Genomic DNA, 288,358 nt, shown 5'->3' with positions numbered 1-288,358 from the left:
CCTATTCTATTTTCTTGCCTCCTTTCTCCTAGATTAATTGCTCATATATGTGTGGGTTCACTTCTGCGCTCTCTATTCTGTTCCATTGATCTATGTGTCTGTGCTTGTGCCAGTACTATACACAATTTTGGTTAGTATAGCTTTGTAGTATAGTTTGAAATCAGTGAGTGTGATATCTCCAGCTTTGTTCTTCTTTCTTAAGATTGTTTTGGCTATTCAGGGTCTTTGTGATTCCATACAAATTTTAGGATTATTTGTTCCATTTTTGTGAAAAATGCCATTGGCATTTTGGTAGGAATTGCATTGCATCTCCAGATTCCTTTGGGTAGTATGGGCATTTTAACAATATGAATTCTTCTAATCCATGAGCATAGTGCATCTTTCCATTTATTTGTGTCATCTTCAATTTATTTCATCAATGTCTTACAGTTTTTAGAGAACAGGTCTTTCAACTTCCTTGGTTAAATTTATTCCTAGGTATTTTACTCTTTTTGATGCAATTGTCAATGTAATTGTTTTCTTAATTTCAGTTTCTGATATATCATTATTAGTTTATAGAAATGAAATAGATTTCTGTATGTTGATTTTGCATCCTGCAATTCTACTGAATTTGTTGATTAATTCTAACAGTTTCTTGGTGATGTCTTTAGGGTTTTCTCTATATAATATCATGTCACCTGCAAATAGTGACAATTTTTCTTCCTTTTCAAATTGGATGATTTTCTTTGTTTTTCTTGCCTAATTGGTCTGCCTAGGGCTTCCAATAATACGTTGAATAAAAGTGGTGATAGTAGGCATCCTTGTCTTGTTTCTGATCTTAGGGGGGAAGCTTTCAGGTTTTTATCATTGAGTAGGGTGCAAGCGGTGGACTTGTCATACATGGCCTTTATTATGTTGAAGTACATTCCCTCTTTACCCATTTTATTGAATATCTATATCATAAATGGGTGTTAAATCTTGTAAAATGCTTTTTCTGCATCTAATGAAATGATCACATGATTTTTATCATGTTGACTGATTTGTGAATATTAACCATTCTTGCATACCTGGTATAAATCCCACCTGATAATGGTGTATGATCTTTTGAATGTATTACTGAATTCAGTTTGCTGTGTTCCATAATTTTTGAACACTGTGTTTCTGCTTTCATTTGTCTTGAGTTATTTTCTGATTTTCTGATTTCCTCTTTGATTTCTTCATTAAACCATCAGTTTTTCAGTTGCATGTTGCTTAGCCCCCAGCTGTTTGTGCTACTCCCACCTTTCTTCCTGTAATTGACTTCTAGTTTCATACTGTTCTTATCAGAAAAAATGCCTGAGAACCTAAACAAGATGGTGGAGTAAAAGGACCTTAAGCTCACCTCCTCCCATGAGCACATCAAAATCACAACTAACTGCTGAACAACCATTGATAAAAGAACTGAAATCTACACACACACACACACAAAGATATTCTACATCCAAAGACATAAAGAAGGAACCATGAGATGGAAGGAGGGGTGCACTAGCAATATAATCAAATCCCATGCCCCCCCCCCAGGTAAGTGACCCACAAACTGTAGATTAATTACATTGGAGAAATTTTCCAATAGGAGTGAAAGCTCTGAGCACTACACTGGGATCCCAAGCCTACAGATCTGGCATCAGAGAGAATCCCCCAGAGCATCTGGCTTTGAAGGCCAGTAGAGGGCACACATAAGGTCTTGTGTGCACCAAGACCCAGGACAAAAGTAGTGACTCCATAGGAGCCTGGGTTGGATGTACCTGCTGGTCTTGGAGGGTCTCCTGGGGAGACAGGGGCAGCTGTGGCTGTCTCTGGGGTCATAAAAGCTGATAGACATAGGGAAATCCACATGAACTCTGGCTGGAGACAGACATTTTGGGTCCTTGGAACCAAAACCTGACCCCACCCAACAGCCTGTAAGTTCCAGTGCTGGAATGCCTTAGGCCAAACAATGAATAGGGCAGGAACACAGACCCACCCAACAGAAGACAGGTTGCCTGAACCCACAGCGACCTCTAGACATGCCCCTTGACACTACCCTGCCCACCAGTGGGCAGACACCAACCTCTCCCAACAGGATGTCTGCACAAGTCCCTAGATGAGACTCACCTACCAGGGGGCAAACACCAGAAGGAAGGAAACTAGTCTTGCAGTCTGCAGAACTGAGTCTGCAAACACAGGTCAGAACCTAGCCTGGGAGCAGCTGTTCCTGGCCCTTGAGTGATAAGAAGAGAGTGTACTGCTGGGACACATGGGACATCCCCTACAGAAGGCCACTTCTCCAAGGTTGAGAAATGTAACTAAGCTACTACATACATAAAAATACAAAAAGATATTTAAACAAAATGAGACAGCAAAGGAATATGTTCCAGACAAAGGAACAAGGTAAAACCCCAGAAGAGCAACTAAGTGCAGTAGAGATAGACAATCTACCAGAGAAAAAGCTCCAAGTAATGACTGTACTGATGATCCAAGAACTTGGGAAAAGAATGGATGCACAGATCAAGAAGTTAAAAGAAGTTCTTAGCAAAGAGATAGAAAATATAAAGAAGAATCAAACAGAATTGAACAATAAAATAACTGAAGTGAAAAACACACACTTGAAGGAATCAATAACAGAATAAATAAGGCAGAAGAATGGATAAGTGAGCTGGAAGACAGAATGGTGGAAATCACCATCATGGAAAAGAATAAAGAAAAAAGAACAAAAAGAAATGAGGACAAGGGACTTCCCTAGTGGTCCATGCTTCCATTGCAGGGGGCATGGGTTTGATAAAAAAAAAAAGAAATGAGGACAGTTTAAGAGACATCTGGGACAACATTAAATGCACCAACATTTGAATTATAAATGTCCCAGAAGGAGAAGAGAGAGAGAAAGGGTCTGGAAAAATATTTGAAAAGATAATAGCCGAAAACTTCCCTAACATGGGAAAGGAAACAATCACTCAAGTCAAGGAAGCACAGAGAGTCTCACACAGTATAAACCAAAGGAGGAACATGGCAAGACACATAAATCAAATTGACAAAAATGAAAAACAAAGAGAAAATATTAAAAGTAACAAGGAAAAAGCAACAAATAATATACAAGTTCATCCCCGTAGGGTTATCAGCTGATTTTTCAGCAGAAACTCTGCAGGCCAGAAGGGAGTGGCACAATATATTTAAAGTGATGAAAGGGAAAAACCTACAACCAAGAACACTCTCCCAGAAAGGCCCTTGTTCAGATTTGACAGAGAAATCAAAAGTTTTACAGACAAGCAAAAACTGAGATTTCAGCACCACCAAACCAGCTTTACAGCAAATTCTAAAGGGACTTCTCTGGTGGGAAAGAAAAGGCCACATTAGAAACAAGAAAATTATGAATGGGAAAGCTCACCAGCCAAGGCAAATATACATACAGTAAAGATAGGAAATCATCCACATACAAATATGACATCAAAACCAGCAACTGTGAGAGGAGAATACAGGTGCAGGATATTTGAAATGCATTTGAAATTAAGAGACCAGCAATTTAAAATAATCATGTATATATATAGACTGCTATACTAAAACTTCATGGTAACCGTAAACCAAGTCTATAATAAATAAACACACAAAAAAGAAAAAGTAAACCAGACATAACAGTAAAGACAGTCATCAAAACACAAAAGAATAGAACAAAAGAAGAAAGGAAGATAAAAGACGTACAAAAACAAATCCAAAACAATTAACAAAATGGCAATAGGGGGTTTCCCTGGTGGTGCCTGCTGATGCAGGGGACATGGGTTCGTGCCCTGGTCCGGGAGGGTCCTGCATGCCGCGGAGCGGCTGGGCCCGTGAGCTATGGCCACTGAGCCTGTGAGCCATGGCCGCTGAGCCTGCGCATCCGGAGCCTGTGCTCCGCAGCGAGAGAGGCCACAGCAGTGAGAGGCCCGCGTACCACAAAAAAGATTTAAAAAATGGCAATAGGAACATACCTATCAAATAAAGCCTTAAATGTAAACGGATTAAATGCTCCAACTGAAAGACATAGACTGGCTATACAGATTTGAAAAAAGAAAGATCCTTATATATGTTGTCTACAAGAGAGTCACTTCAATTCTAGAAACACACACACAGACTGAAAGTGAGGGGATGGAAAAAGGTATTCCATGCAAATGGAAATCAAAGGAAAGCTGGAGTAACAATACTCATATCAGACAAAATAGACTTTAAAATAAAGACTGTTACAAGAGAAAAAGAAGGACACTACCTAATCATCAAGGGATCAATCCAAGAAGAAGATATAACAATTTAAAATATATAAGCACCCAACACAGGAGCACCTCAATATATAAGGTAAATGTTAACAGACATAAAAGGAAAAATTGACTGTAAAACAATAATAGTTTAGGAGTTTAACACTCAACTTATACCAATGGACAGATTATCCAGACAGAAAATCAATAAGGAAACAAAGGCCTTAAACGAAACATTAGACCAGATGGACTTAATTGATATTTATAGAGCATTTCATCTGAAAGCAGCAGAATACACATTCTTTTCAAGTCTACAGGTAATATCCTCCAGAATAGATCACATGCTGGGCCAAAAAGGAAATCTTTGTAAATTTAGGAAAATTGAAATCATATCAAGCATCTTTTCTGACCACCATGCAATGAAATCAACAACAAGAAAAAAAACTGCAAAAAACACAAACACATGGAGGCTAAACACTGTTCAACTAAACAACCAATGGATCACTGAAGAAATCAGAGAGGAAATCTAAAAATATCTAGAGACAAATGAAAATGAGAACAAAACAATCTACAACCTATGGAATCTGGCAAAAGCAATTCTAAGAGGGAAGTTTGTAGAAATACAAGCTTCCCTCAAGAAACTAGAAAAATCTCAAATAAACAACTTAACCTTACACATAAAGCAACTAGAGACAGAAGGACAAACAAAACCCAAAGTTAGTAGAAGAGAAATCGTAAAGATCAGAGTAGAAATAAATGAAATAGAGACAAAGAAATAAGTACAAAAGATCAATGAAACTAATAGCTGATTCTTTGAAAAGATAAACAAAATTGATAAACCTTTCACCAGAGTCATCAAGGAAAAAAAAGGGAGAGGGCCCAAATCAATAAAATCAGAAATGAAAAAGGAGAAATTACAAACACCACCACAGAAATACAAAGGATCATAAGAGACTACTAAAAGCACCTATATGCCAGTAAAATGAACAACATAGAAGAAATGGATAAATTCTTAGAAAATCTCCCAAGACTGAATCAGGAAGAAATAGAAAATATGAACAGACCAATTACAAGTACTAAAATTGAATCTGTGATTTAAAAAACTCTCAACAAACAAAAGCCCAAGACCAGATGGCTTCACAGGTAAATTCTATTAACTTCTATTAACTCTTAGAAAAGAGTTAGTACCCATCCTTCTGAAACTATTCCAAAAAATTGCAGAGGAAGGAATACTTCTGAACTTATTCTATTGGGCAACCATCACCCTGACACCAAAACCTCACACTGGTCAGAATGGTCATCAACAAAATGTCTGCAAATAATAAACACTGGAGAGGGAAAGAGAGGAAAGGGAATCATCCTACACTGTTGGTGTGAATGTAAATTGATACAGCCACTATGGAGAAGAGTATGGAGGTTCCTTAAAAAACTAAAAATAGAGCTACCATATGATTCACCAATCCCACTCTTGGGCATATATCCTGGGAAAACCACAATTTGAAAAGATACATGCACCCTGATGTTCATTGCAGCAGTATTTACAACAGCCAAGACATGGAAGCAACCTAAATGTCCATCAACAGATGAATGGATAAAGAAGATGTGGTATATATGTACAATGGAATATTACTCGACCATAAAAAAGAATGAAATAATGCCATTTGCAGCAATATCATATGACATCACTTATATGTAGAATCTAAAAAAAAAAGACACAAATGACTATATCTCCAAAACAGAAATAGAATCACAGATACAGAAAACAAATTTATGGTTATCAAAGGGGAAAGTGGGTAGTGGGAGGGATAAATTAGGAGGCTGGGATTAACATATACACACTACTATGTATAAAATAGATAACCCACAAGGATCTACTCTATAGAATAAGGAAACATAGTGAATATTTTGTAATAATGTATAAGGGAAAAGAATCTGAAAAAGATTCTTATTATATTATTCTTCATATATATATATATAAATTGCTGTGTTGTACACCTGAAACTTACATAATATGTAATCAACTGTATTTCAATAAAAAATCTAAGGAAGTATTTTTAAATGCTTGATATAATTTCTATCATTTTAAATTTGTTGAGACTTGTTTTGTGTCTCAACATGTGATCTATCCTGGAGAATGTTCCATGTGCAATTGAGAAGAATGTGTATTCTGCTCTTTGGCTGTTTGAGTGCTCTGTATATATCTCTTAAGGTCATCTAATATAATGTGTCATTTAAGGCCAGTGTTTTCTTATTGATTTTCTGTCTGGATGACCCATCCATTGATGTAAGGAGTGTTAAATTCTCTTAGTATTATTGTATTTACTGTCAAGATCTCCCTTTATTTCTGTTATGTATTTAGATGCTCCTATGTTGGCTGCACAGATATTTACAAGTGTGTTACATCTCTTGTTGGACTGATCCCTCCATCATTAAATCCCTTTAACATTTCTTGTAAGCCTAGTTTAGCAGTGATGAACTCCTCTAGCTTTTGCCTGTCTGGGAAACTCTTTCTCTCTCCTTCTATTCTGAATGATAACCTTGCTAGGTAGAATATTCTTGGTTGTAAGTTCTTCTCTTTCAGTAGTTTGATTATATTCTGCCGGTCCTTTTGGGACAATGTTTCTGTTGAAAAATAAGCTGATAGTCTTATGGGGGTTCCTTTGTACATAACTGTTTCTCTTACTGCTTTTAAGATTCACTTCTTATCATTAACTTTTGACATTTTAATCATAATGTACTTTAGTGTGGGTGTCTTTCGGTTCATCTTGTTTGGGACTCTGTGTTACCTGTCAGTTTCCTTCATCAGAGTAGGAAAGTTTTCAGCCGTTATTTCTTCAGATAGGTTTTCTGGCCCTTTCTCTCTCTCTCTTCTTCCAGGATCTCTATAATGCAAGTGTTACTACACTTGACATTGTCCCAGAGGTCTCTTAAATATCCTAATTTTTTTCTTATTCTTTATGCTATTCCAATTGGGTGATTTCCACGACACTGTTTTCCAGATCACTGCTCTGTTCCACATGCTTTGATCTGCTGTTGATTCCCTCTAGTGTATTTTTCATTTTAGTTATTGTATTCTTCAGTTTTGACTTTTTAAAAATATTTTCTATCTCTTGTTGATGTTCTAAGTTCATCTATTCTTTTCCCAAGTTCAGTAAGCATTTTTATGACTATTACCTTGAACTCTTTATGTTGTAAATCGCTTATCTCCATTTTGTTCAGTTCTTTTTCTGAGCTTTTGTCTTGTTCTTTCATTTGTAAAGTATTCCTTTGTCTCCTAATTTTGCGTAACTCTCTTTTTTGTTTCTCTGCATTAGGTAAATCAACTATGTCTCCCAGTCTTGAAAAAAGGGCCTTAAGTAGGTTTTTTGTGGGCCTCAGTGACACAATACCTCCTGGTCACCAGCACCAGGTGCTCCAGGGGTATCTCCTCTGTGGGCTGTGTACACCCTGCTATTGTGGTTTGACCTTGATTGCTGCAGATGTGCTGCTGTGTAGGACTGGCCCTCAGGTGAGCTGGCTGCAGTGCCTGGCCATGACTGCTGTGTGTGTGCTGGTGGGTGGGGCTGCCTCCCAGCCTGGCTGACTGAGAGGTCTGGCTGCAACTGCTAGGGGTACATTTCTTGCCCCCCTGAAGTGGGATGTGCTTTGGAAGGGCGCTGGTGCTCCCTGGCTACTTGCTTGTTGGGACGTGGCAGGAGCCACTTTGGAGGGGTATCACTGCTGGGCAGAATGGCTGCTGCGTGGTGTGTGAGCCACTTTGGAGGGATTGGCTGGGGCAGGATGGTTGTGAGCTGCTGTTCCTTAGGGGAACATCGAGGTGGGGTGCGTGGCATTAGGTTGCTGGAGAATAATTGGTAGAAAGACAGTAAAAACAAAATAGTGGCTACCAGAACTTCTGTCCCCAGAGAAAGTACCACCAGCTCCCTGTCCCTCTAGCACACAACCTAAAATTAAGTCAATGAATCTCCTTCTCACATGACCCAGGCACTTTTCAAGCTGTTGCCTCTGTGCCGGGACTTGGAGTGAGTAAGTTTGTGCATGAGTCCTTCAAGAAGAATCTGTTTTCTATGGCCCTCTGATTCTCCTGACATAAGTCTTGCTGGTTTTCAAAGTCAGCTGTTATGGAGGCTCATCTTCTCAGTGAAGGCCCCTCAGGTTGGGAAGCCTGAGGTGGGGCTGAGACCCCTTGCTCCTCAGGGGGGCCTCTGCAGTTGTGATATCCTTCCTGTGCTGTGGGTCATCACACCGGGTATGTGGGCTCTGACTAGATCATGTCTCTCCCTCTCCTGCCAGTCTTGATGCGGCCTTTTCTTTATATTCTTAGTTGTAGAAAATCTTTTCTGCTAGTCTTCAGGTCATTTTCAAAGATAGTTGTTGTATATGTAGTTGTAGTTTTGCTGTATCCATTGGAGGAGGTGAGCTCAGGATCTTCCTACTCTGCCATCTTGATCCCTAATTAAGTGCATTTTTTTAAGGCAAAAGTTCCTCAAAGGGCCACTCAAGTACATATTTTTTAAAATAAAGCACTTAAAATCATCTGTTATTTTAATTTTTATTACCTGCATATTTATAAGATAATTATACATTTACCCTAAAATTGTTAATTTTTATCATTAAATCTAAGTATTCAATTAAAGCACTGGTTAAATATTCATGGTGAAAAATTAGGTTACACACACCATCCTTAACTATTATTACAATTTTTTTTTAATAAGGCCAATTAAACCAGCCCAATGAAACCCAGATAAAGAGAAATTTATTTAAATTCAATTATATACAATATTTAATGGTCTGTTAATTATGCTGAGCTATAAGCTAAATCATATCTAGAGTAAAGGAGTCATTATTACAAAAGTCAGAGTCATCATTTTTTAGGCCAGTATCTTTCACTTTAGCAATGAAAATTATGTATATTATATATAATTTTATATAAATGTAATCATTTGAGAAAGAACATAGGTTTATTATATAACTATCATCACATCTATTGATATTAGACACAATATGAAAGAAAGAATGGTAGGCTGTGAGTCCAGAAAGTTCATTTCAATAACTCCAGAAGAAAATCAATGCTTGACCTTGGACAAGACTCTGATTTTCTGTTGACTCAGTTTCCTCATATATAAATATATGTCTGTTCTATCTACCTTACATATGAGTTGTTTTTAAATAACAATTCAAAGTTTTAGTCAGGATACTTGACAGAAATATGAAGTTCTTACTGCCAGAAGATCTTTTTCCAGTATTGTGTGACCAGGCAATTCTCCTCTGAATCAATATGCTCCTGGTTTTTTCAGAACATGGGTACAATATTTACACTTTGCGGATGAAAAATATTTTCTCTTGATTCACAAAATTTAACTCAATTTGTGAAGTAGAAAATAATTTTATTTCTTGTCTAAGAAAATTAAGACAAAATAATGAAGTATATGCTAGATTATCCCTTTCTAGGTCCCATTTTCTAGGCAAGCAGGTACTCTCAAAAAATTGAGAGACCTCAGAGTTAATAACATTCCCCTTTATTGATTTTTCCTAACCATTAATATTCACAACTTTTCTAAAGTATGTACTTAACATACACCTCAAATAAATTAAACATTCAACTATGTGCTTTTTTCTGCATGTTGAAATTACTTGAGAATCCAATAAAATCTCCTGGATCCCTGATCATTTTTCTTGGGCACATGTTATATGCAAAATGCTCATTCAGTATTTTGTATTCACTTTTTCATTAAACCTACAAAATAACCCTATGACATAACTGCTCTTATTTTATACCCAATATATAGATGAGAGTTACAGAGACTATGAAACCTAGGCTAGGTTAAAGAGCTAATAAGTGTTAGGGTTGGAATGTAAATTTCACATAAACATGGCTTTAAACACTATATAACTCATATTACCTCAAAAGACTCAATTACACAAAGTGAAATTATTTCATTGTCAACAAATAACACACCAAAATATAATTTTTACAGATACATAATACTTAATTCCATAGATACACAAACATTCATTTCAGCAGCCCGGTATTACAGAATAACTTTCAAGTTGTTTTATATCTTTCCTTATAAATGGCACTGTCATTCTTGAACTTAAATCTTTGTACACACCTTAATTATATCATTAAAATAATTTTATAGAAGTGGATATACTTTATAGAAGATATGCATTCATTTGAATTTTTAACACACACACACACACACACACACACACACACACACACACACACTCTATCAAATTTACCTGCAGTGAAAATTTACATTGCCAAGCATTATACCACAAAGTGTATTTTCCCATGATCTTGCCATGTCTGCATATTGTACATGTTTCTGGGTAATAAACTTAACTACAATGTACACATATATGTTGAATGTTATATATATACATATGTATACATAACATATATATATGTTATGTATATATATATATACTTGTGTATATGTGTGGAGAGGGAGGCATAGAGATAGACAAAGAGGGTATATATTTATGCAATAAATATTTTTGCAGGTTTGATAGTGAAAAATATACTGCAGAAATGTTGTTCCATCAGATACTACATGGTAGCTCTCAATGTACTTGAAGAGGGAACATTATATTTTTGTGTGTGTGCTTATTCACTTATTTATGTTTTTAATACACCTTTATTGGAGTATAATTGCTTCACAGGGCTGTTAGTTTCTGTTGCACAACAATGTGAATCAGCCATATGCATACATATATCCGCATTCTCCCTCCCTCTTGAGCCTCCCTCCTACCCTCCCTATCCCACCCCTCTAGGTCGTCGTAAAGCACGGAGCTGATCTCCCTGTGCTATGTATGCTGCTGCTTCCCACAGCTATCTATTTTACATTTGGTAGTGTATATATGCCAATGATAGTCTCACTTTGTTCCAGCTTCCCCCTCCCCCACCGTGTCCTCAAGCCCATTCTCTATGTCTACTTCTTTATTCCTGTCCTGCCACTACGTTCATCAGTACCTTTTTTTTCTTTTTTTAAGATTCCATATATATGTGTTAGCATACGGTACTTGTCTTTCTCTTTCTGACTTCACTCTGTATGACAGACTCTAGGTTCATCCACCTCACTACAAATAACTAAATTTCATTTCTTTTTATGGCTGAGTAATATTCCATTGTACATATGTGCCACATCTTCTTTATCCATTCATCTGTCGATGGACACTTAGGTTGCTTCCATGTCCTAGCTATTGTAAATACTGCTGCAATGAACATTGTGGTCCATGTCTCTTTTTAAATTACAGTTTTCTCAGGGTATGTGCCCAGTAGTGGAATTGCTGGGTCATATGGTAGTTCTATTTTTCGTTTTTTAAGGAACCTCCATACTGTTCTCCACAGTGGTTGGATCAATTTACATTCCCACCAATAGTGCAAGAGGGTTCCCTTTTCTCAACACCCTCTCCAGCATTTATTGTCTGTAGATTTTTTGATGATGGCCATTCTGACCGGTGTGAGGTGATACCTCATTGTAGTTTTGATTCACATTTCTCTAATAATTAGTGATGCTGAGCATCTTTTCCTGTGCCTCTTGGCCATCTGTATGCCTTCTTTGGAGAAATGTCTATTTAGGTATTCTGCCCATTTTTGGATTGGGTTGTTTCTTTTTTTTTAATATTGAGCTGCATGAGCTGTTTATATATTTTGGAGATTAATCCTTTGTCCATTGTTTCATTTGCAAATATTTTCTCCCATTCTGAGGGTTGTCTTTTCGTCTTGTTTATGGTTTCCTTTGTTGTGCAAAAGTTTTTAAGTTTAATTAGGTCCCATTTGTTTAATTTTGTTTTTATTTTCATTACTCTAGGAGGTGGGTCAAAAAAAGATCTTGCTGTGGTTTATGTCAAAGAGTGTTTTTCCTATGTTGTCCTCTAAGAGTTCCATCAGATACTACATGGTAGCTCTCAGTGTAGTTGAAGAATTAACATTATATTTTAGAGTTGTATACAAAGTGAGTTCATATGCTAGAGTATGATAACAATACATATGGCAACAAGAAGCAAAATTATAAATAATAATTATATTTTATCTAAATAAATGTACTAAATATCTCAATTTGCCCTTATGTTTTCTGCCAAAGGAGGCAGGCAGACTCATATGTACTAATCAATGGTTACCTTTGTTCTCTGGCTTTCTTTTGGGCTTGGACAATGGGGAATATCAGGAGGCAGAAGGAAGAAATTAGCACCATTATATGTGTTCCCCTGGCTCTCTCACACTGATACTGGCTTAGGGTGACTGAATCCTTCAACTAAAGTTTGCATCACCCTTTCACATGGCCTTCTCAATAGAACTTTCACATTTCAGTTTCCAGAAACCACTTGGACTACTTGGTCTTTATAGTTATAGGCCTATTCAAAATATGTATTTCATATTGGATGAATATTGGTAGTTTGTAATTTTCAAGAAGTTGGTCCATTTCATCTACATTGTCAAATTTATGTGTTATTTATATTTGCTATGGTTTAAATATTCGTGTCCCCCCAAAATTCATATGTTGAAAGTCTAACCTCCAAGGTGATGGAGATGGGGCCTTTGGGGGTGATTAGATCATGAGGGCAGAGGCTTAGGGAATGAGATTAGTGACCCTATAAATGAGACCCTAGAAAGATCCCTCATCCCTTCCACCATGTACAGCCACAGCAAAAAGATAGCTGTCTATGAACCAGAAAGCAGGTTCTCACCAGACACTGAATCTGCCAGTGCCTTGATCTTGGATTCTCAGACTCCAGAAGTGTGAGAAATAATTTTCCATTGTTTATAAACCATGTATTCGGTGGTATTTTGTTAGAACAGTTCCATTGGACTAAGACAATAATATTCCTAAATATCCTTTTGATTTCTGAAGTATCTATGATGATATCCCCTGTTTCATTCCTGATACTGGAAATCTGTGTTTCTCTCTCCTCTCTCTCCTCCATCCTGCTTGAGGGGTGGGTAATTTCATTGATCTTTTCAAAGAACCCGCTCTTTGTTTCAAAGGTTCTCTCTATTGTTTTGCAGTTTTCAATTTCACTGATTTCTAGTCTTATCTTTGTTATTTCTTTCTTTTTGCTTGCCTTGGGTTTATTTTGCTCTTCTTTTTCTTAAGGTGGGAACTTAGGTTATTGATCTAAGAATTTTCCTCTTTCCTAATGTGAGCATAGAATGCTATAAATTTTCCTCTCACACTCCTTTAGCTATGTCCCACAAATTTTGATACGTTAAAGTTTCATATTAATTGAGTTCCAGGTATCTTCTGATTCCCCTTGAGACTTCTTTTCTGACCCACCAATTATTTAAAGTGTGTTGTTCAGTTTCTATGTGTTTGGAAAATTTCCTGTTATTTTTCTTACTGATTTCCAGTATGATTCCACTGGTTAAAGAACACATTGTGCTTGATTTCAGTTCTTTGAATTTTACTGAGGTTTGTTTTATGGCCCAGGATATGATATACCTTGGTATATATTCTTTGATCACTTGAAGAAATGTATCCTTATGTTGTTGGTTGGAGTGTTCTATAAACGCCCTTTAGATCCTGTTGGTTTCATGGTGCTGTGGAGTGTTATATCGCTGTTGGTTTTCTAATTATTCTATGCATTGTTGTGAAAGAGGTGGTAAAGCCTCCACTGATAACTGTGGATTTGTCTATTTTTTTTTTTTTCAGTTCCATCAGTTTTTACTTCACATATTTTGCACCTCTATTGTTTGGTACATACATATTTAGGATTGCTGTCTTCTTGGTGCATTACCATTATATAATGTCCCACTGTGGCTCTGATTACCCTCTTTGCTCTGAAGTCACTTTGATAATTATATAGCCACTAATACATTTTAAAATTAATATTTTCATGATACATGTTTGTTATCCTTTTGCTTTCAGACTGCCTATGTTGTTACATTTAAAATGAGGGTTTTTTTTTTTTAATAGACAGTATATAGGTCATAATTTGTCATTCACTTTGCCAATCTGTCTTTTAATCAGTGCATTTTGACCATATATTTTAATGTAATTAATGATACATTAGGGGTTGTGCCAATTTACTTTTGTTTCCTGTTGGTTCTTTCTGTCTCTGTTTTATTTTCCTGCATTATTGTGGCAGAAGTTTTTTTAGAATTTCATTTTGATTTATCTGTAGTGTTTTGAGTGTATCTATTTGTATAGCTTTTTAAAGATTACTCTACATATTATTACATGTGTGTATATATATATATATAATTACAATCTACTGGTGTCATCATTTTACCAGTCCTAGTGAAGTACAGAAATTTTATCTTTCTTTACATCACTTTGCCCTTCCCCATTTTTAGTGCAAATATCTTAAATATTCTCTCCATGTATTTTGAACCATATTAAACAGTGTTTAAATTATTGCTCAAACTTAGAAAGCTCAAGAAGAGATCAAAAACTTACTGCATTTACCTTGATTTTTGCTTCTTCCTTTCCTGATATTCCAAGGCTTCTTCTTTTGTTTTTTCCTTTTTATTTAGAAAAATTTAAAAATTATTCGTTTAGAGTAGGTCTCCTGGAGAAAAACTATTTTCACTGAGAGGGTCATGATTTCCACTTCATTCCTAAAGGGATATTTGCCTTGGGCATAATAGCATTCTAGACTGATTGTCCTTTCCTTTCAGCCCTGAACTATATTGTGCCATTTCCTTCTGGTTTCCCTGATTTCTGATGAGAAATCCACTGTCTTTCTAATTGTGTTTTCCTCTATAATGTGTGATTTTTGCCTGGTTGCTTTCAGAATGTCTTTGTCTTTAGCTTTCAGAAGTTTCATTATGATGTGTCTTGATGCAGATTTGTTTGGTTTTATCATGTTGGGAATTTCTTACCTTCTTGAATCTACAGATTTATCTCTCTTTCCAAATTTGGGATGTTTTCTGCCATTATTTCTTCTAGTACTTTTTCAGACTCTCCTTGTTTCTCCTCTCCTTCTGGGACTCCAAAGACACAGGTCCATGAGGTTCCGTGTTTTTCTTTTCAGTGTATTTTCTCTCTGTTCTTCATCTTGGGTAGTTTCAATTGTTTATCTTCCAGCTCACTGATTCTTTCCCCAATCTCTCTATTATGTTGTTGAGCCCATCCACTGAGCTTTTATTTTCAATTATTGTATTTTTCTGTTCTAATATTCTCATTTGACTTTTCCTTATATCTTCTATTTCTTTGCTGAAACTTTTTCCCAAAAACTTTCTATCTTTTCATTTTTTTCAAGGGTGTTGGTAATTGCTTGTTGAAGAATGGCTGCTTTAAAATCTTTGTCAGGTAATTCTAACATCTCTGTCATCTCAGTTTGGGCATCCATTTATTATCTTTATCATTCAGTTTGAGATCTTTCTGATTCTTGGTATGATGAGTGATTTTTTAAATTGAAACCTGAACATTTTAATGTTATGTTTTGAGATTCTGGATCTTTCTTAAGCCTTCTGTTGTAGTTGGTTTTTTCTGACACTGCCTTGTTACCACTGGGCACAAACACAAGTCTTTGTTCCCCACTCAACCTCTGCTGATACCCAGTGTAAGGTCTCATTGTTATTGCTGAGTGGAAAAAGATATTCTAGTTTCCTACATGGTCTCCTCTGACACTGTTGTGGGGGTGGTCTCATTATCACTGGTCCACAATGCATGTCATCACCTTCCACTATCTTTGGTATCACTCCTTGGTACTGCCAGGTGGGGTACCCCTGGGGACCAGGATCCCCACAAGTTCTCCAGAGACAATATGAGGGAATGACCTCATAACTGCATGACTGAAACTCTAGCTCCGTACTTAGCCTTCTTTCTACCTGCATGATGGGGGTGTTGGGCACCCTGTTATAGCCTCACAAGGTAGAAGTCTAGGCTTCCCACTTTGCTTGGCATTAATGGGGGTGCTAACACAATGTTTTCTGTGGTGTTTGACTGGAGTAGGGCTGTTTCTGTCTAAAGGTTTTCTGTCTTGCTAGCCGGCCCCTTTCTTGATCCCCTTGCTAAAAAGAACAGGACTTCGGCAAAGAGGTTATTTGCAGTCACTGGTATTTCCAGATTGCCAGCTTCTTCCAGGTTAAGTCTTGAATATATGAGCAAAAAAAAAAAAAAAAAAAAACAACCAAAAAAACCCAGGAAATTTTATTGTGCTGTTCTTCAAGTTTCTAGCCAGTCCATCTTCTCTCCACCTTCAAGAGTCTTATGCTTATTTTATAGGTAATATCTAGGGGTTTTAGTTGTGCTTAACATGAGATATAGGGGAAACTTTGAAAAAAATATTTGGACATATTTTGATTGTTACACAGTTTTATTCTCGAAAATATTTTGTATTAATTGCAAGATCTCTTCAATCTTCAAGCACAGAAAAATAGAAACAAAATATCCTATCTTGTATAACAAATCTTCAAAGAATGAGTGTCATTAAGTTTTTAATTCATTTATTAAAAAAATTAAATTCATTGCCTTCAAATTATAAGCCCTACAATTTAATTTCAAGAAAAGTGTTAACCAAATTTTGACAAAAACTTTTGCATAACTGGAGGATGGAATTAAATTGATTTAGCACTCACAATGCAGGATGAATTTCCTCCATTTGCATCTGTTATTTTTGTGAAATGATTTTTTTAGTTATGACAGCCATTAAAACCAGATATAGAACTAACTAAATTTGGACTAAATCTTTGAAAAACTGTACCATAAAATAACAAACAAGTTTTACAAAATGACACATATATCATCATATCTAATCAGGGGAAGAAAGGTCTTTACCTTAATTAAGTTAAATTAATTCAAGAAAATGATATTTCACATATGGCATAATCGTTTTAAATTCCTAATTTTATATATGGTTTATGATGTCTATATTTTATACACTGGTATAATAGTGGATATATATACATATATGAAAATTTGATATGTGTGTTTGTGTGTGTGAGTGTGCTAAAGCAATTTATTGATAGTAATACATGAGTAAAAACTTTGGAGACCACTCTATTGTAGGCTGCATGACTTCTGTTTTACCAAGCTCCACAGATCATGTATTTAAACAGTAATATACAGCCTGATAAAAATACATGCTCTAGCAGAGGTACTTGGTCTCAGTTTATAACCAATTTGTAAAAAAAATGTTCAACTTAATAGCCAATGCACCTTGAAATATGTACATGTGTTTGCTTTATGATCCCAGAGAAAAAATGTGTTTAGAAGTCAATAATGCTACATCATGTTTTAAATAGCCACATAAAGCATTTGATAATATGTCAAGACTAGGAAAGAAACTGAAAACAAAAAGAATTATTTGACCAACAATTTCTGAATTATGTTTCATCTTTTAATAACACAAAATGGTAGTGCACTCAAAACTAATTTTAATAAATGCTACTTTAACATTCCAGTCCTAACAATATCCAATTACTGTTGAAATTATAAAGCGAGAGCTTCAAAAATATAAAACTTCAATGATGTTTTTAAAATTTTAAGTCTGTCCGGTGCAGCCCTAAGCTGTTTTAACACATCATCATGACAGCTACATGACAGACAAAAACTAGGTCCATGTGACCTTACAGTAATCACAAGGCATGTACTGTTCTCATTATGTCTTCAAAGCATTATCAATAAAGAAGACTCTAGTATTAAACATTGATATTGGGTATTATTTTTGACACCATTTATACTCATCATACCTAAATGCATGAAGAAAAAATTTCAATGTCTATATATGTTAGAATTATTTGTGTTCTTTTTATGGGTCTGGAAAAATGAGAAATTGAAATATAATCAATTTCTATGATAATGCATTTATGAAAAGAATATTTTGGGCCCATTATTTGGCTAATTATTTGTATTTTATAGTCTCCACTACCAATAAGATTTTCTTAGTGGTAGTATAATAAATTTTCACTCCTACTAAGATAAGATTATATATGTTTTTCCATTCCATAGAAATACATATCAGTGACAGGTTCTGGGTTTATACATTACTTTCACAATAGGAGTCCCCAGATAATCTACATAGCTTGACCCACACTGAGATAATCATTATTGCTTAAAAGTTCATCCTATAACTTAGGTGTAGTCATTCCATAACAGGGAATCTTACAGGATAACACTAAATCATGCCTAACAGAGCACTTTATAAGGAACACTTTCTCAATAAATACTAGCTCAATAAAATTATGTGACGAATTACTCAGTCTTCATTCCATCTTTCTACTTACCCTTTCTTTCTTCTATTTCCTGCATTCTTTTTTCTCTCCTATTCTCTCTCTCTTCTTCCCTTCCTTCCTCCCTCCCTTCCTTTCTCTTTCTCTTTCTTTTCTTTTTTCTTTCTTTCTCTTTCCAGTTGTTTTTTTGACTCAATATACCATGCATTAAGAAAAAGCAAATCTCCAAAGCCTAACTAAATGAAATAATCTTAGTGTTAGTATCGTTAAAATTGCCTTTACAGTTGAAAAAGAATAGCTGTCTCTGGAATGTGACTTTAAATCTTTTAATTGTCTAAGTTTCTTAGTACACTGAAGCTATTGAATACTTCAGTCTTCCATGGTTCTCCAGGATAACCAGTTGAATGTGCTATAATCAACTTTATGAACAGAGAAAATATATACCCCAGAAGCTGCATCCCTTTATCACACACTCAATAAATATGCTCATTCTATATTGGGATAGCACTGTTTGCTCCCAAGGCAGCAAAATGGTAAACTGAAGTTGCTTCTCTAATTAGACAAAAGCCTATAGGAAGGTTATATTCTATTTAGGTTCTGTCCCTAAGTTGACCATCTTAAGCCCAACCATAGGTTAGAAGTCCTCTCAGGGGCTGTTTCTTTTCTAAATTGTCCCAAAAATGATGACTCAGTGGAGGAGGAAACTGACCATGAAATTCAACCACATGAACAAAAATCCCTTTAAAAGAGTTAAAAAGACTAGTCCTTGCAAGATGCCCAGGCATTAATCACTTATTTTTTTAAAACAGCACATTCTCTGAGATTTTAATTTAATTGCAGACAGTTCAATAAAATATCAAATCATGCTAACATGATGAAATAAGAAAGTGATTGTGTCTCCTTTTGCCCCTTCCATGTTCCTTTTTGCCTCTAGTTTCCAAACTGTGGATTCAATTAGGGGTGACAATGAGGTATGTTTCTACCTTTCTCATTAACTGATGGGATATAACCCAAGGTTTGTCAACTAGTGGCCCATAGGTAATGCCTTGTGAGTTATACTCGGTATTAGAAAAATCAAGGAAGTTCACAGATAATGTGCATTTCCAAATTCTTTCAATAACAGAATTGACTGCAGTAGAATGACAGCATGCCCTTTTTAACAAATAAGTAGCTTTTCAATTTGCTATGGTCACCCACACTTACTCCCCTTTCCCCATGTTCTCTAATACCTGGCCATTTCACTTGTTTATTACCATTACCTGCCAGTCTTATGGAAGCATCTGAAACTGAGAGTCCTTATATAAACCAAGGTTAGGCCATTAGGAACTCAGAGTCTATTTACAAAGGAAGGCAGAGAGTTTTCTATATCCATGACAGTTATTTTTAAAAATAAGAACTGTAGTGTTCCTCTTCAATAAGTGGTGCTGGGAAAACTGGACAGGTACGTGTAAAAGTATGAGATTAGATCACTCCCTAACACCATACACAAAAATAAGCTCAAAATGGATTAAAGACCTAAATGTAAGGCCAGAAACTATCAAACTCTTAGATGAAAACATAGGCAGAACACTCTATGACATAAATCACAACAAGATCCTTTCTGACCCACCTCCCAGAGAAATGGAAATAAAAACAAAAATAAACAAATGGGACCTAATGAAACTTCAAAGCTTTTGCACAGCAAAGGAAACCATAAACAAGACCAAAAGACAACCCTCAGAATGGGAGAAAATATTTGCAAATGAAGCAACTGACAAAGGATTAATCTCCAAAATTTATAAGCAGCTCAATAACAAAAAAACAAGCAACCCAATCCAAAAATGGGCAGAAGACCTAAATAGACATTTCTCCAAAGAGATATACAGACTGCCAACAAACACATGAAAGAATGCTCAACTTCATTAATCATTAGAGAAATGCAAATCAAAACTACAATGAGATATCATCTCACACCAGTCAGAATGGCCATCATCAAAAATTCTAGAAACAATAAATGCTGGAGAGGGTGTGGAGAAAAGGGAACCCTCTTGCACTGTTGGTGGGAATGTAAATTGATACAGCCACTGTGGAGAACAGTATGGAGGTTCCTGAAAAAACTACAAATAGAACTACCATATGACCCAGCAATCCCACTACTGGGCATATACCCTGAGAAAACCATAATTCTAAAAGAGTCATGTACCAAAATGTTCATTGCAGCTCTATTTACAATAGCCAGGAGATGGAAACAACCTAAGTGTCCATTGACAGATGAATGGATAAAGAAGATGTGGCACATATATACAATGGAATATTACTCAGCCATAAAAAGAAACGAAATTGAGTTATTTGTAGTGAGGTGGATGGACCTAGAGTCTGTCATACAGAGTGAAGTAAGTCAGAAAGAGAAAGACAAATGCCGTATGCTAACACATATATATGGAATTTAAGGGAAAAAAATGTCATGAAGAACCTAGGGGTAAGACAGGAATAAAGACACAGACCTACTAGAGAATGGACTTGAGGATATGGGGAGGGGGAAGGGTAAGCTGTGACAAAGCGAGAGAGAGGCATGGACATATATATACTACCAAACGTAAGGTAGATAGCTAGTGGGAAGCAGCCGCATAGCACAGAGAGATCAGCTCGGTGCTTTGTGACCGCCTGGAGGGGTGGGATAGGGAGGGTGGGAGGGAGGGAGACGCAAGAGGGAGGAGATATGGGAACATATGTATATGTATAACTGATTCACTTTGTTATAAAGCAGAAACTAACACACCATTGTAAAGCAATTATACTCCAATAAAGATGTAAAAAAAAAACAAACCAAGTCAGCCTGACTCCAAAGTCCAGGCTTGTGCTGCCCCAGGTGGATCCCTCTAGATTCCACCAAGTGGATGAGGAATATGAGTGGACTTCACAGAGCCTTGAAAACCCCCAAGCTTGTATATAAATTTTGTGTGTCTGCACAGGTTTTGTATTTTTTTCTGGGGAGAAGTTCTCTATATTGCATCAGATTTGTTTGGAACAAGAAAAATAAAGATTCATCTGGATTAACAATTAAAAAAAGAAAAAACTGTAGTGTTATGTTCTTATGAGAGGGGCCTAACCCTAAAAGTATCGATAGCTGTTAGTAGTTGGCACTGTTTTATTTTTATAAAATAGAACAGTGACAATATTTAATCTGAACAAAACTTTGAGTGTACATTGCCTTGTGAAACCAACAATGGGTAGAAACAAAACTTCTGAGGCTTAGCATTTGTCAAGACGTGTCTGGTATTATGACATTTGTGTTACGCAATAATCGGACAACTTGTAGATGTAAATAGGACATGTATTAAAGTATAAAGTTTAGGATATTTTAATATCAAAAGCTATAGAAAGCATTTGGCCATTCCACCACAAGAGTTTTAATAGATTCTGAATTTTTTTTAAAGACTAGGAAAATCAATATTTGTGGAATTTTCAAACCAGCCACAAGATATCTGGATAGGTATGGGCCACATATTATGTTTGAATGATCAACTTATGCCCCTGGATCTAAATATTATCTATATATTTTTTCATAATATACAGTGTTCAGTAAAAATATGATTCACCTTCCTTTTTCATTTTAAAATTGTGTGCTAGATGTATCTAGCATCATAAATCTATCTAGCATAATAAAACAACATAAATCTTTCTGTTTCAATATATCTTATCAATTGAAAAAACTGAATTCTAATTTTAATACCTCCAATTAAATTAAATCAATTTTAAAAGCTTCTACAAAATTTTCAACATCATTGTGGTAAAATGTTACCAAAATAATCCAAAGATCCAGTTAGTTTGATTTCATTATCTGATAATGGTGAATTGAAAAGGAGTTGTAAATTTATAGCAATGCCATAGAACATTCCAAGAGAGGAATTTATTTATGCATAAAAACTAGTGTTAGTATATTTCATGATGTATGGGTTATTCATCCAAATTATTTTGTCTGTAGTCACAGTTATCTTATGATAACTATCTCATATGTTTACAATTTAAGTGAGATAAAATGTTAAGATTTTTGCTATGCCTATACCTGGAGATGAATGATCATTGTCACTGCAAACATATCTATTAATACTTTAACTCTTTAATAAATAGAGCTTCTAAATACATGATTATGGATATATACACATTATCTATAAAATATTTTGGCCAAAACACAGTAAATCTTACTATCTGCTTTTGTTACCTAACATTCTGGTTATAAAGTGAAATTATCTAGTCCATTTGAGCTCTGCATACAAATGTATCTTATACTTCCATAACTAGTATGGCATAGTGAATACATTATGATTATAATAACAATGGCATCTTTTAAAAACTCTCGTTTTAGACTCATTACTATGTCTACCTCAGCATCAATTTAGCCATCATTTAGTTAAACAGTTCTGTTGGGAAGATTAGGGGAAATAATATATGTTTAAATTTCCAGCATAGTGACTGACATAGTTAAACTTTAAAAAAAAAGTAACTGCTTTCCATGTTACTTTGTTTTCCTCTCCTACATTTTGCAAATAATTGTTTTCTTTCTTCATTTTGTCTACACAGATGCCATTAGCCAACATTTTTTAGAGCTAATCAAGTTCTCTTCTTTGAATAAACAATAAATTTTCATGATTAAAGCTTTCATAAAACAAAATGAAATATTTCAGATTTATGTCATATAATTTTCATGTTTCTTAAAGCTGAAAGAATGCCGTTTTAGCATCGTATTAAAAATAAACACTCTAGGGCTTCCCTGTTGGCGCAGTGGTTGGGAGTCCGCCTGCCGATGCGGGGGACACAGGTTCCTGCCGCGGAGCAGCTGGGCCCGTGAGCCATGGCCGCTGAGCCTGCGCGTCCGGAGCCTGTGCTCCGCAACGGGAGAGGCCACAACAGTGAGAGGCCCGCGTACCGCAAAAAAAAAAAACACAAACCCCCCAAAAACACTCTAATGTCAGGCTGTTTGCATTCAAATGCCAGCTCTAACACACTTTAGTCATAACCTTGAGCTTCATGCCCTCTCAAAGTCTCAAATTTTCCTCTATGTAAAATGGTGATAATAATAGTAACTTATTCAAAGTTATTATCAGGAATAACTGTGATAATCCACATAAAAATTTATTAGCACAGTGCCTACAATATATATCCAATTTAAATGAAGATCAATTTCTATTATCATTATATTTTGTGCCAGTCTTTGTGCTATTATATTATCAAAGTAAAGTCTCTGCCCTCAAGAAACTTAGTTTGTAAGGCATACAGATAGCAACAAGCAAGTAGAATATATTTTTGTTTATCATGATGGACATACGTACAAGAACAATAGAAGAGGTATGTAGTCTAGTTCTGACAGTCAAGAAGGAGATAATATGTCTTGGCAAATATATGAAGGATGAAAAATAATTATCCTGGTCAATGGAAAATCATTGATTTTTCTAACCAGGAGCCCCCTTTTCCCTCACAACTGAAGTATCCCTCTCCGAAAATACCATTTTTGTGGACTTCTGTGACTCACATCATGATCTGTATGACTGTGATCCATGAGCTATTCTTTTTTCCTCTCCACTGTGACCCAAATACTCCAGGCTGTGGCTATTCCAGAATGAGGAAGACAACTTACCATTTGTTAATATAAGCCCCTGAAATTTTGAAATGTTCATGTTTTTCTTTCTACTGCTTATCCTAGTATATTAATCTATGAATACACCTAGATTTGAATCCCTGCTTCACTGCATGCTAGCTCTATGATCGTGAGCAAGTTACCTAAACTACTTGGTTCATAATTCCTGTAACTGGATATAGGAATAATAAAGTTTGTGATGAACACAATATATATATATGAAATAGTTTCTGTCCAAAATCCTGGCTGATTCCATTTTTGATTATTGTGAGCATCAAAGTATAAGACATGTGAAAAGTTCTTCTTCCAGTCCTCAGAACATAATTAGCTCAGTAAGTATTAGATGCTGTTATTTTCATTGAAAATCCTCTGCTTAGATGTCCAAACAAGAAAATGATACTGTCACTGAGCTACTTCTGTGGTTCATTCATTCAACAAACCTTTCCTATGTGTTTGACAGTATTCTAGGTGCTGAAGGTAAACAAGCAAATAAGAAAAGGCTGGATGGCTATCCAAATTTTTTCTGATACTTCATGGGGAAAAAATTTCTCCAGGATCAGCTCAGTCAAACTCCTGATAATTTTATTTGTCCCACCTACATGTGCTGACTATCTAGTATCTCCTTTGGGGGTTTCATAACTTCAATTCAGCTGCTATGCTAACACACCATCCCAAAAGATACCTATGATCACTGCTAAATGTAGTAAACTTGCTTTATATGAGGCCAGTATTAGTTTCTCTAACCATCTTTATCAAATGGATATTCCCAAGTGCAACAAATGTGAGGGATAGAAAAAGGAATACTACCTTCAAAGCCAAATGATTTCTCACTATACTAAATCTCTTAAATGGTCAACTTGGCACCATTAAATTTACTCATGATGGTACTTCCCAATTAGAAAATGTGTTTACATGTTGATGAGAAACATGCTTAGGATTTAATTGGAATTGATGATAGCACAGTAGTTGGTAAATTTAATGATGCCAACTGGTCATTTAGGTGATGCTGTCATTAGTTATATAGGCTGATAAAATCCTTATTTAAAAGGAGTATATTACATCATTAATTACGGAACAGAGCTATTCATTTCATGTGGCTAGATGTGAAACATATTGAAGAAACTCAGGGATCCGTTACACCAAATGTCGACTTTGAGTATACTGGTAGAGATGGAAATTCAAATATGCCACACATGTGTAGAAGTTACTGAAATAATAGTAGTTATTCTATATATTTTCAGAGTGATTGTTTAACCATTTTAGTGAGTGAAAAATAAATACACTTGAAGACAGAAATGGTAGACATTTCTGTTCATAACTGATTATTGCAGGACAAATTATATGATTAGTATATGACTTTCCAATTATCATGAGTGTAACTTTCCTTACTATTAATTAAAGTTAATAACCCCAACGGTAAGCATTTACTTAGAGCATTGTATAAATAATTAAATGTATATAATAATTAAATGTGTACATTTCAGAAAGCACTTTCATGTGCTTTATCTCATTTAATTGTTATAAAACTTTTGAGATTATACAAATAAGGAAGATTTCTCTCAAATAATTTCAATGACTTGCCCAAATCAAAGACAATAGATTACCAACTTTAAATATGAACTGCATGAACTAATGTCTGATTTGGTGTCCAGAGCTCTGAGTTAATTTTTGTAACAGTGCTGACAGAGATGAATATTATTATGTGTTAGCCATAGCAGTAGTGGTGGGTTTGGTGGTGGTGGTGCTAGCAGTAATTTTAGTAGTAGCAGTAGCAGCAGCAACAGCAGCAACAGCAGTAAGCAACAGGTAGTAGTGGTAGTGTTTCAACTGCACCATTTTCTCCCATATGTATTGTGAGAATATATCTGCAACAGAACTGCAGTTTAAAAGTTTTTTTGTGCATTAAATTTCCCAGTCAACAGAAACACAGGGCTATTTACACCTTCTAAATGCATCTTTCTTAATATATGTTTTAACCAATAATTTCTATAGATCCTTAGGTTCAGCATTGTAAAACTTTCTTTGTTTCATAAGAGAATGGGTAAGTTACATATACTATAGTGTTGAATCAAAAATGACATAATATTAAAATTATACACCCAAAGAAGGAAGCAAATTTGATATATAATGATCTCTTCAGTGTCCATGAATGCCTTTATGTAGCAAAATGTAAAAGGGAAACTGATAATCATGATGAACATGTATCAGCATAGAGAAAAATGAGTGGGCGCATTAAATAACTTATTAAAATTATTAATAATTAGACATAAAAGCAATACCACACTAGACTGGAAGCTTGATTTGTATACTAGCAAATTATTACCACATGGTTGCAGGTGTTTTTTGAACTTAGATCTTAGATCTTTCTCAAAATAAGAAAGTTGCCAATAATCAAATGTACCTTACCTTGACCAAAGGAAATTAAAATACTCTCAAAAGGTAGCTCACCTCTCCTTTTCTTCTCCTTACAGATAGGCACTTTCTGCTTCTTCTTGTGGATGAAGACCCATCCAACAGATCCTGACTTTATTTAAGGTGAGTTTAAGTAGTCTGGTCAAATGAACTGGACTCTCTCAATCCCAATGTCAAATTCCTAAGAGAATATTAATAGTCTAGATGAATTCTAGTGTCTATTCCTACTCCAACGAATTGTAGCTGAGAAAGGACCACATATTATAAACATGGCAAGCATAAATAATATCTGTTATAGGTGAGGAAACAGTTCTCATATAAATAGGCACATACTCCAAGAGGTGATTAACATCAGATAATTTTGAAATGAATTACCTAACCTCTCTGAATCTCAAATTCTTCTTCTGTAAAATGATGATTACAATACATTGTCCAAAGGGATATTTCAAGAAATAGTCATCACGTGCAAAAAATAACATGTCTCATATAGTGTCTGGTATACAAAAGGTGCTCAAAAAATGGCAGCAGTTGTGGATGGTGGTGATGGTATTACTGGGAAGAGACCATATGATGCTCATCTTTGTATTCCTCCCTAGGACTTACCACAGTGTCTTGTACATAGTTGGTTCTTAATAACTTTTCACTAAACTGTTCAAATTATACACTCTAGCAAGGACAGATAACTAGGTAGCATCTTCTTCATATGCATATATAATGGCCAGCCTGTGATTCTGACTTCAAGAATCACAACCTTCATCACAACCTTTTCATTCTGTAGGCAGATAAAGAGTATTTGTGAATCAACTACCTTCATAGTTTAAATTCAAAAGCCTCACGATTCTGACAAAGGACAACTTTCCTGATGTCTGACATATTTTTTATTCTGGGTACACATTTGTCCTTAGCAGGACAAACAGCATCATGGAAAATTGCTTTATTTTCAAATACTGTAATAGAAATGAAATGTATTTTGAAAACTCAGATATATTCATACTCGGCAGCAACAATTATGTCCACAATCATAAATATATCAAATGCCTCATTTGTTCTTGTGTTGTTTCAAAGATTACTTTTCAAATGTTCTCATAGAGTAGTCTTTCAATTTTGTCATGTGTCATAAAAATAGAAGTTATTTACATAAACAGCATTCTTCATGAGGTCTGGAAATTTTTGTTTTCTGTATCTCTTTTTTTTCCTTTCTTTAAAAAGCAGGTAGTGGACTAGAAAAAAGTAGGAGAACGTGACTTTTTCTATTTAATATAAATATGTATATATTAGTATGCACATGTATGTATTTGGAATAAATTAATGAATAAAACTATACATATTCATTCATTAAGCACCCACTTTTTATAGGTTAATGTTTTGGCGCTAGAGATTCAGTAGTGAACAAGCAGATAAAAATCTCTACCTTCCTGGAGTTATATTCTTAATAGAAGCCAGAAAGTGAACATTATAAAAAAGCAAAATGTGTATTATTTTCAGTGGTGCCTGGTTCTAAGGAGAAAAAAATGAATCAGGGAAGGAGGAATATGTAAAGCAGGTGAATTTTAGAGAAGGTATCAAGGAAAGCTCACTAAGAAGAGTATTAGTACTTACATATTACAGAACTTTCTTCTTTTTAAAAAATATAGGTTTTTCCTAATTTCAGAAGTAATTTAGGATGAACATTTAAAAAAAATTCAAACACCATGGACAGATGTGACATATAATATGGAAGCTTCCTTTAATTCATGTTATATATGCATATATGTTTACCATCTCCCTCCACATAAGATCACCCTGTACATATTGCTCAATGACTTTCTCCTTCCTTCATCAATACTGTTTATATAAATTCCCATCAATTTTATTTAACTGGCCAGGTGATTTTAATAAAAACTGGAGTAAGCCTTGAGAGCAGAGCTTGAAAATATGAAGCCACTTTGACAGCACTAAATAAGAAGCAATAGCCCACATACATATGTTTAAAATGTCATTTTGAGTTCATGACAGATTAAAACTTTTAGTGTAAACCCTTCCATTTATGAAGCATAATTTTAGCTTGTCTACCTTCACAAAGTTTCTAAATAATGTAGTTTATTTGGGATGATGGATTATGGGAAGCTCGTTCATACATCCAACGCTTGACATTTGAAATCATGTTTTTGCTTTTTAATAATGAAGTAAGTTTGAAATCATGCCATGTTATACAGTATAATTTCTTTTATTTTTTAAACAAGTGGTCTCATCTTCATTTTTAATATATATAAGCCTAGGTTTTAAAAAGCATAGTTGTTAAAAGAAAAGCATAGTTGTTGATGAATCTTATATCTAAAAGTTTAACTAGGAACTAGTATTTTCAGTAAGAAATAATCAAAATTATGAATAAACACTCTGATTACGATTTTTGTGATCAACTATAATTATTTGTTTGTTGAAACCAAATAACTGTGCCTTCAATAGTATCATTTATGTCACTAAATGGTCATTTGTTTCAGTATCACTAAGATTGTATTCTTTGGCAGAAATTCAAAACACATTAAGATGTTCTCATTAATAGTAAGGTAAACAAGGCACGCTGTGTCACAACGCTAATGAATTGTTCTTTAGAATCAAGATAAGTGCAATAGGACCATAATAATTACTTCCTTTCTTTGTTCCTTTCTGCTGTTAAAATTATTTTGTTCTTTTTTTTCCAAGTAATTGATTTGGTAATTCTATTTGATACTTTCTTATAATTGGAGTCTTGAGGTGCATGAATCACATCTTTGGTGATCCCTGTCCTTCTGCAAATAGGTATCTTCCTAACAAAAGCTGAAGAAGATGGGCTCAATGCAAGTTGTTAGTCCATTTAGGACTATTAAAAAAATTGCAGAAGACTTTGTAAAGATACTCTTATTTAGCAGAGTAAATAACCCATTGGAAAGTACTGAGGCACTGAAAACTTTTCTTTGATGAAACATTAAAAAGCAACTAAAAAAAAAAAAAAAAAGAATAAAGGCTATTTTTATTCCCTTGTTTACACCCAGCCATATTGAACCAAAACAGATTTTGATTCAAATATGAATTTAAACATTTTATTTAAGATTATAGTAATGGATGTTTATTAATTTTTTTCTAGAATAAAGTTTAATTGAACAAAAATATGAATAAATAAATGGTAAGGTTAGAAGAAAGTAATTTAAGTTTAGAGTTGTAAGGTTGTTAAAGTACTCATTTTTCTTCCATTTTGTCTTACTGTCATATCTGTAAATGATAGAGCATTTTGATGGTGGTGGAGCATTATTTAAATAATAAAGAGGAAATATCTTCAGAAATTAAGTTGCCTCAAATAGATAATTGTGGAATAATTTCTTATCATTTTTACAGTGTCTATTCCTTGCCTTTAAAATTTTGTAATTTGTGATTTGAAACAATGGTAAATCTCAGTATGATAAAAATTATAATAAAGGCAGCTAACCATTTTATTAAAAAGCAACTAAAGCATTTTGGTTTTATTTTTAGTAAGTATCTTAATCAATATTCAATGATAGCGTCACAATTCGTAGATCCAAAGGGCTTAGGTGACATTCTGGTTGGAAGTTGAAGGCTAAGGAATTTATCTAAAATCTACTATTGTCTAGTGAAAAACATTTTTTAGTAAGTTGATATATTGAATATTTATTGGGGCGATTTTTGAGAGAAATTAATGGTGACGGAGTTGGATAAAGCCACTCACCCCACCTGCTTCTAACTCTATTATTTTTTAGAGTCCGAATGATACCAACTACTGACCAGCCTAGTGCCACCAATTACTGCTGGGCAGTTTGCTAGATGCTGAGTGGACATAAAATAAAAGAGACAAAAAACTGCCCTTCAAACACCACAACCAAGTTTGTTGAGGGTTGGGTGAGGGTAGGTATATAAGCAAATAATTCTATTAAAATGTGATAGGTGCTAAAAAGAGGAGAGCTAAGCTCAACTTGGAGATTCAGAGAAGGCCTTCTGAGTGAAAAGACGCTTTAATTGAAAACCAGAGAACGCTGGAAAAATATTCTAAGCAGAAGAAAAAGCATAGACATACGTAGAGGTATGAAACAAGATGACCAGTAATAAGAAACAAGCTAATTCTAAAAAATTCATGCTACTGGATTGCAAAAGAGAGAGGAAAAATGTGTAGAATTGTTGATGTAAGTAGGGACCAGCTCATTTAAGGCCTTATATGCCCAACTAAGACAACAAATGTACTCTGGGAAGCAGGACATTTTAGAAGTTTTAACCTGAAGTTGTGATGGTCTGATTTCTAGTTTACGAGGGTGACTATAACAATGAATGGCATCTTCATATTCCCTAAAAGCATGTTTCATGAGGAGAGTTAAGAGAACTGTCAGGGATAAAGTTCCATCTGGATAGATTTCCCTGGATGATGAAGGTATTGGTAGTACGTAGAAAAATTTTGAGAGTGAAGCATAGCAGAAAATGAGGAAGTGAATTATGCAGATTCAGTGTGAAGCGCCTGTGAGATCAACCAAATGAATATATCCAGTGGGAAAGCTTAGACTTAGGGGAGACCTCCTGATGACTTAACCTTGGTATTCATCAGTAAATATGTAGTAGTAAAAATGTTGTGAGTGGTGGAATCAGCATGCAGAAATGTGAAGAGAGAGGACAAATAATGGACCAAGAATAGACGTTTATGGAACAAACTCTCTCATTTGGATTACAGGTCATCACAGGGAAGCCTACAAAAGAGGATGAGAAGAACCACAACAATAATTCTGATAGGTAGGTATTTCATCCTGATTTTTTCAGGTGAAGACTCTGAGCCTTAGAAAAATGTAACTTGCCTAAAATATTATAGCGAGGAATTGTCTGAATCAAGATTTTATCCCTAGTATTTTTGACTCCCAAAGTGTGCCCTTTCTCTGTATTGTGAAGCCATCATGCCAAACTATAATGTTCTTAAGGGTCAGGATTATGTCTTCAACTTCCAAAATATCCCCATAATGTAAGTATATAATACATGCTTTAAAGAAACACTTGATTTTATTCCACAAAAACCATAATGAATTAATTGTCCTTTCCTGTAATTTTAACCAGATGTATCCTTTAGTTATGCTGCTTGTGTGATAACTTTTTTTTAATATTAGCATTTTGATACTGATAGTGCAGTTTAAAAGTTTATGTCGTATGCAAACACTTTTAATTAAACGATTAAATATATACTTTAACAGTGACTTTCATTCTTCAAAACAAGAACTTTTATTACAAAATTATACAAAATTCTAGTAGATGAAAAATTTAACTATTAATTCATGAAATCAAATGAGGCCCTCTTCTATTTTTTTTAAACACAAAAGTAAAAAAAAAAGATATTTCTTGTACTTGTCATAAAATGTTTATTTTTTATGAGATTATATTGGGAAAATGTATGAAGAACTAGTCTTATGAGAAATTTATCATAAATTAACAAAGTATCACAGTACCTGCCTTTCCCTACTATGAAGCAATTTTGCTATAGTGAGCTATATCATGCAGAATTACATTTAAAACAAATTCAAATCCAATGCAAAAATTTGTGTTTGCTGACAGAGATAGAAGATACTGTTTTCTTTGCTAAACAAAATAAAATATACCCAAAACTTAAGTATTTCAAAAGAAGAAAATGTAACAAAAATTTAAAGCAGAAACTTAAAGTGATCTTATATCCTGTTCCATTTGTGGATTCATTTTAGATATTCTTTTCCCCTAACTACTTAGAGATATAAATAACCTGAGAGAAAACTGCAGAGTTATCATTGAAGCATCATGAAATTTTAGAGAGATCTATTATCAATCCAATTAGATTATAGATTAAAAAATTATGGAGTAACCCACATCTATATATAAAGTAGGTTATGTAATATGCCATCATTTTGAAAGTTATTTTTTATTTGAACCAATATAACGTAATTTTTTAGGATTCTAATTTAAGTATTACTCTGTAGCAGTTACATGTTTCCTATCTTTCATACACATTCAAAATTTTTTAATTCTTTCCATATTCACTGAGAATATATGTTCTACCAAACACTGCGACAGTTTTTGGAGATAAAATGGTAAAGAGGACATGATTCCAGCTTCACAACTGCACTGTTTCTACAAAAGGTAAAAAGCTACATTTATAATACTGTCACAAGCTGGGTTCTCCAGATGCAGATGCTAAGACAGAATTTGGGGGTGCAAGATGTTTAATAGGGATTAACATCTGTGAAATGAAGGGGAGGGGTAACGGAACTGGGCAGTGGAGGAAGTCGAACTACAATACAGGACCATCAAAGCCTTGGCCTCAGTAGAGAGCTTTGGAGCAAGTATTGACCATCAAAGTGTCCTACCTGGAGGTGATATGGCCAGGCCTTTGTACTCCAGCTTTAGTCAGTCATCAAATGCAGGCAGCACAAGAAATCCTGTAATGTTGGGCAAAGGTGATCTCTGTAGCTGGGCAGTTCCTGAGGATCTGACAGATGGAAACTGCCTCTGAAGGTACTCTCAGTGTCTGGACAGCCAAGTCTTTAGTTAAAGGGAGGTGTGGGCTGCTCATTCCCATATCTACCATATCCATCATAAAAACACTTGGTGAATTACAAAACACTTGGGAGTGAAGGTAGGGGGACCACTTCTATTTTCTTCCTGGTTCCTGAAGCCATGTATTCTTTCTATGCAAGTGCAGAGCCAAATAAAAGTCTTTAATTCAATGCATATACTGCATACTGAATTATAACACCCCATAATATTGTCACCAGGCTGTCTCTCCAGTTGGGTCTTCAGTAAACCTTTCCAGTGCTCTATCATGCTGGCAGCTTGGGTGGCATCGTATGTGATGGGCTCATTTCTGCCCTCCTTTGTATAAAGTGGGTCACCTTATCTGACATGACGTTATGTGGGATACAGTGCCAGTCATTAAAATACTCTGTAAGCACTCAAATAAGACTGCTGGCTGAGAGCTTGTGGGCAAGAAAGGCAAACCTACTGAGAGAATATGTGTCTATTCTTCTGATGATTCTCCTTCCAGGATGTAAGGAGAACAGTCATTAACTTGACACCAAGTGACCAGTCTGTCTCCTCAAGCATTAGTACCTATCAAAGACTCAGTATTAGTATCTGATGCTGACTCTTAGTAGATCAAATTTAGTGGATAAGTGCTATTTGCTTTACACACAGCCTCTAAAACCACCACTGTAGCCATTTAACACTTGTGTCCATTCTGCGGGCATTGGGAGATCAGATTACAGGTACAAACTGATTTCATCTGACAGTCCATTTTGTCCACTTGGAAGTTTACAGCCTCGTCTGTGTTGAATGCTTTCTGGTGACGATGAACATTGTGCTCACTCTTGTATGTCCATTCCTATGCCTCTACTCCAGGCAGTCTTGTCCTCAGTTTCCTAATTTGGTTAGCCCCCTTTCCTTGGTGCACAGTTATCTGAATAAAATGGCTGGGCCTTTATAGCCAGATCTCAATCAGTCACCAGATAGGCTGACCCCGGAAAAGGTATGACTTCAGGCAAGGTGACTTTCTGCAGCTAAGGTATATCTTGAAGAAGCTCACAAATAGAGGCTGTGCGTTGACCACACACCCTGAAGCCTGACAGCAAGTCCTTCTTTGAAGAGGATGTGGGCAGTATGTCTCTCTATCTACCACAAATATAATACGACAACAGCTTCCTTAGCAGAAAACATGGAGTAGTTGAGGAAGGAGATAAAAGGAAGAGTGCCTCATAGATAGCCCATGATCAAATAATTTGGCAGCAATCATAGATTATCTAGATGTAATAATGATAGACATGTATTTTATATTTTGATTAAAAATGTTCCTTTTTCCTTCCTCTTTACCCATTCCAGGTTCATAAGGGGGCAACTCTAGTTATTGAGTTGAGTATAGAGGAAACAGTGGTCAGAGAGTTCATCACAAACGGGGAAATAAAAAAAGGTTGAGCAGATATTTGAAAATCAAACAAAAGAGCAGAAGTTAGGTGCATGCTTGGGGATGGGGAGAGAACATGGTGGGTGAGTTGTTAAGGCAGTGGGAAAAGCATACATGCAAAGACCTAAGAACAAACCAGTATGGTGATTTGAAAAATTCAAGTTGCTTATTGCGGAATGAACAGCAAAGAGGCAGGGAGTAGTAGGATACTTAGCTGGTGAAATAATTAGGAAATGCATTTTAAACTTGAAAAACATGCTGTGGAATTTGGACTTTATTCTAGGGGTTCTAGGAATCCATGAAAGTTTTTAAGTAGAGTAGTGATATGCTCACATTTTATTTGTGCTTCAGAAAGGTCATTGAAACTGCAGTTTGAAAACAGATTCAAGAGAAACTCTGCTGTTCTCAAACACTGACAACTTCATAGGATCCCTCTCCAGTAAAAAGGCCTCCTCTATTTCCAAAAAGTAACTGTTCACTATCCAAATGTCCAATTACCTGTGCTTCCAAATTTCCTGTAATAGAAAATGACCTTGAAAAGTTTTTGATGAGAGCTGCAAGCAGAGAAAGACTACTGTTACAGCAAAAAGATTTCATGGTAGATTCCATCCATCTATGTTTAAAATATGAAATGATAGCAAAAATCAGTTAAAATTTTATGACATCTGTGATAAATGCAGAATCTGATTAAGTCTCTAGTAGTAAGTAGGAAGGAAGCAGGTCAAATTCCAAAATTCTGGACCTAATAATAGAGTATAGTCCATAGTAATCATGAAAATTGACTAAAAATAATGACCAAATTAGAGATCTCATAGTCCTCAGGCAGATTAAAAATTTTAACACATAAAATAAAAATTTAATATATAATGATCTTGGTACAAAGAATAGAACAAAAGCTCCTGTTTTTATTCCCATTATGTATATTGTTTTTCCCAAAAGATAAGACTTGGATTTTATGTCAAGATAAACTACAATGCATGGATTTTTTTTTTGTTTTTACTCTGGAAGCTCTTCAGATTATTATTCCAACACCCAAATACTCACATCAGATCATCTAAGCAAGGAATAAAATACTTCAGTACAGCTAAAGACTACTTTGTAGCTCAGAAGGGAGGGCCTAAAATTTATAGGGGTAGATATGAAAGAGCATTGCATAAGGAGTCAGGCTATAAAATGTGAAATTAAGAAACAATAAGGCTTAAGACTACATAAGGTAAAATAAAGACCTGGATATAAGAGTTTCAGTCAAGTGTAAGCAAAAGCAATAAATTCTGCTTGCATAATTATTACAATTAGAGACAGTTACTTTGTATGCATTTAACCAGGAGTATGCTGTTTAGTCTACTTGTAAAGTAATAGTGGAAACGAGAAAGCATGTAATATAGGAACACCTATATAGGGAAAATGAAAAGTTTACCCTGCCATACATGGCAATCCATAACTGAAAAATATGACTAGTAAATGCTCATTTATCTGAAACCATTTTGAGATATGGTCTCATTTTCTAACCCACAGTGAAATAACTTTTCCTACCCAATTAGAAATTTTCCTCTTCAGTCAATATTTAATTTTCTTTCTCTCATATTTTCCAGAGCATAGGGGTTTTCTCTCTCCTCTTCATTTAGAATTGAGGGTCTGGGATACTTTTCCAGCTGAATAAGCAAAATGCATAAATCTGGACAGTAAATGAGCAAAAGCACAGGTTCCACTAAGGACTAATGAGCACACTTCTTCAACCATTTTAAAATTATTATCCTATTTATTGGGTCAATGAAGAGAACAACAACTTATAAGATCATTTCTGTAATTTTCCATACAGCTAAAAATAAGACCTTAGAAAATTTTTTCACTTAGTTGCTGATTATTATGTCTATTTAATATGACTCAGATCTCTTTGTGTCTGAAAAGCACTTTTGGAACTCCAAGCAGTTTTCATTATATCACTGTCTCTCTGATTGCTTCTTGAAAGCATTCTATACCTTAAAGCTAATTATTATAAAAAATACAAGGCATCTTTCAGTATGACTTAAATTCAGGTTTGGAATGATGATTTATACAGATCCACCCTCTTACCCACTCCATTTTCCACAGTATGGGTCCTCAATATGGCATATGAAAGAGTCTAAGAGTTTATCTCAGGGACTAATCAAGCCAGACTGCCCAAATAATTTTAGGAACAAATAGAATTTACATTTATATGTGACCATTTACCATTTCTGTGAATTAAAGTGCTTCTATTTAGTATGTCCAAGTTTTAATTTATATTTCATGAATAGCTATTAATATCATGCCAAGAAAACTGAAGTTTAATATATGTATAAAATGTTTGTGTAGACATGCACAGTTTCCCACATGAGGGCCAAATGACTGTAATAATGTTGAGTCATAGACTTTTTCTTTTATTCTATAAAAATTATTAAACATCTTGAGCAGCACTTTCCAATAGAATGGTTATGAACATGGGCATGTTCTTTATCTAAACCTTCCAACGTGGTTGCCATTAGCCACACAGGGCTATTGTGCACCAGAAATGTGGCCGGTGCAGCGGAGGAACTGAATTTTAATTTAATGTAAATTTAAACACTTTATAATTAAATCTAAGTAATAGCCAGATGTGTTTAATGGCTACCATATTGGACAGAGCAGATCTATGACAGTAAGAAACAGCTACTATACTCACATTTTCATAATACTGGGAAAAAACAATTAAGTATATTTATTAAATACAACATGAAAAGTATAATATTAGATGTAGGGTGATTAAAGGAACATAGAAAATCTGTAACTCAGATTAGAAGGAATGGGAAGACATCTAGGAATGTTTTCTAAAGGAAATAAAAGCAGTTGTCTTGAAGGATAAATAGGGGTTAGAGCCAGCTAGATCCTTTTCTGCACTTGCAAAGAAGCTAAATGATAATAATCTTGGTCATACTCATTTTCAAAAATAGATTGCTCTATTCACCGTGTTTGGTGCTTGTGTTTCTTCTTTCCAGTCTTACACTTCTGTGTGCAAGAAAACAATCAGGGAAATCTCACAAGCAACCTTAAAGAGTATTCTCTAACATATCAAATCAGTTCCTCTTGTATTCTAAAAAATACAGGTAAATATTTTGCACTTTGGTTATCTACCTTTTCCACATAATATTTGAAGAAATGTTTTACTGTAAGCAATATATAATTATCTACACTTAACGTCCAGAGGAAGAAAATCATTCATTGTTTCTTCTGGCTCTGACCACGTACTTTAAAAACAAGTCTAACTAAACATTCATAGAGGATCTAGGAGGCAATATTAGGAAGGTGTTACCACATTCTTGCTTATGACAATGAACAAGAGTTCCTTATTGTCCTCCCTTTGCTCTCACTTCCTGTTGTGTCCCAGTGAAACCTGACATCCAATCTGTAATCTTTAGCCTCACCGTCCATCCAGTGGACCTTTAAGCGGATTCCCTCTAATTTCAGCTCTCAGTTCAGTACTGAGGTTTTATTTGCTCTATTGCTCCTTCTGCTCCTGACTACTTGGGGTTAATGCATTTGCCCTTTTCTTTTTGTACTCTAGAAGCAAGACCTCTGTGCCCATTAGGTTGGCTGACGCTCAGATGGATTTATCATGGTCAAAGTGATTTTATAGCTTTCAGAGGTATCTTTTAGTACATACTCAGATACCATTTAGAGCACTATCTACATTATCTGAGTTCTTGAAGGGATTTAATTTTAAATTATAAGCACACAAAGGACAGTACTGGATATTGCCTAAGGATTCATCTTTCTGCCTTTTGAGAACACCAGATATGCAAATTAAAGAAAGCCACAAATTCCTTGATGCTCCTTCCATCAAAGTGGGTAGGCTCTGTGACTGCTTTGACTAATGGGGTATATTGGAAGTTTTGCTACGCCAGTTTCTGCTCTAGGCCTCTAGAGACTGGCAGCTTCCACTTCATGTTTCTTGGAAGACTCAGTCTTGGAAGTCAGTCACCATGCTGTAAGAAAGCCAAAGCAGCCTCATGGAGAGGACTAGTCTGGCTGAGCTCCTAGCCAGCAGCCAGCACCAACTTGCTCTTCCATGTGAGAAGCCTCCTCCACACCTAAACCTGATTTAGAATATGAAATCCTGGATCCTATCTTGAACCTGATGCTGTATTGGGATACAACTGTTGGGTTTGGCAGAGGGGTGAGTGTATATTGCATATGGGAGCAATGGAAATAATTTTTGGACAAAAGGCTAACTGTGACAAATTAAAAATGGTCATACATTCTTTCAACTTCTCTTACTATAATTAACAATTGTAGTCTGTACCCACTTTTCTTGAGTCTATGTGCTCTATGACTACTTTGAGTATGGCAGAAGTGATACATTAAGAGACTGGACACTTCCACTTCCGGTCTCTTGGAACACTCACTCATAGATGCCAGCCATCATGCTGCAAGGAAGCTGAAGCAAGCCCTTGGAGAGATCCACATGAGGAAGAATTGAGGCCCCAAGCCAGCAGCCCCAGCTAAGCTTCTAGCTATCAGCCAGTACAAATTTATCAGATTTGTGAGTAGATTTTCCAGCCCTACTGATTCACCACAGGTGACAGCACATAAAACAGAGGTGTGCACAATACAGAGCCCATCCTGTATTCTTCATCCACAAAGTCATGAGCAAATTAAAATTCATATTTCAAGCCACTGAGTTTTGGCATTATTACATAGGAATAAACAATTGGAACCCCAGAGTATCCTCACAGTAGAATGTTTCTGTTCTCTCTCTGTGGAATTCTCTTCACACAAATCTTTGCAGGGTTACTTTATGTTCAGCATTTGGTACTCACTTAAATGAAATAGTATAAGAAATGCATTCCCAGTCTTAGGTATCCTTATTCTCTCAAACCTATCACATTATCCTTTCATTGTTTATTTCTGTAATATATATATACATATATATATGTCCACTCCCACCCAAAGTAGAAAACAAGGTACATAAAATAAGGAAATTTGTTTGCCTTGTTCTTTGTTATATCTCTTTCACCCAAAGCAATGCCTCAATACATATTAATTTAATAAATTACTATTTCTGTTCTACTAATTTGACTATCAAAGAGAATCTGATTATGTAGTAATGGGGTAAAGAATACTAGAAGCTTATAGTTTCATCCTTTATAACCTCAAATGCTTTTCTCATTGTCTCTCAAATATGGGTCCACCAAATTAAGAAACTAGATTCTAACTGAATTAGATTTCAATAACTGGTCTATAACAATGATGTTTTACACCTACAAGCCAAACATCCAGATAGCGTTGGTTTAATTATCACAAACCAAAGCAATCTGAATTGGCCTGCTTAAATGTGTAGTGATTAATTGGAAACATCAAAATCCCTAATTCAATCACAAGAAAGTGCCCAGTATATGGCTACAGCTGTGTTTTGAGTATCTCTCATGGATTGGCTGCCTCTCTGTTTGCTTTGCATGGGAGCTGGTCTCACACAACATTTTGAGTTAGATCATAATTTTATAAACACACACATTCTCACAAACACACACGCTTTCTTCTACTCTTTTCTGCATAATTCAAGGCACTTGCTGTCACCACCACACTTGTTCAGGAACATCTATAACCATGTGTCATCCTTTTGTGACGAACAGCTTTAATTAGTGGAAGATAAAAGGTTGTAGTCTATTTCAAGAAAAAAATCTAATTTTCAGATAGTATATCATGCTTGTGGAATCCAAAGGACATAGTCCTTTACTCTCTTTTCTTCCCCTTAGTGTCCTATATGTCTTCAGCAAACCCTTACTGAAAGGGTATCAGAAGTCTTTCATCTTTATTTCCTTCCCCTTTGTCTCCTACAAAATCCCCTATAATGTCAGTTAATAAGAAAGAAATATTAGGGTTCTAATAATGCCCTCAGGGAGACTAGCTTTCAGGATTTTAGCTAAGGTGGCAGACCGGAGTGTGGGTTAGCCTCCCAACGACCCAGTGAATGTGTGATACAGCGCTCTCAGACTGCCCAAGTGAATGCCCAGAACTGTTTAATTAACACAAGTTACCCATGCCTCAGTTAAAGCAGTGTGACTTTCTCTCCTAAAATAAGGATTTGTGTGTGTGTGTCTGTGTGTTAGTAGCAGCAGCAGTAGTAGTAGTTCCTCAAGAAAACTCTCACTAAAATTTGGGTTGCAAAAGTACTATTGTGTCAGGTCTTATATCCTTGATTGCAGAAATACAAACAGGGAGGTCTCTTGGTAGTCGAAATATTGGCACAATCATTAAAACTGCTAAATCATGAGAAAATATGACCCTTATAAGTAGATCATGAGAGGCAGAATACTCCTGTGAGTGCCTGACATTCATTTTAAATGTGCCTGAGCACTGCTTTCCAAATGCATTAGTTTTCTAGTATCTGTTAAAACACTTATTAAAAACAATTTACAATTTGCATGTTTGGATTTTCCTCTATTATCTGTGAGTTCGTTTCTTTTCCTTTTAAAATTTCAAGGGAACCACATTATTATCTACCAGGGCCCTTGACAGAACCAAAGCAATCGCATGAGTATTACCCCAGCTTCTACTTTCAGACACTTTTGAATCCTGTCATCCAAATCATCATGGTGCTAATACATTCCCAAGCACTGAAGACTCAGAGGAGCATGATGCTTCAATGTGTTTATAGAATACATTTCATGTAGACAAGCACGAAAGGAACAGTTTGCATAATCATCTGCCAAAAAGAATCCATCTGTCAGAAGAGAGGAAGCTGGTATCAAACAAGTTCACATTAAAAAACAAAACCTCAATTTCCATTCTAGGCACTTCATTTCCTTGAACCTAATTATCAGTGTGCATATAAATGGGGAAAATACCTCTTCCTGGTTACAGTTCAAAATTCTGGTCTTGGCAATAGACAACAATAGCTGCTCATTTCTTTGGGGGCTGTACCATGCTGCTGAGAGCATCAGGGCTGGAAATGTCAGGCCAAATTCTGTTGTTGCAAATGTAAAGCTTTACTTTACTGCTTGTGGCAATGTGGTATGTGTTAAGAACAGAAATATTTTCTTATTTCCTTAGTGTTAACTAATTCTGACTAGGCTCCAAAGAAAAAACACAGCCCCATTTCCCTGAAAAGCATTCGTTTCTGCAGTTTGTTTGTTTGTTTTCTGATAAAGTTCTTAAAGTTCTGCCTAGTTAACTATGGCAGAAACATCAGTCTTCAGAGAAAAAAAGAAAAGTGCAAAGACTCATTTTAAAGACTATAATACAATCCAAATATTAGGCAAAAAAATGTAAAAAGAAAAATCAGTTATTTGCTTCACAAAATATTTACTTAAAAATTATTTGTACATATTTTTTAAAAACTACCCTCTTTCAACTTTTAATGTGAATTTAACCACATGCAGCTTAAAAAAAGTAAGAACTTATGCAAAGAGAGGTAAGTTGTACTTTCTGATAAATAAACTGAAAAAGTATCATGCTGAAAACTATTTTAAAATATTATATTTGAAAAATATTTGTGGCTCAGCATAAATTCCAATTAAATTATCAAAAACAACTTTTAACAAATTGCAAGAGAAATTTATTACTTGTATATTATAAAGTCTTCATTTATTTACAGATATTGTTGAGTACCTGCTTTGTGTCAGCCAGTGATCTAGGATTAGGGATTGTAGCAGTAAACAAAACTGAGAAGACCTGCTTTTATGATGCTTGTATTTAATAGAATAAATATATTTAAAATTTGGTATTGGAAATGGATTTATAGAATACTTTGCATTTTTTGAAGGATTTTAATATACTTCCTATAAGACCCTGCGTGACTTTCATGTTCATAATCAACTTTTCTTCATTAACATTACAAAACACCTGAGCATTCAGCAACCTCCTAAATATTTCTCTTGATTTCCAGGTAGAATCTGGTGGTTGGAGAGGGTGGTGGGATGACAAATTTTTAATGGCTATCTACCTATTTTCATTCTGACTTCTTGTGTCTGGCTCAGATCTCAACCACCTGGGTAAAGGTCATGTTCATTCTTACCTTACCTCACCATATCATCTTAAGAGCAGGGTGTCCTCCTTTTTTCCTCAAATTTCATTGACCACCAGACTATTCTATCTAGTAGTGTTTTCCCAAAAGTGAAAGATGTTCGATAATAAGTAGAATACAGATCACAATACAAGTGAACATCGGGCACTACTGACAAGCCCCTTGGCGATCACTTTCCATACAGGGCCTCTTACAGGCCAGCTCTTTCCCTTAGGTCTAATGTACTAAGTTTGCTGATGCTCTCTCTCCTCCAAATTATCTCCTGGACATATGCTGAGTTCCCCAGGGCAGGGCCTCAACTCCTTGTCTCTTCAGACTCTTGAAAACTAATCACTGCATTTTAAGGAATATATGATAAAAACCTGATCTTTCTCCTGTCTTCCAATACCAGGACAATGGGGGTTCTAAAAGAAGACAGGTTTTATACTTTTTAAATAGTTTAAAAATCCCATATAAAGAGAAAGATCCTGACTAAATTGTCTCACAACACCTCCACCACAGTTCAAAATTTCTTTTGAATATTATATGTCTTTACTACTTTAAAATATGATGGCAGTAGTTCAGCGATAAAAATAAAACAAAGATAGTGGTAAACTCTAAGTGCCAGGCATTCTTCTAAGCACTGTACATGTAGTCATTTAATCATTCATCCTCCTAACCCCCATTTACACATGAGGGAACTGAGGTGCAAAGAAGTTAATAAACTTGCTGATGGTCAAATAATTATTAAAAGGAAGACCTGGATTTAAATATAGGTAGGTTGGGCTCCAGAGTCCATGCTGACCACTTTGCTCTATTAAATCCTACTTCAGTCAGAAATATGGAAACTTTAAGATTTGAATTTTGGCCTCCACAGCTCTAATTATATTCCTTTTATTGGGCCACATGGTCCCCACAAAACAGATTTCTCCTCTTCATCACGTTTCATATATTTTCCTGAAATTGACTCAAATGTGACTTATTTGCAACATTCTGTAAAAATGTGTCTTTCAATCATTTTTGCTTTATGAAAAGAATTTTACAGAAAGTCTAAAAAATAAAGATAAAATTAAAATTTTAATACTATTTCCAAAAATTATAAAAAATTCTTTTAAAGTTAAAGGGATCTAAGATTACGTGCTGATATTTCATTTTACAAAATAAGGAAACGGGTTCAATGAACTTTCAAATAAAAATAATTTGTCCAAGACATAGAGCTAAGTTTATGATAAAAAAATTCACAGGATCATCAGTATTATCAAACTCAGTCTTTTCTTTCAGTAGGTAGAAAATTAAAATTTTTTTTTTTCACTTGACATGCTTAATTAAACATGCTCAGGTAAATCTATACTTTCCATTTTCTTTTACAAATCTCAAAAAATCCTGTGTCATCTTATCTATCAGGACTTATATAATCTAAAAACCTGTGCTCTTTGCATTAGCTAGAATCTATGATCCATGAATCTATGATCCATCAGAACCTGGGCCAACATGGATCTATAGAAAAATTCATCTGCTGTTTTAGTGTAGGTAAAAAGAAGAGAGAAGAAAGTGACATTCATTTTATTTCCACTGTTTGGAAATATGCTATACAGAATTGTATGTAAAGCAAATTTTTCCATAAAATTCTGTACATCTCCTTGAATGTCATTCTGTGCTGACAACTCTAGCATCCAATAATTGCCTAAGATATCATTGTGCTATCTCACATAGTATCTCCTTCCCTAGATTATACACCATACATGAATCCTTCTGAATTCCATTTTTCTCTGTAAATATCTGGTCCTCTTTTACGAGAATTGATATTTGTGTTCAGATATTTTCTATTAATGACTCAATTATCTTTTGCATTACATGGAATATAGTTTCATTTTAGCAGTGCTATACCGAAATAGGAGCTTTAATCTAAGAAATGAGTCTTAAAAACAAACATATAAATCACTAACCAACAGTAGATATTATAAACCTCATGGTAGATCTTTGGGTTCTGTATTTTTTTTTTAAAGCCATGAAGAAAAGTAGACTTTACTAGTTGAGCTGAAAGAGTAGGTACAGTAAAGGGGAAAAAAGTACAGAAAGCGGTATACTTTGTTCAAGGGGCATTAGGATCCTTTCAGAATAAGGTTGTTGCTCCTTTTAATTTTTCTTTTTCTAAAAACTACTATCTTGAGGTATTATTGACATTAAAAAAATCTATACATATTTAATTGAGCAAAATTCTTTGACTGTTTAAACCACTCCAGATGGACAGCTTCCAGTTCCATCTCTGATTAGGTTTTGCCATGCTCCAAGGAGCACAATAACAAATCAAGATAATTCTTTCCCACTGCCATTGTTCTTGCAAAACTCTGCAGAAAAACAGTGAGGAATAAGGGCCATTTGTAGATTCTTTTCTAGCTTAAGTAGAGTTAAGTAAAAACGAGTAAAGTTGGGACATGTTTTTGATATCATGGTATAACTTAGAGGGATAAATTAAAAGATGTGTGTGTGTGGGCACACGAAGTGTTATAAAACTATTCTTTTTCAATGTGGTGTATTTGACTATTAAAAATGAGGTATCTAGTAACTTGGGAGCTTTCTTCTTTTTTTGTAACATATTTTCATCCAGAAGGCATCAATTTTCATGCTTTAGTTATTTATATATAATCAAAAGATCTACTTTTTAAAGACTAATAAAGTGTATTACACCATGATGCTAGAAGAGCTTAGCCTCAGACTATTCAAAAATTTTTCTAGAATTAAAGAAAAACATACAAACTGGCTAATATGAGTGCCAATTTCTCATATTCACACTGGTAATCAGTTACAATGGAAAAAACGTTTTAATATTCCAATTCCAGATCTGCTCCTTAAATCTACTCAGCACTCAGTTTAATTTATGAGAAAATCAGTTTTAGGAAAACAAGCAACTAATTGAGGGTCTAGTGCTGATTCTACCACTCTCTAACAGAGTTATAAGAAGATAAGCTTATTTAGACATTACTTTCCTCTAGACATTACTTTCCTCATATGCTAATTGAGATTTGGGTTCTCTCCCCTAATAACCCTTTGCCAGATTTCGTCCCAAATCTATTCTCCTATTTTCTGTGGTAATAAAGACCCCTAACATTAGCTAGGCATATGGCTATCCAAAATAAAGACTATAGGTAGCTATCTCTCTTACAGTATGGTGTTGCCATATGATTAGGTTCTAGCCAATGAAATGTATTTGAAAGAATTTTATAACTTCTGGACAGTATCCTTGAATGGAAACAAGCTTCTCCCTTTCCTCTAGCATCCTCTATCCTACTGGATTGAAGGTAAAACTGATGGGTGACCCTAGATTAATTTTTGTAAATTATAAAGGCAACAAGGGAATAAAGCCTTTGTGTTGCAAAAAGTAGCTCTAGCACTTCATGTAAGTAGGAATCTATTTTTGCATTGCTTATTACATACCTTTGTGATATACTTAATTTATAACAAGGACTGAATAAAAGGTTTTTACGTTTGTGATTTATACTTCCTTACCACCCTTCTTATTGTGGATGCAGGTTTTTTGCATCCTCATTTTTATTCTGTACTTGCTTATTCAGTACTTGTACCCTATCTTCTAGTATTCTTAAAACTGTTTGAATTATATCACCCTGTACTTTCATTTCACCATCTATTTTACTGGTCCAGAAATACTGAATAGTTTCTGTTCCTGCTCTTTTCTTACATATGCCTTTTAAAGTTAACTCTCTATTGCTAATCCGGTTGTCTTCCTTAATTTTCCACTTGCCTTTTTATTAACAGCTATTTCAAGGCTGTTTGCTGTTGTTATTATTGTTTTTTTGTTTTGGGTTTTTTTTTTTTTGCTTCTTTCTTGGTCAGCCTGATAGGTGCTTCTACTGTAGCTATTTATGTGATAAGTCCTCTCTTTTTAAACTGCAAAGAGCATGCTTACATCTCTTTTGGGCCTATTAAATGACTGCAGCTTTTGATGACTCTTTAACCTAAGATTTGAAATATTTGGTGTCAGCTAGACATGAAATGAGAATACTCATGTAGGAAAGACAAAGAAAAATTGTTTATACAACAAAGACATCTTTACAATGAGACGCATTGTTATTAGCTGCTGGTAAGTTTAAAAATTATAAATTATTTCATTTACTACTGAAGACATTTTGCATTTTGTAATATGATTTGTTTTAATTTTTATTGATGCACATACAAAATCACATATCACATTATTTTGTCTTTCAGATATATTATTTCTGTTGAAGTAATGCAGTTTATAGAGGTATATAATTTACTTAGTATTCATTTATAAATACTGAAGATTACAAAATGTTTTTAAAAAGCAGTATTAGATTAGTAGACATCATAAGATGTAGGAGACAGAGTCTCCTAGTTTTTAAGAATCTATAGACATGTGCTAAGGCATAGGTACATAATATTTTAGGCCTTCAGTATTCTTGATTGAGTAAAATTATTTCATGATGCTCTGGGAAATTCCAACATGAAAAACACTGAAACAAAGAAAAAAAAGTAAAAGATATATGTGCATTTAATTAAGACCCCAATAACAATGCCTTTATGTTTATATAAAAATTTTCAATATTCAAATTATTTTTGGATACATTTTTGGTTATAATGGAAGTCCGATGAAACAAGTTCTATTTATTAAGATTCCATCTTTTAACAGTCTTTTCAGCAAGTGATGTTGGGAAAGTTGGAGAGCCGCATGTAAATCAATGAAGTTAGAACACACCCTCACACCATACACAAAAACAAACTCAAAATGGCTTAAAGACTTAAATATTGACATGACATAAAACTCTTAGAAGAGAACACAGGCAAAACATTCTCTGAAATAAACTGTACCAATGTTTTTTTAGATCAGTTTCCCAGGCAATAGAAATAAAAGCAAAAATAAAAACAAATGGGACCTAATCAAATTTACAAGCTTTTGTACAGCAAAGGGAACAATAAACAAAATGAAAACACAACCTACACACTGGGAGAAAATAGTTGCAAATGATGCAACCGACAAGGGCTTAATTTCAAAAATATACAAACAGCTCATACAACTCAGTAACAAAAAAACAAACAACCCAATCAAAAATTTGGCAGAAGACCTAAACAGACATTTCTTCCAAGAAGACATACAGATGGCCAAGAGGCACATGAAAAGCTGCTCAAAATCAATAATTATCAGAGAAACGTAAATCAAAACTAGAATGAGGTACCACCTCACACCGATTAGAATGGCCATCATTTTAAGAAATCTACAAATAACAAATGTTGGAGAGGGTGTGGGGAAAAGGGAACCCTCTTACACTGTTGGTGGGAATGTAAATTGGTGTAATCAGTATGGAAAACAGTACAGAGGTTCCTCAAAAAACTAAAAACAGAGTTGCAACAAAATCCTTCAATCCCACTCCTGGGCATATATCCAGAGAAAACTATAATTCGAAAATATATATGCACCCCTATGTTCATAGCAGCACTATTTACAATAGTCAAGATGTGGAAACAACCTAAATATCCACTGACAGATAAATGGATAAAGAAGATGTGGTACATATGTACAATGAAATACTACTCAGTCATAAAAAGAGTGCAATAATGCCATTTGCAGCAACATGGATGGACCTAGAGATTATCATACTAAGTGAAGTAAGTCAGACAAAGACAAATACCATATGATATCACTTATATGTGGAATCTAAAATATGACACAAATGAGCTTATCTATTAAACAGAAACACACTCACAGACGTAGAGAACACACTTGCGTTTGCCAAGGGTAGGGAGGGATGGAGTAAGAGTTTGGGATTAGCAGATGCAAACTATTATATATAGGATGAATAAACAACAAGGTCCTACTGTATAGCACAGGGAGCTATATTCAACATCCTGTGATAAACCATAATGGGAAAATATATGAAAAAGAATGCATATACATGTATAACTGAATCCCTTTGCTGTAAAGTAGAAATTAATACAACATTGTAAATCAACTATACTTCAATAAAATAAATTTTAAAAAAAGAGTCCATCTTGTAATTGAGAGAACCGAGACTCTAATAGCTTCAATGCTGAGTATTATGTTGGCTACACAGTAATTAATTAGTAATTAAAATATGTCACAGAGTTACTGTTGGCATTATTTACTGCTATTGCTTTCACTAAAATGTACTTTGTCTATTTTAAAGATTTTATTTTTTAAATTTTTTTGTGATACATGTGTATATTTTACTTTATTTTTTTTATTGGAGTATAGTTGCTTTACAACATTGTGATAGTTTATACTGTACAGCAAAAGTGAATCAGCTTTACGTATACATATAGCTCCTCTTTTTTGGATTTCCTTCTCATTTAGGTCAGTTCCCTGTGCTATACAGTAGGTTCTCATTAGTTACCTATTTTGTACATAGCATCAATAGTGTATATATGTCAATTCCAATCTCCCAATTGCTCCCACCCCACCTTCTCCCTTGAGAAAAACAAATATCGTATATTAACACATATATGTGGAATCTGAAAAAAAATGGTATACACGATCTTATTTACAAAGCAGAAATTGAGATACAGACATAGAGAACAAACGTATAAAGATTTTAAAAATCAGAACTTGGCACACTTTTCTATGTATACTAGTATATACTTAAATTGGAAAAATATACAGTGGGTTCTGACTTAGTCTGTCATCACCCACAAAGACATTGCTCCTCAAATATTAATGTGCATATCAATCTTTTGGGGAGGTTGGTAAAAATCCAATTCTGATTCAATAATTTTGGACTGTGTGAAGTATGTGTCAGAGTCTCTAACAGATTCCCAGGTAATGCTGAGAACCATAAACTACATTTTAGGAAGCAAGGCTTTAAAGAACTGGTTATAATGAGTGTGGTTAGGAGACTATTTCTGGTTACCATTCAAGAACCTCTTTCATGTGTCCCAGATGGACTTATGCCTCCCAGTGTGTGCTGAGAGAGCTCTCACCCATATTCTTTCAAGCTCTTTTAATTTTACCATTAATATCCAAAATCTCTTAGCTACATAGATTTTATTATTGAATTTTGTTTGTAAGGTCTGAGTAAATTGAATATTCCCCCTTTCCAGACCACATTCCCTTACCTCATCTTCACTCAAAGAAATTTATATTCACCTCTATTGTTTTTCCATGCTAATAAAATTATATAAAGCATTATATTTAGAGGTGTAATTTTAAATTTGTTTTGGAAAAATGAGATCATAATAAAACTACCTCTCTGCATTTTACAGTTTTCACTTAGTAGATCAAGATGAAAAACTTCTATGTGACTACTCTTTTTAATATCTTCATATTCTCCATAGTTTGGATACGCCATATTTGTACAGCAATTCTTTTACACAGAGGCATCCATCTTATTTCATTTTTTGCCACAGCACAGTTACAATAAACATCCTGTAACTGTATGAGTGAGACATATTTCTATAGGGTATATTCATAGAAGAAATTTGACTATATATATTTCTATTTTAATGGATTTTGTCATAGAGATTTCTAAGTACTGTACAATTTATATTTCTACTAGCAATATATTATAGGACTTTCTTTTTCCTGTTAACAATGGTATTGCTAATCAGAAAAATATACATTGAATGTATCATATCTTGTAATGTAAAATCAATAAACCACTTATTATATATATTTGCCAATTTTCAGAATACTGGCCACACTATATTACAGGGGTTAACTCAGTTGCAAATATTTTTTTTTAATATCTTTACTGGAGTATAATTGCTTTACATTGTTGTGTTAGCTGCTGCCTTATAACAAAGTGAATCACCTATACGTATACATATATTCCCATATCCCCTCCCTCTTGCATCTCCCTCCCACCCTTCCTATCCCATCCCTCTAGGTGGTCACAAAGCACCGAGCTGATCTCCCTGTGCTATGCAGCTGCTTCCCACTAGCTATCTATTTTACATTTGGTCGTATATATAAGTCCATGCCACTCTCTCACTTCGTCCCAGTGTACCCTTCCCCCTCCCCATGTCCTCAAGTCCATTCTCTACATCTGCGTCTTTATTCCTGTCCTGACAGTAGGTTCTTCATAACCTTTCCTTTTTTTTTTTTAGATTCCATATATGTGTTAGCATACAGTATTTGTTTTTCTCTTTCTGACTTACTTCACTTGGTATGACAGACTCTAGGTCCATCCACCTCACCACAAATAACTCAATTTTGTTTCGTTTTATGGCTGAGTAATACTCCATTGTATATATGTGCCACATCTTCTTTTTGTTGTTGTTGTATTTTTGTTTTTCCTGTTAAGCTGTCTTTTTTTTTCATGTTTTTATTGGAGTAAAATTGCTTTACAATGGTGTGTTACTTTCTGCTTTATAACAAAGGGAATCAGTTATACATATACATATATCCCCATATCTCTTCCCTCCTGCATCTCCCTCCCTCCCACCATCCCTATCCCACCCTTCTAGCTGGTCACAAAGCACCGAGCTGATCTCCCTGTGCTATGCGACTGCTTCCCACTAACTACCTATTTTACATTTGGTAGTGTTTATATGTCCATATATAAACTACCACTCTCTCACTTTGTACAAGCTTACCCTTCCCCCTCCCCGTGTCCTCAAGTCCATTCTCTAGTAGGTCTGCATCTTTATTCCCGTCTTGCTCCTGGTTCTTCATGACAATTTTTTTTCTTTTTTTTTTAGATGCCATATATATGTGTTAGCATACGGTATTTGTTTTCCTCTTTCTCACTTACTTTACTCTGTATGACAGAATCCAGGTCCATCCACCCACTACAAATAACTCAATTTTGTTTCTTTTTCTGGGTGAGTAATATTCCATTGTATATATGTGCCACATATTCTTTATCCATTCATCTGTCGATGGACACTTAGGTTGCTTCTATGTCCTAGCTATTGTAAATAGTGCTGCAATGAACATTGTGGTACATGACACTTTTTGAATTATGGTTTTCTCAGGATATATGCGCAGTAGTGAGATTGCTGGGTCGTATGGTAGGTGTATTTTTAGTTTTTTAAGGAACCTCCATACTGTTCTTCATAGTGGCTGTATCAATTTACATTCCCAGCAACAGTGCAAGAGGGTTTCCTTTTCTCCACACCCTCTCCAGCATTTATGGTTTGTAGAATTTTTGATGATGGCCATTCTGACCGGTGTGAGGTGATACCTCATTGTAGTTTGATTTGCATTTCTCTGATGATTAGTGATGTTCAACATTGTTTCATGTGTTTGTGACCATCTGTATATCTTCTATAAAGAAATCTCTATTTAGCTCTTCTGCCCATTTTTGGACTGGGTTGTTTGTTTGCTTGTTTTTTTGATATTGAGCTTCATGAGCTGCTTGTAAATTATGGAGCTTAATCCTTTCTCAGTTGCTTTGTTTGCAAATATTATCTCTCATTCTGATGGTTGTTTTTTCTTCTTCTTTATGGTCTCCTTTGCTGTGCAAAAGCTTTTAAGTGTCATTAGGTCCTATTTGTTTATTTTTGTTTTTATTTCCATTTCTCTAGGAGGTGGGTCAAAAATGATCTTGCTGTGATTTATGTCATAGTGTTCTGCCTATGTTTTCCTCTAAGAGTTTTATCGTGTCTGGCTTTACATTCAGGTCTTTAATCCATTTTGAGTTTATTTTTGTTTATGGTGTTAGGGTGTGTTCTAATTTCATTCTTTTACATGTAGCTGTCCAGTTTTCCCAGCACCAGTTATTGAAGAGGCTGTCTTTTCTCCATTGCATATTCTTGCCTCCTTTGTCAAAGATAAGGTGACCATATGTGCGTGGGTTTATCTCTGGGCTTTCTATCCTGTTCTATTGATCTACATTTCTGTTTTTCTACCAGTACTATACTGTCTTGATTACTGTAGCTTTGTAGTATAGTCTGAAGTCAGTGAGCCTGATTCCTCCAGCTCCGTTATTCTTTCTCAAGATTGCTTTGGCTATTCATGGTCTTGTGAGTTTCCATACAAATTGTGAAATTTTTTGTTCCAGTTCTGGTGAAAAATAGCATTGGCAGTTTGATAGGGATTGCACTGAATCTGTAGATTCCTTTGGGTACTGTAGTAATTTCCACAATGTTGATTCTTCATCCAAGAACATGGTATATGTCTCCATCTGTCTGTATCATCTTTAACTATTTTCATCCATATCTTAGAGTTTTCTGCATACAGGTCTTTTGTCTCCTTAGGTAGGTGTATTCCTAAGTATTGTATTCTTTTTGCTCCAGTGGTAAATGGGAGTGTTTCCTTAATTTCTCTTTCAGATTTTTCATCATTAGTGTATAGGAATGCAAGAGACTTCTGTGCATTAACTTTGTATTCTGCTACTTTACCAAAATCATTGATTAGCTCCAGTAGTTTTCTGGTAGCATCTTTAGGATTCTCTATATGTAGTATCATGTCATCTGCAAACAGTGACAGTTTTACTGCTTCTTTTCCAATTTGGATTCCTTTTATTTCTTTTGTGTCTCTGATTGCTGTGGCTAAAACTTCCAAAACAATGTTGAATAACAGTGCTGAGAGGGGAAATCTTGTCTTGTTCCTGATCTTAGTGGAAATGGTTTCAGTTTTTCAACATTGAGAATGATGTTGGCTGTGGATTTGTAATATACGGCCTTTATTATGTTGAGGTTAAGTTCTCTCTACGCCTATTTTCTGGAGAGTTTTTATCATAAATCGGTGTTGAATTTTCTTGAAAACTTTTTCTGCACCTATTGAGATGATCATATGTTTTTTATCCTACAGTTTATTAATATGGTGTATCATATTGATTGATTTCCGTATATTGAAGAATCTTTGCATTCCTGGGATAAATCCCACTTGATCATGGTGTATGATCCTTTTAATGTGTTGCTGTATTCTGTTGGCTAGTATTTTGTTGAGGATTTCTGCATCTATGATCATCAGTGATACTGGCCTGTAGTTTTCTTGTTTTGTAACATCTTTGGTTTTGGTATCAGGGTGATGGTGGCCTCTTAGAATGAGTTTGGGAGTGTTCCTCTCGCTGCTATATTTTAGAAGAGTTTGAGAAGGATAGATGTTAACACTTCTCTAAATGTTTGATAGAATTCTCCTGTGAATCCATCTGGTCTTGGGCTTTTGTTTGTTGGAAGATTTTAAATCACAGTTTCAATTTCAGTGCTTGGTCTGTTTATATTTTCTATTTCTTCCTGGTTCAGCCTCGTAAGTTGTGCTTTTCTAAGAATTTGTCCATTTCTTCCAGGTTGTCCATTTTATTGGCATAGAGTTGCGCCTAGTAATCTCTCATGATCCTTTGTATTTCTGCAGTGTCAGCTGTTACTTCTCCTTTTTCACGTCTAATTGTGTTGATTTGAGTCTCTTCCCTTTTTTTCTTGATGAGTCTAGCTAATGGTTTATCAATCTTGTTTATCTACTCAAAGAATCAGGTTTTAGTTTTATTGATCTTTGCTATTGTTTCCTTCATTTCTTTTTCATTGTTTTCTGATCTGACCTTTATGATTTATTTCCTTCTGCTAAGTTTGGGGTTTTTTTGTTCTTCTTTCTCTAATTGCTTTAGGTGTAAGGTTAGATTGTTTATTTGAGATGTTTCTTGTTTCTTGAGGTAGGATTCTATTGCCATAAACTTCCCTCTTAGAACTACTTTTGCTGCATCCCATAGGTTTTGGGCCATAGTGTTTTCATTTGTTTCTAGGTATTTTTTGATTTCCTCTTTGATTTCTTCAATGATCTCTTGGTTATTTAGTAGCATATGGTTTAGCCTCCATGTGTCTGTATTTTTTACAGATTTTTTTCCTGTAATTAATATCTAGTCTCATAGCATTGGGGTCAGAGAAAGTACTTGACACAATTTCAATTTTCTTAAATTTACTAAGGCTCCATTTGTGACCCAAGATAAGATCTATCCTGGAGAATGTTCCATAAGCACTTGAGAAGAAAGTGTATTCTGCTGTTTTTGGATGGAATGTCCTATAAATATCAGTTAAGTCCATCTTGTTTAATGTATCATTTAAAGCTTGTGTTTCCTTATTTATTTTCATTTTGGATGATCTGTCCATTGGTGAAAGTGGGGTGTTAAAGTCCCCTACTATGCCTGTGTTACTGTCAATATCCTCTTTTATTGCTGTTAGCATTTTCCTTCTGTATTGAGGTGCTCTTATGTTGGTTGCATAAATATTTACAATTGTTATATCTTCGTCTTGGGTTGATCCCTTGATCATTATGTAGTCTCCTTCTTTGCCTCTTGTAATAGTCTTTATTTTAAAGTCTATTTTGTCTGCTATGAGAATTGCTACTCCAACTTTCTTTTGATTTCCATTTGCATGGAATATCTTTTTCCATCACCTCACTTTCAGTCTGTATGTATCCCTAGGTCTGAAGTGGGTCTCTTGTAGACAACATATATACAGGGCTTGTTTTCGTATTCATTCAGCCAGTCTATGTCTTTTGGTTGGAGCATTTAATCCATTTACATTTCAGGTAACTATCAATATGTATGTTCTATTACCATTTTCTTAATTGTTTTGGGTTTGTTATTGTAGGTCTTTTCCTTCTCTTGTGTTTCCTGCCTAGAGAAGTTCCTTTAGCATTGGTTGTAAAGCTGGTTTGATGGTGCTGAATTCTCTTACCTTTTGCTTGCCTGTAAAGGTTTTAATTTCTCTGTCGAATCTGAATGAGATCCTTGCTGGGTAGAGTAATCTTGGTTGTAGGTTTTTCTCTTTCATCACCTTAAATATGTCCTGTCACTCCCTTCTGGCTTGCAGAATTTCTGCTGAAATATCAGCTGTTAACCTTATGGGGATTCCCTTGTATGTTATTTGTTGCTTTTCCCTTGCTGCTTTCAGTATATTTTCTTTGTGTTTAATTTTTGATAGTTTAATTAATATGTGTCTTGTCATGTTTCTCCTTGTATTTATCCCATATGGGACCCTCTGCGTTTCCTGGATTTGATTATTTACTTTCCCATACTAGGGAAGTTTTCAACTATAATCTCTTCAAATATTTTCTCAGTCCCTTTCTTTTTCTCTTCTTTTTCTGGGACCTCTATAATTCGAATGTTGGTGCATTTAATGTTGTTCCAGAGGTCTCTGAGACCATCCTCGATTCTCTTCATTCTTTTTTCTTTATTCTGCTCTGTGGTAGTTATTTCCACTATTTTATCTTCCAGGTCATTTATCCGTTCCTCTGCCTCAGTTATTGTGCTACTGATTCCTTCTAGAGAATTTTAAATTTCATTTATTGTGTTGTTCATCATTGTTTGTTTGCTGTTTAGTTCTGCTAGGTTCTTGTTAAATGTTTTTTGTATTTTCTCTATTCTATTTCCAAGATTTTGGATCAACTTTACTATCATTACTCTTAGTTCTTTTTCAGGTAGACTGCCTATTTCCTCTTCATTTGTTTGGTCTGGTGGGCTTTTACCTTGCTCCTTCATCTGCTGTGTATTTCTCTGTCTTCTCATTTTTCTTAACTTACTGTGTTTGGGGTCTCCTTTTCACAGGCTGTAGGTTCATAGTTCCCCTTGTTTTTCGTGTCTGCCACCAGCAGGTATGGTTGGTTCAGTGGGTTGTGTAGGCTTCCTGGTAGAGGGGACTGGTGCCTGTTTTCTGGTGGAAGAGGCTGGATCTTGTCTTTCTGGTGGGCAGGACTCTGTCCAGTGGTGTGTTTTGGGGTGTCTTGAACTTATGATTTTAGGCAGCCTTTCTGCTAATGGGTGGGGTTGTGTTCCTGTCTTGCTAGTTGTTTGGCATGGGGTGTCCAGCACTGTAGCTTGCTGCTCGTTGAGTGGAGCTGGGTCTTAGCATCGAGAAGGAGATCTCTGGGAGAGCTCTCCCTGATTGGTATTATGGGGATCTGGGATTTTCTGATGGATCTATGCTCTGAACCCGGCTCTCCCACCTCAGAGGCTCAGGCTTGACACCCGGCCAGAGCACCAAGACCCTGTCAGCTGCACAGCAGTGAATGTGGCATTCTCCATTATGAAGTCAGATTATGAGGGTCTATAATAGCTGTTCTGGCTGACTTGGTAGTAATTTGTCTAGGAGGCTGTCTCCAGCAGCCGGTGGCTGAAAGAGTAGGTCTCTGGAGGATGTTCTCCCAGAATCTTCAACGTTTTCATAGAGGTCTTCACTGGGTTCAGTTATGGATTCGGTACCGATGGTCTCAAGAACACCTTACTCTCTCAAGGTTGTGTGCTTGAAACAGCTCCTAAGTCTAAGGGTCTACAAGCTGCAGGAAGACAAGACCACCCGGGGCAGACTGCAAGCCATGATTCTTGCCACGAACCCTGATGCCGCCATTGTGGGATCCGGCTTCCCCTGCTGTTCTTTATTCTGAAAAGGAATTGCAGGGAAGTAGCATTCCAAATAGAGCTTGCTAGCCAGGGGGACACCTCAAAGGACTGTGGTGAACATTAGATAAGTCAGTACACATCAAAGTTCCAACAGCTCTTCCATCTCCTTTAGTATCACATCTCCTTCCAAGCATTCCACACTCACATTCATTCAGGTTGTTGCACAGCCCAGTTCAAATCACCTTAAAATCTGCCTTGCTGATAAATCTAGTGTGAGAGGGATCAAATTCTTGAAACTTTTTTCTGAGATCATCCCTTAACCTCACCACGAATCAAACATGGCCGTGAATTGGAGGTATCTGACATTTCCATTTTCATCAGGGTGGATTCTGTCAAGTAGCAACTCAACATCTTCATCAGTAATCTCCACACCAAACCTTGAAGAAGTCTTGTTACCACACACAAGCCCTTTTCCTGAAGTTGCGGCAGGACAACTCCCGTCTGTGACCATGGGCTAGGGTCAAGGCTAGGATAGGTGCAATGATGAATACAGTGGTGGAGGATGTGGCTGGTAGCAGGGGTTCCTTAGTGAACAGCTTGATTGCATCAGCAAAGGGTTGGAGCAGACCATGAGGGCCTACAATGTTTGGTCCTTTTTGGAGTTGTATGTAGCCTAAGATTTTATGTTCTACTAGTGTCAGGAATGCTACGGCTGAGAGGATAGGGAGGATGAGCATTTAAATGTTAATTATAAACATTTTGTTGGGGAGAGGGTTTGAAACTCTGAGTATAAAGGTTTAAGTTTTATGCAATTGCCAGGCTCTGCCACCCCAACAAAACCCTGGTCTCAGGGAGATTAGTTTGTGCTCACTTATTAAGCTGAGATTAGATCATTAATTGCATTAAAGGCGCTTATTTAAAGTGGGCCTTATTTCTCTTGTCCTTTCGTACTGGGAGAAATGCGTAATAGATAGAAACCAATCTGGATTCCTCCAGTCTGAACTCAGATCATGTAGGACTTTAATCATTGAATAAACAAACATTTAATAGCAGTTACACCATTAGTATGTCCTAATCCAACATTGAGGTCATAAACCCTATTGTCGATATGGACTCTAGAATAGTATTGTGCTGTTATCACTAGGGTAACTTGTTCTGTTGATCAATTTTTTGGATCAATAAGTGATACTATGCTTTGGCTAGCAGGTCTAGGTTTTAATCATTTGGAGGGTTTTCTGTGCTCCAAGGTCACCCCAACCGAAATTGTCAACCCATGTAAAATTTTGTTATTCCTTGGTGGTTCAAGATTGTGATTTTGGGATTGATTAATTGAAGCTCCATAGGGTCTTCTCGTCTTATTTTGTTATCCTCGCCTTTTCAAGGGGAGGTCAATTTCACTGATTAAAGTAAGACAGTAAAACCCTCGTGTGGCCATTCATACAAGTCCTTATTTAGAGAACAAATGATTATGCTACCTTTGCACAGTCAGGATACCGCGGCCGTTTAACGATTGTCACCAGGCAGGCAGTGTCTCTAATACTGGTGATACTAGAGGTGATGTTTTTGGTAAACAGGCGGGGTTTGTGTTTGCTGAGTTCCTTTTACTTTTTTTAATCTTTTCTTGGGTGCACGCCTGTGTTGGGTTAACAGTGTTTTTAATAAATAATTTAGTGTTGGATTATATTTATTTGCTGTTAATTATCAGTATATTATTAGTTGCTGATGTAAGCTTGTGCAAGGAGAAATATTTCTTGTTACTCATGTTAACAGTATTGTTTCTATAGTCTTATAGATTAATCCAGTAATTAGGCTAGGAGTTGATTTACTTAATATTGGAATTAAAATGTTGTTTTGTTGTCGAGCTTGAATGCTTTCTTAACTGGTGGCTGCTTTTAGGCCAACTATGGTATTGTTTGTTTTTACTCTCTAGTCAGGGTTGTATCCATTTGTAAAAAGCTGTACCTTTTTAGACTAACATCTAAATATACGTTGAGGCTTATTATGGTTTCTAGTATTATTTAATGTTGAACTAAAATTCTTTTCCTGGACAACCAGCTATCACCAGGCTCGTTAGGCTTTTCACCTCTACTTATAAATCTTCTCACTATTTTGCCATATAGATGAGTTCATTCTATTAACTGTTCATAAGTAGCTCGGCTGGTTTCGGGTAGTTTAGCTTAAGTTCTCTTTGTTAAATTGTTACTAGTTAATTCATTATGCAAAAGGTACAAGGGGTAAACTTTGCTTTTTATTACTTTTAATTTTTCTTTCATCATTCCCTTACAGTACTTTCTCTATAGTGCCATCAGTGTTTAAATTTCTATCTCCTATACTTTAGATGTCTGGTGAATGTTTTATTTGATTGGTTTGTGCTAGTAATGGTGGGAAAGGTGTGGGCTAGATTTGGTTAAAGACATACATAGCTTATGAAATCTTCTAGGTGTAAACTAGGTGCTTTATTTAAGCTATATCTTGTTTTATCCAAGCACACTTTCCAGTATGCTTACCTTGTTACTACTTGTCTCCTCTCATATAATTGTCTAGCATGTGTTGATGGACTAGGGCTTTGTCATGGCATTTGAGGAGGGTGATGGGCAGTGTGTGCGTGCTTCATGGCCTTATTCAATTAAGGGCTCTATTCTTAATTTACTACTAAATCCCCCTTTGATTTTAAGGTTTCATAAAAACTTTCGTGTGAATATAAAGGGTGTTCTTGGTATAGAAAATGTAGCCCGTTTTTTCCATCCCATAAGTTACACCTTGATCTAATGTTTTTATGTATTATAGTTATGCTTACTTTTGCTCCTTTTTAGGGTTTGCTGAAGATGGCAGTACATAGGCTGGAGTAGCAAGGGTTGGTGAGGTTAATCGGGGTTTTATCGGTTATAGAACAGGCTCCTCTAGAGGGGTGTGAAGCATCGGCAAGTCCTCTGAGTTTTAGGCTGTTGCTGGTAGTACTCTGGCGAATAATCTAGTTTTTATGGTTATTTGGGTTTAGGACTAAGCATAGTGGGGTATCTAATCCCGGTCTGGGTCTTAGCTATCGTGTGATCAGATTATATTGAAGTCACTTTCGTAGTTTATTTTAGTTTTAATTATGGCTTTCTACAGCTTAATTAAGGTTTAACTTTATCTTGTGTGGCTCTTTAACACACTTTACGCCATAGTTCTATTAGCTTGGGTCAATAATCGTATGATTATTGACCCGCAGTGGCTGGCACGAAGTTTACCAACCCTAATTAATATGGCTTAGTCAAACTTTCGTTCATGGCTTAATTTTTATCATTGCTGTCTCCCGTGGGGGTGTGGCTAAGCAAGGTGTTGTAAGTTGCTGGTGTGGCGTGCTTGATACCTGTTCCTTTTAATCTTAGTGACCTAGAGGGCACTCTCACTGAGATGTGGATATTTGCATGTGTAATTCTATTAAAAACTTATAGAAAGTCTGGGACCAAACCTTTATATTTATGGGGCTAGTAGGCCCATCTAGACATTTTCAGTGTCTTGCTTTACGAGGTGTTTAAGCTACATTAACTTGCTGTACGTAGGTGATGTTTGTATGTTTATATTATGTGGCTTATGTCAGATTTAGTATTAGATTTTCGATAGGATGATTGGTGAATCCAGGGGGGAGTCTGTCTATATGGGTGGCGAATATCTAAGTAGTTCATTGGTATGATATGGGGGGTTGAGGCTTAATTCGTTATAATATACAATTATTCAAATCTGCGGGGGGGGGATAGTAAAGTATTATGTTCTGTAACCATTATTTCAACTGCACACGTTGGTTGTGCTAGCCAGAGAGCAAATACATACAAGTCCAGCTACAATTTGCTTGACTGTGTTTAAGGTCATAGCTGAATCCAAGCAATCTTCCCCCCAAAATAAAAAATACCAAATGTATGAAATCACAGTTATGTGTGAGCATGGGCTGATTAGTCATTAGTCTATAGAGATGTCTTATTTAAGGTGAAAGAGTGGGTGATTTTAAGTGGGATGGCCCTGAAGAACCAGATGTCTGATAAAGTTCACTAATAGAAACCCCCACGGTTCATGGGCCCAGAGTGAGAAGAGGGAACCCTGCCGAGCGGGTTGCTGGTTTCACGCAGCATGGTGATTAAGTTCGCGATATAATGGACAGGATTATAGGACATGTTGGCTTGAATTGATTTAACTTAATGTACTATGTACGATCAATAATAACTATGTACTACGTAATATTAATAATAGACTATACATGCTTATTATTCATGGTGCAAACAACTTAATGCACAATTATACATACAATGTACATGTACATATACACGAGAGAGACGCTGTTTTGATTATGTGGCAGTACAAGCATGCACGACTTACATAGCATGTATGCAGTAAAATAAATTATTTTTAGTACTGACATAGCACTGTAGTTTTGTGAATGTCTTATATCTTTTTTCAGGGAATAGTTTATATAGAATTTCAGCCTTGAGCCTCGGGGAGATGTGCTGTTCTCCTTTTCCAGTTTACAAGACTGGGGTATTGCGTTATACTACAAAGACTCTTCATTTCAGGAGTTTGTTTTCTTTTCTTTTTTTTTTTTTTTTTTTTTGTGGTACACGGGCTTCTCACTGTTGTGGCCTCTCCCGTTGCGGAGCATAGTCTCCGGACGCGCAGGCCCAGCCGCTCCGTGGCATGTGGGATCCTCCCAGACCGGGGCACAAACCTGTGTCCCCCGCATCGGCAGGCGGACTCTCAACCACTGCGCCACCAGGGAAGCCCAGGAGCTTGTTTTTCATGAGACTAGCTATTGGTATTAATACTAGAATTAAAAGAAAGTATAGGATAGATGCAAGCTGTCCGACAGTCATATACGGGTACTCCACAGGCTGTCCTCCGATTCATGTTAGTGTCAGTAAGTCTGCCACTAGTACTCAGAACAAGAATTGACTGAAGGGTCGAAATATTATGCTTCGTTGTTTAGATGTATGGAGTATTGGAATGAATGCCAAGATTAGGATCGAGAGTGGCAGAGCTAAGACTCCTCTAGTTTGTTGGGGATTGATCATAGGATTGCATATGTGAATAGAAAGTATCATTCTGGTTTGATGTGTGGTGGCATGCTGAGTGGGTTTGCTGGGGTGTAGTTGTCAGGATCTCCTAACAGGTCGGGTGAGAATAGGGCTAGTACCAACAAGGCTAAGATTAATAGTAAAGCGTCCAAAATGTCTTTAACTGTATAATAGGGGTGGAATTGGATTTTGTCTGTATTGGATGGAATTCCTGTGGGGTTGTTAGATCCTGTTTCGTGGAGGAATAGGTGGACAGCCGCTAGTGCTGTGATGATGAAAGGGAGAATGAAGTGGAAGGCAAAGAATCGTGTTAGTGTTGCTTTATTTACAGAAAAACCACCTCAGATTCATTCGACAAAGGTGGTGCCGATACATGGGATTGCTGAGAGTAGGTTTGTGATAACAGTTGCACCTCAGAATGATATCTGTCCTCAGGGTAGGATGTAGCCTATAAATGCGGTGGCTACGACTGTAAGTAGCAGGATAATTCCAATGTTTCATGTTTCCTGAGAGGCGTAGGATCCTTAGTACAAGCCACATCCTATGGGGGCATAAAGGCAAATAAAAAACATGGAAGCTCTGTTTGCATGTATGTACCGGATGATTCAGCCATAGTTGACGTCTCAGTAGATGTGTGTTACTGATGACAAGGCAGTTGTTGTGTCTGGTGTGTAGTGTATTGCCAAGAATAGACCTGTTAGGATTTGTAGGAGTAGGCAGACGCCTAGCAGGGAGCCAAAGTTTCATCATGATGAGATATTTGATGGGGTGGGGAGGTCAATGTGTTGTTGAGAATTCTTATTAGCAGGTGTATTTTTCGGGTGTTGGTCATTGGTGTTCTTGTAGTTGAATGACAACGATGATTTTTTATGTCATTGGTTATGGTTGAAGTCCATGTGGGAATAATGATGACATACATTGTATTTATTTTGAGCATTATTTTTGTGATTAGTTTTGTGGGGGTTTCTTCAAAATCTTCTCCTATTTATGGGGGTCTAGGGTTGATTGTGGGTGGTGGTGTTGGGTGCGGGATTGTCTTAAATTTTGGTGGTTCATTTTCAGGTTTAATGGTATTTCTGATTTATTTAGGGGGAATATTGGTCGTGTTTGGTTATACAATGGCTATGGCCACCAAACAATACCCTGAGGTTTGGGTTTCTAACAAGGTTGTGCTAGGAGCATTTCTTTTAGGGTTAGTAGTAGAGTTTTTAGTAGTACTTTATATTTTGAAGCATGAGGATGTGGAGATTGTGTTTGAGTTTAATGGGGTGGGAGATTGAGTTATTTGTGATACGGGTGACTCTGGGTTTTTCAGTGAAGAGGCTATGGGAACTGTGGTGTTATATAGTTATGGTACTTGGTTGGTGATTGTTACGGGTTGGTCATTATTTATTGGTGTTGTGGTTATTATGGAAATTACTCAGGGTAATTAAATAGCAGCATGCTGAGGGTGATAGAAATAAGGAATTATTAGAAGTAGAGCTTGATAATGCCTTTTTTAAAAAAATGTTCTTTAAATCTTTATGGAGTATAATTGCTTTACAATGGTGTGTTAGTTTCTGCTTTACAACAAAGTGAATCAGTTATACATATACATATGTCCCCATATCTCTTCCCTCTTGCATCTCCCTCCCTCCCACCCTTCTTATCCCACCCCTCTAGGTGGTCACAAAGCACCGAGATAAGGCCTTTTTGATTTGAGACTAATGTGGAATATTTTAGTTGAATGAAGGCTGTAGTCTTTGGTAGGATGGTTTCTAGTCAGATTAAGTCTAGTAAGGAGGTTGCTAATTTTTGGCTTATTAATAGATTTAGATGGGGAGGTAGCCAGTGTATGATGGTGGGGAAGTATCCTAAAAGAGTGGAGAACTTAGAGGAGTCTGAGGGGTATATATATTTTAAGTTTTGTGTGTTAAGGTTGATTTTGAATGCTAGTACAAAATCCAAGGTTGTTACTACAAGGGCAGTCAATTTTAAATGTAGGGGTATGGTTATTAGGGGGATGGTTGTTGGAGGAATGCTGTTGGAGATGATGAAGCCAGCAAAAATACTTCCGATTAATAGGCGCTTGATGGAGTTGATTAAGAGGGAGTTGTTTTCATTAACAGGCACAGAAGGAGAGAAGCGGGGCTGTCCTAGTAGTGCAAAGAAGATAATGTGAGTGCTATAGATAGCTGTGAGGGAGGTAGCGGTTAGAGTCATTAATAGGGCTCAGGCGTTGGTATAAAACATAGTGGCGGTTTCAATAATCAGGTCTTTAGAGTAAAATCCAGTGAGAAATGGTATTCCTGTTAGTGCTAGGCATCAAATGATAAGGGCTGTTGCAGTGAACGGCAAGGTCCTGAATAACCCTCTTAGTTTTCGAATGTCCTGCTCATTGACTAGGTTGTGAATGATAGACCCAGAGCATAGAAATAATATGGCTTTAAAGAAAGCGTGCATGCAAATGTGTAAAAATGCTAGAAGAGGTTGGTTCAGGTCAATCATTACTATTATTAAACCTAGTTGGCTGGAGGTAGAGAAGGCAATAACTTTTTCAATATCGTTTTGAGTGAGGGCACAGACAGCTGTAAAGACGGCAGTAAGGGCTCCTAGGCAGAGCATTATTGTTTGAATGAGTTTGTTGCTTTCTATTAAAGGGTAAAATCGGATAAGCAGGAAAACTCCTGCTACAACCACTGTGCTTGAGTGGAGTAGGGCCAAGACTGGGGTAGGGCTTTCTACTGCTGAAGGGAGTCAGGGGTGAAGTGCGAATTGGGCTGATTTTCCGGCTGCGGTTAGTACGAGTCCTATGAGGGGTAGGTTTAAAGAGTTCTGGTTGAGTATGAAAATTTGTTGTAGGTCTCATGCGTTTGTGTTAGATAAAAATCATGCCACTGATATGATGAATCCGACATCTTCGATGCGGTTATATAAAATTGCTTGAAGAGCAGCTGTGTTTGCGTCTGCTTGCCCATACTATCTTCCGATAAGCAGGAAAGATATGATTCCTACTCCTTCTCATCCAATAAAAAGTTGGAAGAGGTTGTTGGCTGTAACAAGGATTAGTATAGTGATAAGGAAGAGGAGTAAATACTTGAAGAATTGGTTGATATAAGGGTTGGAGTGTATATATCATATTGAGAATTCTATAATGAACCATGTGGCTCTGGGCGAGGGTCACCTTTGTCACCATGTGACCACCTGCCCGGAGACTATAAAATGTGGAGAGACACCCTCAGGCCCCTGAGAGATTCTCAGTTGCAAATATTAATCGTAATCAATACTAGGTATATTAACATTGTTTATGGTGTATTTTGTGATGTAGCATATTTTAAAAAAACATATAGTCAAATATATCTTTTTTTCCATAGCTTCTAGGTGTTCTGACATGGCTAAAATTCTTCCTAACCAATAAGATATTCCTTTAATCTCTTACATTTTATTAAAAAATGTTTAATTTTTACATTTATGTTGTGTTTCATCTAAAATTTATTTTTGAATAGTATGAGATAATAATCTTTATTTTCTCCTATTTAGAATGACAGTTGGGTCAACACATTTGATAAATCAGCCATTATGTTCCCACAAAATTAAAATATACCAGTGTCAAATATAAAATTTCAATTATGTATACACTGGAATCTATTGTTCTCCACTTGGTTTCACTCTTGGATTTTCTATTCTTATACCGAAAACAATTTTTTAAAAATTCTGATGACTTTAAATTGTTTCACTTTCTTACAAGGCCAGTCTTTTGTTTTTCTTTGTTGTAATTATTTTGGCTATTCACAAGATTTTAATTTTCAAATAGAATTCGAGATCATTTTACACAACTAAAAACTGATTGCTGTGATCCCATTGGAAATTACATTAAATTTATAATATAATTCAGAGAGAATTGAAAATTTCATCACATTAATCTTTCTGTCAAAAGCATGACATCTCATTCAACTATTCAGATCATATCTTACATTATTAAGATTGAGTAGTTTCCGGTATATAGTGTAATACTTGGTTCCTTAGTCAATGTTTGCTTTTTCCGTCATTTCATTGTTACCATGGTTTTCTACTTCCATATTTTGCTAATTTATTCAAATGCTACAAATTGCTTTTTAAAATTTTTCCTTTGGGGACTTCTGCTTCCCACTATGATAGATTAGCTTGTATTAGACCAACTTGCCCCTTCAAGAATAAGTATAAAATTTGTAAGAAAAAACAAAATCAGCTCTTGGAAAGGTAATAGAGTAAAATTAAGAAAACCACAGTTTTACAGGGCAAAGATCCTAGAGAGAAGACAAAAGCATTGACAAGAGTCCAATATTTTCTATCACTTTTCTTTCAAAGTATATGTTGATTAATAACAGTAGGAAATGTAGTAAACAAGCATAAATAAGGTCAGAACTTATGGTGGCCTCTAGGAACCAGGGGAGCAAATAATTGTAATTCAAGCCTACAAAGTGATCTAATATCTGGAGGAGAAAGACCCTGTAGAAAAGGGAGCTGTAGAAAAATGAGCTTAACATTCTGTTATGCTTTTCTCCTTGAAGCCTTATTCATTTCTTCAAGTCATGGGACAAAGGCTAAGAAATTAAAGGAATACATATTTACAGTCTAAACTAGAGATCAGAATCTATGACCCACAGGTTCAATTCAGCCCAATATCTGTTTTTATAAATAAAGTTTTATTGGAGCAAAGACATATTCATTTGTTTATGGTTTCTCTAATGGATGCTTTTGTGGCTCAGTAGCAGAACTGAGTAGTTATGACAGAGACTGTATGTTCTGAAAAGCCTAAAATATTTACTATTTTGCTGTTCACTTAAAATGTTTGCCGATCCCTGGTCTCATCCAAACAATTTTAATTACAAGGGGGATTTTCTTGATACTAATGCTAGGAAAACAAGGGTAAGAATAAACAAGGATTGCCCTAAACAAAAGCTAATAGGAAACTGGCTAAACATCATAAAGACTAAAATAGTTTATCCTTACTTGGACCAGGAAAAGTTGCCCTTACTTCTAGCACATTCTAGAAGTAAAGTAAATAGATCAAAGAGGAAAATAGGATCTTGCAGAGCCCTCCACAATTTTTCAAACACACCACTGGCATTAAATAAATAATTTCCAGGACTGTCAGGAGATGGGGTAAAAATGACAGAAATTCAAGAGGAAAAAAAAAGTCCATATAAGACCATATAAGACAAATCCAGAGCAAACATCATTTTCAATGGTGAAAAACTGAAAGCATTTCCTCTAAGATCAGAAAAAAAGACAAGACTCTCTCCCCTTTTACCCAACATCAATAGTTTTGGAAGTCTTAGCCAAGGCAATCAGAGAAGAAAAAGAAATAAAAGGAAACCAAATTGGAAAAGAAGTATAACTGTCACTGTTTGCAGGTGACATGATACTATACATAGAAAATCCTAAAGCTGCTATAAGAAGACTACTAGAGCTCATCAATGACTTTAATAAAGTTGCAGGCTACAAAATTAATACATAGAAATCTCCTGCATTCCTATACACTAACAACAAAATATCAGAAAGAAAAATTAAGGAAACAATCCCATTTACCATTGCATCCAAAAGAATAAAATCCCTAGGAATAAACTTACCTAAGGAGGCAAAAGGCCTGTACTCACAAAACTATAAAACACTGATGAAAGAAATCATAGATGACACAAACAGATGGAGAGATATACCATGATTTTGGACTGGAAGAATCAATATTGTCAAAATGCCTATACTACCCAAAGTAATCTATAGATTCAGTGCAATCCCTATCAAATTATCAATAGCATTTTTCACAGAATTAGAACAAAACATTTTACAATTTGTATGGAAACACAAAGACCCCGAAAAGCCAAAGCAATCTTGAGAAAGAAAAACAGAACTGGAGGAATCAGGTTCCCTGACTTCAGACTATACTACAAAGCTACAGTAATCAAAACAATATGGTACTGACACAAAAACAGGATAGAAACAGGATAGAAAGTCCAGACATAAACCCACACATCTATGGTCACCTAATCTATGACAAAGGAGGCAAGAATATACAATGGAGAAATGACAGTCTCTTCAGTAAGTGGTGCTGGAAAAACTGGACAGCTACATGTGAAAGAATGAAATTAGAACACTCTCTAACACCATACACAAAAATAAACTCAAAAGGCACTAAAGACCTAGAAGTAAAACTGAATACTATAAAACTCTTAGAGGAAAACATAGGCAGAACACTGACATATATCACAGTATCACAGTAAGAACTTTTTTGATCCACTTCCTAGAGTAATGAAAACAAACAAACAAATAAACAAATGGGGCCTAATTAAACGTAAAAGCTTTTGCATAGCAAATAAAACCATAAGCAAAATGAAAAGACAACCCACAGAATGGAAGAAAATATTTGCAAACAAATGATCAACAGGGATTAATCTCCAAAATATACAAACAGCTCATGCAGCTCAAAAACAAGCAAACAACCCAATCAAAAAATGGGCAGAATATCTAAATAGACATTTCTCCAAAGAAGACATACAGATGGCCAAAGGCACATGAAAAGTGCTCAATATCACTAATTATCAGAGCAATGCAAATCAAAACTACAATGACGTATCACCTCACACCGGTCAAAATGTCCATCATCAAAAAATCTACAAACAATAAATGCTGGAGAGGGTGTGGAGAAAAGGGAACCCTTTTGCACTGTTGGTGGAAATGTAAATTGGTACAGCCACTATGGAGAACAGTATGGAGGTTCCTTTAAAAATAAAAAAGAGAGCTACTATATGATTCAGCAATCCCACTCATGGGCATATATCTGGAGAAAACCATAATTTGAAAAAAATATATGTACCCCAATGTTCATTGCAGCACTATTTACAATAGCTGGGACATGGAAGCAACCTAAATGTCCATCGATGGAAGAATGGATAAAGAAGATGTGGTACATATATATAATGGAATATTACTCAGTCATAAAAATAACAAAATAATGCCATTTGCAGTGACGTGGATGGACTTAGAGATTGTCATACTGAGTGAAGTAAGTCAGACAGAGAAAGACAAATATCATATGATATTGATTATATGTGGAATCTAAAAAAATGGTACAAGTGAACCTATTTACAAAACAGAAATAGAGTCACAGATGTAGAAAACAAACTTATGGTTACCAAGGGGGAAAGGGGGGTAGGGATAAATTGGGAGATTGGGATTGACATATACAAACTACTACATATAAAATAGATAACTAATAAGGACCTACTGTATAGCACAGGAAACTACTCAATACTCTGTAATGACCAATATGGGAATAGACTCTAAAAAAGAGTGGATATATGTATATGTATAACTGATTCATATTGCTGTACAGGAGAAACTAACACAACATTGTAAATCAACTATACTCCAATAAAAATTAATTTTAAAAATAAAAATAAATTAAAAGAAGAGGGAAAATACAGAAATTTGTACCAAAAAACTAGAATCTATAAAAAAAGGAAAATCGGAGAAATTCTAAATTTGAGAACTGCAATAACTGAAATTAAACATTTAAAATGGGGTTAAGGGACTTCCCTGGCAGTCCAGTGGTTAGGACTCTGCACCTTCACTGCTGTTGCCCTGGGTTCTATCCCTGGTAAAGGAACTAAGATCCTGCAAACTGCGAGGTGTGGCCACAAAAATATGGGGTTAAAAGCAGAATAACAAACAGAAGAGAAGACCAGTGAAGCTGAAGTTGGTATAAAAATAAATATCCAGAAAAATACAGAAAAGAACAAAAGACCTAATGGCCTGTCATTCATATAATTGGATTTATATTAGAGGAGGAGAGGAATAACAGGGCAGAACAATAACTGAAAAAATATTGGCTGTGGAACTTTTCAAATCTGATCAAAATCACAAATTTAAAATTCCTTTTTAAATTGAAATTGTGTTTTAGTTAAACTAAAACTGTTGCTTTTACTTAAAATATCTTCCTCCTAAGAGCAGTCTTCTTTGATTAAGTTGTTTCTTTTGGTCTGTTCTATCTGCTGGAGCTCCTTAGCAACTACAAAATTTTCTCTTGCCTGCTCATAAAGACTTAGTCCAAATACTGGAGTGAGGTGACAGCGACCTGGGGAGTGGTGCAAAGCACTTTATTCCTAGTCTAAGAAGAGGCAACAATCAAATTGTCAGTTCCCTGCCACTCTAATTTTCAGTAGTACAGAGAACTCAGCATGCTAGGGTTGCTGTCTCACAGCACCTCCAGTGCAGAGGGACCAACCAGTCTTCTTTGAAGCACACCTGAAGGAAATACACAGCTTCTCCCCTTGTGGGGAATAGGATTCATGGTTATCTTCAGGTCAGGTTCTATCTGGAACCCATCTGGTCCTTTAGATCTTCACCCTAAACTCCCCTCCACTTTTCCCAAAGTGATATCAAGCCCCAGGGAAAAATAGCGATACTCTCTCTTCTAGGACTCCCGTTAAGCCTGAGGCCTTGCTACCAGCCTCGAACCCTCAGTTTAACTTGTGTATAGCATGGAAGAGATATAGCTGTTGGATGGAAATTAGGATAATGACAGCAGGGCAGAAGTGGCCAAGCTGCCATCTCTTCCTATTTTCCTAATCTTGCCTCTTTCAAAATGTATTTAAATAATACTATTTCTTCAAAAAGACTTATTATTACAGAAAATTCTTTTAAACAACTCTCTCTCTGAAGGAAATTTCATGCAACTGAAATAAAAGCCCAAAATATGCTTTTATTCTTACATGGCAGTAAACCAAACAGATCATTAGTGGAAACATCACTGTAATAACTTTTCTTTTCATACACCAAATAGTTTTGTGCAGAATATAATTTTACTAACAGTATCTCCTTTTATGTATACTCCATAAAATCTACTGTAGAATCCACTCCAAAATAATTATGTGTTTATACATTTTAATTTCAATAGAAAGTTATAAAAATAGAATCATTTCTTCTGTTTAAGCATATATTTGTTGGTAGATTTTTCTCATTTAAAAAAAATTCCCCATGAGAAGATAAAACATGATGGCTATGAATTTCTGAGCCAACTGAGTCAGATAGGTATAACGTTTAACATTGCATGGAAGATTTTACAGAGATATGTTCAATATTCTCTAAATTTAAAATGCTCTTTTTCCCCCAATGATTATATCATAAATAGAAAAAATGAATTATTAAACCCTCAGAAGTTAAGAATTTTCCAAGTTCTAAATATATTGAATTAATAGGATGCAATTTCTTTTCTTGTTTTCTGGATTTCAAATGACAGTGCACCAGCAGCAAACAAAAGCTGAACCAAATTAACACTAAAAAACGAAGAAAAATGAAGCTGGCATCTTAGCTCAGGGGATCTTGCCGAAGGAAAGTAGTTTCTTTCTCCATTCCTAAACTCATTCCATTTTCAGAGAATGAAATGGACTTCTTATTCCACACTAGTAAAAAGGAGACTGAATTTAAGAAATTCAAATGCTTGTGAGGAGACACGCTAAATATAAGCATCCATATTTACATAATAAATATCATAAGGAGACCTCAGAGTACTATGATTAAAAGCTGTTATTCCTTTAGTTTATCAATACAAAATTTATACGCAATGTGGCAGGTGATTGTCTGAGACAAACCCACATTTATGGGCAGTACTGTTAGTGAGAGTCCCAATATACCCTATCCATGATTACTCAGCCATGAGGATGCACCTCACACACTTCCCACCACCCACTGAATTATGACCAGTTTCAATATTAAAAGGACCTCTGAGAGATACTTCAATAACCTAATAATACAGATGAAGGAATGGAGGACCAAAGAGATTAAACAACATCTAGTCACCATTTAGTAGAGTTGGAGAAGATCCCAGGTTTCCAGATTTCTACTGACACAGATTTTTATGCCCATTTAGTAATCAGATACCAACTAATTCAATAGAAATGAAAGGTAGAAACAGTTGGAATTTTCTCATGTCTGAAATATCTCTATCTCTACCTCTATATCTATATATAAACTCACTCACTTTTAAGATATTCAGAGAAGACAATTATCCAACAAATCACCTGAAGGAGAAAGAGGGAAAAGCACCAGTGTGAACTTTTGGGGTATTTGAGAAAGAAGAAATTTGCTGGGTGAAAATAATGAATTTGGTCTCTAACATGTTACGTATTAGGTGTCAACAAAAGAGCATTTAGTTGAGTGCACTGTAGGAAGAAAAACAAATACACCTCAAGGTGTTAAAAGGAATGGATTTAACATGCCACAAGGTCTTTTGAAAGAATTAACTTATTCCTCTACACAACACAAAATGAAAGCTGGAAATTTGTGAATAAACCGCAAAAGTAGTGACAGTATTATGACATTGATGGATGAAATGTAAGGTGGTTCTTAGGTGAGCATAAGTTGCTATTCATTAAGAAAAATGTATTTTGGACGCACAGGCTCAGTGGCCATGGCTCACGGGCCAAGCCGCTCCGCGGCATGTGGGGTCTCCCCGGACGAGGGCGCGAACCCGTGTCCCCTGCATCGGCAGGCGGACTCTCAACCACTGCGCCACCAGGGAAGCCCAAGAAAAATGTATTTTTTAAAGTAGATTAAAGAAAATTTGTTATAAACAATCAACACACTAATACAATTTGAGTTTTATTAAATTCTAAATGGGATTCAACTTTGTAAGGGAGCTTAACATATGCAGTGACAAAGCAGTGGACAATTATAAAAAAGATTATAAGCCATAAACTGGAATTTCCACAACTATTATGAAACACAGAAAGCAATTTTCCTATTAAATGACAGTAGATAGAGCTTTGGAAAGAAGTCTGTAAACAATTTATGACTTAAAAGCATTTGTCTTTCAGAAAACATGGTGAGTTAATTTTCTCATTTATGAGCAAAGAATATTAAAATAGGGATGACATAATAACTTAATTCTTAGGCCATATAAATTCTTTAGCTTGAAATTTTATTTCCTTTGACCTAACATGATTTTAATTGATTTAAAACAAATAGATTTCAGTGACATTTAGAAATTGATTTATTTTTTTAATTTAATGTACAAATCTGCAAGTGATTATTTAAAAACTTTTTTTATTACTATTATAGATTCTGTGAAAAATAAAGAGAAGTATTAGATACTATCCTTCCCCTTGTGAAGTTTACATTCTTATTGGGAAGACAGGAATTACCAAATCAGTAGTATATATTTACTATATTCATTAGGTCACTGAAACAGTTCCTAAGTAATGGACAAAATTGAAAAAAATAATCTAGGACCAGATTATTTAAAAATCACACAAATCAGACAGGAATTTAAATTTAATATGATAGACAACATAAAGATATTAGAGGATTTTTAGTAGAGAATTGAAATATTTTCCTCCTGTTATTGTCAAGATAAAATTAGTTTGGGGAAGAGTAAGCTAGCAGTAACATGCAGAAAGAATTTAAAAAGGGAAAAAATAGAGGTAAGGAGACTGTTAAGAAGCTGTTATTATGATCTAGTAACAAAAAAAAATTAGTTCCTAATGAATGTTTTGGTTGTAAGGGTTAAGATTTGTATGTTAGTGATTTGTGATGATACAATTTACTGTTATATGAATTATAATATAATTTCATACATGTGAGACAGAGAATCAGTAGTCAAAGGTGACTAAAATTTTTTGCCTGGAGTATAATCTACAAAAATATTGAATCACTATGTTGCACACCTGAAGTTAATATAATATTGTCATCAAATACTCTTCAATAATTTTTTTTTTTGCCTGAAATACTGAAAGGATAGTGCCAAATGGACTTGGAAATTAAGAAGGAATATTTATGTTAATGAAAGCAATTTTAGGTTAAGACTATGAGGAAATGGCTAATACTAACCATTACAGCATGAAGCAAAGATCACCTACTGTGAGGCATTTGGATGAATAAATTAGCAACTTGAGACACTTGTTTGCCTCTTCCTGGAGAAGGAAATCCTGCTGAGCATCCATTTACCATCACAGCAAGAAAATCAAGAACATGAAGAATGACAGACTATTAAGTATAAGAATTTTATGTGGCTTGCATCTCACAAGGTACACCAGATAAAAAGTAAACATGGAGGGTCTTCCCTGGTGGTGCAGTTGTTGAGAGTCCGTCTGCCGATGCAAGGGACACGGGTTCGTGCCCCGGTCCGGGAGGATCCCACATGCCGCAGAGCGGCTGGGCCCGTGAGCCATGGCCTCTGAGCCTGCGTGTCCGGAGCCTGTGCTCCGCAACGGGAGAGGCCACAACAGTGAGAGGCCCGCGTATCACAAAAAAAAAAAAAAAAAAAAGTAAACGCGGAGCCACAATAAACATCACATATAGTATCATTTTCACTCCATTACTGAACATTTTATAAGAACTCCAAAAATGTCTATCAATCTCCTCCCAGTTCTGAAAGTTGCTAGAGGGTCTTTTACTTGTGCTCCAAAATCTAGTCCTCTTAAGTGTGATTCATATGACATCTATCATTTTCCCTATTTACTTCTAGTTTTCAAAATTATCAAGTCCTATGAAGTGAATCACTGAAATTCTTGCCAGTCTCTGTTGAAGGGGCTATTTTTGCTAATAGGTCTGCAGGTATTGAAAGCACTGCTACTTCTGTCAATGATTGTGTGAAGACTGCTAACAAGTAAGGTCTGAAAACTGGCACCAAAGGAGATGGACCTGGCTCCTGTTGTTTCTGAGGTTGTTGGCACCAACACCACTCATGCCTTGTCCTCTCTGTGCACCCTCCAGTTAGAATAACTTCCTTTTTTATTTTTGCTTTCTTATTTTTACTAGTGTATGAATTATAAACCCACAGATACAAGACTGGGGAGGAATATCATTGTTTTGCCTTAAAATAAATTTCTCGTAGGTTGGAAACAAAACCTTAGACCACATAGGTGGGCTTTAGCACTGTTCCTTCAAAGTTTCATAGGCTAAATTTATGGTAAAAGTGGATTATTCAAGCAGAAATAATGGAGCATAAATAAGAGAGATCAGAACTGGAGATGTAGATTCTAGAGTGAAAAACTGCTGCTCTTTCCAAAGAATTGCACATGAAACTGAGGTGGAGGATGTTTCAAGAAATGAAGTCTGGAGAAAATGGCGGCAGCAATAGCTGGAATGAGGGCCCAGTTGAGCTGTCAGGTATTTGGGAAATTGCCAGAGGTATACAACACGGTAAACATCAAATAGTACCAGTAAGCCAAATCCTAGAAATAAAGAAAAAAACTAAACATTCTGGAGGAGGAAATCTTTTCCCAATTACAAAAAATCTCTTCTTCCAACCATACAATTTCATCCCCAGCTACTAGTAATATTCTAAATCTCTAGTAAAAGTGTATCCTGATAATAGAGAGGGAAGTAAGATATAGAAAATACAAACTGGACAGAGTGATTGCTAGAGCATGAGAGAGAAAACAGTTTGACGGTGAGAGAGATTGATGGAACAGGGCTGGTTTTAAAACAACAAGTCTATGTAATTTTGTTTTATAAGCAATGATTTTAGACATGACTGAAGAATTAATAATTTTAATGTGCTTTGTTGAGCCTAATATATATCTCACTCAATCTTTATTACCAATACTCTATGACACAATTCCAGAAAAAATGATATTCCAGTCAGAATCATGGTCAACGATAAGCATAAAGAATGAGGTATGGCTGCTCTTAAGTGTTCACATTCAAAAGCTATCCTATGTCATTCAGGTAAAAGCAGAAGAAAAATTTGTTCCTGCTTATAGTAGCTTTCCAAAAGTCTCTGATGATTCCTAATCCCATGCCGTTATCAATTAAGGTAATAACATTATGAGCTCTAGGAACCCCTAATGTCATAACTGCAAAAGGGAAAAAGCTCAGAAAATAAAGGAAAAGTTTAAATCCACAAGTTCAAATATTTGAATTGATAGGGGATAAAAATCCTAATTCGGAAATTTCAGATTGATTAATGTCAAATCAAAATCGTTTGAACGGTGCCCACGAGTGGTTGGAACAGATATGGGCTGCTGCTGGGGCTGTGTAATCCACTTCCTGGGTGCCAAGAGGCTGCTGGGCTGGGGCCAAGGCGGGCAGCAGCCCTCGGGGAAAGTGGCACAGAGGTGCTTCTGCCAGATAGCACCACTGGACACAAAACTGAGAATTGGGAAGAAGTACAGAGATTTCATATGAAAAAATCTTTGGATTTTTACACATTACATCATCATCATCATCACATTACATCATCATCACATTACATCATCACATTACATCACATTACATCATCATCACATTACATCATCATCACATTACATCACATTACATCATCATCACATTACATCATCATCATCATCACCATCATCATCATCATCACCATCATCATGGTTATTATTTACTGTGGATGAATCCAGAGAAGTATAAAAGAAAAGACACCCAAGATCCTCAGTGGAAAGTCTTTCAGTCAAGAGCAGGAAAGAACATCTGCCAGTTTAGCAGTAGCATGATTTCATATCACTTTCATGGCGTGTGGCTAACAGGGTCTTGGTGGTCCGGCCGGGTGGCAAGCCTGAGCCTCTGAGGTAGGAGAGCTGAGTTCAGGACACTGGTCCACCAGAGACCCCCCCGGCCCCACGTGAAATCAATAGGCAAGAGCACACCCAGAAATCTCCGTTTCAATGCTAAGACCCAGCTCCACTCAATGACCAGCAAGTTCCAGTGGTGGACACCCCATGTCAAACAACTAGCAAGACAGGAACACAGCCCCACCTTTCAGGCAGAGAGGCTGCCTAAAATCATAATAAGTATACAGACACACAAAAACACACCACCAGATGGGTACTGCCCACCAGAAAGACAAGATCCAGCCCCATCCACCAGGATACAGGCACCCTCCAACAGGAGTCCACACAACCCACTGAACCAACTTTAGCCACTGGGGGCAGACACCAACAACAACGGGAGCCACAAACCTGCAGTCTGCAAAAAGGAGACCCCAAACAAAGTAAGTTAAGCAAAATGACAAGACACGGAAATACACAGCAGATGAAGGAGCAAGGTAAAAATCCACCAGACCAAAAAAAAATGAAGAGGAAAGAGGCAGTCTACCTGAAAAAGAATTCAGAGTAATGATAGTAAACATGATCCAAAATCTTGGAAACAGAATGGAGAAAATATAAGAAACATTTAACAAGGACCTAGAAGAACTAAAGAGCAAACAAACAATGAAGAACAACACAATAAATGAAATTTAAAATTCTTTAGATGGAATCAATAGCAGAATAACTGAGGCAGAAGAACAGATAAGTGACCTGGAAGATGAAATAGTGGAAATAACTACCACAGAGCATCATAAAGAAAAAGAATGAAAAGATTTGAGGACAGTCTCTGAGACATCTGGGACAAGATTAAATGCACCAACATTCGAATAATAGGGGTCTCAGAAGAAGAGAAAAAGAAAGGGACTGAGAAAATATTTGAAGAAATTATAGTTAAAAACTTCCCTAATATGGGAAAGGAAATAGTCAATCAAGTCCAGGAAGTGCAGACAGTCACATACAGAAAAAACCCAAGGAGAAACATACCAAGACACATATTAATCAAACTATCAAAACTTAAACAGAAAGAAAAAATATTGAAAGCAGCAAGGGAAAGGCAACAAATAACATACAAGGGAATCCCCATAAGGTTAACAGCTGATCTTTCAGCAGAAACTCTGCAAGCCAGAAGGGAGTGGGAGGACATATTTAAAGTGATGAAAGGGAAAAACCTACAACCAAGATTATTCTACCCAGCAAGGATCTCATTCAGATTCAACGGAGAAATTAAAACCTTTACAGACAAGCAAAAGCTGAGAGAGTTCAGCACCACCAAACCAGCTTTACAACAAATGCTAAAGCAACTTCTCCAGGCAGGAAACAAAAGAGAAGGAAAAGACCTACAATAACAAACCCAAAACAATTGAGAAAATGGTAATAGGAACATACATATTGATAATTACTTTAAATATAAATGGATTAAATGTGCGAACCAAAGGACACAGACTGGCTGAAAGGATACAAAAACAAGACCTGTAGATATGCTGTCTACAAGGTACCCATTTCAGACCTAGGAAAACATACAGACTGAGGTGAGGCAATGGAAAAAGATATTCCATGCAAATGGAAATCAAAAGAAAGCTGGAGTAGCAATTCTCATATCAGACAAAATAGACTTAAAGACCATTACAAGAATAAAGAAGGACACTACCTAATGAGCAAGGGATCAATACAAGAAAAAGATATAACAATTGTAAATATTTATGCACCCAACATAAGAGCACCACAGTACAAAAGGAAAATGCTAACAGCCATAAAAGGGGCAATCGACAGTAACACAATCATAGTAGGGGACTTTAACACCCCACTTTCACCAATGGACAGATCTTTCAAAATGAAAATAAATAAGGAAACACAAGCTTTAAATGACACATTAAACAAATGGACTTAATTGATATTTATAGGACATTCCATCCAAAAAGAACAGAATGCACTTTCTTCTCAAGTGCTTATGGAACATTCTCCAGGATAGATCATATTTTGGGTCACAAATCAAGCCTTGGTAAATTCTAGAAAGTTGAAATCATGCCAAGTATCTTTTCCGACCACAATGCTATAAGACTAGATATCAATTAAGGTAAAAAAAAAACTGTAAAAAATACAAACACATGGAGGCTAAACAATACACTACTAAATAACCAAGAGATCACTGTAAAAATCAAAGAGGAAATCAAAAAATCCCAAGGAACAAATGACAAGGAAAACATCATGATGCAAAACCTATGGGATGCAGCAAAAACAGTTCTAAGAGGGACGTTTATAGCAACACAATCCTAACTCAAGAAACCAGAAAATTCTCAAATTAACAACCTAACCTTACAACTAAAGCAATTACAGAAAGAAGAACAAAAAAACAAAGTTAGCAGAAGGAAAGAAATCATAAAGGTCCGATCAGAAATAAATGAAAAAGAAATGATGGAAACAATAGCAAAGGTCAATAAAACTAAAAGCTGGTTCTCTGAGAAGATAAACAAGATTGATAAACCATTAGCAAGACTCATCAAAAAAAATAGGGAGAAGACTCAAATCAACAGAATTAGAAATGAAAAAGGGGAAGTAACAACTGACACTGCCGAAATACAAAGGATCATGAGAGATTACTACAAGCAGCGACATGCCCATAAAATGGACAACCTGGAAGAAATGGACAAATTCTTAGAAAAGAACAACCTTCCAAGACTGAACCAGGAGAAATAGAAAATATAAACAGATCAATCACAAGCACTGAAACTGAAACTGTGAAGAAAAATCTTCTGACAAACAAAAGCCCAGGATCAGATGGATTCTCAGGAGAATTCTATCAAACATTTAGAGAAGAGCTAACACCTATCCTTCTCAAACTCTTCCAAAATACAGCAGAGGGAGGAACATTCCCAAACTCATTCTACGAAGCCACCATCATCCTAATACCAAAACCCGACAAAGATGTCACAAAAAAAGAAAACTACTGGCCAATAACACTGATGAACATAGATGCAAAAATCCTCAACAAAATACTAGCCAACAGAATACAACAGCACTTAAAAGGATCATACACCATGGTCAAGTGGGGTTTATCCCAAGAATGCAAGGATTCTTCAATATACACACATGAACCAATGTGATATACTATATTAACAAATAGAAGGATAAAAACCATATGATCATCTCAATAGATGCAGAAAAAGCTTTCAACAAAATTCAACACCGATTTGTGATAAAAAACCTTCAGAAAGTAGGCATAGAGAGAACTTACCTCAGAATAATAAAGGCCATATATGACAAACCCACAGCCAACATCGTCCTCATTGGTGAAAAACTGAAAGCATTTCTGCTAAGATCAGGAACAAGACAAGGTTGCCCAATCTAACTATTATTATTCAATGTAGTTTTGGAAGTTTTAGCCACAGCAATCAGAGACGAAAAGAAATAAAAGGAATCCAAATCGGAAAATGAGAAGTAAAACTGTCACTGTTTGCAGATGACATGACACTATACATAGAGAATCCTAAAGATGCAACCAGAAAACTACAAGAGCTAATCAATGAATTTGGTAAAGTAGCAGGATACAAAGTTAAAGCACAGAAATCTGTTGCATTCCTATACACTAATGATGAAAAATCTGAAAGAGAAATTAAGGAAACGCTCCCATTTACCACTGCAACAAAAAGAATAAAATATTTAGGAATAGACCTACCTAAGGAGAAAAAAGACCTGCATGCAGAAAACTATTTAACACTGATGAAAGAAATTAAAGATGGAGAGATATACCATGTCCTTGGATTGGAAAAATCAACATTGTGAAAATGACTATACTACTCAAAGCAATCTACAGATTCAATTCAATCCTTATCAAACTACCAATGGCATTTTTCACAGAACTAGAACAAAATAATTCCACAATTTGTATGGAAACACAAACGACCCTGAGTAGCAAAAACAATCCTGAGAAATAAAAACAAAGCTGGAGGAATCAGGCTCCTGGACTTCAGACTATACTACAAAGCTACAGTAATCAAGACAGTATGGTACTGGCACAAAAACAGAAATATAGATCAATGAAACAGGACAGAAAGTGCAGAGATAAACCCATGCACATAAGGTCACCTGATCTTTGATAAAGGAGGACAGAATATAAAATGGAAAAAAGACAGCTCAGTAAGTGGTGCTGGGGAAACTGGACAGCTACATGTAAAAGAATGAAATTAGAACACTCCCCAATACCATACACAAAAATAAACTCAAAATGGATTAAAGACCTTAATGTAAGGCCAGACACTATAAAACTCTTAGTGGAAAACATAGGCAGAACACTGTATGACATAAATCACAGCAAGATCCTTTTTGACCCATCTCCTAGAGAAATGGAAATAAAAACAAAAATAAACAAATGCGACCTAATGAAATTTAAAAGCTTTTGCACAGCAAAGGAAACCATAAACAAGATGAAAAGACAACCCTCAGAATGGGAGAAAATATTTGCAAACGAAGCAACTGACAAAGGATTAATCTCTAAAATATACAAGCAGCTCATGAAGCTTAATATCAAAAAAACAAACAACCCAATCCCAAAATGGGCAGAAGACCTAAATAAACATTTCTCCAAAGAAGATATACAGATTACCAACAAACACATAAAGAGGTGCTCAACATCACTAATCATTAGAGAAATGCAAATCAAAACTACAATGAGATGTCACCTCACATCAGCCAGAATGGCCATAATCAAAAAATTACAAACAATAAATGCTGGAGAGGGTGTGTAGAAAAGGGATCCCTCTTGCACTGTTGGTGGGAATGTAAACTGATATAGTCACTATAGGGAAGAGTATGGAGGTTGTTTAAAAAACTACAAATAGAACTACCATATGACCCAGCAATCCTACTACTGGGCATATACCCTGAGAAAACCATAATTCAAAAAGAGTCATGGGGGCTTCCCTGGTGGCACAGTTGTTGAGAATCTGCCTGCCAATGCAGGGGACACGGGTTCGAGCCCTGGTCTGGGAAGATCCCACATGCCACGGAGCAACTAGGCCCATGAGCCACAACTACTGAGCCTGCGCACCTGGAGCCTGTGCTCCGCAACAAGAGAGGCCTCGATAGTGAGAGGTCCGCGCATCACAATGAAGAGTGGCCCCCGCTTGCCGCAACTAGAGAAAGCCCTCACACAGAAACGAAGACCCAACACAGCCAAAAATAAAAATAATAAATCAATAATAAAAATAAATTTTAAAAAAAGAGTCATGTACCACAATGTTCACTGCAGCACTATTTACAATAGCCAGGACATGGAAGCAACCTAAGTGTCCATTGACAGATGAATGGATAAAGAAGATGTGGCACATATATTCAATAGAATGTTACTCAGCCATAAAAAGAAACGAAATTGAGTTATTTGTAGTGAGGTGGATGGACCTAGAGTGTGTCATACAGAGGCAAGTAAGTCAGTGAAGATAAAAACAAATACCATATGCTAACACATATATATGGAATCTAAAAAAAAAATGGTTCTGAAGAATCTAGGGGCAAGACAGGAATAAAGACGCAGACGTAGAGAATGGACTTGAGGACACAGGGAGGGGGAAGGGTAAGCTGGAACGAAGTGAGAGAGTGGCATGGACATATATACACTACCAAATGTAAAATAGATAGCTAGTGGGAAGCAGCCACACAGCACAGGGAGATCAGCCTGGTGCTTTGTGACCACCTAAAGGGGAGGGATAGGGAGGGTGGGAGGGAGACGCAAGAGGAAGGAGTTATGGGGATATATGTTTATGTATAGCTGATTCACTTTGTTATATAACAGAGACTAACAAACCATTGTAAAGCAATTATAGTTCAATAAGATGTTAAAAAAAGAAAAAATATTACTATACTTAATGTTTTTCAAGTAAAAATCAAATTGAAGAATTAAGTTCTCAAAAATTCAAGTCTTCGTAATTGTTCTATCAAATATATGTAATCTACCTAAAAATATAAGCCACTTTACTTTGAGATATTATCTTAACACTGATATGTATATAGACACTGTTAAATTTTATACTTGTCTATTTATAAGGAGTTATTTTAAGAATTTGTGTTAAAGGATATAGTATCTGAATCCAACCTTCATTTTCTACTTATTCTCTCTTCCCTTTATCAAGGCCAATCTTTCAGAGAAGAGAAAGGTTGATATAAATGGATACATAGGATTTCTTCTACATGTCTCTGGCTCTTTCTTTAATTCTTCAATATCCCTAGAACTCTTAGCACTGTAAATATAAAGATGTTTTTAAAATGTCAGATCTGGAAGGACCTGTTTTCATCCAAATAGCATATATGGATTGGCTGTTGTACTATATGTAGGCACTATAGCTAGGTATTATATTTTGCTTTTAATTTTGATCATTTACATTTATCTGTTATTTCCTTCTCTAAACAAGAAAGCTGACAGATTTCCATGACAATAATAGTTAAATGTTACCTATGTTACTTAAAGGAAAACTTTCTCTAAATCCAATGAATAAAGTTAGATTTATTTTCTGCGTTAAATGTTTACCATCTTTTCCTTCATGAACCCTTGAGATTTCTATATTCAGGTGCAGTAATTTAGCCTGCTGCTCAGCTCAAGAGCTATGGTAATGCTAGGATTTTTACTTTTCATTGCACCTCTGGTGTTGGTTCATTTCTCATCTTCCTACATGCCCCATAGAGCTGATCTGAGTGCGGAAAACCCTTTGAAGTCACTTGTGCTCTGATGAGGCCTGAAGGACATGCAAAGTAAGAAACATGGCCATGCTTGCAAAAGAGGTGAAAATTCAATCAGCTTTACAAATGTGTTTCTTATGCTTCAAGGCATATCTATTTGTGTATATATGTGTATCTGCAATAAAAACAGAGCAAAGCAAAGTTTAATTTTTCAAAAACAAAACACTTAACATGGATATGCTTACTTTATTTAAACAGAATTATTTCACATATGGAAAAATAGATTAAGTAAATTAGTGAAAGAAGTGCTTTCAAAGGCTCATATACAAAGTATTTACTTGCACCATAACATCTATGTCAATATTTAATATTTGCATTACTTTTAAGATACATTTTGAAGCAAAAACACAGTTAATGGTTCTGATACTCTGATATCCAACTACATAGGGCCAAATTTTAAAATCACATCAAACATAACCCCTATTTTTCAGCATAAGCATTTTCCAATGTAAATTAGCAGTAAATGAGTGTGTAGTTCTGGGGTTAGTACTGCAAACCCCATTTCTGCTTTGCAAGCCTGCATTGCCAGTTAGGCTTTGCCAGTAGGAGGAGTTATAGGGAGACTGCAGGGCTGGAGGCTGTTTGCTTCCTTTGAGCTTGCTGTTTCTGCCTGCTTCACCCCAGCCCAGCATTTTTATATCTGTCAGACAGTTTGTTCTAGTGGTTCCAGCAATTGAATCTACTTTGCATTTTTCTCACCATCACAGGCCCATCACTGGACCTTAGAGACAATAGCACCTACTGGTCAATGCTCCCTCCTGAGATACCTGGTTTTCAACTTCATGGGGTCCCTTCCCCAAGCTACAAAATTATAATTTCAATCACTTCCCTTTGAATACCCAGCTCTAAGGATGGTAGTTGCTACCTGCGATTGCTATCTCTGTGAGATCTTAATTAAAACAATTTTATATTCAATTATCTCATGTTAAAATGTCTTAGTTTTGTTTTCTGACTTGACTCAGAATGGAACACATATTTAGTTTAATCCACACTTATTTAGGGATTTTATAAAGGTGACCATGTATTTTGAATCTAAAGAACACTTTTGAGTGCAATCAGCTGTCCCAGACAAACCAGACATATGGTCATCTTATATATGTCACTAAATGTAATCCTAACTGAAGTTCCAGGGGCAATGAAACTCTTAACATGGCTATAAACAGAGGTACTAATGTTGCAAGAATTGTTGACACACTACTGATTTTTCTAAAGTGCACATCTGATTATATCTCTCCTCTGCTTAAAACCATTTGACGGTTGTCCAGTTATACCAAAGTCCAGACTTAAATATTGGTTTCTCTGAGAAACCCCAAAGAGTGGGTGAAGTGCTTTTTGAATGAATACTCCTAAAATCCTTACTACCTTACTGATATTATAGCGTGCAAAATAACAATAGAATTACTTTTTGCTTGTATGTGTCTTCTATTTGATTATAAATTCTATGAAATCAGAGACTATGTTGTGTTAAGCATTGCTAGTGATAAATACATTGTCTAATACACAGGGATAATCTCAATAAATGTGTACTTACTTTCTACTATATGTACACTCAAAGAAATGAGTCGTGGCAGTGCTAGAAGGAGTGTTCCATTGCACTGGGTCAGAGCCTCAGATTTCTGGATGGTTCACTCTGCATTTTTAAGCAAGACACTCGAGAAGAAAGGGGATTTTATAGGGTTGGCCAAGAAGTTCGTTCGGGTTTTTCCTGAACTTTGTCATCAGGGAAAGCAAGTTTACTCTCATTGGAGCAGCAGAGAGATCTAAATAAAAGAAATATGTGATTCCTGCAAAAATAATTTAGGGCTGTTGTCCCACAGGCATCTCTCCCTGTGGTACCCACACTCATACAACTGGCACATTGACATACTGCTATGTTACTTTTGGAAATGTTCAATTATAATATTTTTTAAAATACTCTTTAAAAAGATATTTTATGTCATAATAAGGGAGTTATTTTTGCTAGCTTAGAGTGTCTTGGTTGAAAATGCTTATGAACTATATAAAGTAGGGGACATTTTCTAACAGTGTCTCTAGGATTTGGAGGCCAAAGATTTTTTAAATATTTGGATCAGGATAGACTCAAACGCATATCAAACATGCTACTCTTGATTAAACTTGATATTGCTCATAAATTTAGTAGCTTCATAAAATGCCATTCAACATGGAGAAAAATTTTAGTCCAAAAATATAATACAGGCACTCCTCTACATCAACTTTTGCTAGATTATAGTGATTTCATTCCTTTGCAAGACTTCAAAAACCACTAATAGATGAGAGAATCCTTTGAGAATCTGATGAAAATTAACCAGCTCTCTCCTGGAAATGTGCATACATTATGTATTGCTTACCATTTTAGGTTGCTCGGGGATCTTCTAAAACCATCCACAGGTTCAAAGACTTCAGAGATATATGTGAATGGTTGAAAATCCTACATTTTATTTCAAAACCAATTCCTATGTAAATAAGCTACAACCACTTCACTTTTGGCATGTCTAGAATGGAATTCTTTACCTTCTATTCACACCTGCATATACGAGTTCATTTCCAATCTCAGTGAATGACAACCACTATCCACCTAGTTTTATAACCCAGAAACACGGGAGTTACAATGCACCTGTTTTACTCTCTCTCCCTCTCTCCCCCCACTCCCTCTCCCTCCCTCCCTCTCTCTCTCTCTCTGTCTCTCTGTCTCTCTGTCTCTGTCTCTCTCTGTCTCTCTCTCTCTCCTTTTTTTCACACAGCACAGAAAATTCTATTCATCCATGATGCTTCAAAGGCAAACGCACTTTAATATGCGATCCTCTCAGGCTTCTGCCAGTTCTCTCTCAATCTGTTTCACTTCATCCTGCTTCTTTTTCTCCTCAGCTGCTATCCTCTTCTTCTCCTCTTCTGCCTGAGGTTTCAGGTAACTGCAGCCCTTAGCAGCAGAGCTCGATGAGCAGACAGACCTGCGCCAGCGGCACCATCTTTTCCAGTAACCTTTGTACCAGAAGCACCCCCTCCTATGTTTTTCTATATGAATGCACTTCCTCTATCATTAGTACATAATACTGTTCGTTGTCTTTGCCCCCAGTATAACTGTAAAGCTCTATAAAGGCAAGAGTCATGATGTCCTTCTTAACTGTTATTCCTAAGACCCTGGAATATTAAAGATGATCATTAAATTTTGAATAATGCTAATATAAAGAAATTTTCAAATACACCTCTTATCTGTGTGGTATCTTGGTAACATCTATTCCTGAAAGGATGTTTTGGAAAAGTGTTCACGTACACTTTGATAGAAATGTGACTTGTATAGGCTTTAATGAAAGCAATTGGAACAATATAAATATATACATGTACACACAAACACACATATATATCATATAGGTTCATATATTCCTCAATGCAGTGAACCTATATACTAAAATAAAGCCACCAGTAGGTAAGCTTGCAAGTCAAAGGTCGATTGTTGAAACATTGTGTTCAGTGACCAAAATCAAACAAATAAAACTTTAAAAAGTAGAATGCCCATTAATAGAAGAATTTTTGATTAATTTCATTATATCTGTGCCATGATATATCAGCTATCATTAACAAAAATTCACAAGAACTACTCAAACTGACTTGGAAGAATTTCACAAGGTACTCTGAGTGAAAAAGAACAAGATTCAGAGAAACGTGGATTATCTCATATTTGTAAAGCAATGACCAGAAATATAATGCAGATAGATAGATAGATACCTATTAGATATTATGTTATTAGATAAGCATGTATAGTATGTATGTATGTGTGAGGGAGGGTGTGACAATATGTATTAAATAGGAATGAAGAAAAATAGAAAATAATATTTTCTAGGTTGGCAACTTGAATTAACAGGTTAACTAAAGCAGATAGGTAAGGATAGAGGTTGGAAGAAGAAAAGTCAAGCAATAAAGAAAAAAAAGAAATGATTGTTTCCAAAGAGTATGCATAATATAATCATATTTATCCCTTGCTCATAAATACTTTTTTGTGCATTTTTATATGTGTCAGAAAACTTTTAAAAATAAACACACCAAAGACTTCTGACTCTTTGTTAGCTGTATATCAATGTATACATACCAACACCTAAGTATGTACCATAGGGTGAGTAGCATATTTGGCCCTAACTGCCCCAAGTAGGTCTAAGCAATGGCCACTGACATTTGTCTTCCAAAATCCTCAAGGACAGGGACAAAATCTCAGTCCTACGTGGTTCCCTTCACAATATCCTGTAAATTCATACATCATTGAATATTAAAGGTATGCAGATAGCTTGATGGCATTCATTGGCCTAGTGTTTAGACTGCAGTGACAGAAAAGGGAAAGGAAAGAGAAAACTGGAAGGCTAAATAAATGTTTTATTTTTCTAGACATGCTGCCTAAATATGTAAACATGAAAAAGACAGCTTTTCGGAATGAGAGGCTCTTAATGATTAAATATAAGTGGCAAAAAGAATACTGTATTGTATTTTTTGCACCAAGCTATTTTGTATTGTGTTTTTTGCACCAAGCTATATTGTTTTAACTTGTGGTACTAATTTGGTACTCATACTCACTATAGTGTTTTTATTATTAGTAACATTTAAAACCAGATATCAATTACATATGTCTACTCCATATAAATTAAGAATACGGTTTCGTTTGTTTGTTTTTAATATAGAATACAACCATGCCTATGAGGCACAGAGAAGAAAGTAAACTATGCTGGCGTTGGCAAAAGTGTTATAGATGGTTTTATAGGGGAAATAATATTTGAGCAGGGCATTATAGGAAGTAAGAGTAGGGGAAATAGGCCAAATATACATGTTCATGTCCATGAAGGAAGGGACCACGTATCTCCAATGTTTGGCAGAATGCCTAGCAAATAACTTTCAGGAAATGCTTGTTGAGTGCATAATTGAATGAATGACTGCACAGATCAAAATAACATTCTAGTAATTCAGAATATAGTATTTAGCCCTCTAGACAAATCATTAGCAGATATTGATTGTCACAAGAGTGACTGAAATATGAAAAGAAGACAATAACAAGAAGGTTCTTAACCTCTTTTTACAACCTCTTCACTAATTTCTTTTAGCCAAAACTGATGTACAGAGGAGTATTTGCAGGAGAGACAGGAAAAGAAGTTTGGGCCTGCTTAAAGTCTTTAAATTCCATGCTAAGACATTTCACTTCATTCTTTAGGAAGGTAACAGAGATGCAATGGGTCTTTCAAAATAGGGAATTGCTATCAAGACTTGCTCTTTTAGAAATATAAATGGCAACATTAAGAGTATTTATTATAAAGGAGTACACATGACAAAGAGACTGGATAAATTTTTGAAATAATACAGAAGTGTGATGATAAGGATGTGAATCAAGGAGTCAACAGTGTAATTAGGCAAGAAACAACAAATGTGAGAAATAACTTAGAAGAAGAATTCTATAAAAGGCATATAATAAAGGAGAAGTTAATTTGATGATGACGATGATGATGATTATTATTATCCATTTACTTTGTTAGTGGGTAACTGAAATGTTACCAAGATATCCAGATGCATGTGACTAATACACAAATGTAAATACAAGCCAAGATTTTAGGCTGGAGGTATGTGCTAGAGAGATGGATTTGAAATTATGAAGAATATAGGTGGTAGTTTCATTAATAGAAGAAACTAGAGATAGATATGAAATTATGAAGAACATAGGTGGTAGTTTCATTAATAGAAGAAACTAAGACCACCCATGGAGAACAAGCTCAAGGTTTCCCCATAAGCAGGCTTTGGCTGAGGCATCTGAAGAAGAGTTCTGCCCAAGGCATCAGGCAAAGAGAGAATCTCAGACAAGTCTGGCGTGGGGAAGGCAGCTTCCCAGTAAGTCCTGCCAGGTGGAGGCTTTGCAATGCCTACGATGAAGCTTGAAAATCATACACAGGTTTCTAACCAGGAGCAGGACTCCTCACCATTTCTACTTTACTATAGGGATATAAAAAGCTGTTTTTTGGCTTCTTTGGTAAGAAACCAATATGCTATAATTTGGCCAGAGTTTTAATATGTGTTTAACTGAGTCCAACATACTGACAATTAGGTTGCACGTTTTCTTGATGACTAAAGATTATACATCTTGTAAATACTTTTTTCAATTAAAATTTCATATATGACATGCCCACGCCAAGGTTACTTTTGATATCAATCAATGCATGGTCAATCAATAAACGACTACAGATTAGCTACTTTATATGTTCTAGTTGCATTTTATCCTTCTCATTTCTTTTCAAGGGAAATGTCAAATTTAAATAGATCATAAATACTGCCCTTTTAGCATCCACTTAAGGTGTGAACTTTAGATGGAAAGTTATAGCATGATAACAATTTGTGGGCAAATTATATTATTAATTAGTAGTCTACTATTCAATTACAGTAGCCCGAGGCATGACAAGAGAAATTGCAAAATGCCTGGATTGTTGACTTGAGCAGGCACATTGCCATGTCTCGTCTTAGTGGGCTTTCCTATGACAGTATTTATGATATGGCTTCAAGTTCTTTTGGTTTAGTTGTGTTTTGTTTTTGTTTTGTTTTCTGTATCTATGACTCTGTTTCTGTTTTGTTGTGTTTGTTCATTTGTTTTGATTTTTAGATTCCACATATAAAGGAAAACACAGTATTTCCCCTTTTTTTTTCCTGACATTTCACTTAGCATAATACCCTTTAGGTCCATCCATGTTGTCACAAATGGCAAGATTCATTCTGTTTTTATGGCTGAGTAATATTACATAGCATATATACACCACATCTTATCCATCATTCATCTATTGAGAGGGACTTAGGTTGCTTCCATTTCTTGGCTATTATAAACAATGCTGCAATGAACATAGGGTTGCACATATCTTTTCTAATTAGTGTTTTCCTTCTCTTCGGTTAAATACCCAGGAGTGGAATTGTCGGATCATATGGTAGTTCTACTTTTAACTTTTAGGAACTCCCAAACTACTTTCCATAGTGGCTACACCAATTTACATTCCCAGCAACAGTGCACAGGGTTCCCTTTTCTCTACATCCTCACCAACATTTATTATTTGTTGTCTTTTTGATAACAGCCATTCTGACAGATATGAAGTGATATTTCATTCTAGTTTTGGATTGAATTTCCCTAATGATTAGTGATGCTGACCATCTGTATCTCTTCTTTGAAAAAATGTGTATTCAGATCCTCTGACCAATTTTTAATTAGGTTGTTTGCTTTTGTGATGTTGAGTTGTATGAGTTCTCTATATGTTTTGGATATTAACTCCTCATCTATCATTTGCAAATATCTTCTCTCATTCGGTAGGTGACCTTTTTGTTTTGTTGATAGTTTCCTTCACCGTGCAAAAGCTTTTTAGTTTGATGTAGCCCCATCTGTTTATTTTTGCTTTCGTTTCCCTTGCTGAGGAGACATATCCAAAAAATTATTACTAAGACTGATGTCAAAGAGCATACTACCTGTTTTCTTCTAGAAGTTTTATGGATTTAGGTGTTACATTTAAGTCTTTAATCCATTTTGAATTTATTTTTGTTTGTGGTGTGAGAAAGTAGTCCAGTTTGATTCTTTTGCATGTAGCTGTCCAGTTTTCTCCACACCATTTATTGAAAAGGCTGTCTTTTCCCCATTGTATTTTCTTGCCTCTTCAGGCATAAATTAATTGCCCATGTAAGTGTGAGTTCATTTCTGTGCTCTCTGTTCAGTTCCATTGATCTGTGTGCTGTTTTTTGTGCTAGTACCATACTGTTTTGATTGCTGTAAGCTTTGTAGTATAGTTTGAAATCAGGGAGTGTGATGTCTCCAGCTTTGTTCTTCTTTCTGAGGATTTTTTGGCTATTCAGGGTCTTCTGTATTTCCATACAAAGTTTAGAATTATTTGTTCTAGTTCTGTGAAAAACACCTTTAGTATTTTGATAAGGATTTCACTGAATGTGTAGATTGTCTTGGGTAGTATAGTCATTTTAATATTAATTCTTCCAATCCATGAGCACTGTATATCCTTCCATCTGTTTGAGTCTTCAATTTCTTTCATCAGTGTCTTATAGTTTTCCAAGTACAGGTCTTTTACCTCCTTAGTTAGATTTATTCCTAGTATTTTATTCTTTTTGATGTGATTATAATTGGGATTTTTTCCCTCAATTTCTCTTTCTGATAGTTCATTGTTAGTGTATAGAAATGCAAGATTTCTGTATGCTAATTTTATATCCTGCAACATTACTATATTCATTGATGAGTTCTGGTAGTTTTGAGGTGGCATATTCAGAATTTTCTATGTATAGTATGTCAACTGCAAACAGTGACAGTTTACTTCTTCCTTTCCAATTTGGATGCTTTTTCTTTCTTTCTCTTGTCTTACTGCTGTGGCTAGGACTTCCAATACTATGCTGATTAAAAGTGGCAAGAGTGGGCACCCTTGTCTTGTTCCTAATTTTCAGCTTTTCACTGTTGAGTATGTTAGCTGTGAGTTTGTCACATATGGCCTTTATTTTCTTAAGGTATGTTCCTTTTATATCCACGTTGTTAAGCGTTTTTACCATAAATGGATGTTGGTTGTCAAAAGCTTTTTCTGCATCTATTGAGATGATCATATGATTTTAATTCTTCAACTTGTTAATGTGATATATCACATGAATTGATCTGCATATACTGAAGCATCCTTGAATCCCTGGGATAAATCCCACTTGATCATGGTGTATGGTCCTTTTAATGTATTGCTTAATTTGGTTTGCTAATATTTTGTTGAGGATTTTTGCATTAAGTTCATCTGGGATATTGGCCTATAATTTGTGTGTGTGTGTGTGTGCGTGTGCGTGTGTGTGTGTGATATCGTTGTCTGGTTTTAGCATCAGGATGATGCTCGCCTCATAGAATGAGTTCAGAAGTGTTCCTCCTTCTGCATTTTTTTGGAATTGTTTGAGAAGGATGGGTGTTAACTCTTCTCTAAATGTTTGGCAGAAACCATCTGGTCCTGGAATTTTGTTTGTGGGGATTTTTTAAATTACTAATTCAATTTCATTACTGGCAATTGGTCTGTTCATATTTTCTATTTCTTTCTGATTCTGTCTTCGGAGATTATACATTTCTGGGAATTTGTCCTTTTCTTCTAGGTTGTCTACTTTATTGGCAAGTAATTATTCATAGTAATCTCTTAATGATCCCTTTGTATTCCTGTGGTATTGGTTGTAACCTCTTCTTTTTCATTTCTGATTTTATTGATTTGGGCCTTTTATTTTTCTTGATGAGTCAGGCTAAAGGTTATCACTTTTCTTTATCTTTTCAAAGAAACAGCTCTTACTTTCATTGAGCTTTTGTAATTTTTGTTTGTTTCTATTTTGTTTATTTCTGTTCTGATTTTTATGATTTCTTTCCTTCTAATTTTGGGTTTTGTTTGTTCTTCTTTTTCTGCTTCATTTAGGTGGAAGGTTAGATTGTTTATGTGATATTTTTCTTGTTTCCTGAAGTAGGCTCGTATCACTATAAACTTTTCTCTTAGAACTGCTTTTGCTCTATCCCATAGATTTTGGATCATTGTGTTTTCATTTTTATTTGTTTCTGGGTACTTTATTAATTTCTTCTTTGATTTCTTCAGTGATCCACTGGTTGTTTAGTAGGATATTGTTTAGCCTCCATGTGTTAGACTCTAAGTAGTAGAATTACATAATGACATCACAAACTGTTATAAATATGGCATGTTTTCTGTACCTATTGTTATTGCATTATACTTTCTTTTGTCCTGTTAAAAGATAAACTGAGGGATATTAAACACTTTAAGAGTTTATTTGAGCAAAAATAGACTCAAATCAGGCAGTGCCAAACCTGAAGTGGTCAGGAGCACTCCACTGACAGGAGCTTAGGGTAGAGACTTTCATAAAAAGAGGCAGAAGCAAAGCAAGGAAATTATTTGATAGGCTATGGCTTAAGTGGGTACAGTACTTGGGCAAGCCTCCTTGGCTGTTTGAAATTGGTTTTGTTAAGTTTCCATTTCTTAACCTTGAGGCATTAAAGCCTTATGAGAACCACCTCTGAGAACCACCTCAGTCTAATGGCCTCCTTAATTAATTTAACAGCCCCAATTAATATTTTTAATTTGAATTCAACTTTACCTATTTTAATTATGATTGCAAACTTGTCAGTTTGCAATTGCCTGAAACATCTTCATCCATCCCCTTACTTACACGTTGTTACTAGGATTTAGATGTTTCTAATAGAACCTATGCAGCTGAATTTTGTTTAATTATCACAATCATAAAGCCTGAATCTTTTAATAGGAAAATCAATACCTTTAAAAACATCATTAATTGATAATGTTGTTTTGCATTCTTCTCTATTATTGTGTTTTTACTACTTACATTACTTTTTTTGTTGTCACTTCTTAATTGCCTGTATCTTTATGGGTTTTTTTTTAATTATACCTAATTCTCTTCATTCCCTTTCCTTTCTAATCCATTAACTTGGAAGTACCACAATTCTTTTTGGTGCCACCAGTGTTTATCTTCAGATTTAACCTGAATGCCTTACAAGACAGCATTTAAAGCAAAAGTTTATATGCTAACACCATTGGTGAGTGCAATCCCAGGGACACAAAATTTAAAAAAAAAAGGAATGAGGCAGGGAAGGAAGGAATACATGGCCGAGCTGGCCACAGTTCCTTGAAGAGTGATAGAAGGAAGGATGTATCTTATCCCAAAATTTGTCATCAAAATTTGTTCTATGAGGTGTCAACTCACCAGCAGTCCTAAGATGTACATATTTGAAAGCTGTACAGGCCTCAAGATGGGGGCTGAAGGCAGGCAGCCTGGATGCAAGGCAAGACACTGTGACCAGATATAGGAGGTGCACAGAGCTACTAGTGCTACTAGAGGTCCCTCCTCCTCAGTCCCCATTCTCCAGTACTCTCATCCCATCAGTACGTAACAGCAGCAGCAGCAAACTGGCTTTACCAACTTAAGCCATTGTCAAGACTGCTTTGGCAGGAAAACAAGGCAGGTGCACAAACCTGCAGTGGTACTGAAACAAATTGTTACATCTCCCATCCTAAACTAAACCATAGTACCTCACCAGTTTCGCATTTAAATTAATAATAACTGTGAACCCAACACAACAATGACTAACTTCCTCAATTCCCTCTCCCATGTTAACAAAATCTTTAGAATGTTTTCTTTTTCCCTTCTCCTCACCACACTCCTCCTCCAACTCAAGAATTTTTAGAGGAGCAAAATTTTTTCCCAATGTCTCTTTGGTTTACCTAATCCTTGTATTACAAATTCCAAGCCACATAATTATCATACATTTTTATGTAACTACATAATCCTAATATTAATATATATAATCCTAATAGCAATACCAGTTTATAATTTTAATTAATGTCCTAATATTAATTTTAAAATTTTCTTCCTACTTCTACATTTTCTATATTGTTCTGCTTCAAATTTCATTTCTTTGCAGCACTTTCTCAAGTACTTTCCTCAAATTGGGTATATGACAGTATACTCTGTGTTTGTGCTGTTCCCTTTATACTGTCTGCACCTCAGTGAGATTTTTCAAATGAAGAGTCCACTTGATTTTGATGGAATTGTTTGTTTTTTTATTGTTTCTCTTTGTTCGTATTCTCCTTTTAGAACTTCGGATATTCACACATGAGTTCTTTGGGTCTAGCTTCTGAACCAGAGCTCCCAATGTCTTTCATTTCTTTTTCACAGCATTAGTGGCCAATGAAGTAGGCTGTACATGGTAGCAGCCTGGGCACCCTGGCTACCAGAGGCCTTCACAGGTTGTGTGGAATCAATATTTCAGCACACATGTACCCCATCAGCTGCTCAACAATATGAAAAAAACCCAACAGTTGGAAAATTCTGCTCTAGGGTTCTTTACTCATGATTTTCATATTTCATGTTTCTTTCACATTGGTGACATTTCTTCCTCAACAGTGATCATAGTCTTTTTTGTTTGTTTATATAGTGACTTCTTTCATTTGGAAATCATACTTTCTGATTCCTGAAGGATTTTGGATGAAGAGTTAATTATAAGTGCCTCTCTTGGAACATTATTAATATTTTTCTGGAAATTCTCCTCTCTCTCATCATCAGTTCTGCCTCAGCATATTCCACTTGTCTACGTTTTTGGCTAGATGTTTATCCCTCTAGTTACTTTGATAATGATTGATACTTTTCTTTTGATTGTTTGCAATCAAAAGATTGTTTGCAATTTGGTGTTCCCACAGTACTCATTCAGGTTGGACTGTTGGATTCCCTCAGGCACTGGCAAACCAGAAATGGAGGGAGTCACATGCTTTTGTTCTAGTTGGTCAGGCAAGCTGTGAGCTCTCTTCTGAGGCAACAGAAAGAAGATCTCTCCTACCTCTCAAGCCTTCCTTTTGCAGTCAGCACACAGTCAGCCCTCTTCCAGTCACATGGAGCATTTCACTCTAGAGTGTATTCCCACTGCATGTCTCCTAAGGCCTGGAGGGACAGGTAGGCCTTTCTTATGACCATGTGCAGCTGGGTGCATGCAAACATCCATAGCCCCTTGAAAAGAGCTTAAAATACACTCATTTCACCTCAACTTTTATCTCTGATGCCAGTCGTCAGTTTAACTTTTTCCAATGTTACTTCCTCTCCAGAGCTTTGCCATATTATAGTGTTTTATTTCAAGAATTCTTGTCCCAAGTAGCCAGTAATTTCTCCCCCACATAGAGATGATGGACAGATTCTTTCTATAAGTTCAAGACCTCAAAAGGGAGTCTTACATGTAAATAAATGATTAAATTAAATTGAGAAATATATAATAGAAACCTGCATAAGAAACATAGGAGTAGCTAATCTTTCTGAGGATGGGCCAGAGAAACCTCTATTAATAAGATGGAATTTGAACTGGGTTTTGAAGAATAACTAGGATTTCTGAAAATACATTTAAATGATATCTATATTATCATTAATTACTATTAATGATAATATTAAATGATATTATATTTTGGGTGACAGGAAACCATCAAATGTAGTTATCAACTTTGTAACAAATGATGTGCGAAATAATATCTGTCTTAGTTAAGCTATATTCTGTTTAATAATATACTTTAAAAAGTTACTGCATTTTGATTCATTGACTAATACAGTAAATAATTCTATAGTAAGTAATCAGTCACTATACAGCTGAATTAATTCATAATTATTGTATTTCTCTCTAGGTATATGGAAATTTTTACAGCAGTCTGAGATATTGCAAATTTCCTCCTCCATATTTCTATACAATCCATACAATGATAATGAAATAAATTATAATAATAAATGTACCACTAAGAATCCTTTCATACGTAAACCCTGACCGATAATAAGGATTATGGGTTGTCTCTATTATTTTTAGGGTGTTTTGATAGTTCTCTAAATATATTTCAATATATTTTAATTGTTTGGTCTTGAGTACATTAACTGGGCAAAATTATTCTTACACTGAATAGATCAATATACAAATAATACAGGGGCTTCCCTGGTGGCACAGTGGTTAAGAATCCATCTGCCAATGCAGGGAACATGGGTTCGAGCCCTGGTCCAGAAAGATCCCATGCCATGGAGCAACTAAGTCCACGTGTCACAACTGCTGAAGCCCACACACCTAGAGCCGGCACTCCGCAATAAGAGAAGCCACTGCAATGAGAAGCCTCACACCGCAACAAAGAGTAGCCCCTGCTAGCCGCAACTAGAGAAAGCCTGCAAGCAGCAATGAAGACCCAACACAGCCAAAAATGAATAAAAATAAAGTAAATAAATAAATAATACATTAAATTCACACAGCATATTTAATTGGTAGTCTCTCCTCCTATCATTTGGTGCTGATACCTTGCTCATTCTGGAAATGTGGAAGTATTCCTCCAAACTAAACAGTTGATTATATTCCCTCTTTAATACGAGTATAGTTCTGAATAAATGGAATAACCATAGTAAATATGAATGCAGAATGACAATGGTGGCATAAGGTGACCTGATTTTGTATATGTTTATGGACCTATAAAGTCTAGTATGTAGTTTCTTGGTTATTTTCATTATTACAGACTAGACAGGGGAGAAATTATCTTTAGTGTGCTGTTTCAGGGCATGAATCACACTTTACAAGCCATTCTTGTCAGACTATAATGTAAACTAATCTTCTAATAAGACACTGTGTCCTTCCACATAGTTCAGTGAAGTGCATAGTAGTTTGAGCATTAATAGAAAATGATTATCTTTTCCTGAGGTGACCTTTTAACTTAGACAAAAGTCCAAGTTCATCTGTATGTTTTACTGATATGTCTCTTAATGTTGTTTTCAAGGAGTAGAGTAATACACAGGCATTATTGAGCCAGATTTCCACTATAAAATAACAAGAAACAATCTTCACAGTATAAGTAGTTTTTGACTGCATAGAGAGCTAATGTGAACGACTAGGGGTGAGGTAGTATCTATCTCACCCAGAACACCTGTCTATGCTATATAACTACAATAAATAAGACTTTATACTTCCTCTTGTTTTCTATTTTTTAAAGGTGAGTCCTTTGTGGTCCCTTGAAAATGATGACACTACCCCTCAGTATATGTGACAAGGAAAATAACTTATACTCATATATTTTAATCTCGTCCTCCATGCTTTCATATAATCCAATTTGAAATAGGTCATAGAGCTTCTCTTATTTGCAGGAAATGTAGTTTGAGTCAATACACATGCACATACACACAGACACACACACACAGACACACACACACACACACACACACACACACACACTTACCTGCCAGTCAAACTCAGCTATATACAGTAACAGGAAATAGGATATCTAAACAGCATTTAGGGAACATAAAAATTAATTCCTAAATTACATTGGAATTCAGTGTAAATGAGTTTTCTAAAGTGCTTGACATAGTTTATTCTCTTAAATATGCAACATGTTTAAGATTTTATGTGAATTACTACTATTATGTAAAACCCATTTTCTTAAGTATAGGAACTTGTGCCCAGACCCTTTCTGTTTCACTACAAATTCCTAACTAAGAGTGCCTAAGTGATCCTCAATGAATTATTTTGGTCTGTTGTATCACAATATGAATTAGATGACTTTAACTGTTGAAATCCTGATTCCCACTATCAGGAACACAGAGAACAGCATGAGGGGAAGAAAATGACAATAACATGTTGTTAAATAACTACATAACATAATACTACATAATACTCATAAAAACAATTTATAGTGGCCAATTAACTGTTTACAGCTCTTTAACTTTAGAGGGGTTTTCCCCCATAAGCCTTTTTATTAGATTAAAGAAAAGAATTCTCATTCTTGCTTATTGACCTCTGTCTGCATGCCCCATAGTTACGTGGTTGGACTCCTGAATATAGATCAGAGTTGAAACTGATTGGTGCCTAACAATGACAAACCTACTTCAAATCCATTTAATGGGTAAAGGCTTTAGTTCAATATATCTAACTTATTATCAATATTAAAAATTAGATTATTTTACTAAACTAGCACAGGCATTTTTATTTCTAAAATGCTGATTCTTACATACGGTTATGAAATACTTTAGCAGGCTTAGATGATTCACTCTGTATACATTTGTTCATTTTAGGCAACATCGAAGCCCTATTATGGCTGTTCAGAGCTTCTCCCTTAACATGCTATAGTTGTTTGAAAAACTCAAGCCAAAAGAAAAAAGACTCTCTCTGCACAATCTATGCCAATGAAGCTTTGATAATCAGGCCAATCACCTAATTACAAGTTTGTATTTCTATTCCCACTGAGATGTGCCAATTAAAAGGATTCGATTTTAATTCCAAACAACATATTAATCCTAATTACCGGATGCGTGCACTGCCTGCTTTGAATTTTTAACCCTTTGTGTGTGTGTGTGTGTGTGTGTGTGTGTTTGTGTGTAGTAAATTACAAAGTATATTTATAACTTCAGCTATAGACCATGGTTTCAACAATGAAGCTGGTTCCGAGTTTTCAAAACAAGCTTTTATTGCTATCCAAGTAACTTGAATTAAAAAACGTAACAGCCAGAATCACTGGTCTTGAAGGAATTACTTAAATTGTTGTCTTATTCTCTCATGTTAAAAAGCATACATAAAACTCCTCTTCAGTTCATGATTGCCATCATTGCCTGAAGTAAATTAATTCATTTGAAATACTAACAAGGTGATTCATGTACTTATTAACTACAATTCATTGTCAGCATATTGCAAATTAATTCCATTACTACAAAACTACTTATTTCTGTGTTTTAGTTGCATGGTAAGAACTGATTGCCAAGTCAAAGTCTAATGGACAGCTATAAGAAATCTATTATATTTCTGAGGTAGTACTTAAAGAAGAATTCCTAGCTTTTCAATTCTCCATTGATTCCATGGTTTGGTGACTTTTCCCTTCAGCTTAGAGATCAGAAAATGACAATGCTGAAGAAGGGAAAATGGTCAGTGAAAGGAGAAGATAGATTTCAAAGACATTAATGTCTCTTGGAGACCTAGAGTCAGAGTGTAGAAAGAACTTGACTATAGGGCAGAGAAGAATAAAGCCCCTAATCAAATTAAATAATGGTTCTAGGATGTGTGAGTTGGTGACAATTGTAGAAATCAGAGCTCATATTCAGAAGCTAGTTTAAAAGAAATATAAGGGGGAAAAAAAAGAGTAAAACTGCATCCTTTCTTCTTCAAGCTATAAACTCCAAAAACAGGAATTTAAAAATTGAAGCAGCTACTTTCAAATGTGATTAATGTCCAGGATGTAATTAAATTTTACTCCTTTAAGGCAGTTACCTTTATTATTCTGAAAATTCCCATATTTCACAATGTATTAGATATATTTCGGTATCATCTTACAAAATGTTTGAATCCAAGTTATAATTTAAAATAAATAGAGCTAAAAAAAAGGAAAAGGGGGAACTAGAAATTGAGTAAATGTAAACACTGATCTTTGAATTAGAACCAGAAAGCATGAATAATACTTTGACAAGAAATATAACACAGGCAACCAGATTCAGAAAAGGAAAAAAAAAAAACAACTGCCTCTTACCAACGCAGATTCTCCCTCTAACCAAGATATTTTGAAGAAACTTAAGTCTTTCTGTGTTCTATAGAAAAATACAGCACAGAAAAACAGTAACTCTCTTTATTTCCCAATGTAGAAAACCTCAAGACCAGGTTTGCTACACTTACTCATCCTTACTTAGTATGAAAGACTTGGCTTTAGACATCTCAGTACCAGAACACTATAGATAAAAGACTTGTAAAGGAAGTTCAGAGAAGCATAACAGAAATGATTAAGGGAATATAGGTTTTAACTCATGAAAGATGATTAAAGAATCGAAGTCTCTATAACTGTGCAAAAGGATGACTAACAGGTAAGATGATAAAAGCCTACAAATATCTGAAAGGTATAAGAAGAGAGAGGATACAGAATTATTGAGCATTTCATTGAGGAGACTATTAAGGTATGAGATGAACAAATGTACTGAGTTAAAATGAGAAAATTTGGGCCAAGTATCATAAAGAAGTAACTCTTCAAATGTGTAATACTTCCTAGACTCCAGAGAGAATGGTGAGTTTACTACTTATGAGGTGTTTATCTGCTCATCTCGCCCCTGCTCTACATATGCACACTAATATCAACACATACATATGCTAAGAAGAAACACAAGAGAGGCTTATTCATAATTTGAATAAAAGCAGCACAGGATTTTTTTCATTTAAAATTTTGATGTTTCTTTTATCTCCAGTTTCACAGATGGTTATATTTACCTCATAATGTGTAAGAATTACAAATCTGTGCCAAATAAATTCTGTGTTAGACTATGATGCTGGATGAAGAATAATACTAAGAAACACACAAAATCATAGAATTTCTGAGCTTAAAGGGAAGGAACATCTATTGCTAAAGAATCAGCATCCTGACAAATGACTGTCAAGCCTCTGCATGAACCTTTTCCACAATCAGAAATTTTCAAACCCTGAGACTGCCTAGGTCATATACAGATTTCTCTGTTACACAAGTCCTTCATTTTGTGAGCTCTGTTTCTGTCTTACTATACTTTATAATTATAGATCCTAACTCCACTAATTCCACTGTTAAAGTTGTACAGAAATGCATTTGAAGGCAGCTACCATAACACACATAGACACTCAGATAAAACCTATATCCTTCAATTATTTTTCATGTCACATTATTTCAACACATCCTTCTGTCTCATCGTTATCACCTGTGTTCTTCTACTTGTTGAAGTATCTCCTAGAAGTTTAATACCTAGAGCTAACCAAATACTATGAACTTATAGGCAAAAATAAAGATGAGCATCACTATCAATTCATATAAATTATTTCTATTTACTTTACTAGGAGAATATGGCAACATAAGGCTTAGGCTGTCCACTTCCAATGAGATGAATAGTATAAATTACAAAGAGATGAAACAAAAGTGTGAGATGCTCTTTGACTTTAAATATAGTTATATGACATGAGGATTTTGCATTTTTCTACTTTATAAAATTTCTATAAATGACAGAGGATGCCCTCCTTTCAAATGGAAACGCTGAAGCTGCAATTGGGGATCATCTCTGTTTATTACCTTAGGAAGGCAGGCAACTTATAAATGGATTTGGGGAAGACTGAAGAAATTTTCTGTGATCTAATCCTTTTTTTCTACATTACCTAAAATGGTGGGCAGGAGGTGGGACTCTCCTCTGCTTGTGAATGTATACATGAAACAGTTTAAACAAACTGACAGCTTAAAGCTGATGAAATTGTGAATAATACCTTATTGTGTAATTTACCTTAAATTTCAACAATCATATTGAAAAACGTTTTTATTGGTACATATTTCTTAGTGTTCTGCATCTTTCATTTACTACTCTTTAATTAATTGAGGACTTAGCAAAAAATAATTAACTTAAATGCCCCACAGTGAGGTAATTAATGGCTGCCTAAAATATCTATATTTTTGCATAAATTATGGCACTGGTATTTATTCCTTTTTTTCAGTGCAAATAGAAGGTCTTATACTTACTTCTGTTAAATTTTATTTAATCTAATTCAGTTTACTTCTTCTCTCTCTACAGTATTTCTGGATTCTGTCTCTAATACTAACAAAACGTTATCATCTTGAGATATATTCTAACAAAATTTTGTTACACAAAATTTGTTACACAAAATTTTGTTACACAAAATTTTTTAAATCCTCAAATTATTTAGAAAAATTAAAGAGTAAGAGAGTCATGATGAATCGTTACACAACTGGAGACACTTTTTCCCAAGTATAAGATCTACCAAGAAATTTTGGATATCATTACCAATAGCTGATGGTCATTAATCAATTATTAATCCATCTAGTTTTCCTAACATCTATCACACATCAGGATTATCTACCTAACCATGTAAGATCTCACGAGATAACTCATGAAATGAATAGAAGAAATAGTCACACAGTGTTATTCATTATTTGGATAAATATTTTAACTATTAACACTAGTAACCTTATATAATAAATCAAAGAGATTTTAATCAGCATATTTGTTATAAACAGAGATCCATAGTTTATACAATATATTTGTATATACACAGGTCTGTAGTTATAGTAAACATACAGATCCATAGTTATAAATGTTATATTCTATATGCTCACAAAAATTTAAACATTTAACCTGATATATAAGTATTAAATTTAGAGCTATAAAATATTCAATTTTCTCATAATAATATGCATTAAGCAATTACTGTTGCATAATATAGATTAAGAGCATAGAGTTCAGATCAGGTGCTAAGAATCCTTGCTCTGACTGTCACAATTAGTACTTTAGAATGAGTCATTGATTATCCTTGGTCTCAGTTTATTCATTGAAACAATGAGAAAACTTCATTAGGTCATTTCTAAATTCTCGTCCTTTCCATATATTCTATGAGAGCTAACTTATTTAAAGTAGTTATTTACATTCTTCTGAAAAAGACTGTTTTGAAAAATATTATAGCATCATTGATACTCAATGTTTTTAATATAAATACTGCCATTTTGAAATGTTATTGTTTGTTTTGCTCAAATGCATTACCATTTGTCTTGTAGTATTTGTTTAATTGAATATGGTGAAATTTTAAGTGCCTTCATTTATTATCATTCCTTGAAACTTGAATAATTTATTTTTATATCCACCATGGTTTTTTTTTTTGTCTTTTTTTTTCTGCAGTGGACTTTGTAATACTCAAACTTTAAATTCCTTTGGCTTGAGAAAATGATATTTATCAAGTATTGAATTGTGTTATTCCACCAATACCATCTCAACTGCAAAAATATCACACCATCTTGGCATCCTAAATGAAATGAGATATATTTGCTTTTGCTGAAATCTGTCTCCAAGTAAATGACCTAGAAAAATGCATGAAAATGTGGAACGGTATATGCAACATAATCATGAATCTTCCCCTGTCTAATCAGCTCTACAGGCTTTAGAGAAATGCCAACTGACACTGGCTGATTCTTACTCACCCCCATGAAGACTCTTTCCTGCCACATCATTTTGATGTTATTCATCATTGTGCTTATTTGGTAGGCAGCTTAGTTTTTAAGAAATACCATAGGGCTTCCCTGGTGGCACAGTGGTTGAGAGTCCGCCTGCTGATGCAGGGGACACGGGTTCGTGCCCCGGTCCAGGAAGATCCCACATGCCGCGGAGCAGCTGGGCCCTTGAGCCAAGGCCGCTGAGCCTGCGCATCCAGAGCCTGTGCTCCACAACAGGAGAGGCCACAACAGTGAGAGGCCCGCATACCGCAAAAAAAAATAAAAGAAAATAAAAGAAATACCATAATGACCTTTGAAAAAAAAATATAAAGTTTCAACCTAAACTGCTTGCTTACATTCTCCCTATTCTTCTCTACCTTATCAACATAACCTTTAAACCATGTCCCTAAACAATACTGAGAAAGTGGATACTACTCCAGCTATTTGTTACATTCTGAGTGACCATCAGGCCCAACTAAAAACCTGTATGTTGAGTGACATCAGAAAGATGCCAGAATAGAAAGTCCCCCATTGATATCCTCTCTCAGCAACAATAATTTGACAGCTTATCCACAGACAAAGTGACTTTGTGGGAGCTTTTGGATCCAGGGAGGAGATTGTGAAACCCAGTGGAGCCTAAGACTGAGGAGGACCTTTTGAGAGGGCAGGCCCATGCCCAGGTGACAGGATCACCGACTGTGGTTCCAGATACAGACCCGGAAACAGCTCTGTCCCCCTGTAGAATCAGTTATAGTCCTGTTTGGTCTTGGTCCTGCCACCACCACCACCTGCCAGGAACCCTCCAAGAGTCACATTCACCCATGCCACAGGTAACAAGCCTATGCCCTCCAACCTTGGTCCCATTGGTAGACCTTGAAGTGGCCTGAAGCCTGGCTCCAGCCATTTTGGCCATCAGTCATACTCTCATATTCACCTAGGGACCAGTCAGCAGACACACCTGTCCATGCTGAGGCAGGCTCTCTGACCTCAGTCCAACTGCCAATCCTGAAGCAACCCTGTAACTTGGCTCCTCTCGACCACAGACTGAGAATACTCCTGCACACACAGGGACCTTCCTGGAGACACAGCCATCTGAACCTAAGAGATAAGCCCACCAAACTATGGAACTTTAAGCATCCCTGTAACCCAACTCCAGACCCTCACTGCTGCAGTCACACAGCAACCCTGCCTACCCAGGGATTCACTGGGAGTCATGCTGATCTGTTCCCCCAGAGGTAGACCCGCTGACCTCAGTCTCTACAGTGGATGCTGAAGCAACCCTGTGATGTTTCTAGTCCCTCTCAGCCATGGTCCAGGGCCAATTCTATCCACCCAGGGACCTGCCCAGTGACTTGTCAGGAGCCATCCCAGAGACGTGTAAGGAGCCACAGCCATCCACACACCTGGTAACAAGCCCACTATCTGCAGACCCTGAAATGGCTTGCACTAGTGCCTGCCCTATTAGAAGACTCTAAAGTGGACCTAGCAGCAACCGCGAGATTTGGCTCCAATCCTGCTCAACTGTAATCATAGAGACAATACAGAGACAGCCCAGGGACCTAACAGGAGATCTTCACCTGCTAAAACCAGTCTGTAAAGACCAGAAGAAGTGTTTGCTCCTTCAAATACACAGACACCAACACAAGGCGACACAGATCACAAAGAATGAGACAAACATGACACCAATAAAGGAAATTATAAAACTCCAGTAAATGATCTCAAAGAAATGGAGATCTACAAGTTGTCTGACGAAGAATTCAGAATAATCATCTTAAAGAAGCTCAAAGAGATGCCATAATCCAGATGTATAAGTAAACAAAGTCAAGAAAACAATGAATGAAAAAAATGAGAATTTGGGCTTCCCTGGTGATGCAGTGGTTGAGAATCTGCCTGCCAATGCAGGGAACACGGGTTCGAACCCTGGTCTGGGAAGATCCCACACGCTGCGGAGCAACTGGGCCCGTGAGCCACAACTACTGAGCCTGCGCGTCTGGAGCCTGTGCTCCGCAACAAGAGAGGCCAAGATAGTGAGAGGCCCGCGCACCACGATGAAGAGTGGCCCCCGCTTGCTGCAACTAGAGAAAGCCCTCGCACAGTAATGAAGACCCAACACAGCCAAAAATAAATAAATAAACAAATAAATTTATTTTTTTAAAAATGAGAATTTTAATGAAGAAATAGAACAATAAAAAAAAAGAATCAAACAGAAATTCTGTAGCTTAAGAATACAATAACAAAACTGAAAATTTTGGGCTTCCCTGGTGGCGCAGTGGTTGAGAGTCCGCCTGCCGATGCAGGGGACACGGGTTCGTGCCCCGGTCCGGGAAGATCCCACGTGCCGTGGAGCAGCTGGGCCCATGAGCCATGGCCTCTGGGCCTGTGCGTCCGGAGCATGTGCTCCGCAACGGGACAGGCCACAGCAGTGAGAGGCCCGCGTACGGCAAAAAAAAAAAAAAAACTGAAAATTTTAATAGAGAGCTTCAAAAGCTCACTCAGTCCTATAGAAGAAATAATAGATGAACTCAAAGACAAGCCATTTGAAATTAGCTAGTTATAGGAACAACAACAAAAAGAATGAAAAAGAGTGAAGAAAGCATACTTATGACATACTATCAAAAGGGCAAATTTATACACATTATGGGAATCTGACAACTAGAAAAGAGAGAAAATGATAGAAAGCATATTTAAAGAAATAATGGCTGAAAACTTCCCAAATCTTAGGAGGGATGTGGACATGCAGCTACATGAAGCTCAAAGACCAAGAAAGAGTAACCCAAAGAAGATTATGCCAAGGCACATAATAACCAAATTGTCAAAGATCAAAAAAAGGAAAAGGAATTTTGAAAGCAGTAAGAGATAAGAGACTCATCACATACAAGGACTGAGCCCCACTGACCCCAAGGAAATCAGATTTCTCAGCAGAAACCTTGCAGAACAGGAGGGAGTAAGATGATATATTCAAAGTGCTCACAGAAAAATAAAATGCTGACCAAGAATACTATATCTGGTAAAGGCAAAGATGTCCTTCAGAAATATTCCCCAAAACAAAAGCTGAGGGAGTTCATCACCACTAGACCTGCCTTACAAGAAATTCCAAAGGAAGATCTTCAAGTTTAAACAAAAGGACACTAAAGTAACAACGTGAAAACATATGAAATTAAAAAACTCAAAGTAAACATATAGTCAAATCCTGAATACTCTAGTACTGTGATGGTGGTATATTAATCATTTTAACTTTATCATAAAAGTTAACAGATAAAAGTATTAAAAGCAAATATGGCTACACTAATTTGCTAATGGACACAAAATATAAAAAGATCTAAAATGTGACATCAGTAGAATAAAAGGTGTGCTGGGGAGAGTAAATGTGCAGTTTTTTGCTTGCTTTGTTTCTGCAACTGAAGTTAAGGTGTTATCAGCTTAAAACAGACTGTTATAACTATAAGATGTCTTATGTAAACCTCATGGTAACCACAAAGAAGAAACCTCTAGTAGACACACAAAAGAGAAGAAGAAAGAAATCAAATCATGCCACTATTAAAAAATCAGCAAATCACAAAGAAATATACTAAGAGAGGAAGGGAGACATAAAGGAATGCCAAAACAGCTAGAAAACAATTAACAAAGTGGCGATAGGAGTCTTTATCTACCAATAATTACTCTAAATGTAAATAGATTAAATTCTCCTATCTAAGGACACAAAGTGGTGGAACAGTTAAAACAAACAGGATCTAACAATATGCTACCTACAAGAGACTCACTTTAACTTTAAGAACACACATAAGCTGAAAAAGAAGGGAAGGTAAAAGATATTTTGCTAATTGTAACCAAAATAGAGCAGGAGGCAATATTTTTATCAGACACAATAGGTTTTCAGTCAAAATCAGTCACAGGAAACAAAAAAGGTCTATATTCAATGACAGATGGGTCAATTCATCAATAGGATACAATAAGTGTAAATATATATACACTCAACATTGGAGCACTTAAATATACAAAGCAAACATTAATAGAACTGAAGAAACAGATAGCAATACAATAATACAACAGGACTTTATTACCCCTCTTTCATCAATGTCTAGACCATCCAGACAGAAAATCAATAAACAGCAGACATGAATAACACTATAGAATAAATGACCCTAATAGACATGTACAGAACAATCCACCCAACATAATTAGAAAACTCATTCTTCTCAAATACACATGGAACATTCTCCAGCATAGATCATATGTTGGGCCACTAAACAAGTCTTAACAATTTTTAAAAGATGGAAATCATACCAATTATCCTTTCCTTCCACAATGGTATGAAATTAGAAATCAATAACTGGAGGAAAAATGGAAAATTTACATGTATGTGAAAATTAGCACACTTCTGAACAACCAAAGAAAAAACCAAAAGGGAAATCAAAAGGTATCTTGAGACAAACAAAAATGGAAAAAAACATACTAAAACTCATGGGATGCAGCAAAAGCAGTTTTAAGAGGGAAGTTTACAGCAATAATCACCTACATTAAGAAAAAAGAAAGACTCAAACAACCTAACATTATACCTCAAGGAAATATAAAAAGAAAAACAAATGCAGCCCAAAATTAGTATAAGAAAACAAATAATAAAGATAAAAGCAAAAAAAAAAAATGAAATAGAGATTAGAAAGACAATAGAAAGATCAATAAAAATAAAAGATGCTTATTTGAAAAGATAAACAAAACTGACAAGCTTTTATCTAGACTAACAAAAAATAAGAAGGAACTCAAATAAAATTATAAATGAAAGAAGAGACATTGTAACTGTTACAAAAATAATAGAAAGGATCATAAGAGATTACTATGAATAATTATACACCAACAAATTGGACAAACAATAAGAAATGGATAAATTCCTAGAAACATACAACCTACCAAGACTGAATCATGAAAAGACAGAAAATTAAAGCACACTAATAAAAAGTTAGGAGACTGAAGCAGTAAACAAAAACTTCTTCAAAGAAAAGCCCAGAACCAGATGGCTTCACAGGTGAATTCTACCAAACATTTAAAACTGAATTAATGTCAATTCTTCTCAGATTCTTCCAAGAAACTGAAGAGAGGGAACACTTGCAAACTTATTTTATGAGACCAACATCATCTTCATAACAATGGAAGTAAAAGACAACATTAGAAAAGAAAATTACAGTCCAATATTCCCAATAAAATACAAGCCAACATTATTCAACAGACATTAAAAGAATCATCCACCACGATAAAGTAGGATTTATCACTGGAATGCAAAAATAGTAAGATAGTTCAACATATGCAAATCAATAAACGTGATTCAACATATTAAAATAATGAAGGATAAAAACCATATGATCATCTCAAAAGATAGAAAAAGTATTCAACAAAATTCAGCATCATTTTCTGACAAAAACTGTCAACAAACTTAATACAGAAGGAGTGAATGTCAACATAATGAAGTCCATATATGACAAGAACATCATATGACAGCTAACATCACATTCAATGGTGAAAAGCTGAAAGCTTTTTCTCTAAGATCAGGGGCAAGAGTGCCCATTTTTAACACTTCTATAATTTTCAACTTTGTCTCTATTCTTTTCAAAATAGTACTGTGGTTCCTAGCCTGAGAAATTAAGAAAGAAAGAGAAATAATTGGCATCCATATGACAAAAGAAGAAGTTAAACTGTCTCTCTTTGTAGATGCCATGATCTACATAGAGATCTATATAGAGAAAACCCTAAAGACCAAACAACTCTGAGAACTAATAAAAAAATTCAGTAATGTTACAGGATACAAAATTAATATACAAATGTCAGGTGCATTTCTATATACAAACAACAAACTATCTGAAATGAAATTAAGAAAACAATCCCATTTACAATAGTATGAAAAAGAATGAAATACTTAGGAGTACATTAAACCAAGGAGGTAAAAGATCTGCACACTGAAAACTATCAGACACTGATGAAATAAACTGAGGCAGACACAAATAAAATGAGGAAGACATAAATGGAAAATATCCTCTGCTTGTGGTTTGCAAGAATTAATATTTTTAAACTTGCCAAATTATGCAAAGTGACCTACAGATTCAATGCAATCCCTATCAAATTTCCTATAACATTTTTTCACAGAAATAGAAATAATATCATAAAACTTTCATGAAACCACAAATAGCCAAATGGACCACACACAGCCAAAGCAATCTTGAGAAAGAAAAACAAAGCTGGAGGAATTACACTTTCTGGTTTCAAATTATATTACAAAGCTCTATCAATCAAAACACTATGGCACTGGCATAAAAACAAACACATAGACTGATGGAAGAGAGAGCCCAGAAATAAACCCACACATTTATATTCAACTAATCTTTGACAAGGTCACCAAGAAAAATACAAAAAGGATAGTCTCTTCAATAAATGGTGTTGGTAATTTGGATAAATACATGCAAACGAATGAATTTGGACTCTATTTTATGTCATATATAAAATTTAATTTGAAATGGACTAAAAACTTAAATGTAAGACCCCAAATCCTAAGACTCCTAGAAAAAAATCATAGGGAAAAAAAAAATCTCCTTTCTATTGGTCTTGGAAATGATTGTTGGATATGACACCAAAAGCACAGGTAACAAAAACAAAAGTAAATAAGTGGGACTACATCAAATTAAATAGTTTCTGTATAGCAAAAGAAACAATCAACAAAATGAAAAGGAAACCTATGGAATGAGAGGAAATATTTGCAAATCATATATCTTATAAGAAGTTAATATCCAAAATGTGTAAGGAACTCATATAACTCAATAGCAAGAAAACAAATAACCTGATTGAAAATGGTCAACAGACCTGAACAGACCAAAGAAGACATACAGATGGACAACAGATACATGAAAAGGTGTTCAACATCATTAATCATCTAGGAAACGCAAATCAAACCCACAATGAAAATCACCTCACATCTATTGGGATAAGTAGTATTAAAAAGACAAGAGATAGCAAGTGTTGGCAAGTGTATAGAAAAAAGGGAACCCTTGTACTGTTTGTGGGAATGTAAACTGGTATAGCCACTATGAAAAACAATGTAGAGGATCCTCAAAAAATAAAAAAATAGAACTATAATATTATCCAGAAATTCTACTTCTGGATTATCCAAAGCAAATGAAATCAATATCTCAAGGAAATACATGCAATCCCATGTTCATTGCAGAATTATTCACAAGAGCCAAAATGTGGAAACAAACTAAGTGCTCATTGACAGATAAATGCATAAAGAAAACATTATATATTTGCAATATATGTATATGTCATATATTCATTATATATTGTATATATTGTATTTTATGTATAATATATAATTAAATAATATTCAGCCATAAATAAGAAGGAAATCCTTCCATTTGTGACAACATGGTTGAACCTGGAGTACATAATGTGAAGTGAAATAAGCCAGACACAGAAAGACAAATATTGTATGATCTCACTTATTTGCATTCTCTAAAAAGTTGAACTCCATAAAGCACTGTAGAATTTAAAGAATCCTTCCATTAAAAATAAATAAATAAGGACTTCCCTGGTGGTCCAGTGGGTAAGACTCCACACTCACAATGCAGGGGGCCCGGGTTTGATCCCTGGTCAGGGAACTAGGTCCCACATGCATGCTGCAACTAAGAAGTTCACCAGCCGCAACTAAGACCCGGCGCAGCCAAAATAAATAAAGAAATAATAAATAAATAAATATTTTAAAAAATAAAATTAATTAACAGAAATTTAAAAGTTGAACTATTAGAATCAGAGAGTAAAATGCTGGGTTCCCCGGCCTGGTAGGCGGGGGAAATGGGAAAATGTTGGTCAAAGTGTACACACTTTCAGTTATAAAATGAACTAAGTTCTGGGCATCTAATGTACAGCATGGTGATTATAGCTAATAATACTTGAAATAATAATACTATGTAAACTTGAAATTTGCAAAAATAATATATCTTGTGTTCTCACCATGCACAAAAATGTGATACTATGTGAAGTGATGGGTGTATTAATTAACTTAATTGTAGTAATCATTTCATAATGTATACATATATTAAGACATCACATTGTACACCTTTAAAAGAAAATCATGTTGTACAACCTAAAAAAATAAAATGAATAGCTGCTGAGAAAAAATAAAAATAAAATCTTGCATGTTATTCACATAGTTCTAAGGCTGTCATCACCTGCACTTTTCTCTTCCTCTATTCACTCATGCTTTCTTTCTCCTCAGAATAACTCTTAAAGACAGCAGAAGTCTTTCTGCCTCTGCTACTTTACTGTATGACATAATAGGACTTGATTTTGAAACTTCCCTTTCAAATAGACAGGTTAACTGTGGAAAGTTAAAAAAAAAAAAAAGAAAGAAAAAGGAAAGAAGTCTTAAAGGGAAAATAACTGGAAGTACTTGCAATATTAATCCTAATAATATTGTTGCCTTTTCCTTCCAAGTATTTCCCTTGCAATTCCATTGGGCTTCTAACTCATTAACAGTACCACCATAGCATTAATTTTACAGGTACAGAATGCTTTAATGTCAAAATCATATCAAAATGATCTTTTACCATCTGATATTCATTTCACACAACATAAAAATGATCAAAGTGCCTATATTTACAGAAGATGAAAATAAATATGTTAAGAACAGCTTTTTGTTAAAATAATTGTGTAACAGAAAAAGATAAAACTTGTTACTTATAATTGATATATTTTTATAAGCTATAATGATCAAATATTCTTCTGTAAGAAACCTCAAAATACAAGCTCTTAGTATTAATTTTTTTCTTTTCCTGTGGGCTACAAATAGCAAAACCAGGCTCTAGTTCTTTGTTTCACTAAAGTCATCCTTATATAGTTGAAGAAAACTTATTTTTGACATGAAACATGAAGAACTTTGCATATATTTAAAATGGTTTCAAGTTAAATACATAATTAACTTGAAGATTAGCCATTGTAAATTTATAGTACTTTATACAATAAAAATGAAAGTAATTATTTCCTACTATTTTGGAAAAAATAAGATTGTAACCACATATGTCATGTCAGGGCTAAGAGCTGAACACAGTGAGAAAACAAAAATTTTTAAATTGTTTCGATTAAGTCTTCTCTTCCCAAAGCTAATTTTTGTCTTGATCTGAAGTATAATGTATTAAAATATGTTGACAGTCGGAAAATGTGTAATGCAAGAAATTTATACATTTCCATGCAGCTATTGCTTTTTTTGATAAGCTTTGTGTAAAAATTAGCCTTAAAGAAAAACAAGGCCAAATTTGAACATTTTTAATGTGGATATGTGGATGTTAACTCAAGTAGATATTTGCCTGTGTATTAGTTTTCTATTGCTGTATGACAAACTACCAAAAATTTAGTGGTTCAAAACAATGCATTTTTATAATCTTATAGTTTCTTTGTCCAGGCACAGCTTGACTGGATCCTCTGACGAGGTCTCTCACAGGCTACACTCAGGATGTCCACCTGGGCTTTATTTTCACCTGGAGACATAAGTGGGGATGAATCAACTTCCAAACTGGTGGCCCTGGATTCTTGCTGGCTGTCAGCTAAAGGCTACCCTCAGCTCCTAGAAAGAGGTCAGCCATAGTTCCCTGCCACGTGGCCCTTTTTCTTGGGCAGTTTACATATTCAAGGCCAGCAGTACAGTGGGAGCAAGACTGCTAGCAAGACAGTCTTATCAAATGTAATGTAATCGGAGGAATGACATCCTTTTTCCCATAGTCCACATGTTAAAAGCAAGTCAAAGGTAAGGGGATTACACAATGCATGAATACTCAAAAGTGGGAATCATTGGAGGCCACCTCAGGGTCTGTTTGCCACTGCAATTTGCAAAAGCACATAATTTTCCAGATTAAAAACAAGTAGATACATTAGTAATTAGGAAGGAAGAGTTCAGAACATATAAAATGCCACCTGAAGAGGTCATACACTACAATGCTGTTCTGGCCACATCATTTCTTTCAAATCACACCCTTAGCTTCAGTGAAATGGTCAATTATGGGTCAGTGGTTGTACCATTAAATGTAGGAGCTGAGTTTAGTCATTTATTCTACTGATTTATAGATAGATAAATAGATAAGTAGATAGACACACGCATACCCTCAGAGTACCATGTTGTGGTAAACTGGTACACAACAATTGCCTCTAATTTATTCTTGTCTCCATGCTCGTCTGTATCCCTCACCCTTGCAAAATTCCATCCTGTACTGACCTTGTACTTGGCCATGTGACTTGCGCTGGCCAATGGGAGACAGTAGCAAATGTGTCACAAGCAGAGGCTTCAATAGTAATTAAGCACTGGGGCTTGCCTTCTCTCCATTCTTGAAACTTGTCACCATCATGGAAACAAACCTGGACTAGCCACTGGATGATGAGAGCTCCATAAACCCACTTGCTGCTGTTACCCCAGCCAACAGTCATTCAAACGTTAAAAGCAGAGCTGTCCACCAGACCTGCAGCTGACTGCAGATATATGAGAAGATTCAAGTTAAACCATCATGAGAACTTTCTTGCTGAGTCCAACCCAAACTGATGATGAACAGAATTAGAAGCTAAAAGAAGTGTTGTTTAAATCCACTAGGTTTTATGGTTGTTAATTAAGCAGCAAAATATAGCCAATAAATACATCTATTGATTATATCTAATAATTATATACACACATATATATGTATACACACACAGAAATGTGTGGATGTGTGTATAAAACCCCAGGTCCATAAATATTTCTTGATACTGGTTGTATTTTAGGAGGAAGCTAAATAAAGTGAATATCTTTTTATAAGTATTCCTTATATTACTAAACTATAATTTCCTGTTTTCTATTTTTTTTTTTTAGCAACAAAACAACTGTTAGGACTGTGCCCAGCAAAGATCATTACTAAACAATGAAATATTTTGAAATAGGTTTTATTTCCTCTTTTTCTCAAGAAGGAATTGCTGATGCCTGATTGTAGTGAGCAAGTCTGTAATCAAACAAGTTCTAACAAGAATTATATTACTTCAGTCATTTTTAGTAACCAGGACATTACAGCTGCCTTTACGGTGTGTAAGAAAACAACAATTTAATTAGCTATATTGTGGAAGGGGACACAGATAGAGATATTTAAAAAGGTGCAGCATATATCAAAGAAAGGAAAGTTGCTATAGTTTTGTTTTTATGAGAAAAGGAGCTAAAACATACCTCTACTCTGACAAAAAGGAATTACTACTTCATCCTTTTATATTGTTGAACTAAAAGCAAAGATGTTTCTGGGTATTTCTGAAGTATGTTCTCAAAATAGTGAGGAGGATTTTAAAAGTTTTGAATATCATAAAAATGTTGGGACTTCCCTGGCAGTCCAGTGGTTAAGACTGTGCGCTTCCACTGCAAGGGGTGCAGGTTCAGTCCCTGGTTGGGGAACTAAGATCCCACATGCCATGTGGCGCAGCCAAAAAAAAAGTTGCTCTATGTCATTTAACTGACATTAGAATTTAAATAAATCCACACTGATTAAATTTAATAAGTTTTCTCTTTTTTCATTATAATTTGTAAAACATACACTGTAATCTTAACTGCTTCTTTGTCTACTCATCGACAAAATACCTGGATGAAAGTGAAAGATTAATTATCTAGGTGTTTAAATGGTGAGCATATAAACGTAATAACCACATGTAAACACTTCAGGGAATTTTTTTAACCTAATAATTCCTGCCATCATGTTTATTTAAAGATCAATAAGGGTCTTAAAATATAAAGTGGTTAAAAGATCCCCTACTTCCCAATAATCACCAAATCCCAAAGATCTTGTTCCCTAAGTACCCCTTGAATCTACTTTTTCTCTCCAATTCTCCACAATTAATTTAGATCTGGTCCTCTTCACTTTTTGCCTGGATTACTGCATTGGCTTCTTAAGTTGTCTCTTCCTCCTCTCTTGTTGTTTCCTGATCTTTGGACATCACATTACAGGAAGGTAAAATTACTAGTAGTTAGTTGAATATACTATTTTATTTCATATCTTTATGCATATTTATGTGCTAAAATACCGTTTACTATTATTCATTTTACGAGTACTTATTCATTCTCAAAAACTTGGCCTAGATATTTCCTCCAATTATATTAAATGGTCCAAATGGTTTAATAAATTCTGCTCTCTTCTGCATTTATAGCCTCTTCATTTTTGTGTGTATCTTACACAAATTTTTATTGTCATGTAGGAGACTACTTTATTGATGATAATAGAAATCTTTTCAAAAACCACAGGTAAGCCCGAGCCTCAAGAGATTTTAGGAAATGGACAAAAGAAATTAATAAATGTATCTTTTCGACCTTAAATTCACATTTCTTACATTCTTTCAATAAAATAAATTGCTAATAAAATCACATTCTCAGCAGATGCAAGAGACCCACAATACTCCTTGGTATCTTCTTTGTCTTACTCTATGGAGTCTCATTTCTCTTGCTCTCCACTTCGGTTAAATTTTAATGTATGCTCCTTTAGAAACTCCCCTATTAAAAGCGAAAAACAAACTCTAAATTTCTCTTTTCATGGCTCTTCTTTGATCATGACCAGGAATACTAGATCTCTGCTGTTTAACCAAGTAACAATGTAGTTCTTTACATTTACTGATTCAATAAATATCTGTGGCACACCAAAAATGCACAGTAAGATAAGCTCCTCAACTTTCTGTACTTTAGGAAGATGCTTTTTAATCTCATATGTGAGCAAATAAAGGATGACATACCTTTTTTACTTTGAGATCTATCTTACACAAAGAGTTCATTATCAAGTTCAAGGACCCATAAATAAGAATTTTTAAATCTCTATAATTTTCCAGGTGATATACAGTTACTTTCTGGTCCGCACTTTAATTCATTGCTACCAGTTCCAATAGCTCCCATCTTCTCTTCATTGCTGATAACTCATAATATCAAAGATGAACTAATTGCTTTTGTATTTTACTTTTCTTCTTTTTAAATTAAAATTTGTATTTTGATGCCCAAATAATACATGGTATAAATAAGAAAGAAGCACATAACTAGTTAAGAGCATGATGTGGATGCTCAAGAATAATAATAATAGTTCTATTATTATTATATCTTTATCTTAATTTAACTTCATGGAATAATAAGGATTTATCATTTAATTTCTCTATTAAATATGACTTACCAATCTGAACTTAAGGTAAGAGACATAGGTCAACAAAGAATCACAGAATTTTAAGGTTGAAAGAGATCACTAAGTCCAAATCTCTCATTTTACAGACACGGAAACTTAGGTCTAAAAAGAATAACTGATTTTCCAGTGGCCAAATAGTCCTTGGAAAACCAACACTGGGAATTTCTGACTTCAGATTCAGTTTGCTATTCAACTTTCCTTATTCAAACATATGTATATTTGCATTTTGATTAATATCACATGTATCATACGACATTTCTTAGTTACCTTGAATAGTGTTCTTCAAAGAGTAACCTTACTTCCAATGAATTAAATACTAAAACCCAGCTATCAGTGTTCAAACCTTGAGGATTCTTCTCTGCATTAAATCCTGTATGTGAGCTATCTGGATGACTGGTGATATCTCTCTGCTCTACTTTCTGTACCTCGGGAGATCCAGTAAATTCTCCTCTCCATTGCCCTGTCTCAGCCTTCAGAGCTTTGGCATTACACTCCATGAAGGCTGACAGTGCTTTGGAGGGATTTTTCTCATCTCATCCTCATTCTACAACATGAGGTTTTAATGATTGATTAAACATATTAAATATATGTGTGATGTAGAGTACAGTTCATATCATTGAATAACTACAATCTCATTGATATTAAGAATGTAAACTATTGATTAAGGTACTTTGGTATGTCAATTTGAGAAAAGCATCTGAAATCTCTTGCACAGTGAATTATTGTCTAACATAATTTTCTAAAGTGAGAGAAACATATAGCTATTGGTCTACAGAAATAGTGGTTTTCCAATCAAGAAATTTTGATTTGACTATATGAATTAGTACAAAAATAAACACAGTACCATTCTCATAGCAGGCAAGAATATTAGATATACCTTAAAGAAAATTAATGGAATATAATAAATCTCTTCCATTTTTTCCTCTTTTTTTTTCTTGTAGAAATAAACTTAAGAAAGAAACCCAAATGACTGCATGAAAATTCATGATGTTATTTTAATCTATAGGTAAATATGGCTGTAAAACATTTATGAAGAAGTGAAATTTTTTTAGGGCTAAGCAACTTTTATAAACAAAACTGAGTTTTTATGAGATTAAATACTTTTATTTAACTATTTCCACTATCGATCTAAAATTATTTTAAATAAAATTCTTTGCATATATTTTTCAAAAAGTTATTTTCATTCTTTGCCATTGACAACTACGATTTTGAAATAGCTAGTGTCTTTAAACATAACAAGTAATATCATAAAACAAAATAGACCCTAATTTAGTTAACTTTTCAACAGCGTATAAGCCATTCATAAGTAGTTCAAAGAGACTAATAATATTTGTGTATCTCAACTCCACACAATTCCTCTAGTCATTATTCTAAATTCCTTTATCCTCTGAACTTTCAAGTGAAAATTCTAATAAAAGTGAAAATTTTAAATGTGCTACATTATACGGTATATCTAAAAATGAAAGAATGATTTTTGCCATACAAATGAAATTACATACCAAACACTGTAATAAACACAGGCAGCAAAATCAAAGCTTATGATTGACATAATTTTTCAAATTGACAACATTAAGGGTTTCTGGTGTCATCTCTTTGTGAGCAATATTTTGGCAAGTACTTTTTTCTTCCTTATTTGACTTGTCACATATGTCAAAGATGATTGATTATCATGCTGGCAATGAATGAATAAAATACCACACCCAGAAGTCTGTGGCAAAGAATTCTTACCACATGAATATGATATTATTTAACAAATGCAAATAGATGATGTATCTTATTTATTTACTTACTTATACAGCTTTCATCTATTCACTCAGTATTCATAGTTTTAGTTTGTGGCTGTCAGTGTTATTGAGATACATTAGTTTCACTTATTTAATTATCAAATTCTATTCTTTTTAACACTAACGTGAATAAAATGACATTATAACTTAGTATTGAAATGGATAACCTGTCATAAAACTTGTTTCAATCATCTTAAAATATTTTTCAGTAAAACATTTGGGGCTGTATTTTCAGTAATCTGCTCATTGATTACATTCAACTACACATAATGCTAAACAAAGGAAATGAAATCCTGGCAACAAATTCTAAGGGACTTGACGAACTACAGTTTAGAAACAGACACAGAAACAACAACAAATATATATATTTATATATATATTTATTTGCTTGCTTGTTTATTTATTTACTTTACAAACTTGGGAATTATGTGCCTTAAAATGCTTTTTAACCAAATAAGAAATAGGGAACTAGAGAGATGAAATAACTTGACCAAAATCACCCAGCTAGTAAATTCTTCTCAAATTGTCACCTTAAATTGATTCTTTATCTCTAAACCTTGCATTCTTTCCTCTAGAAAATTTAGTTGATCCCTAAGCTTTAGCTGTAATATGCCTTCATACACATCAGGAGTAAATAATTGTTAACATTTCTACTAATTTCAACTACCACAGAAAACCTTATACAATATCGCACTGTTCATTAAACCACATAGTTATGAATATGACACATGTGAATTTGAAATTCAGTGAAATTAATAACATAAAGAACCTGTTTTGCCCAGTGTGACAGTTACACTTTGCTACATAAGAAGCCACCTCAAATGCAGTAGCTTAAAACAGCAGTGTATTATTTTTCACAAATCTTTGATCTAAGTGGGTAATTCCTGTGCTGTTTCAACTGTGCTCCTTAATGCTGCTGCATCTAGCTGAGAAGTTGGCTGGGGTTGGGTTCATCTGCAACATTTAGAGTACCTGGGCCTCTCTCTAGGTGTCTTTTATCCTCAAGGAGACTAGATCAGGTTGAACTTCCTCACATGCGATACCTACATTACAAGAGAATACAAGGTCTAGTGACTGGCTCAGAAATTGCACAGCACAGAAATGTGTCATTTCTGACACATTCCATTAATCAAAGCAAGACCCAAGGCTATATTCAAAGGGGTAGAGAAATAGAATCCACCTCCCAATGGAAAGAGCATCACTGGTACATTGAACCAGGGATTTCAAACTAGGGCATAATTGTAATAACAATATTTGCTTTACAGCATGAATGCAAATGTACTCTATGTATTTCAAACTGGATTTCTGTGAGGTAAATTTTTCAATATATACTATGCAATTTCTCCTCTATGTATTTCTCTCAATTGTGAGATGCCTTCAAGACTTAAACTTAGTTCTTTGTATTCTCCTTCCTTTTTAACTTCTTTGGGGACCTTTTCCACATTTACTTTTCTTGGAAAACTATAATGGTAACCTACAAATATATTCTATTATGTAGGTTAATGTCACTGCATCAAACCTTAAATGTCTAAAATTAGATTTATCCTAGAATTCTTAACCCTCTGTCAGTGCTACCTCTTTTTCAGGTTCGCTTTTGATTAATAACTCAGAATAGTGTTTTTAAATGTTGTTAGCAAATGAGTAATTTTTTTAAACAAAACCTATATAGAATCTCAATATATAAAAATATAAACATGGTAACTAGTATAAGTTTATTCTTAAGATAACATATATTTATTATCATTTCAATTAATGAGAAAATTGAAGCTGTTTAGAGTTAAAAGTTTAATAATCTTTTAAGATTATTAAATGATGGTTGCTACTGTACATTAGCCTAACACCTAATGTCTTTCTGTTTGTTTGGATTGCACAATATAGATAAAATCCTGATTCAAACAGATAAGCAGCTACAACTGCTAACTTAAAATTTCAAGATATTCTTTAACTTGACATAATGCTTACAAAAAGTATAACAGAAAAATGTGCACTTCAAAGTTGAATCACTATCAATAATAAAATTGCTGGCCCTCCTTATAATAAATTTGAAAGTCAAAGTTATAATAACACAGAAATATCAATAAGACAATTTCAATCCTTGATTGGTTGAGTTTGTGGTGTAAAACCTGCAGATATAGAGGATCAACTGTATTCAATGTATTACACCATTTTATATAAGAGACTTGAGCATTCTTGGATTATAGCGTCAGGGGGCTCCTAGAAACAATCCCTGGTGGATAGCAAGGGACAACTGTTTTCCGTGGCATGGCTTGTATTCATTTATTGTTGACAATGATTATTCCCTGACATAGATGATCCTGAGTCTTGACTGGAAATCATTCCATTAATTTGCCTAGAAGCAATAATCTGAAGAAGTAACTGAGCAAATAGTCCTTTCTTCTCTGTATTGTATTCAGTCAGAGTGCATCAGATGACAAATTTCTTTAACTGTATAGCTCTTTCAATTTAAACATGTGGGCACACATGGGTCTCTATGCACACACAGCAAATACCTTTTCCTACCCTGTAGTAATGGCAAAAAGTTCTCACTGTTGTTGGGAAAACTGGTAAAGTAGTCCCGTTCAGGCTTCAGAGGCAGAAGAAGGCCTCTGACCACCTTGTGACCCTGCCTGGACTGGGTGCCTGCTTGCACACCTAACAATTGTTACTAACAACTCAAGCAGCATGTACAATTAGAAAGGGAGTGGGTCTTAGAATTTCTTGAGCCCTGGGGACCTGGCCAGTCCCCCCAGGTCTGGAAAATCTTGTGACTCACATGGTGAAATCAACAGCATATTGAACCAGAGCTGCATTGAACCAACAGCATATTGAATCAGAGCTTCATTTTTGCATGCACACTGATGATATCAGTTTGCAGCCTGGGATTATAAACAGAAGCTCCCAGAACTACAGTTTGAAGTCTCATCCATGGGGTGGACTCACAGCCCGGGACCTATCCAACTGGGACTCCAGATTGCTGTTCAAGGGACTTTGCAGCACTGCTTGGATCTGGATGTAGCTGCTTCTCCAATTTGGTGATGTATAAACCTCTGTCTTTACTATTCTTTTTTAGTTATACTATTCTTTTCTTAATTAGTATACTGTAATCTTTGTTAATTCAATAAACTCTCTCTAAATTCTTGTTTAACTGAGTGTTATTTTGCCAGCTAATCCTATGGACCTTGAAACCGAAAGTAAGGCTTTCGGCAAAACACCTCTCCAGTATAACATTTTTCAGACCTATCACACATTAAAAATTGGATAAATCAAGATACTTCCTGAGTCCCTATGTAAAAAACAAAATAAAATAAACAGAAACCTCAATTAAATAGAATCGGGAGACCAGAGGGGGAGCTCTCACACCCTGCAATGATAGCAGAGCCCAACAGGAAAAAGAAACACTCCTCTTCTTTCCTGGCAGGACTTAAACAATGAAAAGCCATAAGCTCTTTGTTTACTCTAGCCCTCCCAACTTCCTTCTCCTCTCTATAAAAGTGTTCTCCATTCCTTGCTGTGTGGAAACTTGCATGTGGCTCAACATGGTTACAGACCTTGAACTGCAATTCTCTGTTGATCCTGAATATATTTATCTTTTCTGGAGAAATACTTGGCTGTCTGTCAGGTAAACATTTTGATGGCCTGTAGAGGAAACAGAGAAGACTCCCGAAGGCACTGGGCCTGGTGAGCAAACAGGTGCAGTTCCCACAATTGAGCCCATTGTCACTCAATGCTTTTCTCGCTGAGCCTGGAGTTTGAACCTACATCTTTTTCCTGGATCCAAGCTCACATCCTCTTTGTTTTTGAAACTCTTCAGGCTTTATTTGGGATCAATTTTAAGGTTTCATCTTTCTGGTTAAGGTGTTATTCTGTATGCAAATGCTCCTTTGGCACTTTGGTCTGATTTTGAGATCACTGTTTCAGCCAAAGCTGACTGAGAAGCCAGTGGCCTATTCCTTCCAGAACAGGGACTGCTTCACAGAAACTGTGCCAATTCAGCTATGCACCCATTCCTTTGGAATAGGGGTTGTTTTCTGTAAACTGGCTGAAAAGCCTTTGGCTTCGATATTTCCTTAGAATTGGCTAGTATTAGCTTGCAAGCTGCTTGAGTTGAGCTATTTGAACTGTTTGAAAATTGTTCTTAACCCTAGAGAAAAACGTCTGAGAAATGGGATCCCAGTTATTTAAATTTTTTAAGGGCACCTACAATACAGCCTATTTTATGTTTAAAAACCACTGTCCTTCTTCATGTGCATTTATAACAAAATGGACCAATATGACCAAAACAAATTTAGAATATCAGTGGTCTTTATGGGGAACTTTTGAAATCCCCAAACTTAATTTCATTAAAACTGAATTGTATTAAATAACTCAAAACTTTCTAGAATTGACTCGTATGCCTATTTTGGTTGGTATTTTGAGGCTTGCAAAAGTTATCAGGAGTCTAAAATTCTGCCTTTGCAAAATAAGATTTTTAAGATCCACAGAGTCAAACAACTATTAAAGAAAGATAAAACGGGTCTTAAAGACTCAGGTTCTTCTTCCTTGGTTTCTTTTTCTCAAGCTCCACCTCTGCTGCCATCTTGTCTCTCTCCCGTGGCTCCCTGCGGTTCGACTCTGACTTTGGTGCCATCTTCTTCTTCCTCTTTTACACTACCTATGCCTCCTCTATACCCACTGGTCACGCATACAAATTATCTTGCTGAACTTCCCCTTTTTTTCTGAAACTCTGCCCAATACTTTTTCCTCTAAATTTGTCAGAACCTGTCCCTTTAAATTAAGCCTTCTGGGGATCCAGAAGCTAAACCCTTAATTTCTTATGTACCCTGGACTAATGCTGAACTGTAAGCCATAGTCAAAGATTTTCCCAAAGTAACTGATGATCCTCACAGATTTGCTGAGGAATTTAATACAGTCATCCAAACTTATCAACCCAGTTTCTCTGACTCATATCAGCTAGTTCATATGCTTGTCTGTGAAGCCCAGGCCCAGCACTGGATGGAAACTGTTAATCGGAAGAGTCCTGAGAAGTTTCTAGAATTACAAATGGGAGACAAGCCCACTAATTTATTATATGATCCAGGCTCAGGCAATCCTAAGTGACATCTTTGGGCAATTCCTAGGGCTTTTCCAAAGCCCGTTGATTGGAATAAAATTTAGGCTTGAACACAAAAATCTGATGAATCTGTTCCTGACTACTACAACTGACTTCAGATTATTTTAAAATTCTGGACTTTTTTCTGATATTGATTCCACCCAGGTAGCTTTTAATTCTATATTTATTAATGGGCTGAACGAGGACCTTTCCCTTCTAGTAAAAAGGACCAGGATGGAATGGAAAACTATGTCCACTCCAGATGTAGTTCATCTGGTAAACCAGTTCTTTCCCACTTTAGATGAGTCACCTAAAAAGAAGAATGCCAAAATTCTTCATCTTCAACTCAAGCAAATGAATGCTCCTAAGTGAAAACAAAACCCTCCTACTTTCTGCTATTATTGCAAGAGCCAGGACATTGGAAAAGAGTTACAAGTTTAAGCATTTTAGGTGCCTTCAGCCTTCTAACCAGCCTTTCCAATGTCCTCCCAATTCTCAATGATGGGGCTCCTAGGAAGTACAGGAGCTCTTCCCAATCGTCCCTCTTAATTGACTTGGAAAAACATTTCTCCAGATCGGGATGGATCTCTTCCAGTCCTAATCGGCACCAGAGCCACACTCTAGTGCTCAACCCCACTACCATAAAACTCCCCTGCCTATGAGTGTTAAAACAGCTCAAATAGTGGGAATCTCTACTGAACCTCAAGTGGTTTCTGTCTATGGACCTATTCCCTTTTGTTTAGGCCCTCTGAGAAATACACACCCTTTTCTCTTTGGTTTCTCTACCCCTATCCATTTATTAGGCTGAGATGCCTTAGAGAAGTATCATGCTGGAATTTCTCCCAAAAGGGGAAATAAGTCTAGAATTTGACATTAATCATCAAAGTAACGAACCAGGTGAATTAAATGACCCTTTGACTTTTTTGTTGTTGTTGTCCTATTTCTGAGAGTATTAGAGCTGATTCTGGAAACAATCACCATTTATCCCTATCAAATCAGCTATCATCTCCCTTCTGAACAAAATCTCCACCTGATATTGGTGAAATTCACAGCATACCTCCCATCAAGATTCAAATAGATCCTTCAAAACTTCTTCCCAGAATTAATCAATACCTTACAAGTAAAGAAGCCCTTCAAGGCATAAAGCCCAGAATATTACAAGGCTCAAGGACTCATTATCCCTAGTACTAGCCCTTTTAACACTCCCAGTTTACTGGTGAGAAAACCTAAGGGCCAAGGGTGGAAGTTTGTCCAAGACCTCTGGTCAATAAACAACACAGTTATGCCTTGAAACTGTTGTTTCTAACTTTTATATGCTACTAACATCCATTCCCACTGGTTGCAAATTATTTACTGTAAATGATTTATGTAGTGCATTCTTTAGTATTCTCGTTGATGAAGCTAGCCAATACCTTTTTGCCTTCACTTGGGAAAAAAAACAATTCACCTGGACAGTAATACTTCAGGGTTTTACTGAGAGTCCTTTTCATTTCTCACAAATCCTGAAGGCTGATCTGAATGATATAGAGTTCCCTAGGGGTCTTATTTTTTTGCAAAGTGCGGATGATTTGCTACTTTGCTCTCTTTCTCAAGCCTCCTCACAGGAAGCCAGCATCCCATTGCTAAAGCTTTTAGACTTAAAGGGACAAAAGCTCGCTAAAGAAGAATCGCAGTTTGCCCAAACCCAGGTTTGATATTTAGGGCATCTGATATCAGAACAAGAACTGATATCCAGATAGATCCAGATAGAGTTCATGATGTCTTAAGTTTCCCAATATCTAAAACTAAGCACCAACTGCAAGGTTTTCTTGAGCTAACAGGTTATTGCCAAAATTGGACTCCAAGGGCTTCCCTGGTGGCACAGTGGTTGGGAGTCCGCCTGCCGATGCGGGGGACGTGGGTTCGTGCCCTGGTCCAGGAGGATCCCGCATGCCGCGGAGCGGCTGGGCCCGTGAGCCATGGCCTCTGGGCCTGCGCGTCCGGAGCCTGTGCTCCGCAGCGGGAGGGGCCACGGCGGTGAGAGGCCCGCGTACCGCAAAAAAAAAAAAAAAAAATTGGACTCCAAATTTCTGTCTTATGCCTAACCTCTGTATGCTTTACTAAACAATACTCCCAACCCAGTTTTATGAGGAAAACCAGACAACATAGCTTTCAAGGCCTTAAAGGAGAGTTTGATGAATTCACCTACCTTTGGGCATCCCAATGATAAGATTTCCTTTTTCATTTTTTATATGAAAATGAAGGGAATATACTTGGGGTACTCATTCAAAAACACAGGCACCACCATTGATCCATTGAGTATTACTTCCAGCCACTGGGTCCTGTGGCATGAGGACAACCCCTTTGGCTTGGACGCATTACTGCCTCTGCCCTTTTCGTTAAGACCACCAAGAAAATCATTATTGCATCCCCTTTAACCATTTTTTTTTTTTTTTTTTTTTTTTTTTGCGGTACGCAGGCCTCTCACTGCTGTGGCCTCTCCCGTTGCGGAGCACAGACTCCGGACACACAGGCTCAGCGGCCATGGCCCACGGGCCCAGCCGCTCCGCGGCATGTGGGATCCTCCCGGACCGGGGCACAAACCCGTATCCCCTGCATCGGCAGGCAGACTCTCAACCACTGCGCCACCAGGGAAGCCCGCCTTTAACCATTTTTATACCTCACGCACTAGAAGCTCTCCTTAATTCTCATCACACTCAACATTTCTCAGTCAGCTGCCTTACCTCCCATGAAGTCCTTTTGTTAACTGCTTCTCACATAACTCTTTTACACTGTAAAAAACTTTAGCCCCACTACTCTTCTCTCCTCCATCACCAGTGAAGCCTCTCGTGACTGACTAACAGTGATGGACCACCTCCTGACTCCTTGTGATGATCTACAGGAAATTCCTCTGGATAACTCTGACTTGTCATGGTCCACTGTTGGTTCTCATTTAAAAGGTGACAATGGCAAATATTGTGCTGGGTATTTAACTGGCACTCCTTTTGATGTTGTTGAGGCAACATCTTTACCTATGGCTACAACCACCCAAGAGGATAGAGTATATGCTTTTAGATGGGCTTGTACTTTAGCCAAGGACAAAAATGCAATATTTATACTGATAGTAGATGTGCTTTCAGAGTAGCTCATAATTTTGGAATGTCACGGAAGCAATGTGCTTCCTTACTTCCAGTGGAAAAAATTTAAAACGGCCCCTATGTTTGGGAATTATTAGAAAAAATGCTTTTACCTGGGGCATTAAGATTCTAGGGCATTCTAAAACTTGACTCTCTGGAAGCTAAGGGAAATCATTTTGCTGATATTTCATAAGGAATGCTTCCCTTAAAGGGACCAACAGTAGCCAAACCTCTGTCATCATCCAAAGGGTTATTTACCCCAATGATAATTTAGAAAAACTGGCTAGAGAAGCCCAAAAGTTGGCTTCAAAAAAGAAAAAAACAAGACTAGAAATTCAATAATTTTTGGTTTGGTCCAAAGATAAAGCTCTGAGACAGAGTCAAGATGGCGTACTAGAAGGATGGGGAATTCACGTCTCCTCACAACTAGGGCAGCTACCAGGCGCTGGTGGGGGACCACAGACACCTAAGGGACGTGAGGAATCCCCAGTGACTGGGTAGAATGTGGAGCATGGGGGGAGTGAAGGGGGAGGGGAAGTGGAGGCAGGGAGGGACAGGCACCCCTGAGGGGCAGCTGGGGGAGGGAAAGGGATTCCATACCCGAAGGGGGAAATTGGGGGACCACTGGGAGGGAAGAGTATCAAAAGGGAGCATGTCCAGGTTTCCCCTGCCCACCTGGACCCACAGGAACCTGTTGAGATCCCGGGCTTGATCCTCTGCCCACCTAGGACCCCTCAAGCTGCGCGGGTCCTGAGGGAGTGGGAGGGAAGGAAGGGGGAGGAAAAGTAAAGGCCAGACCTCCAGGACTGGCACCCCTGAGGGGTGGCTGGGGGAAGTAGGAGTTCTTACACCCAGCGGGACCGACCCACGGTTAGGGGTCCAGCGGCAATGGGGGAGACCCTGGGGGACGGTGGGGGCCCACTTAGGTACTGGGAAGCCTGTTGGGCTCCTAGGCCTAATACTCTGCCCTCGGAGCCTCCCTCCTGCAATGCAGTGCCCAATCCCCTCTCTTATAACCCCACTCAGGGCCATACCTCCACACTCGGAGACCCTCTTCAACGAGCTGGCCCTAAACCCCACCCACACACCCTCACTCAGGGCCCAACCTCCAAACTCCGGAACTCCACACTCCAGAGGCTCTCCTTTCCATGTGCTGCCTCTGCCCTTCTCTGAAGGTCCTAAGCAGAAGCCCCACCCCACACTTGAATATTGCCCCGCCTAGGCCCCACCCCACGGTCAAACGTCACATCCCCATAAACCTAGGTCCCACCCCATGCTAAACCCCACCAATGCCTAAGTTCCAGCCCCCACCTAAACTCTGCCCCCATAACCAAGGCTTTTTTTTTTTTCTTTCTTTTACTCTTTTAGATTGTGGTCCTGTTTTACCTTGTTAATTCACTGCTGTTGATTTTTTTATATTTTTATTTTTCCTAATAAATCTTTTATTTCTCTAATTTTATGGTATTCTTTATACTTTGTTAGCAATCTCTCCTTTTGGCTTATTTCCCCAACCCCTTTTTTTTGTTGTCCTTTTTTCTGTTGTCCTTTTTTCTGTTGTGGTTTTATTTTACCTTGTTGCAGTTATTTCAAATATAGTTTTATATTCCCTAATGTATTTTTTTCTTTCTAATTTTATTTTGTTTTTTATTCTTAGATATTGTACTGCTCCTTTTTCGTTCTTTCTTCCTTTTTATTTATTTATTTATTTATTTATTTACCGCGCCACAAAACTTGCAGGATCTTGGTTCCCAGGCTGGCGGTTGGGCCCGAGCTCCTGTGGTGGGAGCTCTGAGTCCAAACCGCTAGTGTAACGCAGGACCTCAGACCCCAGGGAATATCAGAGTGAGGCCTGCTGGAAGTCTTCATCACAGCACCAAGACCCAGCTCTATCCAACTGTCTGCAAACTCCAGTGCTGGACCTCTCAGGCCAAACAGCCAGTAAGACAGGAATACAGCACAACCCATCAAAACAAAAAACAATAAAATGACAAAAAAATATTGTTACACATGAAGGAGCAAGGTAAAAACCTACAAGACCAAATAAATGAAAATGAAATAGGCAATCTACCTGAAAAAAAATTCAGAGCAATGACAGTAAAGATGATCCAAAATCTCAGAAACAGAATGGAGAAACTACAAGAAACATTTAACAAGGATCTAGAAGAACTAAAGAACAAACGATGAACAACACAATAACTGAAATTAAAAATACACTAGAAGAAATCAATAACAGAGGCAGAAGAATGGATAAGTGAGCTAGCAGATAAAATGGTGGAAATAACTGCCAGGGAGCAGAAAAAAGAAAAAAGAATGGGGCTTCCCTTGTGGCGCAGTGGTTGAGAGTCCACCTGCTGATGCAGTGGACACGGGTTCGTGAACCCGGTCCGGGAAGATACCACATGCCGCGGAGCAGCTGGGCCCATAAGCCATGGCCACTGAGACTGCACTTCCGGAGCCTGTGCTCAGCAATGGGAGAGGCCACAACAGTGAGAGGCCCGCAAACCGCAAAAAAAAAAGAAACAGAAAAAAGAATGAAAAGAATTGAGAACAGTCTCAGAGACCTCTGGGATAACATTAAATGCACGAACATTCGAATCATAGGGGTCCCAGAAGCAGAGAAAAAGAAAGGATCTGAGAAAATATTTGAAGAGATTACACTTGAAAATTTCCCTAACATGGGAAAGGAAATAGTCAATCAATTCCAGGAAGCACAGAGAGTACCATACAGGATAAACCCAAAGAGGAAAATGCTGAGACATATATTAATCAAACTATCAAAAATTAAACACAAAGAAAAACTACTAAAAGCAGCAAGGGAAAAGCAACAAATAAAATAAAAAGGAATACCCATAAGGTTAACAGCTGATCTTTCAACAGACTCTGCAAGCCAAAACGGAGGGGTAGGACATATTTAAAGTGATGAAAGGGAAAAACCTACAACCAAGATTACTCTATCTAGCAAGGATCTCATTCAGATTTGATGGAGAAATTAAAACTTTTACAGAGAAGCAAAAGCTAAGAGAATTCGGCACCACCAAACCAGCTTTACAACAAATACTAAAGGAACTTCTCTAGGCAGGAAACACAAGAGAAGGAAAACACCTATTATAACAAACCCAAAACAATTAAGAAAATGGTAATAGGAACATACATATCAATAATTACCTTAAATGTAAATGGACTAAATGCTCCAACCAAAAGACACAGACTGGCTGATGGATACAAAAATAAGACCTATACTAATGCTCTGTACTGAGAGCATTAAGTGAGAGGGTCTCACCTAGAGGGTCTCACTTAGACACTCTAAGTGAGAGGGTCTAAGTGAAGAGACCCACTTCAGACCTAGGGACACATGCAGACTGAAAGGGAGTGGAAGGAAAAAGATATTCCATGCAAATAGAAATCAAAAGAAAGCTGGAGTAGCAATTCTCATGTCAGGCAAAATAGACTTTAAAATAAAGACTATTACAAGAGACAAAGAAGGACACTACATAATGGTCAAGGGATCAACCCAAGAAGAAGATATAACAATTGTAAATATTTATGCACCCAATACAGAAGCACCAAAATACATAAGGCAAATGCTAACAGCCATAAAAGGGGAAACCAAGAGTACACAATCATAGTAGGAGACTTTAACGTCCCACTTTCACCAACGGACAGATCATCTAAAATGAAAATATATAAGGAAACAAAAGCCTTAAATGATACATTAAACAAATGGACTTAATTGATATTTATATGACATTCCATCCAAAAACAACAGAATACACATTCTTCTCAAGTGCTCATGGAACATTCTCCAGGAGAGACAATATCTTGGGTCACAAATCAAGCCTTGGTAAATTTAAGAAAACTGAAATCCTATCAAGTATCTCTTCTGACCACAACGCCATGAGACTAGATATCAATTACAGGAAAAAAAACTATAAAAAACAAAAACACATGGAGGCTAAACATTACGCTACTAAATAACCAGGACATCCCTGAAGAAATCAAAGAGGATATCAAAAAATACATAGAAACAAATGAAAATGTAAACATAACAACCCAAAACCTATGAGATGAAGCAAAAGCAGTTCTAAGAAGGAAGTTAACAGCAATACAATCCTACCTCAAGAAACAAGAAAAAATTCAAATAAACATCCTAACCTTACACCGAAAGCAATTAGAGAAACAAGAATAGAAAAAACCCAAAGTTAGCAAAGGAAAGAAATCATAAAGATCAGATCAGAGAAATAAAAAAGAAATGAAGGAAACGATAGCAAAGATCAATAAAACTAAAAGTTGGATCTTTGAAAACATAAACAAAATTGATAAACCATTAGCCAGACTCATCAAGAAAATAAAGAGAGAAGATTCAAATCAATAGGATTAGAAATGAAAAAAGATAAGTAACAACTGACACTGCAGAAATACAAGGATCACTAGAGATTTCTACAAGCAACCCTATGCCAATAAAATGGACAACCTGGAAGAAATGGACAAATTTTTAGAAAAGCAGAACCTTCTGAGACTGAACCAGGAAGAAATAGAATATATGAACAGACCAATCACAAGCACTGAAATCGAAACTGTGATTAAAAATCTTCCAACAACCAAAAGCCCAGGACCAGATGGCTTCACAGGCAAATTCTATCAAACATTTAGAGAAGAGCTAACACCTATCCTTCTCAAACTCTTCCAAAATATATCAGAGGGAGGAAGACTCCGAAACTCATTCTACGAGGCCACCATCACCCTGATACCAAAACCAGACAAGGATGTCACAAAGAAAGAAAACTACAGGCCAATATCAATGATGAACATAGATGCAAAAATCCTCAACAAAATACTAGCAAACAGAATCCAACAGTACATTAAAAGGATCATACACCATGATCAAGTGGGGTTTATTCCAGGAATGCAAGGATTCTTCAATATACACAAATCAATCAATGTGATACACCATATTAACAAATTGAAGGAGAAAAACCATATGATCATCTCAATAGATGCAGAGAAAGCTTTTGACAAAATTTAGCCCCCATTAATGATAAAAACCCTGTAGAAAGTAGGCATAGAGGGAACTTTCCTCAACATAATAAAGGCCATATATGACAAAACTACAGCCAACATCATTCTCAATGGTGAAAAACTGAAATCATTTCCCCTAAGATCAGGAACACGACAAGGTCGCCCACTCTCACCACTCTTATACAACATAATTTTGGAAGTTTTAGCCACAGCAATCAGAGAAGAAAAAGAAAAAAAAGGAATCCAAAACAGAAAAAAAGAAGTAAAACTTTTTGTTTGCAGATGACATGGTACTATACATACAGAATCCTAAAGGTGCTACCAGAAAACTACTAGAGCTAATCAATGAATTTGGTAAAGTAGCAGGATACAAAATTAATGCACAGAAATCTCTTGCATTCCTATACACGAATGCTGAAAAATCTGAAAGAGAAATTAAGGAAACACTCCCATTTACCATTGCAACAAAAAGAATAAAATACCTAGGAATAAACCTACCTAAGGAGACAAAAGACCTATATGCAGAAAAATAAGACACTTATGAAAGAAATTAAAGATGATACAAACAGATGGGGAGATATACCATGTTCTTGGATTGGAAGAATAAACATTGTGAAAATGACTATACTACCCAAAGCAATCTACAGATTCAGTGCAATCCCTATCAAACATCAAACTACCAATGGCATTTTTCAGAGAACTAGAACAAAAAATTGAACAATTTGTATGGGAACACAAACGACCCTGAATAGCCAAAGCAACCTTGGGAAAGAAAAACAGAGCTGGAGGATTCAGGCTCCCAGACTTCAGACTATATTACAAAGCTCCAGTAATCAAGACAGTATGGTACTGGCACAAAAACAGAAATATAGATCAATGGAACAGGATAGAAAGTCCAGAGATAAACCCATGCACATACGGTCACCTGGTTTTTGATAAAGGAGGCAAGAATATACAATGGAGAAAAGTTAGCCTCTTCAATATGTGCTGCTGGAAAACCTGGACAGCTACATGTAAAAGAATGAAAGTAGAACACTCCTTAACACCATACACAAAGATAAACTCAAAATGGATTAAAGACCTAAATGTAAGGGCAGACACTATAAAACTCTTAGAGGAAAACATAGGCAGAACACTCTATGACATAAATCACAGCAAGTTCCTTTTTGACCCACATCTTAGAGAAATAGAAATAAAAACAAAAATAAACAAATGGGACCTAATGACACTTAAAAACTTTTGCACAGCAAAGGAAACCATAAACAAGATGAGAAGACAACCCTCAGAATGGGAGAAAATATTTGCAAACGAATCAATGGGCAAAGGATTAATTTGTAAAATATACAAACAGCTCAGGCAGCTCAATATCTAGAAAACAAACAACCTAATCCAAAAGGTTGCAGCAGACCTAAATAGATATTTCTCCAAAGAAGATATACAGTTTGCCAACAAACACATGAAAAGATGCTCAATATCACTAATCATTAGAGAAATGAAAATCAAAACTACAATTAGGTATCACCTCACACCAGTCAGAATGGCCATCATCAAAAAATCTACAAACAATAAATGCTGGAGAGGGTGTGGAGAAAAGGGAACCCTCTTGCACTGTTGGTGGGAATGTAAATTGGTACAGCCACTATGGAGAACAGTATGGAGGTTCCTTAAAAAACTAAAACTAGAACTACCATATGACCCAGCAATCCCACTACTGGGCACATACAATGAGAAAACCATAATTCAAAAAGAGTCATGCACCATAATGTTCACTGCAGCACTATTTACAATAGGCAGGACATGGAAACAATCTAAGTATCCATTGACAGATGAATGGATAAAGAAGATGTGACATATATATACAATGGAATATTACTCAGCCATAAAAAGAAACAAAATTGAGTTACTTGTAGTGAGCTGGATGGAGCTAGAGTCTGTCATACAGAATGACGTAAGTCAGAAAAAGAAAAACAAATACTGTATGCTAACACATATATATGGAATCTAAAAAAAAAAAAAAATGGTTCTGATGAACCTATGGGTAGCAGTGGAATTAAGACTCAGACATTGAGAATGGACTTGAGGACACATGGGGCGGGAAGGGTAAGCTGGGACAAAGTAGAGAGGAGCACTGACATATATATACTACCAAATGTAAATTAGATAGCCAGTGGGAAGCAGCTGCATGGCATAGGAGATCAGCTTGGTGCTTTGTGACCACCTAGAGGGGTGGGATAAGGCGGGTGGGAGGGAAACGCAAGAGGGAGGGGACATGGGGATATACGTATGCATATAGCTGATTCACTTTGTTATACAGCAGAAACTAACACAGCACTGTAAAGAAATTATACTCCAATAAAGGTGTTTAAAAAAAAAATGTGTGGAAGAACTGAACAGATATTTTTCCAAAGGAGACATACAGATGGCCAACAGGCAAATAAAAAGATGCTCAACACCGCTAATCATCAAAGAAATGCAAATTAAAACCATAATGAGATGTCACCTCACACCTGTCAAAATGGCTATCATCAAAAATGACACAAATAACAAATGTTGACAGGATGTGTAGAAAAGGGAAACTTTGTATACTGTTGGTAGGAATGTAAATTGGTGCAGCCTTTGTGGAAATCATTATGGAGGTTTCTCAAAATATTAAAAGTAGAACTACCATACGATCCAGCAATTCCACTCCTGGGTACATATTCAAAAAAAAAGAAAAGGAAAAAAAACACTAATTGGGAAACACACATGCACCCCAATATTCATAGTATCATTATTTACAATTAACAAGATATGGAAGCAACCTAAGTGTCCATCAACAGATGAGTGGATAAAGAAGATGTGGTGTGTTGTGTGTGTGTGTGTGTGTGTGTATACACACACACACACAATAGAATACTACTCAACCATAAAAAAGGATGAAATTTTGCCATTTGCAACAATGTGGATGGACTTGAAGGGTATTATGCTAATTGAGATAAGTCAGAAAAAGAAAGACAAATACTGTATGATATCACTTATATGCGTAATCTAAAAAATATAACTAGTGAATATAACAAAAAAAATGAAACAACAACAACAAAAAACAATAAAGCTCTGGTTTGGACCAAATAACAACCCAGTCCTATTGAAGACTCTAAAATTCACTCCTCACCCCTGAATATACATTAAACTCTTGGTCTACTAACAAAATGATAGTATTCATGAATCAATATTTGTGGGGAACATTAACAAGGCTATAAAAAGTACCTATTTCAATTAACCCATTTGTCTGAAGTTCAACCCAGGGAAGCCTGTTTGTACTGCTCCTGGACATTTTCAACTACACAATGGATGATTTAAAGTCTGGCAAATGCTTTTCATACAACTTCCTTTGTCTCATGAATATAAATATGTTTCAGTCATGGTCTATATGTTTTCATACTAGACTGAAACCTTCCCTTGCAGACAGGCTACTGCCTCTTCTGTGGCTCAAATCCTTTTGGAAAACATTATCCCTACCTGGTTCCTCTTGCACTTCACAGTGAGCAAGGTACCCATTTTACTGGCCAGGTGCTTTGACAAGCCTGTGTTGTTTAGCTGGTTTTACAACACTTTCACTGCACTTACCACCCTCAGTGCTCTGGTTTAGTCAAACGCACTGAGGGCATTATTAAGATTCCAGTGGCAAAATTTACAGGGCCCCCCACCACCACCACAGATACCTTGGCTGAAAGCATTGCTGTCCTAAATATCAGAATCAACCCTTTCGGAACTTATGAACTCTCACCCTTTGAGATAGTCACAGGACACCCAATGCACTTGGGTTCTGCTTCTCTTGATACACAACTAACAAAAGGAGGGCTATTTCAATATTGCAAAGGGCTAATTGCTTTATAATAATAAAATAACCATGTTTTGGTAGATCCATCTTTTCATAGAGTGTTATTGGAAGATGAAGACTTTAAGCATCACAACTTGCAACCTGGGGTTTTTATCTGTTGGAAAAGAACAGAAGAACTCTCCTCAACCTCATTGGAGAAACCACTATCAGGTACTGCTAACCAATCCTTGTGCTGCCAAACTCCAAGGAATAGACTCTTGGGTTCACGTGACATACCTAAAGAAAGCACCAAACCCTAAATGGACCTGCACATCATCTGGTAATGTAAAAGGAAAGATTTCCTGAAATTGAAGCAGACAATATTTGATGAGAAAGCTTTCCCAAGATATCCAGATCTGTCCTGTTGGAAGTTTATCATCAAACCTCTGATGATGACATAACACTTCAGATGCTCTCTAATATCTATGATCGTGATAACATATGGAATTTAGATAAAATGTACCTTATAGTTCCCCCTCCTACCTCTCCTTGTTACTCAAAGTGACCTCAATAGATTTCCAATCCATGCGCTTTTGGTCCAATGTGAGACACTACACCCAAGAAAGGTCCTTCCTGACACAGGGGCAAAAAGCTGCTAAAACTAGAAAATCTGACATGATCAGCAATGCTTTCAGAGCAAGATCTTGATCAAAAGGGGGAAGTGTTAAAAAATTAATAAACAGAAACCTCCATTAAATAGAGTCAGGAGACCAGAAGGGAGAGCCCTCATGCCTGGCGAAGATAGCAGAGCCCAATAAAAAGAAGAAAGGTGTTTCTTCTTCCCTGGCAAGTACTCAGCCATGGACTCTTTGTTTACTATAGCCCTCTCAACTTCCTTTTCCTGTCTATAAAATAGTTCTTTCCTTGCTGTGTGGGGTTTTCCATGTGGCTCGCCATGGTTGCAGACACTAAATGGCAATTCTCGACGATCCCAAATAAACTCATCTTTGCTGGAGAAATATCTGGCAGTCTATTCCTTTTAGGTTGACAGCTCCTATAGTTGGAGCCAATTCAAGCCCATTAATCTGGTTTCAAAATCTATACTAACTGGCTCCTTAATAACTCTCTAACCTCATCTTTTACTGTTTCAAGCACACTGTACAACCAATCATATAGAACAGGTTAATTTCCTATCACCTACTCTGATCTTTCTCTTACCTGGAATGTTCTCATGTTCCCTCTCGGCCAAAAATATGTATTTTTGTATGTATGTGTGCATGTGTTGTTTGTTTGTTTATATTTACTATGTGTTTATTTAATGTGAGGTTTGGAAAAGTTGCAACGTTTACGTGGGGGATTAAATTTTATTGTCAATATTGCCCTTTAAAATTGCTCTTAAAATGTGAACTAATTTCTAATAGCTGTTATAAATTCATCTGCTAATTCTGTCACTTTCATTATTGATTAATATTTCTCATGATTATGGACCTCATTAACTGCTTTTTGCATGTCTATTTTTCACTGTATATGGGACATTATGAATACTATATTATTGATTATTTAGATGTTATTCTTTTCCTTAATAGTGTTTATTTTGTTACTATTTTGTTTATTTTGTCGCTATTTTGTTTATTTTGTCAGATTTGTTATTAATCTGACAGTTAATTTATTTACACATATCTTTCAACTTTCCAAGGTTTAAAAAAAAATCTTTGTTAGTTAAAATAGAAAGCAGCCTTTAGCTGAGGGCTAGAATAGCCCTACTCTTAAAGCATGGCCTCTTTGCTACCTATCATATGAAATGAATTCTCTCCACACTGGCTAATTGGAAGTAGAACATCTGTTCTGTGCAAGCTGCAGGAGTTGTTCAGTTCACGACTCCCTAATAGATGTGTATCTTTTGGTATCATTATGCATCCTCTTTGAGTTTCAATTTGCACATGTTCAGCTTGGTATTTAGCCAAAGACCAAAGGCAAGTCATATATACAGATTTCTGAATCTCCTTCTTTACATAGATATCTTTTCTCTGATACCCTGCTCTGTAAATTCCAGCCAACTCAATAGCCTTAAGTTATATACAAATAACCTTTGTATCCTCAGCTTGGTGAGGATACTTTCGGGCTTCCTCTCCCTGAACTATAGTCAGAAACATGCATTCAGGCAGAAAACCAGAGTGATCATGCAGCTAATCTCACTTGTTTCCTTTCTCTCAATGATTGCACTCCCATGGCACCTGTTTATTCAATGTCTGGAAACAGCTCAAATATTTTGTCCAGTTTTGAAGTTATTTACTGTGGCAAAACAGGTCTAATAGCAGCTACTCTGTGATGGTAAAAAGTGGAATCATAAAACTGTACTCTACTCCACTCTACTACATAGCTATTGGTAACACAGTAGGCCAAATGTCTCTTGTGTGATATACATATATCACAGTAGGAGAGGGCAAGGGGAGAAATTCTGAAATATTATCTAACAAAGTCTTGTCAAAATGATGCAAACTCCTTTTATAAACATTAAATTAGTATTTCTGGTGTGTGGTTCCAGGCAACAAAATATATAAAAAAAAAAATAAAGTGGCAATCTCACTCTTGAAAAAAGTAGTATGCTCCTGTCTTATTTCTGGAAATAGGAATAGAAGTGTTGTGTAGAAATCTGGAAAGCAAAGAGTGAGGAGCATCCAGGTTCAAGTCCTCAAGTTTATGTGTGCAAGTCTTGTAGACATCACAGGTCTAACCAGGTAAAGGGTCAAGTCCAGGAGGTGACGTAAGTACACAAATGTTCTCAATTCAAATTCTACAGGGCTATGAATGACCAACACAAGAATCACCATGCAGCACTGAACTCTGTGCTACTCTATTCCACTTTTGGACAGGGATACGTGATTATTTGCCTACAAACTGTAACATGGTCAGAGTAAAGTCAGAGCCCTGCAGGAGAATATGGAATTATGAAACTAGGCTTCTCTCCCTAATTGTTGTAAGCAAAAGAGAAATATAAGATATCACAGTATCACATAAAAAGGTCCACTTATCTCACTGAAGAGTAAAGTAGCATTTTACCAGGAAAAAACTGGGAGGCTAACTAACCAGAAGCTTTAAAAGGTGAATTCAACAAGGTCCTGAACCTTGCTGTCAACTTACAGAGTCACTGACAATTAAGATTTGAACTGACATTTAAACAAAGAAGATTTATGAACATCTAATAAACACATGAAAAGATGTTCAACCTCATTAGCCATTTGAGAAATGCAAATTAAAACCATAGTGAGATGTCATTTCACACTCACTAGAATGGTTGTAATCAAAAAGACATACAATAACAAGTGTTCGTGAGAAAGTAGAAAGCTGGAACCCTCATATATCGCTAGTAGTAATGTCAAGTGGTGCAGTTATTTTGGAGAGAAAGCCTCTTGTCAGTTTCTTAAAGATTTAAACATAAATTTATCATATAATGCAGCAATTCTATTCCTAGGTCTCTAACCCACAAAAATATATATGGGATGTGTGTGAAAAAAAAAAAAAGAAAATATATATATATAGCCACACAAGCACTTGCATGTGAATGTTCATAGCAGCATTATTCATACTAGCCAAAATGTGGGAAAAATTCAAATGCCCAACAATTGATGAATATCTAAACAAAAAATGTGGTATATCCGTATAATGGAATACTATTTACCAATAAAAAGGTACAAACTACTGATATATGCTACAACAGGGATGAACATCAAAAACATTATGCTAAGCTAAAGAAGCTAAAGAAACATTATGCTAAGCTAAAGAAGCTAAAGAAGCAGGACTACATAGTGTATGGTTGACCATGTATATGAATGGTCCAGAAGAGCAAATCTTTAGAGACAGAATGTAGATTAGTGGTTGCCTGTGGATGTGAGTGGGAATGAGGATTGAAAATGGGCACAGGGAATCTTTTTGAGTTTAAGGAAGTGTTCTAAAACTTGATTGTGATGATGGCTGTGCAACTCTTTAAATTTACTAAAAATTCTTAAACTGTGCACTTAAAATGGGTACATTTTATGATTTGTATTATATAACTCAATAAGGTTATTTTCATAAAAGTTAAAACTCTGACCTCTAAGAAGAACCTTAGCGTAACAAATTAAAAATGCATTATAGCAATTAATCATGAGCAGAACATTTTAAGACTAATTTTTTAGTACCTGGGTTTTTTTTTTCCCTTGATGTTCTGATATCTGGGAAAATGAAATAATCTGAAATATTCCCTGTACCATGGGTGGGTGGATGGGGGTGCACTTTCTAGTCTAGCAAATCGAGAAGAAAAATCACTTCTTTATAGAACACTTGTTCTAAATCTCCATATACAAGCTTTAAAGTCATGCTGTACAATAGCAACACTAAGGGCAAAAACACCTTGTGGAGGTAATCACTGAATTTCTATAGAGATATGAGACTCTTATACATTAACATATTTTTATTTTTTTCTCAATATACCATATCCAGAAATAATGAATAAGAATGAGCAGGCTTTGCTAATTTCACATTAAATATTATAGGTCTTTGAAAGAAGATGAAAAAAGAAGGAAAATGTTACATTCTGCATGAGGTCAATACCTTTCAGACACTCCCAGATTTATATTTAAATTCTTTAAATAAGTTTTTCATGTATGAATGACAACCTTGGAAAGGTTCCTGCACTCTTTGGAAGGATGCACTGTTTTTCCTTATGATACTTGTTTTCCTCTCCCAAATTCCATGATTCATCTCCCAGTCACTACATTCTGGAACGTACTTGCTATGTAATGAGACTGGCAGTGTGTAGGATACAGGAAAGGAAATACAACAAAGGAGATACAGGAAAGGACACTAAATACCTCTTCATGTGCTGCCAAAACATTTCCATGTGATGGTATCTTATCCTTGGTCCAAAACTATTTTAGAATTTGCTCGAACTGGAGCAATATCTTTCCTGAGGCAGAAGTTTTTTTATAATTTTTAATTTCTTTATAATTGGATTATAATATTATATAAGATTCATGTGTACAATATTATATTTCAATTTCTGTATATATTTACAGCATGCTTACCACCAAAAGTTTGGTTTCCATTCTTCACCATACTGCTCATCACCTTTATCCATTTTGCCCTCCCTCCATGCCCTGCCCCCTCTGGTAACCACCACTCTGTTCCCTATATCTATGTGCTTGTTTTTATTTGGTTTGGTTTGTTCACTTATTTACTTAATTAGTTTTTATATTCCACATATGAGTGAAATCATATGGTAAATCATATGGTACTTGCCTTTCTCCCTCCGACTTATTTCACTTAGCATACCATCAAGGTCCATCCATGTTGTTGCAAATAGCAAGATTTCATCTTTTTATGGCTGAATAGTATTCAAATATAGTATTCAAATATATATGTGTAGATACATATATATGATACATATATATATATATATATATCATATCTTCTTTATCTATTCATCTGTGAATGAGCATTTACGTTGCTTGCATATGTTGGCTATTGTAAACAACACTGCAATGAACATACCAAAACCAGACAAGGATAACAGAAAGAAAGAAAATTACAGGCCAATAATTCTGATGACATGGATGCAAAAATCTTTAGCCAAAAATTCAATAACAGCAAACCAAATTCAATAATACATTAATAGGATCATACACCATGATCAAGTATGATTTATTCCAGGGAAGCAAGGATAGTTCAACATCTGCAAATCAATCAAAACGATATACCACATAAAATGAAAAATATAAATCATATGATCATCTCAATAGATGCAGAAAAAGAATATGACAATATTAAACATCCATTTGTGATTAAAAAATTCTCGATAAAATGGGTATAGAAGGAACATACCTCAACAGAATAAAGGTCATATGTGACAAACCCAAAGCTAACATACTTAACAGTGAAAAAATGAAAAGTACTCCTCTAAGACAAGGCAAAATTTTTTTAAAGTTAAAATTTACTTAAATACACATGAAGAGTTCCAATTAAACCTTAGAATCTTCTAAGCAGACATTTAAATCTACAAAGAAATGTATAGTACTTAAAAGCATTATTCATTCTTCCTTAGTATAAAATGCAGATGTTCTTTGCAGTGGCCTTCAGCATACATTGTTTAAGACCAATCATCTAAAGGTATTGGTGTTCTCTACTAATTCTCACATGAAAGAAAAATTATTATGTGATTAGTGACTAGGAAGATTTCATGTTCCCATGGGTTAATTTTCCTGAGGATTGCTTATAGTACTATCTCATATTTTCAGTGTGCATACAATCATTTATCCCCAAAATGCCATTGCTTGTTTCATTTTCAGGGGTCATAGAGCCATGAGAATCATGGTCTGGTACATAAGTCTTCATACATAAATATCAGAGACACACAATTAGACCCTTTGTGCCATTTGAAATTGCCATCAGAGGAAAAAATGGGATAAAATGGGAATGAGAACAGACTAGTATGTGAAAAGTAGTTGTTGGAACTCACTTTATCTATTTATTTACTTACTTATTTACTTATACAACACCATATTACAAAAATAATTTAAAATGTTTTATAAAGTACAATTAGGGGAGCAATCAAGATGGTGGAGGAGTAGGACATGAACCTCACCACCTCCCACAAATACATCAGAAATATATCTACATGTGGAATGATTCTCACAGAATATCTACTGCACACTGGCAGAAGACCTAAGACTTCTGAAAAGGCAAGAAAATCTCCATGTAACAGGGTAGGACAAAAGAAAATAGAAAAAAAGAAAGTGACAAAGGAATCTTGTCAGGACCTGTGCCCCTGACAAGGAGCTGTAAAAGAGGAAAGGTTCCTGCACCCTGGAAGGCCCCTCACCAGCGGGGAGATCAGCCGGGACAGAGGGAGAGCTTTAGACCCTTGGAGGAGAACACGGCAACCGGTTTGCAGCAGCCAGAATGGAGAGAGACCTGCACAGACAGTCAGTGCCATCTCCCAGTATTCCCCAGCCTGGGACGTGTTCACCTGTGTGGGCAGGGGCTGGGTGCTGAAGCTTGTGCTTCAGAGATTGGACCTGGGGAGAGGAGTGGGGTTGGCTGCCTGAAAACTCCAGCAGGGGCTGGAGTCTGGTGCAGCCTCAACTGAGGGTTAATGGAGGAAGCCTGAGCTGTCTCAGAGGCCAGGAGCCATTGTTTGGGGGGGGTGCATAAGGAGAGGGACGGGACCTGCTATTGCAGCATATTTCCCCGTGTGTGGTCTCAGGCAGCAGAACACTGCCTACGTGAGCTCCAGGAGCAGTTGCAAGCCGCCTCCACTCCCATCACATGCTTCAGGGGTGCACGTGAACTGCCACCACCACCAAGAACCCCAGGACGGAGCACCAGCCACCACATCTGCACACCCCCTATCAAGAGGATAACAGCCAGCACATGCTGAGGAAAGACGTGATAGGCATCCATACTAAAAACAGCCCTGCACCAAAAAACTAAACCCACACAAGCTACACAGGGATACTCCCACATATAAATAGCCCTCCAAAACAACAGTAGATAATTGTTTCTCCTAAACTCACAGAGTAAGAGAAGTATAAGTAAAATGAAGAAGCAGAGGAACCACTCCCAGTTAAAAGACCAAGAGAATTCCCCTGAGAGAACAAACAATGAAACAGACCTCTTCAATCTAACAGACACTGATTTCAAAAAGGAGATAATGAAAATACTGAAGGAATTAAGAAAGGCCATTGACAGAAATGCAGAATACTGTAAAAAGGGACTAGAAACTATAAAGAGAAACCAAGAAAAAGTACAAAACTCACTTGCCAAGACAAAAGCTGAGCTAAAGGCAATGAATAGCAGAATGAACAATGCAGAAGAACAAAAAAGTAACCTGAAAGATAGAACAATGGAAATCACCCAATCAGGATAGCAGACAGAAAGCCAAATTGAAAAAAAAAAAAAAAAAATGAAAACAATATAAGAGACCTATGGGATAATATAAAGTGTGCCAATCTACACATAATAAGGATTCCAGAAGGAGAAGAAAGATGAAAGGGGATCGAAAATGTATTTGAAGAAATTATGGCTGAAAACTTCCCAAACCTAAAGATGGAAACATATACCCAGGTACAGGAACCACAGAGGGTCCAAACAAGATAAACTCAGACAGACTTACACAAAGACATAATATAATATAAATGGCAAAAGTTAAAGATAAAGAGAGGATTCAAAAGGCAGCAAGAGAAAAACAAATAGTTAATTACAAGGGAACCCTCATAAGGCTGTCAGCTGATTTCTCTACAGAAATGCTACAGGCTAGAAGGGAGTGGTAAGATATATTCAAAATTCTGAAAGGGAAAAATCTGCAACCTAGGATACTCCACCCAGCAAGACTATCATTAGAATAGAAGGAGAGAGAAAGAATTTCTCAGACAAGCAAAAACTAAAAGAATACAGCAATACTAAACCTATCCTAAAGGAAATATGGAAAGGACTTCTCTAAATAGAACAGAAATAAGAATCAATAAGAATGAGAAAATGCAACTGGAAAGTAAATCACTTAAATAGGCCAGTATACAGATTTAAAAAAATAAGTCAAATAATTTCTGTGATAAGTGATGATAAACACAGGGAACAGCAAAAGGAGGAACATGAAGATGTAAAAGAAGACATCAAAATCATAAAATGTGTGGGAGGAGAATAAGAAAATGTAGGGTTTTTTTCCTAGAATGTGCTTGAGACTATATGACTACCACTATACAGCAAGCAGATATAAGAAGGGGTTCACATACTTGAAAAATAGGGTAACCACGACTCAAAAACATATAATAGGTCCACAAAAACCAAAAAGAAGAGAACATAAGTATAATACAAAAGAAAATCATCAAACCACAAATAGAAAAAGAAAAAGAAAGGGACAAAGAATAAATATAAAATCAATGGGAAAACAAGGTTTAAAATGGCAATAAGTACATATCTACCAATATTTACCTTAAATGTCAATGGACTAAATGCTCCAATTAAAAGACAGAGTGGCAGATTGGACTAAAAAACAAGAACCTACAATATGCTGCCTACAAGAGACCCACATTAGGGCAAAGGACACACATAAATTGAAAGTGAGGAGATGGAAAAAGATATTTCATGAAAAAGGAAATGACAAGAAAGCAGGGGTCACAATACTCATTTCAGACAAAACAGACTTCAAAACAAAGGCCATAAAGAAAAATAAAGAAGGCCACTATACAATGATAAAAGGATCAATACAAGAAGAGGCTTTTACAGTTGTCCACATATATGCACCTAATATAGGAGCACCCAAATACATAAAACAAATACTAATAGACATAAAGAGAGAAATTTACAGGAATACAATAATGGTAGGAGACTTTAACACCCCACTGACATCAACGGACAGATCTTCTACACAGAAAATCAATAGGGCAACAGAGATCTCAGATGATACAATAGAACAGTTAGACTTAATTGATATTTTCAGCACATTACATACAAAAAAAAATCAGAATACATATTATTTTCAAGTACACATGGAACATTCTCTAGGATTGACCACATACAGCACAAAACAAACCTCAACAAATTTAAGAGTATGGAAATCATCTCAAGCATCTTTTCTGACCATAACAGCATGAAACTAGAAATTAACCACAGAAAAAGAAATAAGAAAAAATGATTACATGGATATTAAATAACATGCTACTAAAAAACCGATGGGTCAATGTGAATCAAAGAGGAAATTAAAAAATACCCTGAGACAAATGACAATGAAAACACAACCATACAAAATCTATGGGATGCAGCAAAAGCAGTTCTTAGAGGGAAGTTCACAGCAATACACGTCTTCCTCAAAAAGTAAGAAAAATCTTGGGGCTTCCCTGGTGGTGCAGTGGTTGAGAGTCCACCTGCCGATGCAGGGGACATGGGTTCGTGCCCCGGTCTGGGAAGATCCCACATGCCGTGGAGCGGCTGGGCCCGTGAGCCATAGCCGCTGAGCCTGCGCATCCGGAGCTTGTGCTCCGCAACGGGAGAGGCCACAACAGTGAGAGGCCCAAGTACAGCAAAAAAAAAAAAAAAAAAAAAAAAAAAGTAAGAAAAATCTCAACTAAACAACCTAACCCATCACTTAAAAGAATTAGAAAAAGAGAAAGAAACAAAACCTAAAGTCAGCAGAAGGAAGGAAATAATAAAGATCAGGGAGGAAATAAATAGAAATTTTAAAAAGCAATAGAAAAAAATCAATAAAACCAAGAGCTGGTTCTTTAAAAGGGTAAACAAGATTGACAAACCTCTGGCCAGGCTTACCAAGAAGAAAAGAGAAAATCCAAATGGGCAAAATAAGGAATGAAAAAGGAAATATAACAATGAATACCACAGAAATACAAAAAAATATAAGAGAATACTATGAACAATCATATACCAACAAATTCGACAACCGAGAAGAAACGGACGAGTTTCTAGAAACATACAGCCCACCAAAATTGAATCAAGAAGAAACAGACCAATCACTAGAAGAGAAGCAGAATCTGTAATAAAAAAAACGAACAAACAAACAAAAACCTCCCTACAAACAAAAGTCCAGGGCCATATGGTGTCACAGGCAAATTCTACCAAACATACAAAGGACTTTCACAAATCCTTATCAAACTCTTCCAAAAGACTGAAGAGGCGGGAACACTCCCAAAGACATTCTGTTAAGCCTGATACCAAAACCAGACAAAGATACCACCAAAAATGAAATTTACAGGCCAATATCTTTGATGAATATAGATGCAAAAATTCTCAACAATATACTAGCAAACTGAATCCAACAACACATAAAAAACATCACATAACACAACCCAGTGGGATTCATCCCAAGTTCACGATGACAGCTCAACATACACAAATCAATCAAGGTGATAAACCAAATCAACAAAAGAAAAGACAAAAACCACACAAACATCTCAATAGATGCAGAGAAAGCATTTGACAAAATTCAACACCCATTCATGATCAAAACTCTTACGAAAGTGGGTATAGAGGGAACATATCTCAACATAATAAAAGCTATTTATGACAAACCCACAGCCAATATAATAGTCAATGGTGAAAAACTGAAAGCCTTCCTGCTAAAATCTGGAACAAGACAAGGATGCCCACTCTCACCACTTCTCTTCAACATAGTATTGGAAGTCCTAAACACAGCAATCAGACAAGAAAAGGAAAATAAATAAATAAAAGGTATCCAAAGAGAAGAGGTAAAATTGTCACTATATGCAGATGACAAGATACTACATACAGAAAACCCTAAAGACTCCACATGAAAACTACTAGAACTGATAAGTGAATTCAGCAAGGTAGCAGGATACAAGAATTAACATAAAGGATTAACATAAAGAAATTGGTTGCATTTCTTTATACTAACAATGAAACAGTAGAAAGGGAATATATAAAAAAAAAACCAAACATTTAAAATCACACCAAAAAAATAAAGTACTTAGAAATAAACCTGACCAAAATGGGAGAATATACTTACAAATAATGGGACCAACAAGGGTTTAATTTCCAAAATACACAAACAGCTCATAGAACTCAACAAGAAAAATCAAAAACCCAATTGAAAAATGGGCAGAAGATCTAAATAGACATTTCTCCAAAGAAGCAATCAAATGGTCAATAGGCACATGAAAAGATGCTCAACACCTCTAATTATTAGAGAAATGCAAATCAAATGAGGTACCACCTCACACAAGTCAGAATGTGGAGAAAAGGGAACCCTTCTACACGGTTGGTGGGAATGTAAGTTGGTACAGTCACTATGGAAAACAGTATGGAGGTTCCTCAGAAAACTAAAAATAGAATTACCATATGATTCAGAAATCCCACTCCTGGGCATATATCCAGACAAACTCTAATTCAAAAAGATACATGCACCCCCTATGTTCACAGCAGAACTATTCACAGTAGCCAAGACATGGAAGCAACCTTAATGTCCATCAACAGGTGAATGCATAAAGAAGATGTGGTACATAAATACAATGGGATACTACCCAACCATAAAAATGAACAAAATAATGCCATTTGCAGCAACATGGATAAAAGCAGAGATTGTCATACTAAGTGAAGTAAGTCAGAAAGAGAAAGATAACTACCATATGATATCACTTATATGTGGAATCTAAAATATGACACAAATAAACCTATCTATTGGGATGGATGGCTGATGAACCCAAATAAACAGGTTTCTTTTTTAATGAGCTAGATGTCAGGTCTTCATTCTAGTAGCACATATCAGGATTTTAGGGAGAATTGAGATACACTGATACATTTTTATCCCACCCTTTGAGAATTCAGTTGTTCTCAAAGTACAGTATATGGAGCCGAAAACAGTCCATAAGAACTTTTCAGGGATCAATGAGGTCAAAATTATTCCATAATAATACTAAGACATAATTTGCCTTTTTTACTGGGTTGACACACACATTGATGATACAAAAATAATGAGGGTAAAAATGCTATCACTTTAACATAAAATATTCAATACCAGCACCAAATTATATCAGTAGTGTAGTAGTCATTCTATTCTTTATTGCCAGGCACTCATAATTTTTTTAAAAAAAGAAAAACATTGGGCTTCCCTGGTGGCGCAGTGGTTGAGAGTCCACCTGCCGATGCAGGGGACACAGGTTCATGCCCCAGTCCGGGAAGATCCCACATGCCACGGAGTGGCTGGGCCCATGAGCCATGGCTGCTGAGCCTGCACGTCCAGAGCCTGTGCTCCACAGCGGAAGAGGCCACAACAGTGAGAGGCCCGCATACCGCAAAAAAAAAAAAAGGAAAAACATTGACTTTCACATAACAGTGTTCTTAATGAAGCAGTAAAATTTTAATTTAATTAAACCAGACCTTTGCATAACATACCTCTTTTATCATCTATATGACAAAATAGATGTAGATAAAACACTTCTACATTCTGAAGTATGATGGCTTTCTCAAGCAAAAGCACTTGTGCAATTTGTCTCAAATACAAGCTCAAGTAGCTGTCTTTTTAGTGGAACACCGTTTTTACTTGAAAACACAACTGACAGACGTACTATAATTATTCAGACATGTTTTGACAGTCATTTTTTTTCAAAAATTAATGAAGTGGACTCCATTTCAAGGAAAACAACTGATAATATTTGTTGTGATGATAAATGTCAAGCTTTCAAGAAAAAATTAGAATTTTGGAAAGTGTAGGTCTGTCACTATGAACTAGTTTCCCAATACTTAAATAATATTCTGATAAGAACACCCATGATGTTAACAAATGTGACAACGAATTTGTCAACTTTTAGAAGATGTACATAACTCAGTTAATCAATATTTACTAGTCAGTGCATGGTTACAAAATTATCCATGGGTAAAGAATAACTAAGGTGTAAGACAGATCAATGTATTTCACACTTGTTGCTATGAAATATTTGCCAGGTCAAGATTCTACATTACAATCAACTTTTAAGAAACATCTATTGCCAAGCTTTGGTGTAGTTCCAAAAAAAAAAAACAAAACCCACAATTATCTTAAAAGAGTATTATAATACACCTTCCTTTTCTAAGTCCATATCTATGTAAAGCCAAAACTTCATTACACTTCAGTCAAATTTATATAACACAACAGTTTGAAAGCAGAAGCAGATATGAGAAGCCAGATAGCAGAGAGATTTGCAAAAACAAACAAAAAGTAAACACTGACCTTTTTCTCTTTTTTTAATTTTGGGAAAAAAGTTATATTTAAAATGTGTTTTTAAATAAAGTATAGTAAAGTTAAAATAAGGTACTCAAAAAATATTTTTCAATATCTCAGTTTTAAATTCTAATTTAGTAAATACTGATATAGAAAACTCATATAAAAAGCATTTTGGAGTTCTACACAATTGTTAAGAATATAAAGGGTTCTACTCGAGAACAACTGCTCTAATTAAATTTTTACTTTTATATTTTATTCTAATGTTCCCGTTATTGACCACTATGCCCCATCTTTTCTGTCCTTGTGCTTCAATGACCCCTCTTTCACAAACCCTCCCAAACTGGAGCCCTTGACTTGTGATATGATATGATATGATATATGATGATATGGTATGATATGATATAGACACTTATACTATAGACAAACGGGTGCTTGGACCTGAGAGAGTCTCCTTAGCAGCAGCGGCAGCATATACATACACACACATATACATAATCTAATATATATATATATATATATATATATGCTAATTACTTTTTCTCTCTTTTCATTTAGTCTTCACAATTCCTTGAGTTAGATTCTTGTGTTACTTAGAATGCTTTTAGTTCTAAATAAATGAAAACTCGACAAGAATTTGTTTGAATTGTAAGGAGCAGTTACTGTATATTTTTTAAATATACAAAGAAATGAGTTCAGGGTTGATTCAACAGCTTAAAGATGCCATCCAGAACATTCTTTTGCTCTTTTGCTCATTCATTTGACATTCTTCTGCTCTTTCACCCTCAATCTATTAGTTTCCTTCTTCAGACTTGTTTCTAATAGTCATAACATGTCTGCTGCCTCTCCAAACATCACATCCTCATATGACAAGCTCAAAATACCGTAATTTGGAATGAAAGGGATTCTCTTTGTATGGCACTCTTTCTCACTTAGGAGGAAAATATTTCACAGAACTATCATCAACTTGGCAGATTTCTCCTTTAATCTCTTTGGGCTTATTTAACCTATCCCTAAATTAACCAGAGGAAAAGGAGTTTATGTAAGCTCATGCTAGTCACCAAAACATGCTTTATGCTCTGGGTTGGGCATATTGCTGCTGAATAAATTTTAGGTTCGTAGGAAACGAGACAAATGACTGTTTAAGTTATATATTTATATTTTGTGCTTAATGGGATACATAAGGCCCCTGGATCAGAGAACAGATCTTCATTATGCACAGAGCATTTTAGTGCTGTTCCCCCAAACTGCAGCCTTCACTGGGCAATGTGGTGAGAGCCTGATGTTACCCTGTGCTTGCAGTGGGGTTACACCACAGAGGAGGAGCCCTAATTTGTGATACTCAGAAGTTGTGTAGGGCAGTTAATACATCTGTCCCTCCTTCCCTTGAAGAGAGAGAGAGAGGCCTTCAAGCTGGGATGTAAACAAATCTTTGCCTGGGAAGGGAGTGGAAAGTCCCCAGCCCTCCAAGCTGGAACAACAGCAAATGGCCCCAAGGGAGGTAAGTCTAAATATCTTTGGAGCAGTTCACCATCTTAAGGTTTCAAGGCATGTTTGCTATTAATCATGTTTTAACAAAGTTTTCCAGTGAGTTTTGTTCAGAAAGCCCAGACCTTACACAAAAAAAAAAAAAAAAAAAAGGAGAATTGTCTCCTCAAAATGGCACACTGTCATTATCCCTGCTTTACAGAAAAGGTAAATAGAGCTCAGTGATGGCAAGGAACTTGCCAAAAGTAAACCCCAGTTCAAACCTAGATGTTTTTTATTCCAAAACTGTTATTCTTTCATGGATGAAACTTTTTGTTATTCTTTCATGGATGTAACTTTTTGTTACTACTTTTTGTAACATGTAGCAAGGGAGGGGGGAAAGGAATAGATAAATGGATTCTGGAATCCTAAATTATAATTCCAACATACTTTACCACTGAAAATATAGTTCATCTTATTATTTGATATTTTCAGTTCTTTTTCAGACTCTTCTTGGAATCTAATCATGATTTCAAATGTTAAATAGCAGCTGCCTCACACAAATACATTTGTCTTACCCTCATATCTTAGCATATCACAGGATGAAATTTTTTGCTTAATATTTTCTGCTATCATGGATTAAATTTAAATATCCCAGAAGTAGTTCATAAAAAATAGACACAAATGTACTCTCAGATAATTAAATGTAAAAATCAATTAACCAATTAGATACAAATGTTAAACATATGGAATATTAAAAAAAAAAGAGGTGACGTTTTTCAAGAAAAGTTCATACGTATTTCCATGATTTTAAGATGCCATACATTGTAAGATACACCATAAATTTAATGAGGTTTTTTGAAAAGTACAGTGAAACACATCAAATACCTAAGTTGAAAGATTCCTTCTGATTTCAAATATATTAATATTAAAAGTGTCTTAAAGTTAAGAGTTTTTAGAACAAGTAGGGTTGCCAGATTGAGCAAATAAAAATACAGGATGCCTATGTAGATCTGAATTTTAGATAAATGATGGATAACTTTTTAGTATAAATATGTTTCAAATACTGTATGAGATACACTTATATTAAAATAAAAACAAAAATTATTTATCACTTATTTGAAATTCAAACTTAACTGGACAATCTGTATCTTATCTGATTTCTTGTCTTAACAGATCTATAGTAGTGATAGTAGTAGTGGTATTAGTAGTGCTAGCAGCAACAGTAATCTGACAGGAATCTTATATCTCACTAGGCTAAGATTAAGCTGCCTGCAGAGCTGCATTCCTTTCTGGTGGCTCTAGAGGAGAATCTGTTTTCTTGCCTTTTCCGGTTTCTAGAGGCTGTCCACATTTCTTGCTCTGAGTCCCCTTACTCCATCTACACAACCAGCAATGTTGTATCTCTCTGACCATTCTTCATATTCACATGTGCCTCTGTCCACAGCCAGGAAAGTTTCTCTGCTTTTAAGAACCTGTGTCATTAGATTGGGGCCACCCAAATAATCCAGGATGACCTCCCAATCTCAAAGTCTTTACACGTAAGAACTTCCCTTTGCCATGTGAAGTAATACATCTACAGGTTCTATGGATTAAGACATGGACATCCTTGAGGGTCCATTATTCTGCCTACCACAAGGGGCTAAATGACAGCAAGCCACTGAGGAGTGTTTATCATCACACATTCTTTGTCTTGGCTCAGTTTGGCCACTTGCTTTGTCTTTATTACCAACTTCTCCCCATCATGTAACTCTACACTCTTCTCTATATACCTTCCATCAAGCTACTTTCCCTTTTTTGGTTTCTTTTAAAAATCTTATCTTTACAGTATAATTTAGTTATTAGGAATTTGCCTTTTTAAAAACCTGTCAATGTCTTTTAAAATTAGGATTGTTTCTGTTTATGCTAGTGCTCTGGTTACAGTGTTGCAAAGAGTTTGACAGGTTTGACCCAGTTTTATCTTTCATGTAAGCCTTATTTGCAGGGTACAGTTCCGCAGAATGTAAAGTTTTTCAGGAATGCATATATGCCATTTTGAAATGCTTATATGTTGTTTCTTTCTTCATTCTTCCTGTGAAAGAGAACTAGAACATCCTTTCTTGGATCATCAAATATCAATCAATGAATTCTAAACCTATATCTCCTTCCTTTCTGTTTGCACAAATACCAGTTTATAATCTTTAATGATATGCTTGGTATTTTCACTTTTTTCATTGTTATTAGTTTACTCAAATATTACAGTTAATTATTATTTGTGCCAACTGTGCCCTCCTTACCCAGAATCAATCACCAAATACCTTGATAATTCTGCCTTTGAAACTCTTTCATGATGAATTCTAGCCTCTAATGCCATGCTCCCCGAAGTGTGGTGCATGTACCTCTAGAGATCCACAAAATTATTTCAGGTTATTACAGAGATACTATTTAATTTATACATTTTTATTGTTGCTCTCTTTTATGCTAAGTATATTTTTTACGGTAGTGTAGGGGAGGAAAAAGTTCTCCTCAACCCCCATTAGGGTCTCTAACTGGGCTTGAAAATTAAATTGACAAAGACATATTAACAGAAGAAAAGAATACAGATTTATTTAATATAAGTTTTATATGACATGGAAGTCTACATTAGGAAATGGAGACTCAAAGAAACAGACCTCAGTATTTTTATGCTAAGCTGATGAAGAGTGGGCAGTCATGTAGAAATATGATAGGTCAGAGGGTATGAAGTAAGTGCAGTAAACTGGGGAAAACTTAGCAAGGCCTGTTTGAATTCTTTTTGGCATCCCTTTGTCTTCGGAGATAAGGGTGCACCTTTCTTCTGGGATATAGGGAGGACACCTCTCACATGAGGATTTTGCCACCTGTTTCAGGGGAGAAGGGCAGGGGAAAGCTAAAGAGACCTTTCTGCTTCTGCTGTTTTTTTCAAACTCCTTCAACTTAAAATATTCAATATACTAAGGTGTCATATTTTGGGGTAGCATGTCCTGAACCCATCATTTATGATATGAAATCAACTTTTGAAATAAAATTGCCAAAGTTTTAAAAGTTACTTAATTTTTAAAATTGTATCAAGTATTATAAGTAGTGTGCAAAAAATTGTGTTTTTGTATATGAGAGAATAAGAACTAAGAAACTACATAATACATGGGATTTAGATTCCTTTTCCATTCTCACAGCCTACACCCTATCAAGGGCAAAATGGAGGCACCAGAGAAACAGTTAAGATGCAATAATAAATGGCAAAATTTGGGTACGAAGAGTAAAGAGATTGCAAATGGAGTTTGAATATGGTAAAAATTCTTACTCCTTTGTTCTCTCTTTGAATCTTTTATCTGTTTGCCTCTTTTTGAGATTCTTTCTCCTCTTCAGTGACTGAAGTGATCACATCGACCTTGGTAATGCCTCCATACTAGGAGTTGATGTTTCACTTGAAATGCAAAAAGGATTAGAAACAATCAGGGGGCAAAAGAGGGAGCAAGCAGAATCTTAGGCTGGCTCTAGCAATTGGCCATAGGGAAATGGAGCCATTCTTCTTCCTCCCTCTAGTCTCTTCTTATATCTATCATAGCCAGAGTGGTAACACAAAGTGTGCTAAGATCCCAAGGTTGCAAGCCTAACATAAAAGTGTTATAGAACAGTTTGTTCAGTACATTTCACTCTCTAGCTTAAAGGACAAAAGAATATGTATTTGCAAACCACAAATATTCCAACCCATTATGCTACATTTGAGGGTGAGACAGCCATTAGTGACAAGGAGGCAGTCCTACACACATATTCTACATTCTTTGCAATATAGCAAAGGTGACAGTAGCACTGATATATTAGAAATTGGGGGATTCTGATCATATAAACCCTCTGATTTCACGTCAGGAGTCACAATTCACATTATTCATTGCATTATTTTCATTGTCACGAATGTCATTGAGGTTCAAGTTCTTCTTAATTCATTTATGATTTTCTAAAAAGCCTGAATTGCTAATTTTCTTCTTCCTCAGGCAACTAATCTACATTTTTAAACTGGATTTCCTGTCAATAGATTTTCTTTTCCCCACTGAGCTTGATTTCATTATGTATGTGACTATAGATTCTTCCTTAAAATTTTGACTTCATCACCTAAATCTTCCATAATTCTTTTCTACCCTTAGGTAAAAAACTGTATCTAATGTTATCAGATTGGCATTCAAGCAATTCCCCAATCATGTTTTAATCTACCTATCCAGCATAATCACATCACCATCATCAACCATGCCAGTTGCAATGTTTATTGCATGCCTATAATATGCACTGTGCCATGCACAATTGAGAAATACAAAGAAGTATGAAATATGGCTCATGGCCTGTAAGAGTTTATTTAAGGCAGAAATTTCATGTAAAATAATATATAAATCAGAGGATAAGTTAAGACAAGTACTAAGTGTAGGGCACAAACAGCAAATGATATAAAGCCTTGAAAGAAATAAAGATCAATATGGAAGCCTTCACACATCTGAATATTTTAATCACTATTCTCTCCAATGAGACAGCCCATTCCTCTAGCCAGATTAGCCTCCTCAACTTTTGTTGAATCATGAGATGTTCAAACACTGTTCAATGCTGTGTTCATTTCACTTGGCAAAGAACTCTTAAGCTTCACTATCTTACCAAATTTTAATATTTAATTTCAATTTTTTAACTTAGAATTTCTAATCTATCAGTCAAAACTTATTTAATTCTACATAGTTTTATTGGAAGAAATATATACCATCACTAGGTGAAACTAGAAATACTCTTCTGGGTTGAGCAGCGTGTCTTTTTATGGTCACGTGAGAGAAAAAAATAGTACGAATTTCCTTTTGATTTATGCATTTTGCACAAAATTAAAATATTTTACTAAAGCAACTAAATTAAAATAATAACTACTACTGCTAAATGTTTTTAAATAGAATGGGCAGTGCATAGATACGTGTGATATATATTATCATATACATCATATATATCACATCACATATACATCAGGTTAAATTGCTCTTAATTTTAAATTACAAAATCTCTGGGAGAAGATTTTAGAACAATTAACAATAAAGAAACTCTCAGTGTTTTGAGAAGGTACTTTTTAAATCCTCAGTGTTTAATAAATGATGCTTTATTAAAAACCAGATTTTCACATTTCTTAGACTGCAGAGGACAAAAAAAAAAATGGAAAATTTATTCAACTGTGAGAATAAAAGAAGTGAGAAATAAGGGACTTTTATTTTGCCATTCCCATGTTTTAAAGCTGTATGTGTTGTATTTCAGAGGTCTTAAACTGTGTATTTAACTAAGACTGAAATTCAAGCATTGCCAAGCATGGCCTCAAATTTCAGTTTCTCCTAAAACTGAAGAATATGTTTTAAGTCTTCCATTTCTTTTTCCATCAGCCTCAATTTAAGCATCTAATGGTCCTGTTATGACCACTATCTTCCTCCCAGAATCTGGACTTTTTCCTAAACAGAAATAAAATGAGGTTTCTACAAAGCAAGATAGTTGTTTGATACGCTTGCCAATATTCTTGTGGAAGAAATAAGTAGCAGGCTATCTAAGACATTCAGATTTAAATCCAGAAATAAAAAATTCTTGACATTTCATAAAACTGAAGGGGTTGATCATGGTTTCATAAAACTCTGATTTTTTATGATATTCTCATTTCCAAATTTTATTACTAATTTTAACTGTAATGGTTCCTTGTGGACTACTCAGTATAACTTAAGTGAATATACTGTAATTTTAGTCTTTGCATCCTGCTCATATTTTCTTAAATTTCTACTTTCTTTACCAATGTTAGTTCACAAGGTTGCTTTAAGTTAATCTTCAAAGCAATCTCATCTATAAATTTTTTTATCTTAAACTTTCTTATAAATTGTCTTTATTAAATTATTACATGCAACAGAGTTACCTTCATAGATTGAGAAGTATAACTTATTCTGAATGCAACTGTTTAGTGATCCTTTGAAAGTGGTACTTCCTTTTCCCCATTTCGGTTTTCAAACAACTTAGTGGGAGTTAGAGGAAGCATAGAAATATTACTGAGTTTCTGCTTGGCAGCCCTACGAATGACTCCTACACTAATTTGCTATGCCCTTGGGGCTACTGCTAAGAGAGTTGTGATAATGGCAGTTAGAGGCAAATCAACCCAGCCCTTTAACGCTTGACTAGCTTCAACTTTCTAAGGTTATCAATTTTTGGCATAAGTTTCTACTAGGGTCTCACCCAAATTAGCAAGAACACATATTCAGCACCTCTTACTGTAGGTCAAGTGGGAACTGTTCCCTGGGAAAGGATGTAGGTAATTTGGCTGAGGAATGTGCTGGATTGTGTGGAATTGTGTGGGCCACTCAGCTTATTTTTCCCCTTCTATGTTCTCATTTTATCATAGGAGCTGGAAGCCTGGGAACTGCATTTTCAAGAATTACTGTCATTATGGCCCTAGATTAGATTCTGCCAATGAGAGGAGCTAGGGTAAATCTGGAAGAAAAGCAAAAAGTAAAAGCAATTATTATTCTCATGGCTGTGGCTGGCAATTACTAAGGCTTCAGCATCAAGAGTTTTCCAGCAACTTCCCAGTCCTCCAAAGATTCACCTGCTTCAGTACAGTGGGCAGTGAAATCAATGGCAGTGGTTTCCTATAACTTGATAATTTCCTGATTTCCTCAATGGTAGAGTGGCTTCCCTAATCTTTTCTACCCCAGACCTTCTAATATTTTTTAATCCCCTCTATTAAGCCATTTGTTGTTTGAAATACCTGGAGTTACTTCTGGTTTCCTGACTGAACCCCAATTAATACAGAGTCTCTGGAAGAAAAGGGATCCAGAATTCATTCCCTTCTTTTCAAGTCCTTTGGTGGTCCTGACTGAAGAAAGGAACCAAGGACCCCAAATGGGAACTCAACAAGAGGAAAGGAGAAAATGGGCTGATGATCTGTGATCAACTCCAGGGTTGTCCATAGGGGGAGAGTTTATTTGGCAATATGTAACTAAAGATGAAAAACCATCTGTCCTAGGCACTCAGGCACAATGACCATTCTTCAGAATTAGTAGCTGGGCATGCAAATGACCACTAAAACTTGTAGCTTTGAAAGCATGTAAGGTACTACTTCTGTTTGTACAGATATTGGACTCAGAAAGAGCAATTGCAACATGAAAAACAGATGCATCATATCTCATTTCCAGGCCTTGCAGAGACAGAAAAGTCATCATCAGCCAAGATCCTCCCAATCTTCCAACAGATGCACAAATAGACCTGCCTCTGCAACCTTTTCTTCTTTTTTGGAATAATGGAAGAACTCTGTATGAACCAAATTAAGACCAGTACCTCCTCCTGCTTTCTCAGTGATCTCTAGCTTTTAGTTATCCTGTCTCCTTCTCTATCTTCAACCTCTTTGCCACCAACAATGATGTTAATAAGCATGCAAATATGCTCTGAGAACTCACAACTACAAAAGGTTCTCTTTTGAACAATGTAAGTCACTTTACCGAGTCTATTATTGGCCAAACTTTTCCAAAAAGGTATTTATTTATTTATATACGGCCTCTGTTTTTTTTTTTTGTTTTTTTACCCCCAAACACCTGTCAACGATTTCAGTATAGCTTATTTAAGTCTTCACTATTCCCTCAAAAATCTCTCTGGCTATGGTCATTCATTCATTTACACATTTTTTTTCATTTTTTTTCCTTTCACAAATATTTATGTAGCACTACATTAGGAGCTGGACATTAAAAGAAAATGTAAAAGGGGAATTGTCCCTGCCTTGATTAATGACGCTTATGTTGCAAGTGCAATTAGCATCTTTTTAAAAATCAATTTACTTTGTAAACAAAGAAAAACAATAATACAAACTTATTGCAATAAGTCAAAAAATATGAGGACAGATACATAAAAGAAAATGTAATAATCTCTCCCCAACTAATTAGCTGATATTAACAGTTAGCTGTAGGTTCTTCCACACATTTCTCTAAATGCATATAATTTAGGTTATAACACATGAAACTGCTGATATTCTACTGTTTTTCACTTGCAAAACATTATTAAATGATTCAACTTAATACATATGTGCATGTATACAGATTTTTATTTATTTTCAAATAGTTGTTGAGCAGTGCTTAAATAACATTTTAAAAACTATGAATAAAAAAAAAACTATGAATGGTTTAATGAGTGAATATTTGTGTTCACCTTTGTTGGGAAAATATAATTTTTAAAAAATCTGCTGAGCCAGAAAAATGGCTTCACGAAGGCAGAAGTGAGAGAAAATAATTTTATTTTTGAATGAGTATTAAGCCAGAACATGATGAGCCTTACAGGTAACTCACTAAGAGATTTCAAAGGCAGAAAGAAATCTCACCCTTTTATACAGCCAAGCAGACACAACCCATTCCATACATGCTCCCAAGGTAAACAATAACTATTGTTCAAGTAAGAGGACTTGACAGCACCATTGTCACACACAGTTCATTCTAAATTCACCTGAGATGATCCATTATATTCGTTAACTGGATTTACCCAAAGGCAAATTAAATTCTTACCTCTATGACAGGTGGTAGTTTTGCAACTTGGTCATGGTTGGGCTCTCACAGAAACTGGGAAATATGGGTGCTACCTTCCTTGATGATTATATTTCAAAGGTATGGTTCCTAGGTCCTACAGAAAGATATTCCAGAATTGTAAAACTGACAAAAGACTTATTTAACTTTAAAAAGGTTTACATACATTTCAAAGAGACTGAGAAAGTATTTACAATTATAAATTTTCTAAAGCAAATATCTAAGAAAAGGGAGGGTAGGACATCTCTTCCCTTATTTTTCACAGGGAGAATCAAACCTTTTATTTTGTATTTGTACATCTTTACATATCAAGAACCAAAACATTTACATAAAATTAGCTGCCTTTTTAAAATCACAAAATGTTATCTCCCAATAACTGAATAGTTGAAGATAAAAATTTATAGGATGAGAAAATAAGTGAGGAACGAAAGTACCATAATCAGTTATCCATATAGATGTTATTTTTAGACAATTGAGCAAGATTAATTATCTATACACAAGTAAATTTCTTCCAATTTTTATTTTGCATAGGTAAGCAATCATGATCAAACAATAAATTCTACACATTATTTATCCTAGTTTAATAGTAAGAGCATGGATGTTGCAGTGAAAAATACATATACTAAATCTTGATGGAAATTAAAATGCTTCTCCTTTCCTACTGTAGAAGTTCAATTATATGTTGAAAAACCACAACTAGTAAAATATGAAGGTATAAATGAAATAAACAGTTATGCAGACTAGAAAATATCACACACTTATTTCATGTCTGAACAATTATCTGTTTCACTTTTACATTCAGGTTATCTCATGTACATGCTCAATCAGTATGCTTATATCACTAAACTATACTTAATTTTGTATTACTGATGCTTGCATATTTCCTGGCACAGACAACACCCAATAACTGTTTACTGGATTAAATTTTAGAATGACTTTATTCCAAACCCAGTAATTGTTTATTGGATTAAATTTTAGAATAACTTTAGTTTAAAATTATCTAAGGATGAATCTTGTCCTCATTTTTTTTCTTTAGAGGAATACTAAGCTTTCAAACTAAGCCCCCAAATGGTTCCTTTAATTTGCTAAATTAATTTTACAATATAAAAAGTATCACAGAATCATATTTATACATTTACTTGTTGCTTATTCATATTCACTGTCATCTCAATCACAACTAATGGTTACTACTGAGTACTCACTATAGACCTGGTAAATATTTTATGAATGTTGTCATTCTAAAGTTCCACAAGTCTGTAAGTTGTGTTTGCTAGTCTTACAACTGTGAAACTTAAAGAAATTAAAGATAGTAAGTAACTTGATTAGGGTGATACAGCTACTAAGTGGTAGGGCCTAGCTTAAACCCATGTCAGTCTAAGTATACAGTTCCTGCTCCAAGGCCTCCGATTCTTTTGCCAACATGTAGCTCTGCCTCTCTTAACTAGGTCATGTGTGCCCAGGCCATATGGCAAGCAGTCTACATAGTATCAACCAAAGGAAGTGACAAATTCTTGCTTTTCAAACCACTGTTAACAGTCAAGACAGCTTAATCCCTGAGGTTAGCAAATTAATCAACGTGATCATGGTGATAAACATTCTAAGTCGATAACGTGGTTTGGATGACCAGTTCATTTATAAGAGAATAAAAGAAGTGGGTGTTACAGATGTGACCCATGAGGGAAACTCGGTGAGCAGCTGACATATAGGAAAAATATTCAGAACTTGTGGAAAGGCTTTGAGCAGGTATGCAAACAAATACCCAGACAAATGTATTGTGGTTCAGGAGAATTTCCCCAGCACTCCCAGTAAGGCCTGGAATGATAAATAAAAACTACAACCAAGGAGTTACAGAAAATGTGAGGCTTAATTATATTTCACTGAATATTATGCAGCACAGTTAATTCAGTAAACTCTAGAACCTTTATGCTTCTGGGGATGCACATAGTGCTACATCCTGCTGGGCCAGTGCGTAGACTTGCGCAGCCTTTTCTGCAAGGAAAAGGAGAGAGCTTAGCTCTTAAGGGAGAGCTAAAGAAGGCAGTATACTCAGGGAGGGGAGGAGTGATGAGGGTGGTGGGGAGTGGGAGAGAAAAGCCTTTAGAGGCTTCATATCTTTTCAGATTTTATGGTTTTGCTGTTAGCACAAGTTCATGTGCCTGACACACAGTGAGGCCAAACAAACCAAAACGTCCTTGTTTGGAGCAGAGAAAGGTTTATTGCAGGGCCATCTGTGTCACGGGGGTTAACGGTATCAGTCCTTAGGCTCCAGGAGGCCTGGGGCTATGTGCACCTGGTCATCAAGTAGTTAACATCTTCCATTTGGTGGGGGATTTTCACATCCGTAAAACAACTCAGGAAATACTGTTATCTAGGTAACAGAGAGGAGCTAAAGCAGAGGATATGGGGGAAGGGCCTGTCCCGGGAAGACCCCATAGGGTCCTGCTCTGTTACATGGCTGCTGACCTAATTCTATTTACCTTATTCAGGCTGCAGAAAAAGGGAAGGCATAGCCTGCAGGTACTATCCCACAGAAGTTTTAAACAAATATTCTCTTAATGATTTATGATATGCTTTGCTTTGCTTATTGCCCTGAACCTCAAGTTCCACAGGAAATTATATTCGTGATAACACTGCGTTACATTGTCATATCTCTTTTTATTATTGCTTTTCACAGTTACTTAAAGCTTGTATTGTTATTTAGCTACTTATTTTGTTCATATCATTTCTTCTCTATGGTAAACCCCTTGAGGGTAGGATTGTGTCCTAGAGAACAACTCTCTTTGTATAAGGCAGGGCACTTGCCGACTTAATCTGGCAGAGAATTCAGGCATAGTGATCTTTGTTCCAGCAACAGCCCATGGGAGACACTGCACTGAAGCAAAGAGGCTCCTCATTATTCAGGGATTATTTTCACAGCAAGTGAAAGAAACCCACCTTAATTCACCTTAATCAAGGAGAAATATTTTGTTTCATGGACTCGAATTACAAGAAAAGCTAGAGTGAAACTTGTCTTGCCCATTTAGAACAAGTAAATCAATTATTACCACAACTATTGCTGTGTGACAGCAGACAAAACTACAGAAAGCTTTAATTTTCACATTTCTAAAATAGCAGAACCACAGGAAAGAGTGCCTCTCTCTTACCAATATTTTAGAAATCCTAGGGAAATATTCACAAGTCCATTAAGGGCTATGAAGAAAGAGGCAAGATCCCAACAGTTCCCTTTTAGCATATTGTTAGAATGTGGGGAGAAGGTGCAGTTCCTCAAATGAATACGAAGGCTAATGGGTGAATATTTGTGAGCTTGAAAGCCATTATATTTTATATCTAATGTAGAATGTGATGAAAGGGAAGAAGTAGACTATTTTAACATGTGTTGAGCACCTACTACATGTCCTATAAACTTTATTATATACATTATAAACTCATCAAAATATCCATAAAGGATAATAAATATGAAGATGGTATGGGATGATACTGGGCAGTACCTTTGCCCTGTAAATGCTAAACCAGTGAAACATTTATTACTAAGATAAAGAAATAGAGATTTTTAAAACCATTAACACTGAGGTTTAACTTCTCTATAGATTTTAGGATTACTTGTCTGTCCAAACAAAACTAGATAATTTAAAAATTCCATCTGCAAAGAGAGTGTTTGCACAGTACCACATGCAAGCATTTTACATGGCTTATATAATTTAACCCTCATAAAAATACCAGAATGTAGGTGTTTATATTTATTAGGATTTAAACTAAGCTACTTTAGCAAAGAGACCCGAATATACACTGACTTAAAAAAAAAAGATACAGGTTTATTTCTTTTTTAAAGAATACTTAGATATATAGGGTGATCCAGAATGTGTTATCCCAAGAGGGTTCTGCCAGATTCAAGGTAGAGCTTCCATCTCTTGAGTCCAAGATGGTGCCATTTCCCAAGCCCAACTATTGCTCTGGTACTGCTTTCTCCAGCCAGTGGAAAAAGAAAAAAAGGGGGGGAGGGGTGGTGTAAGTGGGTTATTTTAAGAACAGAATCTGAAAGTTGCAGGTAACATTTGTGTTCTCCTGTGAGCCAGAGCTGAGTCAGATGATCTCACTCAAGAATAAGGCAGGTTAAGAAATGTCTCTAGCTAGGAGAACAGAAACCCTACTAAAACCTATGTGTATGTGGCAGAATTGGTCAAGGCAGATTTACTGTGAAGTTAGGGTGGTATAACTTTCAGAGCCCATGTGCTTCTTCCAAGACTCTGAGGGAGGGGAAACTAGCAACATATTCATTTATTTATTTTATACCCTTTTGTCCTTAACACTTCCAAAAGATAGATCTGTCCCCAACAGGTAGGACTTATCTATAAACTAATACAAGGAGAATAAATCCTGGAGGAAAATTCACTGTCTCTGCCTCTAAATAATTTCCAATGAGGCCCAGAGAAGTTAAGTAACTTACAAAAAGTCACATAGATTTGGAGCTGAAATCAGAACCTGGGTCTCTACAGCACAAAGACTTTTGACTCATATTTCTAGTGCATCAAGTACTCATATATTTTAGATTTTATTTCCTCCTGACATTATCTCAGGAGAAAAGCTGGACAATCTAGAAATCACAAGGTAATTAATTGGCTACATCGCTTTGTCCCTATCTGTTCAGATACTCTTGGGAGACAAAGTGAAAGAGAACATGTGAAGCCCAGCTGCCAAGCTGACATGACAGCCAGTTAGTCGGGTGATGCCACTCTCAGATCAACCCAAAGGTTAATGACACAGATGCAGTCAAAGATCTGATGGATAGAGGCTGTGAACCCTGTATCAATAACTTACAGTGAATGTCTGGAGGTGGCAGATGAAGCGGCTTGTCATCAATTAAGCATGGCAGTCCATTTTTATAAAATTGTCATAAAGGATTATTAAATTTCACATCTTAGTTTGCTTGGGGAAAATATCAAATAACAGTAAAGGGTGCATTTTAAAAACAATGTTTAGTATAAACTCTTGCTTCTGGCCTCATGTCAAACTAACAAAGAGGTGCTATGCAATTTGATCCACGCTTTTCATTTTTCCATTTCTGAGCCAAGGTATTTTTTCATACTTATTATTAACTTCACATGTTTTTAAAAACAATAGTTCTGGTTTTAAGAATTTTTTAAGTTAGGAAAATATTTAATTATCAAGAAAATAATCTCAAAATTTGAATATGACTGCAAGTTGAATATTTATTCACCATAGCAACTTGGAGTATACATTCCTCAAAGTTAAGTACCATAACAAAATGTAGACACATGCCTTCCTTTTTATACAATTCCTATTTACAGTTAATTCAGAAAAGCATCCTGCACTAAGCCAGAGAGGACTTAAAGTGGTCTGTCTCTAGATACGTTTTTTTTAATTTTAAGACTGGATTCAGAGAGTTCCATCTAATTTGAGGTGTATTTACTATGTATCAGCTCCATTATCCAACTTTCTATAGTAAATCTTAAAATTCTTATATTTGTAAAAACCCCTACGAATGCCTGAATTATTTGGTAAAGTTTAAAAGACCCAATACAACATTTTTTGAAAGGCAATTATAATTATAAAGTAATCACTACTAAAGTATAACAAGTTGTCATAGTATCTATTTAGAAAACCATTCACAGTTATTCTACCATGCACATTTTCACACATAGCATCGTGCTGCTGTTCTAATAATTGTTTACTATCTTAATATGACAGGGCTAATACCCACCCTCTTAAGGAAATTACCTTTCTTTAGTACTGGATTAATATTATCCTATGTTACTTTTTATTTGTAGCAAGTTGTTCCCAATTCTATACCACCAACCATTCGACTTAATGATCTACTTGATGGACATCACTAAAAACAGTTTGTAAAGTTGACTTAACAAAATGAAATGATATTCAATATCAGTTTGAGTTGTTGCAATGAAAAGAGCTCATAGTACACTGGAAAGCTGTGGGAAATTGTTGGGAATTACTATTCTATGGATTGATACAAATAAAGAAAAAATCATAGAATTCTAGAATTATAAGGTACAGGAGCTATTTAGGCCAACACGCTAATTAAACAGTCCATGGATCAAAAACTAGATTTGATAAAAATCATAAAATGGATTGCCTGCTGAACTAAGTTTTGGACCTAGTGCTGTGTACAGTATAGCCTACTGTTTTGCCTAAGATTGTGCAGTATCCCAGAATGGTTTCTGCTCTCTTTTAGGTTCCAAAATGTTCTACCTTGTAACAAGTAAATGTAAATTAACTGGTTGACTGACTAGTTGATTGACTGACTTACAGGCTAAGGCTAACTGGTTGCCTGACAGACTAGGGCTTCCCAGGGAGGGTCAAGGTTACCATTTTCCACAGGCTCCTCAAATAAACCTCCAGAGTCAAACATAACTGACAAACCTGATACCTGGAGTACCAAAGTTACTGAAAAGCTTTCAGGGAAAATTTTTCTAAATGTAACTGAAAACTCTTCAAATTTTTCTTAATCCCCTCATATTTTTTTCTGCTTCATATAAAAATACTAATTAGAGTCTTCTCCCTTTTTTTCTTGATGAGTCTGGCTAATGGTTTATCAATTTTGTTTATCTTCTCAAAAAACCAGCTTTTAGTTTTATTAATCTTTGCTATCATTTCCTTCATTTCTTTTTGATTTATTTCTGATCTGATTTTTATGATTTCTTTCCTTCTGCTAACTTTGGGGGGTTTTTTGTTCTTCTTTCTCTAATTGCTTTAGGTGCAAGGTTAGGTTGTTTATTTGAGATGTTTCCTGTTTCTTAAGGTAGGCTTGTATTGCTATAAACTTCCCTCTTAGAACTGCTTTTGCTGCATCCCATAGGTTCTGGGTCGTCGTGTCTCCATTGTCATTTGTTTCTAGGTATGTTTTTATTTCCTCTTTGATTTCTTCAGTGATCACTTCATTATTAAGAAGTGTATTATTTAGCCTCCATGTGTCTGTATTTTTTACAGATCTACCGTATGTTAACACATATATATGGAATTTAAGGAAAAAAAATGTCATGAAGAACCTAGGGGTAAGACAGGAATAAAGACACTGACCTACTAGAGAATGGACTTGAGGATATGGGGAGGGGGAAGGGTAAGCTGTCACAAAGTGAGAGAGAAGCAATGGACATATATACACTACCAAACGTAAGGTAGATAGCTAGTGGGAAGCAGCCGCATGGCACAGGGAGATCAGCTCGGTGCTTTGTGACCACCTGGAGGGGTGGGATAGGGAGGGTGGGAGGGAGGGAGACGCAAGAAGGAAGAGATATGGGAACATATGTATATATATAACTGATTCACTTTGTTATAAAGCAGAAACTAACACACCATTGTAAAGCAATTATACTCCAATAAAGATGTAAAAAAAAATAATAATAAAAATAAAAGATTATACTCCTTTAAAAAAAATACTAATTAGAAAATTAAATTATGTTCAATATCTAAAAATGAAATTATATAGTAAGTAATTCAACATCAACACCTGATACTATGTGATAGACCTATGGGCATAATTGTGATATTATGACACTCACAAAAATAGTATAACATTTATATTTCAAGATTTGCACATAATTCAATGGCTTTCAAAAGTCAACTTTTCAATACAAACTTTAAAATTAATGATAACAACTTTTTCTATCTAAAACAACTGTAGCAAGTTGATGCACTTTATTCTGGCATTCACGATTTAGAAAAATGTTTTTTGCAAGCTTCATACAAAAACATTTGAAGAAATTAAAAATCATTGCAGCAATGTACATAGATCTCATATTCCTTTGATTCCCCCTTCTTTTTGATTTCTACATCTCTTATATTATGAGAAGACATTACCAAAGAAAAGACAATAAATTACTACGAAAGACAACATTGGTTCTTAGCGAGAAAGGAGAGTGAAAATCAGCTTTTATGTGACCAAAGAATCTCTTTATTTAATATCCTTATTAATGTGAACTGAACCTAAAAATGTGAACATCTAGATATATATTGCTTAATTCCAGTTTCACCTGCATTAGATAAACTGTCTTATAACTTCCTTTCTTAAGGAATAATATTTACATGTTAATTTCTTTTCCTCAATTTCTCACTAAACTTCAAATCATTTTGGAGTAAATAGTATAGTCAGGCATTATATAAATATGAAAAACTTAAGTACTACAGTAAGGAATTATGTAAATATGAAAAACTTTTTAAATATCAAGAATTTTAAATGTATATAATGCTTGATCCTTCATATTATCTTTAGAATTTCAACATTTATATACAAACATGAAATGCTAAGACTGAAATGCCTAAACTTTGTTCTGTTGTTATATGGGAGCACTTACAGTATCAGATTCTAACTTAATCAAAACTGAACTAAAATGAAAAGCATCATTGTAATCAACCATATGGCTGCTTCATTCTAACCTGGTTATTTTTAAAGAGCCAGACTCCAACATTCCTCCTTAGAGGGAGAATAAAAACCGTATTACTACTGTACACATCAAAACTACATTGTCAACCAGTCATTGTGTTAGCTGGCACTAAATTCCTGAACAGCATAGTAGTGCAACACAGGTCTTCCAGATGACTATGAATGGATGGTCTTCATTTGTCAGAGATTAATCTGGTAGACATGGCCTTTGTAGAAATAGCTAGAAAATATAGTACGAATTCTGAAGGAGCAGGGATGGGGAGAGTCATCTTTTTCATATGACCAGTGACCTTTTTTTTTAATGTTACCACTGCTGCACATAGATCCTAAAAATGCAAGAGAAAGATTCCATTTCATTGTATTGAGAATCATCCTCTTCGGAAACCAATTTAGTCTGAAAGTACCCTCAGAAAGGATTCTGCTTCTTGTAGATAATTGTGGATCAATTTCAGATGAAGATTTAGTAGCCTTTTAAAAAACCTTTTAGGGCATTTTTTAATGCTCTGTAGAGAGTTGAAGAGTGTGTGTGGGGAGCGTGGAAGTAAGCTGATAAAATGCTATTATTGAAGAACTTCAGGCTAACCATGAACTTTAAGATTTGTATTCAGTTCTATGGCAAATGGCACCAGCTTATCTTACAGGTTACGTGCACTATAGATTTGGAAGCAATAAAAGACAGATCTGGGTCTCCATTTGGGCTCATGGGCTGCAGTTTGTCCTCTTAGGTTTCAAATTTCTCAGTTCTTCCCTACTACACATTCAGCTTTTCTCTCAGACTGCTGGACTAACCTGACCTTTTGAGACTTGAGACCTGGTACAAGATGCAGAGGCAACAGCCTTGTACAGACTTCTGCACCAGGAACAACTGTGTGAAGTGAAAGCCTCTATAATAAATCTCTATTCTACATCACTCATAGTGATTCTACTTCTCAGGCTAAATCCTGACAGGTAAAGTAGTAATTCAGAGACATGAAGAAATTAATCAAAGGGATTAATTCCCAAACACTCTCAAAGAGGGTTAGTAGAAGAACCTAGAAGCATACTTTACCTTCTTTGATTTGATTCCATATCCCTAAATGTATACTTCTATAGTTCTTATTTTATTTTAGAGACTACTTTACACAATAACACCTAGTTTCTCCTAAGGTAGAAAGAATGTAGCTCCTAGTAGCTCCTCCTTCAAATATTCACTCTCAAACTAACTGAAGTCTTCAGTCTTAAGTGTCCTTGTTCCACTTTTTCCTGCCTACTTGATGACTACTTGTAAAGTCTGTCCCTCGGGCTATGTTAGCAGTCCTTAAAAAAACTATCGCAAATTTTTCTCTTTGTGTATTAAGAGTGAAGTCTTTATACTTTAGCAGTTCACTGCAAACTTGTGAAGGAAGTGATGTTCACATTTCCTTTTCCTTCTATAAGGGTCAGCCAAGCTCTGATGTTTCTAGGAAAAGCTGAGTAGAGCAATGACCACATCTTGTAGCACAGTGCTAAATCAGCCATGCTGTGAAAGGGAGCAATGCATATCAGCTCTTTGACTAGGAGCTACCACACAGACATTTCCTTTTATTCCAGCAGACTTGGTTTTTGGCAACCTGGGCACTTCATTTTTCCTCCCAGACAGCTGTTTCTGAGTCACACGCTCACTGTGCATGGCCTTTCTTTTTCCTAACAGTGTCAAATATTCAATATTATAAGTATTTACTGAGCATTTACCATGTACCAGGCACAGAACTTAGCCTAGGCCTACACTGGGATAAGATATATGATGAGGGAAACCTCTTCAGCTTATCTGAGGACATGGCATATGCTTGGGCATACAGACTACTCAAAGAGGAGAGTTATAGTACCTTTTGTTGAGGTTAAAACACATGCATTTTATGCTGCTTTAAAAATTTTACCTAACCTGTCACTGGTAAAGTTTTATATAATGGGAATAGGATTTCCCATTCTTTTCTCTAAGCTAACCCTCAGTGTTTCCATTATAGCACAATTAATATGTAGCTGGGAAGAAATGGTTTACAGCTGATCTTTAGGGTTTGCTTATTAGATATGCTGTGTCTTAGGCCTGGTCTTTTACCTTATCCACTAAATGTACGTTCAAATGATAATTCTATAGATGGCATTGTAGACTGGGAAGTCCTACTCAGGACATAAGAATAAAAATCAATTCCCTTTTTTACTCGTTTTCCATTCATCAGTACACCCTACCACAATACAATAATACAGTAGTCAGCAACTCATTTTTGACAAACAGCAACAAAGAAGCAATACGTATTGCTAACTTTTTACAAATGCAAGTTTAAAACTAAAAGAAAGCAAAACAGGGACTATATAAATAACTTCAATTTCACTAAAAGACAAAGCTTAGTTATACACACACACACACACACACACACATACACACACACACACACACAAAAGTACACTAGTGTGCACTAAAATACATCCCAAAGCACACACACACATACACACACACACACACACACACAAAAGTACACTAGTGTGCACTAAAATACATCCCAAAGCAGAAAATATGTGCAGTTCATTTTAGTAATACTTCCTGATTTGTAAAAAAGGGTATATCTGTGTATGTATGTATGTCTTATGTTTATAAGAAGAAGAGTAGACATTTTCTGAAAATATACTCAATTTTGTTAGATCTTTTGAACAAGTGACTGCAAAATAGTACATCTACCTAAAGCAATGATGCCTAAAATATGTTTTTATACTTTAAACCAGAAAAAAGAGCTTCCCTCCTTTACCATTCAGGTTAAAATACTTTGGATTCATTTTTCATTGTTGGCCCCTTAGCTCTTCTTACTTTATTAAGGATACATTAGTAGGTTTTAAACTTTAATAATAAATATTTACAACAAAAACTACAAAAGTATGTGTTTTTTTAATTAATTTATTTGGAGTACAGTTGTTTTACAATGTTGTGTTAGTTTCTGCAGTACATCAAAGTGAATCAGCTATACATATACATATATGCCCTCTTTTTTGGATTTCCTTCCCATTTAGGTCACCACAGAGCACTGAGTAGAGTTCCCTGTGCTATACAGTAGGTTCTCATTAGTTATCTATTTTATATATAGTAGCATATATATGTCAATCCCAATCTCCCAAAATTCATCGCACTCCCCCGTTTCCCCCCAAAAGTATGTTATTAAAGAAGCCATTTCTGAAAGCAATTTAAAACTGTGGACCATGTGAAAAAAATACATGAAATAAACAAAAAGATTTATGTGCTGCCTCAGTCACTATTATTATTTATTTATTCATCTGTACTTGTACACTCAGTGCTTTTGGAAATGATTTAGGGCAACTTATAAAAATACGTACTACAACAAAATGCTTATCAAAAAAGTAAAGAGGGCTTCCCTGGTGGCGCAGTGGTTGAGAGTCCGCCTGCCGATGCAGGGGACACGGGTTCGTGCCCCAGTCTGGGAAGATCCCACATGCCGCAGAGTGACTAGGTCCGTGAGCCATGGCCGCTGAGCCTGCGCGTCCGGAACCTCTGAGCCTGCGCGTCCGGAACCTCTGCACCGCAATAGGAGAGGCCACAACAGTGAGAGGCCCACGTACCGCAAAAAAAAAAAAAAAACAAACAAACAAACAAAAAAAAAAAAGTAAAGAATTTGTGGCAAAGGTAAATAAGGGTAGAGACAACAGAATAAATTCAAGAGTTACAAAAATGCATGCCCTGGAGTACAGTAGCTAACACTGAGCCTCTAATTTGGCAGTACACTATAATAGTAAAGCCAGAGGAAACACAACTGGTTCTTTGAGGCATAGATTCCAAAATATGAAGATAGGCCAGTTTCTCAAAGAAGAACATTCATTGCTTACACGGACACTAAAGATAAATACCTTCACTAGACAAAGTGGTATGTTTCTGTTATTGTTTTTAAAATATATATATATAATTTTAACAGTTGACTTAGGGATAATTAATCATATGCAGTAGTTCTGGAAAACTGAAGTCTAGGTATGTAGGCTGTAGCCTTCCGGTCTTTTGTATTAATCCAAATATAGCTTTGAAAATATAAACTGAGATGATTCTTAACCAATTCTTAGTTATAGACCATTTTGAATACCTGGTGAAAATAACAGACAGCCCATTAAAATTCATATGCATAGAATTTATGTGCAATTTTAAGGTGCTCTTAGATCTTCCCTTATCCAAAGTTAAGAATCTCTGAGCAAGAAAAATGGATGGACTACTTGATTTTCAGAAAATCCTTTGTAAATATTATTTATTTCCACAAAGATTTTGAGACACTGAGCAGTACTAAGTTTGAGGTCATTCTCCCTAATAAGTTTCTAGTGCACGTATTCTGTGCTGTGGCTTAAACCAAAACCAAGCAGGAGTTAATAGGTTAGGCAGGGGGTAGAACGGACACCACTTTACAAAAGAGAGAAAGAAAATTAAAATGATACACACACAAATGCCTAATTTAATAGAAGGTCTTTCTTCCTCTGCACAGAGATAGGATATAAAAGAATTCCTGAAAAGGTCTCCACAGGGATTTCCAGAGGAAATCATACCATCAAAGGAGTGCATAGATAGTGTAGCAAAAAACGATGGCAACAAGAAAATTAGTCTAGAAAATATGTGCAGCTCATTTTAGTAATACTTCCTGATTTGTAAAAAAGGGTATATCTGTGTATGTATGTATTCTCCAGTAAAGCACACACAAATATATAATAGTAAAAGATCAAAGTGCATGTTCCAAACTACATGTCAATTGCTGGATACAAAGCAGTAAATTATTGGAAGACAGGTACCAAAAACCAAAATATGCCTCGGTTATGGAATAGCCGCTCTGAAGTCATTTTTCTTACTATTGATTACATAATCAATTCAGTTGTCTCCAAACTTAAGAAAATACATTTCTGTCAATTGCATAGAAGAGAGTGTGTACCTTTCTATCCTTTCTATGAAGAACACGTTTCCAGTTCAAGTGAAAGTAGCAGCAAGTCAAGGTTTTTCCTTGCAAACTTAGGCATTAAAAAAGTACTGTATAAGTACTGTATAAAAATGAGTACTGTATAAAAATCAATAATGAGGTGTCTAAATTGATTCCAAATAGCTCTCATCTCAGGTATTGTATAAGTGTGAGATAAATTTAGAGAGTACTCCACTAACATTTTAAGTACCTAGATGCAACCAGTGATGAATTATATCTAAAAATAGACTTTTGGAGAGAGACCTTCAACATGGCGGAGGAGTAACACAAGGAGATCACCTTCCTTCCAACAAATACATCAGAAATACATCTGCATGTGGAACAACTCCTACAGAACACCTACTGAATGCTGGCAGAAGACCTCAGACTTCCCAAAAGGCAAGAAACTCCCCATGTACCTGGGTAGGGCAAAAGAAAAAAGAAAAAACAGAGACAAAAGAATAGGGACGGGACCTGCACCAGTGGGAGGGAGCTGTGAAGGAGGAAAACTTTCCACACACTAGGAAGCCCCTAAACAGGCGGAGATGGGGGGTGGGGTGGGGAAGCTACGAAGCCGCGGAGAAGAGCACAGCAACAGGAGTGCGGAGGGCAAAGCGGAGAGATTCCCGCACAGAGGATCGGTGCTGACCAGCGCTCACCAGCCCGAGAGGCTCCTCTGCTCACCTGCCGGGGCACATGGGGGTTGGGAGCTAAGGCTCAGGCTTCGGAGATCAGACCCCAGGGAGAGGACTGGGTGAACACAGCCTGAAGGCGGTTAGTGCGCCACAGCTAGCCGGGAGGTAGTCCAAGAAAAAGTCTGGAGCTGCCTAAGAGGCAAGAGACCATTGTTTCAGGGTGCGTGAGGAAAGGGGATTCAGAGCACCACCTAAACGAACTCCAGAAACGGGCGCAATCCACGGCTATCAGCATGGACACCAGAGACAGGCATGAGACATTAAGGCTGCTGCTACAGCCACCAAGAAGCCTGTGTGCGAGCACAGGTCACTATCCACACCTCCATTCCCGGGAGCCTGTGCAGTCTACCACTGCGAGGGTCCCGTGATCCAGGGACAACTTCCCCAGGAGAACACATAGCGTGCCTCAGGCTGGTGCAACGTCACGCCAGCCTCTGCCGCCACAGGCTCGCCCCGCATCTGTATCCCTCCCTCCCCCAAGGCTCAGTGAGCCAAAGCCCACTAATCAGGTGCTCCTTTAACACCGTCCTGTCTGAGCAAAGCAGAAACGCTCTCAGGTGACCTACATGCAGAGGCGGGGCCAAACCCAAAGCTGAACCCCAGGAGCTGTGCGAACAAAGAAGAGAAAGGGAAATCTCTCCCAGCAGCCTCAGGAGCACCAGATTAAATCTCCACAATCAACTTGATGTACCCTGCATCTCTGCAATACCTGAAGAGACAATGAATCATCCCAAATTGAGGAGGTGGACTTTGGGAGCAACTATAGACTTGGGGTTTGCTTTCTGCATCTAATTGTTTGGTTTTATGTTTAACTTACTTTACTATTTAGTTTATTATCACTGATATATTTGTTTATTGATTTGGTTAGTCTCTTCCTTTATGTTTATATATATATAGATATATATATATTTTTTTCTTTTTTCTCTTTTTGTGACTGTGTGTGTGTATACTTCTTTGTGTGATATTTTTTCCTTTCTTAACACTTTAAAATTGTTTTTATCTTTAATTTTTTTTATTTTTTAGTTCAATAACTATATTTTATTTATTTAATTTATTTATTTGTTTTCCTTCTTTCTTTCTTTTTTTCTCCCTTTTCTTCTGAGTCATGTGGCTGACTGGGTTGTGGTGCTCTGGCCGGGTGTCAGGTCTGTGCCTCTGAGGTGAGAGAGCCGAGTTCAGGACACTGGTCCACCAGAAACCTCCTGACCCATGTAATATCAATCGGCGGGAGCTCTCCCAGAGACCTCCATCTTAATGCTAAGGCCCAGCTACACTCAACGACCAGCAAGCTACAGTGCTGGACACGCTATTCCAAACAACTAGCAAGACAGGAACACAACCCCATCCATTAGCAGAAAGGCTGCCTAAAATCACAACAAGGTCACAGACACCCCAAAACACACCACTGGACACAGCCCTGCCCACCAGAAAGACAAGATCCAGCCTCATCCACCAGAACACAGGCACCAGTCCCCTGCACAAGGAAACCTACACAACTCACTGAACAAACCTTAGCCACTGGGGGCAGACACCAAAAACAATGGGAACTATGAACCTGCAGCCAGCAAAAAGGAAACCCCAAACACAGTAAGTTAAGCATAATGAGAAGACAGAAAAACACAGCAGATGAAGAAGCAAGGTAAAAACTCACCAGACCAAAAAATGAAGAGGAAATAGGCAGTCTACCTGAAAAAGAATTCAGAGTAATGATAGTAAAGATAATCCAAAATCTTGGTAAAAGAATTGAGAAAATACAAGAAACATTTAACAAGGACCCAGAAGAACTAAAGAGCAAACAAACAGTGATGAACAACACCAAAAATGAAATTAAAAATTCTCTAGGGGAATCAATAGCACAATAACTGAGGCAGAAGAATGGAAAAGTGACCTGCAAGATAAAATAGTGGAAATAACTACCACACAGCAGGATAAAGAAGAAAGAAAGAAAAGAATTGAGGACAGTCTCAGAGATGACTGGGACAACATTAAATGTACCAACATTTGAATTATAGAGGTCCCAGAAGAATAAGAGAAAAAGAATGAATCTGAGACAATATTTGAACAGATTATAGTTGAAAACTTCCTTAATATGGGAAAGGAAATAGTCAATCAAGTCCAGGAAGCGCAGAGTCCCATACAGGATAAACCCAAGGAGAAACACATCAAGACATATATTAATCAAACTATAAAAAAATTAAATACAAAGAAAAAAATACTAAAAGCAGCAAGGGAAGAACAACAAATAACATACAGGGGAATCCCCATAAGGGTAACAGCTGACCTTTCAGCAGAAATTCTGCAAGCCAGAAGGGAGGGGCAGGACATATTTAAAGTGATGAATGGGAAAAACCTACAGCCAAGAATACTCTGCCCAGCAAGGATCTCATTCAGCTTCGAGGGAGAAATTAAAACCTTTACACACAAGCAAAAACTAAGAGAATTCAGCACCACCAAACCAGCTTTACAACAAATGCTAAAGGAACTTCTCTAGGCAGGAAACACAAGAGAAGGAAAAGACCTACAAAAACAAACCTCAAACAATTAAGAAAATTGTCATAGGAACAAACATATTGATAAGTATCTTAAATGTAAATGGATTAAATACTACAACGAAAAGACAAGACTGGCTGAATAGATACAAAAACAAGACCCGTATATATACTGTATACAAGAGACCCACTTCAGACCTAGGGAAACATACAGACTGAAAGTAAGGGGATGGAAAAAGATATTCCATGCACATGGAAATCAAAAGAAAGCTGGAGTAGCAAATCTCATAACAGACAAAATAGACTTTAAAATACAGTCTATTACAAGAGACAAAGAAGGACACTACATAATGATCATGGGATCAATCCAAGCAAAAGATATAACAAATGTAAATATTTATGGACCCAACATAGGAGCACCTCAATTCAAAAGGCAAATGCTAACAGCCAAAAAAGGGGAAAGCGACAGTAACACAATCATACTAGGGGACATTAACACCACACTTTCACCAATGGACAGCTCATCCAAAGACAGAAACACAAGCTTTAAATGATACATTAAACAAGATGGACTTAACTGATATTTATTGGACATTCCATTCAAGAACAACAGAATACATGTTCTCCTCAAGTGTTCATGGAACATTCTCCAGGATAGGTCATATCTTGGGTCACAAACCAAGCCTTAGTAAATTTAAAAAAACTGATATGATTATCAAGTATCTTTTCTGACGACAACTCACGAGACTAGATATCAATTACAGGAAAAAATTTGTAAAAAATACAAACACATGGAGGCTAAACAATACACTACTAAAAAACCAAGAGATCACTGAAGAAATCAAAGAGGAAATTAAAAAATACCTAGAAAAAAATGACAATGAAAACACAACGACCCAAAACCTATGGGATGCAGAAAAAGCAGTTCTAAGAGGGAAGTTTACAGCAATACAATCCTACCTCAGGAAACAAGAAACATCTCAAATAAACAACCTACCCTTACACCTAAATTAATTAAAGAAAGGAAAACAAAAAAACCCCAAAGTAAGCAGAAGGAAAGACATCATAAAGATCAGATCAGAAAAAAATGAAAAAGAAATGAAGAAAACAATAGCAAAGATCAATAAAACTAAAAGCTGGTTCTTGAGAAGATAAACAAAACTGATAAACCATTAGCCAGATGCATCAAGCAAAAAAGAGAGAAAACTCAAAACAACAGATTAGAAATGAAAAAGAAGAAACAACTGACACTGCAGAAATACAAAGGATCATAAGAGATTGCTACAAGCAACTCTGTGCCAATAAAATGAACAACCTGGAAGAAATGGACAAATTCTTAGAAATACACAACCTTCTGAGACACAACCAGGATGAAATAGAAAATATGAACAGACCACTCACAAGCACTGAAACTGAAGATGTGATTAAAAATCTTCCAACAAAAAAAATTCCAGGACCAGGTGGCTTCACAGGCGAATTCTATCAAACATTTAGAGAAGAACTAACACCTATCCTTCTCAGACTCTTCCAAAATATAGCAGAGGGAGGAACACTCCCAAACTCATTCTATGAGGCCACCATCGCCCTGATACCAAAACCAGACAATGATGTCACAAAGAAAGAAAACTACAGGGCAATATCACTGATGAACATAGATGCAAAAATCCTCAACAAAATACGAGCCAACAGAATTCAACAGCACATTAAGAGGATCACACACCATGATCAAGTGGGGTTTATCTTAGGAATGCAAGAATTCTTCAATTTATGCAAATCAATCGATATGATTAAACCATATTAACAAGTTGAAGGAGAAAAAACATAAAATTATCTAAATAAATGCAGAAAAAGCTTTTGAGAAAATTCAACATCCATTTATGATAAAAACCCTCCAGAAAGTAGTCACAGAGGGAACTTACCTCAACATAAAAAAGGTCATCTATGACAATCGGACAGCCAACATCGTTCTCAGTGGTGATAAACTGAAACCATTTCCTCTGAGATCAGGAAGAAGACAAGGTTGTCCACTCTCACAATTATTATTCAACATAGTTTTGGAACTTTCAGCCAAAGAAATCAGAGAAGAAAAAGAAATTAAAGGAATCCAAATTGGAATAGAAGTAAAGCTGTCACTGCAGATGACATCATACTATACATAGAGAATCCAAAAGATGCTACCAGAAAAATACTAGAGCTAATCAATGAATTTGGTTAAAGTAGCAGGATACAAAATTAATGCACAGGAATCTCTTCCATTCCTAAAGACTAATGATGAAAAATATGAAAGAGAAATTAAGGAAACACTCCCATTTACCACTACAACAAAAAGAATAAAATACCTAGAAATAAATTTACCTAAGGACACAAAAGACGTGTATGCAGAAAACTGTAAGATACTGATGAAAGAAATTAAACATGATACAAACAGATGGAGAGATATACCATGTTCTTTGACTGCAAGAATGAATATTGAGCAAATGACTATACTACCCAAAGCAATCTACAGATTTAATGCAATCCCTATCAAACTACCAATGGCATTTTTCACAGAACTAGAACAAAGAATTTCACAATGTGTATGGAAACACAAAAGACCCTGAATAGCCAAAGCAATCTTGAGAAAGAAAAACGGAGCTTCAAGGAATCAGACTCCCTGACTTTAGACTATACTACAAAGCTACAGTAATCAAGTCAGTATGGTACTGGCACAAAAACAGAAATATAGATCAATGTAACAGGATAGAAAGCCCCACAATAAACCCATGCACATATGGTCACCTTACTTTTGATAAAGGAGGCAAGAATATACAATGCAGAAAAGATAGCTTCGTCAGTAAGTGGTGCTAGGAAAACTGGACAGCTACATGTAAAAGAATGAAATTAGAACACTCCCTAACACCATACACAAAAATAAGCTCAGAATGGATTAAAGACCAAAATATAAGTCCAGACACGATAAAACTTATAGTGAAAAACATAGGGAAAACACTGTATGACATAAATCACAGCACGATCCTTTTAGACCCACCTCCTAGAGAAATGGAAAGAAAAACATAAAGAAATGTGACCTAATGACACTTAAAAGCTTTTGTACAGCAAAGGAAACCATAAACAAGATGAAAATGCAACCCTCAGAATGGGAGTAAATATTAGCAAATGAAGCAACTGACAAAGAATTAATCTGCAAAATTTACAAGGAGCATATGCAGCTCAATATCAAAAAAACAAACAACCGAATACAAAAATGGTCAGAAGACCAAAATAGACATTTCTTCAAAGAAGATATACAGATGGTCACAAACACATGAAAGGATGTTCAACATCACTAATCATTAGAGGAATGCAAATCAAACTACAGTGAGGTATCACCTCACACCATTCAGAATGGCCATCATCTAAAAATCTAAAAGCCATAAATGCTGGAGAGGGTGTGGAGAATAGGGAACACCCTTGCACTGTTGGTGGGAATGTAACTTGCTACAGCCACTATGGATAACAGTACAGAGATTCCTTAGAAAAGTAAAAATAGAACTACCATACTACCCAGCAATCCCACTACTGGGCATATACCCTGAGAAAACCATAATTCAAAAAGAGTCATGTACCACAATGTTCCTTGCAGCTCTATTTACAATAGCCAGGACATGGAAGCAACCTAAGTGTCCATCAACAGATGAATGGAAAAAGAAGATGTGGCATATATATACAATGGAATATCACTCAGCCATAAAAAGAAACGAAACTGACTTATTTGTAGTGAGGTGGATGGACCTAGAGTCTGTCATACAGAGTGAAGTAAGTCAGAAAGAGAAAAACAAATACCGTATGTAAACACATACGTATGGAATCTAAGAAAGAAAATTGGTTCTGAAAAACCTACAGGCAGGACAGGAATGAAGATGAAGACGTAGAGAAAGGACCTGAGGACATGGGGAGGGGGAAGGGTAAGGTGAGACAAAGTGAGAGACTGGCATGGACATATATACACTACCAAATGTGAAACCGATAGCTAGTAGCAGGCAGCCACATAGCACAGGGAGATCAGCTCGGTGCTTATGACCACCTAGAGTGGTGGGATATGGAGGGTGGGAGGGAGACACATGAGGGAGGAGATATGGGGATATATGTATATGTATAGCTGATTCACTTTGTTATAAAGCAGAAACTAACACACCATTGTAAAGCAATTACACTCCCATAAAGATGTTTAAGAAAAAAAATAGTTGGGCTTCCCTGGTGGCACAGTGGTTGAGAGTCTGCCTGCCGATGCAGGAGACACAGGTTCGTGCCCCGGTCCGGGAAGATCCCACATGCCGCAGAGCGGCTGAGCCTGTGAACCATGGCCGCTGAGCCTGCGCATCCAGAGCCTGTGCATCCAGAGCCTGTGCTCCACAACAGGAGAGGCCACAACAGTGAGAGGCCCGTGTACCGCAAACAAACAAAAAAAATAGTTAACCATCAAGGACCCACTGCATAGCACAGGTAACTCTACTCAATACTCTGTAATGACCTATATGGGAAAAGAATTTAAGAAAGAGCAGATATATGTGTATGTATAACTTATTTGCTTTGTTGTACAGCAGAAACTAACACAACATTGTAAATCAACTATACTTCAATAAATATTCATTAAAAATAAATAAATAAATAAAAATAGAGTTTTGACTTACTTGGGCCAATAAGTTCGTTTTTAATTAATCTATTTTGAGTTTTGGTCACTTTTAACCAAAGAGTACAGGCGTATGTAACCGTGATTGAGTCCAAGTCACAGTGATAAAAGACAAGGTCAACAAAAGTTCCACATTAACTAATATTATCATTAACAAATATTTCAACAAAGTAATGAATAATACAGAGTTTGATAATAAAACCATCATACTTTAAGCTAGCCTACTCTTCAAATAGAAAAGTAGATATAAGAGCCCAGATTACTAACTGTCAAGAATAGAGTTTATGAAATATTTTATATGTCTTACCTACGTCTATTTGCTTTTTAGCTCGCTAACATTTTTATAAGTCATTCTCTATTAAACTCTGCATTTTTTTTCCCCCTAGGCTTCCAAGTTAACTCTTTGCTTCTCTGGAAATCTTTCCTATTTCCTTTCCATTTTTCTTTTAATTTTTCAATTTTATTTATTTTTTTATACAGCAGGTCCTTAGTAGTCATCAATTTTATATACATCAGTGTATACATGTCAATCCCAATCGCCCAATTCATCACACACACCACCACTGCCCCACGGAATTCCCCCCTTGCTGTCCATATGTTTGTTCTATGTCTCAATTTCTGCCCTGCAAACCAGTTCATCTGTACCATTTTTCTAGGTTCCACATATATGCATTAGTATACAATATTTGTTTTCTCCTTCTGACTTACTTCACTCTGTATGACAGTCTTTAGATCCATACACATCCCAACAAACGACCCAATTTCGTTCCATTTTATGGCTGAGTAATATTCCATTATATATATGTACCACATCTTCTTTATCCATTCGTCTCTCAATGGGCATTCAGGTTGCTTCCATGACCTGGCTATTGTAAATAGTGCTGCCATGAACGTTGGGGTGCATGTGTCTTTTTGAATTATGGTTTTCTCTGGGTATATGCCCAGTAGTGGGATTGCTGGATCATATGGTAATTCTATTTTTAGTTTCCTAAAGAACCTCCATACTGTTCTCCATAGTGGCTGTATCAAGTTACACTCCCACCAACAGCAAGAGGGTTCCCTTTTCTCCACATCCTCTCTGGCATTGGTTGCTTGCAGATTTTCTGATGATGCCCATTCTAACTGGTGTGAGGTGATACCTCATTGTAGTTTTGATTTGCATTTCTCTAATAATTAGTGATATTGAGCCACTTTTCATGTGCTTCTAGGCCATCTGTATGTCTACTTTGGAGAAATGTCTATTTAGGTGTTCCACCCATTTTTGGATTCAGTTGTTTGTTTCTGTAATATTGAGTTGCATGAGCTGTTTATATATTTTGGAGATTAATCCTTTGTCCACTGATTCGTTTGCAAATATTTTCTCCCATTCTGAGGGTTGTCTTTTTGTCTTGTTTATGGTTTTCTTTGCTGTGTAAAAGCTTAGAAGTTTCATTAGGTCCCATTTATTTTGGTTTTATTTCCATTACTCTAGGAGGTGGATCAAAAAAGATCTTGCTGTGATTTATGTCAAAGAGTATTCTTCCTATGTTTTTCCCTAAGAGTTTTATAGTGTCTGGTCTTACATCTAGGTCTCTAATCCATTTTGAGTTTATTTTTGTGTGTGGTGTTAGGGAGTGTTCTACTTTCATTCTTTTACATGTAGCTGTCCAGTTTTCCCAGCACCACTTATGGAAGAGACTGCCTTTTCTCCACTGTATATCCTTGCCTACTTTGTCATAGATTAGTTGACCATAGGTGCATGGTTTTATCTCTGGGCTTTCTGTTCCATTGATCTATTTTTCTGTTTTTGTGCCAGTACCATATTGTCTTGATCACTGTAGCTTTGTACTATAGTCTGAAGTCAGGGAGTCTGATTCTTCCAGCTCCGTTTTTTTCCCTCAAGACTGCTTTGGATATTTGGGGTCTTTTGTGTCTCCATACAAATTTTAAGATTTTTTTGTTCTAGTTCTGTAAAAAATGCCATTGGTAGTTTGATAGGGATTGCATTGAATCTGTAGATTGCTTTGGGTAGTATAGTCATTTTCACAAACTTGATTCTTCCAATCCAAGAACATGGTATATCTCTCCATCTGTTGGTATCATCTTCAATTTCTTTCATCAGTGTCTGATAGTTTTCTGCATACAGGTCTTTTGTCTCCTTAGATAGGTTTATTCCTAGGTGTTTTATTCTTTTTGTTGCAGTGGTAAATGGGAGTGTTTCCTTAATTTCTTTTTCAGATTCTTCATCATTAGTCTATAGGAATAGAAGAGATTTCTGTGCATTAATTTTGTGTCCTGCAACTTTACTGAATTCATGTTTATCTCTAGTAATTTTCTGGTGGCATCTTTAGGATTCTCTATGTATAGTAGCATGTCACCTGTGAACAGTGACAGTTTTACTTCTTCGCTTCCGATTTGTATGCCTTTTATTTCTTTCTCTTCTCTGATTGCTGTGGCTAGGACTTCCAAAACTATTTTGAATAACAGTGGGGAGCGGGGACATCCTTGTCTTCTTCCCGATTTTAGAGGAAATGCTTTCAGTTTTTCACCATTGAGAATGAAGTTTGCTGTAGGTTTGTCACATATGGCCCCTATTATGTTGACGTAGGTTCCCTCTATGCCCACTTTCTGGAGAGCTTTTATCATAAATTGGTGTTGAATTTTCTCAAAAGCTTTTTCTGCATCTATTGAGATGATCATATGGTTTTCCTTCTTCAATTAGTTAATATGGTGTATCACATTGATTGATTTGCGTATATTGAAGAATCGTTGCATACCTGGGATAAATCCTACTTGATCACGGTGTATGATCCTTTTAATGTGTTGTTGGCTTCTGTTTGATAGTATTTTGTTGAGGATTTTTGCATCTAATTTCATCAGTGATATTGGTCTGTAATTTTCTTTTTTGTAGTATCTTTGTCTGTTTTTGGTATCAGGGTGACGGTGGCCTCATAGAATGAGTTTGGGAGTGTTCTTCCTCTGCAATTTTTTGGAAGAGTTTGAGAAGGATGGGTGTTAGCTCTTCTTTAAATATTTGATAGAATTCACCTGTGAAGCCATCTGTCCTGGACTTTTGTTTGTTGGAAGATTTTTAATCACAGTTTCAATTTCATTACTTGTGATTGGTCTGTTCATATTTTCTATTTCTTCCTGGTTCAGTCTTGGAAGGTTATACCTTTCTAAGAATTTGTCCATTTCTTCCAGGTTGTCCATTTTATTGGCATAGAGTTGCTTGTAGTAGTCTCTTTGGATGGTTTGTATTTCTGCGGTCTCTTTTGTAACTTCTCCTTTTTCATTTCTAATTTTATTGATTTGAGTCCTCTCCCTCTTTTTCTTGGTGTGACTGGCTAATGGTTTATCAATTTTGTTTATCTTCTCAAAGAACCAGCTTTTAGTTTTATTGATCTTTGCTATTGTTTTCTTTGTTTCTATTTCATTTATTTCTGCTCTGATCTTTATGATCTCTTTCCTTCTGCTAACTTTGGGTTTTGTTTGTTCTTATTTCTCTAGTTCCTTTAGGTGTAAGGTTGGATTGTTTTTTTGAGATGTTTCTTGTTTTCTGAGGTAGGCCTGTATAGCTATAAACTTCCTTCTTAGAACTGCTTTTGCTACATCCCATAGGTTTTGGATCGTCGTGTTTTCATTGTCATTTTTTTCTAGTTATTTTTTGATTTCCTCTTTGATTTCTTCAGTGATCTCTTGGTTATTGAGTAACATATTGTTTAGCCTCCATGTGTTTGTGTTTTTTACGTTTTTCCTCTGTAATTCATTTCCAATCTCATAGCATTGTGGTCAGAAAAGAAGCTTGATATGATTTCAATTTTCTTAAATTTACTGAGGCTTGATTTTTGACCCAAGATGTGATCTATCCTGGAGAATGTTCCGTGCCCACTTAAGAAAGTGTCATCTGCTGTTTCTGGATGGAATGTCCTATAAATATCAATTAAATCTATCTTGTCTACTGTGTCACTTAAAGCTTCTGTTTTCCTATTTTCATTTTGGATGATCTGTCCATTGGTGTAAGTGAGGTGTTAAAGTCCCCCAATATTATTGTGTTACTCTCGATTCCCTCTTTTATAGCTGTTAGCACTTGACTTATCTATTGGGGTGCTCCTATATCTGGTGCATATATACTTATAATTGTTATATCTTCTTCTTGGATCGATCCCTTGATCATTATGCAGTGTCCTTGTTTCTTGTAACATTCTTTAAAGTCTATTTTATCTAGTATGAGCATTGCTACTCCAGCTTTCTTTTGATTTCCATTTGCATGGAGTATCTTTTTCCATCCCCTCACTTTCAGTCTGTATGTGTCCCTAGGTCTGAAGTGGGTCTCTTGTAGACGGCATATATATGGGTCTTGTTTTTGTATCCATTCAGCAAGACTGTGTCTTTTGGTTGGAGCATTTAATCCATTCACGTTTAAGGTAATTATTGACATGTATGCTCCTATGACGATTTTCTTAATTGTTTTGGGTTTGTTTTTTTAGGGCCTTTTCTCTTCTATTTCCCACTTAGAGAAGTTCTTTTAGCATTTGTTGTAGAGCTGGTTTGGTGGTGCTGAATTCTCTTAGCTTTTGCTTGTCTGTAGAGCTTTTGATTTCCCCATCGAATGTGAATGAGATCCTTGCCGGGTAGAGTAATCTTGGTTGTAGGTTCTTCCCTTTTATCACTTTAAGTATATCATGCCACTCCCTTCTGGCTTGTAGAGTTTCTGCTGAGAAATCAGCTGTTAACCTTATGGGAGTTCCCTTGTATGTTATTTGTTGTTTTTCCTTGCTGCTTTCAATAATTTTTCTTTGTCCTTAATTTTTGCCAATTTGATTACTATGTTTCTCGGCCTGTTTCTCCTTGGGTTTATCCTGTATGGGACTCCCTGCACTTCCTGGACTTGGGTGGCTATTTCCTTTCACATGTTAGGGAAGTTTTCGATTATAATCTCTTCAAAGATTTTCTCTGGTCCTTTCTCTCTCTATGCTCCTTCTTGTCTGGGACCCCTATAATGTGAATGTTGTTGCTTTTAATGTTGTCCCATAGGTCTCTTAGGCTGTCTTCATTTCTTTTCTTTCTTTTCTCTTTATTCTGTTCCACAGCAGTGAATTCCACCATTCTCTCTTCCAGGTCACTTATCCATTCTTCTGCCTCAGTTATTCTGCTATTGATTCCTTCTAGTCTAGTTTTCATTTCAGTCATTGTATTTTTCATCTGTTTGTTTGTTCTTTAATTCTTCTAGGTCTTTGTTAAACATTTCTTGCATCTTCTCGAATTTTGCCTCCATTCTTTTTCTGAGGTCCTGGATCATCTTCACTATCATTATTCTGAATTCTTTTTCTGGAAGGTTGCCTATCTTCACTTCATTTAGTTGTTTTTCTGGGGTTTTTATCTGGTTCCTTCATCTGGTATGTAGCCCTCTGCCTTTTCATCTTGTCTTTCTCTGAATGTGGTTTTTGTTCCACAGGCTGCAGGACCGTAGTTCTTGTTTCTGCTGTCTGCCCTCTGGTGGATGAGGCTATGTAAGAGGGTGGGCCTGGGTTCCCTTCCTGTTGGTTGTTTGGCCTGAGGCAACCCAATACTGGAGCCTACCTGGGCTCTTTGGTGGGGCTGATGGCAGACTCTGGGAGGGCTCATGCCAAGGAGTACTTTCCAGAATTTCTGCTGTCAGTGTCCTTGTCCCCACTGTGAGTCACAGCCACCCCCTGCCTCTCTAGGAGACCCTCCAACACTAGCAGGTAGGTCTGGTTCAGTCTCCCCTGGGGTCACTGCTCCTTCCCCTGGGTCCCGATGCACACACTACTTTGTGTGTGCCCTCCAAGAGTGGAGTCTCTGTTTCCCCCAGTCCTGTCAAAGTCCTGCAATCAAATCCCACTAGCCTTCAAAGTCTGATTCTCTAGGAATTCCTCCTCCCATTGCTGGACCCCCATGTTTGGAAGCCTGACGTGGGGCTCAGAACCTTCACTCCAGTGGGTGGACTTCTGTGGTGTAAGTGTTCTCCAGTCTGTGCATCACACACCCAGCAGTTATGGGATTTGATTTTACTGTGATTGTGCCCCTCCTACCATCTCACTGTGGCTTCTCCTTTGTCTTTGGATGTGGGGTATCTTTTTTGGCAAGTTCTAGTGTCTTCCTGTCGATGATTGTCCAGCAGCTAGCTGTGATTCTGGTGTTCTCACAAGGGGGAGTGACAGCACGTCCTTCTACTCTGCCATCCTGGTCAGTTCTGTATTAAATTCTTTCTACTGAATTTCTTGGCATTAGTTCTGTTTCCTGACTGGACACTAACTGATTCATTATTTTTTTGTCCTAAAATCTCTGATATTAGAATGGATCTTGTTATTTTTTTGATGCGATAGCAAAACTGACTTATTTACAATTGCCTGTGTATGTGCATCAAATTTTGCAGAATGAGTGTCAGTAGCTTAAAGGAAAATCTCAGAGAAGATAATAGAAAAGTTTTAAGAAACACTGCATAATCTATACTTTTGAAGTTGCAACAGATATAATGTGGAAAAACATGTATATTGACCACTCTGAGACAAAAAAAATAAAAGATACAATTTCATGTAAGACAGTTTAGGAGTATCTTAACCAATTTGTTTTGCTCATATTTTCTTTTTTCTGCATGTACAAGTGTGATATATGATTAAAGTACTTGCTAAAATGTCTAAACAAGCCCTTTCAATACATAAAAATAAAAACAATATGTCATAGGCAAGCATTTTATCATAGTTTTAATTGGCAGTGTATATCTTTTTCTTTCTTAATGGATCATAACATAATGGAGCATCCTACAATTGATGGTACCTTAGATTGGATGAAATATAACATATGTACAGACCAAGCACTAGGAAGATTATTTCCAAGTTCAATATAAGGATTTGTATGACTTTTTAGTTCCTTTATAACTTTACTTCCTTAATTCTTTCTGATTAAATTATTGTAATGTTAAAGTACTGTTAAAGTAATTTTTACAATAAGAAAAATCTATTTTTTTAAAAAAGGATATATATTAAGCCAAAATGTGTACTGAAGGTATATTCTGGACTTCTTTCTTACATGGCAGAGTCTGCATTCAAATCTAGTTTGCTAATGTTTCTTTTCTATCACTCTTTTGGGTTAATCGACACTGTACACCTTAAATCAACCAGTGCTTCCTTTTCTCATAAAAGGACTGACAATTATTGACATTTCCTTTTTGTGGTTAAAATGCTTTTTAAATGATCTTAGTTAACAGGTAGGCTATATTTAAATTTGAATATTTTCTAATAAATTGATCTTGGCCAAAGGACAGGCCCAAAATCTTGCGTGTTCAGCTGAATATCTTAAGAAGCAAGATCATGATAGGCATTCAGGGGAACACATTCTTGGCCAATATACTCTGGATTAGAAGTGAGGATCACAGTTACAGGTTGAGGTCTCTTTAATAATATCCCTATTTGTCAGGATGAAGAGAAGGAGATAACACAGGAAGGGGAACATGTATAGTAATTACAAAAATTTCAGACACTGAAGTAATTTACATATATTTACTCATTTTATCTCTCCAACAATCCAGTACTATTATTATCTTCAACTTATACATATAGACTAGTGCAAGAAGAATTACTCGAAGAATGATAATAAATATGCATAATTGCAGAATGTAGACCTTTACAATTTTTATAGAGATATTCCCTAACTTTAGTGCCTGCCATGTGTGCCAGACACCATGAACTAAATAAATAGACAACTAAAACTCTGAAAACAAGAAGAGAACCTTTTCTTTTAAATCTCCTGGATCATGGTTACTGAAAGGGTGTGGCTCCACTCAATCAGTGACATTCATAAAGTGAAAGAATTTTTGACATCACTTATTTTTTAAAAAAATCATTTCACAAATGAAAAGGTGTGTCCCAGTGTAGACGGAAAGAGCCTACACTATCTATTGCTGCAAAATTTAGTGGCTTAAGACAAAAAACTTATTATGTCATAGTTTCTGAGGGTCAGGAATCCTTAGCCATGTGTTTTTGGCTCAGAGTCTCTCTCGAGGTTGCAGTCAAGCTGTTGGCTGGCTGGTCTGCATCTCTATGGATTCATGGGGCCTGGAGAATCTCTTTCCAAGCTCACTCACATGGCTATTAGTATATTAGTAAGAGGTTTCAGTTCCTCACCATGAGGGACTCTCCATAAGTCTTCCCCCAAATCAGGCGATAAGATAGAGACAGAAAAGGGGAGAGAAAGAGAGAGAGAGAGAGGGAGGGAGGGAAGCGGGGGCAGGGGGGGAGAGGGGGGGGGAGAGAGAGAGAGAGAGAGAGAGAGAGAGAGAGAGAGAGAATCCAAATCGGAAGCTGTCTTATAACTTAAGCTCAGAAGTGATATCCCATTGCTTCTGCCATATCTGATTCATCAAATAACCTAACCCTAGTCATTTAACAGAAAGGGGTTGGATATCAGGAGGCATCAGGGGCAATTTTTAAGGCTGGTTACCACAGAGCTCTTGACTTGGAATCCAAAGACTTGAGTTAATAAAGTCATCTGGGTAGTAGAGGAAGATGAAAACCCACTCTTTCGTTATTCTTCCCAGAAGCTCCATGATTAGAAAAGATGCCCCTTGCCTTTTGATTTTAGAGGCACTGAATATCCTCCTGATTTTGTCTCATCCATGGGAGACATAAAGCAATAGTGTATTTGAGCAGTGAAGTGATGTACTGAATGCCCCCGTAAAATCCTGAATTCCCTTGCTTTGGTGTATTCTCCAGTTAAAGCAATGGATTTACTAGAAAAGCTTACTGTTAATCAGAAGCTGAGGCAGTTTTCTTAACAGGAGAAGCTGAACAGAGTAGCAAAGCAATTGTACTTACACCTTTGAAGTACCACATTCTCCATTCTTGTCAAAGTTCCCATTTATCCTCCTAGAATCCATGAAATAGTTTAGCTTTTCAAGGACTCATGAATTCCTCTTTGATGTTTTCCTGAGAAGTTTTCTACATGCTTCAAGACAGAACATTGAATTAAGTTAGCCTCAAGGCCAACCTACACACTATTCACATGCTGCTCTTTAGTCAATCTGAATTAAGCTACTAGGAGTGATATGTCTAGGATGACAATCAGGTGTGTGGCTTACTATTATATAGAGAGAGGGTTTTGCATAGTGTAGACCTTATTTTAAGTTTGCTTCTTTAAACATGATTTTTTAATAAGACATACATTTTCTCAATGTATTACCAGGTACAATCACTATATACAGTTTTAGAATAGGATCACAATCAGGGAGAATTACAGCAAGCAAGAAGTATTTTTGTGCTAAGCTTTACTGCTCAGAGTGACTACTTACATGGCATAAATGTAGTTCAAACATCAGCCAGTTTCTTTATTCATTTTAAGAGATAGGCTCTTTTTTTATCTTACTGATTTTTCCCTGCTCATTATGGATCACTTCATCTTCCTTTGATTTATTTCTCTTACTGACCTGGCACTTTGTGTAGGTGCTTCAATTCTCACTAATGGCAATTGCTGGCTATTGACCAAATATGGCATGACCACTGAATCGAAAATTGTTACATCATTATAGCTCAATATTGGTAAATGCAGTTTTATACCATCCAAATTAGCTCTGCTGTTTGCAGTAGGGACCAGCGAGGACAAAATCATAATAAAAATGTCCAACAATACAATCACAGTTTAGATCTCTCCTAATACTATATGGTACAATAATTTTGCTTATCTAGAATTAAGTGAAGCTTCCACAAACATCACTGTACTTAATGAATATCTATTATCTATGTTTATTCACTGGGATTTTTATTGTACTTGGTAAAAGAACCACAAAAATAAAATTAATCCTGTATCGTAACTATTGGCCGCTGAATAAACAAACCAAGGAAAACACTGATTTTTGTCTATGTTTTTTCTTTTTTAGATGCTGCATTTGACAAAACCAATGTTCTCAAGGACAGCAATTGTTATTTAGCCCACTCTGTCAGTATTGAGCAGCAGAAAACAGATAATTACATTGACTGTTCTCTAACATGTTTCTGTGACCTACAGGAGTTACTGATTCCTTTTTTCCCAAAGGTTGCATTTGAATTATAACATATTCTACAGAATATGTGCCTGTAGCAGAAAATAAAAATATAACCTTTGTGAAATGTGCATGCTTTTGAAACATGGATAGTCAGATATAGGATGGGTGAGGCATAAGAAATGATAAGAAAGAAGCAGCTAAAACAAAATCTAAAAATCCAAGAGTATTCTATGGTTTTTGTTCACAATTATGAGAGCCTCAGAAAGATGTATACATCTTATAACAGGACACACTAGTAGGAACTACAGGAAATATAAGATGCAAAACCATGTGTTAAGATTTTATTCAAATTATCGGTTACAAACCTTTTTCTTTCTTGGCTTGAGCGTATAACTACATAATCATTTATATGAATGAGGTAAATCAACACTTTCTTATTGACTTCCTTTCTCATTCTCCTCAGGTTTTTACTATACCTTTACTACTCTCCTTGAATCCCTAACCTGCCTCTTGACTGTCACCCTCACCTTGGCCTTCAAACATGGTCAGTCCTTTCCACTCAGAAAATGGAGGAAATAATTCGTGTTTTTCAGTTTCCATTCTTCCTCCTCTTCTGATATAGACTCTCAAGAGCAATCTCTACCCACTTTTTTCATGCTTATGCCTTCCAGTGTCTTGAATCCACTGCACTGCTATTTCTTTTCCTCTAGCACTCCAGAGAAAGTCTATGAAATTGACCTCTGGATGATCAAATAGACTTTATTTTTCACCTACCTTGTTTTCTTTGTCATATCTGTCTTATTGGACATTCTCTCTTCTTTTAGCTTAACTGTCAGTACTATTTTGATTTTCCTTCTTATCACTATTATTTACCTGGCTGGTTTAGCATTAGTTTTTCATCTGCTCCCTTCCCCAGAGATGAACAATATCTTTGTTCCTGTTATGGTCTTTCTACAGTCCCTTCCATGATAGCAACTACAAAAGTTATTTCTCCAATATTAAACTTTCTCCTGAGTGCAAAGTTCATTTTAATTCACCTACCAAATTCTGAACATCTATATAGTTCTCCAATAGAAAATTCAAGTATATTATTAACAAAAATAGTAACAGTAATAATAGTAATAATAATATTATGATAGAAATAGTAATCCATTTCACATATGTTAGCTGTTTTAATCTCCATAAAAACCCCTTGAGAGGAATTACTCTACACGTTTTACCATGAACAAAACTAACAATCAGGTTAAGTAACATGCACAATGTCAAAAAAAAAAAAAAACAGCAAAGGTAAGTACAGTGATTATAATTCAAGTCTATCTAACTGCTAAATTCCACTGCTTCCGCAAACAAATTTTATATACAATGAAACCTGTCTTTCCACTTTGTTTAAAACTCAGGTAATGACTTCAGCATCCACCACTCACTCAGACTTGAAATCTAAGAGACTGCTCTGACCACTCCATCTCTAACAATACCCACGTTCAACTTGTTTACGGTTTTTGATAAATGGGTACCAAAACTGTGTTTAAATAAACTCCCTGCTTCCATTTTCTCTTCTAGTACCACTTGCTCAACACTTTCTAATCTCAGCTCTCTCTAAATCATCTTTTACTCACTTCCTGAATTATCATTCGTTAACATAAACCTTTTCATATTAGTTCCTTGAACAAAATCTTTAAATTATTTTAACTGCAGACCGGATAAAGCCCATACTCCCAATCCTCTCATTCACGTATCTATTATTATTTCTAGTTGTACCCCTTGCCACTCAGTTCCATGCCTTTTTGGCTTTGCATTCACTCCATCATTGTTTGGTATGTGAATATGCCAGTCACTTTCACACCTTCCCTTATTCTTTTGCTCATGTTCTTCCTTCTGTCCTTATTTTCTTTCCTGACTAGAAATCCAGCTCATCACTATTCATCACTGATACGTTTGGATTTGAATAGGTCAGTTACGTGCCTATCTCCCAAAATAAACTGACGGGTTTTCGAGGGCATGAGTAAGGTATTCATTTTCACAACTCTCCTCTTCTTCCCCTGTAGACCCTGTCATCTAGAACTTCTTGCACATGAAAGCTCAGACTGAAATCATTGTTTCACGGCTACAGTGGGATAATAAGAGAAATTTTCAACATTCATATATGAAGTTTTGAGATCTTGGGAAGACTATAAAAGTGAGAATAATCGTAATAACTACCTTTTTAATAAATTACAATGTGACAATGACATACACAAAAATCCCACCATTGTACCATACAGTAACATTTCAGAACACATATAACGTGAAATTGATCTTAAAAATTTTTAGATATAGAAAAACAGATTATACACAAAGGATGGGAGATCAGAAATGCATCACACTTCTCAAAATCTATAGCTATTTATGTTTTCTAAAAATTAAGGACACCACAAGGAAAATACAAATTTGACACAAAAACATTCAAATCATGAAAGGGAAAAATGAAAAGATGTTTTATTTTAGCAAAATTAATAAAAGACAAGAACCCATAAGAAAGCTTAATAAACATGAAATGTAAAATCAACTAGGATAAATAATACAAATAAAAGGTTATTAAAATAAGTGTAAATAAGATTTTTAAACTTTTATATATTATTAAAGAAAAAGAGGAAGGTATCAATAAACCTACGTAAATGTAATTTATACTAGAAAAACAATAAATGAGCAAATAAATAAATACATAAGCAAAAATATAACAGATAAATGTAAACAAAAAATATTGTAAGATGGCAGTTTTATATTAGATGACACGGTACTCAAGAAAAAAATTTTATTTTGCAGTAATGGAACAAATGTGAAGCTTTCAAAATGGAAAAAGCTACAATATTATAAACATTTACAAACATAAATTCTTTTAATATAGCAGCAAAATATACAAAGCAAAAGTATTAGAAACAATGACTGTTTGTCACCTTTCCTCCCTCCATCCAAAAAGAATTCATGTTAGGAGACAATAACTTATTTACCTCAGAATTCAATAGGCTGAGGAGACAAATGATACAAGAAATTTAAGTATCATCCTTAATATCCCTAGAATTCTATATCATACCCTGAATATATATTCTTTTAAAATTGAAAAATATTATTTATAAAATCAGTTATGTCTTTTGCCACAAAAAAATCTCAATAAAATTTCCAAGTAATAACTATAAAGTCCACATTCCCTTATTTCAATGTATATAATAAAACATATTTTTAAAATTAATATAAAACAGAGAATTTTAAAAAATCAATCCTCTAAATAAATTTTCCTAAAAGAAAAAACTAAATTTTAAAAAATCTGCTTGAAATTAATATTGATGAAAACTTTATATGGAATACCTATAGGATTCAGCCAAAGCTCAATGTAGTAAAAAATGTGCACAGTAACTCATTTAATTAGAAAGAGATGTTGAAAATAAATGAATTATGCCCTTAAGAAGGTAGATAAAAAGCAATAAAATACATTGGATGAATTTAGGTGGATGATATTAAGGTGGATTTTAAAAGTAAAACGCCTCAAAAAAGTTAATGTGTAGTCCACTTGTTTATTTTCATTTTTGTTGCCTGTCCTTTTGATGTCATACCATAAAATCATTGCCAAGATCAATGTCATGAAGCTTTTCCCCTACATTTTCTTCAAGAAGTGTTACATTTTCAGGTTTTAAATATTTAATCCATTTTGAGTTGATTTTTGCATATCATGTAAAATAAGGGTCCAATTTCATTCTTTTACATGCGAATACCCATTTTTCCCCAAACCATTTGTTGACGAGACTACCCTTCCCTCCTTGTGTATTCTTGGTGCTCCTGTCAAAGATCAAGTGACCATGGATTTACTTCTTGATTCTCTATTCTGTTCTATTGGTCTATAAATCTGTTTTTAATGCCAGTACCATACTGTTTTGATTACTGCAGCTTGATAATATATTTTGAAATCAGGAACTAGGATACCTACAGCCTTGCTATTTCTCAGGATCAATTTGGTTATTCATAGTCTTTTGTGGTTCCATATGAATTGTAGAATTGTTTTTTTCTAATTCTGCAAAAAAATGACTTTGGGACTTTGACTACATCAAACATAAAAATCTCTGCATTGCAAAGCAAACAATCAAGGGAGTGAAAAGGTACCTACTGATTGGGAGAAAATATTTTCAAATCATTTATCTGAGAGGGGTTAACCTCCCAAATATATAAGGAACCCCTATAACTCAATAACCACAAAACTAATAATTCAATTTAAAAATGGGCTAAAGACTTGAATAGACATTTCTCCAAAGAAGATAGCATACAAATGGCCAACAGATATATGAGAAATCATCAGGGAAATGCAAGTCAAAATCACAGTGAGATATCACCTTACATCTGTCAGGATAGCTATTATCAAAAAAAAAAAAAAAAGACAAGTGCTGGTGAGCATATGGAACAATGGGAACCCTTGTACACTGTTGGTGGGAATGCAAAGTGGTGCAGTCACTATGGAAAACAGTATGAAGTTCCTAAAAATTAAAAAATAGAGCTACCATATGATCTAGCACCCCCACATCTGTATATATGTCCAAAAGAATTGATATCAAAGAGATAATAGCACCCCCCATATTCATTACAGCACTATTCACAACAGGTAAGGTATGGAAACAAACTAAATGTCCATAGACAGATGAATGGGTAAAGAAAATGTGGTATTATACACACAATGGGATACTACTCAACTTTAAAATATAAAAGAAGGAAATTCTGCAATTTGTGATGACATTGATGAACTTTGAGGAAATTATGGTAAGTGAAATAAGCCAGACATAGATAAATATTTCATGATTCTACTTACATGAGGTACCTAAAATGGTCAAATGCATAAAATCAAAGATTGGAATGATGGTTACCAGGAGCTGAGAGGAGTAGGAAATAGGGAGTAATTAATCAATAGGTACAAAGTTTCAGTTAAGCGAGATGAATAAATGTTAGAGAGCTGTGCACAACACTGTACCTATAGTCAACAACAGTGTATTGTATGCTTAAAATTTGTTAAAATGAAAAATCTCAAGTTAAGTATTTTTACCACATTTTTTTTAAAAGCACGGTTAATAAGACTAAGAGCTGGAATTCTGAAATGACCAACAAAATAGACAAACTCTTAGTAAGCAAAGAAAAAAATCAAAGAGAAATGAAAAGTAAACACTATCAATTATAACAGGGACATAATGACAGATACGAATAAGATTAAAAAATATATGGGAATAAAATTGTATTAGGATGTTAAATTTAGAAATAGTTATATAAGAAATATATAGTAACATAAACTACCAGAGCTGATTGAAAACCGTAGAAAAGGTAAATAAACCAAATTATATAAAATAAATGGAAAAGTTAACAAATGATCTACCTTTACTTATTCCAAGTTATTTAAAATATTTAAGAACATAAATAAAAAATAATTGCTCTCCAATCTATTTTAGAAATCTATTTGAACTCTGACACCTAATGCTAACAAACATAGCAAAAAAAAAAGAAAATCATAGACTCATTTGATTTACAAAGGTGCAGTGGCTTTGCATTTTACAAGAGGATTAGGTTCTGAACTCAGTCTCTAAGGTAAAATCTGTTTTTTAATGTTTGAAATTACCCCTGAAGACCCCCTTAAAATGCTCATAACAACATAATATGTTTCTTTGTGTTTGTAAACCTTGTCAATACTATATCTCAGTATGTACAGCAGATTATAGCTTAGTAAATATTTGCTTTGCATTTAGGGGCCCTGGTCATTGAAAAATACATACGGTTAAACACCAGAACAAAAATTTATCTTAGAAAAGTCTTCCACAATGAGAGGCAAACAGGAACTGAATTCATCTGAATAGAGAGATTCCTATCTTCCCTCATAAAGCTAATTTCAGAGAATGTATGCACTGAATGGAATGGCAGAAAGAATTGACCATACTAGTTAAGATTTAGCATTTAGTAATTTTGCACTTGAAGGAAACTTACGTATCATGATAAACCCATACCCAGAAAACAAATGCAAAACTCTGTGTACTTATATGTAGTACACTAGAACCAATACCATTTAAGTGAAAAAAAGGAAAGAAAAGGAAAAGACAGAAGCAATGACATCCATTAACATCAGGAGAATTCCAGAGTTTGGCATTGCACTGGCATTCATGATTGAAGCAATATTTCAACTGAAATAACTAAGAATTAAAACTTTTTTAAAATGAGGCAAATTTCATTATTTCCAAAAATATAATACTAAATTGGAAAAATAAAATTACACTAAGAAAAAAATGCTATTAGATATTCTAGGGGAGCTTAGTAACTAGTGGCAGGCCCAATATCAACATACTGAAATTAATGTCTTTTTCATAAACTATCAAAAAATTGTTTTGAAAGAAAATAATTGAAATCCATAATAGCAGCAAAAACTATAAAAGACATAGAAATAAACCAAACAAGAAATGTGTAAGATCTCTGAAAATAACTGTAAATCTTTGTTACAAATATAAAAGTTAAGGGAAATACATACTGTACTTTTAGATGAGAAGATTCCATATCATAAAAATATAAAATGACTCAGAGTAAATGCCAAACTCAATCAAATTCTCAGAGGGTTTTTATGGGGTTAGGGGGAGAAAAACAAATTTATTCAACAGCTTATCTGGATGAGCAAATGCTCAAGAATAGCCAGGAAATTTTTGAAAAGGAAGAAAATAAAAATAAATGTGATATTATGCAATAATGGACAAACGGATGAAAAAAGTAACTGAGGAGTTAAGAAAAGGACACATACATATATGGGGAATTAGTATGTGGAAAAGAGAAAATTTTGTTTCAACAGGGAATAAATAATATGAGGATGGGGCTTCCCTGGTGGCGCAGTGGTTGAGAGTCCGCCTGCCGATGCAGGGCACACGGGTTCGTGCCCTGGTCCGGGAAGATCCCACATGCCGCGGAGCAGCTGGACCCGTGAGCCATGGCCGCTGAGCCTGCGCTTCCGGAGCCTGTGCTCCACAACGGTACAGGCCACAACAGTGAGAGGCCCGCATACCGAAAAATATAATAATAATAATAATAATATGAGGATGATTCCAGCCATATATCATAATGAAAAATAAACTATAAATGATTTAACAAGTAAGAATTTTATGTAAAATATAGTATTAGAAAAATATTTTTGAATATTCCTGAGATAAAACACTTTTCTAACCAAGATATGAACATGTCATAAAAGAAATGTGATAGATATGACAGTAAAATTTTAAAGTTCTATATATTACCAGAGCTTAAAAACAAAGTTAAAAGAAGTGATATAAGAAGAAAAATATTTTCAACATATATAACATTAAAGAGTTAATATCCATAGGGGCTTCCCTGGTGGCGCAGTGGTTGAGAGTCCACCTGCCAATGGAGGGGACATGGGTTCGTGCCCCGGTCCAGGAGGATCCCACACGCCGCGTTGAGGCTGGGCCCGTGAGCCATGGCCACTGAGCCTGCATGTCCGGAGCCTGTGCTCCACAACGGGAGAGGCCACAACAGTGAGAGGCCTGCGTACCGCAAAGAGTTAATATCCATGATATATTAAAAAGTCCTACAAGTCACAGTGAAACAGATTCTTCTAGAAATCTAGAACCAATTCTCACATGAAGTGCAAAGACGAAAGCACAAGAATATTACTGTATTGTTTCTAATGACAAAATATTAAGAACAACCCAAACATATGTCAGAGCATTTTGTATATTTCATAGTGAGAATGTCTCATAGAGTAAGCAATGTGAAAGATCCAGGTTTTTTTTTAGATTCTTCCCAATACTTTGTAATGTCAGTCTCTAAGTTTAGCCATTTTGGTAGCTGTGTAGGGTTATCCAATTACTGTTTTAACTTACATATCTTTTATGGCTATTGGATTGAGCTCCCTTTCATACATTTATTGCATATTCTCTTTTGTGAAGAACTTGTTCAAGTTTTTTACTCATTTTTCCAGTTTGATTGTCTTTTCCTTATAGATCTATAGGAGCTCTCTCTATATATTTAGATATGAGTTCCTTGATGAAAATATGTACTGAAATATCTCCTCTCAGAGTGCCTTTTCACTCTCTCAGTGGTGTCTTTTCATAATAGAAGTTCTTAGATTTAATGAACAGCAACATCAACAGAACATCAACAGAAACGAATGCATATCCACAGAATGACATGTACAAAAATGGTCACAGCTTTATTCATAATAGTCAAATTTAGAAACCAAATGCCCATCAATGAGAGAATGGGTTAAATAAGTTGTAGTATATTCATACAATGGAAAGCTGCATTTATAAAAAAAACAAAATTCAGCCAAACACAACAATAGAGATCAATCTCGGAACTATGGTTAAAACATCCACTCTAACAGCACAAATAGATCTACACTCAAGGACAGTGATGGGTTGATTAGATAAGATAGACCAAACTGCATACCATCTAATTCCAATCATGTGATATTTAGCAACAGGCAAAATCATTCTATGGTGAGAGAAGCCAGAATATTGTTTACCAGTGGTTCTCAACTGGGGGTGATTTTGTCCCCCATGGGACATCTGACAATCTCCAAAGACATTCTTTATTGTCAATACAGAGGGAGGGGTTGCTATTGCCATCTAGGATTAAAGGGCAGAGATACTGCCTATTAGATATTGTCTTTTCTTTTTTGTGCATTACATTGGACAGATATATAAGAAGTAATGGTGAATAATTAATTTAATTAAATCTATTAGTGTCTACAAAGCAAACATCAAAATTGGAAATAGAAAGAGGGAAGGAAGGGAGGAAAGGAGAGAGGGAGGGGGGAGGGAGGGAGGAAGGCAATTTCTAAATAAGGTAGAACTAAAACTGATTCATTATAACTTTCCAGAGGAATATAGGCAGTGATGGGAAAGAGAGAATGAGGCAAGAGTTCTTTTTTTTAATACTTAGTATTTCTGCTTGATTCTTCTTTATAATTTCTTGTTCCTCCTTCATGCTACCAACATTCTCTGTTTTCTGAGGATATTTATTATGTTTATTTTAAATTATTGAACTACCTTCTCTATTAATTCTGGTTTGTCTAGGTCATAGTGTGTTATCTTTCTTTTATAGCTGTGATCTTCAATTTCTGTTGTTTTTTTTTTCTTCCATTCTGGGAGGTAGAGAAAAATCTAGGGATGCATTAACTTTGGCCATTCCAGATGGTTTGAAGGATGCAGAATGCCCAAGGCAGAGGGTACCTGTGATATCTCAGCATTTAAGCACCCTCAAAAGGTGGCATTAATATTTAGGAAATATCTTTATAGCTCTCGCAGGGCACTACTCTTACAAGAGCTTACTCCAAAATGTAGTGGTTCTCAAATTTGACTGCACATTATAATAACCTGGGGTGCTTTACAAAATATGCCTGAGTCCCAAACCCCAGAGAATCTCACTTACTTGGTTTTAGTTGTGGCCCTGGCATGAGAATTTCTTAAAGTTCCCCAGTTCTAATGTGTAGCCAAGACTGAAACTAGTTTTACAATCGGAAGATTCAACTTACAGAAAACAACCAATTGTTAATCTGTTTTAATCTTTTCCTAGTAGCAATACCCTCCTGTAGTGGTTCTTGAAACACAGTGTGCTTCCAGATCACATAGTGGGCTTGGAAAATCTCAGATTCCTGGGTCCAGCCCAAAGTTTCTGACTCAATAGCTTAGACTGGTACCTGAGAATTTTCACTTCTAACACATCCCCAAGTGATGCTTATGCCATGGGCCTCATTCTCTAAGAGAACAACTGTTCTACTGCTGATATTTATACACATGCTTAATTTATAAAATGTACACTAATATGTTTCTGGTAACTGTTTTTCACTTTTTAAATAAAGTTATTTAAGCAGTAAAAACAGCATGAACAGTTCAGTAAAAATAATTTTAATTTAATTTAAATGAATTAAAATTGATTTTTTAAAAGAAAACTGCTTGAAACTTTGGGGCACTCCAATTAAGCAGAAAAATCCTAGAATGCTGAAAAATTCACATTGGAAGTTACTGTTCTGACCTGAAAGCTTGGAAATTATAAATAAAATCAGTAACCTCTGTAGTGACCTTAAAGTTTTTCTATAAATATTCTTAATTTTCTTAGCACTTGAAAAATAAAACCCTGAACACATCATTTCTTAACAGGTTCCAGTGAAATATAATGTTAAACGTTGTAATAATCAAAGGAGAGTTTGAACTATTATCTTTTGATTTGTCTGCATTACATAAACCCAATAAAATAATTGCTTCGGAGAATTTTTTATGAGGATTACTCCTGGAACAACTTATACTGAGAGTTTATTAAACCACCTTGGAGATATAGGATAATAGTTTTTTGTTCTATTAGATCACATAATTCTAATAATGCTAAGCCATAAATTGATTTATGTAATTGATAGTTTCAGATCATATGATATAGATTTGTGTGTTGCACTTTAACACTGCATATTATAGTTTATAGCTAAAAGTTTTAAAAATGCTAATAATAATTAAATATTTTAGATGTGACTACTGCCTCATTGCCTAATGATGTACTTTTTATGTTTCTAAGCTATGTGAGGCAGAAGCTTCAAAGCTACAGTCTATACAACTTCCATTTTTCAAAGAGGAATTCTGCACGTAAGTCATTCTTACATGGAAGCCTAACATGTAGGTATGTAGCATTACACTGCTGAGAATCTTGCTTTCATAGAAGGCAGTCCAAAAATGATAATGAAAACTCTCCAGTTAAAGCAAACCATTTTACTGAATTTAAACTTAGTGGGTTAGAAACTTGAAATGTTTTTTTTTTTTTTTTTTCTGCTCCTTGCCTTCAACTATCCTCTTTTTCTACCTTTCTCCTTAAGGACATCTTTGAGTCCACAGTAGGACAGGAGTGATAATGTCCTCTAAATAAACCCAAAGAAGTGTCTAGTCTTCATTTGTCCTCAGCTCTCCCTAGAATACAGAGTATTTAAGTCTCCCTGTCCTCAGTTCTGGTTCCTAGTTACCAATTCCCAGTTACAGGTAAGACCTATTCACCACCCTGTAATATTGGTTTTCAAAAAGCAATCATATTAACCTCATACATGAAATTCTTAATGCAATTAATTATTGTTTTTTTACTGAAAAATCTGTCCTTTAGATCTAATTAAATATTTTTCTGAAATACATCTGTTTAAAGTTCAAAGAAAGTTGCTCTTAAATATATGAATCGATTTTTTTGCACAGTTTAAAATTATTTAGAAATATATTAGATAGGATGTGTTACAGAACTATCTAATTTGAGGGTTTGAGTTGTATTATGTATTGACAAATCAGAGTTTTAGATAATTTTACACAAAAATATTGCCCTCACAAAATACATTTAACAAAACGGGACAGTATTGTATGAGTGAGATTTTTGTGTTTCTAAAATTCTCTGCTCTTAAGAGTTTTACATTGAAAGATAAATTGTTTAAATGAGATGCATACAAGAATGTGAGAGTAAATGCAGCTTCAAGTTAAGCTAAGGTTTCAAAATAAAAACAATAAAACAACAAAATGAACAAAAGCAAACAAACCTACAAAAGCAAACAAACTTACAGTCACTATCCACTCCTCATCTTGTTTGTTCCTATCATGTCACTTTTTTTTCAATATTCATATCAGCTTTGGCTACACCCTAGCTCACATCGCAGAAAGCTTGGCTGAGATTTTACATTTTAACCATTCAATAAACATTCCCAGGTATGAGACCAATCTTAGTGCCAGTTCCAAATTCATTGTAATGAATTATGAATGGCCTACCTTGGGTCAGGTGCCCACCTAGAACTTGCCAGATGTGGATCAAAAGTGGGGTCAGACTGCCCAGTGACCATGGAAGTGTGAGTGTGAAGCATCTTCCAAAGAGGAGGTACTGAAGATGTTCATGCAGTGCTCATACAGGTTTGATAAATTCAAAGGATGAATGAATGAATGAATCACACTAAAGCATAAAATCTATTTTAAAAGTTCTCATCAATAAGGTCTGATATATCCAGGAATGGAAAGTATTTTTCCCCTGGTGATAAGCAAGATAATAATTAAAGCATCATCAAAGATTGACATCATTCTTGGATACTTGTTTTCCTTCCTTTTCCCTCTGCTGTATTTGTCTTGACTTTAAAGTACAGAATTGGCTTTTCATCATTGTTTCTTCTGTTGTGAGAGAATATGTAGTTTTCACATGACAGGATGTTCAGTGTATGTTTTTAGAACTGCTATATTTATTAGCATCCTCCAGTGATGCACACCGAACAGAGTTGTTTGTTTAAAAAACATAGGAACAGTGCAGATATTAAATAATGGAATTCCTAGTTTCTACTTCCCTTAACTGCCTTTACCTAATTTAGTGAAGTTTTCTCGCACAGACACAATAAGATATATGAAAATTTTAATTAATAGTTCTATACATATTCTATAATTTTTCAGAGGTTTTTCTTGAAGCTGCAGTGCACTAAGCCAGGATGCAGGCCAAGTGTAGGGTAAATGCCTTCAAAAGAAACATAAGTAAAACCAAACCAAGAAGTATGCCAAGAAGTAAATGAATAAGTAGAGTGCATAAGCAGGAGAGTGATGCTGGATAAATATCTGAGCTACATCATGAGCTTGTGGCTTGTGATCATTTATTTGATATGCCAAGGTGGGTGGATGTACCACCTGGTTCCGTTTAGAAGTTTTAGGCACAGGCTAATCTCCTCCTCCCCCACCTTTAGGACCCACTCAGCAGATTTATACACACTCTGGGACATTCCTGAGGTTACAGGTAGGTTGCCATCATAGTTTTATTTTACTGTACGCTTCCTACAAAATCAAAATTGGAAATTGCAATAGCGTTCATGGGAAGGAAATACTTCTTTGACTATCTCCCATATTCCACTTCTTAGTATGCCTGTGCTGATTGCTGGTAGTGATCATGAGCATGGAAGCCTGATTAGCATATCCTTACTAGGGTATCTAATTATAAGATTAATAAATAATTAATTAATTCCTTGGGTATCTTTATTAGCATAATAAGGAATCCTTGTTAGGACTGCAACCAAATATTTATATAGCAAATATATCTGATGATGATTTTTAAAGGAAAATTCCTAATTTTTTTAAGCTGCAGATTTACATATTTGCTCAATGATTCTTGTCATCCTTTGAGATGAGCATTATGGATATGCTATATCATTTTCAACTTTAAATTAGATGGGTTTACTTGATAAAACAGGAAGAATCATTCACTGCTGTGAATGATTAACCATGGCAAAACTAGTTTTCAGACCAGTTACAAATTTCATTATGGCTTAAATAATTTTTAATGTATTGTACTCATAAAATCGAACTTTGCTGCATAAATCTGGTAGTTATATTAACTCCATTTAGAATAAGAAAAAACAGTTACTTTTAATTTTAAACTTTTTTCCTTACTAACAAAAGGTTCAATTTTTAAAAATCTAAACCCCTTATAGATGTAGGAAGTAAGTCCTTTTATTATCCAACTGTTTGTTGACAGATAGCACTAGTGACAGAGTAGAAAACATTGTGTGGTACAAAAGGGTCCAATTTTAAAAATCAGGAGGTTTAAGCTTAGTCATGCCTTCAGTATTTTTGTCCACTAAAAAATTTATAGAACCTCTCTAGACATTCCTCTGCTCTTCAACAAAATTTAGAGGATTACATTTACTTCTATATAGTATGTAAGAATTCTAAGACTCTACATATGAAAATCTATTTAGTGTTAATTTTTTTCCTTCAAGTAATGGAATTTGATTAACCTAAAGAATTTGCACTATATCTTTCTATCTAGAGAGCTGTGGTATATGAATAAAAGAAACATTATTACTACTATTCAAAATTAGAAATCTTACTTTTTATTCATTCTGTATATTAACCTATATTTACTGAACACCAACCACATGCAGGCATACTTGTTAAATACAAAGGCAGTGAAAAATTCCTGTCCTTGAAGAGTTTACACAAAAGTTTCATACTGCCGACCAATGAGTTCTACAGCTTACAGATATATTTGATTTGGTGTGCAGTGTTGACTGCACAGTGTTTTTTTGATATTTTTATTTATTTTACTTGCTAATTAAAAAGTGATGTCACATAAATATATGAATTTATGGTTTATTTTGAGAAAAAAATCAACTTATGCTTTCTTGTCTTGTATGATGAAAACTGACTAAAAGTAAATGACATCTACTTTTAGACAGGACCATCAATCCCTAGTTGATTATATATGCATTTACCTACCCACCCCCAGCCTCATTTAGTTTTAACCGCTGATCTACAAACATAAAATTAATTGGGAAAATATCTCACTGAGAGAAGCCATACTGAGCCAGCTAAGTATGCTGTAAGAGTTTCATGTTAATGCTAAGATAGCCAATATATAGACCTAAGAAATGATTTTGTCAAGAGATAGGCATAAAGGATGGGATAAAGAGAAAGACATAATACAGTTAATAAACTTGTGAGAATCAAGGATATAAGACAATTTGATCATTTCGTTTATAAGACATTTCACAGCATATGAATTAATTTTTGTGTTAGGCTATTTATCTATGAATTCAGCCCAGGGAAATTCTATGCAGGCACATTTCAAATATTAACAATACTGGCCATTTCCTCATCTTTGAATTCTACCAAAGTGTTTAAATATAAATAAGTCTTTAGGACAAACTTAAAGAACCAATAGGAAAGAAGGAAGAACTGTAAAGAGAATAGTAATATTAATCTGAATCAAAGGAGGAGAAGGCAAAGAGAAGGGGATGGTGTATGTAGAAAGAAAAAGAAAATAAAAATCATGACAGAGAAACAAAAAGTGCTATTTCACATGCCCCACTAGCACTTGGTGACTATTTGGTTTACTGCCAGCTAAAAAATGCAGGAAAATAAAATAAAATAATAATTTTAGTTTACAAGGTAGTACAATTCTAAATTAGTATGTAAATACTTATTATGTTTGGCTGCATCTTTTTGTTTAGCTTACAGTTTTTAAACTCCTTACTATTAAAAAAAAATCAAAAAGTTTGGAAACAACCTAACTGTTCATCAACAAGGACTTGATTAAAATAATGTCCTTATTATGGAAAACTTTGTAATAATAAAATCAGCCAGAGCTGATTTATCTTTCAATTAGTCACAATACACATAGTGCCTAAGGCTCACCAGTACTTTTAGGGACCCATGAAAATGTGCTAATTTAAATTTCTTTTAAAATCAGAAAAAATAAATATAATAATAATAAATAATAATGAATCCAACCTTGATTATATTCATCTTTATACCAACACAGTCATAAAATAGAACATTATTATTATTACTATTACCATTACTGTTACTATTACTATTATTTATGGAGAAAGGGGTCAAAGAAGGCAAAAGAACCTAGGGCTCACAAAAATCACAATTCAGCCCTGAATAAAACAGTATGATAAATCTCATGATGTACTGATATGGAAAGATCTCCAAGGTATTTTAAAAAATAACACCAACGGAAAAGCAAAGTACCAAACTGTATGTAAAGAATACTACCATTTCATTTGTGTTAAAAAGGACACTTTTATATAACCTGTATACATATGTTTATCACTGGAAAATGCATGAGAAACTGAAAATATTTAGGCTCTGAGAGAGAAACTGTTTATCTGGTAAATAGGGATGGAAGACAGTTTTTCAGTAAATATCCTTTTGTACATTTTGAATTTTGAACCATATAAATTTAGTATCTGTTCAAATAAAAATATTTTAAAATTTTTAAATATTTCTCAAAAATTTAAAAATATTTTTAAAGTATTTAAATAAAAATATTTAAAAACTAGTCGGTTTTCATCATACAGAAGCAACTGATCATTAGGAAGCACTTCTCTCTCTTACATGGCATCAAGTATATCCTTCCAAATTAATGAGCCATTTTAAGATATAATGCTTACTATCCCAATATCATATGCTCTTTCTGGAATTAAAAACACAAGTATATTGTCTCCAACAAATTCTAAATCTGGCTTCAGCTCTATCAAAGAATGGCAAGATCTGTTCACAAAGGCTTGCATATTTAATTGCCTTGGTGAATTTGGTTATTTTCTGAGGTGCCTGCCCTGTTTCTCAGCTTTAAGACATAAACTGCACCTCCTCCCCTGCCCTACTAATATCAACCACCACCCTATATTGCACTGAAGAGGCCCTAGAGCAGACAGTTGCAGACATATCTGTTACAGATTATAAATTTCATGACCCTATGATCCCAATGTCTCTTCATGCCTCAGTAAATTCCCACTGCCCCATAAATGCAGTTTTTAACTCACTTGGTGACACTCGTGCTAAGGAAGATTATACTGTGCACATATAAAGCCAGTCATAACTGCCTTGTCTCACAAAATAATCTCTATTTTCCCCTCAAGCCTGACACTGACTTCTCCTTTTAGGTTCATTGCCAATAGACTATCCCTCACCTTAGGAACACTAAACTGCTGCACAGGCTGAAATGTTAATTAATATAACCCTCCTCAATGAGGCCTTACCTTCTCCCAAGTGATGATGGCAATGAATGGGAGGCAAAGGTGTTATCACCCTACTCCATACTGGCTCCACTCTCAGACATCACCCTCTTGTATTCTTGCCTGTACTTAGACCACAGTCTTGGGTTTACTTCCCACAGTTATTATTCACTGGATTGGGTGCTCAGTTACAGCTCATGAGACCATTCACCATTTAGTATTGCCTCAGCTCTATCCACTTCTGCTTTTCAAACAACTGACACAACAAATTTATTTTTTAAATCTTTAAGACAGAGAGACTCTGTCTACCTAAAACCCTAAAATGAGGTCACTGGCATATATTCCCTTAAGAAATAATTCACTGGCAGAGATGCAGAAAATATTTAAATAAAATAATACTTTAGTGATATTTTTCATAACAGTGCTCCAGCTAAAGGGAAACTGTCCAACGTAGTGATTACGTATAATAAATCATTAAAATTCATGTTTACAAAGATATTTGAGACAAAATATTATTTATGACATAAATATAAAAATAGAATAAAAATTATATATACTTATTGGACTAAATATACAAGCAAAAAATTATATATGTATATATACATACATACAGGCACATATATAATATTGGAATAAAGGAAATTCTCAGGGTGGTAGAATTATTGCTTCTTTAAACTGTAAGTTTCTAAACTTCAATAGTATCAACGTATCACTTTTTTTATTAGAAAAAATGCCATCTTCATGATCTACTGTAAGAAATACTTGACAAAGATATATTGTTATTTGTAGCTATATATTTATATTATCTTTCCATAGATATAACTCTATTCATTATTTTTGGCTGGTTGCTGTAAGTCTAACGATATTTCTCATTATTATTTTAACAATGCCTATTTAGCATCAATATTGTGTTACTTCAATTTTCACTTCTAATCATAGGAGCTTCCTACTTCATAAACCCCACTTCACACCTGACATTTCCCACCTCACATTTCACAAATGTTATAGCCTTACAACAGCATGATTCTACTTATAAACATTCCACTTCTAACCTTAGGAGTTTCCTACTTCATAATCCCACTTCACATCTGAAATTTCAAACTTCACATGTCACATGTCATACTTCACAAATGGGAAAGTATATTTCCATTTAGTTCACCTCCCTCGTCCTTTACCTTTATGCTCTATTGCCATGTTTTTACAGGTACACGCATCATAAACGTGGCCTTATGCAAAGCATTAAATTCTTTTTAAGAAAATTAGAAGAGAATTAAAAAATTGATCTTTGCATTTACACAGTGATTTTCCATTTCCACTTGCCATTCTCTCCATCCTGTAAATCGAAATTTCCATCTTGTATCACTTCCATCCAGCCTGAAAAACATCCTGTAGTGCCGTCTGTTTGAAATGAGTTTCCTCAGCTTTCACTTGCCTGAAAATATCTTTATTTTGCCATATTTTTTGGAAGACAATTTTACTGGATATATAATTCAAGATGGATAACTTTTTAATTTCTTTTTAGCACCTTAAAGATGCTACCGCTCCTGGTCTTCATTGTTTCCGATGAGAACTCTGCCTTCATATATATTATTGTTCTTCTGTAATGAATGCATCTTTTTTCTATGGCTCCTTTCAAGACGTTCTAATTTGGACTCTGATATCTGTGACTCTCTGTGTGACTCTGATATGCCTATATGCAGTTTTCTTGGTATTTATCTTGCTAACTGCTCTCTGACCTTCTTGGAACTGTAAGTGAAAGTTTTTCAATCATTTTTCAAAAATATTTATTGTCTCATTATAATGTTTTTTCTTTTGGAGCTCCAATGCATATATATTAAACTGTGTAATATTGGTCCATAAGTTCAAGGGGGTTTGTTCATTTTTTCTTGAATCTTTTTAGATCTCTGTTCTTGAGACTGTATAATTTCTGTTTATCTGTTTTCCAAGTCCCTGTAAATTGGTGAGATCCAATCTCAAAACTCTGCCTCCTCTAAGAATCTCGTTAGGGCTTGGTTTTAAGCTTTGTTAAAGTGGGTATAAACAGGGCCTTTCTCTGGGTGTGGCTTTTATCATAAAGCAGTGATTCAGCTTGATTCCCACTTTGTTAGGAGGTGTTAAAGGGTCTATTCAGGAAGTCTGGGCCCTAAGTTCGAAGTCCCCAGCACTGCTTAATGTCTAATCTCTCTGTTCTGCTCTTACCTCTGTAACAGCCAGTCTCCTATTAACTTTGTGTGGCTGTGTTTGGTGGTACTGCCCAGCTCTCAGTCAAGGGTGTGTGGGCAACCACCACATGAACTTCATGACCTCCACAGACTCCTTCTCTTAATGCCCTGGTCCACAGATCCCAACCACTTCAAAAGCCCAGAACTCTGACCTCTGCCTCTTCAGATAAGAGAGACTTGCACATTCTGATTGAACTCCAGGTTGATGCACTATAGCTGGGAAATCTTCCCCAGGCAGAGATCCAGGGAAACTGTGGGGCTCACCTTGTTTCTTTCCTCTCAGGAACCATAGCCCATTTACATGGTCATTTTCTTTTAGATATTTAACCCTAATATTTATTCATATTCCTACTTGGTTATGTGGTACCTACCGCAACAACACTGTTCCTTCTTATTCTTGAACTGTTGCTCTTTAGTTGTCCTCTGACATTCCAATTCTGCCTTCACGTTTGAGCTCTTTAGTACATTCTCTTGACTTCCTGGTTTTGTGATCAGTTTGTATTCTCTTTTCATATTGAACTCTTTTTCTTTTTGGACTTCAGGGTATAGACAGTCCCACCTGATGTGGAAATAAACTGCCACTTAAAGTATAAGAGACTCAATCTATCAGATGTCGCTATGAATGACCATTCCAGTTGAGCCAACCTCCTACCTTCCCTCTTCCTTAATGGGAGGGGAAGAGGGAAGGTAGGGAATTCTGACACCAGAGAACACTCATTTGAGCCTTGTTCTCTATTAGATAGAACTGAAAATGAAATGCCTATCAATATAAATTGTCTTCTTTTTTGTTGCTAACATAAACAAATTTTGTCAGGGACTAGAATATGCCCATTTTAACATTAAAGTTCCAAGATTCCCAGAAGCTAGAAGTGGCCATGTGACATACCTTCTCTCTCCAGTGAGGTGTGTGTCAGGGCATCAGGTGGGACTTTGGGTAACCAGTTGTTTTCACTGTTTTAAAAAAAAAAAAAGACATACATGGCTCCTCATTTCTCCTTATGCCCATTCCCTATCCCCTTTTCACTTACCCACAAGGTCAACTTAAATTAGTCAATCCCACCTTTACCAAAAACACAGGAGAAAAAATAAATGTTTATTTGCTGTATGCCACAGATATCTTTATAGTTACTGGCTATGCAGCATTAATCTAGCAATAGCTGATTGAGACAATAAGCTAGACTCAAATCATGGAAACCTAGAACTAGGAGAAGATAAAATGCAGCACGCAATAGCCCACCTCTGTTGCTAGACTGCCTGGGTTCACTGCCCAGCTCTATTGTTTTTACTCATGTTGATTTTTACCATTTTGATTATCCTTGATCTCAGTTTCCTTAATTATAAAACAGAATAATGGTTTAGTTTTAGTTTGTTCTTTTCTGGTAAGGACTAAACAAAGATAGTCATTTAACATTTGATAAAATGATATCTGGTACACAATAGATGCTTAATTAATATTCAAAATTATTATTCAATACTAGAGCAGGGAGGGAGGGTTAGATTTTACTTATCAGGCCAGTGGTATTTTACAGATTTCCACGGAAGACTGTTGTTCTGTCAGCTGGAGTGTTCCCTGATAAATTAGAATAATGGTGGTCTTTTCCTAGTATGCAGATTAATTTAAGTAAATTGATATAAATTAGTTGTTCTAATAATTTTTCTCCCCTATATGTTTTTAAATCTCTAGTGATTGGCACAACTTGTTTGTGAGACAAATTAAAACATGTAAATGAACAAATATCATTATTATTAATAGAAAAAATTCAGAAACACCAATTATACTTAGTTTGACAATCTGTCTTTTAAATAGACATGTGTGCCCCCAAATTGTCACTTTATATTATACAAGCAAAATACAATATTTTCTCCCAGGAAACTTGCTCTTAGTTCCTGTGATTGAATTGAAAATACTGTTTCATGACACTTTACAAATAATACAGTATTATGCAAAAAACACAATAATCTGCAGGTTTAAGATCTCTAGCAATATAAAAATAATCCCTTGTCAGAGGCAGGGAACAGAAAAGAGTTGATTAGTGACAGAGACATTAGGAAAATGGAGAAAATTTGACAACATTTGGACATAGGTGGTGAGAGAGAGAAGAGATTCTTAAACTTTAGTGCAAATAAAAATTACCCTGAGAGCTTAATAAAAATGCATACAGAGTCCATGTCCCCAATCCCAAAAATTCTGGCTTAGAATTTCTGGAATAGTGACCTAGAACCTGCATTTTTAACAAATCCCATTTCTGATTCTGATTCAGGTAGCTAAGAATCACATTTGGAGAAACACTAGAACATGATACACTCTAACTATTTGGAATCACTAGTTTAACTCTGCTATTTCAGAATTATTTAGCACTTTGCAGTTACTGGCAAGCAATGATGCCAGTGGAAAGCCAAGGATAAAGGATGACTCCAAGATTTTATGCCTGAACACCTGAGTGAAGAATAATGCCATTAATCAAGACAAGGAACACAATGGTAAAAATGAGATACTGTAAAGAAAGAAAGATGATGATGAACTTCTTTTGTTTTTTGATTGTTGAATATTGGACTTTTTTGAGGAGTGGAAGGGAGTGGCATTACATACTAACTCTCTTCCACATATGACTCTGAATAAGGTTGTGAATAAGGGAGAGAAGAAACCCAAGGAGCCACTTCATTACTGATAAATGCCCAGGTTGGAAGCTAAAATTAGGGTGTGTCACCGATGGTCTTCCTCACACTGGAACCCAGCATTAAGAGGCCTAGTCCCTGCAATTCTATGTGGCAGGAGCAACTGCATTGCTCTGCTACCCCCAAGCAGCTAGAAGACACTATCCTCTCCACCTTACCTACAATAGTCCTTTACACAATTTTTACTGTGGACTCTGTACTTGTCATTTATAACACACACTTCAGAATCAGAATGAATGCAAGTGTTTATTCTGTTATCTCCATTTGAACCTAAGTGCTAAGAGAGCAAGGATCATATCTTACTTGCCTTACTTACCCAAAGAAAAAGTAAAATTTTCTCGTAGCTTCGTGGCAGGAGGTAGTTTTACAAATTGAAAGAAGATGCCTGCCTAAGTTAGGCTCCTACCCTTCCAAAGAGACTGGGGAATAGGGATATCTTCTTTGTTGACATTTTTCAAAAGGATGGCTCCTTGTTCCTTAAGAAAGACAGCCCTGGGTTGTAACACCGGCAAAATTTTTTTTAAAGATTTATATTTCAAAAATGCAGAGAATCAATGTACAGTTACAAGTTTTCTAACGTAAATGCCCTAAGGAAAGAGAGGTCAAGGACCTAGAGGCAGGAAGAAACCTGTCTAAAATTTGTACCTGAGCTGAGGGAAACGTCAAGGCGGTCTTAATAAATGATTAGCTGTGTTTCTGCAGTTCTGCACCAACGAACTCAAATTACGAGCTTCCAATCTCTTATGTTTTCTTCATGCCAAGAGCTGCTACACACTTTAAACACCTTTTTTTTTTGCTTACTTTCTTACTTGTGAGCCAACCAAGGATCTCTTCCCCGCGCCTCTGGCAGGGCGCGTGCGCAGATGGTCTTGCGCGCCTGACGTCACGGAACGCGCCAGCCCCGGCATGTTAGCAACCGAAAGCGTCCCTGGTAGCAGTGGCTGCTGAGATGTACGAACTTCCGGTTATCCCGGCAGCTGCAGCCGCTGACGCTTCTGCCACCTGCTGTGGCCGGGTCTTAGCCCGGGATTTGGTCACCCTTCCGTTCTTCACTGCGCCCATGGTCCCACCTGGAGCCAGGGCGGCGGGCCCGGCAGCTCCCACGTGGTGAGAGGGCGGTCCGGGGAAAATGAAGGCGACGCACTGTAGCTGCTGCCTCAGTCACCTGCTCGCCTCCGCCCTCCTGCTGTTGCTACTGCTGCCTGAGTTGAGAGGGCCCTTGGAGGTACTGCTGCAGGCGGCCGAGGCCGTGCCGGATCCCATGCCTCCGGATCGTGGGCCGCGAACCCTGCCACCTCTGCCGTCCGGCCCCACAGCTGCACAGTCCCCGGGCCGCGCTCCGGCCGAAGCCGGGGGACCACGGAGCGCCGAGGGCGTCAATAGCAGCACTCCCAGTGCGGGGCTTGCAGCCGAAGACCCAGGCGGGAAAGCGGGGGAAGAAGGCCCGGTGGGTGGCGTCCTCGCTGTGAGCCCCAACCCCGGCGACAAGCCCATGACCCAACGAGCCCTGACCGTGTTGATGGTGGTGAGTGGCGCGGTGCTGGTGTACTTCGTCGTCAGAACGGTCAGGTGAGGCGAAGCCTCGATGAGCCTCCCTCGCAGGCCTGAAATGGGCTATCTTTTGACCTGGCGTTGTCCTCTTCCCACCCCCAGTATCATGGGTGCCTGCCTGAGTGAAAGACTGTGAGGATGAATGTCTTAAAAGCCTGTGGTACCTTTGGGAGTATTTAAACCACCAAGTACTTGCTCCCTTTCATTTGTAAGTTATAAATTAGTACCAAACCTCTAAATCAATCTTTATTTGAGTAAATTAATACTAATGCAGAATGACCTTATTATATGGGTACTTTATTTTATAAAATGTAAAAGAAGAAAAGTTCTTTTAGCAGTAGTTTCTTTTTTTTTTTACATCTTTATTGGAGTATAATTGCTTTACAATGGTGTTAGTTTCTGCTTATAACAAAGTGAATCAGTTATACATATACATATGTTCCCATATCTCTTCCCTCTTGCGTCTCCCTCCCTCCCACCCTCCCTAGCCCACCCCTCTAGGTGGTCGCAAAGCACCAAGCTGATCTCACTGTGCTATGCGGCTGCTTCCCACTAGCTATTTTACATTTGGTAGTGTATATATGTCCATGAAACTCTCTCACTTTGTCACAGCTTACCTTTCCCCTTCCCCATATCCTCAAATCCATTCTCTAGTAGGTCTCTGTCTATTCCTGTCTTACCCCTAGGTTCTTCATGACATTTTTTTTTTTAGATTCCATATATATGTGTTAGCATATGGTATTTGTCTCTTTCTGACTTACTTAACTCTGTATGACAGACTCTAGGTCCATCCACCTCACTACAAATAACTCAATTTCGTTTCTTTTTATGGCTGAGTAATATTCCATTGTATATATGTGCCACATCTTCTTTATCCATTCATCTGTCAATGGACACTTAGGTTGTTTCCATCTCCTGGCTATTGTAAATAGAGCTGCAATGAACATTTTGGTACATGACTCTTTTAGAATTATGGTTTTCTCAGGGTATATGCCCAGTAGTGGGATTGCTGGGTCATACGGTAGTTCTATTTGTAGTTTTTTAAGGAACCTCCATACTGTTCTCCACAGTGGCTGTACCAATTCACATTCCCACCAGCAGTGCAAGAGTGTTCCATTTTCTCCACACCCTCTCCAGCATTTATTGTTTCTAGATTTTTTGATGATGGCCATTCTGACTGGTGTGAGATGATATCTCATTGTAGTTTTGATTTGCATTTCTCTAATGATTAAGGATGTTGAGCATTCTTTCATGTGTTTGTTGGCACTCTGTATATCTTCTTTGGAGAAATATCTATTTAGGTCTTCTGCCCATTTTTGGATTGGGTTGTTTGTTTTTCTGTTGTTGAGCTGCATGAACTGCTTGTAAATTTTGGAGATTAATCCTTTGTCAGTTGCTTCATTAGCAAGTGTTGTCTCCCATTCTGAGGGTTGTCTTTTCATCTTGTTTATGGTTTCCTTTGCTGTGCAAAAGCATTGAAGTTTCATTACGTCCCATATTTTTATTTTTGTTTTTATTTCCATTTCTCTAGGAGGTGGGTCAAAAAGGATCTTGCTGTGGTTTATGTCATAGAGTGTTCTGCCTATGATTTCCTCTAAGAGTTTGATAGTTTCTGGCCTTACATTTAGGTCTTTAATCCATTTTGAGCTTATTTTTGTGTATGGTGTTAGGGAGTGATCTAATCTCATACTTTTACATGTACCTGTCCAGTTTTCCCAGACCACTTATTGAAGAGGCTGTCTTTTCTCCACTGTACATTCCTGCCTCCTTTATCAAAGATAAGGTGACCATATGTGCGTGGGTTTATCTCTGGGCTTTCTATCCTGTTCCATTGATCTGTATTTCTACTTTTGTGCCAGTACCATACTGTCTTGATTACTGTAGCTTTGTAGTACAGTCTGAAGTCAGGGAGCCTGATTCCTCCAGTTCCTTTTTTCGTTCTCAAGATTGCTTTGGCTATTCGGGCTCTTTTGTGTTTCCATACAAATTGTGAAATTTTTTGTTCTAGTTCTGTGAAAAATGCCAGTGGTAGTTTGATAGGGATTGCATTGAATCTGTAGATTGCTTTGGGTAGTAGAGTCATTTTCACAATGTTGATTCTTCCAATCCAAGAACATGGTATATCTCTCCATCTATTTGTATCATCTTTAATTTCTTTCATCAGTGTCTTATAATTTTCTGCATACAGGTCTTTTGTCTCCTTAGGTAGGTTTATTCCTAGATATTTTATTCTTTCTTTGCAATGGTGAATGGGAGTCTTTTCTTGATTTCACATTCAGATTTTTCATTATTAGTGTATAGGAATGCCAGAGATTTCTGTGCATTAATTTTGTATCCTGCTACTTTACCAAAATCATTGATTAGCTCTAGTAGTTCTCTGGTAGCATCTTTAGGATTCTCTATGTATAGTATCTTGTCATCTGCAAACAGTGACAACTTTACTTCTTCTTTTCCAATTTGGATTCCTTTTATTTCCTTTTCTTCTCTGATTGCTGTGGCTTAAACTTCCAAAATTATGTTGAATAAGAGTGGTGAGAGGGGGCAACCTTGTCTTGTTCCTGATCTTACTGGAAATGCTTTCAGTTTTTCACCACTGAGGATGATGTTGGCTGTGGGTTTGTCATATATGGCCTTTATTATGTTGAGGAAAGTTCCCTCTATGCCTACTTTCTGCAGGGTTTTTATCATAAATCGGTGTTGACTTTTGTCGAAAGCTTTCTCTGCATCTATTGAGATGACCATATGGTTTTTCTCCTTCAGTTTGTTAATATGGTATATCACATTGATTCATTTGCTTATATTGAAGAATCCTTGAATTCCTGGAATAAACCCCACTTGATCATAGTGTATGATCCTCTTAATGTGCTGCTGGATTCTGTTTGCTAGTATTTTGTTGAGGATTTTTGCATCTATATTCATCAGTGATATTAGCCTGTAGTTTTCTTTCTTTGTGACATCCTTGTCTGGTTTTGGTATCAGGGTGATGGTGGCCTCGTAGAATGAGTTTGGGATGTTCCTCCCTCTGCTATATTTTGGAAGACTTTGAGAAAGATAGGTGTTAGCTCTTCTCTAAATGTTTGATAGAATTCACCTGTGAAGCCATCTGGTCCTGGGCTTTTGTTTTTTGGAAGATTTTTAATCACAGTTTCAATTTCAGTGCTTGTGATTGGTCTGTTCATATTTTCTATTTCTTCTTGATTGAGTCTTGGCAGATTGTGCATTTCTAAGAATTTGTCCATTTCTTCCAGGTTGTCCATTTTATTGGCATAGAGTTGCTCCTAGTAATCTCTCATGATCTTTTGTATTTCTGCAGTGTCAGTTGTTACTTCTCCTTTTTCATTTCTAATTCTATTGATTTGAGTCTTCTTCCTTTTTTTCTTGATGAGTCTGGCTAATGGTTTATCTATTTTGTTTATCTTCTCAAAGAACCAGCTTTTAGATTTTTTGATCTTTGCTATCGTTTCCTTCATTTCTTTTTCATTTATTTCTGATCTGATCTTTATGATTTCTTTCCTTCTGCTAACTTTGGGGATTTTTTGTTCTTCTTTCTCTAATTGCTTGAGGTGCAATGTTTGGTTGTTTATTCGAGATGTTTCCTTTTTCATAAGGTAGGATTGTATTGCTACTTCCCTCTTAGAACTGTTTTTGCTGCATCCCATAGGTTTTGGGTCGTCGTGTCTCCATTGTCATTTGTTTCTAGGTTTTTTTTTATTTCCTCTTTGATTTCTTCAGTGATCACTTCGTTATTAAGTAGTGTATTGTTTAGCCTCCATGTGTTTGTATTTTTTACAGATCTTTTCCTGTAATTGATATCTAGTCTCATAGTGCTGTGGAAGGAAAACATACTTGATACAATTTCAATTTTCTTAAATTTACCAAGGCTTGATTTGTGACCCAAGAGATGATCTATCCTGGAGAATGTTCCATGAGCACTTGAGAAAAATGTGTATTCTGTTGTTTTTGGATGGAATGTCCTATAAATATCAATTAAGTCCATCTTGTTTAATGTATCATTTAAAGCTTGTGTTTCCTTATTTATTTTCATTTTGGATGATCTGTCCATTGGTGAAAGTGGGGTGTTAAAGTCCCCTACAATGAATGTGTTACTGTCGATTGCCCCTTTTATGGCTGTTAGTATTTGCCTTATGTATTGAGGTGCTCCTATGTTAGGTGCATAAATATTTACAATTATTATATCTTCTTCTTGGATTGATCCCTTGATCATTATGTATTGTCCTTCTTTGTCTCTTCTAATAGTCTTTATTTTAAAGTCTATTTTGTCTGATATGAGAATTGCTACTCCAGTTTTCTTTTGGTTTCCATTCGCATGGAATATCTTTTTCCATCCCCTCACTTTAAGTCTGTATGTGTCTCTAGGTCTGAAGTGGGTCTCTTGTAGACAGCATATATATGGGTCTTGTTTTTGTATCCATTCAGCCAGTCTATGTACTTTTGTTGGAGCATTTAATCCATTTACATTGAAGGTAATTATTGATATGTATGTTCCTATTCCCATTTTCTTAATTGTTTTGGGTTTGTTATTGTAGGTCTTTTCGTTCTCTTGTGTTTCCTGCCTAGAGAAGTTCCTTTAGCATTTCTTGTAAAGCTGGTTTGGTGGTGCTGAACTCTCTCAGCTTTTGCTTGTCTGTAAAGGTTTTAATTTCTCCATCAAATCTGAATGAGATCCTTGCTGGGTAGAGTAATCTTGGTTGTAGGTTTTTCCCATTCATCACTTTAAATATGTCCTGCCAGTCCCTTCTGGCTTGCAGAGTTTCTGCTGAAACATCAGCTGTTAACCTTTTGGGGGTTCCCTTGTGTGTTATTTGTTGTTTTTCCCTTGCTGCTTTTAATATGTTTTCTTTGTATTTAATTTTTGACAGTTTGATTAATATGTGTCTTGGCGTGTTTCTCCTTGGATTTATCCCGTACGGGACTTTCTGTGCTTCCTGGACTTGATTTACTATTTCCTTTCCCATGTTAGGGAAGTTTTCAACTATAATCTCTTCAAATATTTTCTCAGTCCCTTTCTTTTCCTCTTCTTTCTCTGGAACCCCTATAATTCGAATGTTTGTGCGTTTAATGTTGTCCCAGACTTCTCTGAGACTGTCCTCAGTTCTTTTCATTGTTTTTTCTTATTCTGCTCTGCAGTAGTTATTTCCACTATTTTATCTTGCAGGTCACTTATCCGTTCTTCTGCCTCAGTTATTCTGCTATTGATCCCTTCTAGAGTATTTTTAATTTCATTTATTTTGTTGTTCATCATTGCTTGTTTCCTCTTTAGTTTTTCTAGGTCCTTGTTAAATGTTTCTTGCATTTTCTCTATTCTATTTCCAAGATTTTGGATCATCTTTACTATCATTATTCTGAATTCTTTTTCAGGTAGACTGCCTATTTCCTCTTCATTTTTTAGGTCTGGTGCATTTTTATCTTGCTCCTTCTTCTGCTGTGTGTTTTTCTTTCTTCTCATTTTGCTTATGTTACTGTGTTTGGGTTCTCCTTTTTGCGGGCTGCAGGTTCGTCGTTCCCATTGTTTTTGGTGTCTGTCCCCAGTGGGTAAAGTTGGTTCAGTGGGTTGTGTAGGCTTCCTGGTGGAGGGGACTAGTGCCTGTGTTCTGGTGGATGAGGCTGGATCCTGTCTTTATGGTGAGCAGGTCCACATCTGGTGGTGTGTTTTGGGGTGTCTGTGGACTTATTATGATTTTAGGCAGCCTCTCTGTTAATGGGTGGGGTTGTGTTCCTGTCTTGCTAGTTGTTTGGCATAGGGTGTCCAGCACTGTAGTTTGCTGGTCATTGAATGAAGCTGGGTGTTGGTGTTGAGATGGAGATCTCTGGGAGATTTTCGCCTTTTGATATTACGTGGAGCTGGGAGGCTGCAGCACCAAGAGCCTTTCATCCACATGGCTCAGAATAAAAGGGAGAAAAAGTAGAAAGAAACAAAGAAAGAAAGAAAGGAAGGGAGGAAAGATGGAGATAAAATAAAATAAAATAAAGTAAGATAAAATAAAATAAATATTTTATTTAAAATAAATATTTTAGTAAAATAATTATTAAGAAAAATTTTTTTTCAAAAAGTAAATAAAAATACGGACGGAAAGAACCCTAGGACAAGTGGTGAAAGCAAAGCTATAGAGACGAAATCTCACACAGAAGCATACACATACACACTCACAAAAAGAGGAAAAAGGGAAAAAATAATAAATCTTGCTCTCAAAGTCCACCTCCTCAATTTGGGATGATTCGTTGTCTATTCAGGTATTCCACAGATGCAGGGTATGTCAGGTTGATTGTGGAGCTTTAATCCACTGCTCCTGAGGCTGCTGGGAGAGATTTCCCTTTCTCTTCTTTGTTCGCACAGCTCCCGGGGCTCAGCTTTGGATTTGGCCCCGCCTCTGCATATAGGTCACTGGAGGGCGTCTGTTCTTCGCTCAGACAGGACGGGGTTAAGGGAGCCGCTGATTCGGGGGCTCTGGCTCACTCAGGCCGGGGGGGAGGGAGGGGCACGATGCGGGGCAAGCCTGCGCTGGCAGAGGCCGACGTGATGTTGCATCAGCCTGAGGCGCGCCATGCGTTCTCCCGGGGAAGTTGTCCCTGGATCCCGGGACCCTGGCAGTGGCGGGCTGCACAGCCTGCCAGGAGGGGGGTGTGGATAGTGACCTGTGGTTGCACACAGTCTTCTTGGTGGCAGCAGCAGCAGCCTTAGCGTCTCGTGCCCGTCTCTGGGGTCCGCACTGTTAGCCGCGGCTCGCGCCAGTCTTTGGAGCTCCTTTAAGCAAGGCTCTTAATCCCCTCTCCTCGCGCACCAGGAAACAAAGAGGGAAGAAAAAGTCTCTTGCCTCTTCGGCAGGTCCAGACTTTTCCCCGAACTACCTCTCGGCTAGGCTAGCCGTGGTGCACTAACCCCCTGCAGGCTGTGTTAACGCCGCCAACCCCAGTCGTCTCCCTGAGCTCCGACCTCTCCCTGAAGCCCGAGCCTCAGCTCCCAGCCCCGCCCGCCCCAGCGGGTGAGCAGACAAGCCTCTGGGGCTAGTGAGTGCCAGTCGGCACTGATCCTCTTTGCGGGAATCTCTCCGCTTTGCCCTCCGCACCCCTGTTGCTGTGCTCTCCTCCGCGGCTCCGAAGCTTCCCCCCTCTGCCACCCGCAGTCCCCGCCCGCAAAGGGGCTTCCCAGTGTGCGGAAACCTTTCCTCCTTCACAGCTCCCTCCCACTGGTGCAGGTCCCGTCCCTATCCTTTTGTCTCTGTTTATTCTTTTTTCTTTTGCCCTATCCAGGTACGTGGGGAGTTTCTTGCCTTTTGGGAGGTCTGAAGTCTTCTGCCAGCGTTCAGTAGGTGTTCTGTAGGAGTTGTTCCACGTGTAGATGTATTTCTGATATACCTGTGGGGAGGAAGGTGATCTCCACATCTTACTCTTCCGCCATCTTCCCCCTCCACCACCTTAGTAATTCAGTTGTACCATATGAAATTTCTTACATTCCACCTTTTTTAATCGGGAATACTGACAATTTTGTATGATTCACTCTTTGTCATAGCCCCTATTAGAAACATCTAGCATTCTTTTGCATGGCACTAAATATTTCAATGCGAAGTGTTACCGGTTGCATGATTAGATGGAAAACTGATACCTATGCGGGGGGGATGTCATAAATATGATCCTGTTTTAATATTGGTACATATGTTTAATATCCTAACTATCCTATCCTGATTTTAAATTTACGAAAATTTGAATTAGTAAATGGATAAATTTGATATCTTACACACAAAAAACCTTTGCAAAGTGAATTCATCTATAAATATAAGTCATTCAAAAGTTGAAACTTACAAATGAATAGTTTTTTTAGCCTATTCTTACTACAGAATGTTAGATTATAGAATTACTTAAATTTCAGATTTGGTACAGATATGGACATGTAAATGACATCTTTCACTTTATATATGATGAAACTGACCTAGAAGACTAAAGTGGTTTAATTTGTGTCCCATGGAGTCTATTGACCATCTATGATTGTAAAATCCATTGTTTGCTTTGTTTGACTTTTTTTCCCATTAACGTGATGTCTGTGTCCTAAGACTATGATCAACCTTTAGATGAAGTAGACCAGGTCTTTATGTTGTACCAGGTTATGAGTAAAAGTAGAAGGCTGTCACTTATTTTTCTACTCCTCTTAATGCCTTATCAAATAGAAAAGGAATTATATAATTCAATTAGTGACACTTGTTACTGTTGTAAGTAACTTCCACTTGATACATTCCACTGTTACTGAAGTAAAGTTATTTTATGGCATCAACCATGATATTAAAATATTTCAACTATGTAGTAAGACTGATTTGGAAATCTATAATAAAACCTCTTTAACTAGGTTAGTTGTGTACCACCTCTCTGAAGAGCTGACATGCAGAGCCAAGACCTCACTGTTGAAAGGAGCCAGCCAAGAGAAGAGCTGAGGAAGCACTGTGTAGTTTCCTCCTGTATAAATACAGTAGAGGGTAGGTTTATAGGAAGGCACTGGTTTGTTTTCTAAACCATTTCACATTTTTTCCTGTAACTGCCTACCCTCTACTATTTCATATATTTCTTTAAGTGGATTTATTTAAACTGAAAGTTTCCTTTTAAACATATCTATTTATTATTTTGTGAACAGAAAACCAACATCCCTTGGCTTAAATAACTGATTGAAGAAGTACAATGTAAGCCAGTGGTAGACATGTGGTCCAGGGAACCCTGGAGGGTGGGAGGGTTCTCTGAGACCTCTTCAGGGGATCTGCAAGATCAAAACTATTTTCAAAATAATACATTCTAAGTTTATAGGGCACAAGAAGTTCATTGATACAGTTTCAAATTGCACATTGCAACTAGCTTTTAAGAAACTACTTCTTGTTGAGTTTTGGTGTACTATCAAAATAGCATAAACACCAGTATCTGAAAACACTATTAAAATGCACCTCCCTTTTCCAAGCTCATATCTACATGAACCTGGATTTTCTTTATATCCTTCAACCAAACAACACATTGCAAATGATTGAAGGCAGAAGCAGATATGAAAATCTAGCTGTTTTCTATTTTCTCTCTTTTCATTTTCTATCTAGTTCTATCCATTTAAGCCAGACATTAAAGGGATTTGAAAAAATCTAAATCTATGCCAATTTTCATTTTTCTGTTTTCTTTTTGATAATGTATTTTTCACAAAAAAACTATGTTAATATGTAGTGGATTTATTCTAATTTTAAAAAGCAAATGATATTTTAAAGTTTTCTTAGGTTTAATTAACATATTAATAATCCACATAATTGATATATATATAATCCACATATTTATAAGCTCTTTGGGGTCCTGAATAATTTTTAAGAACGGAAAGGAATTTTAAGATCAAAACATTTGAGAACCACTGGTGGAAACAATATTATTTGAGTTATATACTGTTGGTTCACAAAACCCAGCAAATCCAGGCCCACTTTCTATTAAAGAGGAAGTTAGAAAATGAGGTGTTACAGACATATTACCACTAAACTGAGACTTTCTTCTTGATATAAAGAAATATTAGAAGAAAATTGAAGCAGTAATTACTTTCCCCACTATATAATTGTTAGTTAATGGTATCTGTATATTTTCTATAAATATCCAGAGTATCCTAAGTGTTATGTTTCATATACATATAAATAATGGGTCTGATGATAACTTTTTGGGGATGATCTTTTTTCATTTTGCTTCCCCCTTATGTATAATCTTATATATAATTTTTTATCGCCATTGATTTTCTATCTTCATTTCTGTAAAGCTCAGAAGGGTACAGTCTTTTCAGTCTGATTCTGTTGGATGACTCACTAATATTGTGTGTTAACAGCCAAATTCTGAACCTATGGCTAAGAAAAACTGGACTCTTTAACCAGCATCTAGTACATTCATTTAGTCCAAGTCCTAAATTTAGTTGGCCACCTGATGTCCAAAGCTTGACTGATGCTTACAATGTCTGGGCAATGTTCAGAACTTATGCTTTTTGCTTCCAGATTATGGGATGAAAACTATTCATTTTGGTGAATGCCCATTTTGACCCCCCAACTTCCAAAATAGTTGTGACAACAAAGCAGCATTATTTATTTGTGCCAAGGGGGAAGAATGGGCCAAAATCATCATTTCATTAACTGATATGTGAAAACACAGAATATATTACTTGTAAAGTAGTTGAAGTCCATGAAATGTCCATATTGTTTTACTTTAATCTAATTCAGTTATAATGAATGTGTAACTAGAGATAACTTTCACTTTGAGTCTGGAAATATTCCAAATAACAATTAGATTCTCTCTGTAGAAATTGAAATATATAGAGAGAGAAGGAACAGAGTAGGCTTCCTAAGATTAATACATAGTCTTTATGAGAAGAGGCTGTCTCATTCTCTATTATATCCCCAGTGCTGAACGTTATGTACAAAATAGGGTAGGCACTGAGTCAGTAGTTGCCTAATGAATGAGCGTTCTTAGTTCTTGTCGGGGATCAGTGTGAGTCTGGGGAAGACTCAAAAACATGAGAACAAAGGCTATTTACTTATATTTTCTTTTTTTTTTTTTTTTTTTTGCGGTATGCGGGCCTTTCACTGTTGTGGCCTCTCTCGTTGTGAAGCACAGGCTCCGGACGTGCAGGCCCAGCGGCCATGGCTCACAGGCCCAGCCGCTCTGCAGCATGTGGGATCTTCCCAGACGGGGGCACAAACTCGTGTCCCCTGCATCGGCAGGCGGACTTCCAACCACTGCGCCACCAGGGAAGCCCTACTTATCATTTTTTATCCAAGGCTAAGTACAGTGTTTGCACTCAGACATTTAGTAAATGAACTAAGTTTGATTAGACTGAGAAAATAAATGTTTGGGTAGGGAAAACAATTATTTTATTACGTTTTTCAAAAGAAATAACATTCCCCATCTTTCTCCTCCTGTACACTTTTCCTTTCATGCTTCATTCTAATATTAAAGGAATATTAGATTACTGCTTCTATCAGTTACTATTTTAGTTAAACAGATAGAACAAGCCTGGCTAACTTAAACTAATGGGGATTTACTGGAAGAATGTTGAGATCTCAGAAAGTTAAAGAGAAACTGGAGAATCGGTTCTGGGAACAGGCAGAAACTAAGTCAGCTTAGGAGACAAGACATCAAAATACCACACAGGTTTCTTTGCAGGAACATACCATTGTATAGATACGCAGTAGTTTTCAGTTTCTTTGTCCCTCAGCTTAGGAATCAAATTCCATGGAAGGAGAAATAAATTAAGTCTCTCTATTGGCAGAGGTGGTGGGAATCTTAATTATCATCTCACCAGACAGTTTATTGTGGTAGAGATACTACCAATAAAGGAATATGGGTGCAAAAAGAAAAGAATACTATCACCGAAACAACATATTTACACCTCCCTGATCCATCTTTGCTCTAGGAATCAAGGAGGAATATGAACTATTCATACCCACCTTGCTAGATATTTCTTAGCCTAGCGGTTTAAAATGCCTATGGGTGGCATTTGAGCCTATGGGTGGCTCAAAAAGTGTCATGCAATTTGACCAGCAGTCTGTAAGGTCACTAATCACCTCCAAGCTACCAAATGTTCTTTATTCTACCAGAAGGGTCTTTATTCTGAATAGCTCTACTGCATTTGTTACCAATCATTTAATTCTTGAGTAATTTTCCTCTATTGGCTTCTGATCCTTTTTACTATTTTAACCCCTTTTCAGTATAGTCTTATGGGAAGTCAGACTTTCTGAGTTCTAATCCCAAGAGCTGTGTACTCTTGAGTAAGTTACACAGCAGCTCTAAAGTTCAGCTCAGGTTTTGTAAAATAGAGAAAATGATAGTATTTACCAGAACGGATTGTTTCAAGGACCTATACCAAGTACTTAGCACAGTTCCTGGCACATAATAACTGCTCAATGAATTTTACTAGTGATAATGATTATTATTTTTCTTATCACTCTTTTCTGGTCTTTTCCATGGATCTTTTCCATTTTCTCTTATAATAAGGACAAAAATCTAGGCTTCTGAGAGTGCTTCTTTTTATTTATTTATTTGTAATTGAATGAAAGAGTCCTTAAATTCTATAGTGATTTACAATTTTCAGAAGTTTCACACAGATGATTTCATGCTTCTAAAGCTATCTCTTTAGTCTGTTCTTCTACATATGATAATGGGGTTTTCTGTATTTAAACAATATTTATCATGTGCAGTTCTGGGAGATAAAAGTAATGAGGTGAATTTGTTGGGGAATTTGGGCCAGGGTAGTGCTCCCCCACCTTTTTCGTGCCATGCCACACTTAGAAATTGATATTCATGTAGGGTAAATGCTTGAGACTATTTGCCCTGATCTCTGTCTACGTTGGACCCTGTTAGCTACTCCAAAGGGCTAAGGAGATCTTTGTTTTGGCACATCAGTAAACCATTTGCGTGTATGACACAGTCGTTGGGAAGTGTTTATAGAATGGTGCTGAATATGGACTATGTGAAGAAGTAGTTGGACAAGTTATCATATGGGCCACCTTTAAATCCAGATTCTTAAAATGAAGAGAATCATATGGAAACATACAAGTGGGTGATGGAACACTGGTAACCTAACTCAGAGAAGCTAGGATGCTCAACGCCCTTATCAGTTAGGAGGTTTTTACCTGTGAGTAATAGAATATCCAATTAAACGTGACTTTAACATAGGGACATGTTTTGTAGTTGTTTCTTATCATGAATATGAGCAGGCTTAGGCTTAGTTCAGTGACTTTGTGAGATTATCAAGGATTCTGGCTTTTTCTTTCCTTGTCTCACCATGGGTTGGCTACCTCAGCTTTAAGCATTATGTTCCCACACAATAGTATCTCAAATAGGAAAGAGGGCAGGGGGCCTGAAAAGAGGCCTTCTCTTCCTATGTTCTTTTTTTATCAAGGAGAAAAATCTTTCCCAGAAACCCCACTACTTGAGTTAACCCCTTCTGTCTCATTTGTCTGAACTGCTTCATCTACTTAGCCCTAGACAATGACTGGCAAAAGGGAAATTATATTTTCATGATTGGTTGCACCAATTATTATGATCATTATATATCTCTTAGGGCTGGGCTCAATTGCTGTCTAACCAAAATCTTGGTACTGTTAAGGCAGAAGAGAGTTTCCTTTAGGATAAACAAAAGCAGATACTGTTACATTGATCAAAACTAAGAGAGGCCTAACCAGAACATCATAAATGTACTTATTATTGTAAGTAGCTACCAAGTCATTACTTTTTACCATGAAAGGATGAACCCGAAAATGCAATTCACTTAAAACAATATATCCAGACTGGTATAATGCAAGATCATTGTATAAGGGATCAGAAGACTGTTTGGTAGCTAATTTTGGACGTTGGTTAGAATTACTTTGAATCATTAGGAAGACAGTATAGCTTAATGTTTAAGAACCTAGACTTGAGAATCAACCTGCTTGTATTTGGATCCTAGCTCTACCATTTACTGTCCCAAATTTAATTTTTCCTGAGCTTTGACTTTCTATGTTTAGAATGAGGATACTTATAGGATTGTTGTGAGGATTACATCAGGTAATGCTTGCAAGCTGCTTAGCTCAATGCCTGACATATGTGCACACTCGGTAAATAGTAATATTCTTAGTGAAATTTTTCTGTATCTAGAATTGCTATTGTAATATATTTGGGGTTTTTTTACAGTATTTTCTGTAAAAAAATGTATTTCCCCCATACCATACTCTGTGGTGTTTGACCTCTTAAACTATAATCAGCAAGAGGTTAGGTCTGACAAGGCTAGAGATGGGGTGGGAGCAAGGAGAAAAAAGGAGGTTGTAAGAGAAATCTGCTAGAATGTTGGTCATAGAGCCAGTCAAAGGTGAGGCGGGATGAATCTTAGAGGCGCTGGTTTGTAAATAAGACTTTAAAGTCGGTTGGGGAATAAACCCATGCTGAACTGTTAGAGGTGGAGGTCAGGAGAATTATCAGTCTTCACATCCCAAATTCTAGGGCCTAAAAGAGAACACTAGGAAATCTATATAAAGACAAAGAGGAAAGATGACAAGGGAGCTATGTGCTGTGCACCTTCATGTAGGATACTTCATAGCTAAGCTATATGACATTTACTTAAGGTTTACTTCACCTGGGGGTATCTACCAGAATACCGTCAAATGGGAGACAGATCTAAACACAAGAACTGATCGTACATGCTGAATTACAGGGAGCTTGTTTAGAAAAGGGGTCTATCAGAGAAAGCAACATTCCAATAACCTAAACATAGATAAACATGCATTTGATCTTTTCTTTTTTAACTTTTAGGTATTAGCAGTGAACATGTTACGGGAGATGAAGAGTGGCAGGATACCTTGCTGGGGAATCTTCTATTTAGTGCTGCACTTGGTCAAGCTTGTGATAGTGACAGAGCCTGGTAACTTACAAGCCAAAAGAGAGGACCCAAGAATAATTATGAAAAGAAGCCAAAAAGATTCAAAAGTTCTGTAGTCTATCAACTTGGAGTCAATAATTTATGACAGCACCATTGCTTTACACTAAAGTGATATAATTACAATGATCCTTGAGAGATCAAAAAGAGGAGAATTAACTCATTTTATCCTATATATTAAGGCATGGATAGCTCTAGTGTTGGATATGGCTCCATGTAGAATGCTGAGATTTTAAAAGAAAAACAATAGTTTGGCTTTTGAAAGGATAAACTTCAATTATTTAGTGTGTAAATGAAGAATAACTACATGTTATAATATGGTAAATTTACATACCCAAAAGATAAAAATGAAACTCCACAGCACAGGATACAAGTTGAATATTGGTGGTTCTAATTGAGGTAGCATATGAGAATCACCTGGGCTAAAGCAGGTAGGCTAATCTACCTAAAACATCCTAAATGAGTATCTTAGAGGTCCTGGAGTGAATGCATGTTTAATATGCTTAATTATTCTAGCAGTGTGTGTGTGTGTGTGTGTGTGTGTGTGTGTGTGTGTGTGTGTGTGTGTGTGTGTGTGTTGTGTGTGTGTGTTGTGTGTGTGTGTGTTGTGTGTGTGTGTTGTGTGTGTTGTGTGTGTGTGTTGTGTGTGTGTGTGTGTGTTGTGTGTGTGTGTGTGTGTTGTGTGTGTGTGTGTGTGTTGTGTGTGTGTGTGTTGTGTGTGTGTGTGTTGTGTGTGTGTGTGTGTGTGTGTGTGTGTTGTGTGTGTTGTGTGTGTCCTGAGCCAGGGGGCTATTATCCAAATTACAATATAAAAATTGGCTAGATCCCTTAGGTTTTGCTGTGGTATGGTTCTGGAGATGGTATTCTTTCTGGCTTCTCTTGTACCAGAGGTGATGATTTGCATATAAAATTGTAGGTGTCTTTGTTATACAGAGAAAATGCAAGACCTATTGCGAATCTGAATATTTCAGTTAAATAATTTAACAGATATTTATTAGGCATATGCTTTTTTTTTTTTTGCGGTACCGCTGCGGCCTCTCCCGGACGTGCAGGCTCAGCGGCCATGGCCCACAGGCCCAGCCGCTCCACGGCATGCAGGATCCTCCCAGAACAGGGCACAAACCCACGTCCCCTGCATCGCCAGGCAGAGCCCCAACCAGTGCACCACCAGGGAAGCCCTAGGCATATGCTTTATGCCAGTCCTTGTGTGCTGTAGGCAGAGGGATAAGAACAGATCTATTTCCTGTTCCCATGAAATTAATGGTCTAATAGAGAAGATAAAAAGTTACAAAAATAAGTGTGCAAGTACATCTTTGATAAGTTCTTCAAAGGATATGTGTATGGGTGGTATGGAAGCCAATAATAGGTGCTTGTGACCTAGGCGGGTAGATTAGGGAAGGCTTCCTTGTAAAATGAATAGGCAGTACCACAGCAATATTGTGGTGCCAATGTCAGAGAAAGCATAGCTATTATGAGGGAATGAGGGAAGGCTTTGTCAATGGAGTATAGAAAGTGAAGTAGAATGTAGAGTCAAGAGCAAGGTGAGGCTAGAGAGAAAAGTATGAGCCATCCTGTGTTGAACTTTATAGGCCTTATTACAGAATCATTTACTGCCAAGCAGTAGGAAACCACTGGTAATTTTAGAGGGGAGATTGCTGAGTGACCAGAGTAGACAGAGGTAGACAGTTATAAAGCTATTTTAATAATTAAGGCCATAGATAGTAGCAGTGGTAAGCACTATAAGTGAACTTCAGTGATTCTTAGGAAGTTCAGTCAATTGGACTTTGTGATTGTGGCAGCCGTGGAAGTACACTGATCAAACCTCCCTTTAAGAGACCCTGCTGTGGGGATAGCCTCTAGTTTCCACAGCTTTGGATCTGTCACAACATCCATGCCAGTGCCATGATTCCTAAACCTGCTTCCAGCCAATGATTGAATGTAGCCAAATCTGGTCATCGTGACTGAAAGAGGACTCCCTTCTTTAATAGGCAACCTTTGCTTAAGGACATACCATTGGTCTGGTCAAAACTTTCTCAGAATTGCATTGCACTGGTACTGCTGTTCCTATCCTGTCATCCTTCCTTTCTACTCTCACAGGTGTCAGACCTGTATCACCCTCTGTAGGATTTCCTCCTCGTCTCCAGCTTCCTCCCTCTTTATCCTTCAGAAGCATTTCCCCTGATAAATCTTCTGCATACTGTATTAGTTTGCCAGGGCTGCTATAACAAAGTACCACAAACTAGGTGAACTTAACAAAATTTTACCACGTCACAGTTTTGGAGGCTAGACATTCGAAATCAAGGTATTGGCAGTGTCGGTTTCTTCTGAGAGTTATGAGGGAGTGACTGAATGTTTACGTCCCCCCCCCCCACCAAATTCATATGTGACTGTACTTGAAGATAAAGCCTGTGAGGAGGCAAAAAAGGTTCAATGAGGTCATAGGGGAGGGGCCCTCTCTAATAGAGCTGATCCCTTATAAGGAAAGGAAAAGACTCCAGATTGCTCTCTTTCTCTTCCTTTACACCTGAAGAAGAGATCATGTGAGCACACAGTGAAATGACAGCTGCCTACAAGCCAAGGGAAGACGCCTCAGAATGAAACCTATCTTGCAGGTACCTTTATCTTAGACTTCCCAGCCGCAAGAATGGTGATAAATAAATTTCTGTTGTTTAAGCCATCAAGACTATGGTATTTTGTTATGACAAACTGAGCAGACTAATACAGAGAAGGTTCTGTTCCAGGTCCCTCTCCTTGGCTTTTAGATGGGCCAGCTTCATGATCACTTGGTGTTCTCTCTGTATCCATATCTGTCTCCAAATTTCATCTTTTTGTAAGGACACTGGTCATGTTGGAGTAGGGCTCATGCTGATGACTTCATTTTAACTTGACTGACTCTGTGAAGACCCTGTTTTCAAACAACATCACATTCTGAGCAACTAAGGATTAGGATTTAAACATATGAATTTTCAGGGGACACAATTCAACTCATAACATACTCATCTCTTACTGGTGTCTGCTTCTTGAAAAACGTGATTAGGTTTGGTGAATGGGAGATGAAGATGAGAGAGATTCCAGATAAAATAATTTTTACTGTGTGTTATATATTGGGTTGAATTTCTTCATGAATATCATAGACAACTAAAATTGTGGCTCACCAATTTTTATTTAGTTATGTCTCAGTGCAAAAAAAAATGAGTTCCAAAACCATTCTTGATCAGTAATTCACTTTTCTTGCCAAAAAAAGTCAAGGCAAACAAATTCTGTATCATTAGTCGTACCTTTATTAAGATTTACTCTGCTTTATCGTTGTGCCTAATCATATAGGAGAGTGTATGTCTATAAAATATACACTAAATACTATATTCCTCAGTCAGTTTTGAATGCGTAATAGAAGAAATTAAGAAATAATATTACTTATATAATTCCTTACTTAATAATACCCTACAGGCATTCAGTTAAAACAAGAAAATCAGATCGGTACAGCAAGTTACAGCAGGTTACATTGATTGGTTTTCTCCCTTTCACAGAGTAGTAAAATGAAATGGAGTTTTATTCTGTTGTGTTTATTTTATGTGGCACCATACATTTTTACATAAAATTTTATCAACCTTACTTAGTAGTTTAGTTTTATTTTTCTACTGTAGCTTTTACATGTTATTTAAACAGAAATAATTCTTACCGACCTGAGTATAATGGAACATAGAGGAATCTGCATCTATTTTAGATAGCTATTTGAATAATAACTTGAATACCTGGAAGGTATCTAATCAAGATCATTTACCTGTGATTGCCATGTGATGAATGAATATAATTCAATATAATAATAAACCATATTGCTATTTTCTTTTGCCTTCTTAGGCTTCCATATTTTCCTCTCTACACATTTATAGATAAAGTCCCAATTTTTTTGTTAACTGAAGAGCCAACAAAATATTTTTTCATGTTGCAGTTATGCGTTTACTATGTCTGGTAGAAAACTGTGCATATCTATGATTATATGTATGTAGTTATTAACATACTTGGACAAATTGGGCATCATGAGCTTAATGAAAACATTAATTTGTAGGATAAGAGCCATAGCTGTTAAAATTGCATGAATTTTAAATCCTCCTCTCTTTTGTTTAAAAATAATGTACACTGCATATTAAAAAATGGAAGTAGCCTTTTTACTTAAAGTTTCAGTATATTTTTATGTGTATTGTATTTTTCACTTCATATTTATTAGTATTTTAAGTAGGCGGTTCATTGAATCACCCCAATAATTTTAAAGCTTTATAAGTGTTTCTGGCTTTCCCTGAGAAAAATCACTGCATATGGATGTGTTTTATTATATTTGATGTTTTTATGGCCATAAAGCTGTCATGACCATGCAGCCATCACCGCCTATATCCTTGGACTTAGGAAAGACATTCTTAGGGAAGTTGCATTTCAAGTTTAAATTCTATTTAACAATATATAGTTTTTTATTTGACTTATTCTTGTATGAATTAGTGACGTTTACTAAAATACTAAATTCATTTTAACTGAACAGCATTCCCCTATTTATTTGGTGCCTGAGAGTACACAGTCTTTGCATATGAAGTAGGTTCTTATTAAAGAGTTTGGATTCAGAAAGTGGTATTTATATACACGTTAAAAGACAGTAGAAGCTGAAATAAATGATAAAGTGCTCACACCAATGCAGTCAAATGTTTAAACAGAAAGAGAAAACAGTGTTATTGGGCAGATTAGATTAGCCACTCATTGAAAGATTGGAAAATCATTCAAGGTATGATGATGACCTTGGAAGTGGAGAAGAGTGTCAGCTGAGATGTCAAAAGTCCTTAAACTCTATGTTCATATCATTTCCTTTTTAAAGACTTGGCAAGGTATGCTGTGACTGACAATGACTTGGTTATTAACATATTGACTATTTGATATGTAATATGTGACTTGAAAGAATCTAGTTTATTTCCAAAAATAATTTCACATGACTGAAATGCCAGAATGTTTGGAAGCCATATGGTTTAGAAAGTTGAGCAACAGACTGGCAAAAGGGAGGAGAAGAAATTATGACTCTGAATATTCTTAACTTAAGCTGCCAAGTGGCTTCACTCATTCTTATGTATTCACTTTTTAAAATCAAAGCAATGCGTGCAAATGTTATTAAATCACGTGGTTCAAAAAGACCAATAGTGAATTATAATTCCCCTGTACCTTTCTATTCCTACTTCCAGTGTCAGTACTTCTATCATTTCTGTTCTTAGTTCTTCTGTGAATTACTTTCATAAGTCTAAATCAGAGATTGGCAAACTGACCCATAGGCCATATCCAGTCTGCTGACCTGTTTTTCTAAGGCCTATGAGCCAAGAATGTGTCTTACATTTTTAAAGCGTTGTAAAAAATCAAAATAATAACTGAAGAAGTTAAGATGAATGTGTGACAGAGACCATATGTGATGTACAGTGCCTAAAATATTTACTGCCTGATCCTTTACAGAAAAAAGTTTAGATTTCTGGTCTACATAAGGTATGTGTGGATGTGTATGTTTATCAGCATACACACATATTCAATGCATAGAAACATGCACACATATATATACTTGTAAATTTAACAACTAAACACATGTAATTTTTCACTATATAAAGACAGGCTTATACTTCATACCATCACCAGTTCTACCTCATTTTTGCCAGTTATTAGTATTAACTCTTTCACTGGTTATATTTGTAGCTCTAAATACTATACTTAAACCTCGGTTTCCTTTTCTACCATCTTTGGGTGGGCACATAGAATAGATTTTTAGGCAGTAATTAGTGGAAATTATCTTGGTTTTTACCTAAAGTTAGTAATATTTTGTAAATTTTGATCACTCAGCCAGGTACTTTATACCCAGAAGCTAGCACAATGCCTGATGCTTAGTAAGACTCAAATATTTCTTAGTAAGGCTCAAATATATATACACACACGGGACAGTTTGTCTCCTAGGGGTCCCCACTATCATTTTTACAGAGGCTCGTATTGCTCTATACTTGGTGCTATAGTTGTAGTATTTCTTATCACACTTATTACCTCACACAAAGTGAATCAGAATTTAAGTAAACTTATTTGTTATTACTTGCTATCTTCTGTTTTGTTTTTAAACTCCCATAGATACTTGTGTGAAACATTTTTCTGTATTTTTCTGTATAGAAACATTTTTCTGTGTATAGAGTTGAGGTTGTTACGTTGGAGGTGATATAGGCATTGATTTCAGGGTCAGATTTGGATCACTGAACTAGAATATGATGTCACTCAGACCCTCAACAAATATTTAAGGAGAATCTTAATCAGACACTGTGCTACAAAGTAGTAATACAGTGCTGAACATGATAAGTATGGCTTCTCCCCTCATGCAACTTAGTGGGAGAGACAGGCAAATAAACACTCAAATAAATACATGCGTAGCACACATAAATGCAAACTGAGATAAATAATTAGAAGGAAAAGAACAAGTTATTTGAGAGAGAAGGAGACAGTAGGGTTCTAAATCATGAGACGCCTTCATATATATACAGATAATAGTTAAATATTAAAATATTTTCTCTCCTCTAGAGCAGTAGTTCTCAAACTTTAGTGTGCATCAAACTCACAAGGAGTGGTTGTTCAAACACTGGTTTCTGGGCCCCAAATTCAAAGTTTCTTACTCACTAGGTCCGGGTGGGCATGAGGATTTGCATTTCTAATAAGCCCCTAGATGACTGTGATTCTGCTGATCCAGAGAACCACACTTCAAGAACCATTGATCTAGGATAGTGGCTTTCAGTACATTGGAGACACTTGTAGAATGTTAATAAGCTATTGATGTCTAGTTCCTATCCCTGGAAATTATAATTTAATTGTATGGCGATACGGCCCGAGTAAGGAGCTTTTTAAAATACCCTAGGTGATTCTGATATGCAGCCAGGAGTGTACGCTACCTAGTCTAGAATTTGAGTGCATATATACATACAGTTTCATAGTGGGGCAGAAAGTACCTAACGCTGCACAGTGGTAAGGCATGGAGGAGATGGGGAGAAGGCTGGAACATAAGCCTTCAGTAAAAATATTGTACCAGAACTAAGACTTGAGGGATTATCTGTCAACATTATACGTTGACAGAAAGAGAAGAAGGTATGTCAGACAGAAGAAATAGTGATGGCACACAAACATACAGGAGTAGCTTTTGTTTAATTGATAATCCTAGGTGGTAAATTGGTTTCGTTTCTGAAATGCAACCATTCTGATATTGAATGCCTCCAATGTCAGAAACTGGGATAATTTATTTTTAGTTTACAAGTAAGTATAAAGATCATGTATACCATATTCAAATAATTTTTATTCATTAATATGTTCTATTTAATAGGATGAGAAGAAGAAACCGAAAGACTAGGAGATACGGAGTTTTGGACACTAACATAGAAAACATGGAATTGACACCTTTAGAACAAGATGATGAGGATGATGATAACACACTGTTTGATGTCAATCATCCTCGAAGGTAAGTGTTGAGCAGTTTAATTCCATGAGTCAGGAGGTACTTTGACAAGTAAACTGAAAAAATAAAGTAGAATTTCATTTAACAGTTTGTATCCTAAATGATTATTTTCAGTTCTATTTAATGAAGTTCTTTGTGATACCCAACAAATAGCTCACATTCGCATTGCTTTGCTAAAAGAGATGTAAACAATAGAATATCATCCCCCAAAGAAATCATTATTGTAAATCTCCTTGAAGAGCTTGGTCCTTTTAACTGCTGCATAATAATAATTCTGTGTGTGTGTGTGTGTGTGTGTGTGTGTGTGTGTGTGTGTGTGTGTGAGAGAGAGAGAGAGAGACAGGGAGGGAGGGAGGGAGGGAGGGAGGGAGGGAGGGAGGGAGGGAGGGAGATTAGTAAACTTGATTTTCTTTTTGCATTCTGAAAATATTTTGGTTTTAGTCTGGGTTATTCTATTTGTAAACAGTGTTTTTGGCAGAATTGTGGGACTAATCGTCAGTGGTCTGACAGTGTGGCTATAACGTCTATTCTCAGATCTATTCTCACTGAGTGTTAAGACCTTTCCTAAAAGGTTTGGATAAACAAAGTTATATGGATATAGACTAGTTTCAATGCAAATAGAATGAGGAAAGGAGGCAATAAAGGTTCCACTCAATAGGGAAAGACATGTTGAAATAGAGGAGGAAATTAGTTGGATGAAGGAAAACTGGAGTCCAGAATCAGGTGCATATAGAAAGAGTACAGAAATCTGGGTGTTAAAAAAAAGACTCAACAAAAAATGGGCTATTAAATCAAATACATATGAGCTTTTAGTTGCTGGTAATTCATTCATTTAATAAAAATACATTCATGAAATGCCATAAAATAGTATTAGAGACCTGATATATAAACATGAACAAAACAACTGTATTTGTTCATTAGGGATTCAGTCTCTTAGTGAAAATAAACATGAATAGAATACATAAAAATTTTTTATTTAGAATATTCTAAAGTTTATTTAGAACATTCAAATATACCCCCTGAAAGACCTTAAATTGCCTATAAAGTATTGTACAATGCCCATTAAGTCTAATATTGCCAGTTGTTGACTGCTTCTTTAGGTGTGAACCTGATGAAGTTGCCTGCATGCATTTAGGAGCCACTGTGTGTAATAGATACTTATCTTTACACACTAGAATGACAGTAATTGTGAAATACAGTTGGGAACTGAGACTGACTGAGGGAACACCTCACCATTTCTCTCATCTTGGGCTCACCCTACAGAAGGTGCTCATTGAGGAGGATGGGGGGTGAAGTCTCACTTTTTATATAATTATTTTCCTTTAATTTTCAGCAAAGTTTTTATAGTATTTAAAGAGTGTGGTATTTGTAGTATTTTAAAAAGCTAAATGCATACAAGGTACCTCTTCTGTACGTACACACACAGAAAGGGAACACAAAAAAGGAAGCTGTTGACTTAGGAAGTCGGGGTTGTTTCCAAAGAGGAACTGAATTTGAAGCCCAGTTTGTCTATTTTAAGTGTGCTTGACAGTCAGAAGCAACCACCCAGAGCTTAGTAGTTGTGAAAAATGATAGTTGTTCAGAATGTAAGCAGTAGAAAATGTCTGGAATGCAGCCTGCTGTGTGTGCACATGTATTTATACATGAAAGGTGTTATACCTGGGGATCAGCTGTGACAAGTCATGGGGATGGGCAAGGTCTTTTTTTTTTTAGCAAAATAGGAAGAATTTTTTTTTTTTTTTTTTTTTTTTTTTTTTGCGGTACGCGGGCCTCTCACTGTTGTGGCCTCTCCTGTTGCGGAGCACAGGCTCCGGACGCACAGGCTCAGTGGCCGTGGCTCATGGGCCCAGCCGCTCCGCGGCATGTGGGATCTTCCCGGACCAGGGCACGAACCTGTGTCCCCTGCATCGGCAGGCGGACTCTCAACCACTGCGCCACCAGGGAAGCCCAGAAGAATTTTGTAGTCTTTTAAGGAGTTTGGTAGTGCCCTGCTATCATTGGAGAACTATTGATGCCGCTTGACTGAAATATATGTAATCAGATAACGAGATCTGTGCTGTAGTAGTGGGGAAAGTGGCCTAGGAGTGATGAAGAGGGACAGAACTAGGGAAGGTAGGAGGGGCATAAAGAAGGGGACAGTTTCCATGAGATATAGTTACCTGTAGCCATCTTTTATTCTGTATTTTGCTTCATCACAGACCTTTCTCCCATATTTATCCCTCTCTTATGCCCTGCTTCTCATGAATCTTGCATTCCATTAGGCAGGTAGACATTCATCAGAGTTACATAAACAGAGAAAGAATAAGAATAGGGTGGTGTGAGAACCAATAGTGGGGGCACAGAACACTTAACCAAAAACACATGGTCCAGAAAAGCCTCTTGGAAGTGACATGTAAACTGAGACTTGAGACATGAGTAAAAATTAGCTAAATGAAAGGTGGATACAGGGGCAGGAGTTGGAGACAGAACTGCAGTCACAAAGTACCAGAAGCAAAAGAGTATAGTATAGTGTATTCAAGAAACTCAAAGAAGTTAAATATATGCTATATTAATATGTGTGAAATAAATGAATGGGTGGATGAATGATTTTTGAGCTTTGAATGCAAAAGGAAGAGGGTAAGGCAGAACAAAGAGTCAGAAGGCAGGCTGTGATCCATGTTAATCAGTTAGAAATTATTCTACAGGTTACAAAGAGACACTTGGAAAATTTTAAGACAGGGAAAACAATCAAAGCTATAGTTCGAAGATTACTGTGCATGAATTGGAGAAGAGTAAGATAAGGAGTAAGGTGACCAGGAAAAAGACCCGTTAGATGGTACACGTACATGGGGTGGCCTGTGCTAGGTGATAGCAAGAGAAGTAGAGAGGAGTGAATTATTCAAGAGGCTTTGAAAGGTATTATCAAAAAGATTTAGGTATTGTGTTTGGGGGGTGAAAGAGAGAGAAATGGTAATAATGGAGAAGCAGTTTTGGTAGTAATGATAATGATAATTATCAGTGATAATTGATAGTGAAATCAGCTTGAATTTTTTAGTATTATGATACCATTTACTTAAAAAACTTAGAATAAACTTTAACGTACATATGTCTAGATTAAGTAAGGAGAACAGCACACTGTTAAGTGTACTTACCTATTCATTCATTCATTCATCCAATAAATGAATGATGTAGCAGCTAGTTTATACAGCAACTATTTAATGCCTGGCACTAGTCTAGGTGCTTGGAACACATTAAAGCAACAGAATAGAAAAGACAAATTTTTTAAATCCTGACTTTGTGAAGCTTAGCTTCTAGTGGGGAAGAGGTGAGATTGGGGGGTTGACAGTTCATTTTCATTTTTACTTTTCCTTCTATATACTTCTATGTTATTTGATTTTTTTTTCTTCAAAGAGCATATGTTCATACATTACTTAAAAAGAAAAAACTTTCTGTCTGGGAATAATTTCAAATCTACAGAAAAGTTATAGGAATAAAAATAGTACAAAGAGTATCCTAAACTTTTTATCTAGAATCACCTTTCCTTTACATTTTACTTTATTTGTTCTCTTGTGTTCTCTCTTTCCTCACATAATATAGATATGGAAGATTGCATCCCTCTCATTTTATATTTAAGTGATGTTCTGGTATTTCCTTACAATTAGATTCAGAGTATGCATTCTTGGTGGAAATACTACATAGATCTTTCTACATCCTTCTCAGGATATTGTATCTGGAGACACATAGTGTCCATCTGTCCTTTAGTAGCAGTGGTAATTGTGATGTACCTCTTCAAGGTTTTGTCTAATTTCTCTAGTATGCACTGTTTTTTTCCCCTTTGCAACTAATAAATAGACATTTTAAAATCATGAAAATATTTTGCTTATCATCAACATTTCCCCCTAAGTTTAGTACCCATTTGTCATGATTCTTGCCTGATCTAATCTTCACTATGATAGTTGCAAAATAATGATTTTCCAACCACAACATTTCCTCCATATTTACCATTCAGCATGGACACTGTACTGTAAGCAAGAGCTTACCCTCATTTCTTCTTTTTCTACCTATCCGTGTGCCTATCTAACTATCTATCTACTTACCTATCTATCTACTTATTGACATTATGGAATCATGATTTTCTCTTTTTTCAAAGGTTTATAATTCACTGATGTACTTGCCAGTGGGAGCCTCTTCAAGCTGGCTTCTGTGCACTTGTGATTTGCTCCCTTTTTTTTTTTAAGCACTTCCTTACATTTTGGCCTAACAAGGTGTTCCAGGCTCATTTTGTACCTACCCTGCTACAGCCATGGAATCAACCATTTCTCCAAGGAGGCTTAGTTCCTTTGGGTACTAGGTGAGCTCTTTGTTACTGGGCGTCCTTGCTTCTTGGCCCTGTCAGCAGACAAGCTTATGAAATGTATACATAAGCGCACATGCGCACACACACACACACACACACACACACTCGTGCACACTTATACATGCATATTTGCATATATGTGCATACTTTAGATATTATTACTTCACACCTCCCATTCTACCATTCCAGTCCATCCCCACTGGGTTCTTTCTTGCCTTCTTCCTTTTCCATAGTGGCATTTTTCTTGTTCATTGTGTTAAGAATGTCTCCCAGCAACATCCTGGCTCCCAGCAACATCAATATGTTTACTTCTTTGCTCAATCTTATAATAAAACTAATATAGTTTCAGAATTGCTTTTCCTAGAGCACTACAATAAACAAATCTACCAAGAAGAGTTTAGGATTTGTTTGCAGTTTTCTCCTCAGAGCCTCATCCTGCCCAGGACTGAGGGTAGTCAGATACAGTAAGTAATTTGGCTTAGTTCTTTTTTTTCTCCCCTCTTCTATGTGGTTGTAATAGTCATTTGAAATATAATTTAAGTCATTTGCTTGCTTCTGTTTTAGATTTATTCTGTCCTTCCCATTTTTATTGTTTTCTTTAAATACGAAAAACACTAACATGCTTCCAAAAGTAAAAACTATACCAAAAAATTTTAAGAATATACACCCACTCACTCTCTGGCACACTCAGAGAAGTAGCACTCCCTCATATCCCTTCCACTCCATTCTTCCCATCTCACCCATTGTAGATAATCAACTTCATTATTTTCTGGTTTGTCCTCCTGTGGTTCTTTTGATGAAAGTTGGTTGGAATATGTTGTTTCTTATGTTTCTCTGCTTTCTTACACAAGAGGTAGCATATAGTGTATATTCTTTTATATTTTTTGGTTGCACTTAATAGTATCTCTTGTAAGTCATGCTACATAAGTTCATAGAGATTTTATTTTTCACAGCTACATAATACTCCATGTTGTGTATGTATCATGATTTATTGAATCAGTTGCCTATGCTGTGATGTTTAGGTAGTTTTCAATGATTTTGCAATTACAAATTATACTGCAATGAATAAACCTGCACATACATATTTTTATATTATTGGAGGTATATGCTCAGGGTAAATTTATAGGAGTGGGATTATTATCAAAGGGTGTGAGGTCAGTTTTAACCATGAGTATTGGAGGTGCCTATGATATCCCAGAGGACATAGCAAATTGGATGGATTCATTTTTTCACTAAGAGCAATGATATCCCCATGTATCCCCAGGTACTCTACTAAGCTCTGGGGATACAGTGGTGAACAAAAATGGACAAAATGCCCAGCTTCACGTCGTTAACAATAGATATACATACATAGGCCAGAAATACAGAACAAAGAAGTCTGAGCTAGACTTAGGATTCCCAATTATTGTTTTTTGACCTTGCTAAAACCAGAGGTAATGCTCTTCTCTAAGCCCGACCTACTTTTGCACCTTTTAAAATGAGCAATAAGATGGATATTTCAGGGTGCCAAGAAGCAAAGACCAGTTTTTCTATTCCCCTTTTATTTTCTTCTTCAAACAGCATTAAATAACACCTACACTGATTTTAGATCTCTACTGTGATTTTTTTTCAAGGTCTATGCACACATCGACCTCTTTTTCTGTCTCTCACTTTGAGGAAGGTAGACTCATTTCTTTTCTAGTAATGGACAGAAGTTTCAGAGAAGTGTGGACAGAGGTGTGTTTGTATTCCTATTACCTTCTGTAACTTAGAGATTATTTTCTGTTGAGATATACAGTCCAAACTCTATTACTTCATTTGAAGTAGATTCAATGGGCAGGACTTTCTCTGATCTTCCAATGTTGGTATTAGATATTAAACATGCATTATGCCATCAATTTATTCAACATTTCAAATTTATCTTGTGGGAAAGATGCACAGATCTTCCTCAACTTACAATGGGGACATGTCCTGATAAAGCCAGTGTAAACTGATGATATCGTAAGTCGGAAATGCATTTAATAAACCAAACTTAACTGAACATCATAGCTTAGCCTGGCCTACCTTAAATGTGCTCAGAGCACTTATATCAGCCTATAGTTGGGCAAAATCATCTAACACAAAGCCTGTTTTATAATAAAGTGTTGAATATCTCATGTAATTTATTGAGTACCACACTGAAAGTGAAAAACAGATGGGTTGTATGAGTACAAAATGGTTTTAAGTGTATCATTTGTTTACCCTCGTGATCACATGGCTGATTGGGAAGCATGGTTCCCTGCCACTGCCCCGCATCACAAAAGAGGAAAGATAATACTAGCCTGAGGATAGATCTAATTCAAAATTTGAAGTATGGTTTCAGCTGAATGCATATTATTTTCACACCATGATAAAGTCAAAAAAAAATTGTTAAGTCAAACCATCATAAGTTGGGGACTATCTGTATAGATCCTATTGTAACTCACTTTAATAACAGCTGATAATCATGGTTAATGCCATTTGTTGCTCTCAATAAAAGGGAAAAATCACTACTTATATGGAGAGTGTATCACAAGGTCTTCGTAGGCCCTGAAAGAGGATTTTCAGGAAGGGCTTCCCAGAGCAGTCATATAAATGGTAGAAAAAAGCAAAGGAATGTATGACAGTGGTAGAGAGAATGTCTTTAAGAGGGATAAAATCAGGCAGGGGTCCTATCACTGAGCCAGGGGGAAACCTGGACAGAGTGGGGTAGCAGAACTATAATAGGTGTAATTATAATAATCACTTGATAGTAAATACCTGCCTTAGTGCAGGATGTACCAGACACTGTGCTAGGCTCCTTAACAATGAAATCATCAAGACCATCTTGCAGGGTAGTTTCTATTGCTCTCACTTTAAAGATAGGAAAACTGGGGCTTCCCAGGTGGCGCAGTGGTTGAGAGTCCGCCTGTTGATGAAGGGGACACGGGTTCATGCCCCGGTCTGGGAAGATCCCACATGCCGCGGAGTGGCTGGGCCCGTGAGCCATGGCCGCTGAGCCTGCGTGTCCGGAGCCTGTGCTCCGCAACGGGAGAGGCCACAACAGTGAGAGGCCCGCGTACCGCAAAAAAAAAAAAAAAGCTTTAGGGCTTCCCTGGTGGCGCAGTGGTTGAGAGTCCGCCTGCCGATGCAGGGGACACGGGTTCCTGCCCCGGTCTGGGAAGATCCCACAAGCCGCGGAGCGGCTGGGCCCATGGGCCAGCCCACTGAGCCTGCGCATCCGGAGCCTGTGCTCTGCAGGGGAAAAGATAGGAAAACTGAGGCTCAGAGCGTTTAAGTAATCTAGGCTTCTCTTCCTGCTGAAATCTCATTTCATTTTTCAAATATTTATTTGATTTATACCCATAAAAAGAATAATTCTAAAGTCTGTTCATTCTGTCTTCTGTACAAGCACTCGCTATTGTTCATTTTTCAAAGGGGACCCCCAAAATTAGGAATATAAATATTATTATTTGCCTGCCTTGCCAACTGCAGTGCAGAATCATATTAGTCTACAGTATAACTGCTGGTGATTCTTGTTGGATCATGTCTTACTGATGGTTCTTTCATTGTTTAAGTGCTTTCTAAAATTAGTTCATCTTCATTTTCCAAATTCTATCCACAAAATAACGGGAAGCAAGTCATTTCCAGAGAGGTAAATTAATTTCCTTGCTTAAAATTTCATCACAGTATAAAACTATCCTTTTGTAGTCAGCTCTTTCTGAGAGGGGTATTTTTAATGTGGCTTTTAGTACATAAAAATTTTAATAGTAATTGTTGGTGGCTAGAATTTGGAGTACTTATTTTTAACTTTCTTTGCATTAGATTGAACCATATGAAACTGCTAGTATATGGTTTAACCTAAATTTCCTGAAGGAAGTTTATTATTTCATGTAATAAGATATAACAGGTAGGGCCAACTCCAGGCACAGTACATCAGGGCTCTTGGCTTCTGTTCTTTGTGATCCCTTTGACTCTGACCATCTTCAGGTGCGGGCTTCATTCTGAGGCCAATAATAGGATGGTGCCAGCAGTTCCTATAATCATGCCCAGAATAGTAATTTTCAGTGGAAGTTAGGGACCAGCTATCTTGTGTCTCCTTCTTAGGAATGAGAATAGTTTCCCCAGAAACTCTGTTTAAAAGAGTTTTGTTTTTGTTTTTCATATCATTGGTTATGTGATCATTCCTAAACTAAACACTTGCAAGAAAAATGGAAGTACCATGATTAGTTCAGAATTATTATCTGGGGTTGAATGGATATTGAGGAGTTAACCATCCTTACCACTAGATTTAAGCATGGAGGTTAATACAGTCAAATTGGGAAAATTTGTAGGTTTGTGGAAAAAAATAGCTCAAACAGTTTAGTTAATATGACTTCTCTTGAATTTGCTATTGATATCCTAATTTTGTATATTAGAGGTAATTTCTTTTGTTTGGTTACTGAAACATTTTGTGCAAAGGAATTATAAAACTGAAAACCAAATATCAATTCTTTAACAATTGTGTAGGACGTTTTAGCTCTCTCAAATAGAAAAACTGATGAGTAATCAGAGACAGCTGTATATTAACTAAAAATTACCTTCATTTTTCTTTAAAAAAATGTTGGAAGTAAATACTCATAAGCAGTCTCAAAAATGCAGTTTAAAACAGTGCTTTACAACACAAAACAAGTGGAAAAAATACCTTGTTATTCTGTTTGATTTCTGCTGAACAGTAAAGTTATTATTTTATATTGAGGTACACTAAAGGACATTTTGGCAATCTTGGTAGCAGCTTCTAAAAGCTAGTACTGCTATCACTTCAAGGCTATTCTAGTGATTTCTGCCAAGTATGTAATTTTAAAAACTCTATATTTGCTTTTTAGCTACTTCCATTCTGCTTCATTAAATTTAGTATTGTATTGTATGTGTTCATTACATTTGTGCTCAATGTTACTTAGCTACAAAGTATTTTCTGGTTATTAACATCAGCATATCACAGTCAGGAAGCAGATTTGATATAAGTGTGTTAACCAGAAACTCTCATTAAGAAGATCTTATTCAAACAGTTATCAATTTGAAAATAGTTCTAATTTCTAAATCACTTCTTTCAATGTGGAGCATAACATTTTATCAGAATAAACACTAAGGTTATTCAAAGTAAATAGAATATGTATAGGAATATGTCAAAGTACTAATGCTTATTTTAGATAGAAATTGGTATTTAAGGATGTCCAGTGTGTGTTACTAGTAGGATAGTCTGTAGTTTACCCATTTAAAGGGAACTATGCTGTCTTTGTCATTATTTAAACAGGTAATAAAAGAGAACCTTCATGTAGGGTTTTGGGGGTTTTTGTATGTTTTACTTTTTTGTGGACATTGAGCCTTAGAAGAAAATTTGCCTTGCTCCATTCATCATCACAGTGTCCTTATTGGTTAAGAACATGAATAATTTGTGTATTATTTCAACAAATGATATGTAACATTAAATTCTGTTTGGTAATGCTGTTTTCTCATCTCAGCACGTGGTCTAGAGTTGCCCTGTCTAATATGATAGCCGCTAGCCATATGTGGCTCTTCAACATTTGAAATTTGACTAGTGTGACTGAGGAGCTGAATGTTTAATTTTATTGGGTTTTAACTAATTGAAATTTTAATTTAAATTGCCAGATTGCTATTGTGTTGGACAGTACAGACCTAGAGCAAAAGTGTTTGACTGATCTGGTCTAAACTAATTCTGTCAAATGGAAACTTACAGAACAGTTGAATCACAAGTTTCTGTTCATATAGCAGTTGATCTATTTAATAAAATGTTTACTTACTGCTTTGGTTCAGGATTTATATTCTGCCGTGATAGTCTGGATTGCAGACTCTCTGAGGTATATAGTGGGATAGTTGGGCGTGGGACGCAGAGCATAGCCACCTGTAAGGCTGATTTATGTGAATGGGGTTGCAGGACAGTACAGGGACAAGGACCTCAAGTTTATGGACAGAAAAAGTCCTAAACACAATTATTAAGGCATTAACCTTTCCCATCATTCTCAGATAGTGTTCATTCTTTAAAATCCAAAGATATTATCTCTTCTTTAAAAGGACCGGGGAGGAAAAAAAACTCCAGTAATCTAATATTTGCAAATGTATTCAAATGAACAAAGAATAACAATACTCTTGACTACACTAGGACAGTTTTTCCTTTCAAACTTGATTTGGTTTAATAGCCATTTTGATAGTTTAAGATTTTCCCAGTGAGCTCTTAGTTTGTCCTTGAAAATGTCTTTTTTTATTGTATCATTGCATAATGTGTAGAGACAGAACATTCTTGAAGCTTGAAAAATACTCACACTGAGGTTTCCATAAAATATATTGATACTACAGACTTGCTTTACCTCATAGAAAAACGTGGTAAAAATATTTAACATGAGATTTACCCTCTCAAATTTTTAGTTACATAATACACTATTGTTAACCTTAGGTGCAATGTTATTTAACAGGTCTCTAGAACTTATTCATCTTGCATAACTGAAACTTCATACCCTTTAGAGTAGCAATTCCCCATTTCCCTTTCCCCTCAGTCCCTGCTTTCTGCTTCTGTTAGATTGACTATTTCTTGCTACAAGTAGTAGAGAACCTAGAATTACAGAGACTCGAAAGTCTTTTCCTATCATAAGAAGTATGCAGGAGTTGACTCCTGGCATCTATTCAATGGCAGTTTGATTACAGGATCTCTACATCTATGCAGTTTTCCCAAATCTTTTCTGATGTTTGTTTTATCGTGGTTATATGGCTGCTTCCATTTTAGCCATCACATCTGTATTCCAGAAAACAAAATAGTGAGAGGCAAGAACCCAAGCCACGTCTGTCTCTTTATCAGGAAATCAAAATTTCTCAGAACTCTCCCCTTCCCCCCAACAGACTGCCACCCTACTTTGCTCACAAAAAAATCAGTATTTTTATTAGCAAACAAAAAGGAGATAATAAATATTGAGCAGACAGCTTATAATATGTCACTCTGGCTATTCAGAGTATTTTCTGAAGGTTAAATTTGGCAACTGGCAAAAGAGAAATGTTGGGTTTGGAGTTGGGGGTCACTAAATGTAGGCATGAATTCTGAGGAATTATTTATTGTTCATGAGTAGCAGGTTTTTTAATGACCTTCAATATATATTTAAAAAGCTTAAATTTACCCTCAATTTAAAATTTATTAGAATCTCATTAGCTTGTAATAATCTAATCATTTAGAGGTCTATTATAGATTGCTTACTAAAGATTCAGACAAAACAATAAGTTGGAAGAGAGTATTACTCATTCTCATAGGTATCTCCAGTGAAGTTCTATGTGTTAATGATGATTATAAAGGACGGTTTATTAAGTTAGTAAAATCTGCACACCTTTGGCTTTGGTTGGACTACGTGCTTTTGGTTGTAATGGCTCTTATTAGCAGAAGTTTCTTGGAATCTATGGTTTGGATTAAGTAGCAGTAGAGCCTGATGTATAATTAGAATTAAAGTCTATGAAAATATGTGATGAAAATATAGCCTCATATTACCATAAACTAGTCAATAAGGTAAGAAAATGGGCAAATTTGCCCATTATATAGTTTAGAGAAAACTTATATTCTGTATGGATAAATTTTGTAACTGTATTATAAATATTAAAAGCATTTTTTATTTGTTTCATTGAATATACTTCCAGGCCTGCAACTTCAATTAATCCTCATTTCTGAAGGTTTAGACATAGGATCAGTTAAGAATTGTGTTTATAGAAACTATACATAAATAACTACATTGTATACTTAAGTCAACTAAAGTTGTTTATGAATATTATATAAGGATATAACTTTAGTATGACTATGAAATAGCCTTTAATTACCCACAATAACTATATATAAAATTCCTTTGAAAAAGTTAGAATTATAATTTGAAGAATATTATCTGATATAATTAATATAGACAAAGTAATCATGTGTTTTATTGGTGCCATTCATTATCATTTCCTTAGATACTTTCATTATCTTCTGTCATTTCAAATCTTTGGGAGTATTTTTAAATGTGTTTAAATTTGTTCCAGGATGGGCATTTATAGTATTTTTATTTTCCTTGCAGATAAAAATGTGCCTTTTGATGAGAGGACTTCATCTTTCTACAATGAAGAGCAGAATTTCTATGTTTAAGGAATAAAAAGCCACTTTATCAATGGGGGGGTATTTAAGTTACATCTATTATGATAACCTTTAATTAATTTCTTGTTGCAATAAATACTGTATCATTTTGTTATGTATTTCTCTGTGTAGAAGTGCTCTTAATGGGCTCAGAGTTGTTGGGAATAAATTGTACCATAATAGAAATTTGAAAATTACTTTAAAGCAGGGTATTTTCTGATCAGTTTTTCTTTCTTGCTTACCTTATTATTGTAAACTGTTTACATACTAATCAGTTAATTTTTTTTTTTTTTTGGCCAGTTAAGGTTTGGTTTTGTTTTGTTTTTTTTCCTGGAACTATAATTCCCAACAAACAACTGGTGTGTAAAAACAATTTAAAAATTTCTTTACCAAGATGTATTTCCCATTTTTGTGGGGAAAAGAAGCCAAATTTATTACTTTGCATTTGGGTTTTTTGAATATTAAAAATGTCTGAGTTGTATGCAAAACAATAAATATGATTTAAAATACTTTTAAAGTGGTACAGAATGTGTTTACAAGATAAACACAACACTATAGAATTACATATTAACATATGTATTTTATTTGATTTCTAGAAAAATCTGTCAAAAAGAGTTACTGTATTTTAGCAACTTCCTTGTTAAATTATGATACTACTTTGATTAGATATTTCAGAAACCAGTGAATTTCAAAGCCATTTAATATATTTACAGTATTGTGAGAGAGAGAAAAGTAACGGTGAAAACATTCCCATCACATTATGACATAGAAGAGTAAGGAATTAAAGTATGTGTATAGACCTTGGAGTCAGACAGACCTAGATACAGAGACTGACTTCATTATCTTCTGAACATGTATTTAACACTATTGAGCTTCAGTTTTTCACATTCTAAAAATTAGAGGAGAACTTAAAAGTATGGGTCACAAACTCCTTTGCCAAGAGGGGCCATGGAGGTAATTTAAATGTGTGTGTCAGGATAGGCTAGTCATATAGTAGTAACAGATGGTCCCCAAATCACAGTGGACTAACAGCAAAGATTTATTTCTCATTACCCTGCCCATTTGTTATGGACTGTGATTCTGCTCTTCATTGTCTTTTCTCCAGGGCCAAGGCTGATGGAGAAACCTCTGCCTGGAATACTGCCTCGTAGCTAAATGTCCAGATGTGGTGAACTGCATGCTAGTTCACAAGCTTCTGCCCTAAAGTGATATATTTCATTTCCATCTACATTTTATTGGCCAAAACAAACCCTGGAGCCACTCTAGAGCTCAGCAAGGCAAGGTTAGGTAATCCTCTAGCAATGAGGTAAGTTGGAGTATTTGGCCACTTAAAATGCCAACTTAGTTGGCATTTTACCTACATGCTAACTGGCAACTTTATAAGAAATATATAGTTTCTCTAGGTTACTACTTTAAAAAGAATATCTTTTAACTGAATGTGAAATTCTGACATGTTGGTTAAAAACGCTCTTATTTCATTACTTTCATATAGTCATTCCTGAACTGCAAATCTATTTTAATCATCATCATAAGTCACACTTTGATTAAAGTGCCAGATAGTACAAAAAATTTTATTTAGCTATGTAAATAAATTTTCATTAGATGTGTAACAAGCATGCTGATAAAATGGTTAGGATTTTCACCTACAAAGCTAAATACACATTATAAAATAGCTGGTGATATCTTGATGTTTGAAAACATGTTAACTATTCTCCTTTCCCTTTTGTACCTCCTTTTGGCTGTTTTATTAGTAAGAGTCTAACCAAAATTAGAGATCAATGGAAACTAGTGTAATTGCATTCACAGCTCAGGAGGGGAGTAAATGGAGGGAAAGAATAGGTTTGGAGTATATAGCTGTTCTACACTTGATCTGGAAGCCTGACCAACCACTGCATGTGGCTAGAAAATCAAGTCACTTCTTTCTGCCTAATTTCTCATAATTATAATTATTAGGTAAGTAACTACTACTGTGAAATCAAATCCTTGGGTTGGGTACTCAACCTACACCTTATCAGCTTCTTGCTGGTTCTGGAGTTTAGTTGTTTACCAAGGATATAATCTATTACCTTTAATCAACTATCCTCTTTTTTTTCTTTCTTTTTTTTCTCTTTTAATTTTAGTTTTATTCGTATTTGCTTATTCAATATAGTTTTACCTAATTTACTTTCTAAAGTGAAGCAATAAAGGAAAACTTGTTTCATGTTGTAAGGTAAAAGAACTTGTAAGAAAAATTATTGAACGGATGAGTGTAGTTAAAATAATCCATTTCATAAACATGTGTGATTGGAATACTTATTTCCCCAATACTCCTCAGCCTGTCCCAGCACTTTCAAGGATGGCTTTCATAAACAGCTTTATCCTCAGTGACTTATAAAAATCCAGCAAAAATTATTCTCAGTACAGATGCTATGCTTGACTTACTAAGATAGATGTTTGATAGTCCCTGTAATTTCACATCAGTCCCTACATCAGAAGTTGAACATTTTTAAATCCACAGTCTATAATATATTTTGCCTGCCTGTATCAATAGCATGTTACAAGGCAAGAGGTAAAGGCAGAAGGGAAGAAGATAGAAGAGGGACCTTCCCCAAAACTTTCATGTCTGGCTGGTTAAGAAACAATGGATGCTGCGTATTTCATTAAAAGATCCTATTATAGAGCATAGTATAGGATCTCTAGCCAGGTTTCTGGCTCTATTTTTCATCTGACTCTAAATATATGTGTTTTTACTTGGATTTCTCTCCATTCTAATTATACAGGTTCCTTCAATACTCATGTCATCAGGGATGAGGCAGAATTAGGGAGTTTTTCTCAAATAGGCATTTGAAGCAAAGTAAGCAAACATCTCTGATAGTTATTCCTCTTAATCTGCCAGGGTCCTTTTTAGGGCAACCTGGCCCCATACCTATTTTCATTACTTAAAAATGAAATAGGAATATATTTTATCCTTTGACTCTGTTCACCCACTAGCCTGAAGAAAGTTCTTTACATAGGGTGATTAGGCTGTTTTTTTGTTTTGTTTTTTAATCCTTTATCTCCAAAACAGGAAGGATGGCAATCTTTAAGCTTCAGACTTTAGCTCTTATCTCTTTGTTTTACGTATATTTCCCACTGACTCTGTTGTTACTCTTCATCTGTGCATGGTCTAATCTCCCTTCCTAAAATTCCAACTGTATTTTACCCAGTAGGCTTCATGTGGGCTAATAGCTTCTTGTGGATAAATGACCTAAATTTTAGGTAAACAAGCACCAGTGTAGTCAAGGAGGACCAAGAAGCCTGCAGATTTACTTGTTTCTAAGCAACAAACATGTGACCTTTAATTAGATGCCCTTGGCTTGTCAAATTTGCATTACACCATGCCCAGAGCTATGGATTTAACAAATCCTAAGATCTGAGGTAAAATCAATAGGTGTAGGCTTTCAGAGAAGATAAACTCTATATCATTTCTGTTGATAATTATTTCTTTCTTGGAATATGGCAAGCTGGGCTTCAAAAAGTAATCATCCCAATTCTCTGGCTCATCTTTTCTAATGGATTTCAATATTCTGTTTTCAAGATATGGATAAGTGAATTTAATTTCACAATATCCCATAGTTTTGAGTTTTTTTCTTTTTTCAACTTTCTGGTAAAATAGACTTTGAGGGGTAGATCAATCAAACTTATTTTTAGCATCCATAAAGGTCCACTGTTTACTGTTCCTGAATTAGTTGCCTATCAAGGTACTTAACATTATTCCTAGAAAAAAACCCACTCTGGATATCTGTTCGCAGTTTTATTTACTTTTAACTCCTTTATGATGTACGCAGTATAAAAAACAAATATATCTGGGGACCTGAAAGTCAAAACTATTAGCAGGACCAAAGGGACTCTTTATAGAAGTGTTAAAGAGTGAGATTTCTTTTCTGCAGAAAGTATGATGGTTCCTAGCCTATGGAAATTTTAAAAACTATATACATGTGCTGATCCCACACTGAAGAATTCATGTTATATCAGCATAGGGAGTGGCCTAAGTATCTGTACAATTAGAAAGCTCCATAAAAGATTCTGTTGTAATCTCAGATTGAGATCCTCTACCAGTCTGAAGATTAACCACATCATGATTAAGAGCAGAGCTTCAGAGACTAACAGATTTGTACTGTATTCTGGCTCCATCATTTTCCTCAACTTGGTTGTCTTCCGTATTTCGTTTTCCACAGTCTCTTATTCTCCACATATAACTAACAGTTCAGACTAACAACACAAGTGTGCTAAATGCTTTAGACTTGTTAATTCATTCAGTCCTCACAATAGCTCTTTCAGATTATTATTTTCATTTTGCAGACAAATATACTGAGGCTCAGAAAATTTGAAGAATTTGCTCCAAATCAAACAGCTATAAAGTAGCAGAATGGCCTACTGAATATGAGTTTAAGAAATTTATTTTTACTAATGTAAATCTCAGTTTCTAAAGAAAGGATAAGGTTGTTTATAAATGTATATACAATAAAAAGATAAAATAAATTTGAGGAGTTGAGGAAATTGAGGCACAGGGAGACAAACAGTAGGAAAATAAGGTCATACTATGATTTTATTGCCTCACATCTATGCTCTGAAATTCCATACATTTGTTATAAAGGTGTCATAAATGTCACTCAGTGTCACTCTGTTGCTAGTACAGAGACCAGAGGGAAAGTCAGCCTTAGCATTTCCCTCACCTCCTGTATCTAAATCAACACCATGTTCATATATACATACAGTCCAAGAGGACACTTGGCAGTACCCAATCTAATTTTTTTCCAAGTTAAAATTATTGGACATATACTCTATGGGCTTGATCATTAGTATATTAGTTTGCCATTTTTGTTGTGAAATGAACAGAAATGTTCTAAGAGAAAACCCTTATTTTGTTACTGGTTACTATCTCAGCCAATCTCCAGATTGAATTAGAGTCTCCTATCTAGGTACATATCCTAACTAGGCTCTTCAGTTTTCTTAAGAAAATGCTAACTCTATCTCCACATCAGCATTTGTGTCTATCTTTAATTATATGCAATACTTATACTGCTGGATTTTATCAGACTGATTTATCAACAGCTTAGTAGCAAGAAGGTTTTTATAAAGATTGATAGTAGAAATCACTGGCCACCACTTTCTCTATATTCTGAATTTTATTCTTAGATTAATTTGGACTGCCAACAACTGTAAAACTTCATTGTTTTTCATTTTGTAGAATTGCTTTGGACTGTCTGGCATTATGAGAGAGATGTTATAAAAATATATAGCTGTGAAAGATATGTCATATTTAACTTGTTAACAATGAGTAAATTGTATACTGCATCACACCATATCTTTTTTTTTACAAGGATCTATGAGAGATATTTACTTCAATTCAGTATCAGAAATGTTTGGGTTCCCATTGAACAGCTAGTTTGATTTTTTATTTTATATACTCTGGCAATTTTGTAGCTGTGTGACTGATTCTTTTTCTTTGCCCACAAAACTCAAAGCTGAACCAGCAGCCTCTGTTTAGCGAAGTACGACACCTTATGGTATCATTTTGTGTATTCACCTCATCCCTGGAGTATGTTTGTGTACATGGCTGTGTGTAACCAAAAGCCCAAATAGGAGATTCTTTTTCCTAATGTGTTGAAGTCAGGAAGTTTGTGGTTGATAGTGCTTCATTTATAGCTCAAGGAATTCAGGGTCAAGGTCTCTAAAAATGTTTTGGTATTTCCTTCATGGGCTTAAGATGATTGTTCCAGCTGTAGGCATCATTCCTTTGTTTGCAAAAGGAAGGAGGAAAAGACCAGAAGAAACATGGCTGGTCCTGATAAGAGGTGTTCCTACCGTCTATTATTTCACATCAAACCTCCTCAAAACTTAGTAGCTTAAAACAATTTATCATCATCACATACGCTTCTGTGTATTGACTAGGCTCAACTGACTGTCCTTACTTGGGATATCTCATGTGACTGCAGTCAGACTGTGCCTGGTGCTGGAGCCATCTGAAGGCTTAACTGGGCTCAGAGTCCAAGGTGACTCGCTCACGTGGCTCAGTTGATGCTGACTGTTGGCCAGGAACTCAGCTGAAATGCCTACATATGGCTTTGGCTTCTCATAGCCTGGCAGCTGGGTTCTGAGAGCGAACATCCCAAGAGTAAGTGTTAAAAATGAAAGCTGCAAGACTTTTAATGACCTGGTCTCAGGTGTTTTTGAATATTGCTTCTGACACATATTCTGGTCAAGAAAATAACTAAAGTGTCCTCAGATTCAAGGGGAGGAAATTACAGCCTACCTTGTCATGTGAGGAGCAGCATGTGTGGGTATGGAGACAAGGGATCAGTGGAGACCATTTCTGAAGACTACCTACCACAGTCTGTTCTCTTGCTACCAGTATTCATGTTCGTTCATTCCACATGCAAAATAGACTTATTCCTCTACAATATCTCCCAAGTTGTATTCCATTATGAGATTGGTTTAAAGTGTAGGATCCGTCATTTAAATGATGTTCAGGGGATGATGAGGGTCCAGTTTCTCAAGCATGATTTTTCTCTAATGGAAGATCTTGGAACTAAAGAGACAAGTTATCTGCTCAGTAAACTCAGTAAGTTATCTACTCAACACAATATTACAATGGTGATACAAGGGTATGAAATTTGCAAAGCAAACAACAACTCCGATTTTAAAAGGGAGCGGGGTCTGACAGGAGGCACATAGCAGTCACTCATCCACAAGAAGTCTGAAATCTAGCTGAGCACATGTCACCAGTTCCTTGATTGAGGCTGAGTCCTGCTTCCTGAGAATGAGTCTGACACTTGGGTCTGCCTTCTAGTTTTCTGGCTATGCTCTCTAGCACTTCCCTTCTTTTCATTTAGAACTGGCCTATGTTTGCTGCTGAGTAGCTTTCTCAGCCTACTTGCTGCTTTTAGAAGGTTGGAGTCCCCAAGGGCTCTTTTTTATTGTGAATTGCTTCTAATCCTTTCAGTCCAGTTTTATTAGGGTTCACTCTATTAGACAAAAGCCATCCCCACAATTCTTTTTCTTTTATTTTAGGCTGAAAGACTCAATAGTGTGGAATTATATCCTTAATATTCTTAGGAGCCCTATTTTCTGTAAGACACTCTGTGATATTCATAGAAGCTTTTTTGTTTTGGTTAAGGCCCTACCAGAAATGTTTCTGAGGTGTCAGTAAAGTGTGCTCTAAAGGCACCATTGAACTGAAATTTATTCTCCTGTTACGTGTTATTAGAAATATTCTGGGTTTGAGTTTTGCCCTGAAGACATTTCTTGTTTTGAGAAACCTCGTGCTGCCTACAAAGACTGGAGATGATAAACAGTTCTATTTCTGAGCCCAATAAATCCTATCTCTTTTCTTTTCCCTCTAAATTCTTCTATAAAACACTGAATATTGTCCTTCTTAGCTCATTCTTTCTCTATCTGTATCTTATCCTATTCATCTAACAGAAAACAACTGGCACTTTCAACATTCTTCCTGGAAATCTCCTTTGCCTGATATATCAGTTCATTAGGACCATTTTCTATTTTCTACATTACTGGAGCATGTCGTTACTAAACTGTGTCTAACTAAAAGGTTTCATATGACCTGGTTTCAAAAATTCCTGACCGTCACTCCTGCTATATCCTATCAGTCAAATCAGTCACACAAAAAATAGGAGTTATAATGAGGAAGAAGGGAATGGGTATTTGGTAGGGAACTAACAACATTTGCTATCTTGAATAGAGCCACCTCTTTTCCAATGAAGACATCTCAAACTCTCTTCTAGTTGCTGCATCCAAATCAAAGTTTAAGATATGTAATCTTGATGATAGGTAATTTCACCAGCAGGGCCATCTGTAGTTCCTGGCTGTCTGGCAATTTATTAACTAAAAGGTAAACTGTCCCCAAAATAGGCACAATGTTGGAGAAAGTATAGATTAACAATTATGAAACCTTCCATTTGGAAAAAGATAGGATTAAGAAAATACAGAGAAGTAACATCCATAGACATTTTCAAATTCTGCTGATAAGAATAGCAAGGACTCCCTGAACTAGTGGCAGAGTAAGCTCTGGGTCAGCCAATCTTGTACTCATTCCATTTTTATGGTCCCTGGCTCTGCTGAGATGCTGCACAGATCTGATACTTCAGGCTGTTGTACTTTTCAAAAGCAATTGCCTATTATTGTGTGTTGGGGGAGACTGGGAATTGTTTCATACCTTTTTTAGTGGAGCAATGACAGTCACAAGATTTTGCAATCCAGACTTGGTGTTTGGTCACCTACTGTTTTGTCCGAAAGTTAGGAGATTACCTGTGTCCAGTCAGTATCCTGTAGATTTAACTGTAGCTAAAGATCTTACCTAGTGAAGGTTTTTAATCTTGAATATTCTCTTTACTGAATAGCCTTTACATTCTGCCCATTCCCCCTCCCTTAACTTAATGGTCATTGCCTTGGAGTAATTTAAAATAATGTATATGGGGTAAGGCCAAATCCTTAATCGCATTTTTGCCTTCATACTAGTTGCATTTGCCTGGCTGCCTACCAGTTTTATCTCTTGCTAAGGTTGCTGCTTTGCTGCCATTGCGATGGCTTCTATTTAGGGTGTGAAATATGTTTGTTTGTTTGTTTCTAGGCCCCAAATTAGGGGATTCTCTGCCAATATAGATGTTAGACTGTAGGAAGAGAGTGTTTCTCTTACGAAAGTGGCCTTTCCTCCCATCTGTGCTTCCAAGCTATCTACCTCTCACCTGGGTTCATCTAGCTCTTGTAGAATTTTCTTAAAGGTGGCAATAGAGCTAGCACTAGCCAACATTCCAATCAGTCCTCACTCTTTCCAACAGTACAGCCTCAGTCAGTGTATAGTTTGATTCAACAAAGTTCATCAGATAACAATTTGACCAAATATTTTCCATTGTATCTGAAGTGTGACCAATTTTCCAGTGTCAAGTATCTAAGAGTTGACTTTTCATCTTTCCACTTTCTCCATTAAGTCAAGTCCATATTTTAGTCCCTGTTACTTATTTGTAGTAACAATTACTGAATCAGTCACAGTGCTTGTGTGCAGAACAATGCATTTTAAATAATTTAATTAGCAATAGTTAGTTCATAAAATCCCCAGAAGAGCCAGAGAAAAAACTGTTCACAGAGAAACATTACTGCTACCATGGCTTGTCACCTAACACTTATAACACTAGGAACTTGATAACAGAAACTTCTCCAGCTGCCCCAGAAAAACATACCTCTGATTATACATGCCAGAAGATCAGATCTCCCTGCCCGAAGGCTGACTCATTTTGCTTCATTCTATTGCCAAACTTCTGCTTGGTATCGCAAAGCAGTCTGGGGATTGTAGTTTTTAGCTTTACAGCCTCTATTTTACAGAAAAGCAAGCTAAAAAGGATGCAAGTGGATGTGTAGAATCTGCCACACCTGTTTGTTCTGTTTTTTTATTTTTGGCTGCGTTGGGTCTTCGTTGCTGCACGCGGGCTTCTCATTGCGGTGGCGTCTCTTGTTGCGGAGCACCGGGTCTAGGCACGTGGGCTGCAGTAGTTGTGGCTCGCTGGCTTCAGTAGTTGTGGCTCGCAGGCTCCAGAGCGCAGGCTCAGTAGTTGTGGCACACGGGCTTAGTTGCTTCGCGGCATGTGGGATCTTCCTGGAACCCGTGTCCCCTGCATTGGCAGGCAGATTCTTAACCACTGCGCCACCAGGGAAGCCCTGCCACACCTGTTTTTTATTGTATTTTCCTTCCTGGTTAAGCAACATAGCAGAGTGGCAAATGCAACACAGTAGGTTCAATACTCAGAATTCATATGCCACAGGCTGTGTGCCCCTGGGTATTACTTAATTTTTATAAACTTTAGTATCCCTATTTTGAAAAACTGGGATAATAATACCACATCATAAGCTTACTGTGACAACCATATAGGAATAGTACAAGTACTTGTTATTTGCATAGTATCTACATGAAACCAATTCTCACTAATAGTTGTAATTCTCAAGAATAGTAATACTTATTGCTGTTATAGATTATTTTCACTTTGAAGCAATCTCCCAAGTTTTTATTCAATTTGAAGTTTTTCTATATTTATTTTGAAAAGGGACTTCACGGATTTGAAGTTTCTTTTTGAAATGAGATATGGCTTAAATATAAATAATTCTGAGTATTAAAATATTTTTAAAGTTGCATGAAAATTTAAGACTTAGCAGTTAGAAAGTATCTCAGGATTTTTCTGGGAGAGCTATAAAGGTCTTATGTAAACAAGTTTATCAGCTCACATTTCTCTTTGGGCCATGGATAACTTTATTGAGTCTATTGAGTCAATATTTAGTCACTAATTCCACAAAATTTTGTTAAGCACTTACTATGTGCTAGTCACTTTGCCTAAAGGTGAAAAGACTGACAAGATCTCCACTCACATAGAGTTTATATTCCAATAAGGGAGACAGACAATATACCAGTAAACAAACATGGGTAAAATGATTACTGATTTTGATAAGTCCTGTGAAAGAAATACCTAGTTGCTATGTTAGACAAGTGTTGGTAGGGGCAGGGTAAGCTACTTAGCATGGAATTTAAGAAATGCATCCCAAAGAGGGTACATTTAAAATGAGACCTAAAGGAATGAAAAGAGACAGATGTGTGAAAAAATGGTGGGAAAGCATTCCAGGGAATTACAATGTCAAGTTCCCTAAATGGAAACTAATTCGAACCATTATAGAAACTGAGAGAACACCAGGCTGCCTGGGTTTAACGAGTTAGAAGAGACTAGTGCAAAGTTAGAAAGCCAACATGGGCCGGATTATGCAGAGTTATAAAGGCCTGGCAAGAAGTTTGGATTTTATTATAACTGCGATGCAAATGGGAAGCTATGGAAAGGTTTTTAAAGTAGAGAAGTTGTCTCATCTAATTTGTGTTTAAAAAGATCCCTCTGGCTGTTAGATAGAAACTAGACTGGAGTGAAGTAAGAGAAAATTGGAGAAACTAGTTAGGAGGCTTTTGAAATAAGTAGGTGGTGTATGGGACTAAGGTGGTGAGAAATGAAATGGATTAAGTAAAGGATACTTGATATGATTTAGACATATAAACCAACTGGACCTATTGACAGATTGGAGGGGGAGATAAAAAAAGGAGAAGTCAAAATGAATCCCAGGTTTTTTGCCTTAGTAATTGCGTCAGTTGTAGTATTGTAACTGAGATACGGAAAATTAACAGAAGATTAGGTTTGAAGTAAGTATTTTGTGGGGGAGGGGGAGGTGACCAATATTGACCAAATCAATATTTTCATTTTGCTCATGTTGACCTTAAGATTTCAATGAGATGGGCAAGTAAGGATCTCAAGTAGACAGTTGGGTCTGGGTCAGGAACACAGAGGTAGTAAAATATGAATTTGAGTATTGCCAAAATGCAATGATATCTAAATCCATGACTCTTGGTTGGAGATAAAAATGTTGTGCATTATCGACATAAAGAAGATACTTATTTTGGGGTGGAAAATGAAATTACCTAGGGAGATTATATAAATTTAGAGAAGAAAAGTCATAAGATCACAGTCCAAGGAACCTCAATGTACAAAGTTTGTAAAGAGTTCTGTTATGCATGTTCTTAGATTACAGACTGCAGAAAAAGAGTCGGTATGTTTCTGTGCAAGTAATATTTGATTTTGAAAAAGTCTTAGAGATGGATGAGGTCACCAGTCACCTAGGGAGAGTGTATAGATTTAGAAGAGTAGAGGGCCCCAGACTGAGCTCAGAGAAACTTCAACTTTCAAAGGTTTAGTGGAGAAGGATACACAAAAGAATTTTTTTAAAAGAGAAAAACCATGAGTTAGTGACACAATGGCTGAGAAAGGAAAATGGAAAATACTTTAGGAGAGATGGAGTGGTTAACTGAATCAGATACTTCTGAAAGTTTTAATAACATGACATAGAAGTATATAATGAGTTTAGGAACATGAAATTTATTGGTGGCTTTACTAGATTCCTATCAATTAAATGATGGAGACTTAAGCCAGAAAAAGTAAGTTTAATCCTGAGTTTGAGATCAAGTAGTTACAATATAGAAAACAAGAGTGAAGAAATGGAACCTAGAGAAGGAACCAAAGTCCTTTAGAAAGCAAGGATTATGGGGATCTTGAATTCAATGGGGGAGGCTTGATATTTTATAGGAGCACAAAATTTTCTTTAGATGCAACAAGAGGGAAGGGGAAGTTGAATACAGACACTGATAGGATTGAAAAATTAGTCATGAAAAAATGAGAGATTGCACATTTGATTTTGATAACATAATCAGTAAGAACAGAGCTAAGAAAATGATAAGGAAATCTTTTTAAAAAAGGCAGGGGCGAGATGGTATAAAATAGCAATTTGAGCCAGTAGAAAAGCAAAATTACTAAGAATGATATGGGATTGCTCAGTGCTCAGTGGTACGTAATGTCTATTCAAAGTTATTGATCATAATTTGAAAGGAAAACCAGGTATCTTGATTACTTAATAGTTATTATTTCAGGTTTCTCAGAATATTTTTGACCACAAACGACAAAATCCCAAATAAACCAGTAAGGAAGATTTATTTTCTCAATAAAAAAGTCTCAACATTGCATTGGTACAGGGTCCATTAAATCAGTGGTTTATAGTAACCAAAGCTCATTCAACTTCCCTGGCTAGTCTCCAAATGTTGGCATTTTCTATGACTAGCTCCCTCATGGATACAAAATGGCTGCCCCAGTTTTAGGAGCCATATGCAGACATCTAGGCAAAAAAAGATGTACCATAACACCACTATTTCTTTGTAAGAGTTTCCACTGTTTTTGGAAACCACTTAGAAAACTTTCTTTTATTGGCCGAAGTTCTGTCATATTTTCAAGCTTCAGCCACTCCCCAGCAAGAGGAATGGGTAAACATGGTAGCTTGGTCTAGTCAGAACCTACATCTGGGATTGAGTCAGCCTTTCCTAAATTACCTGCTCATGAAGAATAGTATGGTGATAATAATAATAGTAGTAATAATAAATAGACTTCTTTTTGAAAGGGAATGGGGAATGACTGTTTTGTAGGCACTAAGCTGTTTATGTTATAATTGGGTATAACTAAGTTTAGGTTCTGCCAAGTGAATGCAAAAGAAAAAATGGAAGACAAGGCATTTGGGAGTATTTGCAAGTGAAGATTAAAATGATTAACAATGGGATCTAAGCTGGACAGTGAGAGAAAAGAAAACATGACAGTCTTGATGGACTGTGAGAAAGTGAAGAGATCAATGGGTTGGTGATCTCAAAGAAATTAAAATATTGTGGAAGTGGTGGGAATATTAAAAACAACTTTCCAGATGGAAAATGTTTTGAGGTTGTGAGATATTTGAAATTATGATTGTGAGGTTGGTAGACTTTCTGGTATTAATTCTGGTTAATCTTTTGATATTTATCTTGTGATGGGATGTGGTTTTTAAAAATGGGTCAGGGGCTTCCCTGGTGGCGCAGTGGTTGAGAGTCCGCCTGCCGATGCAGTGGACACGGGTTCGTTCCCCAGTCTGGGAAGATCCCACATGCCGCGGAGCAGCTAGGCCTGTGAGCCATGACCGCTGAGCCTGCGCGTCCGGAGCCTGTGCTCCGCAACGGGAGAGGCCACAACAGTGAGAGGCCTGCGTACCGCAAAAAAAAAAAAAAACAGTGGGTCATAGGGCCCAAGACTATTTCTTCTATAGGTTACAAAAGTTGGGCTTAAAGACAGGTTTCAACTATTAAAAAATAGAGATCACTACTGAAATGCAGTTCCTTAAGATTTTCGTGGTATCTCAGTTAATGGTGGGGAATAACTAGATACTTCATGGGAGAATACTAAAAATAAAAGGATATATAGTTTATCATATATAGGATGTATGCAAAATATTTATCTTTTGTAGACATAAAAACGATATGGTATAAAAAGAAACAACCTTGGAGTTAACTGTAGTTTGTCACCGATGCATTGCCATTAAATAACAAATACCGTTGTCCAAAATTTTGGGTTAAAGAAAATTAGACACAATGAGGGATGATATTTGATATGACGGATATCAGGAAGGGACCTTTAACAAGCTGTGTTCCTTAGTGGAGACCTAGATTTTATTTTCTTTTCATTTCTTTCTTTTGTCTTTGTACCCAGGCAGCATGCTTTTTGTCCTCAGCATGCTCCCTTGCAGAGTGCTTACCCATGGATATGAGCTGAAGCAACATGAAAACCCGCCAAGGCTGCTGTTTGAATCAGGCTCTGTGTTGCAGCTGTGTCTCACCATCGAAGCTGGCGGACTAACATGATTTAGGTTTATGTGTCCACGGTTAGCAGGCCTTGTTTTAGGCAAAAATATCTATCGGCTGAGCTTCAGGGTTCATAAACACAGCTGTCCCCTACTTGGAGGCTTGCTTTTCTTTCTTTTTTCTCTTTACCCAAAAAGCTTAAAGCTATTATTGCCTTCAAAGCTTAGGAAAAAGTCAGCCTCGTTGGGTAGGCCAGCTCTTGTGTGCATCAGTTAAATTCTATGCCAAGATGCATTAATTATTTATAAACGCTGGGTTTTAAAATGCTTCACTCTGAAAAAAAGATACCCATTTCTACTCCTACTATTCTTAGATCTTCAAAGTAAGTAAATGACACAGGAAAAATTAAAGCAAGGATAAATCTTCTAAAACCCAAGAATTTCTAAAGGGTACTTTCCATATAGAAAAACCAAATAGAAAACAGATTTATCTCAACTAAAGCACAGATTTCCTGAATTCACCTTGTCATTATTAACATTTATATAATTGCTTTTAATCTCTTTTACTTTTGGAAACTTCAGTACATTCTATTCAACTCATCAACGATTTAATGATCACTTACTACATGGAGCACACTGGGCTGATACATTGGGAAATAAAAATGATAGTTATTTGCCCAGCACTCAAGTATCTTAGATTATATATAGTGCTTTAAAAGAAATCAAATCCAGTAACTTTTAGTTGCATAAGCCCTCTAGATTTTGTTTTAAATATATTAAAACATAGTTCACAACAGAAATTTCTATACTAAATTTTTTCTAAATGTACACACACAGGCATCTTCAGAGATTCAAACTCATCCTTTCTTGATACTTCTTTCCATTACTCTCATTTACCTCATTATTTCCCAGAGTTTTTTCTTTTTTATAACATCTTTATTGGAGAATAATTGCTTGACATTGTTGTGTTACTTGCTGCTATAGAACAAAGTGAATCAGCTATACATATACATATATCCCCATATCCCCTCCCTCTTGCATCTCCCTCCCACCCTCCCTATCCCACCCTTCTAGGTGGACACAAATCACAGAGCTGATCTCCCTGTGCTATGCGGCTGCTTCCCAATAGCTATCTGTTTTACATTTGGTAGTGTATATATATCAATGCCAATCTCACACTTCGTCCCAGCTTACCCTTCCCCCACCCCATGTCCTCAAGTCCATTCTCCATGTCAGTGTATTTATTCCTGCCCAACCCCTAGGTTCTTCAGAAACTTTTCTTTTCTGATTCCATATATATGTGTTAGCATATGGTATTTGTTTTTCTCTTTCTGACTTACTTCACTCTGTATGACAGACTCTAGGTCCATCCACCTCACTACAAATAACTCAATTTTGTTTCTTTTTATGGCTGAGTAATATTCCATTGTATATATGTGCCATATCTTCTTTATCCATTCATCTGTTAATGGACACTTAGGTTGCTTCCACATCCTGGATATTGTAAACAGAGCTGCAATGAACATTGTGGTACAAGACTCTTTTTGAATTATGGTGTTCTCAGGGTATATGCCTAGTAGTGGGATTTCTGGGTCATATGGTAGTTCTATTTTTAGTTTTTTAAGGAACATCCATACTGTTCTACATAGTGGCTGTATCAATTTACATTCCCACCAACAGTGCAAGAGGGTTCCCTTTTCTCCAAAACCTCTCCAGCATTTACTATTTGTAGATATTTTGATGATGGCCATTCTGACCAGTGTGAAGTGATACCTCATTGTAGTTTTGATTTGCATTTCTCTAATGATTAGTGATGTTGAGCATCATTTCATGTGTTTGTTGGCAATCTGAATATCTTCTTTAGAGAAATTTCTATTTAGGTCTTCTACCCATTTTTGGATTGGGTTGTTTGTTTTTGTGATATTGAGCTACATGAGCTGCCTGTATATTTTGGAGATTAATGCTTTGTCAGTTGCTTCATTTGCAAATGTTTTCTCCCATTCTGAGGGTTGTCTTTTCGTCTTGTTTATGGTTTCCTTGATGTGCAAAAGCTTTTAAGTGTCACTAGGTCACATTTGTTTATTTTTGTTTTTATTTCCATTTCTCTAGGAGGAGGGTCAAAAAGGATCTTGCTGTGATTTATGTCATAGCATAAATATGAGTGAAAACATAGGCAGAGTGTTCTGCCTATGTTTCCTCTAAGAGTTTTAGAGTGTCTGGACTTACATTTAGGTCTTTAATCCATTTTGAGTTTATTTGTGTGTATCATGTTGGGAAGTGTTCTAATTTCATTGTTTTACATGTAGCTGTCCAGTTTTGCCAGCACCACTTATTGAAGAGGCTGTCTTTTCTCCATTGTATACTCTTGCCTCCTTCATCAAAGTTAAGTTGACCATATGTGCATGGGTTTATCTCTGGGCTTTCTATCCTGTACCATTAATCTATATTTCTGTTTTTGTGACAGTACCATACTGTCTTGATTACAGTAGCTTTGTAGTATAGTCTAAAGTCAGGGAGCCTGATTCGTCCAGCTTCGTTTTTCTTTCTCAAGATTTCTCTGGCTATTCGGGGTCTTTTGTGTTTCCATACACATTATGAAAATTTTTGTTCTAGTTCTGTGAAAAATGCCATTAGTAGTTTCATAGGGATTACATTGAACATGTAGATTGCTTTGGGTAGTATTGTCATTTTTACAATGTTGATTCTTCCAATCCAAGAACATGGTATATCACTCCATCTTTTTGTTTCCTCTTTAATTTCTTTCATCAGTGTCTTATAGTTTTCTGCATACAGGTCTTTTGCCTCCTTAGGTAGGTTTATTCCTAGGAATTTTATTCTTTTTGTTGCAGTGGTAAATAGGAGTGTTTTCTTAATTTCTCTTTGAGATTTTTCATCATTAGCGTATACGAATGCAAGAGATTTCTGTGCATTAACTTTCTATCCTGCTACTTTACCAAATTCATTGATTAGCTCTAGTAGTTTTCTGGTAGCACCTTTAGGATTCTGTAGGTATAGCATCATGTCTTCTGCAGTGACAGTTTTACTTCTTCCTTTCTGATTTGGATTCTTTTATTTTTTCTTCTCTGATTGCTGTGGCTAAAACTTCCAAAAATATGTTGAATAATAGTGGTGACAGTGGGCAACCTTGTCTTGTTCCTGCTCTTAGTGGAAATGGTTTCAGTTTTTCACCACTGAGAATGATGTTGGCTGTGGGTTTGTCATACATGGCCTTTATTCTATTGAGGTAAGTTCCCTCTATGCTTACTTTCTGGAGGGTTTTTAATCATAAATGGGTGTTGAATTTTGTCAAAAGCTTTTTCTGCATCTATTGAGATGATCATATGGTTTTTCTCCTTCAATTTGTTAATATGGTGTATCACATTGATTGATTTGCGTGTATTGAAGAATCCTTGCATTCTTGGGATAAACCCCACTTGATCATGGTATAGGATCCTTTTAATGTGTTGTTGTATTCGCTTTCCTAGTGTTTTGTTGAGGATTTTTGCATCTGTGTTTATCAGTGATATTTGCATGTAGTTTTCTTTTTTTGTGACATCTTTGTCGGGTTTTGGTAACAGGGTGATGGTGACCTCGTAGATTGAGTTTGGGAGTGTTCCTCCATCTGCTATATTTTGGAAGCATTTGGGAAGGACAGGTGTTAGCTCTTCTCTAAATGTTTGAGAGAATTTGGCTGTGAAGCTGTTTTGCCCTGGGTTTTTGGTTATTGGAAGATTTTTAATCACAGTTTAAATTTCAGTACTTGTGATTGGTCTGTTTATATTTTCTAGTTCTTCCTGGTTCAGTCTTGGAAGGTTGTGTTTTTCTAAGAATTTGTCCATTCCTTCCAGATTGTCCATTTTGTTGGCATATAGTTGCTGTAGCAATCTCTCATAATCCTTTGTATTTCTCCAGTGTCAGTTGTTACTTCTTCATTTCTAATCCTGTTGATCTGAGTCTTCTCCCTTTTTTTTGTGATGAGTCTGGCTAATGGTTTATCAATTTTGTTTATCTTCTCAAAGAACAAGGTTTTAGTCTTATTGATCTTTGCTATCATTTCCTTCATTTCTTTTTCATTTATTTCTGATCTGATCTTTATGATTTCTTTCCTTCTGCTAACTTTGGGGTGTTTTTTTTTCTTCTCTCTCTAATAGCTTTAGGTGTAAGGTTAGGTTTTTTATTTAGATGTTTGTTGTTTCTTGAGGTAGGACTGTATTGCTGTAAACTTCCCTCTTAGAACTGCTTTTGCTGCATCCCATAGGTTTTGGGTCATCGTGTTTTCATTGTCATTTGTCTCTAGGTATTTTTTGATTTCCTCTTTGATTTCTTCAGTGATCTCTTGATTATTTAGTAGCATATTGTTTAGCCTCCATGTGTTTGAATTTTTTACAGTTTTTTTCCTGTAATTGATATCTAGTCTCATAGTGTTGTGGTCAGAACAGATACTTGATATGATTTCAATTTTCTTAAATTTACCAAGGCTTCATTTGTGATTCAAGATATGATCTATCCTGTAGAATGTTCCATTAGCACTTGAGAAGAAAGTGCATTCTGTTGTTTTAGGATAGAATGTCCTATAAATATCAATTAAGTCCATCTTGTTTAATGTGGCATTTAAAGCTTGTGTTTCCTTTTTATTTTCATTTTGGATGATCTGTCCATTGGTGTAAGTGGGGTATTAAAGTCCCCTACTATGATTGTGTACTGTCAATTTCCCCTTTTATGGTTGTTAGCATTTGCCTTATGTATTGAAGTGCTCCTCTGTTAGGTGCATAAATATTTACAATTGTTACATCTTCTTCGTGGATTGATCCCTTGATCATTATGTAGTATCCTTCTTTGTCTCCTGTAATAGTCTTTATTTTAAAGTCTATTTTGTCTGATATGAGAATTGCTACTCCAGCTTTCTTTTGATTTCCATTTGCATGGAATCTTTTTCCATCCCGTCACTTTTAGTCTATATGTTTCTCTAGGTCTGAAGTGGGTCTCTTGTTGACAGCATATATATGGGTCTTGTTTTGGTATCCATTCAGCCAGTCTATGTCTTTGGTTGGAGCATTTAATCCATTTACATTTAAGGTAATTGTCGATATGTATGTTCCTATTCCCATTTTGTTAATTGTTTGGGGTCTATTATTGTAGGTCTTTTCCTTCTCTTGTGTTGCCTGCCTAGAGAAGTTCCTTTAGTATTTGTTGTAAAGCTGGTTTTGTTGTGCTGAATTCTCTTAGCTTTTGCTTGTCTGTAATGGTTTTAATTTCTCCATTGAATCTGATTGAGATCCTTGCTGGTTAGAGTAATCTTGGTTGTAGGTTTTTCCCTTTTATCACTTTAAATATGTCCTGCCACTCCCTTCTGGCTTGCAGAGTTTCTGCTGAAAGATCAGCTGTTAACCTTATGGGGATTCCCTTGTATGTTATTTGTTGCTTTTCCCTTGCTGCTTTTAATATTTCTTCTTTGTATTTAATTTTTGATAGTTTGATTAATATGTGTCTTGGCGTGTTTCTCCTTGGATTTATCCTGTATGGGACATTCTGTGCTTCCTGGATTTTATTAACTATTTCACTTCCTATATTAGGGAAGTTTTCAACTATAATCTCTTCAAATATTTTCTCAGTCCCCTTTTTTTCTCCTCTTCTTCTGGGACGCCTATAGTTCAAATATGGTGCGTTTAATTTTGTCCCAGAGGTCTCTGAGACTGTCCTCAGTTCTTTTCATTCTTTTTTCTTTATTCTTCTCTGCAGTAGTTATTTCCACTATTTTATTTTCCAGGTCACTTATCCATTATTCTGCCTCAGTTAGTCTGTTATTGATTCTTTCCAGAGAATTTTTAATTTCATTTATTGTGCTGTTCATCACTGTTTGTTTGCTTTTTAGTTCTTCTAGGTCTTTGTTAAATGTTTCTTTATTTTCTCCATTTTATTTCCAAGATCTTGGATCACCTTTACTATCATTACTCTGAATTCTCTTTCAGGTAGACTTCCTATTTCCTCTTCATTTGTTAGGTCTGGTGGGTTTTTATCTTGCTCCTTCATCTGCTGTGTATTTCTCTGTCTTCTCATTTTGCTTAACTTATGGTGTTTGGGGTTTCCTTTTTGCAGGCTGCGTGTTCATATTTCCTGTTGTTTTTGGTGTCTGCCCCCAGTGGGTATGGTTGGTTCAGTGGGTTGTGTAGCCTTCCTGGTGGAGGGATCTGTTGCCTGTGTTCTGGTGGATGAGGCTGGATCTTATCTTTCTGGTGGGCAGGACCATGTCCAGTGGTGTATTTTGGGTTGTCTGTGACCTGATTATGATTTTAGCCAGCCTCTCTGCTAATGGGTGGGGTTGTGTTCCTGTCTTGCTACTTTCGCATGGGGTGTTCAGCACTGGAGCTTGCTGGTCGTTGAGTGGAGCTGAGTCTTAGCGTTCAGACAGAGATCTCTGGGAGAGCTCTCACCAATTGATATTACGTGCAACTGGGAGATCTCTGGTGGTCCAATATCCTGAACTCAGAGCTCCCACCTCAGAGGCTCAGGCCTGACCACAAGCCGGAACTCCAAGACCCTGTCAGGCACATGGCCAGGTACTTGGGGATTTTCTTGCCGTTTCAGAAGTCTGAGGTCCTCTGCCAGCATTCAGTAGGTATTCTGTAGGAGTTGTTCCACATGTAGATATATTTTTCATGTATTTATGGGGGCGATGATGATCTCCACATCTTACTCCTCCACCATCTTGCTGGTCCTCCCATAAAATCTAGAATCTGGAGTGGCTGCCTCTTTCTTCTATCTCTCCTTGCCCTCCTTGTACAGTGGTCCAGTTTCAGATTTCACCTGGGAAGCTCCTAAGTTTTCCCGCCAACACTGCTCCCTAAAAGCCTCCGCTGACTCCCTCCCATAGAGTTTTGTAAGGAATGTATGTTGGAAAAATTTTTCTCTACTGCTTCTTTGCTCAGTTTGTTTCTTCCCTTTATATTCATTGAATTTTTCATACCATCATTAACTTAGTGCACTTTACACATTTCATTGCTTTGCTGATCTATCAGGTCATTAACAGAACCATGAGGAAGTTAAATAATTTACTGGTTTGCTTGAAAGAGCCCAAGTTTTCCAGCACTTGGGGCATAATGGAAGAGCCATCTGTTTGTGAAACATATGCCAGATGAAGCAGCAGGCTCAAGATCCCAGATTCCAGTCATAGACTGAAGTAAATAAGCATAGGTATTGTTTTTGTGCCAGAAACCATAGAATGAACAGATCAGAATCTAAATGATATCTTAATTATATGTTTTTAAATACACTGCCAGTTAACACCAACTCTATTTTCACTATGAAAGTCTAATATTACCTTCAGAAGTTTAGCTTTTTATCCTGTCTTCTGACATTAAAATATTCATCATAAAAATTTTGGAAAATGCAATTTCAGAGCTACAAATCTAAAATAACCTGATGTCCTATCCCTGTAACATACTGTATATGCACAGACATGCACTCAAACATGCAAATGTGTAAATATACATATATGAACTATAGTATAAGCAGTTATTTTTAAATTAAAAAAAATTAATCTATGTTCAGCTTAGCCAATAATTTTTAACATAATTATTTTTACAGACTGCATATATTCTATTTTGTGGAATAGTGTAATTTATTTAATCAAACCCTATTGTCAATCATTTATTTCATTTCTGATTTTTATAAAGAACCCTAAAATAAATGTCTTTGTATATACATTGCTGCATGGATTTCACTGTTTAGGATAAATTATAGAAGTCATGATGTTAGATTAAGTACACAAGTATAACTGCTCTCACTTCTATAAATACATAGAAATAGTTTTTAAGGTTAAAACAGTATCACAGTGCTAAAAAAAAATACATGAACAAGAAATATTTTGGAAGTCAAAGTAGGAAGTGAAGCTCTATAGTCTAAGAGATTCTGGGCTCAGAAGCAGGAGTTGAGCCTAGAACTTCAACCCTTGCAATATAAACAGAGGCCTCACAGCTCATGCTTGAGTCATAAAGCCAGTCTAGATACAAGAAAGTAGTTAGTAAAGTTTTGCCCACTTGTAGGAGAAACAAACTGTTTGTACGTGGTGGAGGGAGTAAAAAGAGGTCACAGTACAACTTGGATCCTGGCCAAACCATATGCTGGTTTTTAAGACAGAGATGCTGTTGTCTAGAGTTCTCAACACATTTGGATGATCTGTTTCTGAGCTTTGGATCCCTTGGGGCTCGGCTGAGATGAACTCAGAAAATACTGCACAAAGAGGACTGATCTGGTGACCAAAAGAGAAATATTCCAATGCAAGATGAGTTTTCAAGTTAAGATTTGCTAACTTAAAGGACAAGAAGTTTAGTTCTTTCTCACATAACAGTACAGAGTGGGAATTTTAGTTTGGCGCTGACTTTACACATGTAATTGTTCAGTGACCTGGACTTGTACATGTTGTTCCATCTTTAGTAGCTGGCTTCAAAAATTGTTCTTATCACCATCTTGAAGGCCACAGGAAAGTGGAAAGAGCATGGGGCATCGTGGACAGGAGGTTTATGAGCCACATGTGGAAGTGGCACATGATGCTTTTATTCAAAATCTGCTAGTGGACATCTAGGAGTCTCACACTGTAATGAATTATGGAGTAAAAGCCTGTGGTTATTATCAATAACAGACTAATATAAAAATTAAAATATTGGAATTAAAATATAATAGTTGATATAGTAAATCTAATAGAAAAGCTCTACAGTAAACTAGGCACATCAAAACATATAATTAGAAATGTAAAACTGAGAAAATCACTCAGAATTCTAGAACAGAGAGATAGAAGAAAACAAGGGTGTAACTTAATTTATAGGGGCAGCACAGAGAGGCAAGTGGGGAGAGATACAATTCAAAGTTATAATGGCTAAAACTTTTGAGAACTGAAGAAAGTGGAGCATATTAAATTAACAAATAATAAAAAAAAGCAGAATAAAAACTAAAAGATACACTTCATACATTCTAATAAAGCTACCTAATACCAAGGACAAATAGAAAAAGCTCAGAACTACCAAAGAAAAAATCATGTTTACAAACAACTAAAGAAAAAAAAATTGAATGTAGCAGACCTCATCTATAATAAAAAAAAGACAATTATATTTTTGTCTGAAGACAATAGAATTACATTTTTTAATGGAAATGTAATTTTGTTATAAACCTAGAATTCTCTGCCTAGCTAATTTTTTACTCAAAAGTGAAAATAAAATAAATACCTGTATAAGCAATACATGATTAGGAGTTTAGTAGTTGTGGGAAGTTTAGGAGAAAAACGATTAAAAGATACACTTCAACAAGAAATAAAAGGAACCCAGAAGAAAGGAATGGAAAGTGAGAAGAAATGGTGAAAAAACTAATTGATAAACCAAGTTGTTAAGTACAAATAAGGTAAATTTATAAGAAGAAGATGGGAAAAAGAGGAGTATGGGGAGGAGGTGAAATTTATTTATGTGCTGACTTTGAACTTTGTCAGAAAACATATAAAGTTAATAAGTTTGTTCAACATTTATGGCTAATCAATGAAATTAGAAATAAAATGTATCACTTAATAATGAGTAATGGGGGGAAGGAGGAACTTAATTCAAAAAGGGTAAAAGGAGAACAAAGCAAAGGCAGCATGGTATATATACAAGATTGCAAAAGTGAAACCGAATACACACTAGTATTAATATCAACAATAAAGATAGAAGGAATAAACATTGTTTATGGGACACAAAGATTGGAATTATATAAATATAACTGCTCATTAAAAGAGACACATCCATATTTTAAAAATATAAAGAGGAGAAAATAAAAGGGTGGAAAAGGATTTACTAGACCACTAATAATAGAAAAGTAGCATTATGTGAAAAATAGAACTTAAGGCAAATTAATTAAATGGGATATAACTAAAGAAGGTTACTTAATGTTAAGAGGAAGATCATCAATCATAATGTTGTATGTACTTAAAGCATAGACCTGAAAAATACAAAGTAAAATCTGAGATAATTAAAGGAGAAAAAAAAATTAACAACCATGTCAGGTTTTCTATATCCATTTCTAGAAACAAAGTAAAAGGTCAAAAATACCAATTTTTTCCTTCCTTGGCCATACTATAGTAGATTGGTGATATGAAAGACGCCCTAACTTCAAAACAACTGGATCATAGATATAACACACTCTGTAAAGCACTGCTGGTTTCATGTGAGGTAGTAGTGATCTCCAAGGAAAACCCCTCCCAAACAAGTGAGCAAACAAGACAAGAATTGGTGCTAGAGGTTCAGGCAACAAGTAGAGGTACAATGGATATCACCAGCATAAAAGCTGTTGAACCCTTAGCTTTGGACTAGAATCAAGGTGGAGGAACTGAGGCTAGGACTTAGTGAAACCTCTTACCTGAAAATGGTTAGAATGCCACCCATGTGGGTGGTGCTTCCCAGCTACTAAAAAGAAGCAGAAGCAAATCTTATCTTGAGGAAGGCTTTCACAATTTAGGGCCACAGGACTCCCACAGATTAAAATAAAGCAATGAGCTCACAATCAAAAATTTAAAAAAATATAGACATTGTCAAGACAACATGTGTAACAGTCATAGAAATAAAGTATCATAGTTAGATTACTAAGGACTGAACAAAAAGTAATTTAGAGGACTTAGGAGACTGTGTGCAAAATATCAAAAGGGAAAAAAAAGGACAATCACAAAGATGAACAAAAAATAAGTGATTAATAGAAATGTATAGGCAAATTTGAAAGAAAAATGGACGTGATAGAAATGGAAAAAAATAATTTTAGGACTAGAAAATCAACAATATGTTAAGCAGCAGAATACACATAGCTAACACAAGAAAAAATATCTTGAAGAAATTACCTAGTTCTGAAGTTCTAGACATTTTTTGAAAGTATAGCTAACAGAATTTGCTCATGAGTTGGAGACAGTTTATAAAAGGAAGAAAGGGTTCAAGAATAACTCCAAATTGTTTTGCTCTAGCAAATGGAGAAATGGAATTGCATTTAACTGAGATAGAGTCAGTTTGAAGGAGGATTGACTATCAGTATTTCATTTTAAGATATGTTAAATTTGATATGTCTATTAGCCATCGTTTTTGTGAGTAGGCAATCAGTCTGAAGGTCAGAAAGAGGTCCTGACTACAGATATACACTTAGGAGCCATCAGCCTATAGGTGGTGTTTAAAGTATGAGATGAGACATGATTGCAAAGGGCATAAATGTAGCAAAGATTGAGAAGAGAGAAATTTTAAAGATCATGTCTTGGAGGACTCCAACACCAAGAGATGACGAGAACAGATGGAGGGAAAGGAATCTGAAACTTTTGAATAGGCATAATTATATGGATAGAAATGTTCTGTGCTGAGAAGAGTAATATTCTAGTCAGAAAATCTTGAGTTTGAATTTGGGCTTCATTCTAACAGGGTAGTTGGCCTTGGGCAAGTTACTTAAGTAGTCACTCTAAGGAATTCATTACTGGTTCTTCACATAACTAGACAGGTCCAGCTATGGTTTAGATCCAATTTAAATGTCACTGTCCCAAAGAGGTCTCCCATTTTTACCCATAATTCAGCCCAGTTATTCCCTATTACCATGTCTTGTTTATTTCATTTGCTTAATCCCAGTATAAAATTAGCTTATGCATTTACTTATTTATATTAATTGCAAGTATGTCTCCTTCCCTCTCACCACCAACACAGAAATGTACACTGCATGTGGGTAAGTTTTTTGACTAATTCATTACTTTGTATTCAACTCCTGGCATGATGCCTAGCACACAGAACAGAATTAATAAATAACCATGAAATTAATGAACATATTTCCAGGAATGAGAAACACTGAACTGAAAACTTGCTTCCTAAAGGACACTCCACTGGCTATGCAAATTAATTTAGATTCTTAGAATTAAATATTTAGTATGTTGCTTAAATGTGTTCCTCAATTTTCTGAAAGAAAGCAATTTTATATTTTTAGAAGTGCATTTCTTGTGAATTATTTGTGTAAACCATATCCTTTCTAGCCACATCTATTTGTACCCATAAGTCCAGGCATTTTAAAACATTGGGCAAAAACTTGCCTACTATCCACAAAGGAGAACAACAATTCCAGAGAGATTACTGGAGGAATTCTCCCTCTCTCAAAACACAGACACATGTATATGCGCACGCACACACACACATGCACACAAACCATAGTCTTCTTTTGCATTCTGAAACATGCCACAGATGGATAGGTTTAGATTATTTTTCTACTTATGTTGGATTTCCACATGCCTTTAGTATTGAAATGTATTACATGCACCACCATGTCTAAATTCCTAAGTTCTTTGAATTATCCCTATCTCCTGGCCCCTTTTGCCACATATATTCAGAACTAGAATTTGCTTTCATTTAACATATAGCTATAATAAGGAATCTCTTTCTGTGATCTCTTCTGTTTATGCTTATCAGTCTCTGTAAGTACAGGGGAAAGGAACAGTAACAACTTTTGAATAATGGGATTTCATGAAATTACAGATGGAAATATGTGCATTTTATTTTTATAAGAGTTTGTAAAGCAGGAATTTTATGAAGCTATCATAATCAGAAAGCACTAAGTTATTTTTTGAAAAAGACAATTCTCACAGAAAATCAAAACGTTCTCATGGAGAAACTGTGCAGTTTTTTAGCAAAGATTGTAAATGACATTTGCAGCTTGCTAAGCGACCACCCAATCACGTAAGTTATTTAAAGACCACCATTTGACTTTTACAGCCAAATAAACTCTGTGAGCACTCGTGCTCTCTTTCATGTCAGTGCCATGGATTTATGATCTCCATCCCAGAGTAAGAGAGCTTTTTAATTTGCCCATGAATTTAAGCATCTTTGGCTGTACTGTTTATTAGAAATAAAGTCAGCAAGAATGAAGACTCTTTAAGAGTTTCCTTCTGGAATCTCCTTTGAACAGATGTTACTTTCATTTTTTAAAACTGTATCAATGATTTTTTCTTATTTTTACTTTAAATTATTTGTTAAAGTGATTATAATTATTATAAATGTGACATTATTAAAGAGTTTATAATTTCCATTGAAAATATGTCACCAGTTAAATATGTATTTAATTCATCTTCCTTTACAGCAACGGGTTTTTATTAATTAGTATTTGTACCAGTAGGAAATATATAAATAACTTTGAATTTCTCCTATAAGTACCTGTTAAACATTGTATAATTTAGGTAGCAAAGTTTATAATTTTTTATTTTTGGCAAAGTAAAAATTACAAGTAAAACCCCTCATATTTATCATAAAACTGATTTATGTATTTTAGAGATCATTTATTTCCTGAATGTAGTCAATACAATAATTTCACGTTTATTTAACATTTATATAGTATTATAACTATTTTGCCTTATACTGTTATATAAATGTAAATTTTTCTTATGTTTCCTCTTTTTTTTAGTGTCACAAAGAATTCACAGACTTTTATTTATTCGTTGTTTTACCTTCAAGTGCAGTCACTTGTAATGTGTTAATTGGCCAGTGGGAGCCCTTCCAAGCTGATTTTATGTCATTTGGACAACTTCCGCATTTGGCTTGCACAACAAAAGTCCCAGACTCACATTTTGTTTTCTCTCTTCTGATTTTGGAATGTGTCTAAGAGCCCTAGTTTATTTTATCAGGGTATGTGGAAACCAAGATCCAGGTTTCTGGGTTTTAGGGGTACAATTGCTACTGGAGTGTCGTGATCTTTCAGTGACCTAAAAAGCATAAGTTCATGTTGACGTGTCTAACTTAAATTTAACATGGCAGAATTTTTAACTTTGCTGATTTTATAATTTTGCCTCTTTTCTCTTACATGAAAAATCTCAGTCACTGATATTAATAGCATATTTATTTGCTCGAGCTTTCAATTTGAATATAATTATTTCAAAATTACAATACCAATATATATGTTTTTTACCAACCAATATTTTTACTGACAATACATCTAGTAAGAGAAGTTTAAGATTTCTTTGCAATTTTTTTTATCCTAAAAGAATATTTTACTAATGATGTACAGTCTGAATTGTGCTCAAAAGCTACATGTTTTTTTCCTGTGGTTATGGTACCAATTTGATATACAGTAGGTTTCACTCAAGTTACTCCAAGTCCACTCTCCCTACTTCCCACATTAGTGTTCCTCCTCCATTCTCACCTTGCCAATATCTAGCTCAGATAGTCTTGATTATTTGCTTTCTGTTCTCATATGACACTGGTGAGTGTTATTGAGGGGATAATGTAACCATTCTTGTTAAGTTCAATATATGTTGGTGTTTTTGACCTGAACTGACCCCTTACTCACTTTTTATAATTATTTATATTCATCTATAGTTGGTTTCCTATCATGATTCCTAGTAGTCCCTCCTAAAATTTCCCCTCTTTATGGCTTCAATGAACTTCTTATGTACAAAAATCACCTTGTTTTGTTTTATCAAGATAAAGCCAACAGTGTGATTAATATTTTGAGTCTATACATTCAGGAATTTGAAATTATTTTTTCTCCTGAATTAATCCTCTTTCCTGAATGTTTAGAGATTTTAATGGGATCTGCCAGTTTAATGTCAAGGCTACAGTGCTAGCTGGAATTTCCTAGGTCACCCAACAAGTTACTTAATGAATGGGCTGAATCAACATGTGCAAGTGTGGTAGACATTGCCTCCAAAACCCTGAAGAGAGCAATCAAGCACTGAAGTTCTTTCTTAGCGACAGGAGGGACACAGCGTAATGATTTGCTTTACACTTTAGAGGGTATATACTGGCATTACCCAGACCACTGACTGACTAAAATCTTCACCAACAGCAGGTTCCTGAATTTTTATATTTCGTTTCTCACATCCTGGTATGTTTCTTTCTAAGGCATGAAGAATACTTATTACTTTTTGCTTCTCATTTCTGATTAATATGAGGTCATTAATACAGAGGGCTACAGTTACGTTCTGTGTAATATCCAGATAATTGAGCCTCTTTTGGACTGTAATATGTTAGCAAGACAGTAAAACCAGGTATCTTAGAATGGTACCAGGTACCAGGTATCTTAGAACGGGTTTCCCTTGAAGCTGATTCTAAGATGAGGATTTGAGTATAATAGTTTATTTGGGAAGTTCAGAAACCACTGGCAGGGATTGAAGATGCAGTTCAAAGGAGGAAAAGTAGTTAAGATCCATTTCAAGTTGAGGCTACTTGAGCTTAATCCCACAGGGAAATTATGGGGGGAAACCAAACAAGATAAGTGGCTTCCAGGCCCTCCTACAAAAAGAATTATAGTATCCTCATCAATTTCCCAGTCAGGAGATTTCCCTGGTGGTCCAGTGGTTAAGAATCCACCTTCTAATGCAGGGGGCATGGGTTCCATCACTGGTCGGGGAGCTAAGATCCTACATGCCACGTGGTGTGGCCAAAAGATTAAAAAAAAAAAAAAAAGTAAAATATAAAGAAAAAGTAAATTTCCCAGTCATACTCAGATACACTCTGGATGTGTGACAGGACCCCTGTTACAATATTCATGAGTATATTTAAATGTTCAGATTCATCATTAAGAAGAAAAGTGGCATCCCACTGTAATTTCTTTACTGTATTAGTAAGCACATTTACCAATACATATTTTTAAATAGATACATAATACAAAACTTCTTTCCTTAGAATTGTTTATATTTTATGGCAAAAATCTTGCTAAATTTACTTGCAGAATGTTTTATATTTTGTTGATAAAGTAATTATAATCAATAATTTTTGTAATATATTACATGAATTTAATTTAATCTTTGATTTTCATTCATTTTTATAAACATTATATTTGCACACTCAACTTTTTGTGGGTATGTAGTCACCTAGTATGTGTTAAAAGTCATAAAATATGTGTGTATGTGGGGATGTATACTTTAAAATATAAGGTCCCTTACTTCATAATATATCTTTTAAGTTAATTCTCTCACTATTCATAAAACATGGCAGGTCAATGAAACTGGATCATGTGGGATAAAAGGCTCAAAGGATAACATTGAACAGATTTGCAGCAATTTCACCATATTTGGCAGCATAGTTTAATGAAAGCGCTTTTTAAGCCACTCACATATTGTTTTAAATCCCAGTGACATTACTTCAACTCTGCACCTTCATTTATTAAGCTGCAAAATTGAAAAGCTTTTGTCTACATATCTAGGTTGTTGTAGGATGAAATGAGATTATATATACTTTTACATTTAACTAAATCTTTACTTACCTTCATCTCCTTTCAGCATGTGCTCTTGAGACTATTCCTTTTCTTTCTTTTCCTTTCCTTCATTGAGTGAGCAAATTATGAATGAATGAATTGAATGAATGAATAAACAAGGGAATTTTAAAGGATTTAGCAAGAAAAATCCCAGAAGTAGTCACTCTAAAATTACAAAAGAAAAATTCAGGGTACCATGAGAGAGAATAACAGGAAAGTATAAACCATATATTAAATGTAAATTTTGACCAGTGTGTTATAGAGGGCTCTCCAAGGAAGTGATTTTACTCTAAAACCAAAGGGATATAGACATTTGGCATAAAAAGGTGGATTAAAGAGAATTCTAGGAAGATTTAATTGTATGAGCAATACTCTAAGATGTATCCGTTACATCTCAATAAAATTGTTTTTAAAATAAATAATATTCTATTATGGATTAGTATAAAAGACAAGGGAAAGGAAGTTTTAAAGAATAAAGCCCAGATCACTGTCTAGAAGAACCTGAAGGAGTTCAAATACTGTCAAATAAGATGTAAAGAAGCACATTTTGGGTGGGGAGAGATCATGGAGTCTTCAATGTCAAAAGGAAAAAGAGAGTGAGGAGGGAGTGGGAAACCTGAATGCTTCTGATAGGGCAAAATATAAGAATAGAAAAGTGTTCATTAGATATGCCAACGCTGAGATGATCTGAGCAGCAACAGTTTTAGTATAAAGATAAGGAAAGACAGTTTTAACGTGAGTAATAGATTAGTAGGCAAAGCCAATACTGTTTGAGGACTTCAATTTTAGCGTTGGGATTATCTACATTATTGGCAAAATAGTCAAGGATTTCCCCACCAAACTCCTCCATAATGAGCCCATCCCATAGACATCAGGCATGGCCATAAGGTTTGCTTTGTCCAATGAAATGTGAGTGGAAGTGAAGCCTCCTATTTTCAGGCAGAACAATTAAGAGTCATTTGATGGTTCTTCCATGGCTCCTCTGCCCTGCCATTAACTTGACATGCATAGACTGGGGCTGCTCCATTAGCTTGGGTCCTTGAGAGAAAGAAGAACAACCCAAGATGGATATAGGACATGAGATTTCAGGATAAACTAGTGAAAGATATTTACAAGACAATACTGTTGATTTTCCTATCTTAATTTAATCTTGATGATATGTAATTATAGTACAGCCATTTGCTATAGGGAAAAAATGTGTAACAGGAGATAAAAATGAAACCTGTGAAATACGTAGAGTGGTATTTCTAATGTTTAACAGGTTGAAAAGAGGTAATAATATGAACATGTTAAAATAGGATCATACAAGATACATATAGTATGTGTACATATATAATTATAATATGTAATAATGATATGATATTGATAATACATAATGATCCAACACAATTTAAGTTATTCTTAAATGACTCTGTGGAAAGTATACAATGAAGAGATTTACCTGTTTTCCTAACATGCTCTGCCTATGTCTGGTTTTTCTATTATTGCTTGGTCCCCAGGAACTAACAATGAGGCACAGGACATTATCAAATTTTGCTTATTACATAATTTGATTATATGTGAATTCAAGTATGTGTAAATTAGTCTAAATAGCAACTTACTTTTAAGATAAGCACATATTTTCTCACTTCTCTATTTCCCAAGCCCATGTGATATATCACTGCTTATCACTAACACATTATTAAAATTGAAGCCTAATTGTGTTTTACTGTGAGAAAATTGACTATGGAGATTTATACTTGTTGATAACTTATTTCTTGTTTAAAAATGTCAAATACTTTCCATTGGAAGCATTTTTAAGGCAAACACTACGTTTTATTCAGAAGTGCTGTAACTTACTAAAAAAAATTCTATGTAACCTTTCTTCGATTTAATGTACAATATTTCCAAAATTGTGACTCTATAAAGCTGACATATCTTAGTGTTCCAGTTTTCTTCCCCATCAGTGACTTTCCTATCATACTCACTCAGTTACCAAGTTCTTTTTATTTTTTCAATAATGTAGTCAGTAGTGCAAGCTTAACTACTTATTAGAAAATCAAGCTATGTTCTTTTTCACTTCATACATCATCACCAGCAATAAAAATCCTGAGATCAGGATATTTCTGGCAGCATTTTGACACTGCATTAGGTGGAAAAAATCCAACTCGCTTTTTAGAAGTTCACAGTTCAGCATTGATGATAATAGTGCAGCTCTTTTTTCTTCTGTGAAATAAGCAGACCTGATTTCTATGGCTTACCTGGCTGAATGTGTGTGCAGTGAAAATGTGCTATTTGAAGTCTGACAGAAACTTTTCTGAGTATAGTTCTCCTTTTCAAGTAATGTACTTTATTGAAGATGATAGAACTTGCAATGCTGTTAGAGATCATGGAGAATTTTGGTGTATAAAAATTGAATAGTCTAAACTTGCTATATGTAAGAATTCTAAGTTTCAGTTCTTTCATTTTATTTGATAAGTAGGACAAAGTTTTCTGTCCCCCTCACCCACTCTGTTTCTTTCTCTTCTCACCTCTGGTTGAAAAACCTGTTTTGTTGTTGTTTAGAATAATCATATTAAAATCTGTTCATATGAGCAAGAAAATATTTTAATAGGTTTCTACAAGAGGGTAGTTATGGTTTCCACTTCCCACATTGCCCCAAGGATAGGATCAGGATGTGGGTTAAGGGATAAAAGTGAGGAGGGCAGAAGGACAGAAAACAACAGGAGAAACTAAAGGAGGAAACTAGGCAATAACTAAGAGATTCTTGGGGCCTGTCCTTGAATCTGTACAGATTGAAAGGTAACCCAAGGGGAAATTAATGTTTTGCCTAAATCTATGGAAATAATGTATGTTGATCAACAAATAATAAGAGAGTTTGCTATTTAATTGTTTGATTTAGGTAATGCACAGGTCTGTATATAAGTATAATGGAAGGGTCACATATACAAGAAAGTTAAATACCCAGAATGATGAATTAAGAATATGTGTGTGTGTGTTTATATGTATATATATATATATATATATATATATATATATGTGTGTGTGTGTGTGTGTGTACACACACACACACACACACACACACACACATATATCAAATCTCCAGTTCTTCTTCATGCATAAAGGATATACACAATTTCTTTTAGCAAGCTAGGAAAGCTACCATCATCAGAGAATTTTTTGAGAAATAAATGATATATATGTACAATACCTACTGGAACACTTCTTACAATGACTGCTTTTAAAAAGGAGCTATTTTCATTACTTCTTTATAAAACAAGACATCCAGAGTATTGAGCTTTTTAATGTGAATTAATGTGCTTTGATTATATGAATGGTGTGCGATGATCTACACATATTTATAAGTGAATAGATAAGGATAAATAAGACTGAGTTGGATAAATAATGTTTCCCTGGTAATATTCCATATAAAGTGGCCATCTATGGTTTTGCAGGTTGTACACTATGCAAAGATACCCATCTGAGGAGGCTGAGAACAGGCTGAAATCTAACATATGTGTTATGGCAATGGGTTGAGTTTTCCCAAGAGTAGTGCATTTTTAAAAATATTCATTGAGTTGCCTTAAAGGCAATCTTTATGACAATATTTTTGTTTAATTTAGTTATCTGGACTTTTCAAGGTAAGACAAAATCTTTTCCTAGCATGAATCAAAATGAGAAGAATCCTAGATTTACATTCAGATAGCTAAAATTTTAAATATGAAACTTCAGATGGTTATCTTGCACAACTGTTTTTTCCAGAATACTAAGACCCTTAGTGAAATATGTTTTATTTTCCACCAGTTGAGGTGAGAGAGACAAACAAAGATAAGCAACTGGTTTTAATTTGTTACATGAGGACATTCGATAGCATTTTTGGATGCTATAAAGGTCTTCATCAGTTGGTCAGCTATTATTTTTCTCACCTACTTTTTTTAAAAGAGACTCTTAATGAGCAATAATTGTGTACAGAAAACAATGTTAATGTCATTATAAATATGAGACAACACAAATGCCTGACTGATATATATCTAGCTTGGGAAAGTCCTCAGATTATAATTATCCTGTACTTGCATATGAAGGACTATTTTTTACCTTTGCTTATATATTCTCTTCCAAATAATAGTTCTGGGTCTATTGTGACACTTTTTGGCTAAAGTAGCAGTTTTCCTGCTTACTGTATACTGATGTGTCACATTTTCCTCCATTTTCCTCTACCATATTTTATTTCTTGGGTCAAATGAATTACATTTCAAATAATCTCACACATGTATGCATCTTAGTCTCCTTTGGCCCATTGTTACTTCCTCCTTGTACTCAGCTTTTTTTGCTGAACATGGAAAATCTTTTCTCTTCTCTCTTCCACAAAAGTCATTGATATGTACTCAACTTTCTCTAATTGAATAAGCTTTTTCCATCAAACATCCTTGAAATGTCATTAAAGTTCAGTTGTTATTGTTAAGTAGTTTAGCTTAATTCTTACTCTTAAAACAGTGCTATTTTCCATAATGAGCTAAGCAGGTTTTTATGAACTAGCTTTGTAACTTGTAAACATTTTTTTGATTAGCATACGTATGTGGAGTGAAAACTTCTCATAGAGATGTTGGATTCAGAGAGTTTTGGCATCCCTAAGATTAAAAACAAAATTCTAACTGAAACTCCTAAATATGACAAGGTATCTTCTACTTTAATGTGGAAAAGTAATTTAAAAAAATCTGAAATTAAACTCATCAATTACCCACATTACTGTTCCTACTCTAAGTATTTTGTAATTTGGATGTGGAAAAGCCTAAAATATTAAAGCCCCAAGAGTAGAGATATACTTTAGTAACAGAATCAGAAATCAAATTTCCCTCAAGATTTAAGGGAGTCTCACTACAGTAAAACCTTTGGCATTTCTGTGGTTTCACATTTCAATAGTTAATCATTTTATATGCCAACTTTACTGGCCCAAGGGGTGCCCAGATTAAACATTATTTCTGGATATGTCTGTGAGGATGTTTCCAAATGAAATCAGCATTTGAATCAGAGGACTCAGTAAAGTAGATTGCTCCAGTGCAGATGGGCATCATCCAATTCATTGTGGGTCTAAATAGAACAAAAATATGGAGAAAGAAGGAATTCAACCCTTTTGCTTCCTGCCTGCCTGCATGAGCTGGAACATCAGTTTTCTCCTGTCCTTGAACTGGAATTTACACCATCAGCTTCTGTGGTTCTCGGGCCTTCAGACCTAATCTGGAATTATACTACTAACTCTCCTGTGTTTCCAGATGGCAGACAGCATATCATGGGACTTCTCAGCCTCTGTAATTACATATGCTAGTTCATATATTTATCTTCATATATATAGTTGACTTTTGTACATCCCGGGTTTGAACTGTGCAGGTCCACTTATACGTGAATTTTCTTCAATAGTAAATACTACAGTATTGCAAAATTTGTGTTTGGCTGAATCCAAGGATGCAGAATCATGGATACAAAGGGCAACTCTAAGTTAATGTGGATTTTCAATGGTGCAGCTTTGTCTGCACCTCCTACTACCCCCCTCCTCCCTCCCCCAACCATTGTTCAAGAGCCAACTGTATATATAAATATATCCTATTGGCTCTGTTTCTCCTGAGAACCATGACTAATGCAACATCCTAACTCCTTTCTCACTTTGATCTCCATTTATTTATTTATTTATTTATTTATTTATTTTTGGCTGTGTCGGGTCTTAGTTGCAGCACACGGGATCTTCGTTGCAGCACGCGGCCTTCTCTCTAGTTGTGGCCTGGGGTTTTCTCTTCTGTAGTTGTGGCGTGCGGGCTCCAGAGCACATGGGCTCTGTAGTTTGCAGCATGCAGGCTCTCTAGTTGAGGCACACAAGCTCAGTAGCTGTGGTGTGGGGGCTTAGTTGCTTTGTGGCATGTGGGATCTTAGTTCCCAAGCAGAGATCAAACCCGCGCGTCCCCTGCATTGGAAGGTAGATTCTTTACCACTGGACCACCAGAGAAGTCCCCTGATCTCCCTTTAAGTTAAAGAGGACACCTATTTCTCTCCCAACTACCTGGCAGGAAAATTTTTGTTATGTTATCCAGGTCCAGCGCATTAGACAACTATTTTTGAACTATGAATTTTGAAGGAATGATTCAAAGGAACAAGCAAGTTTCTGATTGCTTTGCAGAGGCGACGGTGGAGATGAGAGAATCCAGACGTGACTTCAGTTAACCAGTGCTGATGGCACCAGTGGCAGCATCCTGGGCAAATTCTTACTGTGGTAAGCTCTCGTTTGTTCTAATCTCTTTCAGCTTCTGTGAGTTTCCTAACGCTCTTACTGAGCCTCTGAAGCTCTCCAAATACCTTCCAATAAATAAGTTTGTAATAAATTTCTGTTGCTAAAGCTTCGTCTTTTTTTCCACTGTTACAATTAAAACTTTGACTGAACAGTCATTTCTCATAACATTCTAAAGTGTATGGACACTGCTAAAGGACTCCATTTTAATGATGACAGTTTAAGTCCCAGATTTGTCATTGAAATTTTTTTTTTTTTTTTTTTTTTTTTGCGGTACGCAGGCCTCTCACTGTTGTGGCCTCTCCGGTTGTGGAGCACAGGCTCCGGACGCGCAGGCTCAGCGGCCATGGCTCATGGGCCCAGCCGCTCCGCGGCATGTGGGATCCTCCTGGACCGGGGCACGAACCCGTGTCCCCTGCATCAGCAGGAGGACTCTCAACCACTGCGCCACCAGGGAAGCCCCACGACTAACTATTGATAGAATTTTCAGTGGCCTGGCCTGAAGTTTTCTGGGTTGATTTAACCTCATTTTAGCAGGCAGAAAAACTAATATCACTAGAGAATGAATTCTTAAAGAACATCATCAGTGAACTATTTGAAATTATCTAGAAACATCTAATTACATAAAGATAATAGTAATAAATTTATTAAAAGTCAATTTATCTTTTATAATTATGCATATATTAAAGTACATGGCTTATAGATTCCTACAAGGCAAAAACTTTGTGAGCTTGGTTTGAATTATGGCATATGCTCTAGATGAGCAAATTTGTACTTATTTTAAATTAGCATAGACTTCATTTTTCCTAACAATTATTGACAACCTCCTTCTAGATGGCAAAAGTTAATGATATTTCATTGTAACTTCTGTATTTATTTATTTTCTTCTTTGTTCCTTAAACATTTCCTAGAATATATTTTGGCTATTTATGAGCCTCAAACATCTGATTGCTACTGTTGTCACAATTTGTGGAAGAGGCAAGCAAAATTTTTTTAGCTGTATGTTTCAACCAAACTATCAGGGCACATCTGATTTCTAAAATTTTCAGGGATTACTATCAATTATACTAAATGTGAAACAGAAAGAACAGCTTGATTTTTAGAGTGAAGATTGAACTTCAACACTGTCAGAGGAAAAAAAAATCTTGTTTAGACTTATACAGTGAGCACATTTGCTATGTAAGATACAGATGGAAAGAATATAAGAAATAGCAGAATGTCATCTTGAGAAGTCCTTTTTTGACCAAAACCACATGGCAAACCTCTTTAGAGCATAACTGTGAATTTTTTTTAAATCATTAATTATTGGCAGGAAAGAAATTGAAATTTAATTATCTTCACACGTTTCCTTTCTTTGTGTTGGATTTGTTTTGTTGTGAAAATGACTCTGATTCAAGAGAAACCTGGAGTTGAAGTTCCTGTCTGAGGTCTGCCAATTACACCAGTGGCCAGAGGTAGTAGCTCCAGGCTCCAACTAAATCATGGACAAGCAAATCACTCCAATACCAAGTATACCATGGATATTTCCTTATTTTCTACACATCAAAGCACTTTAACATCTTTAACTTTAGTTGTAAGGAGTTGACTTATGGAGTTGTCTGTATGAGATGCCTGTTGCTACTATAACAAATTACCACATATTCAGTGACTTAAAACAACAGAATCATATAATTTTAGAGGTCAGAAGTCCAAAATGAACTTTACAGGGCTAAAATAAGGAGTCAGCAAAGTTTCATTCCTTCTGGAGGCTCTAGAGGCAAATCCCTTTTCTTGCCTTTTCCAGTTTCTAGAGGCTGCCTGCATTCCTTGGCCCCTTTCTCCATCTCCAAAGCCATCAGTGAAGCATCTTCAAATCTCTCACAATCTCTCTCTCTCTCCCCCTCCCTCAATGTGTCAACACATCTCCTTTAACTCTGACTCTCCTGTCTTCCTCTTATAAGGTCCCTTGGGATTACACTGGGTCTACACAGATAATCCAGGATAATTTCCTCACCTCAAAGTGCTTAATTTAATCTTACCTGCAAAGCCCCTTTTGCTATGTAAGATAACATATTCATAGGTTCTGGAGATTAGAATGTGGCCATCTTTTGAGGGTGGACATATCCTTCTCTTTACCACAATGTACTTCTAGTAGAGATAAAGAATAAATGGATTTTCTTTTACGGATGACTTGGTGATATAAAGTAGAAGTTAATTCAAACTCTGTCTTTTTTAGAATATATGGACAAATCACATGGGAGGGCTTTCCTTTTAAAGACATGAAAACAGGATATATTGAAGTATGTGTGGCTTTGTTTACATTTTTATACTATTTCCCTAAATTACTGTATTTAATTAAAAATTATATTATGTCTTGGTATCAGGTATTACTATTAACCTAGGCTTCTATCAGCTCTCTAAATGACCTCTCCTCTTCCAAGTTTTGTCATTCTATCTTCAGTTTCCAATATGCTGAGGAAGACTTATGGTTACCTTAACCACACATATACCAGGCTATTTATAAATAAGACAGTCTTATTCATTAGATTCTAGTCCAGAAGACAGGGAGCAGTCTTTATTCTTCTACTGATGTCCCCAATGTTCTTCAACCCATTTCCCCATCAGAATCTTGCTCACTTACCTCTAGGTGTGCAACTATATTTTGGAAATTTGAGGTTGTCAGAAATCTATATGCTATATAACCAAATTTGTTTTTACACACTATTTAATGTTTAAATTTACTTTTCTAATTATGTTAGACAAACCCTTGTATTTCAATATATAGTTTTATACAGTAAAAAATGAAATAATTGGATAATCTATGTTTGTTGATCAGGCAGTATATTAGTGTAGAGGTAAGAGAGGCATACGTGTTTACTTAGATTAGTTATCCATTACCTGACTCTCTTTGTGTGCATGTGTGTGTGTGTGTGTGTGTGTGTGTGTGTGTGTGTGTATGCATCTGTGTGTGTCTGTGTGGTAAGAGCACTTAAGATGAGATCTACCCTTATACCAAATTTTCATGTGTACAATACAGTACTGTTAACCATAGTCACAAGGCTGTACAGCAGATTTCTAGAAATTATTCATCTTGCATAACTGAAACCTTAAATACACCAAACAGCAACTCTTCATTCCCCCGCCACACTCAGCTCCTGGTTACCACCATTCTACTCTCTGTCTCTATGTATTTGATTTTTTCATGCATTCCAAAATTCAAGCAAAAAGATGGTTGGGTAAAATTTGCCTGTGTAATGATTTTGAAAAATTTCATCTATGTTGATAAGTTTTTTGAGATGTCTTTGACTAGCCCGATTGTACTGATTCAAATGCCATTACAATACAATCCTTTAGGTGACATTTATAGCTATCATAAGACTTCAGTCATATGATTTACCACCATTGTTATATATTACCATTCAGTACTAAATCATATTGTAAAAATATCAATATGCTTATTATATTTTAATTGAGGGTATGAAAAGTATCAACATATATTCATCTATCATCCATCTATCATCCATCTATCTTATATCTATCATCTACCTATCTATTTATCTAGCTAGCTAGCTATTTATTTATCTGCCTTCATACTGTTTCTTGTTTTCCTGATAACATTCCTGCTGAGACTGTTTCTGATCAGTACAGAAACCAACTCCTACAGCAACTTTTTCTGACCCAGGAGCTCTGAAGAAAGCCCTAGAATTAAAGCAAATCCTTTTGCTGACTTAGGATACTGAGCAGGTTAAACTGTGCTTTTCAGTGGGCCTGTAATTCAGGTTCCTAAAGGGCCATGCCTGCTGTATTATCAACACAGTTGTCTTTGAACAGAATTGGCTTTGAAAACATTGGCACTGTTCCAAAGCCTCCATCTCCATTTCCTGATCACTTGACTGCAGGGCAATTATAAAACATGGAAATAATTAGTTGATTAAACACCTTTCTCTTTTAGGAAATGGTCTTCATTCTATTATAATATCCAGGTATTGGGGAGGACCTCAATTCAGGGTCTCTGAAAATCGGGTACTATGTTAGCCACAGTGACAAGACCAGGTGTGGAGACCTAAACTGGTGTGGAGGCTGACAAACTCCATCTACAGTCTTACCATAA

General features: G+C 36.0%; 1 protein-coding gene and 1 long non-coding RNA gene across 4 annotated transcripts; one reads left to right on the top strand and one right to left on the bottom strand.

The window, feature by feature from the left end:
- Positions 1 to 46,484: 46,484 nt before the first annotated feature.
- On the bottom strand, positions 46,485 to 212,544 carry LOC132422156 (uncharacterized). Of its 2 annotated transcripts, none has more exons than XR_009518817.1 (4): positions 212,492 to 212,544; positions 209,901 to 209,965; positions 159,080 to 159,194; positions 46,485 to 46,784 (listed from the first exon to the last, which is right to left on the bottom strand). It is a non-coding gene; the product is annotated as an uncharacterized lncRNA (long non-coding RNA). The 2 variants fall into 2 exon arrangements; XR_009518816.1 differs by lacking the exon at positions 212,492 to 212,544 and adding an exon at positions 212,336 to 212,452.
- A 122-nt stretch (positions 212,545 to 212,666) lies between these two features.
- Positions 212,667 to 248,130, top strand: FAM174A (family with sequence similarity 174 member A). 2 transcript variants are annotated; one of them, XM_060006988.1, is made up of 3 exons: positions 212,667 to 213,259; positions 235,018 to 235,152; positions 247,543 to 248,130. In XM_060006988.1, exons 1-3 carry the CDS (start codon positions 212,820 to 212,822, stop codon positions 247,544 to 247,546), a joined length of 579 nt encoding a protein of 192 aa, XP_059862971.1. In that variant the 5' UTR covers positions 212,667 to 212,819; the 3' UTR covers positions 247,547 to 248,130. The 2 variants fall into 2 exon arrangements, with proteins under 2 accessions (XP_059862971.1, XP_059862972.1); XM_060006989.1 differs by lacking the exon at positions 247,543 to 248,130 and having other exon boundaries at positions 235,018 to 235,156.
- The last annotated feature ends 40,228 nt before the right edge of the window (positions 248,131 to 288,358 follow it).

Source organism: Delphinus delphis, chromosome 3, assembly GCF_949987515.2.
Source record: "Delphinus delphis chromosome 3, mDelDel1.2, whole genome shotgun sequence".
Taxonomy (NCBI): Eukaryota; Metazoa; Chordata; class Mammalia; order Artiodactyla; family Delphinidae; genus Delphinus; species Delphinus delphis.
This window is presented reverse-complemented; position numbering and strand designations above follow the sequence as displayed.

Coding starts and splice junctions, on each gene's coding strand:
- FAM174A (XM_060006988.1), top strand. CDS start 212,820: ATGAAGGCGACGCACTGTAGCTGCTGCCTCAGTCACCTGCTCGCCTCC. Junction 213,260..235,017: donor TTCGTCGTCAGAACGGTCAG/GTGAGGCGAAGC, acceptor TCTATTTAATAG/GATGAGAAGAAGAAACCGAA.